The following is a 285,555-nucleotide window of genomic DNA, read 5'->3' as shown; positions in this document are numbered from 1 at the left end:
AGGCAAGCTTTCCTAAATCTTCTCATCGTCAACAAAGTCGTCATACTGCTCCCAACAGTAATCGATCACCCTTCTCCAAACAATCCAAGCATCCAGTCATTTGTCAATGGTGTGATAAGTTTGGTCATTCTGCTCGCACTTGTCGTCAAATGCTTAAGGCCAAAGGAGGTGATGTTCATGCAAACTATACTGCTGCTCCCTCTACTTCTGATCAGAAGAAATGGCTGCTTGATTCCGTTGCTTCTCACAATGTTACTTCTGACTTAGCAAATTTGTCCATTCATTCTGATTACACTGGCACTGATGAAGTGGTTATTGGTGATGGTTCAGGTTTGCCCATCACTCATGTTGGTCGTGTTGTTATTCCTTCTTCTTCCTCCAATTTTAAGCTTCATGACACGTTGTGTGTTCCTGCCATCCACAAAAATCTTATTTCTGTCCATGAATTTTCCAAAACTAATCGTGTCTCCGTTGAATTCTTTCCATGGTATTATTTGGTAAAGGATCTGCGAACGGGAGTCCCACTTCTCCGGGGGCAATGTGAAGCTGGAGTCTATCCCCTGCGTGCTCTTTCACGGTCATCTTCCATAGGGGTTCTAGCTTGTGTTGGTGAGAAAACATCTCTTACTGGTTGGCATCGGCGACTTGGTCATCCCAGCTCCAAGGTTGTTTCCAAGCTTGTTCAGCTTCACTCTCTTCCGGTTTCTACGTCTACGGCAGTTCACTCTACTTGTACTTCCTATCATTGCAATAAAGCTCACCAACTTCCTTTCCGCTTCTCGTCTATTGCTACGTCTCGACCACTTGAGTTTGTTTACTCTGATGTCTGGGGTCTTGCTGCTACTGAGTCTGTTGATGGCTATCGTTATTATGTTATTTTTGTTGATCACTATACGAAATATTGTTGGTTGTTTCCCATGGTTTACAAATCTGAAGTTGCGCAGATATTCATTCAGCATCGAACACTGTTAGAGAAACAGTTTGAAATGCCTGTTAAGAATTTATACTCTGACAATGGTGGAGAGTTTCTAAAACTCAAGCCCGTTCTCTCAGCAAATGGTATTGGCTGGTTCATGACGGCTCCTCATACACCGCAGCAAAATGGCACCTGTGAGCGCCGTCACAGACATATAGTTGAAACAGGTCTTACTCTCCTTCATCAAGCTTCCATGCCCTTAAAATTCTAGTCTCATGCTTATCAAACCGCAGTCTTTCTCATCAATCATTTGCCCACGACTATTCTTCAATTTCGGAGTTTGTTTCTTGCCTTATTTGGGCGCCATCCGAACTATCGGTTTCTCAAAACCTTTGGTTGTTTGTGTTTTCCGTGGCTCCGGCCGTATAACTCTACCAAACTTCAGGCAAAATCCAGACCTTGTGTCTTTCTTGGCTACTCTTCCAATCAAAGTGCATACAAGTGCTTGGATTTAAATACACATAGAGTTTTTCTATCTCGGCATGTTGTTTTTGATGAAGACACTATGCCCTTTAGAGCCTCTGGATCGTCCAGTTCTTCTGCTTCCTCTTCAAAGTTGTTCCAACAGGCACCGCTGGATGTGTCTCTTCCACCTATCCCTCCAGTGGTAACATCTGACATGTCTTCTCTCTTGGGTACTTCTTCGGCCACTTCATCTGGATCAGGTGTGCACTCGGACTCTCTTCGTTCGTCTCCACTGCTGTCGGCTCATCAGCCGTCTTTTTCGCCCCGTCCTGCTTCTTCTTCTGGTTGCCGGTCTTCTCCTACCATTTCTCCTCCTCGTCATACCATCGTCACCAGGTCTATGAATAATATATTCAAGCCTAAGCAGTTCTATTCCGTTACGAAGCATCCCTTGCCCTCTATGCTGGAACCAACCTGTGTGACTCAGGCTTTAAAAGATTCTCAGTGGCGTGCTGCAATGTCTGCTGAGTTCACGGCTTTACTTCGTCATGGCACTTGGGAGTTGGTACCTTCCTCTCCTTCCTAGAATATTCTTGGTTGTAAATGGGGTTTTCGTATCAAACGTTTACCTACTGGCGAGATTGACAAGTTTAAAGCTCGTCTGGTTGCCAAGGGCTTCCATCAGCGTCCGGGTATCGATTACGTTGAAACCTTCAGTCCGGTTGTTAAACCTGTTACCGTTCGCCTGATTCTTTCACTAGCTATTCAGCGCGGTTGGCAGTTGCAGCAATTGGATATCAACAATGCGTTTTTGCATGGGACTCTCATTGATGAAGTCTACATGGCGCAACCAGCTGGGTTTGTGGATTCAAATTTTCCCCGGCATGTCTGTCGTCTCAAGAAAGCAATTTATGGTCTCAAACAAGCACCGCGTGCTTGGTATCAGGAACTCCATACTTTTATTCTTGGGCTCGGCTTCATTAATTCTCGTTTTGATTCATCTCTCTTCATTTACAACAAAGATGCCATTCAATGTTATCTTTTGGTTTACGTTGATGATCTGATTCTTACCGGGAATCGGCCTCAGTTTATTTCTCATGTCATTGCATGTCTTGGTCGGCGGTTTTCCTTGAAGGATCTTGGCTCATTAAACTATTTTCTTGGTGTTGAGGTTCTCCCTACACGTCAGGGGTTGTTTCTCACCCAGCACAGATATATCAGGGATGTCTTACAACGTGCTCATATGGATGGCTCCAAAACAGTTCACACGCCCATGGCAACCAAGCCGATTTTACATCTTCATGATGGTTCTCCTCCTGTGGACGTGGTTTCTTATCGCAGCATCCTTGGTGCTTTGCAATATCTTTCTCTCACCCGACCGGATATTAGTTTCCCTGTCACTAAGCTCGCTCAATACATGCATCAGCCTTCTGAGACTCACTGGATTGCGCTGAAGCGGCTTCTTCGCTATCTCAAGCACACTATTTTTCATGGTCTCCTTCTAAGGCGATCAGCTCATTCTCTGCCACTTCGTCTTCATGGTTTTTCTGATGCCGATTGGGCGGGGGATCCCACTGACCGAACCTCTACTTTGGCCTTTCTGCTTTTCCTTGGTTCGTCGCCTATTTCCTGGTCTACTCGCAAACAATGGGCTGTTGCTCGTTCCTCGACTGAAGCTGAGTATCGCGCTCTAGCAACAACAACTTCTGAGCTTGCCTGGGTTGTTTCGTTGCTTCAGGAACTTGGTGTTTTCCTTTTGCAGCCCCCGATTCTTCGGTGTGATAACATTGGTGCAACTCAGTTGAGTCTTCATCCTGTCCTTCACTCGAAAACATATTGCCATTGATCTACATTTTGTTCAGGATTTTGTTCGCAAGGGGTTATTGCATGTTTCTCATGTTAGTACCCAGGATCAACTTGCTGATCTTCTCACCAAACCACTTGCTCGTCAGCGTTTTCAAATTCTTTGTTCCAAGATGGGTGTTGCCGATGGATCCCCCATCTTGCGGGGGCGTATATGGGATATTACTTAAGCTATTGTTACAGCAATAACCTTTATCTTTCTCTTTCCCTTCTGTTGCACTCGTAGCCTTCTGTATGCTGTTACTTCTGTTGTAACAGTCGAGCTTATCCTACAGCTCATGCAGTCATCTTGTTCTCTATTTAACATCTCTCTGTAATCATATTCAGTGGAATAACAGCATCATCCTCTTCATATTCTATAGTGCCATCTTCCGCTGCAACCCACAACTCGTTCCTAACAACTCTCCTTTAGCAACGATGGCTCGTGCCAAGTTAGTTGCTCTTGCCTTCATAGTTTTGCTAAACATTGGCCTTTTCGAGGCCGGTTAAAGCCGTCTGGTGGCGGTGGAGATGGCGACGGAGGTGGTGAAGGTGGAGGTGGTGGCTCCAGAAATGGCTCCGGCTCCGGCTATGGTTCTAGATCGGTTATGGTGAAGGAGGTGGATTGAGGGTCAGTGGTGGAGGGTATGGAAGAGGTGGTGGAGGCGGCGGCGGTGGCGGAGGTGGCCAAGGGGGAGGCAGCTGCTCGGGCTATGGGTCGGGAAGCGGGTACGGGTCGGGCTAGCTGTGGGCATGGAGCTGGAGGAACGCATTGTGGAGGCTATGGAAGTGGCGGAGGTGGTGGGTTCGACTCTCCTTTCCCCCGGTTTTATTCTCACGTGGATAATTTTTTCCTGTGGAGGCGCTCATTGGAGGATTTATTCCCTTGGCAGCTTGGCTACTTCGTTGCTAATCCGAGGCCCCTTGCGCCCGAGCTCGTCCTAGGCGGGACTCCCACCTTCCGAGGCGTGAGGTGCCGACACTACAAGAAAAAGGGGCTTTGGCGACGCTTTTTAAGGCTTTTACCGACGCTTATAAGCATCGGTAATTTTCTTTCCGACGCTTTTCAAAGCGTCACCAAAGCGTCAGTTATGTCGGGGTGGAAAAAAAATTGCTGATGCGTTTGAAAAGCGTCGCTAAAGGTTATTTTTAGCGACGCTTAAAAGCATCCCTAAAATCCGTCTAGCAACGCTTTAAAGTGTCGGATTTAACTCCGGTTTTTTAAGTTAGTGACGCTTTAAAGCATCGTTATAATTTTTTTTAAAGAAAAAAATATAGAAAAATATATTTTCTTACCGTAACCTGAGGGGGGCATCAGGGGAAATCTCTTATCTCTTGGATTCCGACGCGATCCAAGGAGATGTGGCACCAGGGGAGGAGGAGGAAGGCGAGGCAGCAGGGGGAGACGTAGTAGAGGGACGAGGCGGATCTGGATGAGGACGAGGCGGGTGGTCTCGAAGGCGACGGCGGCGAGCTGGAGCATGACGCCCCACACGTTGAAGCGGGCCTCGCCGTAGGCGGCGATGGCGACGCCGAAGGAGATGGAGAGCATGTTGAGCAGGGTTTCGATCTTAAATGCGTCCTTCTTGAAGATGACTCCGATGGAATAGACGGCGACGGGCATGAGGGCTTTGAGCATCTGGATGAAGGAGACGGAGAGGTAGATGTAGGCGGAGTTGGCGAACCAGAGGGAGAACGCGTAGAGGGCGCCGATAGGGATGACGGAGGCGACGTAGAGGTCCCCCACCGCCATCGCGTCCCATCTCTCCTCCTCCTCCTCCTCCTCCTCCTCCTCCGGCCGCCGCCGAACAAGCTCTCTCGATCGCTGGATCGATCGGCTCCTTGGGTCGCTATGGATTGAAGAAAGGCGGGCGAGATCTTAACCCTAACCCTAACCTTGATTGGATCGGGAGAGAAGAGTGAAATGAAAAGGGTCAAAGGTTGCGATCTCTACAGAGAGAGAGAGGCGATGGGTACCTTGGCGGGGGAGAAGGAGGAGGGATCGGGGGCCTGGGTGGCCTAAGAAGGCATGAAGCCGACGCCGAAGAAGAGGGAAGAAGCTCCATCGAACTGTCTATGAAGCATGGCCGCTCTCTCTCTCTCTCTCTCACTTCTTGGAAGGGATCTGATCGAGAATCGGGAGGGGGTTAGAGATTTGTAAGGGAGGGGTTTGAGGGATCGGGAGGGGGGAGGGGATTTGTAGAGAGGAGGGGGGAGGGGGCGAGCGGCGGAGAGAGAAGGGGAGGGGGCGGCTGGATGGGTTAGGGATCAGGAGGAATTTGCAGCGAGGAGAGGGTAGGAGGGATAATGGCCTCCGACGATGCTTTCTAAAGCGTCGTTGGAAGGAAAAAAAAGAAAAAAAAAAAAGGAGATGGCTTCGGTTGGGGAATTTTTTTTGTTTCCGCCGATGCTTTTGCTATGGCTTGTGACGACGCTTATAAGCGTCGCCGGAAGCCAGACCTACTGACGCTCATTAAAAGCGTCAGCAAATTTTGGTGCTTAGCAAAAATTACCGACGCTTCTACTTAGCGTCGGCAGACAAAAGTCGGAAAAGGTAGTTTTTCTTGTAGTGCGAGGCCCTTCACGCGTGTGCTCTTCCGAGGCAAGTGGGTCCCACCTCGCGTGTGTACTCGTCCGAAGCACGAAGAGCCGAGGTTGTATCTCGCCCGTGCTCGTTCGAAGCAGGTGGGAGCCGAGGTCGCAACTCGCGCCAGAGACGCAAGGATCCGAGGCCGAGGTCGCACCACAGGTGCGATAAGCCGAGGTGTGTGGGCCGTGCCTCGCACCTAAAACGCAAGGAGCCACGTCGCTTCCTCACTTGCACCTCTTCGCGACTGACCTCGCATCTGCAGGCCCTACTCTTAGTATTTTTTTCAAACTTTCTTACCAGTTTTGACCATTGGATCGGTTTTTGGTCACATCTGTTCCGAAGAAATCTATAAATAGATCTCTACAGATTTGAGAGAGGATGAACGAAAGTAGAGAACTGTTATTCTCCCTTTCTACTACTTGTTTTTCAATCAACGGGCTTGCTACATACTGATTCTGGGTTCAAAAGCTTCTTTGATCCGTACAAATCATTGAGGCTATTGCGAGAGGCTATTGCATCTCAGGAGTAGAACGCCATCCAAGCCTAGTGCACTGTAAGGTGGCGAAATCTACTTCAAAAAAAGTGACCAACATACCATGCCTCAGCATCTCGAGTTCTATTTTTTTATTTTCTCTTTATTTTCTTTAAGCCTATTTCTGCCTATTATTTGTTGAAGTAGAATATTTTAGATTTTAATTTTTCTGAAACAGAATACACCCAATAGTGGTGGCGGCTCAGCGGAGGGAGCAGAAATGGAAGCAGGTCGGGGTATGGATCCGGCAACGGGTCTGGATACGGTGAGGGAGGAGGTGCCCACGGCGTAGGGTATGGAAGGGGTGGCAGCAGCGGCGGCAGTTCGGGCTCTAGGTCACGCTCAGGGTTAGGGTATGGTTTTGGCTATGGATCTGGTTATGGGAGTTGTGGGAAACATGGTCGACCTTAAATCCTACGCCCATGATTGCTTGAAGCCCTTCTCGTATCTTTGGTCCTTCTGCGCTCCTCTCTTGTTTCTCCGTCATTTTATTTTTCCCTTTCCGGAACTCATCTACGAGTTTTGGTTGTAATGAATGATGAACGGGTTGCCACCAAGGTGGTAGCCTGGTGGTAAGGGGGCAATAATTCCATCCGAGTTGTCCGGATTCGAAATGCACGGACGTCGATTAAATTAGGGGACCGGATGCCTCATGCCCGGACAGCTCATTGGCGGATATGCTTTCCTTCCATCTATACCGAGGTGGTGCTGGGATGACGTACCTATATGTGAGGCGGTGAGCTCAGTGGGATAAACCCTCGGGTCGGGGAAAGCATGCGAAATATGTGACCTGTATCAAACATTCCCTGGTGGAAGGAGGGCCTAGTAGTGGGGCTGCTACGCGGGTGAGCTCGTCCCTCCCCTCTCCCTCCTATTTTTTACCAAAAAAAAATGATGAATGGGCGAGACGTTCCTGCCTGTGATAATTAATAAATAAAGGAAAAGGCTTCTGCTCGTTCATGGGGTTGGATAGCTTATATAGTTTGCTTTATTGGGCTTATTTGAGCTTCAATCATGGGCACTGCCAATATCAAAATGTGTGGACAAATGTAGCATTATTTGGAAGATAGGAAGTTCCAATGCATACATTGACCATCCCCATGGTCCCTGATGTACCACTATTTTCCTCTCTAGCAGCACTAAACTTATCGACCATCTCCTGATGGTGGCCATTGAGGGCTGCACAATACTCTATAGTGCGGCACCGGTACAACTATCTAGGTAGTGCCTCAACTTGCAAGACAAAAACAAGCAGCAGAGTGTATAACCAACATCCTCTGATGCGGTTTCAATAGACTTCCCAGCTTCGGTTTTCCTGTTCTGAGATTTCTCACAAGCCTGTAGCCCATAAAGCTCCATTACTTCTCCCTTCTGTTCAGTAGCAACTGCCTCTGACTGCAAAGAACCCAGGATTTCCTCGTTTCTTCGTTTAACAAAGTTCTTTCTACTTGACTCATGGTGACCACATATGTTTCCCGACCCAAATTGCTTATGAAACACAACCAAGGTTTCCCAGTTATGGGGCAAGAAGCTAATTAAAAAGTAGCAAATCCTGCAGCTCATCATCAAGGTTCATGTTCATGGTAGAGAGCTGACTAGCTGTGGTCTCCATTTCATTCAAATGCTCGGCCATTGTACACCCTTCCTTGGACTTCAAATTGGCAGGTCTTGTTTTCCTCTCATAAAGACTCCACAACTTCTTCCATTGTGAGTGAGTTGACGTCTTAGCAGAGTCCTTTTAGGTGATTTCTTGGATAATCAAAAATCAGACTAATCCGCCCACGTCCAGGGTTGCCAGGGAATGCTGCAGCACAAGTCCTTTTGGGACTAGTGCGACCCTCCTAATAATTGTGATTAGACCAATTGACATTGTACAAGTATAGTGATTTTATAGATTGCTCTAGGTCCATTCGTGAATTCACATCAATGAACGGCTTTACAATTACCTTAGAGATAATGTAATCATAGATTTAATGCAACCATAGAGTCTGTTTGTAAAATCCAACAGAATTATACTAAATTTTCTATTGGATTTATAGAGTGGGCAATATATTTGGATACAACCCATATCAACCCAATACCCTTCTTTTGTTCTTAGTTCAAATTCATAGATTTTTTTTTCTTTCAACCAGACCAACTATAATGGATTTTTAGCAAAATACCGACTATGCAAGCTAATAGATCAGATTCTCGTAGGAAATTCAGTCTAATCCTAATAGATTTTAGAAATATAAAAATATTATGAAACAAAAATATATTTAGCCATACGTTGCAACTCTACACTTACAGCTACGTTGGCCACTTTTTAATTACATAGAAACATGGCTGATGATATGGCAGCAGCCCATTGGAAGCTTGGCATCTCCAACAAAATTATTATTGATGATGTGGTAGCAGCTCATTGGAAGCTTGCTTTGCTGGGACGAAACGCCGAAAATTTAACTTGCTGCATACTCTTGTGCAAACCCTGTTTCAAACCAGCCCCAACTTAAAAATTCCGAGAAATGCCACTTGGATACAACCTTATCGACAATCCAAAGCTTTGAAGTGATTGACCTTAGTCTTTGAACAAGGATCTGGAACGAAGATTGCGACCTCAAAACGATTTATCTTGTAATTATTTATTTTAGATATAAAAAGGGGGTTTGAGCTGGCTGCCGCACCAATACACTCCTCGTAGGTGCAATCCAGAGGGACGTTGACAGGCGCCCGCACCAGGTGGCATTCGCCACGGATTGCGTGTCAAGCTGCCATATTACTCGGATCTTTCATCGAGTAGACCGACCCTTCCAAAGCAACAAGTAGTGGTTAAAAAATAATAGCAGTGCCAGAACGCTAATAACCCATATCTTCTCATGGTTAAATAATGCAACAAGTAGTGTTAAAAAAATTATAGCAGGGCTCGCACAGACGTCTGAAAACGTGGCCTATGATCAACAGCCCCTTGGCAGTAGCACCGTGGTTTAGCAAATTAAATACAAGGAGCACAAATCCAAGTCAGACATAGATTAAGCTTGTGAGTTAGAGACTTAGAGCTAACTAGAGGTCGTGGAAACGTTAGTCAAGTCGCGAAAAAAACGCATTAGTCAGGCAAGATAGCTACAAGCCAGTACGCATCCTCGAGAAACCACGTTCAGTCCATGTAAATTTAATTTTTAACAAAGGCGTTTGCAGGCTTTTTTTTTTTCTTTTTTTTTTTTTTTTGGTGGTTCGGCTATTCAGACTGCTCTCATATGAGCACAGCCAGCTACATCACTATCAAGAATGCTATATAATGCAAAAGAAACTAAAGACTGCTGGAACCATAAAAACTCTTCGGAATGTTGAGCAACGAAGGAGGCGACCCAATCAGTAGCATGGTTCGCCTCCCGAAGAACGTGTCTGACCTGGATAGTCTGACACTCCTGTAGCATCTGACGCATGTCGTACAGTAGCGGGTGCTCCACCTCCTCCCACCCCTCTGCCTGGAGGAAACAATCAAGACAGCGAAATCCCCCTCCAAAATAATCCTATCAGCCTCCAGCACATGTATCACATGAAATAGCCCCTCCCATGCAGCTTTGAGCTCTGCCCCAAATGTCGAGGCCTCAAAGGAAGGACGTCCCCCCGCAGCAATAAGTTTGGAGCTATGGTCTCTGATCACAAATGCCACACCTGCCCAATCTCCACTGACGGATGGGCTCCTATCGAACTTCACCTTGAGATTGCCAGGGGCTAGGAGCTCCCAAGAAATAAGAACAAACCTGGGTGCTATGGTAACAGAAGAGGGGTCCCAGATGTCCCTAGCCATCACCGGTGAATCCTGCACAAAACACTCAATGACCTCCACTGCTTGATAGAGAGCCCGCTCAACAACAGCCCTCAGGGGGGCCCTTCTATCCTCAAGGACTCTGGTGTTTCTGTCCAGCCAAATATGATAAGCCAAGTAGACCGCAACAATACCCCACCCCATAGTGCCCGGTGATCAAACGACAAACCTCACCTGTCGAAGAAAGTCCTCTATCGCAAAACCGGATCCCAAAAGGGGGAAAGATGCCCTCCTCCATACCTGGGCAGCCTATTGACACTCAAACAAAACATGACTGACAGTCTCCACTGAGTCAGGATAGTCTACATACAACGGCGAAACTCTGACCCCTCTTCTGCCAATATGTTTCTAGTCGGCAGGCAGTTCCAAACCACCTTCTAGATGAATAGCGCCACACGTGGGTGAACCTGCATCCTCCAGATCCAGCTCCCATCACAGTGCCTGGCCATCTCAACCCTCATCACAACCTGGAATCAGCTGCCCTCACCCTGGCTAACCCAGTTGCTGCCCAAACCAATCTATCATGTCCACCCTGGGGTATCAGAATGGCAAGTACCCTCTCCACAAGCTATGCCCCAAAAATCTCGTGGATCAAGGGCTCATCCCACCGGCCTGCTCCAGGAACCATCATGTTGCGAACTTTAAGACCAGCCAGTCTTGTAGAATCAACCATCGTCGGCATCCTGCATAGCGGGAGCTCCGCCAACCACCTATCCTCTGGAATATCAATAGACTGCCTATCGCCAACCATCCACCTGAGCACCCTTGGGCAGAAGAACAGATCTCCTGCCAAATATAGGAACAATGACGCGCAGCCCGAAGCTCCCCTCCGGATGGGAGGGCACCATACTTAGCCCTCATCAGGGCGCTCCATATGTTGTCCGGCTCCAGGATAAACCTAGCCGCCTGTCGCGCTGCTAGGATCTTACGCCTTGCCCATAATGACAGGACCACTAGCCCACCATGTCTGAGTGGCTGACATACAACCTCCTATGCCATCAGATGAATGCTATACCTACCATCTCGTCTGCCCCATATAAAGTTTTTGAACAGCTGCTCCATAGACCTCAATAGAGACATAGGCACCTGTGTGCTCGCCAAGGAACTCAGAACAGACCGCACCAGGATAATGCGCCCCATCATGAATAGAGCATCTACCTGCCACCCCTCCAGTCTGCATCTAATGCTTAACTGGACCTCGGAGCAGTCACTATGCCGAAGACATCTGCCTATAATAGGGACCCCAAGGTATCTCATCGTGCCATCCTCCTCACCCACACTTAGAATCTCCCTGATGGAAGCCCTAATCTGTGGCTGGGTCCTCGGGCTAAAACAAATAGCAGACTTGCCCCCGTTTACCAAGTGACGAAAAGTAGAATAGGAATCATCTAGGATATCCCAGATCACCCTCGCAGCCCGACGGGTCGCTTGTGCCAACAACATGCAATCATCAGTGAATAATAGGTGCGAAATCTGACACTCCCCTACCGCCGGACTATACACCTCCAAGACTTGCTGCTCTATCGCCTGCCAAAGAGCCCTAGATACCTAGATAACACATCAGAACAGAGAATAAATAGTAGCTGGGACAGCGGGCGGCCCTGTCGAAGACCAATCGCTGACTCAAAGAACTGTGTACGTGAGCCATTCACCAGAATGGCAAAGGATGGAGAGCATACACACCCCATGATCTACTCAATCCACTGCTCATGAAACCCAAAGCTCACCAATGCACTGTGCAGGAAATCCAACCGCATCCTGTCGTAGGTCTTCTCCATGTCTAACAGGATACTCATCAAGCTCCTCCTACACGGGGCCTTCCGAAGATCATGAATAAACATCTAGGCAATAAGAATGTTGTTTGTAATACTTCGCCCTTCCACAAAAGCACCCTGCTCCAGACTGATAAGCCTAGGTAGAACGTCGTGCAGTCTCGCAACAAGAACCTTCGCCGTAGCCTTGTATAAGGTAGTACACAAGCTGATCGGCCGAAAATGAGCCGACCCCGAGGCGTCCAGCTTCTTTGGAATCAAAGTGACAAATGTCCGCTTCCAATCCATCTGAAGGACTATCGAATTAAAAAACTGTTGTATCGCCTCCACCACATTCTGACCAATGATCGACCAATATCTCCTAAAGAAAATCGAGGGAAAACCGTCCAGTCCCGAGGCCCTATCCTCCCCCAAGGACCACATAGCCTCCCTGATTTCCTCTCCCGTGACAGGTCGGACCAAGACCTCATTCTCCTCCTCTGTAACTCTGGCCTGAGTCAGTGGTAACATGGAAGAACCCACCCTATCCGACTGATCCATCCACCTAGACATGAAAAACAGCTCCAGTGCCCTCCTGATGTCAACCGGGTCCTCTGTTATCTGACCGTCTGATCCTATGATGCTCCTGATCCGATATCTCTGCCTCCTAATGATAGTAGACTGATAAAAATATATAATGCTCCGATCTCTCTTCCTAATCCACTGGACTCTGAATTTCTGTCACCAAAAGGTTTCCTGCTGACAAAGAAGTGAATCATGGAAAGCTAAATGGGATCTAAGAACCTCCAGTTCCCCTGAAGTCAACCCTCCATCCTGCATCTCCTGATCCTACAGCCTGAAAATAGCCTCCTCCACCCTCCTAAAGATATTACCAACCTCCTCCCTGTTCCACCTCCTCAGTCGCCGCCTGGTTATCTCAAACTTACGGGAGGCTCTATACATAGCATTCTCCCTGACTGAAACCTGCCAAGCCTCACGAACCGCCTCCCAAGAGTGGGGGTATGCCAATCATAGCTTCTCAAATCTAAAGGGACAACAAAATGGAGCAGAGGAAGAAGTACTCACCAGAATCGGACAATGGTCTAAGGCGATCCGAGGGCCATCAACACAGTTAAAGTCCCCTGCCACTAGAAGAGAATGACCATGCTGAGTGATTTTGGCTACCTCCTCCCACAGGATCCTCCTCTCCATGTAGTCCGTGCTAGCGTAAACAGCAGCAAAGACCCAAGGCCTCATCGTGCCATCCGATATCACCATCACTACCTCTTGGATACACGCATGGAAAATGTCTAGCTCGCCGATCCCCAGTCTCCATACAACGATGATTCCTCCCGACAATCCTCGGGATTCCACTGCATAGAACCCCCAGGATCTAGAAAGGGCTCTCCTTGCCCGTAGCAAACTTTTACCGGATAGCCGAATCTCGAATAAGACACACATCTGGATTATGGACTTGGACCAGCCTATGGAAGGTTGGGGCAAAGGAGGGCTTCCCTGCCCCAGGAGTTCGATAGTAAGACTTTCATTGGATAACTAGAGAGGCTCCCAGGATCCCCTCCCCAGACCTTGCTTCCACTGTAGCACTAATCTCCATTCAATCCTCCTCATTCAAGTTCTTGTCACCCTGAACTCCCTGCAGAGCCCTCTTTAGGAGGCCAAAGAGCCTCGCATGAGGGGATGAGGCTCTCTCCTCCTGATGGGCCCTTAACTCCTCGGGTGGGTGGTTGTGCCGTCACGCATGAACAGTCCCCGGCACGCTTGATACTCCCCCCAAATCCACTGCCATTGGGATGGCTTCGGGATCACAGTTAAGTTTCCCCTTAGCACGAAGCTCTCGGATCACCAGATGTTCCAGCACTCTTCTCCCTAGGCTCCGTATAATGACTGCCGTGGAACTCCAGGCCAACCAGGCATTCCCCAACCTCTCCAGCAAAATCACCAACACCTTGGTGAAGTACCGCTGCAACTCCTTCAACTCGCCATCAGAGATCTGGTCCCTTGACCAAGTGCCTCGCCGCACGGGGCCTTGACAATCACAGCCCACGGCTTCTTGGTTGCAGCCACCGGCGTCGGGCGCTCCTCCTCAGCCATCACCATTGCGCCCCCACCTTCTAGACTCCCCCTTGATGACCCTCCATGGAATCGCTCACAGGGTGTTCGACAAAATTCCGCAATCAGGCACGAATTTTGGCGCACTAATTCATCCAGTTTCAGGAGTTTAAAATGCCTACGCTATCACTTTCAAATAACCAATGAGATCACGAGTCCAAGATGACTATAAGATTTCGGTTCACACACTGCTTAAGGATGCCGTGCAGATTTTTCTTTAGCTCTCCGTGAGTTTACAAAAGGCCAAGCCACACCGTGCTCTCCGTGAGTTTGCATGCCTTTCAGAACCGTGCTTGCTGCGCCATAAATACTTGTGCACCCTGACCTTCTTACAAACAACTCACTCCTCAATCACATAGTTCTTTTACCACTATGGTTCGTACTAAAGTTATTGCTCTTGCCTTCATAGTGTTGCTAAGCATTGGCCTCTCTGAGGCACGTCGATCCTTGGCTTCTGCTGGGGGAGGTGGTGGTGGAGGTGAAGGAGGTAGATCTGGGGCTAGTGGTGGAGGATATGGAAGAGGTGGTGCCGGTGGTGGCGGTGGTGGAGGTGGTGGAGGGGGAGGTAGTGGCTCTGGCTATGGTCGGGGAGTGGGTACGGGTCGGGCTCCGGATTTGGAGCTGGAGGAGCAAACGGGGGAGGCTACGGAAGGGGTGGAGGCGGTCGAGGTGGTGGCGGCTCCGGCGGTGGGAACGTAGGCGGGAGTGGGTCAGGATATGGCTCAGGCAGTGGATCTGGGTACGGTGAAGGAGGTGGTGCCTACGGCGGAGGGTATGGAAGGGGTGGCGGCGGCGGCGGAGTAGGTGGCGGCGGGAGTGGCAGTGGAAGTGGAAGCGGGTCGGGATATGGTTCTGGACGTGGGTCGGGATATGGTTCTGGACGTGGTGCCTACGGCGGAGGGTATGGAAGAGGAGGCGGCGGAGGTGGTGGAGGTGGTGGCGGCTCTGGTGGTGGCAGTGGACGTGGAAGTGGGTCGGGATATGGGTCCGGCAGTGGGTCTGGATATGGTGAGGGAGGCGGTGCCTACGGCGGAGGATATGGAAAGGGTGGCGGCGGCGCGGGTCGAAGTGGTGGCAGTAATGGGAGTGGGAGTGGGTCAGGATACGGATCCGGCAGTGGGTCCGGATATGGTGAGGGGGGTGGCACCTATGGTGGCGGATATGGAAGAGGTGGCGGAGGTGGTGGTGGTGGTGGCTCCGGTGGTGGGAATGGAAGTGGGAGTGGATCAGGGTATGGGTCTGGCGGTGGGTCTGGATACGGTGAGGGTGGCGGTGCCTATGGTGGAGGGTATGGCAGCGGCGGCGGCGGCGGCGGCGGCGGCGGCGGTTCTGGCTCTGGGTCTGGCTATGGTTCGGGCTATGGGTCTGGATATGGAAGTGGTGGGGGCTATGGTCGCCCTTGACTCCTATCTCTTCAACTGTACGAAGCCCCGGACGCTTCTGCTCCGTGTAACACATTTCCTTCGCCCGATCCTTGTCTGCGCAAACCAGCGTTCCTGTTGTTTTTCTTGTAACAAAAGATGAAGGGGCTTCTGGTCCTAAATAAATCTCAGATTACTCTCTGCAAAATCCTTTCGAGTTTAAATTACCAAGATCTAGACCTTAATCCTTGACTATTTATTATATAAGCGTGCGATGGCCCTAATTAAGTGGAGCCAAGAGGACTAGAACTCTCCAATTCAATCCCAGGTGGATGAGGATCCAAACTCAAATAAAAATATTTTTTGTGCAATCACTTGGTATTATAATAGTGCAACTAAATAAACGAATAATTTTGATAAAGTTTTGAAATAGAACTATCTTTATAGAAAACAAAATTACTAGCAAATTAGCTATAATATAGAAAATGTGCTTTCTTGATGGGGAGCTGATACGGTCGCCTTGTGTGGCTAGAAGGGAAATTTTCTAATGGATCAACAAAGCTTCGATGGCTCTATTCTAATCTATGGGACATCAGGGAGCATCACAAAATGCAGCTGCATCACTTGGAACGTTGCACACGATTTCCGGGGAGCAAGCCATTCAGCGAATTTGAAGGTTTACATATTAGTCAACTCAGACAATAGTATAGCACAAATATGACATAGATGGTTGCTAATGAAGGAGTACTAAATTATCTTTTCACTAGCTAAATTTATTGGCTGACAAAAGGTAGGATATCGGGGTATGATTTTCTACGTATGTTTCTTCGCTTTTCTGGTTGCTAGTATGATTTTCTTGAATCAATTTGTCTTGTCGCTTAATTTTATGGAATCAATAAAAACCCTAGTATCGTTGAAATTTAATTGTTATATGTCACTTGCCAACTTAAGCTCTAAGGATAAGGCCAATGTTTAAGCAAGGAAAGTTAATTACTTCAACCAACAAGCATGCAGATGAAAAAAAAAAATCTTTATCTTTCTTTTAAGACTGAAAATAAAAATGATATTGTCAGATACTCTTCTTAGACTTATAGGCTACATCTATACTATATAAAATGTTCAACCATAAGATCAACCTTGGCCCTGTATTGGCCTGAACCCAAGGTTTTATTTGCTCGGAAGTATCGCTTACGACCATAAAATCACTCATCACTTGCGACTTATCAATATTGCTGGCGACTCTTGGCGGAACTCTTTGGAAGGCCTTGCCCCGACTCTTTGCAGGCATTGGTCATTCTATATATTGGCTGATGCCTTGGTAGAGAGGGAGAGTCGCTCTCTTGTGGCCTACACTATGTGGTTACTATGGACAGCAAGACATGAAAGGTTGTAACGAGCTGTTACTTCCATACCTTTGCAGCTGGTAAGGAAAGCATACGCTTTATGCTGATTTGAATCCAGACTAACACTCAAGTTGGCCTCATTACAAAGTTAAGGCCCTGGGGTAGTCCAACCTCTTTTCTCATCCTAACTCTGCTTATAATATTACTTGTATATGTTCGTTAGCCACCCCCTCCCCTTGATGGGTTGTTACCAGTGATAAAGCTGAAAAATTCTGTGATAAGAGATGAGCAAGGGTGCTTGTTGGTTGCTGTAGTAAAATGGCTCATGTCTTGTTCAGTTCCCCGCGTAGAGGTGGTGGCAACTTGGGCAGGCTTTTTTATTTATTTATTTATTTATTTTTATGAAGAGGGAGGCAAAGCCACTCGATTTTTCTTAGAAAAATAGAGTTTACAAAAACTATTTATAAAGAATTTGCAAGAAAGAAAAATATTAAAAAGCCATAAAAAAACTTTTACAAAAGATAGTGGTTTGTAAATAGACCTGTTAAAGTATTCAATAAGCTGAACAATCTTATAAGTGATTTGAAGAATCTCTATATCTTCAATATGGAACTATATAAGCTCTGCATCCTGATAAGCTTAGCCTTTTTCTTAAAAAGATAGATCAGCGTCTCTCAACGTAAGGTGCAAATGCTGCAAGGTTATTCTCAAGTTTAAGAATAGGGTCAAGCAGCTTCTCTGAACACAAATGCTTCCGGCCGGCTGAAGAAAGTTCATAAGATTTTTTGTAAAACACAATTAATAGAACTTGATTTCTTTAAGAAAATTTAAGCATTTCACTTCTTCTATATTTTTCAACAAACAGAAACAATCAACTAATCCGCAACTTTTCTTATTGATTGTTGGAATTTTCAGTTTCTCCATTTTGTCCACAGATCACTGCCGGTAGACCATCCTCTCAGATTTAGTTGTATTTTAATTGTTGTCCATAAACTACGGACAAATGGGCACCTACTTAATAGATAGGAGATCATTTCGGTTATGAAAGGCTTTGGCTCATAGGGAGACTCTTCTATAGTTTCCTAGATTAATTCTATTTCCACATTACTTAAATTTCTAGGTGCCGCATCCCTCATGAACCCAACATTGTGCATTTCTTGAGACAAACAATCAAAGCCGATTCAATTTCAATTTTTTTGTTACTTCGAAAGCTTGCTGCCTGAGTTAAAAATCATATTCTAATATTGGGCCAATATTAGTTGTAGATGACAAAGTATCGATCGAAGTGCTTCCAATCACGAAGCTGATATGTTTCTCCCAACAAGAAAAATAAAAGAAAAAAAGAAATTGAACTAGAAGGGTTTTGTGTTGACCAATCTCAAAGTTAGGTGAACACGCGGCTGTGGATAAGGTCAGCATTATCTTTCAGACAAACTCCCTATATTAACTCTAAAATGGTAGTGGTGGATTACAATCAGAGAGATGTATTTTTTTTAATGAAAATATTATCTTAAAGAACCATAATTAACAGCCTCAATGTACAAATAATCACTGTATACAGAACATGCAGCAAAGGCCCTGTGGCAGCAGATTCGAAGCTGACCGTAACTCAGCTCTTCATTGCCCAAGAAAAACAACAATGATATAAAAATTGTTGGTTTAGAATGGCTATATTTTATTTATTTATTTCCTACAACAGACGATTCATATAATTTTAATATGAATATATTAAAAAAATAAAAAATAATAAATTATGAAGTACTTTAGATAGTATTTTAATATTTTTTTGTGGTTGACCCGGCTTAATTTAGTCCCAAGATTATCCTGCAAGCTCCTTCATTTAAAAAAGGTCCAACTCGACCCGCATAGCCCGACGAACAACAAGGTGACAAGTTGAGCTATAATCAAATCGATCTCGTCAGTCGTCACCCACAACGCCCACTGTTTTTTGTCAAAATGGACGACTGTTCAACCCCAGCAACTCTTCAAAAGGACAAATAATATTCCATAAAAATGGTGGTAGCCTACTGAATCTGTAGCGGTTTAGGTTGGAAAATCGAGGCCCTCCAACTAGAGCTGATAGCTCAGCACCTTGGTGGATCTAAATACGCGAAGTCAAACCATAAGTTTGTCAATTCCTCCCCATACTAGAACTCTCGAGCAGAGCTAGCTAAAGACTGATGGAATGGAAATGTGGGTCAAGAGAACCCATGGACATCCTCTTATTCCCTCGTTTTAGACAAGAAACCATGTCCCCTCCAGATAAATAAATTAAAAATGAGAACGCCTGCATGCCCTGAGAGTCATGCATGCACTGCTATAAATACTCGTGCTTTCTGTCCGTGGTAAGTCACAACTGGATCTCGCGTCACTTCTTTGAACGAGTATGGCTCATACTAAGGTTGTTGCTCTTGCATTCATAATTTTGCTGAGCATTGGCCTCTCGGAGGCCGGCCGAATCCTGACATCTGCTCGTGGCGGGGGAGGTGGCGGCGGTGGTGGCGGAGGGGGTGGGGGTGGTTCGGGAGGCGGCCACGGTTCTGGCTATGGTTCTGGCTCTGGCTATGGTGAAGGAGCCGGATCTAGCGGCCGTGGTGGAGGTGGTGGTGGCGGTGGCGGTGGTGGAGGGGGAGGTAGTGGTTCCGGTTACGGGTCGGGAAGCGGGTACGGGTCAGGCTCCGGTTATGGATCTGGGGGAGCAAACGGTGGAGGATATGGGAGAGGCGGAGGTGGTGGAGGTGGCGGAGGCTCGGGTGGTGGGAGCGGAGGCGGGACTGGATCAGGGTACGGGTATGGCAGCGGGTCTGGTTATGGTGAGGGAGGTGGCGCCAATGGAGGAGGGTATGGACGGGGCGGCGGCGGCGGCGGTGGAGGCGGCGGTGGCTCCGGCGGTGGGAGTGGAAGCGGGTCGGGGTATGGCTCCGGCAGTGGGTCTGGGTACGGTGAGGGAGGCGGTGCCTATGGTGGAGGGTATGGAAGAGGTGGTGGAGGTGGTGGCGGGGGTGGCGGTGGAAATGGGAACGGAAGTGGTTCCGGTTACGGGTCCGGTAGTGGGTCTGGCTATGGTGAGGGAGGCGGTGCCTATGGTGGAGGGTATGGTAGGGGTGGCGGCGGAGGTGGTGGAGGTGGCGGTGGATCCGGTGGGGGGAACGGAAGTGGGAGCGGATCAGGTTATGGGTCCGGTAGTGGGTCCGGGTACGGCGAGGGAGGTGGCGCCCACGGTGGAGGGTATGGAAGGGGAGGCGGCGGAGGCGGCGGTGGCGGCGGAGGTTCGGGCTCTGGGTCTGGTCATGGTTCAGGGTACGGGTCTGGGTATGGAAGGGGTGGAGGCTTTAGTCACCCGTAAATACGGGCCCTACATTTGCATGAAGCCCACTTTGCTTCTGCTCAGTGTCCCACGTGTGCCATGGTCTTTGTTTGTCTGTGTAGTGTGAGCATCACATCTGGCGTTTGTTTTGTAATAATAATGAAGGGGCTTCTGTACCTAAGTAAATGTATGATTAGGCTTACCAAAATAAAGCAATGGAATAAGTTGTCACTTCCCCATCTCTACTTTGCTTTTTTTTTTTTCTTTCTTTTTTTTTCGTTAAAACAGACAAATCATACCATGCGGGTACGAATACATCCAGTAGAATCGACAAGCAAAAGGTTCCGAAATACACCAAGCATCTCATCCACTTTAACCCATAGGGCGCTTCCTGAATGGCACGCTACAAATGCCGCCACCCAGTCCGCGGCCCAATTAGCTTCGTGATATACATACACAACTTGCAATGTGACAGCCTCCCTCATCATCAACCGAAAGGACATGCCGGGATACCATCCAGCTCTCAAAACTCAAAGGACAGAGCTTGTATCCTTCACGCACGAAAGGACAATTCACCTTCCTTCGCTTGAGTTTACCGTTCAACCATGCAATGATCACTTTAAAATCTATATAAATAGATGAATAAAAAATCCAAATTGTTTCGAGATGTATGCAAAATATGACTCAATATATGAGGTCCTCAAAGAAGATTCATCATTCTTTCGGAGCACAAAACCCCAACCCAAGAGGAAGCACTTATCTAGACTCTCCTAGCAAAAGAGGGGATTTGCCTATGATGTCCAACCTCTATAAATAAAATTCGCGATAAACAAAAAAAAATATGATAAAAAGACATTGTGGTGCCGTTGCATGATCCTTTTGTGCAAAATTTAGTGTTACATTAGCACCACCCATGAAATAATAAATTTTGATAAGGTCTTGGATTCGCAAGTATCAACAAGTTATGCTACGATACCAGTCAACAAGCAAGCTGCAGGCAAGCTAGCTAGTCTACCAGTGACATGTGGAGAACTTCTGGAAATACATCTCTTTTTTGGCAAAGATGAGTGCCAAGCAACATTTGCTTACACGGGGAAAATAATTAACAATTTCTCCAAATAAGCCCTAGTTCTTCTAACTATATTCTAACTTTCATTAGGGGCTTCAAGAGCGTTAGACATCTTGGGAAATGGGTGAGCATATGTACAGGTGGACCGTATAAAGTGTATGAACCAATGACCTGGGTTTGAATATTGCCATTATCTGTTTTCAACTTTTTATCCAAAGTTTCTCTTACCTACTTTCTGAAAAAATAAATCAAAGATATGAATCCTTCAATAGCTAAATATGGTGAAGTTACTCTTCTTTTTATTTTTTTAATAAAGATGGCAACAAGTCAGAGGGATGGATCGGATAGGCCATTACTTGTATCTATCCCGCAACTGAGAACTATATAGGCATACCTGTCCCGTACCCACCTCGAGATGGAGCATGCCGGGTAGGGTTAGATGGACCATGTCAGGTAAAACTGCAAATGTCAAAATTTTTAGATACAAATAAAATAAATAAAAATTAAAATAAATCTTAGCACTTCACATATTATTAAATAAAATAAGAGTTTAAAACATAAAATATAACAAAATAAATTTTCAATAATAATAGAAATATAATAGATAAAAATATTGTTATTTAGGAAGTCAAAAATCGACAAAAGAATAGTACCTCAGATCCATAGGAGTTGAAGCAAAAATATGTAATCATATTAAGAAGCTTCGTGGGAACTGTAGCAAAAAATATGTAATCTTAAAATTGAATGCAGAACTCCAAAAAAATAAAGGATCGAATTTTATCGAGTTTGTCGATAAAATTTGGGTGGAGATAGAGAGTAGCAAATCGACTTGCATCTAATCAGCTTGGAGAGGAGAATGGGTGCAGCAGTGCGGCTAGGGTTCGGTCATCGACCAAACAACAAGAGTCACTTTCAGCAAAAAAAAAAAAACAAGAGTCACAGGACAAGCGAGTGAAGAAACGGGAGCAAAGGATAGGAAGGGAATTAGTGGAGTTATATATATTCAGATTAGGTTCGAGATGAATTATACCATTATCCATACCCATCCCGAAAATGGTTCAGATTTTGAAATCAAGACCCAAACTCACTGCTAATTCTGAACAGGTCGAGTAAAAACCAGCCTCATTAAGGTTGGGTTTAGTCGAACATCTGATTGGTCGGAGTAAATTGCAGCCCCAATTCTTGAACAAAAGGTTGCATGTATCTCTGCATATAATTGTTTATGCTTCCTCACTTCTCTAGGTATACTTTTGGACAATGTTGATTTGCATTTTTGACAATTTATATTTAAGGAATCAACAATTTTTGACAATATGATTAAAACCCAACTATTTTGTGTCACCAGCCTAACCTCTCAGAACAGGCCTAATCCTTCAAGCAAAAAATTTATTTTCAGTAAACTACAAGAGTTTCAGCTAGGAATAATTTTACATATATCAAGACCATATGGACGGATGATCTGATTCTACGCTTGAGTTGGAACGTTCTCAACCATAATGTTAACCTTCGTCCTACGTTAGGCTTGAAACAAGCGTCATGACCAAGCCATGACTTGGTCAAACATCACTTATGCCAAGTGAGTGCAATCTGTGTGCGCATAAGCTGAGGCTGAATTCAATCTCAGACTTCTACTAACTTCTGAATTAACATTTGATAAGCAACCTACATTAAAATAATATTCTGGATTTTGAAACAGTAGCACCTCACAAACTTTCAAAATATTCCAGATCTCGTCGTTAATTGATTTCTCAAAATAATCTTTAATCAAATTACGTTGACTACTACCAGTTCTATAGCTGAATACACCTCTATGGATAAGGAGAGCGTTATCTTACTGTTAGACGGTAAACCGAGCATGGCAATCCGAGATATCTCATCTTAATTATGGAAATATATTTAAAAACTAAGACTGAAATCGCCAATGCGTGGAAAGTTCATGGAAAGAACACTCCGAGGCTAATCGCAGCACAACATTTTTGTAGCAGAATTTTGAAGCTGACAGCATCCAACTCTTCCATTCTCAATACGGGTAAGTCAACGATGCAAAAAAAAAAAAAATTGATTTATTGGGGAAAAAACGCCATTTTTATAAACTCTTGGGTTTGACTTGCCAATGGTGGCGATCGGTCCATACGTGTGTGAGCCCCTTTGCTTGCCGCGAGTAACTTACTTTGACCGGAAGTCGGCGGTGATCACCAAGGTGGCAGGTTAAGCTACAGTGAAATTGATTCTAAGTTCCCATGGAGCTCACTGTTTTTAAGCCAGAATGGACTTATTCATAGCCCCCAACCCTTTCACAAATATTCTATCAAAAATTATGATAGCATAGTAAATTTATAGCAGTCGAAGTAGGAAAACGAAGCCAATGGACTAGAGATTATGGCGACACAGCACCTTGGTTGAGCTAAATACACCGAGTCAATTCACAAGCTGTTCAGATAGTTAATAGCAGATGAGTTGGAAAAACGAGACCCACAGGCTTTTAGATTATGGGCGACAGCACCTTGGTTAAGCTAATGCATGGAGATAATTCCCAAGCAGTCAGTCAATTTCCCTTATATCAAACTCTCGAGTTAAGCTAGTTATGAATCATGGAATGGAAACTTTAGTTTAAGACAGCTGGTGCAACAATTGAGAAAGTCTCCAAAAAAAGGCTAGCCAGAAATTATTATTAGAATTCATTGACTTTGTTTAAGTATTCAATATTTTTCTAATACATAACCGATGTGAAATTGTATGAACGTCAGCATGAGTACTCCCATAATCCCCTAATGTAGGCTCTAGCATCCTTACAAGGCTAAAAGTCAAAATTCAATCAAATCTAATCATAAGTGTTACGATTGGTCTTTCGTTAGCTTCAAAAGAGACCGTGCTACCATACAGTATCTTTCTAGTCCACATGGGGCAAGTGTCTAATCCACTCTGATATCATTTATACCGATCTACGACCTCACCTAAAGAACTAGCTAGCCAAAGTCTTATTTGGATGCCTAGGCCCTGTGTATGCTCAAGATCTTTCTAAAGTACAACCGATGTGGGACCAAATATATGCTTGCACAGATTTTCATATATACTATTTAAATTTTGATTTCCTCAGCAAGGCTAATGAGCCTAAGTAATATCATTTTTGGCTAGCCTTTTTGGATGAGATCTTTGGTTGTTGCAGGACAATGTGAAAAGCATGAGTTTTGGGTTTCGGTTCTAACTTTGAGTCTGACTGGGCACTATTTTTTTTGGGATGTCATAATAGTCTATGTAAATAGTCACATGACCAAAATAAAATATTTTAACTATATAAATATTTCCTACAATATGTGTGATAGTTCGTGAGCATTTATCTATAGTTTCACAATAGTTATACGCTAGTGACATCTTGGATACTTATAAAAAGCTAAGGAATCCAAATAACATCTTCTAGCTTGTTTTTTTAGTTAGGATCCTAGATTATTAGAATAAGTAAAGAAATTTCATAATGATTTTGCTATGAAATTATCACAAGTTTGGATATACTTTCTAACTCATAAATGTATAATATATCTTTGTACCAAGAAATAATAAAGGAATGTGACTACAAGGATTCAAAACCTAGACTTCTCTCCTAAGGGAGGAGAATTGCCAATCAACTAAGATAAAACTTGTTCTGAAAAATAGGCAGATAGGCTATCGTACCTTCATCATTTTTTTTAAGATGCTGGTGTTTTGATTGAAACAGCATAACTCATAATATAATTGAATTCCAATTGCTTCACAAAATGTGCCAGCTTAAACTTACACATTTAGCACAAGCCTTAGACAAGAAACATCCTTTCTAATTAGAAGATTCTTTTCCATTTTTTCTCTTGAGCATAAAACACTTAGTTAAAATTAACCACATTTTATTTTGAGATTAGATTAGTTGAATCATTGTTGGAGACTCATCTTATACTTACATACTAGAACCATGCCATAGCGAAATGTGATCAAAATCTTGCCTTGATTTGGACCTCGCTCAACCGTAGATTAATGTTGGCCCACTTGAATCCAATCTCTTAACCCAGTCATGACCTGGTTGCACGCATCAGTTATCAGCAAGAGTTAGGTGCTGTACTCCATTATCTTTGGCTAATTATTTTACTGTAAGCATGCATTGATTTGAGGCTCGGGGTCAATCCCAGATCGATGCAATTTCAAATTTTCTCCTTACTTTCGGTGGTCGCTAACATTAAAATTATGTTCTGAATATCCAGCCGATATAGCTCTCGGCGTTGTAAAATGGCCCAAAATATCTTTATTAGCTTTTACACACGGTGGTTTTCTCTTTTAAAAATTAGATACTATCTTTGAAAAATGTAATTGAAAACAGTGCAGCCGCCAACGTGGAAAAGATTACGAAAGTGCACAAGGAGGCTAATGACTATTTACAAAACAAGCTGCAGTGGATCTTGTAGCAGCATGATTCGAAGCTGATAGTAATTGAACTGTTCCATCGTCCAATGGACCACTAGAAACAACAGTACGAAAAGTTCTTGTTTCATTGGGAAGAAAGATCCGTGGGGCTCAATAGTGAGAAGCCTATATTTTAATAGAAATTTTGGGCCGGGTAATCCTGTTTGGACTCAACACTAGGTAACCTTGTTTTTCTTTTTCTTTTTTTTTTTCGTTTTCCCTTTTTTTTTTTTTTTTTTTTTTTTTGCGCTAGAGTGGATGCATCATAGTGCACGAGTACGAATACACCCAATAAATTATGAAAACAAAACATCACGGATGCCCTGGGCAACTCCCCCTTCCGGATCCATAGAGTACTGCCCGAATGGTTAGCCACATAAGCTGCCACTCAATCTACGGGCCCATTGGCTTCCCTAAATACATATCGGGCCTATAAGGTTTTGTCATCCCTCCCCATTGCCTAGATATCTCGAATCAGAGGGTGGTCGCCCCCGTCCCACTCGGCCCCACCTGTATCCAACCTATCACTATGGCTGAGTCACCCTCCAAAATGATGAAAGATCTGTTGCGCAAATCGAAGACCTGCCCATGCAGCTCGTAACTCAGCACCAGGAACCGAGGTATTAGCTGTCTAACAACCACCAACCACCACCACCCTCGAACCCAGGTACCTGATGACAAACTCTGCGCCTCCTCGATGCCCTCCATCCACTACCGACCAAACGAAATTGACCTTGAGGAAGTTCGGGGGTAGGGGCTCCCAGATGAAGAACACCGTACGAGGCGCCACCTGAGCTGAAAATGAGCCTCAGGTGTCCCGAACTATTAAAGGTCCACCGAATAGGTACCATGAATACACTCCGTTGCATGTACCCATGCATGCCCGTTCCAACGCAAATCTCAGAGACAACCTACGTTCATCAAAGGTCTGAGTGTTCCTAGCCAACCAGATCTGGCAAGCAATATAGGTAGCTCCAATAACCATGGGGCGCTGCTGAGGGCTACTCGAGCAGTACCAAATAACTTGTAAAAATCAGTTCCGCATACCCAGGCATCCTGTGGAAATTCTAAAAGGCGTCAAGATCTCCTCGTGCACATGCACTAAAACAACACATAGTCTCCACACATCGTACAGTCAGGGAATCGTCGCCCCACATCTACTCATCTCGTTGGACACTAGGTATATAACCTTTTCTCCCAACTCCCCGTATTGGCATTCATTATCTCAGAATCCATATGCCAGATGAACTTGGTTGATCTAGCTCTCTAGCTGCCAGGCGCGCCCGGTCATGTATGCGTTGGAAAGTGCAATGGAGAGCCACAAAAAAATTATTCCTAAACACACTCTATGCCGTCTCGGGAACCAAGTCCCATATGGATGTTGTTATATTTTATGTCGGGATGCATAGTATGAGAGCGTATCACATATCGGTTTTGAATTAGTACGATACAGTACATTAATTCATACGGCTCAGGTTCGGTATGTTAGGTCATACTTTAGACTATTCAAATCCACCTACTCTCCCGAAGGTCAAAATATGAAATATAAAGTACGGTATATATGATGTACTAAATTATTATCAGTTAGGTCTACCAACTACGGGTTATGGGCGGTAGCACCTTGATCGATCTAAATGCATGGAGGAAACCCATGAGTTGGTCATTTGTTAAAGCTCTCAACCTGAAGCTGGCTAAAGATCCTGGAACCGTCAGTCCAGATTACCCAGTAGCCAATAGCCATTCCTTATTCCCTGGTTTCATTTAAGAAACCATGTCCGTGTGGAGTAAATAAAGCTTGCATGCCTCGAGAGCCACCCATGCTGCTCTATATATACCCATGCTCGCTTTCCCTCCGACACACAAGCGAATCCTGACATCTCTTCTTTAACAAACATGGCTCGGACTAAGCTTGTTGCACTTGCCTTCATAGTCTTGCTCAGCATTGGGCTCTCCGAGGCAGGCCGATCCTTGGCGTCTAGGGGCGGTGGTGGCGGTGGTGGTGGAGGGGGTGGTGGAGGTGGTGGCGGAGGTGGTGGCTCAAGGGGCGGTTCCGGTTACGGCTATGGTTCCGGCTCTGGACATGGTGCAGGAGGAGGATCTGGGGCTGGTGGCGGAGGAGGTGGTGGTGGAGGAGGAGGAGGTGGCGGCGGAGGTGGCGGCTCAGGTGGCGGGTCCGGTTCCGGCTATGGTTCCGGCTATGGCTATGGTGAAGGAGGAGGATCTGGGGCTGGTGGCAGAGGTGGTGGGGGCGGTGGTGGTGGAGGAGGAGGTGGAGGTGGAGGTGGTGGAGGGAGTGGAAGCGGCAGTGGCTCTGGGTCGGGAAGCGGGTACGGGTCGGGCTCTGGACATGGAGCTGGGGGAGCACGTGGAGGATATGGGAGAGGTGGAGGTGGCGGAGGAGGTGGCGGCGGTGGCGGCGGTGGCGGCTCTGGGTCCGGCTCTGGGTCTGGGTATGGCTCCGGCTATGGGTCTGGGCATGGGAGTGGTGGGGGGCGCAGCCACCCTTAAATTCTAGCCCTATGATAATCCCATGAAGCCCATGAAGCCCGGCATGCAGATGCTTTTACTCCGTTGTAACTCCTCTCCACCTGTCTTCGTCTCTCCTTGTATGTCCATGTCTTTCCCTCTGTCTGATTTTGTGTGCACCGTGTTTTGGTTATGCATGTAATAAATAATGGAGGGGGCTTCAGTTGCTAAATAAATGCAGGCTTCTCTAAATGCAATCAAATTTTGGATTTTCTTCGTTACATTCTACAAACTCCTCTTCTTTTTCATCCGCAAGCCTTTATGGTCCAGACTAATCCTTCATCTTTTGCAACAAAATCTAAGGTTCTGTCATGCTTAAGTTGGTATAAAACATGGAACTCCGACGTGCATGTTTTCTTGGACAAAAAAGAAACGAGGGGTTTGCTGCGATTCAAGTCAAGCAAAAAGTCAATAAAGTGCTCCGTGGACTGTCTACGGAATGGAAAGGACGAGAGGTGGTTACTGGTTAGGGGGGCTAAGGTGAGAGAAGGAATGGAAAATTTTTAAAAAAAAAACAATGAAAATCCAATCTCTTCTTCTCACTTCAGCGCTCTCCAGGGACCTTATAGTCATTTTCCAATTCTAATAATCTTTGACCATGTTTTGGTCAAGGAATATTATCGGGGGGTTAATATACACAACAAAGCAGATTTCAGGAGTAATATGCAAATATGGATACTAAAAAAAGAATCAGTACAGAAATAGGATAGATTTTATGGGTTAATGTGCTTTTTTTTCTCTCTTGATAAGAAAATTACATCAGGGCCCAACTCTACTCCTACCTCTGCCCCATGTAATATGAAATATCCTATGTTTTTACCGATTAATCTTTTCTCTTTGTGCCCCGATGTGTAAAAAGGCGCTAAAGCATAAGCTTTCCAAATGAGTTTACAAACGGAACCATTGACCTGTTCCCGGATCCACCGGATGCGTGCGGGCGGCAATCGCCTACGACTTCAAACAGTCCTACGCTCGAGCTAAATTCTTCCAGAGAATGTGGATTATGGTGAGCCAAACTATTGCGTGGACTTTGTTCTAGTTGCCCAAATACCCTCTTTGTGCGCAGATTGAAGTGTTTCTGGCTGACAAATCCCCCAAAACATTCTAATCAAACTTGCTAACTTTTGTGGTGTGACTTTTGCTCCATAGAGTGCGGTATAGCCATGGATAGCCACCACATCATTCATTTCACAAATAAGCGGCTCTCTTCTATCTCTACTCGTGTTAAAAAGTATCTAGACATATTTCTAGGATAAATAAGAGCAACCCATCTCTGAAATGGATGATGGGATGGCTATCCATAGTAATTCAAGACTCTACCGTCCAAAAACTGCACCGAATCTGAACTCACTAAGAAAAGGTGGTGAATGGTGACTTTGTAATAGCTCCTACATATATTAGGTCTAAAAAAAAGGTATGCTGACTTAAAAAGATGGGCAGTAGCATCTTTATCTAGCAAAATAGGTGGAGTCAACCGATGAGTCATTCTAAACCTAGTCAATTAGATAGATACATAGCCATCCTCTTTGTCCATTGTTTCACAAGACAAACCTTGTTCTCACTAGGTAAATTTAGTAGTTGCATTAAAATTATACATGTTATGTAGAGTTGATTATGGGCTGGGCCTCAAGCCTAAATTCTATTCATTTTTAATCAGACTTTGGGCCAGGCCTATTTAAAATTTGACCTTTTATGTGCCCAAGCCCTACACATGATCTGCTCTAATGCCATGCTATAAATTGTAGAAACTTTCCATACTATCTGATAATATATATGTAAGGACGCATGCAAGTATATGCTTCATCCTACATCAATATAATTATTCATCAAAAAAAAATTGGATATTTATACAAAGCCAAGAAACTCAAATATCACCTTTTATCTAGCTAAAATTTTTAAATAATATTCTACAACATTACAATAGGTATCAGAATGGAACTGGCTTACAGCCAAGTCTAGCAAGGACTATGTGTTTAGTCACATCAATTAGTCTAATGAGGATGCCTACAAAAGACATCAAAGTGGAACCTTACTCTAGCAAGGATGCCAAGTCTTCAAACAAGAGGAGTATGTGTTTAATCCCACATAAATTATGTGTTGAAGAGATGTTGGATGCTTATACAATGCTAAAGAACCTATGTAACTCCTTCTATCTTGCTTTTTCAGATAAGATCCTAGGTTGTTACGGATGTTATCAACATGAATCGAGCTCATAGCTCATGCAAACAAGAGGACATACAGGTCCATTGAAACTAAGCATATGTTCATAATCGTGTCGATGATTAGATTTAAAAGAATTTGAATCCTTAACCTCGTGAGGATGTTGGGATTTAAACCAAAGAAAGTATGCGAGAACTTGTACAGATGTGTGTTTGATCCCATATTGGTTATTTATCAAGGACATTTTGGATACTTTATAGGGCCTAGATATCCTAATAACACCTTCTAACTAACCCTTTTAGATAAGATCCTATGTTTTTAAAATTATATTCTCTTTCTTTTAAAAAATAATATTTAAGAATTAATTTTTTATGTAGTTTCTTTATTTTCAGGGGCTAAAAAAATAAAAAGATCTTCAGGAATCAATGTCAATCCAGGGAATTGTGTTGGTTCAACATCAATTGAAGCAAACCACAATTAATCAAAAATAAAACAAATTCACTAAGAAATTGGATCCTGCATGAACGTTCATTTTGATTTTGATGAATGTTGTTTAATTACCCTGATGTGTGAAACATATATCTTAATAACATTTTTCTCGATAGATGTAATAGACTTTTTTGAAAGAAAAATTTTAACAAAAATGATTTAGCTTACTCCATTCTACTGGTTTTATAAACCATATTCTGTTGGAAATTATATCCTAAATCCAATCAATTGCTGATTGTAAATGTATTTGAATCAATTATAAATAACATGGTATTTATTCATCACCAGAACATCTTCACAAACTCCGATGTGATGAAGTCCTTAGGACTGCTTTGTGTAATGAAATATGATTTTGTCACACAAGTCCTTAAATGTTCATGACCGTATGATATACTATTAATAGGACGATAGTATTATCGGGCGTAGGTCATTGTGTATCATATTTGTTGGTTGTCTTCCAAACCAAAGAGTATAGAGATATTAGTATGATATATAGGTGAGTGGTAGTGTACGTTCACTGAACGTGACCAATTAACGGACTCTCTCTTGTCAAGAGTTGTTCCGAGTGGATATGGGTATATGTATCATTTAGACCTGAAATTGCAACCGATGGCTTGCAAGCAACTCACTGTACTTTGGTGCCGGACTACCTAGATTTCTAATCCAACAACGGAAGGTTTCTGGATCCAGTCAAGTACTTGTGGTAGTCAGCTGCAGATCAAGATGGGATTGACCTCCCTTAGAAATAAGGGTGAATGCCTTGTATTTTCAATTAAGTAGTATCCTGGCCAGAAAAAGTCAAATCACTATCACTTGACTTATTGAATTGAAACATATTTTCGATGGATCATTTCAGGGTAGACAGACTCTGAACCCACTCTGGGCATTTTCTAGTCAAGAGGATGAATTATGCGATAACCATAGTCCATAGGTTCTAGAATATTGCTTTGCATCTATTCGGCCTATCCGGTCATCTGGTCCCATTGCTAGATGGTTACTTCGATTAGTGCAGGAAGTGTTCTTGTACTACCGACTTAGGTTCGAACCTGTGAGGTCACACGTTTAGAAGTTTCTGGATTGATCAAATGGCTGATTGACGATTGAGAATCATCTAGAGGTAAAATAGTCAATGTGATTAACTGATTACCCTAAACAATTGTTGCTTGGAGAAGTTAATTGGTGATTGGATCTCTGATTAGACTCAATTTGATTGAGTAATAGAGATTGGGCTTGACCAAATTCAAATATGATTTGAAATTGGTAAAACCGTAATTGATACCAAAATTGGTTTGGTGAAAATGTCTAATTTGCCCCCAACCAAATCAGATTTGGCTTGAGTCAAATTGGATTGAAATCAATTATGATCCTAGTATGACTAGGACTCCCTTCCCTTTGTGGGACCCATATATTGTATGTGGGACCCACGTCCTGCCTAGGTGGGACCCACGTCCTGTATGTGCGACCCACATCCCGACGCCTGCTCTTAAGCATATTCTTGCTTGCATGTGTGACAAGTGGCAGGCCTGGACACCTCACACAATCCTCGGGATCTGAGGGTTTTGTGATATTTGGTGTCAAAGCAAAGGATTAGTGGAGACTATCCGATTCCCGAAAACTCTCACGCATGATCATGTGACGAAGCGTGGCTTTCCACCCGGAGGCTCATGTGATGAGTGCTTTGATAGGTACGCGCGGGTGTCACCCTATCCATTGGGACTGAGCCCGCGCCACATGTGATGTGCAGTTGAAGACTGTCTTCGACTGGTACCAGATTCAAAATGTCTAAAATATCAAGCATGTTTTGGGTAAAATGTTTAACCAGTTCTTTCCGCATAAAATTTTTGAAATTCATGCTTAGCTCTCTGCATGCACACCATCAGTGGTATCATAGCTCGTCCAGGTTCTTTGTGATATCAAATATCTATGCAGGATGTGATCTTTTACATATGATGTAAACTGATTATATTATTTCATTATGTTATTCATATAATGAATGAACATGTTTGTTTGCATGATTAACTTGAATCTTAAAAGTGTTTTAAGGATTTAAAGTTATGGAGCATGCAAAACAAAGATAAGACATGAATAATGCAATATACTTAATTATAAATTGAGTAATGATATAGATCCTAGACTTTAAATGTGATTTGAACATCTAAGACATTGCATAATTCATGGGGTAATGGGTTAGCTAATTCTTTCCGCATAAAATTTTTGAAATTCATGCTTAGCCCTCTGCACGCACACCATCACATTCCTCAACCCGATCCTTCACTACTGGGGATGAGATCGGGAAGCCGCAGCCAACGCGGACTCCTTGGGTTGGTATGAATAGCCATCAGCCATTGAGGCCATTGCAACCGGCAAATAGCCGGCCTTATCTGCCATTGAGTCGAGTTTATCCCCTCCCAAAACTCTCTTTAAATCCCTTCTTTCCTTCAGATGATCCATCATTGCACCCCCTCTCTACTTTCTCTCCCTTTCTTCCTCATCTCCGGCAGCCACTATATCGCTAGAACCGAGTATCACCATCCGAAACACTCCCCTTTCTCTCTCTAGCTCTCGGGTGCTATGTTTCCTTGTTCTGAGATCCATCACCTCTCTTCTCGCCAAAATCTATAGGAAACAACCACTATCGATCGAGAACTGCCGCTCGTCCGTGAGTCCCCACCTCCCTCTTGCTTCTTCCTTAACTAAGGCAGATGCCACCTAAAGAAGTTAGAGGTGTTGCCCTTCCTTCTTCCTCTTTTGTTTCCTCTATGTGCGTGGCCAAACCATTGTGGCCACCTTGCCGCAGGCATCAACGCCTCACTAAAACTCGGGCCACCGCTGGACCACCAAACAACCTCGCCCCTTCTATTCGTTTTCCTTTTGAACAGAATGAGGAACCCCATTTATCATCTCCAATTTACTAGAAAAAGAAAGAAAAAAAGAAAAGAGAAAAAAAAAAGGAAAAAAGGGAACCCATCCCCTGATCTCACCTCTTTAGATCGGGTCCTCAATTTGACCATCCTTAAATCATTCCCTGATGGTCGATTTAGATTAGATAAACCAGACATTTGAATAAACCCAGACCAAGCTTTATCTCTCTCTTCACTTTAACCTTATTTTCTCCCTCATAATTGAAAGCTAACGGTATTAGATCCTTTTCATCGGAGCCTTCAACTCCAAAAGAGCAACAAGTTTGGACATCGGGCCATGTGCCGAAAGCTGTGATTAGTCTATTAGAATGATTTTTGAATCTGAGTAAATATGGTCAATAAGTTTTCTCTACCTGGTGAATTTTATAATGCATGCTATGCATTTGTTTAGAATCTATAATTACTAGTTTTGAAGGAATAATTAAAAAAATTATTTAAATATTTGAAAATTAAAAATTTTGAAAAAATATGCATGATTATGAATATTATGCATGTTTATACAATAGGATAATTCATAATAATTATGGATCAAGGATAAATTCCTTTCCCGGTATGATTAGGAAAATAACGATGAATTTGTATAATTACAGTGTTTGCAAAAAAAAAAAAAAAAAAAAAAGAAGCTTTGTAAGGTTAAATTTTAAGACTGTGCGGCCGTCTAGGTTAGAACCATCCGATGGGCCGTGACAAGTTGAGCTGCTACGAAATTGACCCCAAGTCCTCTCCGTTTTTAACAACATTAATTGGGTTACTAAAACCCACCGGCTCGTCCAAAGGCCAAGTAACATAATACTAAATACTAATAGCTAGCTGTTGAGGTCGAAAAATGAGGGATACCAACTAGAGTTTAAGGGGCAGTATACCACATATGCACCTTGCTCGAGCTAAATATGTGGAGGAAATCCACGAGTCCGCTAGCCACGCACGTGCCAATCCACTAGCTAGTGGCCACTTTCTTAATCCCTTTTCTGGATGGGAAGCCATCCGGAGATTGTTACATCTAAGGTCGAGTTCAAGTTATACCTAATGTATCTCCTATATTCAATCCTATGCATGTTTATGATGCTTTTGATGAATATTTTATTATGACTCTGCAAAACATATATCATGTTAATATTTTCTCTGTAGCCTACTAGATACCTTTTTTTTCTTAAAAAGAAACACTTTTGTATTCTGCAAGTTCTATTTTAATTCACATCTAACTTGATGTGCAAAATTTTTTGATCTCTTCTTGCATGCCATGTGGGTTTCATGCTTGTTAACACTTACGTGGTAATGGTTGCATGACATTCCGTGAGCTTTTTGTTTTTAATGCCTTAAAAGGTGAATACTATCTCAGAGAAACAATATTAAACATTTGTCCTAGTAATTTGGAAAATTTTAAGGAAAGAATATAATACTTGGCTGCTAGTCGCTGTGCGCGTGCACAACCCTCGGAAATGATCTTCAAGCAGCTTGCTGGAAGCATAAAATTTTGTCCATCAAAATCATTCATCCCTTCCCACAGTCAAGATTTTACCTTTCAGATATTGCTATCTAGCCTTTCCTGATTTCCTCTATGGTAAGATCAATGGTGAAATTAAAAAAATCAATGGTGAAAAAGAAGTTTTTGATTTATTGGAAATCATGAAGCTCAACAGAGAAGCCCTGATCATTTATAAAAAAACTTTTGGACCGGGTAACTCTGTTTTGAACTTAATACTTGGAGACTTTTTTCCCTAACTCCTAGAAAAGTACCACGAGATAGGGGCCACCTTGTCTGTAGTCCAAATTTTTCTCTTTTTAGTGCTCGACCTTACCTCTGAGAATCCATGCGGGTGCATGCTTAATCTAACATCAGCTAACATAAAAAAATATTAAGTTGAAACTTATGTCCGCACAGAGTAAACTAGAGTTCAAACAATTTTAGACAACTCAAAGCAATCGCTACACCCGATTCCAATCTTAAGTTGAAACCCGATCTGACTCTGTCAGGCTTTAATTTGTTTCTTCTGTTTACTTTAAGAGATCGTTTGTTCAAGATTATTAGAATAAGTAAAGAAATTTCATAATGATTTTGCTATGAAATTATCACAAGTTTGGATATACTTTCTAACTCCTAAATGTATAATATATCTTTGTACCAAGAAATGATAAAGGAATGTGACTACAAGGATTCAAAACCTAGACTTCTCCTAAGGGAGGAGAATTGCCAATCAACTAAGATAAAACTTGTTCTGAAAAATAGGCAGATAGGCTATCGTACCTTCATCATTTTTTTTAAGATGCCGGTGTTTTGATTGAAACAGCATAACTCATAATATAATTGAATTCCAATTGCTTCACAAAATGTGCCAGCTTAAACTTACACATTCAACACAAACCTTAGACAAGAAACATCCTTTCTAATTAGAAAATTCTTTTCCATTTTTTCTCTTGAGCATAAAAAACTTAGTTAAAACCACATTTTATTTTGAGATTAGATTAGTTGAATCATTGTTGGAGACTCATCTTATACTTACATACTAGAACCATGCCATAGCAAAATGTGATCTAAATCTTGCCTTGATTTCGCCCTCGCTCAACCGTAGATTAATGTTGGCCCACTTGAATCCAATCTCTTAACCCAGTCATGCCCTGGTTACACGTATCAGTTATCAACAAGAGTTAGGTGCTAATACTCCATTATCTTTGGCTAAATTATTTTACTGTAAGCGTGCATTGATTTGAGGCTCGGGGTCAATCCTAGATCGATGCAATTTCAAATTTTCTCCTTACTTTCGGTGGTCGCTAACATTAAAATTATGTTCTGAATATCCAGCCGATATAGCTCTCGGCGTTGTAAAATGGCCCAAAATATCTTTATTAGCTTTTACACACGGTGGTTTTCTCTTTTAAAAATTAGATACTATCTTTGAAAAATGAAATTGAAAACAGTGCAGCCGCCAACATGGAAAAGATTACGAAAGTGCACAAGGAGGCTAATGACTATTTACAAAACAAGCTGCAGTGGATCTTGTAGCAGCATGATTCGAAGCTGATAGTAATTGAACTGTTCCATCGTCCACTGGACCACTGGAAACAACAGTACGAAAAGTTCTTGTTTCATTGGGAAGAATGATCCGTGGGGCTCCATAGTGAGAAGCCTATCTTTTAATAGAAATTTTGGGCCCGGTAATCCTGTTTGAACTCAACACTAGGCAACCTTTTTTTCTTTTCCTTTTTTTTTTCTTTTTTTTCTTTTTTTTGCGCTAGAGTGGGTGCATTATACTGCACGAGTACGAATACACCCAATAAATTCTGAAAACAAAACATCGCCGATGCCCTGGGCAGCTTCCCCTTTCAGGTCCATAGAGTACTACTCGAATGGTTAGCCACATAAGCTGCTACCCAATCCGCGGCCCCGTTGGCCTCCCTCCCAATTACCTAGATATCTCTAATCAGAGGGTGGCCCCCCATCAAGCTCGGGCTTCCCTGTATCCAACCTATCACTGTAGCCGAGTCACCCTCCAAAATGATAGAAGACCTGTCACGTAAATTGAAGACCCGCTAATGCAACTTGCAACTCAGCACTAGAAACCGAGGTATCAGCTATCTGACAAACACCAGCCGCCACCACCCTCGAACCTGGCCAGGTCCCTGATGACAAATTCTGCGCCTCCTCGATGCCCTCCATCTACTACCGACCCATCGAAATTGACCTTGAGAAAGTTCGAGGGTGGAGGCTCCCAGGTGAAGAATACCGTATGATGCGCTATCTGAGCTGAAAAGGAGCCTCAGGTGTCCCGAACTGTCAAAGGTCCATCTGAATAAGTACCATGAATACACTCCGCTACCTGTACCCATGCCCGTTTCACCGCAAACCTCAGAGACAAGCTACGCTTACCAAATTAAGGTCTAAGCGTTCTTAGCCGACTAGATCTAGTAAGCAATACAGGTAGCTCCAATAGCCACAGGGCGCTGCTGGGCACTACTCGAGTAGTACCGAATAACCTGTAAAAATTGGTTCCGCATACTCCAGCCATCTTGTGGAAATCCTAAAAGACACCAGAATCTCCTCGCCCACATGCACTAAAACAACAAATGGTCGACCATCTCGTCGTCTCCACATATCGTATAGTTGGAAGATTCTTGCCCCACGTCTACTCAGCAGCGATCTCGTCGGACACTAGGTAACCTTTTCTCCCAACTCCCCGTATTGTGATTCATTATCTCAGAATCCAAATGCCAGATGAACTTGGTTAATCTCGCTCTCTAGCTGCCAGGCGCGCCCGGTCATGTATGCGTTGGAAAGTGCAATGGAGAGCCACAAAAAAATTATTCCTAAACACACTCTATGCCGTCTCGGGAACCAAGTCCCATATGGATGTTGTTATATTTTATGTCGGATGCATAGTATGAGAGCGTATCACATATCGGTTTTTAATTAGTACGATACAGTACATTAATTCATACGGCTCAGGTTCGGTATGTTAGGTCATACTTTAGACTATTCAAATCCACCTACTCTCCCGAAGGTCAAAATATGAAATATAAAGTACGGTATATATGATGTACTAAATTATTATCAGTTAGGTCTACCAACTACGGGTTATGGGCGGTGGCACCTTGATCGATCTAAATGCATGGAGGAAACCCATGAGTTGGTCATTTGTTAAAGCTCTCAACCTAAAGCTGGCTAAAGATCCTGGAACCGTCAGTCCAGATTACCCAGTAGCCAATAGCCATTCCCTATTCCCTGGTTTCATTTAAGAAACCATGTCCGTGTGGAGTAAATAAAGCTTGCATGCCTTAAGAGCCACCCATGCTGCTCTCTATATATACCTATGCTCGCTTTCCCTCCGACACACAAGCGAATCCTGACATCTCTCCTTCAACAAACATGGCTCGGACTAAGCTTGTTGCACTTGCCTTCATAGTCTTGCTCAGCATTGGGCTCTCCGAGGCAGGCCGATCCTTGGCGTCTAGGGGCGGTGGTGGCGGTGGTGGTGGAGGGGGTGGTGGAGGTGGTGGCGGAGGTGGTGGCTCAAGGGGCGGTTCCGGTTACGGCTATGGTTCCGGCTCTGGACATGGTGCAGGAGGAGGATCTGGGGCTGGTGGCGGAGGAGGTGGTGGTGGAGGAGGAGGAGGTGGCGGCGGAGGTGGCGGCTCAGGTGGCGGGTCCGGTTCCGGCTATGGCTATGGTGAAGGAGGAGGATCTGGGGCTGGTGGCAGAGGTGGTGGGGGCGGTGGTGGTGGAGGAGGAGGTGGAGGTGGAGGTGGTGGAGGGAGTGGAAGCGGCAGTGGCTCTGGGTCGGGAAGCGGGTACGGGTCGGGCTCTGGACATGGAGCTGGGGGAGCACGTGGAGGATATGGGAGAGGTGGAGGTGGCGGAGGAGGTGGCGGTGGTGGCGGCGGTGGCGGCTCTGGGTCCGGCTCTGGGTCTGGGTATGGCTCCGGCTATGGGTCTGGGCATGGGAGTGGTGGGGGGCGCAGCCACCCTTAAATTCTAGCCCTATGATAATCCCATGAAGCCCATGAAGCCCGGCATGCAGATGCTTTTACTCCGTTGTAACTCCTCTCCACCTGTCTTCGTCTCTCCTTGTATGTCCATGTCTCTCTCCCTCTGTCTGATTTTGTGTACACCGTGTTTTTGTTATGCATGTAATAAATAATGGAGGGGGCTTCAGTTGCTAATTAATAAATGCAGGCAAAATGCAGTCAAATTTTGGATTTTCTTCGTTACATTCTACAAACTCCTCTTCTTGTTCATCCGCAAGCCTTTATGGTCCAGACTTCATCTTTTGCAACAAAATCTAAGGTTCTGTCATGCTGCGATTCAAGTCAAGCAAAAAGTCAATAAAGTGCTCCGTGGGCTGTCTACGGAGTGGAGAGGACGACGGGTGGTTACCGGTTAGGGGGGCTAAGGTGAAAGAACGAATGGAAAATTTAAAAAAAACAACGGAAATCCAAATCTCTTATCCCTTCAGAACCCTCCAGGGACCTTTTAGTCATTTTCCAATTCTAATAATCTTTGACCATGTTTTGGTCAAGGAATATTATCGAAGGGCTAGTATAGACAACAAAGCAGATTGCAGGATTAATATGCAAATATGGATACTAAAAAAAGAAGGATTTTTTGCACCGATACCCTTCTAAATATCAGATTTTACGTGAATACCCTTTCAAAATTAATATTTGCATGTATACCCTCGTAAAACTCTGTTATTATACACATATCCCTAATATAACGGTTGTTCTAACGATGTTAAAAAAAATTATGTTTATATTAACTAAAAATAAAATTAAAAATTGAAATAATGTTATTATCCTTACTCTTCCTACACCGGTTGGGAGCGGGAGATGAGATCACCAGATGAGATCCAACGGCTCTTTCCCTCCTCAATCTCTCCCTCTCTTCTCCAGGCTACCGAGCCGCCGAAGGTCTCCCTCCGGCCGTTCCCTCAGATTTGAACTTTTCGTGGGATTTGACCTCGGTCCCCTCAGATTCAGCGAACAAACGAGCCGAGGAGGTTGATGAGGAGAGAGGGGGTCGGGTCACAGGTGGGCTGTTTAAACGGGTCAGGTGGGTTGTTTAAATGGGTCGGGTGGACTGTTTAAACTGTTTAAACAGATTACATATTTATTAAATAGGTTAAATGGGTCGGGTCGGCTTACCTGTTTAATAAACAGGCCGGGTTCAGATTTTAATTACTGACCTATTTAATAAACATGTCAGATTCAGATGTATAATTTTTTGATCCGACCTACATCTGATCCGACCCGTTTATGCCCGACCCGACCCAATTGCCATCCCTACCCCGCACCCCCTCCCTGGCACCCGGCTTCCCCTCCGCCCCGACCTTGCACCCCCCCCCCCCAGCGGCGTCCCGCCCGCCCCCCGCATATCGGGATCGTGATTGCGGGCGTTCGACCGTTCACGATCACAAGATCGCGGGCATTCGCGATCGTGATCCCGATTCCATGGGCCATGGTGAGCGAGATCAGCCCAAGATCGCGATGCAGCTCGCTCGCGATCTCCTTCCTCCTTCCTCCCTGTTCTGTAATCCAATAAATGATAAACAAAAATTCTTCTCACTTCTAAATCTATCCTCTCCAAAAGTTAGTCATGAACACGATCGATCTTTCAAATCTTCCAAATCTCTCTTTATCTTTCATTGTCAGGATGCATCTCTACATCTAATCAAAGAGGGCACAACAAAAAATTAAAAAGATGTGCCAAGTGGTTGTAAGCTAGATATCTACCTTGAAAATAAGTAAACAACGATGACTCAGGCTCAATGCAACATCTATTAAACCAAAATAATAATAAAAAATTTTTAATAATAATAATAATAATAATAATTATAATTATAATTCACACCATCTGTTCCTCTGACTCTAATATACCTTGATTATGGAATGCTTCACATTCCATTCTAACAGACACATAGGACAGTATTTGGAATTGGATATTATATGCTAATTCATAGAAGTTAACACACTATCCAACATAAAATTTGAATTTAGAAAAGAAGCTCAACACAATCAGTTGACAGAATAGCTGAGATCTAGACCTACTCACAGCATTCACAATGAAGAGTCCATCAGATACAGCCAATTTGTAAATCTTATTGTATATTTTTGTTATATTCATGATAAAGAAATAGGCCTATGATCATAGAACCAAATGCATTTTCTAATAAATACAGGATTATAAAGGCTATCATATTAATTAATGTATCTAAATTCTTTCCATCTACTAGAATTTTTTTTTAGCATATATACCCTTCAAAATATAGAAAATTGATGAATATTCTTGTAAAGTTACTATTTGTTTGTGTACCCTTATAAAAATTTCTATTTGCACACCTACCCATAAGTGCTCAGCAGCTTTGGCCCCCACCTGAAACACATCACTTTAAGGGTATTTTAGTCATTTTAATTTGAAACCGTTAATTTTTTAACGGCATTAGATGGTATGGGTACATATACAAAAATAAGAATAAAAAATGGTAGAATAGCAAAACAAGTATTTTAAAAGGGTATACATATAAATATCACTTTTGGAAGGGTATTCACGCAAAATCCGATATTTAGAAGGGTATCCATACAAAAATCCAAAAATGAATCAGTACAGAAATAGGATAGATTTTACAGGTTAATGTGTTTTTTTCTCTAAATAAGAAAATTGCATCAGGGCCCAACTCTAGTCATACCTCTACCCCATGTAATATGAAATATCCTATGTTTTTACCGATTGATCTTTCCTCTTTGTGCCCCGATGCGCAGAAAAGGCGCCAAAGCATAAGCTTTCCAAATGAGTCTACAAACAGAGCCGTTAACCTATTCTCGGATCCACCGGACGCATGCGGGTGGCAATCATGATAGGTGGTGAGCCAAACTATTGCGTGGACTTTGTTCTAGTTACCCAAATACCCTCATTTTGCGCACATTGAAGTGTTTCTGGCTGACAAATCCCCCAAAGCATTCTAATCAAACTTGCTAACCTTTACTGTGCGACTTTTGCTCCATAGAGTGCGGTATAACCATGGATAGCCACCACATCATCCATTTTACAAACAAGCGGCTCTCTTCTATCTCCACTCATGTTAAAAAGTATCTAGACATATTTCTAGGATAAATAAGAGTAGTCCATCTCCGAGATGGATGATGGGATGGCTATCCATAGTAATTCAAGACTCTACTATCCAAAAATTGCATCAGATCTGAACTCACTAAGAAAAGATGGTGAATAGTGACTTTGTAATAGCTCCCACATATATTAGGTCTAAAAACAAGGTATGCTGACTTAAAAAGATGGGCAATAGCATCTTTATCTAGCAAAATAGATGGAGTCAACCAATGAATCAATCTAAACCTACTCAATTAGATAGGTACATAGCCATCCTCTTTTCCCATTGTTTCACAAGAAAACCTTGTTCTCACTAGGTGAATTTAGTAATTGCATTAAAATTATGCATGCTATATAGAACTGATTATAGGCTGGGCCTTAAGCCTAAATTCTATTCATTTTTAATCAGACCTTGGGTCGGGCCTATTTAAAATTTGATCTTTTCTATGCCTAAGCCCAACCCATGATCAGCTCTAATGCTATGCTATAAATTGTAGAAACTTTCTATACTATCTGATAATATATACGAGAGGACACATGCAAGCATATGCTTCGTCCAGTATCAGTTATTCATTAGAAAAATCTTAAGTATTTATACAAAACCAAGACACTCAAATATCACCTTCTATCAAGCTAACATTTTTAAATAATGTTCTACATCATTACAATAGGTATCAGAATGAAACGGGCTTACATCCAAGTCTACCAAGTAGTATGTGTTTAGTCCCACATCAATTAGTCAAGCGAAGATGCCTACAAAAGACATCAAAGTGGAACCTTACTCTAGCGACGATGCCAAGTCTTCAAACAACAGGAGTATGTGTTTAATCCCACATAAATTATGTGCTGCAGAGATGTTGGATGCTTACACAATGCTAAAGAACCTATATAACTCCTTCTATCTATCTTTTTCGAATAAGATCTTAGGTCGTTATGGATGTTATCAACATGAATCGAGCCCATAGCTCAAGCAAACAAGAGGACATACAGGTCCATTGAAACTAAGCATATGTTCATAATCGTGTCGATGATTATATTTAAATGAATTTGAATCTCCAAGTTCATGAGGATGTTGGGGTTTAAACCAAAGGAAGTATATGAGAACTTATACAAATGTATGTTTGATCCCATATCGGTTATTTATCAAGGAAATTTTGGATACTTTATAGGGCCTAGAAATCTAAATAACACCTTCCAACTAACCCTTTTAGATAAGATCCTAGGTTTTTAAAATTATGTTCTCTTTCTTTTAAAAAATAATATTTAAGAATTAATTTTTTATGTAGTTTCTTCATTTTCACAGGCTAAAAAATAAAAAGATCTTCATGAATCAATGTCAATCCAGGGAATTGTGTTGGTTCAACATCAATTGAAGCAGACCACAATTAATCAAAAATAAAACAAATTTATTAAAAAATTGGATCATGCATGAACATTGATTTTGATTTTGATGAACATTGTTTAATTACCACGATGTGGGAATCATATATCTTGTTAACATTTTTCTCGATAGATGTAATAGACTTTTTTGAAAGAAAAATTTTAACAGAAATGATTTAGCTTACTCCATTCTACTGGTTTTATTTTAATGAGCATATGAATTGATGTTTAAAATTTCCTAATCTCCTTTAGTATGTTGCAGGTATCATAATCAAAGATTGCACAACATTTGAAGAGCATCATTTTCTTCTCAAATGAGAATTCTATCTTAGAGAAGTCCAATCTAATTAAAGACATTCTCGTGCCACTATGGAAAAGTTTAAGGAAAGCGTACTAAAAAGATAGCCACCATATGGACAAAATGCTTCAATGATCTTCTAGTGAATATTGGAAGCAGACAGCATGTCGAATGACCACCAAAATCAAAAGTGGACAAAAAATTATTAATTTATATGAGACAAACCGTGAAAATCAGTGGAGAAGCTCTCAAAGTTTACGTAAGAATTGGCAGGCCTAACCAACTTCAGTTCAAAAATTTCAATAAAAATTAAAATCTGACAAGAGGAAACCATATTCCTCTGCCCAATCCTTCACTATTGGGAATGAGATCAAGAAGGCATAGCCAACGTGAACTCCTTGGGCGGTATGAATAGCCATCAGCCATTGGGGCCATTCCAACCGGAAACGACTGGCCTTATCCGCCATTGAGTCGAGTTTACCCCCTCCCAAAACTCTCTTTAAATCCCTTCTTCCGTTTGAATGATCCATCACTGCACCCCCTCTCTACTTCCTCTCCCTTTCTTCCTCATCTCCAGCAAACACCGTGTTGCCGGAACCGAGCATCACTGCCCGAAACACCCCTTCTCTCTCTAGCTCTTGGGTGCTATGTTTTCTTGTTCTAAGATCCATCACCTCTCTTCTCGCCAAAATCCACAGGAATCAACCACCATCGACCGAGAGCTGCCGCTCGCCCGTGAGTCCCTACCCCTCTCTTGCTTCTTCCTTGATTAAGGGAGTTGCCACCTAAAGAAGCTAGAGGCGTTGCCCTTCCCTTTTTCCTTTTCTATTTCCTCTATGTGCGTGTCTGAACCACGGTGGCCACCTCGTCACAGGCCGCGATGCCTCACTACAACTCAAGCCACCGCTGGACCACCAAGCAACCTCGCCCCTTCTATTTGTTTCCCTTTTGAACAGGATGAGGAACCCCATTTATCATCTCCAATTTGCTATGAAAAGAAAGAAAAAAAGAAAAGAGAAAAAAAAAAGGAAAAAAAAGGGAACCCATCCCCTGATCTCACCTCTTTAGATCGGGTCCTCAATCTGACCATCCTTAAATCATTCCCTAATGGTCGATTTGGATTAGATAAACCAGACATTTGAATAAACCCAAACCAAGTTTCTCTCTCTTCACTTTAATCTTATTTTCTCTCTCATAATTGAAAGCTAACGGTATTAGATCCTTTTTCATCATAGCTTTCAACTCCAAAAGAGCAACAAGTTTGGACATCGGGCCATGTGCTGGAAGCTGTGATTAGTCTGTTAGAATGATTTTTGAATCTGAGTAAATCTGGTCAATAAGTTTTCTCTACCTGGTGAATTTTATAATGCATGCTATGCATTTGTTTAGAATCTATAATTACTAGTTTTGAAGGAATAATTAAAAAAATATTTAAATATTTGAAAATTAAAAATTTTGAAAAAATATGCATGATTATGAATATTGTGCATGTTTATATAATAGGATAATTCATAATAATTATGGATCAAGGATAAATTCCTTTCCCGGTATGATTAGGAAAATAACGATGAATTTGTATAATTACACTGTTTGCAAAAAAAAAAAAAAAAAAAGCTTTGCAAAGTTAAATTTTAAGATTGTGCGGCCGTCTAGGCTAGAACCATCCGATGGGCCGTGACAAGTTGAGTTGCTATGAAATTAACCCAAGTCCTCTCCGTTTTTAACAAGATTAATTGGGTTACTAAAACCCACCGGCTCGTCCAAAGGCCAAGTAACATCATACTAAATACTAATAGCTAGCTGTTGAGGTCGAAAAATGAGGGATACCAGCTAGAGTTTTAGGGGCAGTATACCACATATGCACCTTCCTCGAGCTAAATATGTGGAGGAAATCCACGAGTCCGCTAGCCACGCACGTGCCAATCCACTAGCTGATGGTCACTTTCTTAATCCCTTTTCTGGTTGGGAAGCCATCCGGAGATTGTTACATCTAAGGTCGAGTTCAAGTTATACCTAATGTATCTCCTATGCATGTTTATGATGCTTTTGATGAATATTTTATTATGACTGTGCAAAACATATATCATGTTAATATTTTCTCTCTAGCCTACTAGATACCTTTTTTTTCTTAAAAAAAAAAAAAAATGCTTGTATTCTGCATGAAATCATGCGGGTGTATGCTTAGTCTAGCATTAGCTATGCAATAAAAAAATATTGGATACTTATACAGGCAAGAGACATAAAAAAATATTAAGTTGAAACATATGTCCGCACAGGATAAGCTAGAGTTCAAACAATTTTAGACAACTCGAAGCAATCGCTACACCCAATTCCAATATTAAGTTGAAACTCGATCTGACTCTGTCAGGCTTTAATTTGTTTCTTCTGTTTACTTTAAGAGATCGTTTGTTCAAGAAAACTATCACATAGATGCAACTGCGCAAGAGCTCTGCAATGGAATCTTGAGAGCATTCCCTACGCTCTCATGAACAGTTGCATCGAGAGACAGAATCGTGCCATAAAGTAGAATCTGATGAACCCTTATGATTGGCAAAATGACTTCGTTTGATTTGTCACTTCTAGTTTATCGTACCAAGAGAAAATGCTAAAACTATTTACATTGCTGTGATGTATTCCTCCCATAGTTTACATTTCTACCAAGATATGTTCGTCGAAGAAATTCATGTTCTGTTTTGTTTTTTGTTTTTTTTTTGTTGAAAATGGCAATTCATATAGATCTAACGTAAGTACATCCTGCCAAATCAGAAGAAATCAAAAAATACAAATGGAGCGGAAGCTCTACTGTGGATGTCCAGCGGAACTTCCGGAATGCCGTGCAACATAGGAGAAGACCCAGTCTGCTACCCTATTCGTCTCTCGAAAAACGTGTATTGCCTGAAACTCATCTATCTTCATAGCCAGCCTGCGAGTCTCACGAATAAGAGGGTGACCATTTTCATACCTGTCCGCACATCGGATCCAATCTATAACTATAGATGAATCTCCCTCAAGGTTCACCCGCCCCGCATAAGATATGCCCGCCCAAGCAAATGATTTTGGAAGAGAGCGACCCTAATCCAGCAATCAATATCAAAATGAACTGGCCCGCAAATATCATTGCTGCCGACAATAAAGAATAAGAGCTTCACCGACAATTCCTCTAATGGGCTAGCATGCAAGCCACGTTTCACGTATGGAGAGAGATCAAATAAGTCGGAGGATCTCTAGTTGAAACTGTGAGATACGGGCTGAAGTCGGCAGCCCAAGCCGACTTCAGCCCCATTCTTTTCGAGAAGAGCCGGAACAGAGGATCGCGAACGCGATCCTCTCCGGCTCCTCCGGGGGCAATCGGGGCGAGGGCGCCGCAGGCATCCCGCGGCACCCCCTCCTCCAGCTAATCCGCCGCCAATCCGGCCGTGGATTTCGCTCAACCGCTGTGATTCACATGGCGGAGAGCCGTTATCGTAGGTCTATAAAGCCCTTTTCTTTTCCCCTCCTCCTAGATCACCTCTGAGCCGCCTCCTCTCCCTCTCCTTCCTCTCCTCTCCCTCTCCTTCCTCTGCTTCCGCTTCCCAAGTGGCCGGCGAGTCGCCTCAGCCAACCACCATCACCACCCGAGCTAGCCTCTCCTATATTGAGATCTTCTTCATCTTCAGTAAGCACCGCCGCCGCCGCTGCTTGACCACCGGATCGAGCCGCTCCTCTGCTGAGATTCCTCCTCTCCACTGCCTCCATGGCCAGCCAGTGAGCCTCCCTTCTCTCTATTCTTCTGATTTTAACTAAACCAAAGCCAATCCCTTTCTTTGTTCTAGACACAATCGAGATCTCTCGGTTTTTCTTTGACGTCGGCCGCTGCAGCGGTCGGCTGGCCGTCGACCGGGAGATGGCCTCCGACCACCCCGCCGGCCCCCTTCCTCTCCCGTCTTTCCTTCTTCCCCTGTCCGTGGGGGTTTGGGGAAGGAGGAGGCCCATCACGGGCCAAATCGGGCCCGTTGGGCCCTGTCCATTTTAGGCCCAACTGGGGCCCAGTTGGGCAGTACACTTGTGGGCCTAACTTGAGCCCAGTTCAGATCCGAACCCGAAATCCGAACCCCGAAATCCAAAACCCGAATCCGAAATCCAAACCCGAACCCGAACCCGAGCCCATTTGGCCAGTAACGAAAAATTTTGCAGAAAAGCCCTTGATAGTATATTATTTCACAAAAGAGTCTTCTGCAATTTAGGTTTGATCCCTCTTAGAAAGTTGTATTACATAAAGGTCCTCAAATATGTTATTTAGTCCCTTTACTCAAGTTTTATTATAGAACAGTACCCTGTAATTAAGTATTAGTCCCTGCAATGAATTTTATTGCATAAATAATCCATTAGAGACCAACTTTGGGGGCCCTAATGGGTGGGTCTATGCGGGCCCATTGGGCCGTGTCCGATGTGGGTCCTATCAAGTCATACCCATTATGGGCCAACTCTAGGCCCTGTTGGGCTGCGTCCAATAGTATTATTTTTTATTTTGCTTAGCTCTGAAATTAACACAAAGATTAATTAAATTTAAACAGGTGAACCTAATCTGCTTATCTGAAGTACGAGTTAAGCGAGAAGATGTAAGTAACTTAATGCTTCAAAGTGCATTTTTCTAAAATAATTATTAGTAGATTAAATTATATATTTTGTATTTAGTAAAATGGGTCTGGCATGTTAAATTTTATTTGAAAATTATGTTATATGCTCTAAAATCCGTAAACTATGACTGGGCAATTTATGAAATCTGTATTTATATATATATACATTCTCAGCATGGCTACGATCTGTTCTGTTCTGTTCTGGCCCTGTCAATGGGGATTATACGTTGGACCTGTCGACTTATAATCTGTGAGAAACCGGTTTCGACACCGCGCCACCGGTGATTAGAATGGTGGTTTCTGAACACCGGCTGCCATCGGTGGGTAAATATAGTGGATTTGGCACTTTTGTGCAACACAGGCTGCCATTGGTGGGTAAATATAGTAGATTTGGCACTTTTGTGCAATACCGGCTGCCATCGGTGGATAAAAATAGTGGATTTGGCACCTTGTGCAACCTATGCCACTGGGTTACGTGGCCATAGCCTGTTTGTGTTGGAATTCTGGTATCAGAGTTTTTGGAAAAATGATAATAAGTTTTAAAAACAGTAAAACAATGTTATTTATGATTTATTCCAGACATTATCCTGTATTTTGATCTGATATGCTCTAACCCCACTTTGGGGTATTTTGTTGCTTATTAGGCTAGTGTAGCTCATTATTTTATTTTCTCTGTTTTTCATATCCAGAAGCTTGATCACACGGGATTGGGGAGTGCGTTAGATGTTCCGATGATTCCATCAGTTATGAGCATTTTAGTTAGATTGATTAGAGTATTTGACTTACGTCAGCATATGTTATTTGAAATTTTTTGATTAAATTATTTATGTCAATTTTAAGTATTTGTATTTGCTTCGATATGATCAGCTGTCTTGCACGCCTGTGCGGTCTGCCGTACGGGCGTGCGGCGTCTGCCGCGCTTTGGGCTCGGGGCGTGACAGAAACCGCAAATTTAGCGAGCAATGGCACAGATATAAGGAGTCGACAGTCTCTGCGGTGCATTTTTGCACTGCAGACCTATACAAAGCTTGATTGCTGCCACATCATTTCATTGCAGAGACTAATTTCTATCAAACGCGGCACATTGCATCACTGCATGCATGCCAAACACAGCAGTGTAGTTGGTACCAAATAGCTATCCTTCTCCCTGATGGGATGATGCAGCAGCGACCGAGGGCTATACAGCCATCTGCCGTGCTAGACACAAACCATAAAAAACTTAAACTCGCAAAACAGTCCATGCATCAAGCACAACAATATTATCCAAGAATTCTCAGAAGAACCCATACAACCATACCATCCAAGATTTCTTCGGAAGAACCCATACTATAGTATCCTATAGCTTACATAGGTCATACACAGGTACTTCACATGCAGAGCACATAAATGAATGATGCGGCAGCAATCGAGGACTGTACAATCATCTACAATACAAAACATGCAACCATAGAGGATTCAAATTCATGAATTAGAGGATCCAAACTCATAAAAGAATCTGGACTGCAATGTCCCATACGTCACAAACGTTATGAACCAGATCTGCAGTAATCAAATATCTCATCTAAGTAAATTAGTTGAAAGATGTTATTCAAATTTCTTGCTTCTATATATTTATTATTATTTAATTATACAAATAGTGATAAGAGAGAGCATATCCATATACGGGTCATCGTATGTAATTCCCGTTGAAACCGACGCACCATGGCCGAGCTAGGGATCGAAGCTTTCACCAAAAATAGATATAAAAGATGCAGCGGAAGCTTTGGACTGAGGCAAGGAGAAGAGGGGTTGGTGGGTGCGGTCGGTCGGGTTGGACAGTGGGGGAGCGCAGATCGAGGTTATGACTTAAAAGATACAAAAAGTCAAGGAAGAAGGAATGATGGGCGGTCTTGGAGGACATCGACTATTGGTTGCTTGGTGGGAGAGAGATGCCGGCCGATAAGCTCGGGCGCCAGGGGGGATGGAATTGACCCGTTGAGGAAGTGGTTACGTGACCATCTTGGCTATCGGGATGGAGATTTCAAGCCAAGCATATTTTCGAGAAGTCAATAGAGCTGTAGATTGAATGACCGCTTACGTGATCAATCATTCCGGTAATACTCTATGAGCTGAAGATGAAGAAGGCATTTTATTTTTCTGATTTTATTGAATGCATTTGTACTCTTTATATTTAAATTACTCCTCCCCCGCGCAAAGAAAAAAAAGAAGAAAGGAAGTGGTTACGTCGACAATACGCTGTTTTGAAGTGGTTCAAACGCGGCCGCTAGGTTGCGGGCATGATCAGGAATCAATCAGTAGTGCAGGTAGACATCCGCATCTTTTCTTCTTAGTTGTTCCCAACTTAAAAAGTGGGTGCAGATGCGGAGGATGCTTTCTCTTTTAACCTTCTATTTTTTTTTTGAAAAAAAAAGTGAAAGATGTTCGCATTAGACCTCAAATACAACAAAATATTGCATGAAACGATGATTACTAGTACTATTACATAGGATGTTAAGATTCCTGTATCATTTTCAGCCCATGTCAGAAAGGCTAGAATATCATGGATAGTAGTAGACCTCAAATTGATAGAATAAAATACGAAGAAAAATGTCTCGAATAAAAGCAAAGAAAACACATTTTTAGTAATAAAAAGTTCAAGCCATTTTTTTCTTTAAATCAGTGAGGATTAAAAAATAGAAAAATATAAAAAGGAGTTAAATCGACCAGGTGATGGTATTTCAACGAATAATTTTAGTTAGAGATACAAGGACAAATTTAAGATGAAAAATCTCAATTTTGTAGATAGGAAGAGTTTAAATTTGAATAGTGTGAGAACTATATAATGTTTCCATATTTACACATAAGATGTAATTCATATAAATAGATGTTACGCTCTCGTCATGGTTCGATTTGACAAATCAAGTGACCCCAACTTGCTATTTTTTGAGCCTGTGGTGCTATGATTTTCCTTGACAAATCTATAGTTCTTCTCACCTAAAACAACTCCATATCGCACACCTTCAGATTTTTGTTTGAAATAATTAATTCACTTATTACGGGTTTAGTTATAAACATATGAGGGTGTAAAGAAAAAAGCTTCATGACCCACTGGCAAATTAAATGTTGATGATCGAGAAATGAAAACTTAAGTTATTGGATGTGATTTAGAAAGTATAAAATTTTTATGTATAAAAACATATATTATTGATAATCCTGGTCTATTCATCAAGCCATCATAAATACATAGTTGTGATTAATGATATCGTGTATGGATTTTATGCTGGCTTGGTGCATAGGCTAGGGTCTAGAAATCATATGATTTCATAAATAGGCATTCTGCATCTCTTACATTATATTCAACAGTTGATATTCTTATTTTTGGCCATCAATATTGAATTTGATGGCGGTTGTGAAATCTTTGGGTACACCCAATATTTGTTGTAACTATGCCGTTTAATACTCCTTTATCTTGATGGTACGAGTGAAACATAATAGTTCCACCTTCAACCACTAATTTTGCAAAATGGCTAAAACATTTTAATACTTAAATGTGCTTAATTAGGTGCCTTGCTCGATGATAAGGGGAATAGTGTTCAATTCTAAGATTTTTAATTCTTGTCAGAAGTACTTTTCATTTCGAGTTTTAAATATAAAAAATAAATAAAAATATATCTATCTATTAATTATCTTATTTCTACTAGCATCGACAGGTTGCACTATTGTGTACTTGATTTCATCTTACCCTGCTTGATCGCATGGCTCCAATTTCATCGCACGTAGGTGCCCTAGTTGTGTTCGCTCAAGCTAGGCTACAGATAGTTTCAATAACAATTTAGTTTCATAAATTTTCGGCTGTTACTCTCGACATCAATACTTTAGCTCAACAAAGGTTCAAGACAGACCATGATCGATCCACTTATGCTTTTGTATAATTCAAGCTCCTTTTTGTTCTCTCTCTTGACATGAACGTTGTCGAAGAGAAAATTCCTGTAACCTAGTGGTGGTACCCTTATTCTTTTCTCGTATTCTGACATGCTTCCATTATTATTTAAAATAAAAATAAAAAAATATTTTTTAATGGCATATTGTGCGAAAAGTATGAACACTAATGAAGGAGTAAGGCCCGTTTAGGAAAACTATTGGCAGTAGAGCTTTTGGAAATAGAGCTATTGAAAGTAGAACTTTTTTAAGTAGAGATTTTATAAAAAGTTGCCTGCTGTTTGGTAACTATATTTCTAAACTGTTGTAGCACTTTAACATGTGTTTGGTAAACAAACTGAGAAAGTATTTTTGTATGACAAAATTACCATAAAGAACATTGTATAGTATTATACAATAGAGCGTAATAAAATATAACATATATTAATATATAAATATATAATATAGTATAATATTACTGTAATGTAATATAATATTATTATAATATAATAATATAATCTTGTATACTATAGCATAATAATTTAATATAATATTAAATTATTTAACATAACATATCAATGTATTATGATATAATGTAATCTAATATTATATTTATAGTATAATACAATAATAAAGGTATAAAATATTATAATTATTAACGTAAATTAATTTTTACAAAATATAACATAATATTAAATGATTTAATATAATTTATTAATATATTATTATATAATGTAATAAAATATTATATTTATAGTATAATACAATAATAAAGGTATAAAATAATAATAGGAAACAAGAATATCTTTTTTTGCATGGAAGGGAGTCTGATCCACAGTTAGGGTTCTTTGTTAGGACTCCAGCAGATTTTTAGGTTTATAAAGAGATAAAGTATGTAATTGTTATATTTTATTATAGGTATTTTGGTCAAAAAAACAGCTTTCCGACAAAACTCAAAACAACTTTTTCGGAAAGTTCTAAAATGGAGCTTCTTTCAAAAAGCTGTTTTTAGCTTTCTGGAAAAGTTAAAATAGTTTTCCGAAATTTTTACCAAACACTTTTTTTTTCATCCAAAAGTACTTTTGGAGGGTCAGAAAGTACTTTTTGCCCTTCCAAAAGCTCTTTCAAATGGGCTCATGCTTTGATCTTTAACTTCGCCCGGAAAACAACGAATCTAGAACAAAAAATGGCATGTACTTGCATGCATCAAATGCTAGTTAGATGGCACTACTGGCTCTCGTTCATCTTTGGTCGCAAGCTAGGTCCAATGTGCATGGTAACAACGGAAACAAGGATATTAATACTTGATGCACAGTTTACGATATATTAATTAGAGCAAGAAAGAGATGGTTGGAAAGGTCGGGCCTACCTACTTCTTCCATCCCAATGTTTTAGAACTCGAGGATAATCCAATCGGATCAGCATGACTCCTTGTCAGATCGCTTATTGGATTTTACTATTGATCAGATTAAATGATCCGACCCACAATTCTGGCATTCCAACCATGTAACTTGGCTTAAATTTTTACTGGTTCATAAACTAGCATAAGTTAATCTTCAAAATTACCCTCATAAGAGTATTTTCTATTTATATTATATGCATTTATATCCATATATATTATTATTATTTATTGCGTGCAAATGCATGTATAGAAGGAGAGATATAATTATTAAGCATATATGATAATCTATTTATCTTAATATATAATGAGAAATTCTTGCTAAAATTTAGTCTTGGTAGATCTGAATTCTTTATTGAAATTTATCTTTCAAACAATTAATGAGAAAATAAAATAAATAACAAAATTTTATATTTTGAAAATCAATCATTTATTTGAAAAAAAAATTAATTTCCTTGGATGAAACAACGGATGAGTTGTGGGTATGCAAGTCATTCAAGAAGGAAGGGGAATGAGACAGGAAGACAAATAGCTGCTTGGTTGGGTGGAGAAATCTAAAAGAAGCCATCGATGTAGAGTTTGCGTGGCGTTTAAAGTATATGGTGCTCAATGATTTGGAGTTGTGGAAAGTGGCTGACATGGAGTTGGAGCGGAACCGACTTCAAGGAGGTGGGTTGTTATAGAATTATATAAATAAGAGTTGTTCGGAGGGACCAACAAACTTTGAGATAGGTTAGGCAATGATCTGGATCCAGTATAACCATTATTAATTAGAATATATCTGTTAGCCATGATTTTATATATATATATATATATATATATATATATATATATATATATATATATTTGTTGACACTTTATATATGGTATATATATTTCTATTTATTTCATGTATATTATATTTTCCATATTATTATATTTATATTTATTTCATGTATATTTTTCATATTATTTACTACAACTAGTAGTAGTATAATAATTATTATGATTGATAGTTCTAAAGCTCACTCGATGGAAACACCAGCCGAACCGGATCATGAAAAATTCAACTGAGTTATAATTAATTTTTGGTACAAAGCGATGAATTTTTTTTTTTTTGATATATCGGTAGCTCACATACAATGGGTGTAAGTACAGTCTAAAAAGTCAAACAGTAAAAAATAATGCAAAAGAGATAAAATAAATGTGTGGTTCTCCTATGTAAAATCTTCAGAGTGATGAGCCGCATAGGATACCATGTTGTTGGCCACTCTAGATATTTGAAGTCTCTTTGCATTGATATTTTCAAACACTGTTTTCATGGACAAAAGTGCGTATGAAACCGATCGAGAGAGGTGGTATCGCATGCTACTCTGCTGTTCATGGAAGCAGCCCAAGCACTGTACATATTGCATGCGACCACGCAAACCCCGTGTGAGTGTAAAAGCTAGCTAACGTAGGAAAGCAAAACGTATAGAATATACGAGAAGAAAGAAAATGAGAATAAAAAAAGGTAGATGAGGGTCGCTGGGTGGGCACATTATTAATTGGATCGAATCCCACTAACAAAGTGAAAACGAGCTTCGAAGAAGGGGAGGAGGCTGAGGACACGTCGGCACCAAAGTGTCAAAAAAGCAACCACCGACGGACGGCCCTCAAAGTCCTCGTTTCACACGACGGTGGTCCCCTCCAAAAACTACGTGCAATGGGGCCACACATTTCGTCTGTTAGCCATGCAAAAAACCCTATAAATAACCCCCTCCATTACCATCCAATCCCTCAGTTCACTTCTTAACTATATACCATGGCTGGTCGTAGTAGCACTAAGATCTTGGCTCTCGCCCTCGCTGTTCTCCTCAGCATCGGGCTCACCTCCGCAGCTAGATCGCTCACCGGGATCAGCGGTGGAGGTGGCAGTGGCCGTGGTGGCGGTGGAGGTGGTGGAGGAGGGTCTGGTGCTGGTTCTGGGTCTGGTTACGGTGAAGGATATGGTGAGGGATACGGTGAGGGCGCTGGCGGAGAAGTTGGTGGAGGATACGGAAAGGGAGGCGGTGGTGGAGGTGGCGGGGGTCGTGGAGAAGGTGGTGGCGAAGGATCAGGCTACGGCTCTGGGCATGGTTATGGTTCCGGCGCCGGCGGTGCGCAAGGCGGAGGCTATGGGAGTGGCGGAGGTGGTGGTGGTGGTGGTGGTGGTGGTGGCGGCCCCGGTGGGGGGCACGGAAGCGGGAGTGGATCGGGGTATGGTTCGGGAGGTGGTTCTGGGTATGGTGAAGGTGGTGCGCATGGCGGGGGCTCTGGAGGCGGCGGCGGCGGTGGGTCGGGTGGCGGCTCAGGTTCTGGCTCCGGCTACGGGTCTGGTTATGGTTCTGGCTATGGGAGTGGTGGGGGTGAAAACGGGCACTACTAATAGAAAATCCCCACTCCATAATATGCCTTAATATGTCTACAATGTGCATGCTCTGATGTGGCTTGGAATAAATGTGCGCTTTCGTCCTACCAGTGTGTGAAAAAGAGGGTATCTTTACTTAAATAATAATTAAAGAAAAGTTTATTGTAGATCTTTTCTTCTTGTTGGGTGCTACTTAGCTATATAGTTCAGGTTATAGTCTTGTGTTGCTACTTAATGTTCCATCTTGAGATGCCAAGGCAGGCCTTGATGGTCTGCGCTGTCAGGCCAAGTTAATGATGCAATGTTAAGGTAATGATCCATCTTGAGAACGCTATATGGCAGTTGCAGCACTCTTGGTGGGTGTCATTAGCAGCACTCTTAGTGGGTGACATTTGACTTTTGCACCATAAAGTTCTATACTGGTCTTTAGCGCAAAAAAAAAAAAAAAAAACTATACTAGCAACCATATCATCCATTTTGAAGGCGGGCGGTTATCATTCATTTTCAGGATATGCCACATAGTTATTTTTCAAAAAATAAACGTTAACAATCTATTTTTGATATCGATGACATGGCAGCCATCCGCGGCAGTATAGGATTGGATATTCAGGTTGGTATTTTTCACCTGAGAGCCCACAACTCCGAGTTTCCTCAAAGTCAACTTCGACGGATGCGTCCTGCAGGGCGGTAGGTGGGGCGGGGCAGGCTATATGGTCAGAAGCTCCGATTTTAGGGTGATTGCGGCTGGGGGCTGCCACTTGTTTGATATATCGGTGCCAGGGACGGAGCTTAGAGCGGCTTGGTCTGACCTGTGTTATGTTCGGCGTGCCTTGTAGAAGAGAGGCATCCTCCTAGAGGGTGATTCGGTGACGGTGATTGGGTGAATCCTGCAGGTTTCGAATGAAGTCAATGACTACGGTCTGCTTTTGAGAGATATCCGGGCTATGGCTCATGAGGAATTGGTGCTCCAGGCAAAACACGTGTTTCGAAAGGCTAATGGGGCGGCGGACTGGATAGTATCTTTTGTTGCTAACCATTTAGGAGACCACCTATGGGAGGATGAGACGAAGCTGCCTACGGCTCTCCATGATGTACTGCTTTTTGATTTTCTTGGCTGTATTCGTACACGTCATGTATGATACTTCTGTTTTAGAAAAAAAAAAAAGAAAAAAAAAAGGGGTGATAGCGTAAATTGCACTAAATTAAGACTTAATCTTCTGTACCTAACAAATTATAAAAGGTGAATCCTAAAATTGGTATGCTTTCTTGACACTGACTATAATAAAAGCGATGCATGGTTGTGTGCATAAGTCAAGGGCGACTAAAAAATTAAAATTATTAAGAAACTCCAAAAATATACTTGGAATCAATGGTTGGCATTGTGACAGCTCTCTCATCTCCTACCAAGTATTATTTTGATCATGCATGATCACTAGCCATCTTAGTGATTGGCGTTCTTGTAATGATACAGACAGTAATACCAAGATGAGGAAAGAAAAATCATAGACAAGAATATCACATGATAATCTGCTCAAGCATAGGAAGGATAACTAAAACATGAATTCTAACATGCAAATTAGATACCATCTAATTGCCTCGAGGCATGTCCTGATCCACTGCCACCAAACGAGCTCATTTGAGAATGCAACACGATTCTTTAATAAAATCAATGTAGTATGTCAAGCAGACAACAAAAGAAATTCCAAATTTGATTTTGAACGATGGACTTGGATCAAAATGTACGGATGTGACCGCATCTAGTATCGCTTTTATTTTTTTACTTTTATTTTCAATAATCTAAGAAAAAAAATGAACTAGACCGAAGAACATGGATAATGAGACTTCTTTGTTTTCCAAAATTGTATAAATATTTAGAGAACATAAAAGCAAGCATCTTCGATATCAATCTCCATATGGTCCTTTATTAATTTGTAGAGGAACAAGATTACACAAACTTGACCTAGCAACCCAAGGAAAGCGAAAAGTTATCTTATGGACCGTGCACATCTCTTTTACCAAAAAAATTTGCATGGCTCCACTACAAAAGAAAGGATATCTCCTGGTGCTTTGTTTGGTCTTTACCGATGCTTTTAAGCGTCGGTAGATTTCCTGCCAATGCCCCCCAAAGCGTGGGTAAGACGGAAGCCGGAGAGGAGAAATAGGGGAAGTAGCCAGGGCAGAATGAGGGCTCGATCGGGGTCGGGCACTGGGTTTTGAGGGATTCTAGTCTTAGACGACGCTTATAAGCATCGTCTTAGGCAGAGGACAACAATGACGCTTAAAAGCATCGTCCTAGGTCCAGTTCCCATGCTTTCCAGCAACGATTTCGCTAGAGGACTGTGACGATGCATTTAAGCGTCATCGATTCTTTCAAATTGCCGACGCTCTTAAAAAGCATCGGCAAAATTTGGCGCAGCAGAAAATTTTGCCGACGCTTTTTCCTAGCGTCGGAAAAAAAAGGTCGGCTTTTTCTAATTTTACTGTAGTGCTCATCTTCTCATCTAGCAAAACTTGCACCCCGTAGCCCAACTCAATATGACTAAGCCGAACCTGCAAGCTAGCAACTTACCGCTAAGACCTAAATAAATTGATTTAACTCAAAGCCAAAACACCAATGAGATGTGCAAAGTCAGATCGAGTTTGGCCATGACCATGTCGGGTGCAACTCTAAAGCTCATCAGTACTTGCTTCATGCCTAAGACTTTGTTTTGGATTACATCTAATTGATCGAGCAGGTGAAATCGGCCCAAATAATCATGAAACATACCATATCATGAGCAGTCGACAACCATCCTGGGCCTAGCCCATTGAGATAGATCTCTAAAGGCTTCCACATGCGCCTAACGTGCATGGTTTAGAGAGAGCACGTTAGAATCTGAGACCATGCGTTCTTCCCGGCGGAACAGTGGCCGAAATCAATGAACCCTTAACTGAGCACCCACAATCACTCAGGGCCTCCTTTTCCCAACGCATCCTAAAAGTGGCAAAAGATTCAGGCCAATATAACCAAACTCTACACACATATAAATATACATACATATATATATATATATATAGAGTGCCAGGCTAGATATATCTTCAGCTTTTGCTACCATCACCATCGCCGCGGCGCCATGGAATCCTCCTTGCAATCCCTCCTTGTAGCCGCTTTGGTGTTAGTATTGCTCATGACGCCTTGCATCGAGGCCATCAACGACCGCCAGCATAGCATCATCGATTTCAAGCAGCATCTTTCCCCCTCCTGGCGTCAGTCCCACCATCTCAGAGGTCATCATGGCAAGTTTACGGCCAGCCAATGGAACTTTGCCCATGCTACGTTTTATGGAGGCAGCGATGGCTCCGATACGAGGGGTAAAGTTCTATTAATTTTTCTGGAGAAATAATTAAAAGACTGCTGCATACAGGGAATAGATGATCTTGAATGTACAATGCACAATTAATTTGCTTATGTCTTCCATCCATTTTTCTCCTACAATATACCTGTAGGTAGGTGAGACGCCATGGTTTCAGATTTCTCTGAAACCATTCGTACCTACTAGTTATCCACTCAATTCGCTATAATATATTTTGTAGCACCTTAATTACTGGCTGCTTCTTCTTCTTCCTCCTTTATATCTATATCTTTTATGTATATATATGTATATGTGGATGACAAATTAGTTGATGACTCTAATCCAAGAATTCCAAATCCTGGCAGCGGGAGCATGTGGTTACCAAGACACTGTGAGCCAGGGCTATGGGCTGCAGACTGCTGCATTGAGTAATGCTCTCTTTAATGATGGCTTGTCATGTGGAGCTTGTTTCGAGATCAAGTGCCACAACGAGGCCAAATGGTGTAAACCCGGCAACCCTTCCATTTTTGTCACTGCTACCAACCAATGCCCACCCAACTACAATCTGCCCAGTGACAATGGAGGCTGGTGCAACCCACCTCGCGTCCATTTTGATCTTACACAGCCGGCCTTCCTCCAAATCGCCGAGTACAAAGCCGGGATCGTGCCCGTTGCATACCGGAGGTAACACATTAGCTCATAGGCCTTTTATTCTTTTGCATTTTTCTCTCATTTGCAGCCATTATCCCAATAAACAGTAAGCAAATGACCCAGATGGCCATTTTTTTTCCCCCTCAAGTTTACATTATCCCAATAAAATATGTGGTTTTCATTTTTGGTGTCCAAGTGTCATTTAAAGCCTTGCTTTGTTCAACTTAATACTGTATCCCCCCCCCCCCAACATAAAGCAAAATAGAACAGATCCTAATCTGAACCTGATAGAGTTTTGCTTATGAAGATGGAGATTCGGGAAATATATGTTTAACCTCCAATATTGGACGTGGAAGTCCATGACTAGTTGCATTGTTGAATTGCCACTCTTGATAGCTTTCTTAGATTCTAAAAGGGTAGTATCTATAGATGTTCTTGGAGAAGGACTTTATGTTTTTACCTTTTTTCCAGAAGGAGGTTGAGCAAGCTCGACCCACTGTATTAAGAAGATGATTTGTAGAAGGAAAATTCATAATGTTGATGGTACGAGTCTTGCAGTATGTGATAAGAAATTTTCAGAACTACATGATAGCTTTATATCAAGCAGCGCTCTGGACCAAATTAATCAAGCTATTACCGAGGTTGCTACAATATGCGATCAATTAAACCGAGCAAATGAAGGACTGGAAAGCATATAACTAAAAGTCACTATATGATCAAGAGCCTGACAGTAGATATGTGACCTTGTGTAGGAAATAAAGATTTGGTAAGATCTCTGAATAGGATGACAAATATGTATTGTAACATGAGATTCTTATATCTGATCTTGTAACTTTTAGTAACTTTTTCGATCAATTTCCTTTTTCTCTTTTCGTAAAATTCCAAAGCTCATGTTTTCTCCAATGTGAATTAGATTAGATTATTGTCCCTGTAAGAGGAACTTTACCTTATTTGGTGCATATCGGAGGAAATGCGAACATTATATTCCTGTTACTCATTAGCTTTGCAAGAATTTGCTATCAATCAGCTAACATATTCCCTTCTCCATGGCCTTCTTTTATTCAATCCAAAACAAAACATTTTGCTCTCTCAAAAACAAAATATTATACATGCAGAACATGATAAAAAGCATAAATTTTTCAAAAAGGTGAAAGTTTATATGATGGCCAATTGAATTGCAGGGTTCCATGCAAGAGACAAGGTGGCATCAGATTCACCATCACTGGAAATCCTTACTTCAACCTAGTCCTTGTGTGGAATGTCGCCGGCGCCGGAGATGTGCACAATGTGCTAGTTAAAGGAAACAAGTTGCCATGGGTGTCGTTGACTCGGAACTGGGGCCAGTACTGGCAAACTGATAAAGACTTGACTGGCCAATCTCTAACATTCAGAGTCATAACCAGTGATGGACGCAAATCAACCTCTTGGCACATCACCCCTCGCAATTGGCAGTTTGGCCAGACCTTTGAAGGCAAGAACTTCAAGTACTGAGCAAATTTGGCTTAACAGTTAACAATCTAAGCCCAATCTTTGTCTAGCTTCTACTAGAGTAATATCTCTGAGCTTGGTGACTATAGGAGTCTGCTGAAGGTTGACAGCAGCCAGGACATTACATCGATCTGTGTAAAACGTGAATGATATTAGTTGGAGCAGTTATAGTGCAAGGCGTAAAGAGGGATTAGAAAGAAGAAATTGCTGACTAGCTTATGTATAATAAAGCATTCAGCTCAAATTTACGAACATGGTGGTGCAAATAAGCATTAAGAGCTTATGTTTTGGATGATTTTTGTGTTCACATGAACTAGGATAATAGAAATAAAATCTTTGGGTACAATTAGGGCTGCAAATGCATCGAACTGACCTGCTTCCAATTCAAAACTAACATCCCCACCAAAAAAAAAAACTAGCCTGAACCAAAGAGGGCTTACATGTTTTGCATAGAAAGAAACCTTCTGTAGGATGAAGAGATGAATGGTATTCTTTGGTAGTAGTATCTGCCATGAAGTGCCATTTTGGTTTTTGACAGAGTGATTTTAAATGAAGTGTTCCCTTTGACATCTATCCATGATCAAGGATATCTATAAAAATTGATCTGACAAAGAATATCCTCCACCATACAATAGGGTAATCAAGTGTTCAGATTCAGGAATGTAAAATTTCATCTGTATTATAAGTTCTCAACCATTCTGATAATATTGCATTTTGCAATAGATTATCTTTTGTATTTAACCTAGCCTTACCCATATCACAAATTGAATTTGATATATGCTCTTATTAAAATATCAGATGTGGATAGGATCATGAATAAATCTATATCCACTCCGTAGAATGGCATACTTGCCAGAACACCACTTCTTGAGAAGGTAATAGATCAAAGTTTAATTCTGTATCAAGCTTTGCCTTTACCATATTTCAGCATCCAAAGTTAACAAATTGATAGGGCTACTAATACCATGCACTTACTGAGGAATACAGCCTGTGTTAGTGATCAAGGTATTTCCACTCTTTAACACCTTAAGGAAAAAACACATACTGATTGACTAATTGAGGCATTGAATCATATCCAAGAACAATGTTCACTTGTGAAATGAGCTCAATGGTTAAATTGGAGATATTGTACTAAGTTATTTTAATATTAAGATAAATTTAGCCTTAAGAGAATATAAAAGCAGCTGATAACGACGACAAAGAAGCAGTTCAAATGAATCGGCATGTCCATGGAGAACAATGGAACCATTGTGACACAGTTTACCTGTCAACTTGACCTAATTCTTCACATTAGAAGAGCTCTTCCTTCCCCAGAATCAATTTATGGATTTACTAAAATGAAATCCGATGGATAGGATTTTTGCTTAAAAGTATCTTTGAAGATGTGGAAATTTCTGGTTTGTATGAAAAGTTCTTTTGATTCAAATACCAAACAAAATTCTAATTTCTGCTTTACTCATGTAGGGGAGGGTGCTATTCACCTTGCTCCTAATTCTCCATAGTTTATTTGATAGAAGAAATCAACACAAAGAGTATGCTACGAACTTAGAGAAATTGAGTCTATAATACCGAGTAGTTTACCAAAAATATTTCAGGCAATGATCAGTATTGGCATGTAAAAATTTTTGTTTGTTATAGTTGCCAAAGGGACGGAAAAACTATAACAACCCAGGATCTCACCTAAAATGGATAGCTGGAATGTATTATTTGGATTCCTTGATCTTATATAAGTACCCAAAATCCACCCAGTAAATAACCAATGTGGGACTAAATACGCCGCATGGGTCCTCACGTATTATTTTTGGGTTACTTGATTCTGTATAAATACCCAACATCTATCTAGCAAATAACTGATGTCGAACTAAACACATGCCCGCTCGAACCTTTGCAAAAACTATATCCTGATATATATATGAGCTATGTTACTTTCGAATAGTAACGGTTTTATTAATTGTCTCTAATTAATCTGAAAGTTAACCTTTTTTTATGGTTTTTATGGTTTGCCACTGAGGTGGTAGCCCAATGGGAACGTGGTCTTACTTCCAACCAAGTGGTTCCGAGTTCGAAACGCACGGGCGTCGATTAAATTGTGGAGACCAGATGCTCTCTACTCGGACATAGAGTCTGGAAGGGCGTATCGCCCTGTTGGTAGCTTCAGTGGTGCCAGGTGTGACGCCCAGAGGGGTAACCGAGCCGAGCCCACTGGTGAGGAGGGTATGAGTAAAACCGGCCGGGGTGCCCAACACACGGTCATTTCTGCCCGCATCGAACATTCTCCTGGCGGGGTGGGGGCCTAGTGGGGGCTGCTACGCGGGGGTGGCCTCCCCCTTCCTCCCTCCTTCCTCTTTATTTTAGCAAAAAAAAAAAAAAGGTTGGTCGGTCAGCTCCTCTATGTGCCACCTGAGCGGTAACAGTTTCTCATCTCTTCATTGAATGCCGGTTCACCAGAGGAATTTGGTCTTCACTGCAAATCTAAGGCTGCAAATGGGTCGGGTTGACCCGAGACCCGACCCGGCCCGACCCGCATAGACCCGACCCGACCCCGAATTTTAAGACCCGCGGGTTCGGGTCGGGTCTTAAAATTGGACCCGAATCAATTTCTGGGTCGGGTCTGGGTTTACCGAATGGATCCGACCCGACCCGAATGGACCCGAAGAGAGAAAGAGAGAGGGATCTTCTCATGTGCTGGAGCTGATTTCAACATTACATTGTGCCCCTAGGTTTGAAGTGGAAGGCAGTACTGGAGGGCTTAGAATATTGTCGACTGTAGCCTTAATATTTTTGGCTAATTAGTACTTGATTAAATGGCATAATGTATTAAGATAAACTATAGTAGTAGTCTCTATATATAATTGAGGATAGTGCACAAGGATGTTGGATGGTGAAAAAACTCTATAATGGAGGAAAATGAGTATATGTCAGTTTTAGTCTCTAAATGCCTAAGGAAATTAATTAAAGCGATGAAATCGTTTGCTTGGTTTTGTTTGTTATTAATCCTGGTGTTATTAGTGCGCCCTTTACTGGCTTTGTGAGCAAATGTGCTAAATTGGCTCCCAAAATTATTTCCTTTACCAAAAACATAGATATGTTTCAGGTAGTTATTTTACCCATCCATTATGCAATGTAATCGATGCTATCAAGCCTCTTTTTTCCCATGAACAATACCAAACTAGGCCTACAAGGAGAATCCGGGCGAATAGAATCTTTCCTCTCCTCAGTGATGATTTTCCAGAAGCTCTTCGTCCATTAGCAAAAGACTCGCGTTTTGATGGAAGCTCCACAACGCATCTTATAACCTTATATATGTGGATTGCTGTAATCTGTCAAAGAAAGTTAGCGAGTCCCTTGTAATTGGTTGCAAGACCCCCAAAGAGGTATGAGGTTTGATAACAAGGTACATCTCTACTAACGACAACTTAATTAATACGTTTCAAATGCACTTACAATAACTATCCTCCATAAAGTCGGCCGGCAAATGTATGTATGTATGTATGTGCGTACGTATGGATATTGTTTGAAATTGCTTAATGCCTATGGGCTCGTTTGGTTTGCAGGAAGCATTTTTCCTCGTAGGAATATGATTTCTGGAAAACAAATTCCTACGAAGAGATACCTAGGAAAGTACTTGTGGTATGTTTGGTTGACCATGGAAAAATGACAAATTTACAAAGTGCTTATGTTTGGTTGGCCATCCACTTTTCTGGGAAAGTTATGTATAATTCCTATTATGCCCTTAATAAAAATTAGGTTTTTAATGCTTCTTTAATGCTTAAGGGCCTTTTGGGGAAAAAAATAAAAATGAAGTGATTTCCGCCTCATGGGGAAGTAACTTTCTCATGTTTCTCATGGAAAAGACTTTTCCATGAAATGTGAAAATTATATTCCAATGGAAATACAACTTTTCTGTCTCTCTTCTTTAAAAACTCCAACTAAACAAGAGGCATCTCATTACTTTCTCATTGACCACATTTTCCTCCCTTTTTTTCCCACGAACCAAACGAGCCCTATGTGATTTTAAGAGTCTTACAGGTAAAATCATTTGATCAAAGATGAAATCATTTATGCAATGCTATGGCCATTTTTAAATGCACCTGCTTGTTAGTTGATTGACATCAAATTCAAGCATTCAAACCAAGAATGAATCAAGAGGATTACTAAAATTGTTGTGGACCATTTGACCACCTCAGGCAGGTGCAGAGCATATCTGCTACACCCAAACCAGTTCTCACATCAAATCTTCTTCAAAGTATAACTTTAGCATATCTATTTTTGAATTTTTTTTTGTTAGTGAAATTGGATATCTTTTCAAGATCTATAATATAATAACTTGGACATGTCTGTCAAGCTCTGGATGACCCTGTTTCAAAGTCGTTTAGGTCTGAAACATCTGGACAAATTAACTTTTATCCTCTTTTATAATATTTTATCAAGACATATTTTCCAATCTATGAGGAATTGGGTGACATGAAAAATATATAATTGATATAGAAGATGAGATTTACCTCTAAGAAGATTTTAACATTTCAACATACTGGTCACTAGATCTATTCACAAGCCGAGCTAGCTAGATTAGGTTGAGGACAAGATTTGCCGAAGGTCAATATGATTTACTTAGGCCTGGCCCTGACCCAATCGAGCTTGTGGGCCTACTTTTTTGGCCCAATCCTGGCCTTTACTTGGGCCAGGACTTGATCTTTTTTGACCTTTTTTTTCAATTTTTAAAATGTACTGGAAGTGCATAAAAATGCTAAATATGAATAACTAAATATTACCTAAAGTAATTTCAATACTCAATGGCGAAAATAAGATTCTCTAAGATTCTAGATCTTCTCCATAAAGTTTACATATCAAAAAGGCTAGGATTTAAGCATAAAGAACTAGGGTTTAAAATTTCGGGCCAATCTAAGCTTGGGCCGGTCTTTAATCTCCAAGCTAGAGTCTAGCCCATTTAATAGGCATGCTTATTTTCTAGACCTAGCATGCCCCGTGGGGCCTCAAACTTTGGTCCAAACCTATCTAAAAGACTTTGGGCTTGAATAGATCGGGCAAACCGATTACAAGTAACTAGTCGCTAACTATTTTAAGAAAACTTTGATCTCTTTAAACGGAAAGAAGAATCTAACCCAAATTTGGATATTCGGACCTTACTAGTATAAACAGAGGCACTGCAATAAATTCTGTTATCATATTTAATAAAAAGCAAAAAGGACTTAAAATCTTACTTTCATGGTTCTTAGATTTTGTTGTCGGAGACGTTCGAGTTGAGTGGATTGAGGAATTACTTTTCTCCCCGATCATATCAAAAAGAAATTTGCTTTTGAAGATCGGGGAGGTAGGTAGGCTTCAAACAACAAAATCAAGGTAAAACCATGAAAGAGAGATGTCATTTGAATTTGGTAAAGGTGGAGGTGTGGAGCTTGAGGTATAGAAGATAATACAACTTGAGCATGCAATTTAAGTTTACAGGGAAGGGTTATTCTTGTACAGTGATGAACTGATTTCTCAAAAATATTCAAGTATAAGAATTGTTATTTGGATACATATTCAGTTAATGAAGAGCGCCACATATTATATAAGATGATCTCGGTGAAATGAAGAAAGCTAGGGTGAATGTTTATAAATTAGGAAGAACTTATTAGAATTCAGAACAGTGTAGGAATCTATCAGCAAAACCAGCACAGTTTGACTGTGCAGAATCAGCAAAAATCACTACATTGAGTTTGGCTTTCATATTCAACTTAGGTTAAAGGTTGACTCATAAAAGAAAAAGGGCATGCTATGAAGAACTTGGCTAAAAGCAGCAAAGGAACTTGAAAATATATTCGACAAGATGTGGCCTTAAATTATATTCACAGGTTAGGAGATATTTAAGAATCATGACATGGTATTTAATTTAGATTATTTGACCATGGACATTACTACTACTACTACAATGGATTTATAGGAAGTTAACTTCATATCGGTCTTCAATTCATGACTAAATCCTAAGCAACTAACTCGATTTAATATGTTTTGTGCAATTCATGAATGCACAAAAATTTTTTTCAGTGATTGTGATTAATTCCAAGGAGAAACTACATGATGAAATGTTTGGGAGTTTTAGCTTTAAAAAGAACTGAGCTAATTTGAAGGAAGAAGCGAATAGCTAGTAGTAGAAGTAGAGAAGGATTAACTGAGAGGAATTTAGCATGTAGAGCATTTCGGCTTCTTCAGTTTCCCTACTCTACAAAGAGACATAGAATTCCAGTGAAACACCTGCCTTGGTGTTTATGGTGAACCTCAAGGTATGCTTACTAAATAACAAGCAAATTACCATACATCTTTGCTCTAAGCTATTTAAGAGTTCGACATGGATATAGATACATACATCTGTGATCTGAACTCATGCACTAAATTTATTACATGCTAAAAACAATCAATTACTCCTAAAACGTTACGTTGCTTAACATAAAATAAAGATAAAAACATATATACTTCAAGTCTAGACCACCTTACCTTCATCCATTTGGAATTCACTTTCCCAAGAAACTTTTAACTGGAGTATGACCAGAGAACAAAGCTACATGGCCCATGAGCTTATCCTTCCTTGAGAAGTTGGTCCCGCATGAGCACCGCCATCGGAGGTCCCCACAGTGCTTCTCATGCGTGCGGAGGTCTGACAGCACCGAGAACTTCTTGTGGTCGCACCGGTTGCATACATACATCTTCGGGCAGTGGCTGCGCTTGTAGTGGTTCTTCGCACAAGCCATCGACTTGAGCGGCTGGAAACTGGCATGGTTCTTGTTCCACCTGCACCCTTCTTGGGGACACGAATACCTCTGTGCCGATCCAGTGTTCTTCTGTGCCATGGAGCCACCACTATTCTTCAAGGGATTGCTCAAAGCTGCGGCGGTCTTGTATTCGTCGCCATGAGCTCTCATGTGCATCCTTAAATTCGCTTCCCTCTTGAACCCCTTGCCGCACACTTGGCAGTAGTGACTGTATTTGGCCAATAGAGCAGCAGCATCCATTTCGATGATGTCGTCGCATCCATTTAGCGGAAAAGTATGCGATTCCCCGCATTTTTCGACCTCATAAGGCATTCCCATGTTTCGATGATCTGCAGTTTTAGCTCCATTACCACCGCTACTGACGCTTATGCCATGATCTCTGGCATTGCTGCTTTGGTTGGCATTGTGATATTGGACTTCGAAACTAATGACGGTACTCCTACCACCTTCCGAGTTGTTGTAGAAGACTTGGTTCATGGCTTCGGTGGATCCCTGCTGGTACAGTACTTTCGTTTGATGCTGAGGCAGATCACGACTCAGGACAGCGGCATCGAGGCCTATTTGCTGGAGAATATACGCTGTGGATGAGGCTGCAGTGATGATCTGCTGAACAATATCTCCAGCACTCGAGATTTCCATGACTATAGATTCCTGCTGGATTTCATTCGGAGAGAGAGCTGCAGCCGCAAGGGTTTCCAATTGCTGGACCTTGTCTCGGAGGACAGAGAGATTGTATAGAAGATTGTGGGAGGGAGAGAACATATCGTCCATTCCTTCATAGTTTTGGAAAGCTTGTGAGTTACTTGGAAAGCATGGAGCGGCCCCTGATGTCAGGGTTGAGGCCTCTACTATCTCCTAAATTCTTGCACCTAGTAGAAGAGGAATGGAGCAATTTATTGCTCGTCTTCTACGGAAGAAAGGGTGGAGGAGTTGTTGGGAGAGGAGATAAAGAAGAAAGAAGAAAGGCTCGAGTCAACTTCGAGCTTAAAGACATCCCTGCATGAGCCTCCCTCGGATCCTACCAAGCCCACAAGTGACAACCTTCGTGCAGAAGACCGGGCTTTCTTTACGCATTACAATAGTGCTGTGACGGATGCCAGCGGCGACACTGGGGTTTGTCCAATGATATAATCTTCCTTGCTGGACTACGCAAATGGTTTGTTGGGTGAGGATTTGTGCATGAGTTGATCACTTCAACGTGGCTTGCTCCCTATCTGTTTACCACCACGGCTACAGTCGGGGAAAAACCAGGTGGCATCTGGTGAAGAGTAGGCACACACAACCAGACTCGCAGACTGGTCAGAAGTTTGACTACTTTTCCGATAGTGCACGTATATTGGAATGCAAACAGATATGCAGACTGAATCGCTTCTTACGTGACTCAGCACTCTGGAGAAGTTTTTTGAATTAGTGTAACTGAGATTCCTTCTCTTCTGTATTATTTTACCGTTTTTGGCTTTGCTATATATTTTCAAAAAAAAAAATTGCTGAAACAGTTTTTTAATTACACCGAGAGAGGAAACTAAAGCAGTACGAGATAGCGACAGCTTAAACCAACCCATAGATGCAGTGACTGCAAGAAACCCACAGCAGACCCAACCCACCTGTGAATTCCTAGGTGCAAAATATACCACGCCACGAAGGAATGTCAAAACATCAGCAGATCTGGAATCCAAGTCTAGGATGTGATGGAAAAACCGGCTGGATCGTGAATCCAATCCGAATCGATTTTTTCAATTTAGTTTAGATCGATCTTTTCTAAAATTTAACTAAAGATTTGAATTCAGAAAATTATGATTCGATTAGGATTAAAATTTAAAAAACCAACTCAAACTGAGCCGACGGACCATTCATGTATTAGCTTTGTCCCGTATAGAACCAGCCCAAGCTTTGCTTAATAAAAATCTTTTGCCCACGCGTCCTCTCTTCATCTTGCCCACGCATCCTCTCTCTCTCTCTCTCTCTCTCTCTCTCTCCCGCGTGTGCATGCGGCTTCCGTCCCCTGGTCTCTCTCGCTTCCTTGAGATGGGATTGCAAACCCCCCAAGTCCTGAAATTTTACACCTAAAATGCCCAAATTCTCCCTCCAAATATGTCCTCTCCCAGCTCTCCCTCCCTTTCCCCAGCTCTAATTCGATCTTGGATTGATGAGGTAGAATGGAATGGATTTGAAGTCACATCTGGGGAGGAAATCAAGAAAGTATTTTCAGCCTACTTTTAAGAGCATTTTCGATGTTTCGGTGGCTTCAGAGATTGACCTAGGTTGGAACTTCATCTATAGGCAGCAAAATTTCGATCTTAGCTTAATTGGGTTACCCAGCTCCCTCCCTTCCCTTGGATTTTCAGACAATCTTATCTCTAACTATATATTGTTCCAGATAAAGTTTCGTACAGTCATCTTCTTTGGCCAAAACCATGCTATTTACAATAAATCTAGTTTCAGTGATATGTGTCTCTATTATGTTGCCCCATACTTGATACTAAAAAAGAAATAGTGCTGACTATGAATTTAGTTATCTTGGTCATAGATTGTAGAATTAAATGTCTCAGGAATAAGATCTTCAGATTTGAACCTTGGTAGGCTAAGGAATGAAACTTGGATGATGTTGTTCAGGCAAATTGGCAAAGGATTCAAGGTTTCTCTAGTCCAGCTGCAATGCTGGTGGCAAATCTGAAAAAGGCTATGGTCTGTTCCTAGAACCCGGTTGTCTTTTCTTTTCTTTTTTTTGATACAACAGTTACTTCATCCAATTCTAGTATAGATACAACCAGCAGAATCAAAAGCAGCAATCTGACAAAACTATGGAGGAGGGATATCCTGGTCCATCCATAGAATTCCTCTGGGTGTTATGCTGCGTAGATGCAACCCAGTCGGCAGACTTATTCGCCTTCCTATACACATGCACAGCCTGAAAGACAATACAATCCCTCACCATTCACCTGATGTCATTGAGTAGAGGATTTTCATCCTCTCTCCTCCCCTCCTCGCACAACCAGTCGATCACCATGATCGAGTCACCTTCGAGGATGACATGCTCCGCCTGCAGCCGCCGCCTCGCATGGGAGATGCCTTCCCATGCTACCCATAATTCTGCCCCTGTAGCTGACAGTCCATCTCTGCGCCGCCCGCCCATAGTAATGACCTAGGAGTCATGACTCCTGATCACGAAGCCCACTCCTATTCTATCTCCTCCATCAGTAGCACTACTATCAAAGTTCACTTTGAGATGGCAAGGGATGGGAGCACCCAAGAAACAGAGACGAACCAAGGCGCTGAAATAGCTAGATGAGACTCTCAGATGTCCCGGACCATCCTAGATGAAACTGTCTCTGTGGCCCTGATGACCTCTGCAACCTGGATGATAGCCCTCTCTGCCACCCGCCCAGGTGCCTCCTGTCTGTTGTCAAACACCCGGGCATTCGTGTCCAGCCATATATAATATGCCAAATAGGCACTCGTCACCTCCCAAATTGCCGTCCTCGGGCTCTGCATAGCCTCTCTCATCTGACGAAGAAATTCATCAGTTGATGGACTCCTCCATATCCGAACACCACCCACAGCTCGGTGTAAGTCTGACACCCCTCCTCGCTAGCACACTCCTTGTTGGAAGATACCCCTAAGCCACTTTTCATAGAAACAGGGCCACCCGGAGGTGTACCCGCATCCTCCAGAACCACCTTCCATCCAACTGCCTGGTATCCTTCCCTCCCATCACCTCCTATAGGTCGATTGCCCTCACCCTGGATCTACCTGTGGCCGCCCACACCCTCCTGTCGGTCATCCCCTCCATCGGCAATGGAGCGGCTAACACCACTACAAAAAAAATGGTCTTTTTCGGTATTTTTTATATCCTTTACCAACGCTTATAAGCATCGGTAAAGATCCGCTTGACGCTATCCAAAGCATCACCGAAGCGTCGGCGATACTTGAGTGGAAAAAGGTTTTTCCAATGCTTTTGAAAAGCATCGTGAAAAGCTAGTTTTTAGCGACGCTTGAAAGCGTCGCTAAAAGACTCAAAGTCGACGCTTATAAGCGTCAGCTTTAGCCTTCAATTTTTTTAAAAAAAATAAAAAAAGAAAGAGCTCCTGATGATTCATGGCCTGGAAGGAGAAATTTTATAAAGAGAAATTTTACAAAGATTCCATGAAAGAAGAGCCAATACAAATATCTAAAGGAACCATAAAGCAAAGATGAACCTGGGAACGGTCGATTGATGAGGATGAGAGAGAGAGGAATCAAGGCATGGCGCCTTCGGCTTGGTAGGAGAGCTTATGATGGTTCATGGCTTGGGTGTAGAACTGAGAGAGCGAGTTAGCCGCGCTGCAAAAGATGGAGTAGAGCGTCCGATCTACCTCGTCGAGGCGCGTCGCGTCCGATTTCCGCTTCCATGCCATGGATTCGATTTCGAGGAGAAGAAATAGAAATGATCGCGAATGATCCGTAATGGAGGAGGAATTATAGAAGAAGAGCTCCTCTCTGTCCTCTCTAAATCCCTAAGCTGCTTCAGAAATGAGAAAGAAAGCGCCTATAATTTTTAAGGCTCGGAAGCAGCTGCAAGCACCAAGAAAGGAAAGAGATCTGCAAAACCCCCCAAAAAATCAATAGAAAAGACTAGCCTCGCTAAGAGCAAAAAATGCAAGAAATGAGGGAAGAAGAAGGACACCGAAAGAGGGCGAGGTCGACAGTGGCGGGAAAGCGGAATGAAGAATATCGATTGGAGCTTGGGAAGCGAGATAGGGAGGTGATGAATTGATGTCGGCGCGGAGATGCTGATCGGAGCTCGGGAAGCGAGATGGGGAGGCGATGAATTGATGTCGGCGCAGGGACGCTAATCAGAGCTCGACGATGCTTTGGAATGAGAGGAGAGGAGAAGAGAGATTTTTAAGGCGACTAGGGCATCAATCGAGAGTGGGGCGAGGGTTGGGAAGTGATTTGTCCTCCGACGATGCTTATAAGCGCCATCGTAAGTCCAGCTTACATCGACGCCTTTTAAGCATCGTCGATTCTAAAGATTTACCGGCACTTTTTAAAACAGTCGGTAAAATTTGGCGCTGAACCAAAATTTTCCGACGCTTCCTCCTAGCGTCGGAAAAAAAGCGTCAGAAAATCTTCCTTTTTCTGTAGTGGACCCTCTCCATTAGGTGTTTCCTGAAGACCTCCCTAATCAGCGCCTCATGCCACCTGCTCTGCCCTGGGACTATTAGGTCACTCACCCTCAAGCCCCCCACCCTCGTCGAGTCAACAAAGGTAGGCACACTGCTAAGCGGCTGCTCAAGAACCCACCTATCTTCCAAGACTCCGATGGAACTCCCATCCCCCACCTCCCATCTGACCACAGCTAACATCGTCGAAGCGTGAGTCCAAATCTCCCGCCACATGAACGAACACCGACGCCCCACCTAAAAATCCTCTGCCACCGTGCATACTCTATATTTTGCTTTCAGTAAGGCATTCCATAGACACTCAGGTTCCAACACATACCTAGCTGCATGCCATGCCACCAGCACCTCCCGCCCTGCTACCACTAATTGGATTCCCAGGCCTCCCTGCTGAATTGGCTAACAAACCACCCTCCAAGCCATCAGGTGAACTCCCTTCCTTCCCTCTTTCCTGCCCTAGATAAAATTCCTGAATAGCTAATACACAGATCTCAATAGTGATACCAGCACATTTTGATAGCAAATAGATCAGTATTGAGCTAAGAACAAAATGTACCAATGTAACTCTACCCATTATCGATGATGCTCCCACCTGCCACCCCTCAATCCTCCGTCTGATGCTGAGCTCAATGTCATTGCACTCCCTACAACATAAGCGTCGGCCTGTGATAGGAATGTTGAGATACCTCATAATCCCCTCCTGCTCTCCACTCTTAGTATCTCCTTGATAGCTGTCTTCACCTGCGGCTTGGTCTTCGGGCTGAAGATGATAGCTGACTTAGCCCGGTTGACCTTCAGACCAGACATTGCACAATACTCGCCCAAAATCCTCCGTATAGTCCACATTGCCTGCCTTATAGGTCGCTCCAAAAGCAGACAAGCATCCATAAAAAACAAATGCAATACCTGAAAGACCGCCTCCCCTAGGCTATATGCCTCTAGGGTTCGGGTCTCCATAGCACGTCGGAGAGCTCTGGATGGCGCATCTGAGCTCAGGATGAACAACAGTGGGGACAGTGGACACCCCTGCCGTATACCAACTAAGGATTCAAAGAACTGTGTAGGTGTCCCGTTAATAAGTAAAGCAAAGGAAAGAGGCCTCACACACCCCATCACCCATCCTATCCAGTTCTCATGAAAGCCAAAGCTTGCCAGTGAGCATTGCAAAAAATTCCAACATACCATGTCATAGGCCCTTTCCATATCCAACTGGATACCCATCAGACTCCTCTGGCATAGGGCTTTATGTAGGTCATGCATTAACTCCTGAGCAATAAGGATATTGTTGGAAATACTTCGACCTCCAACAAAAGCACCCTACTCTGGGCTTATGAGCCTCCGAAGGATACACCTCAATCTGGCCACTAACACCTTCGCCGTGGCTTTATACAGGGTGGAGTACAAACTGCTTGATTGGTAGTGCCCCGGCTCTTGTCCTCAGCTAATGACCAAAACGCCACTTGAATCTCATCCACAGTAATCGGTTTGATCAACTCTGCATTCACCTCCTCCGAGACTCTAGTCGTGGGGCTGTACATCCTACTAACTTCCACTGCTCATCCGATCTGTCCACCTGGCCCAAAAAAACTGCTCAAAGATCAGCCTGATGGCATCCGAATCCTCTGTAGTCTACCCATCCTCCCTCCTAACAGCTCTAATTTTATTTCTCTGGCTCCCAATGATCATCGATTGGTGAAAAAATCTAGTGTTCCCGTCTCTTTTTTTGATCCACTGTACCCTAGATTTCTGTTTCCATAATATCTCATGCTGCCATAGGAGTGAGTCATGTATAGAAAGCTTGCACCTACTTATCTCCTCCTCCATCAAATCCCCCTCTGTTCCTCTTGTGATTGCAATTCGACAATACTCGCCTCAACCTCCTCCACCCTTTTGAAAATATTTCCTACCTCCTCCCTATTCCACCTCAATCTCTGCTTCATAATCTCCAATTTGCGAGCCAGTACATCGCTGCCCCCGCACTGGTACTCTCTAGGCCTCCCGAACTATCTCCCATGATCTAGGATAATACAACCAAATTTTTTCGAATCTGAAAAGGCAATAAGCAATTGGAGCTGAGGTACTCACCAATATTGGGCGGTGATCCAAAGCAATGTGCGAAAGGTGGTTCACCTGGTAATCTAGGAATCATTGTAGCCATCCTATCGTGGCAAAAACTCTATCCGGCCTCTCCCTTACTCTAGCATTCACCTGTCGATTGTTGCACTATGTGAAGCGCGGCCCCACAAAGCCCAGATCCACCAACCCATTCTCCGCAATGACCTCTTGGAACTGCCTAACTTCTCTTTTATTTGTGAAGGTCTTTCCCCCCGTCTTCTCCTGCGGCTTGTCGATTACATTAAAATCCCCTGCTACCATTAGAGGCTGCCCCTGCTGCACCAGTTTCATAACTTCATCCCATAACACCCTTCTCTCTCTCTGTATTTCGTACTTGCATATACAACTGCTAGGACTTATAACACTCTGGTTTCCTCCAATATCACCATAACCTGTTGCTCACAAACATTGAACACATGCAGGTTGCATTCTCCTACCCTCCAAGTCACAAGGATACCTCCCGACAAACCTCGAGATTCCATAGCATATGACCCCCACCCCCCGGCAAGGGCTTCCTAGCCCGTTGCAGTCTACGCCCTGATAATCGCATCTTGAAGATGACATGGGTGCGCAACGAGAATTCTTTTCAATCAGGGGAGCCAAAAAAAATTTTGTCTGTGACGATTTTGACATGGGTGCTTAAGGAGAGTTCTTTTCAACCGGAAGAGCCAAAAAGAAATTCTTTCTATGGCAATTTATTTTTGGTTTATGTCTAAGTAAAAGCAAATTTTAGAACGCCTAAATATGGTCTTTTTCTTTTTCCTCATGTTTAGGACTCTTATGGAATTTCAATATATGGTGTTTTTCTTTCTTATGGGATGCCTACTTAGGAAACACCTATTTATGGCATTTTGTCTTTCTTCCTAAGTTTAGGATTATTTGTAGTTGCTTAAAAAGCATTCCAAATGTGCCTATATAAAGGCATGCCCTATGTTTTGTTTTTAAAGTAAATTTAATTCGAGATTGAGTGAATTAAGGAATTAAGTCTGTGGCTTGTTTTTCTTCTTTTGGGTGTTATGTATCTCTAAACTTTTATTTGGGTGGTGAGCGTGTTCTTGCGCTGTATCTCAGAAAGATTGTCTGTGAGTAGTGATCACTAGAACTCTGTATCCCTAGGGTGGATTCCTTTGGCTGGTGAATTTTCTTTTTCTATCAAACTCTGTATCTCTTGGGTAGATTTTTTGAGTGGTGAGTTTCTATCTATCTATTGTTCTTGTTCTTGGAAATTTTGGGTTTACCATTATTATCAAATTTTCGATTGGTGTTGGAGTATTTGTTATTGTCTTTTCCCTCTATTTTTTTCGGCATCAGATTTGGTATGAGAGCGTCCCAAGTTGTCATAGCAAATCGAGGTCATGGTCGAAGAGGGCAAGAAGTTGAAGGACTAAACCGCGAGTGGGATCTTCATGATGTTGCACATAAAGAACTGCGGAGAGAAGTGCAACGGCTTCAACAAAATTTGGCACATCTTCAAACTTTGAGACATAATATCCCAAATTATGAATCAGAGGAAGAAGATTCACATGATGAGGAAGGGAGACCAATCCTTATCATCGTGATCATAGCCGAACATCGAATCATTCCCGAAGAAGTCGTGAATTTCAACTAGAGTTTGACATCAAAGTTAATATTCCTAATTTTGAAGGAAGGGCGCATCCTGATGAATTCATTGATTGGTTGTATATGGTAAAGTGCATCTTTGAAAATAAAGAGGTACCATAAGGTTGCAAGGTCAAAATTCCATCTTGCCGGTGGATCTTTCCCCTCTATTTTTTTGGGCATCAGAAGAGGACACAAATCTGAGGGTTATGATTCTACACCAGCCTCCTGAATGCCAAGACTAATGATGGCTTCCCCACCCCCCGACAATTCCATAAAAGTATCTTCATGCTTCAGGTCCAATGGTATAGCCCTCCCCTCGGGCTCTACCCCCATCCCATCCATCACTTTCCCCTCCCCCTCACTTCCTCCCCGTGGCTCCATTAGGGCCACCTTGACCTGCTGGAGAATCTGGGCATGCTGAGTATTAGCCTTCCCTGACTCCTCCCCTCCCACTATAGCATGCTGCACATTCACCCCTAACAGCCATGCTAGAGGAAACTGTGCCAATTGTGCCAACCGTGCCATTTTTGTTACTATTCCCAGAATACTCCTGGATCCGTAGTCCGACCGGCCCCCTTTCATGAGCTCCATTCATGCATGGCCCACGAGTCGTGCTGTTCATCCTCTCCACCGCCTGGGACCCTCTCTCCTTCCCCGACGCCAGCTTATGCCTCGCCGCCATTGTGGGTACCCCCATGGACCTCGGCACCGCACCCAACTTTTGGCTCGGTACTGCGCTACCTGCTAGCTGGGAAAGTGACACCACCCGAGGTAGCCTGACCGGGGCCACCCGCTGCTGGTCCTGCCCCCTTCTCTTCTCCAGGTCCACGCCTTCCTCCTCCGCACTAGATTCCGCCATTGTCGTGGCCGAGTTCCGGACCTCAGGCTTCCCATCGTGTTCCAGATCAACCACCATCTTCGAAGAGGCTTGGTCCACTATCGCGATTGCCTTTCCTTTTTGGGCACCCAAATTGCCGCAACCCGCCTCAATAGTCGGCCAAATTAACAGCTCCGTGTTGCGTCCTCGGTGGCCCGACCTGGCCGGTTTCCCCCGGCCTGGTGTTTCCGACCCCAGGCCTTGGCCCACCAGCCCAAGTACCTCTTTTGTAAGCCCTGATGTCGAGTCCATCTTAACTGGGCTTCGGGCTCTCTTTAGAGCCCCCGGGCTTGAATTCTTGGGGGGCCCAAAGAAGTTGGCTCGTTCCTCTTCTCCTCTCTTTGCCAGGCCGTCCGACTTGGTTTGGGCCTTGCCTCCAATCGGCCCGAGTACTGCCCTGCGACTCGCCCGAGTGGTCAGAGTGCACCCACCACCCCCAACGCTACTTCCAAGTTGCCTTCTTTGACTAAGGTCGCCAGCAATTTTAGGCGGGCGAGCTTCGTCGGCTTCTGCCACCCCTGAAAGTCTGGTGGCGAGGCTGGCGAAGCCGTCCTAGTTGCCTCTAGGCTCTTTCCCTTGCTCTCCTTGGACTGCTCGATCGGCTTCCCCACCGGTTTCTCCATCTTCCTCCCTGCATTTGTTCCCTTCCCAGTTGGCTTTGACACCCTGATCTGATTAGTGATGAGCCACGACCCAAATACACGTTCTCCACCTTCCCTGAATAACCCCCTCTCCGGTTGCCTCCGTGTTCTAGAGACCTCTCGGATCTATGAGGCTCCCAATCCCTTAACATTGGCTCCCCCTTCCACCACCACCTTGGCCGACCAACAGTCCCCTTCCCGTGCTGAATGAGACCACACTGATAGCAAGGTATCGGTAAGCTTTACAAAAGCTTGCCAAACTTTCTCTTCCTTGCCCCTGAGGAATATGCCTGGCCTTAATGGTAGACCCACATTGATCTCCACCTTGACTCGAGCATATCTCCTTCATCGTCGACCATCGGAGAAGCCTTCCACTACTATTGGACGTCCCGCCACCGCTGCTACCTCCAGGATTATATCCGTTTTCCAGAACTCCAGCGGTAATCCAGGGAGCCGAACCTAAACCAGTAAGCTATTGACCTTGTTCACCCCAGGAGCAAAATCATCCCTCCACCGCTCCATGGCAACTGGCTGGCCCGCAACCACCCACGGCCCGCCCATGATCGTCGCTTCTCGATCCTCCTCCCTCCTAAAGCGCACAGCAATGTGGTCCTCAACCAATTGGAAGATTTCAACCTCGTACCCCAGCTTTCCTTTCAAGGTGAACTCTCGACCTATCCACTCTGCCGGGACTCTTCTTCCCAAGCTTCTCACTATCACCGCCGAGGAAACCCAGGAGCTCCTCACTTTCTCCACTTTCTCCGGCACCACTTCCAGCATGCCAGAGAAGTACCTCTGGACAACTGTTAACTCCGCAGCCGAAATCTTATGATTGGTCCAAACCATCCGATTCGACGAGCCTCCAGCCATCTCCCCCCACATTGGAGTAGTTTCCGAGCTCCCTGGCACAGTATCAGGCACACAATTGCTTGGATGCTTGGCCGCCCCTTTCTTCCTCCCCAGCATATTTTCGTCCATCCTTTCGCTCACCAGATGTTGGAGGGAATACCTCAACCGTCGCATGACTATTGGCGCACTAGGTGCCTATCGACTGGCGGCAAACAAAAGGATATGTACGTTGGCTTTGAAAGATTTCTTGAGAACAGCAAAATATTGCACAAAACAATGCTGCTACTCTAAGAACAAGTTCAGTTACTAAACATTTTTAATTAGATGTTTCCATTTTTTTTAACTAGTACTCAAGATGTATGATGCACACAGAGAGGCAATGGAGGATTGTGATTACTCCAATATGCCTCCATCTCATTGGAGGATCTGTGTGGGTCTCATTGGGAGGTTGGAGCTCAAGTCCAGTTAGGGTTCAAGCTACTTAGGGTCTGGAATATGGATCCAAGGTTCAATCTAATCCATTCAATTTGAAGTGGTCCATACGCGGACGTAGCGGACGCATCACTAGTTTACCGTTGGCAGCAATCCACAGATGTGGCAGATACATCGTATAATCTTGGCTATTCGGTCGCGTGAGGTGAGTGCCGACATTTCAAATTTCAAAATGCTGCTCGGTATTATTTTTCCCCAAATCCGGCAACCGCTCGGGCCCGCAACGTCGAATCACGGTCCTTGAAACCCCCCATCGCCAGTTCTAGATCGGCAGAAGCCCAGGCCCCTTTCCCATTGATAAAGAGGAGCGGTCCCCCTGTCTCTCGCAGTCTCGCTCCCTCTGGTCCGTGAGACGCTTGCTTCCGTTTCTTGCTTTAGGGTTTGGGCGCCTCCTTTCCTGCTCGTAATTTTGGGTTTTTTCTTTAATTTCTTGTTCAGATTTCGATCGAAGAACGATGGAACCGATCTGATTTTGATTTATTGTTGATGTTTTTCCAGGGAATTTTTGATCGAGAAGAAGAGAAGGGCGAAATGGGCCAGATCCAGTACTCGGAGAAGTACTTTGACGATACCTATGAATACAGGTGCCCTCCTTTCCGCCAGTCTCCTCTCTCTCTCTCTCTCTCAGATCTCTTATTTCCTGCACCACCGAAACCCTAGCCGTTTTCTTCTTCCAAAGGATTTACTTCTGCTGTTCTTTGATCGCAGGCACGTGGTTCTCCCTCCGGAAGTGGCGAAGTTGCTCCCCAAGAACCGCCTCCTCTCCGAGGTAATCCAAATCTAATCCTCGGATTTCCTTTTTTGTTTTCTCCTCGTAATCTTTTGGCAGAGATGATGAATCGGTGGGATTTGTGGGTGGATTGGATCGATCAGAACGAGTGGCGGGCAATCGGCGTGCAGCAGAGCCGGGGGTGGGTGCACTACGCGATCCACCGCCCGGAGCCGCACATCATGCTCTTCCGGAGGCCCCTCAACTACCAGCAGCAACAGGAGAACCAGGGTGCCGCCGCCCAGATGCTCCATAAGTGAACCCCAAGTCCTTCGCTTTTCCTTCTCTCTCTCACTCTCTCTCGAGTTGCCTCATCCCTCCCTTCTTTCCCCTATCGCCTACCTACCCTCCACCTTCCACCTCGTTTCTTCTCTTCTGCCGCTCTTCTTGTGTTTGTGGTAATGTCAATCTCTGAGACTGACTGTGGCTGTGGATGTCCTTCGCTCGGAACTCCTCCGCTTGTAAAACAAAAACAAAAAAAAAATACTTGCTATTTTCCTTTAAAATAATCTTTCTTTTCCTTTTTCTTTCGTGGATGATGATGATGATGGCGTGATCATGAAAATAATCACTCAGATTTAGTACACGGAGAGAGGCGTGAAGAGTGCGAAGGAAGCTTCGAGAAGCGCTGCTGTTTTTTCTTTCGATATTTAGGAGGCATTCTTTCCACCACGAGTTTAGGTTAATCGCCTCATGATGGCAGGGCATCACAGGGATCCAACGGTTATTGTGAACGCACCCTCCTGATTGTTTCCACACTTTGTCGAGGCAATTATCTGATGACTTATCCCACATTGGTGGGGACATGGTTAATTGTTCTGAAAGCTTGCTGGGTTGTCTCTGGTTTGGATTTATACTTAGTAATTTGTCTTTTATTAGATTTTTGGGACACTGATCTTGGAACTCTGGACAACTACTGTGAACCTGTTTGTCCTTTGATCCCTGCCATCCCTTCTATCTTACACTCTTTCATCAGCACAAGAGATGCCGTGCCATTGAATGGCGAGCCAGAGAGTCCGAAGTGCACTCACTATTAGCAGCAGCCTACCCAAAGCCACATTTTTAGCAGGCATTTGGGTCTCGCAAGGCGACGGTATGCTTGTCGCTGTGATGCATTACAGGTGTTCGTGGGAGATGGGCATAGTTTTAGTTTTATTTCCTCTTAGGCCAGCATGCATATAAAACGGGTGCCAAAAAATACCTAAAAGTACCGTAACCCAAAAAATACATGCCAAACCGAGCTTAAATGGACATATTGGAGGGTGATGCACTATAGGTGTTTGAGGATGTCAGATATCTAAAAATTCATGAGCATGTTTAGTTCTATAATATTACTTCTTTATATTTACATAGTACTAAGAAATAAAAAAAAAATTGACTAGTTTTTTTGTGAGATGTTTGTCTAAGCATGCTCTCTCTCTCTCTCTCTCTCTCTCTCTCTCTCTCTCTCTCTGGCACACGGAGTATTGATTTACAAATGCGGCCTTTGGGCTTGGGATGTACATGGTATTGCGGGTGGAGCATTTTGGTTTTGGCATCTTATATGGGTATTGGTGGTATGTTTATGAAAGTTGCTATCCATTGACTTTAAATATGGACTAGTATATCATTTAGGTTGCTGAGCCATGAAAGATGCAAGGCACTGTAATATTGATGAATCCATGAAAAAACTGTTGACGAATCACCTTCAATCCAAAGAGAATTAGCATGGAACACCTGACAACAAAGTTAGCACCCTTCTATAGACCTATAAGTTTCACCGAAGGCATGCATGAATCCGTTGTAGGGAAGGTGCCAGCCACCATAAGATATCCCTCAAAACTATTTTTCCAATTTATGTGACGCACCTAGAATACGACTGCATGAATTGTGATCCATAAGAAAGAAATAATGATATGAAAATGACAAAAATTCTGAGCAATGAGTTTGTCTTACCTTGCTTAAGATAATCGAATTTGATTTTGGATAAGCCACATAAAGGAATATTGTGGAACAAAAGGGTTGTTTTTTATTTGTTTACAACTAAAAAATTATATGCATGGATGTACATGCCTGTGGTAAGATTTGAGTACCAGATGTCTGGGTTTATCTTTGAAAGGGAAGAGAGTGGTGTCGTCCCTCAAACCCTTGCTAAGGTCATAATGAAGAAGTACTCTGTCACCACGGCAAGAGGCATTGGCGTCGAGCATGGGTTTATCGAAATTGATCTCCAACCAAAAATGATTATAGATGCGATTTCAAAATCTAACCTAGTTCAATAGTTTGTTAAATCTGTTTTTCAAACTCAAATCCTATGTTTTGGGTTGGCTTTGGATCAGATTAGTATGTTGCTGACCTCTATTAATACCTTCTAGCTAGTGATTTCTTGCAAAGTTTGTAAGTCTTGATATATCAATTATCTCGCTAGGTGGTTAACATGGAGATGAGCTGAGATTTTGATTTATCTTGGTCCATACAGAGAATTGGAAAATTTGAAGGGAATGAAGAATTTTTGAGATATTTGCTGATATTTTCGAACCTATATTTCGGAATATCAAATGAGAAGGTAAAATATTTAAGTATTGATTTCAACATTTATAAATTAAAAGATCTATTTGAGAAAGTAAAAAAAAATGTTTGAAAAATATCATTAGATATAAATATATTATATCGGTTGGCATCTTTAATTTTATCTGTTTATATCGATTGACATAATAGAGTCAATATTGTTATAAATCGATACAACTCGAGATCTCCATGAAAACCTAGCTAGTGAAAATCTTGAATTTTGTTCTTGCAAAAGTTCAAAGACTTTTCATTTTCGATGATTAATAATTAGAGTTGCAAACGGACGTAAGATGTGGACATCATTGACCCTAATTCAACCCAATTTTATATTACTGCTTTGATTTTGGACCTGAACCCTGGGTCCAATCAAGTCAAGTCCATGGAAAGACTAGCATATCATTCAAATCGGATCGAGATCAAACATGACTTGAACTAATTTAAAATATTCAGTTGTACATTGCAACCAAGTCGAGTTGGCATAGAGTTGTTCTTTCATAACTAAAACATAACAAGTAATGGTTAGATATAAATTCATTAAAAAATTATATAGAACTAAATAGAGTCGACATAAATTTTTACATTTAAAATTTTTTAATTTTCTCACTTGTTTGCTCTTAAGTTTACAAATTATAATATATATATATATATAAATATACACACGCATGCATGCACATACATACAAACATACTTGAGTGGAGAGGGCACTATAAATAAGAATCGATCAACTGGAAAAGTTTTTTTAAATAAAGGATAAAAGAGGTTTAGGTGATTGAAGTTTTTAGATAAGATTAGGTCTTGGATGGGGCTTCTTTTTTTAACCTAAATTAGACTTAGGTGATATATGGGTCGTGTCATGTTATATTGAATTGAAAAATATAAGATCCAGATCTGGCCTGGAATCCCGATTTAGTCCAATTATTGAATCTAACCTAACTCACTGGTTTTCAAATAAGGATGGATCTAATCCGGCCTGGTCATAGGCTAACCCGACCGCTGAATGGGGCAAATAGCAGGCTTTATTTCCGTGTTATCATACCAGGAAAGGAAATAACAATTTCGGCAAGGACGCCGTTCTGTGGGCATATCGGCGTTATTTACTATTCGGATGAACCTCCCCCTTTGTTCGGCCTCTCTCCGGGTTCGCTTCTCAGTTCTCACTTCACCCGTTGTCCCTTTAGGGTTTCACCCCTCCCTCCCTCCCTTCTCGCCCGGATTCTCAGGTACCAACTCGAATCTCCTCCCAAGGTTTTCTTTTTACCTTTGCTAATGGCGAGACGCGAATTCGTTGCTGTCTTTTTTGTTTCTGTCCTGAAGTTTTGGTCTGCGAATTCTTCCTCCTCGTTGATAATTACTGTCTTAGAAATATGCATAGATTCAATGAAAAGAATCACCCTTAATATATTTTAAAAATAGATTCATTTTTTTTAAAAAAAAATTATTATTTCTTTAGGTACCTCGAAATACTTGATTTCTACCCGACTCTGGTAGTGAACTCCGTAAGTTCTTGTTTCATGTAATTATATTGAATTTATATTCAAGAATTCTCTCCTCATATTGAGGCCCAGTTGGAAGATAACTTTATGCTAAATGCTCGATCTCTCTATCTCTGGCTATTCTGCGCTAAATCACGAATTTATTTGAGCCCTTTGGAATGCTGGGCTCCTCCTATCGCGCAGATAAAGAATCTATTGAGGATGTTTTATGGCTCTGTCGAGCTAAATTTGTAGGTAGGGCAGGGGTTTTAGCAGGTCAAAGACCCAGAATTATTAATAATGAAGTCAAACGTTTCCTATCTTATTCTGGGCTGAGGATGCGTTTCTTTTCCCTTGTATTTTAAATTTTGTTCTCGCTTTTTTTCTGTTCTTACTCTCTTCATATCGTGGGAATGTAGTGTAGTGTTTCAAGTTGCTTTCAAGTTGCAACTGTTTGTCCAGAATCACATCTACGTTTCACCCACCGAGCGTTGTTTTTATTGATAAGTTTACTTTTAGCTTTGTGTCATATTTATCTAACAGAGGCATCAACAGAATTTCTTTTTAGCTCTCTCTTAGTTGTTGGTTTCATTAGTCTTGTTTTAGTTTGTATTCTTTGTAAGATGCATTTCTTGTGCTGCTTTAGAATGGTTGTATTTAGACCTTATTCTCCAAAGATTTCTTTTTCTCTTTCGGTGTTCGCGCTCAACTATATCTTATTGCAGCTAACTTCTGTTGTGGGAAAATTTCTTTGGAGGACTCAAGATGCATTTTTTAAATTGAAATTTGTTTTTTAACAAGGGGAGTGCATGTTTGAAGACTGTAGATGCCAAATGTACATGTTGATGCAGTAGTTTCTTCTGAGGCTGTGTATAAAAAGCGTATGATATTTAAAGGGAAAACTCGTCAATTTCCATTTGTATCTTTGAGACACTCAATCTAGTGTTTAAGATTGTTTAACTAGTTGATTAGTATCCAAGGCATCACAGAACTTGAAAAGATTGCACGAACCCTGTATCTTAAAGTGTGGGGTGGTTGACTGGATAAAGATGATATGATTGGGTGCAATAGAGAGGGTAGGGGGGGGGGTGGTGGTGTTAAGGGGAAAGGAAGTTGAGGAATTGGTTTTTGTCACAAGCAGATATGGTGATTTGGTTCATATATTCCAATTATTTATTTGATTTAAGTAGGGAAATATATAAATGCTGAAACTGACTGCAGGAATCTGAATGATGTTAAACCATAACTACATAAGATTTGGTAGAACGTTTTTCTAGAAAACTTGGAGTGGAAAATGTTGCATAATAATCTACATAAGAGTTTGAAACTTAATGTAATTAACTTCTTTTGTTTTTGTTAACCCAAGAAAAAATGGGATAGATTTATAAGAAATCTAATTCAGGTAGCATAGGATAGATTAAGATGGGACGCAAAAAGAATCGATTGCTGAGCCCTATGAGGTAGGAAACTCTCAAGTACGGTTCTAAGGAAAGGCCTATTCTGACCGGGGAGAACAGGCCATTCTACAGGGTGATTCCGAAATTGCGGAGGCTTGGTTCGATCAAGCTGCTGAGTATTGGAAATAAGCAATAGCGCTTACTCCAGGTAATTATAGTGAAACACATAATTGGTAAAAGATCACGAGACGTTTCGAATTCGAATAAGACCACTCTTTTGTTTAATTCATTAAAATTGTGTGTTGGATCCATCAATCAAATAAAATAGATCGTTCCTATGAGAAGATCCAATCAAGAATTTCATTATATCCCTTTCTTCTAAAATCGAATATTTTAGTATGGTATCTCATAGGGATAAATGATACGGATACAGTATAGAAAAAAACTAAATAAAGCTAATAAAAGATACTTTCGAATGACTATAAGATATCATCAGAATGGATCTTATTAATTCTAATGAGTTATCTTGTGATTTGAAATTCAAGTAATAAGATATTATGTTCCATGGAAGTGGATCCGTATGGACACTTATACATTCAGATATAAATACACTAGGTTGCACAAAAAATCATTTTTTCATCACGCCGGTAAAGGATTTTCCAAGATAAAAAAGGGTCCGTGGGGCACCTAATCGTTATGTCATAATAGATCCGAACACTAGTGGGGGGGGGGGGGGGGGTGTTAAGGGAAAAGGAAGTTGAGGAATTGGTTTTTGTCCCAAGCAGATATGGTGATTTGGTTCATATATTCCAATTATTTATTTGAGTAAGTAGGAAAATATATAAATGCTGAAACTGACTGCAGGAATCTGAATGATGTTAAACCATAACTACATAAGATTTGGTAGAACCTTTTTCTAGAAAACTTGGAGTGGAAAATGTTGCATAATAATCTACATATCCATGCCTATGAAGATCATTACTTCGGTAAAACATACAGCTTGTTTTTCTTGGAAACTCAGATGCATGAAGGGGGACAAAAGATTTCACAAGCTTTATACATGAGGTACATAAAGGGATTGAAGCTTTGAATTATATTAAGGATATGGTTGGGGGTGTACATTTGGGACATTCTTTACCTATACGTAACAATGATGGATACAGATGATGCAGGTCGTTCGGATGGGGCTAGAATAATTCTTTTCTTCCTTTCTATCTCCTCCACTCCCCCCCCCCCCAACCAAGGGAAAAAAAACTGAGGTATGGTGGTGGTTTTTCTATTTCCTGCCCTACACGTATGCATGCCGCCCTCCTTTTTTTTTAAATGTTAAATCGCCAACATGAATTTTGATTTGTTTGACTGAAACTTGAAATAATGAATAGATTTGATTGACATGCTTGGATACTATGCAAAAGATGCCAATTTCATTTGTGCAATAAGAATGAAGAAATAAGGATAGAAGGGCGAAGCAAGCATGAAGAGATTTATATAGAATTATTCTATTAAATATGATGCTCCAAAGAAATGTAGCCTTCATGTCACTTGAGCACATTAAAGAAATCATATAAACTTCCTGTACTCCAACAGGTGCATGGTGGAGTTAAGTAACTGCTGGTTAATCTGATCCAATATTTGCGCAGCTATGTTGTCCAATCTAATTTGTTCTATGATCTAATCTTATGTAGACTTTGGCAATCTGATGTGAAGTAGAATTTGATCAGATATAGCCTATACAATTTCTAGCTAATGGAACTTATAATATCCATGGGATGTTAAGAAGAATTAAAATGTGAATATTCATTTTTCTTGAGAAGAGAGCATGGTTATTTGATAGGAAGAAAAAGAGCTTCTTATTTGGCTGCAGACTTATGTTGTCAAAGGTCACTGCCTATGTGCGACTACCTAGTCCATGCATGCATTTAGTGTACCAAGAATCAATATGGCATGCCTGCATCTGGCGACCGGACAACTATCGGATTCTCTAAACTTGCTAATTCATTAATGAAAGAGCAGAAATATTCTACTAAGATGGCAGCTTGAGTCAAGAAGTTTATTTGTTGATGTCCTTATTTGAGAGTGAGAGAAAGGGAGGGAGATCCACTAGCACTATAATTACCCAAATTTAGGTTTTTGGAATGCAGCTCCCAAGAATCGAATCCAGAACCTCTAGTTGCTAAGTAGACGGGTGTGACCATGGGGGGAGGCCCCAATTCACTGTTGATGTTAAGTCATTAAAACAAGACGTAAGGTATCAAACTTTCCAAGGTAAATCCAGTGTTAATCTACTATTCTAGGAAATATATCTTCTGAGCTATTAATAAATAACAATCTAGTGCAAGCCAATATTTTAATTTCGAATAAATCTTAGCTATCCCAGAGATTTTTCCTCATCTGTTCTTCATTTAGAGTTCTTTTTCATCTATCATATGGAGATTAATTTGCACATATACATATTTAATCATATATTGGGTGATGAAATCTTTCTCTCTTTCATATTTCATTATAACTGAACTGGAACGTCTAGATTTCTTCTTGTACAAATTAAGCGAATCAGTGATGTGTTATTTGTTTCGCTCTTCCATTTTATCTGTGACTATTAGCCTTTGATCATGAAGGAAAATGTTTTTTTTTTGTGTGTCTTTGTAGAACCATCAAATGATCCCGAAATTCTGCATGTTGAGAATGTAATTGTACCCGAATTTTATTTTATATATGCCTGTGAAAGGTTTGTGCATTTCTGCTAAGATCTTGTAGAAACTATCAAAATATACTAGATGGTTCCTTAATATGTTCTGATCGATGTTTTGCTAGAGGCACTCACATAAATCTCTGTTTCTGTCATTTTAGCCAGTTTTGTTTAATTTCATGTCCCGGTTACGTAATGTAGTGATGGCAACAGGCTTATTAGCCTTTGCAGCTGCTGGCTTATCATTTCCATTCTTCTTCGTGTAAGTACAATTTGCTTGTTTCTGATGGATTTTCAGTGCATTGTGTGCGTGTCAGTGCATCGGGCATGTGCATGCGTGTTTAACTGAGATAAGTGTTTTCCTTTTTCTTTTTTCTTTTTTGAAGGACATCGAAAAATAAACCTATAATCGATTCATCAAAGCCTCTGCCACCGCAGGCTACTTTTCGAGGGCCGTATGTGAACACTGGATCTCGTGATGTTGGGCCAGACTCTTCCACCTATCCAAAAGTATAAATTGCTGGTCAGATAACAGTCTCTTTTCACTTATAGAGAAACTATCTTCTGTGAATTCTGTATTAATAATTTAAGAAATTATATTCTTGATATTGTCTGTTATTGTACTGTCGTCAATAGCTTTCTTCTTGTCTTCTATTTGATTGCCTTTTATGCGTTAGTGTGAGAATGGACAGGTTAACTAATTATGGATTCTGAGAAATCTTTTTTCTTTGGAATTTTTTGTGTCTGTGGTATGGATGTATGGGAAGAAAAAGCTTCTTTTCTTGCAGACATATTAGCATTGTCCATGCCTAAAGCTTTGGCACTCATTTTCCATCTCGTGATTGCTTTTATCTCTATCAGTGATTTAATACTCCTCTTTGCAAGCTAGGCGATGCATGTGCATTGCAGGTAAACAATTGCATTTAATTGTAAGGTAATTCACAAATGATTGACCAGATATGGAATACTAAAACAACAAAATAGTGTTTAAAAATGCTATCATTCTGATGGCCATAGCTGCCTTTATAATCAACATAAGTACATCTTGTTAATTGCCCCTCTAGTCTTTGATTTAATGGATAATAATGTATTGCGAATATGGACACGGTAATTAACAATATCGTGAACAAAATTTTCGGTGCAGGCACAGTAAGTTCTGTTCTATTGGACTTCTAGGGCAAATTTACTTACCATTCAGAACTCAGCGACATTGTCATAAGGTCTGTATGGTTTCAATTAACATTTGGGTGCATGTTCTAACTTCTCTTTGAACATGTCTTTTTGATGTCACTTCTCATATTGAATAGGAATTAGCTTCCTATGAAGTATGAATGTCCTATCAAAATAAATCTCAGAATCGAAGTTTTCTAACAATCCATTAGTTGGCGACTTTGACAAATTAGTCGTCACTACGATTATGATGGCATTTGACTGCAAACTAAATATAAATAATACAAACCACATAAAGAAATCAGAAATAACTCCATAAAACTTAAATACATCCTGAAGCGAAGTTACATGCAATGAGTAAGTACATCACAAATGTGAAACACTGTGATGGGAATTTGGAACTCCGCTAAGTTGAATATCCAAATTAGCCAAAATGGCTTGGTTTCCATATTAGGTTGCTGATTTTTCAAGTTGGCTCCGAAGTGGAAGCAAGCGATCCAACTAGGAACTTGCTTGATCAAGTCTTCATTGTACAATCCACCAATTGCGTTAATGAGTGCTAGAAAATTCTTTATGTAACATATGCAAACAAAATTATTTGCTTCTGTATGGCTTTGATTATTAACCAGAAGACCCATTTATTGCAATATATGACTCCTTGCAGTGAAGCTTCTGTGGTGGGAAACAGGAATAACGTGGGAGTAAATGAAACTGAACATAATCAGTAAGTCTTCAACATGGCATGTCTTACAGACAGAAGATACGGTGAAGTCTGCCAGGTTTTTTATTGTTGTTGTTGTTGTTGTTGTTGTTGTTGTTGTTGTTGTTGGTGGTGGTGGTGGTGGTGGTGGTGGTGGTGGTGGTGGTGGTGGTTTTCTTTCTTTTCTTTATTTTTTTCCTTTTTTTTTGTGTAACTGCTTGGTTTTTTTTTTTTCCGTTAACAACTGCTTCAACTTTGTCTAAGTTCTTTTTTTTTCTTGCTTGTTTTTTATATTTTCATCTTCTATATTGTAAAATTTTCAAATTTCCTTTTTGCTTCCAGCCTATCAGGATTTTCTTTTCTTTTCTTTGAGTGCCAATTGGTGCAGTTGGTGAAATCATAAGGGGTTGGTAATAATGAGTGGTATTTTACCCTGATTTTGGCCATAAACTCTCATTGATAACATAAATCAAAACAAAGCTGTAGTGCACGTACATGTTTACTTGTGATTCTCAAACAATGTCATCTTGCATATAGCACGTTGTTTGCAGCAATTGCTAAGTTTTTAGCAGTTCACTAGCAGTGGCCTCTACATTCCTTCTGCCTCCTTTCACCTCGTCTCTTTAGCTTTTATTGGATGCCATACACATTGTAGCTGGCCTGTAAGCTGCCATTTGAAAGACATTAGTCTTTAGCGTACTATGTAGATATTGTTAGTTCTCTTTAGACTAAAAGAAGGAATGCTTGTAATAATTGGTGTAGCTGACAAGAAGAGGCGCCGAGGGAGACGAATAAAGGACGTAAACCGTGCCGAACCACATGGGAGCCTGGCTCGTTTCTGTGCCTCCTTGAACCAAACCTCGTCAACCTTTCTGAAAACGCAAACTAATTGGTAATCTGTGTCATTTTGGTAAAAATATCATGTTTTGTGTGTTTTTGTAGGAAGGGGAGGGGAGGCGAGTAGAATTTTTTCGATCGTTTCGTTCGAGAGCTATGATCTTTGGCTCTAGAGCTGAATCATTGGTTATGAGTTTTAGTGGTGGAGCATCAATTTAAACATCACATCCACTGGACTTGAAATTTGCAAGGATTTTAGACGTCTCGGTTATTGACTGATCTTGGGTCATGGTCATGGTGGCTCTCTGTCTTTTTAGAAGTAAAAGTAAAATCCCTTGTAGAGCTGCCAATTGATCTACAAAATTAGGCTCAAATTTAGTCCGTAAGCTCAAAATTAATTTCAATATGAGTTCATAAGCCTTGCAAGTAGATGTATAAATTATATAAGTAAACAACTTTAGGAAAAAATGCTTTGGAGTAGATTCAATTGTAATCTTTGGGGCAGTTGGGATGAGAAAGCACAAGCTTATCTTATCAGACTGCCACTCCTTCCTATGCTTAGAGGATTTTTTTTCTTCCTTTGTTTTTTAGGCAAAAGGGAGGGAGGGAGCCTATCTTGATCTCATTTTCAGTTATTCTTTTCAAATCTATGATTCATTATCAAGTTTGATTAATGAATGTATTGTACATTGATGAGTTCAGATTAAACTCCAATGCGAGTTTGAACTGAGCCCAAGTCAAGATTGCAGCAAGTTCACATAGATTTTTCTAGATTCCAGACGAAGTCAAATAAAACATGCATATGAACTCCATATTAAGCCTGATTAAATTCCATCAACAATAGACGAATCAGGTCTGATTTCAGATGCAGGCTCAAAATTAATTTCAAGTCCGATTTGGTTCTGCCCATAGTTTTGGCTGAAAGAGAGAAGCTGGTTTTGAGCATTCAGGCTCAAGGAGAGCATTGCTTGGTAGTTGGCAGATTTGGTTCCGCCCATAGCTTTTTGTCAGGCCGTGGCTTGGAAGTCCGCCGCTGGCTTTGAAAACTCCAGGAGCAGTTGGCAGGGAAGATGGTTTTGTTTGGTTCAGCACCAAGTCTAACCCGTTCCATTCCTTTCGTCCAGCGTATCGATTCGAGTGGTTCGAGGCGTCCCGCGACTCCTGCTTCAGCTGTCACGCTTGGCGTGTGGTGAGCTTCCACTCTCCCTCACGCAAAGTCTTGAACGCATCTCTAACCGGTGGAACGGGATGGATATCCGAGTACTTCACCTATTTCTGAGTCAAACCGTAAGATTATAACGGAAATTAAATAAAAATAATTTCAATGATGATTTTAAAAATTAAAAATTATTTGGTTTTGAATTTGATTTTAGTTTTGATGTATTTTTCTACTCAAACCAAATCCAAAACTGGATCTGAAACCGAAAATATTCGATCGTTAATATCTTTAATACACCTGGCATTCAATATAAAATCAAATTACCAATTTTATAAAATAATCTGAACCCTCAATGATAAATTTTTGTCGGACATTATTTTTGAATGTAGTTATTAAATGAGTTGGTAAGATTATATTATAGAATTTATGGATGGTATCGTTAATTTTGTTATTTATATGCAAAAAATTTGAAATAAAAAAAAATTAGTGTACTAAAGTACCATTAATATATTATATCAATATTAATATATTATATATTATATTTATGATATATATATTATACTAATATATATTATTAATAATATTATTGCCATATTTTTACTCAATGTTAGTTTTAAATTATAGTTAAAATATATTATTGTACTTACGTTTGTATAACGAAATTATGTAATATATTACTTTTATTTGTCTTATTTTTCCAATCAAAATAAATATTAGTATTAAGAAATATATTTAAGTATAAATAAAAATATTAATTCTATACTAATAATTAGTAAATCTTTATAGGATTAATAATTTATAGGACTAACAAATATATTTTTATGAAATTAATTAATAATTAATATATTAATATTTATTATAATATATTTTATATGATTAATAAATATATTTTATGAAATATATTAGGGGCAGTTTTGGTATTATATGATCAGTATTTTTAATTCTTATGAACTACCAAATGGATTACTCATAGATATTTGAAAATATTTAATCATTAGAAATAGCATACCAGATGCAGCGTTTTTAGATCATCGAAGATCAAATTATTCTGGAGTAAGAATCATCAGTAATTTAAGATCATCTTGGTAACTCTATATGAGTCACCAAATGCCACCTGAAGGTGTTTCAAGTTCATTGTCTCGAACAAATCAAAATACAGATACCACGACATTGATGATGAATATAATATATAACATAAATGGCATTGATATTCCATTTTTTTATATAAAATTTCTATAAAATCTAAGATATATGGTTGATCCATTTATTATAAATTTAAATGTTTAAGATCTAGTTATAAATAATATGATATCAAACCTTAGATTAAGGTACCGTATAATCATTAGGGGCTTCTATGGAACCAAATATGGAGAGATAAAATGGTGGGACAGAATTTTCGTTATACATTGCAGTTTGATATTATTATTATTATTATTAATTTTTTTATGGGCGATGATATTTTCTCCACCACAAATACGACGAACGTACTTCTTCTACCAGACTTCCCGAAGCTTCCAAATTCAAAGTAGAACCCATCTTTTCTTTCCATTGGTGCATTATTTATGCTCACAACCGCTTCAAATCCAGGAAGCAAACGGCTTTTCCCCTGTGCAATTAACGGTCTCCTCCCGCCCTAATGGCAGGGGCGTCCCTCCTGTTCCTCTCCTCCTCCTACTCTTCAACTGTATTCGCCAAATCCTTTCCCTTCTCCCCTTCTCATCTCTCCTCTCCGCCTCCTCCCTCTCTTTCTTCTTCTTATAGTCCCCGCCGGCGCCGGCGCCGGCGCTACTGCCTGCTGCCTCCTCTCCGCGTCGCGGTGCCCTCTTCCCCCGCCGCCCCGACCCCAACGTCCGACGAGGAAGCCCTAGAAGCCGAGGAGACGTCCTCCTCCTCCTCGTCGTCTTCGCCGGAGGACTCTTTTTCGTGGAGAGACCACTGGTACCCCGTCTCCCTCGTCGAGGACCTCGACCCCCGCCTCCCCACCCCCTTCCAGCTCCTCAACCGCGATCTCGTCCTCTGGAAGGACCCCCGCTCTGGCGACTGGCTTGCCTTCGACGACAGCTGCCCCCACCGCCTCGCCCCTCTCTCCGTACTCTCCTTTGCCATCTCTTTTTCTTCGATTTCGTCTTTTCGAAGAAAGTTGTTTTTTTTCCCCTGATCTACGAGATAAATTTGAGAATTTTGATGCAACTGAACAGGAGGGGAGAATCGACGAAGATGGTTGCTTGCAGTGCTCGTACCATGGATGGTCCTTCGATCGGACGGGCTCCTGTGTCCGGATACCGCAGGCCACTGCTGAAGGCCCCGAGGCCCGCGCCGTCCGATCGTCGAGGGCTTGCGTGGCCAAGCTCCCCACCCTCGTCTCCGAGGGTTTGCTCTTTGTCTGGCCTGATGAGAATGGTTGGGAGAAGGCTGCTGCTACCAAACCTCCCATGTATGCCGTTTGGCACCAAAAAGATTTTTTTTTAAAAAAAAATTCCCCATGATTGAATTCAGATCGATGATCGATTTTTTGGTTAGGTTGCCAGAAGACTTCAATGATCCCAGTTTTTCGACGGTGACGATCCAACGAGACCTGTTCTATGGCTATGATACGCTGATGGAGAATGTCTCCGATCCATCTCATATTGATTTTGCACATCATAAGGTATGCTTCGTTATTGTAGAATGACCAGAACTCCTACTCATTGGTTCTATTCCGATTAGATCCTAAAAATTTATCTTTTAACTTTTCATGTTGTATTCTTTGTTCACAACACATAGAGACACTCTTGTCGAAAAGAACAATGCATGGAGACACGTCAATAGTTTAATGACTTAGCTTATTGCATGAACTTGATCTTATCAATATCTCATGACAGTTTGGAACATGAGTTTGTTGGTAACGGTCATTTGGGTGTGTCAGGAACTGGGACTGCTACATCAAAGGATGTGTAGACAGAGTTATAATTCCAGTAGGACACCTAGCCATCTCTCACAAATCACTTCCAGGGAAATCACTCGGCATTGTGATCATTTGCCACTCTTTGTTAGATGCCTCGATGGGGCACAGGTTTCTGGTTATTCGGCTTCTAGGATTAGACAAAGCTGCAAGGGCTGGAATGAGCCTGTTCACCTCTACCCTCCTAGAGAGTGTGGTTCCAGGAACAAGCTCTGAAACAGGATTCACATTTCTCTCTTAAGAACAATGTAGTGCATGAATTCCATAAGATTTTACTAGAGTTAAGCATCATGGTTAAGACATAACAGGCTTCTGAACAAATGTTGATTCCTTGATTGGTGGACCTGAGTCTGCAAATGCAGAGTCTAATCACTATTCCAAACTCCAAAGTCGGTTGAGACTTCGTTATTTGATAGAACATGATAGGAGAATTGCTTAAGACTTAACAGGCTTTTGAACAGATTTTGATGCCTTGATCAGTGGACCTGGGTCTGCAAATAAAGAGTCTATTCACTATTCCAAATTCCAAAGTTGGTTCAAACTTCTGTATTTGATAGTCTATGATTGGAGAATAGGCTGGTTACCTTTACCTGGTCATATTACATCCATCAACCAATTAAATTCAAACTTTTGTCATTTTCTCTTACCAAAAAAGCATGGTTGTAATCCCAATAGCTGCCAAAATCAGTAGCAGCTGGCCCTCTCATAAATTTTGCTATTATCTCTTATCAAAGATTTTAGACTTAAGTTACAAAACTATAATTATATTTTAAATCCAGAGAACATTTTATTTCTCTCAACTCTTGCCGGATTTATTTCTCATTGATGACATATCATCGTTAGGGATTGACACTCTGATTTGTCATTAGTGCTGGTTGTTTAAAGGATCTAAGTGATAGACTGTTTTTAGGTATCCAGTATTCTTTCATGCTTCATTTCATTTGTAAAAGTCTTATTGCTAATGAATTTAGAATTTGAGCAATTAAATAGCAAGAATTCTAACCATGTTTCCTCCTAACAGGTAACTGGAAGAAGGGATAGAGCCAAACCTTTGCCATTTAAGTTGGAATCTAGTGGTGTTTGGGGGTTTGCTGGGTCAGATTCTGGGAATCCTCGTATCAGTGCTAAGTTTGTTGCCCCTTGTTATTACATAAATAAGTAAGTTCCAAGTTCTTTACATTTTATGGACCAAGAAGGATATGATTTGCTTATCAACTCCTTTGTTTAAACCCATGCTTCTTCAAGCTGGATCCTTGGATATGAGTTTGAGGTCTATAATAAAAATAAGGAAAAGATTCTTTGGTATTAATTTAAAATCAGGGCTAGATGGTAACTGATACTGCATGTAACAGTTGATACACTTTCAAAATTAAGTTATGAACTGTTATACGGCTCATGATAATAAATGTTACTCTTCTTTGATGTTTTTATGGTAAGTCCAGTGTACTCATTTATTATCCATCCTGTGTTGGACCGATGTTTGTGATTATTATAGCAGTAAGTCTAGAAAATCTTCTCTTCTTCCCATGGTTGGTGATGATGCATGACTTTATATTGTATATGATTCTCTATGATGTGGTGTTTCTTCTATATTAATTAGTCCAGTAGTCGTGTTAATATTAATATTGGGAAGATATTTCTTGCTTATTAAGTTGCATTTACAAAGTCATGAAATTATATTGGCACTACAAGGGTATTTATCTGTATTACTTCTGTAATTTGTGTTATCACATCTCTTTGCTGGCACATAATGTTATCTAATGTGCAATTCTGTTTTGTTTTGTGTTCCGAATAATCTTTCGATTTGTTTTTGCGCATTTGTTGTTTCAGGATAGAAATTGACACAAAACTTCCCTTGTTTGGAGATCAGAAATGGGTAATATGGATCTGTTCCTTCAACATTCCTATGGCCCCCGGAAAGACTCGTTCCATTGTTTGTAGTGCTCGAAACTTTTTTCAGTTGACAATGCCTGGGCCTGCATGGTGGCAGGTATAGTTTTGTTGTCCACTCAACTTAATATGTGCAAATATATTGGGAACTTATACTGAAGTTGCGATACAAATTGTATTTTTTCCTAACTAATGTAGCTGCTGCAGTTTGCTCCATTTGATTAATATGTGATCCTATACGATTCTGCATGTTGAGGCTTGATCTAATATGTGCTTGTTCATAATTTTTTGTCACTAAATTGTTTGTAGTTTAGCTATTGTTGCCTGAGATCAAGGTTTAATGTATTATTGATGAGCTATTTGTAGCATGTATTTTTGCAAGCAAGTGGCCCTAGGAATTGGCTTTTCCTTAAATGATGTCACCAACCTGTTTTATGACATAAAAAAACCACCAACTCTGTATTAAGTTGCTATGTTTAGATCCACATAGAATGAAGAAATTGTATGTTCAGAACATTGTATTAGATGAGTGCATTCATATTCTGGGATTCGTCAGTTCTTGTACCTCGATATAACACCCTCTGTTCATCTGAGGAGGTCAATGGGTGTGCTTGAGGTCTCAATTCTGAACCTGATACTCTTTTGGCGGCCCTCAATCCTTATCGAAGTTAGAAATTTGTAGATTGTAAACCAGGTCTCGCGCACTAATGCATTTATTCTGTCCTGTCTTTTCTTGAATCCTATGCATCATTTCCTCCACTCCAATGTCGTTGCAGGAAAAGCATATGCATTAACAAAAATGACTCACAAGTAACCAAATCCATCAGCAATGAATTAAACCTATAAAGATGGCAACTGGAATGTTGTTTTGATTCCTGCATCTGTTAATCTGTGCAACCAAAACATGCATGGTCATTCCCACTTGCTGCATTTTTTGGAGATCCTTTAGGGCATAGATGAGTGGACTTCTTTGTGCGTCTAATGTGTCAATAGTCATGGAATACAATGAACTACATGGTCCTGTCTGATCATGTTAGTGGTTATAAGTACTCTCAACATTGTATGATTGGTAAATTACATTATAGCAATGGAGGTTCTTCTGTTTCCTTTAGATAATTCTGGTACATTGATTTTACTTTTAGTGGCATTCTGAGAATTACTGCATCCTGTAATGGGGGGCACCTAGATATGTTACAATCATGGGATTTATACTAAATGATTTGTTTTGGCAGTCATTCAGATCATTTAATTAGCTGTGATCTATAACCAACAAAGATTATGTTCCTTAGATTCTGTTTGATGATGCAGCTGGTCCCTCGCTGGTACGAGCACTGGACTTCAAATAAGGTCTATGATGGTGATATGATTGTGCTTCAGGGTCAAGAGAAGATATTCCTTTCTAAATCGAAGGAAGCTTCAGCTGATGTCAATCAGCAGTATACAAAAATCACGTTTACACCCACTCAGGCGGACCGCTTGGTTTTAGCATTCCGGAATTGGTTGAGAAGATACGGGAACAGCCAGCCCGACTGGTTTGGCTATGCTGACCAACAATCCTTGCCTTCCACATTTCTCTCGAAACAACAGGTGGGAACCTGACCTAACTTTCTGAAAGCATTTTCAGAAAACCTTTATTCAGTTATTTAAAGATATTTCATGCTACTATCTGGAAAATAATGGTATTTTTTGCTTTCCACTATAAACTACATGATGATTGAAAATTTGAAATGGACCTTCTGGTCTACTCTCTCTCTCTAGTATTTTCTGACGGGCCATTAGGTACCACATAAAACCAAGGAAGTGCTGGTAGTCTAGATCAATCACCGTGATGGTTTGGGTCTGCAATAGTGGCAGTCTGCAATTCATCTATTCTACCAGATCAATCCAAACTCCTGTTTCCTCATGAGTGGTTTGTGACCTGTTTATTGTTAAGGTGGTATGATCGAGGCATCATAATGTACTCAATTTTTATGAGCAAACCATTTGACTGGGAACATAGACAAGCAAGACTTTCCAAACTCCTTCCTTTCTGGTGTCATTGTTCTGAAAATTGCATCCATGTGTTGCTAAACAAAGCTGAAATATTACTTCAACCTGCAGATGTTGGACAGATATGAGCAGCACACCCTTAAATGCTCCTCGTGCAAAGGAGCTTACGAGGCATTCCAGAAATTCCAGAAGTCATTGATTGGTACAACTGTGGTTTTTTGTGCAATTGTGGGAATACCTTCGGAGATCCAGCTTCGCCTTCTGCTGGCAGGGGCTGCTATCGTGAGTGCTGCTTTGGCGTATGCATTGCATGAGCTTCAGAAGAACTTCACCTTTGTGGACTATGTGCATGCTGAGATTGATTGACTGGCTGCTGATAGAAATGTTCCTGTATAGTAATTTGTCTTAATGTATTTGTATCGCATGTAGTGTAAGTTGATTGAAATATAGGATTTTGTTCTCTAAACTTGTGAATATAGTGGAGTTAGTTAAGGCAGTGACTAGTGGAGTTAGTAAGGCAGTGACTCACATTTGTCAAGGGGAAATGGTTTTGGATATGGTGCATTTTCAGTCCATGTTTTTAATATACGTAAAATTGCTCTACATCGGATAAAATTATAGAATCATTTCATACCTACTTTACTATCTACCAGTCCTGCAGGGACCTTTGACGGATTTGTTATCTTTTTATTCTTCACATCTGCTTCTGTAGCATGTCTTGATCTAACCTGGTTTGCATTGCCACTGGAAAGTGCCACTTCAGTTTAAGTTAGATTTCCAAGCTTCTAATTTCTCTCTTTACTCATATTTTTAGTCTCTATATGTTAACGTCTTCCTTTTGAAAGTCTTCTTCTTTGCTGTGCATGGACCAACAAGTGTTTGATCAGCTAAGTCGATCATTTGTGTAAAGTCGGGGGGGTTTGAGAACTGGAAGTTCAAGTCTCGCAAATTGAAGGCTTAACGTATCGGCTGTTCAGCCGACACACATGATGCTTAGTTCCACAATTCTTTGAACTTGCACTAAAAAATTGAATTATATCTTGTGATTGATTTGATCAAGAATTATCCAATGGCTTGCAATTTGTTATATTCTTAAATTGTTCAAGAGAGAGCCATAGATTGAAAACAAATTAAGCTACCAATTGCTGTTAATGGTGTGAAGTTACTATTCTTTATTTCTTTACCTTAATTTTTGATAGAACATTTCTTTGACCTTACTGCTGCTTCATCAGTGACTCATCAAGTGTTTTAGTTTTATTTTCTTATGTATTCAAATTCTATTTTTCTCTCTTTTTAACTCTTGGCCTTTCTTTTTTGTTTTACCCCCTCTGCAATTATGAATCTTTCTCCTTTACCGGATAGTTTCCAAGCCCCACGCTCTGTCCAATTATGAATGAGGGAGTAAAATTGCCAATTTTTCGCCTTATTAATCGCATGCGGATGCTGCTGCTGCTGCTCGCTTGCCGACCGCAGCTCTGTTAGATTTAAATCTGTGCATCTCGTAGGCCCAGCTGTGTGTCTTAGATGTTGGATTCCTACTCGCTGCAATCGCTGTTCCATTTGCACGACAAGCAGAACTAAACTCCCCGCTCCCCGGGAACTCATCTCCGTCGCCCTCTTATCCACTCTCTTCACTCCTCTCTCTCTCTCTCTCTCTCTCTCTCCTCTTCTTCGCAATGACGCTCCACTCTTCTTCTCCGATCCGCCCGACCCCAGTCCCCCTCACCTCCATCAAACGCCCCCGGGTTCTTCTCCGCCCCGGCCCCTTTCGCGCCTCCGCCGTCTCCTCCGCCCCCAAAGCTCGCTTCGTCGCCAATCGCATCGAGTCCACCTCCGTCCAACAGCTTCGGCGCCCCCTGGGTAATTAAGCCCTCTCTACCTCGCATCTTCCTTCCTTTCTTTCTTTAAACTATTCTTCTGGGAAAGCAAACAAGAAAAGAGAAAGAAAAAAAAAAAAAAAAAACTTGCAGTGGAGTACATGAGCCTGCCGGCGAGCCAGTACTCGGTTCTGGACGCGGAGCGAATCGAACGCGTGGATGAAAACACGTTCAGGTGCTATGTGTACCGTATCAAGTTCTTTTCTTTCGAGGTTTGTCCTGTTCTTGTGGTTCGGGTCGAGGAGGAACCTTCTGGGTGCTGCATCAGGCTCTTGTCTTGCAAGGTTTTTCTTTTTTCTGATCCCTTTCTCCTGCTTTATTTATGCTCTTTTTTTTTTTGAAAAAAATTGATCGATACTGTCGTTGTTTGCCAATGATGGTAGCTGGAAGGTTCGCCGCTGGTGGAAGCTCAGAACGAGAAATTCTCAGGTAAGGGAGCATCAATTCTTGCTAAATATTGTATTAGTTTCTTTTTATTTGGCTTAGTTTTAGCATGAACGTATCTGTGAATGGCCATGTTTGGAGTGCAATGGGAATGTTAATCTAGGAAGCATACTTCAGGTTGCATGCTGCCGGATACATATCAGTTAATGATACCTCTAGGATACTTTTGGAATACTTGTCAGATACTTATTTTAAGTATCTTATTTTTCAAAATTTAAGAAAAAAATTTGTGTACTTCTAAAATACACCAGATATACTTTCCTAATACCTCTGGGGATGAGGATGGAAGGCTTTATTTTCTTTTGTTTTATGATAAGTGTTGACGTTTTACTGATGAGTGTTTAGTTGACTCCATTCTCTCGAGTGTAGCTTGATTTTTTCCTTAGAATTGTGCGGCTAATTCCATGGAGCTGTGACTCCATTCTCTCAAATGTTGCTTGATTTTTTTCTAGAGCCGTGCCTCATTAGAGCTGTGCATCTGACATCAAGCTGTGACTCTTATTTTCCAGAGCCTGCATGCTCATTTTCTAAAGGGATGTGCCTCTGATTTTAGAGAGCCATGTCTCTAATCTTTATGATCTGAGTCTCAATATTTCAAAAGTCTTCATGCTCTTAATCTTTTTCACAAGCAAATGCTTACTAATCATAGAGCTATGCTTTCCTAGACTTACCTTTCCTACAATGCTACAGTTGCTCTTGCCATGTTGCTTTATGCTTGAATTTCCTTGGCTGAGGCATAACAATTGTTTCATAAGGGATTAACTTTTCCTACTGCCACAGACCTATCTTATTTCCCATCCTGAAAGCAACCTGAACCTGACTTGGTGCTCATTAATCTTGTATTGAATCCTGAAAGCGACCTGAACCTGAACCTGACTGGATGTCATGGTAGTCATATTTAATGCTTCGATCCCAATAGATAGGTCCCTTTTCGTAACCTTTTCAGTTATCGTGGATTAAATATAATGATGCACTCCTTGTTTAGCTGAGTCCAGCAATCCCTTTTGGGCATTTAAGTATTTTCAAATAGAATATTAGATCGGTCTCTTTGAAGCGTTTGCACATTGCTGGTCCTTAAGAGGTCTCAAGAGCTTCTTTAAACATAATTTCAGATTCCGTAACATATACATGAGGTCTTGCAAAATTTGGAATTCTCAAAAGTTTAAAAAGTCCTTTTGAATGATTCAAAAGATAACTTATAAAATTTTAAACATGAGCAGAGTGGTGTTTGAACTTCCACAAGTTATTATATTGTTTGAAATAAGAGTTGATTGAGAGAACTCTTTAAGAAAAAAATTTGATGTCAGTTGCATTAGAAGTGGGCTAAAATTATGAACCAAAGGGGACCAAGTCTCATTGTTAGCACTTAATCGAAAGAGGGGCTGAAGCTTGTAAACAATAGGAATTAAATAGTAATCAAGAAAAGTCTTAAAATGCTTGATTAACTAAAGCCATTGTGCCACTGAAGTCTTTGACAGTGAAAGTCCTAAGAGAAAAGATGAGAATTCAAAGTTTTCAAAGCAAAGAATGAAAGAGAGGTCATGTATGAATCTATGGATTTCTGGAGTGGCAAACTGCAGGCACTCATCTTCTAGAATCAGGTTTTTAGACCGTCAGTTTTCTGATTTCGAAACCCTAAAAGATATGTTTGGACCTTGAGTTATATGACAGGACACAGGAATATGATTTCATATCATGTGTTTTAGGATCTCGGCAATCATATTATAGATCCCAGGACAATCTAATTTCAGATTTTAGAGGACAAGGATGCAGGGATTCAGATGTCAAGCCCCAAACACCTTGGTTTCAAGTTTAGATTTTAAACCTATAACAAAAATGTTAAGAATTTCTGTCAAAAACTCGGCAAGCCCCAAATTTCATTTTTCATAAAATAAAAATCAGGCTTTAGATTTAAAAGCATTGAGGTCCTAAGTCTCAAGTCAAGAATCTCTTTCAAGGGGTATGGACTGCAAGTCAAAGGCTTCAAGTCTCATAAAAAAAAATTCCAATTTCCAGGTTCTAGGTCTAAAATTGAAGCATTCAGGTGTTATACTTTTGAGTCCCAGCTTATGATGTTTGAGACCTCAAATGATCTGATTTCAGGTCTAAAAGGAATTGTGATTTGGTTCAAGATTGACTTGAGATATATCTAAATTTTCAGATTTTTATACAAGGGAGTCTTGAGGCATGGGCTTGGATAATAAAACTATCAAGTTTAATTAGCTGCAAACCCTGAGTCTAGTAGAGTCTCATCTAATCATTATATGATTGAATTAACAAGATTAAGGAATCATTTCGAAACTAAGCCTCTAAGTTCTAAACCAAGATGTTACAGACTTCAAACCTTAGCAAGTTCAAAGCTGATTTAAAATGAAGAATTTTCAGAATTACATCAAGGTTTTAAGTCTCAAACCATGAACTCATATTCTGGGTTCGAATACTAATCTTCTCTTCTCAAAAATGCTTAGACATGCTGAAATAATGAGGTCCACCTGAATAAATCTAGCTTTCAATTTGAAGTATCTTTGGCATGTGACTGAATCTAAATCGGGCACAACTTGCAATATTTGAGTCGCCAAGATGCAAAAATAATTTGAAAGTCCATGCAAACACATGTTCAACACAATTTGTGATAGTTCCTTGCTTAAGAATCCAAGTGTCAAACGATCTTGGAACATATTATTCACTGGCCTTTACAGACTTATCCAAATTTGCACCACACAGATAAATTTGTTTGAGCCGACCATGAGTTGGCTATTTAATTGGTGCCGAGTCTAAAATGTCAAGGTTTGAACATTTAGGTTTGCCCTCATAAACTCATAACCCGAAACTTTTCCTAAAATGGTTCTTCATATCAAATATCAAATACGAGTCTTTGATAGGTCAATTAAGTCCAGATCAGATCATTGGACATATAACCTTGTTAATCCAATTTGAGTTTAGTTCATTTTGTTCAAAGTGCTAGACTCAACTATTTGAGCTTGTCCTCCTAAATCCGGGGCATCATCGCATTAAGCATGGACTCAAAAAGAAAAGAGATAGAAATAAAGTAAGTTCGGGTTGGATTCTTGGCTTATGAACTCTTTGGCCATACCAACATGAATTTTTGACTCAATTTGGACTCAAGCCACAAATCTCATTCAATTTGAATATAAAAGATGGTGACTTTCAAAGTTTTATCAAACTTAAAGTAGGGTTAGTCCTCTAACCCTTCTCAAGTTCAAATCTGGGTTAGTCCTTTGACCCTAATTAAATCCATATTGGAGTTAGTCCTCTGAATAGTAAAAGTATGGAACCGTGGTCCATATGAAATTTGGACTTTGGAACCAAAATAGGGGAAGGTTACCAACTCAATCTCTCAAGCCTTAGTTACTGATCCACTGTAGGTCGTCCTCTAAGTCTGGCTAAATTCCAATTATATCGGAGTTAGTCCTATAATCCTGGTCAATTTCAAACTTCGCTAAAGTTAGTTCTCTTTTTTAATTAAAATGAAATTTGGGTTAGTCTCCTGATATTGTTGAAAGTCAAATCTGGGCTTAAGTCTTTTGAGTCCATTATTCAAGATGTGAGTTTAGTCTTGTGAGCTCATATAACATGGAATGGTTGCCGACTCGATCTCTTGAGCCCTAGTTGGTCTTCCTCTTCCTCATATGACTTCAGTTAGTTCTCTGGCTCTAGTCAAATTAAATCCAGGGTTAGTTCCCGACTATCAAGCTCATATTGGAGATGGTCCTCTGATCCATATCAAAATCAAAATTGGAGTTAGTCCTCTAACTCTTGTTAAATCAAAGCTATGGTTAGTCCTTTGACTCTAGTCTAATTCAAGCTAGGTTAGTCCTTGGATCCTAGTCAAGCGCAAGCTAGGGTTAGCCCTTTGACCAACAATGGTGGACTTGTCCCGAACCGCCCAGTTTGGGGCGTACTGACTGAACTATACAGGCAGCGGACCGGGATGGGTCCGACCTCTGGATCAGAAAACCGGTAGAAGGGAAGTGGGAGAAAGAGAGAGAGAGGAAGAGAGAGAGGGAGGAGAGAGTGGCCCGTGGCGTGGTGGCTGGAATAAGGGCGAGGGAGGGGGGAGAGACCCTCTCTCCTTCGTACGTTGGAACAGGGATAGAGCTCCTGTTTCGAAACAAAACAGAGGCTTTTGCCCCTTTTTTTTGTTTTGAAACGAAATAGGGTCTTTCGCCCCTTTCAAAAAAAATAAATAAGAGTGAAGTATGTAGTCACTGCTGGCTTCACTTAAAAAATTCAAAATAATATATAAAAAGTGGTGGAAGCTCCTGTTCCAATGCACGAAGGAGGGAGGGCTTCGAAAGCCCTCTCTCCCCTCTCTCGCCCTTGCTCCGGCTGCTGCTCTCTACCTCTCTCTCCCTCCCTTCCTCCCTCTCTCTTTTCCTCTCTCTCCTTCTCCCTCTCCCCCTCCCTTTCGGTTTTGCTGGCGATTGACATCGGGACACCATGGCATGGGGGCGTACTGTACCATCCCGCCGGTTCTGGTACTGCCTTCATTGCCTTTGATCCTTATCAAATCCAACTAGAGTTAATCCTCTAACTCAAGTTAAAACCAAGCTAGGTTTAGTCCTCTGACCTAGTTAACCAGAATTAGAGTTCTTCGACTGTGGTCAAATGCAAGCTGGACCTCCACGCTGTTAAACTTGAGTAAATCCAAATCCAAGCTCGGCCTTCATGTCATTAAATTGGGCAAATCCAAATCCTTCTAGACCCCCATGTCCCTAGACTAGATCCAAGTTCTTCTCGTCATTCTGCATGTTTGCTTCTATCTACATCATGTAAATCATGTATTATTTTTCCCATTTATTTTATTCATTGATGTAACCTTAGGGTATTCCCCTGGTTAAGCCATGTAATATATTGAGTGGGCAAATTAATAAACTTCAAGTTTATATTTTATTATGTTTTATCTTCTTTCAGCACTTGTGAATAAGGTCTCTCAATTGGAGGTGTCCCAATATCTTGGGGAACATAAAACGAAAAAACCCCTTCCCTTATAGTGACTTTAACGGAGTCATAATCAAACAATGTATCCAGGATGAATATATAAATGAGCTGCAGCTGTGATTAGTTAGTTGGATTGCTGAGGATTTTGTTGTTGATAGTAATTCATCTAGGATGAATGTATTGCTGCAGCAACATCCATGTTGCTAAATAGACATGCACTTATTGCATTCAACCAGCTGGAGTCAGCTGAGCTGCATTGCGTTGTTTCTAGTCCAAGGCAATGTGGGGGCTTCTTCACTTTGCTGCAACTTTACTGAAGGAACAAGGAAGTATAGTAATTTGTTGTACCTGCTCTATATTTTGGTTCTCACTTTCTCTCTTGCTTATACTTGTACTACTACTATTGCAACTGTGACTATGTAAAATTATTATTTTAATTATTCTGGCTAATTGGATATATAACTATAAATGAGCTGCATCTCTGATTAGTTAGTTGGATTGCTGAGGATTTTGTTGTTGATAGTAAGTCATCTAGGATGAATGTATTTCTGCATCAACACCCATGTTGCTAAATAGACATGCCCTTATTGCATTCAGTCAGCCGGAGTCAGCTGAGCTACATTGCGTTGTTTCTAGTCCAAGGCAATGTGGGAATTTCTTCACTTTGCTGCGGCTTTACTGTAGGAACAAGGAAGTGTAGTAATTTGTTGTACCTGCTCTGTATTTTGGTTCTCACTTCCTCTCTTGCTTATGCTTGTACTACTATTGCAACTGTGACTATGTAAAATTATTATTTTAATTATTCTGGCTAATTTGGATGTATAACTATAAATGAGCTGCATCTGTGATTAGTTAGTTGGATTGCTGAGGATTTTGCTGTTGATGGTAATTCATCTAGGATGAATGTATTGCTGCATCAACATCCATGTTGCTAAATAGACATGCACTTATTGCACTCAGCCAGCTGGAGTCAGCTGAGCTGCATTGTGTTGTTTCTAGTTGAAGGCAATGTGGGGATCTCTTCACTTTGCTGCGACTTTACTGAAGGAACAAGGAAGTGTAGTAATTTGTTGTACCTGCTCTGTATTTTAGTTCTCACTTCCTTTCTTGCTTATGCTTGTACTACTCCTATTTCAACGATGACTATGTAAAAGTATTATTTTAATTATTCTGGCTAATTTGGATAGAATAGTCATTATATTGTTGAGCCTATTAGTTTGCTTTTTCAGGGAGAAAGAGTTTTTCTATGAATGTTTCTCATGCTTCCCTCATTCCTATCATCATTTCTCTGAGCTGCCATTATTTGCTGCAATCAGCTTCTCGCCCAATTTGATTCTTGCTTAGTGCAGCTATATTTTTAGAGGGACTTTGATTATCTTTATACATGTATTATTATGGCTACATGCTGCTGTGTATCTGTATTGCATGACAAGTTTCTTATTGTTCTTTCTATTGTGGGCTGTGTTGTAGTTGCTGCAACTACCAAAAGAAGCTTGTTCTTGGTGCACATATTCAGACATGTTTTCAAAATGGTTATTATCATTATTGAAATGCTTAAACTGGAAGCTTTATTCTGGAATTGCATATGATTCCTTGATATCCTCATTGTCTCTTGTTCCAATTGAAGATCTATCTTTGACCAAAGTAGAACATCTATATTTAGATTGTGAATTCCTCATATGGGCTGCTTCCTGAAAGAATAACTTCAAACATATTACTTCCCAACAGGCATCTGTTTTTAATTTAAATGTTGCTGGTTTATTAGGATAGCAAGAAGATTGAAGTAAACTGCAAAATAAAGCGAAGCATCAGAATGGGCAAGCTTAAGTCTGTCGAGTTATTCGTCGATGTGAACCACATGGTTGAAATGTTTATTAATTGAAACTAATTGAAAACTAATTCGTAAAATTCAAAAGCTGTTTCTGGGCTCCATAAGGGGACTGAAGCTTATCATTCGAAAACTCTATCTAGGCCCCATAGTTTGCAAAATTTAGTTGAAAACTCTATAGTTTTTATAGCAAGTTAGGGATTATTACATAATGATTTAGTAATATTAGAAGTTTCTGGTTTGGGTTTAAGGGTGATATCAGGCTTTAAGAGAGACTTGTCTATAAGATAATGCTGTCCACTTTATATATTAAAAGGAAGTTAGGAAGTGTATGTCAGCATGGTTTGTTTCGAAATATCTAACTGGCCAATTTGACACGTGAACGGGAGCATCTCTTTCTGTGTTTGCATTATCATGTTCCAAATAGAATTTTTAGGCTCTACATCTAAGTTGAACTGTTCAATGCCCTTTCAGGACACCTTTGACATTGATTTGGTATGGGAAATGCAGCTTCGATGGCGAATAGAATTTCCTGCAACAGCTATACGCAAAACTCAGAAATGCAGCAGCTTACATCAGATACAACTATTGAGGTTTGCCCAATTGCTGTAACCATTAGCATTATGCAAGTTGAAATAACTATTCTGAACTTCTTTTTAAATGTTATAATACTCAGGTCACCATTGAAATTCCTTTTGCATTTCGAGTGATACCTGTAGAAGTGATTGAATCCACTGGCACCCAGGTCCTTGAACAGTTGTTGAGAATAATGCTTCCACGATTTTTGAAGCAGGTCAGTGGAAGTTCAATGAATTGCTTATTGCACATCCTTTTATGGTTCTAAAGCGAGCACAACACAAGCCACTAATATGGAGTTTCTTTAAATATTTTGTCTGATGAAATGTGTTGTCTGTCCAATAGTTTTGCATTCCTTCTTTCTTGTCATTGATTCTGGCTTTAGCCCATGTTTCTGCAAACAAATACATAAAAAATGCATGAAAAAAGGAAAAAGAAAAAGGAAACAAACCAAGCATACAATGATTCTTACATGGCTCTTCTGAATTCAGTAAAATCTGTAGGATAATGTTGCCAAAAGATTTTGCATTGAAATAGGGTATAAGTTTTAGTCTTTACAAGACTTTCTTTATGGAAAGGTTACCCCCACAGTTAGGAAAACAACTTCCTTTCTGAAGATCATAAAGCCCTCCTAAAGCACACCGCATAGTAAATGAATCAGAAAGTTGCTGAGAAAACCAATTAAGATACCTGCAGGAGACTGTAAAAGCATCAGCTGAGAAAGATTCTAGAAAGCACCGAAAGGCATGCCTATGAAAAAAATCCCAAAAAAGAGTAATAATGCCACTCTCCCTGTCCCTTACCTTTCTGTTTAGTAGTCTTTGATCTTTTAGCTTTCCTCAAAACCTTTCCTTTAAACAAATCAAGGATTAATACATTGCACTGTACCTCTGTACTCTATGACATATACCGTGCCCGAAAAATAAGAACAGGACACAGAGGGATATTACACAATTGTCATGGTACTTATCAAGATGAAACATTACTATTTACTAGTCTTTGTTATCTGGAAAATCCATGATCTGGATCAGACTATTTGGTTAAAATTGCTTTCAGTGATCCATATATGATCCTTTAACTGGGATGATTTGGATTGTAAGATCCAAATAAAGGTCATACAATTACGTATTAAAGCAATTAGAATGCCGTCTTTTAAGATCCATTCATTTCTTGACTTTTATAATAATCGATTGATCATTATTGAGCTTCCAAAACATGATGATAAAATTGGCAATCTCCTTAGAGTCTTCAACTTCCAAGCAAGGTTTTAAATTTTGGCAGAAACTGATCCGCTTTGGTCGAAAGTGATTGGTTTTGGCTGCGACAGAAGCAACTGACCCCAGTTTCAGGTTTCGGTCAGTTTTGGTGATTTTGGTCAGTTTCAAATTGAAACTAACTGTATGTGGTTTTCTAAACTTTGTTTTGATGTTTCTATCATGCATTTGTCATCTCCTTGTTTATTCAAGTACATCAGCTATGTAGTACCAATTTTTGATGGAATTTCTTTTTTTAAGTTAAAAAGGGATAGATAATAAATATAATTCTTGATGGCCAAGGTTTCTAATGACTCTTAATACTCTACAAACATTACTATAAAAAACTAAATACAATATATTTTACAAAAATAATTTTTTTTATATACAAAAATAAATTTCATGACTTCTCACCCTGGTGGGGAGCCATCTCTCATTTTTCCTCATCTCTACCAACACTCTCACCCACATTTTGATGATGATGATGGCCACTAGCATTTGCATGAGTCACCTTGCTACAGTATGGGGTTTGAATAGGTACACCTAGTTTACTTCGCACTCCTGTGTTCTTATCTTGTTAATTTATGCTTGCTTGGTTGATATTTGGTATTTTATTTAAGAGATTGGTACATTCATGTAATATATTTCGTGCAGAGTCAAATAATTTAATTTCAGATTGTAACTAATCATATAAGTTATGATCCTAGATAACCTAAAATACAATCAAATGATAGGAAATGACTTGCTCATAGTTTGACTTGCAGCTTGGAACTATCCAAACTATATAAGTCATGAATCTACATAAAACACAATCAAATGATGGAAAATAGCTTACCTTGATTTTCTTTGTTTTTTCTTAATTTTTAAAGATTTTTCCTAGTTTTTTTGGTCAAAACTCCAAGACTCAGAGCAACACTGCACTGAAACTGCTAAAACTAAGATTCCACTCAAGGGAGGGAGACTGAAACCAAAACTGAGTTTTACAACTTGCTCCCAAGAGTTATGCTATATAAGTCATGAATCTACATAAAACACAATCAAATGATGGAAAATAACTTACCTTGATTTTCTTTGTTTTTTCTTAATTTTTAAAGATTTTTCCTATTTTTTTGGTCAAAACTCCAAGACTCGGAGCAACACTGCACTGAAACTGCTAAAACTAAGATTCCACTCAAGGGAGGGAGACTGAAACCAAAACTGAGTTTTACAACTTGCTCCCAAGAGTTATGAAAAAAATTAGTTCTTTGGGAGCTAAGGCTTAGAGTTCATATTCACCACTCTTCTAGTGTTAGTAGAATCCAATTCCTTCTCCAATCTTCTAGCCCAAAAGAAAATTGATGCAGTTTGAGGGGCAAAGCGAGCTTTGTTGTTAGATTCAAATTGGAATTTAATTTGCTTGTGAGGATGAGAGACATCAAGGTGCTGCATAACATTCAACTAGTAGATGAGCTACTAATTGTTGTTCAAGGGAAGAAGGCAATTTTATATATCAATTTTGGTTCAGGGAATGGTGATGATGGTGTAACATATTGCATATCATTTTCTTTGTTCTGCAAGCATATGTGTACGTTTACATTTTTTGGGTCAAACAAAGATACTCTATGAACTTATATGGTGGCATATAGTATATTGAATAACCAAATATGACTTTTGTTTCTTGTGAAAATTCTTTATGAGCTATTGATTGTTGAAAATTGAACTTCTTGTGTCCTTATATGATGATTTCTCATTGTTTTGGTGGAAGTATTGTTATTTGTTCATGTTAATATCTTTTGGAAGAACTCCCACCTGCATGATAATTACCCAGGCCCAAATACTTAGGGATGCTCCACTCATCCTAGAACCTCTGGCTGCTAGGCAGAGGGGTGTAACCACTGGGTTGAGCCCTCATTCACCGTTCACATTAATATTTAATTAAAGTTCTTACTTGTCATATAGTTTTACCCCTTTTGTTTATTATTTAAAAGAAACTAGAATCTTGTGATCTCTGATCCAATCCACCCCCATCTATGGTGTAGAATATGATCCTGATATTGACAACGTTGTGAACCATGTTTGCACTTCTCTGTAAAGTTTAAGAATAAGCATAATCCTTTCATGATATAATAATACTGATAAGCATTTAATAGACTATTGAAATAAATATCATGATCTGAAAGCTTCTGATCATGGTATGTCTCTTCCTTCCTCACAAGGCTACTGATGTTGGGCAGGGACTTCATGTATTATCTTATCACCCCCATAAGGGGAATATCCTAGTTCTGCCCCTTGTAGACTCTTGGAAACTCCCATCATGGTGATGGTAGGATTTTGCTTTCTATGATGAAAAGATGCTCTTTTGCAACTCTTCTTTACCGCACTAATACCTGATTTTTGTCATTTTTTTACCATTAGATTGTTCTACCTTTGCAGGGCTTGACATGGTCACAAAATTTTCTGCACAAAACTACGATTAGAATCATGGTATGCCGAACCGGCCCGTACGAACCGGTCCGGCTAGCTACCAGTACGCCGGAGCCGTGGAAATCGATACGGGCCGGTTCTGTGCCGAAGACGAAGAGAAGAAGAGAGAGCGCGGGGAAGAGAGGGAGGGAGGAGGCCTGTGGCTGCCATCGGAGAGCCGTGGAGGGGTGGCGAAGCCCGGCAGGGGGCTGGGGAACCCGCGGAGGCGTGGCGGAGGCCAAGGCCGCGGCCGCAGGTTTTTAATTTAGGGGTTTTAAGTGAAATCCGCCGCGCCCCCGTGGGTTTCCCCACCCCCTGCCAGGCTCCGCCACCCCGACCTTCGCCGCCTCTCTGTGGCTCTCCGATGGCGGCCACAGGTCTCCTCCCTCCCTCTCTTCTCCTCGCTCTCTCTCGTTCTCTTCTTCTTTTCCGGCTCCGGCGAGGAAGAGCTGGCCGGTTCGAACCGTCCGGTTCCGGTCCAGTTGGCGACCGGTACGCCAACCGGACTCGGTACGGCGGACCTTGATTAGAATGATTCCATCATAGTTTGACGTAGAATGGGGGTGGGGTTTATGTGGTGGACTCGGACGGAAGGGCTGATCTTTGCTCTCTCTTTTTGTTTTTCTCAAGTGGCGGTTAGTGTTTTGATTGATGGAAGGATGAAGGAATAATAAGATGGAGATGATGAAGAGATTGGGTTCTATGGATGGCAGCCAAGTTAAGAAAATGACGAATAATTGGACTAGGACTAGAGTTAGGGCGTGGTGATGATGGATGCAAGAAAGATGTAAGGAAGATAACTAGGTCTTGATTGAAAGAGTCTCACCTTCGCTCAAGAACCCAAGGTTGGCATGAAGAAGGAGAAGGAGTCTCACCTTTCCAGCTTCTACCGATGAAGAACCTCGGCGTCTCACCAAGAGTTTCCAAGGCGTCTCACCTAGGAAGAAGGAACTTTTGGAGTCTCACCAAAGGAGGAAGAAGAAGCCTCACGCCTCTCAATCTCAAGGGCAATTGAAAACCAAAATTAATTCTCTGATTAATTTCATTCATCATACCTCCTCTTTTATAGAGAGAGGTTGGCAAGAGATAAATATTAACAGCAGAATTTTGGGGGACTCCTAACCAAATAAGGACTCGACTAAAGATCAAACCTCTTAATGATCAACTTGACACCTTACCTATTAAAGCCTATCCAAAATTGGATTGTACTCTAGGCGTACGGATGGATCCCTAGAATTGAGAAACCCCACCACATGCAAGAGAACTAACCAAGTGGAAAACCTCCTTGCCGTATGAGATCAATCCTAATTTTATTGGGATCTCATATAACACGTGAACCACTCTTCAAAGACTCATTCAACAACTGACTAAATAAGTTTCTTACCTAATTGGACTCCTCTCTTGATGTGAGGATAAGGCCTAAAAAGAAGGCACTCAACCACAAGCAAGAGACCTAGTCCAATGGAAACTCCTTCATGCCGTGTGGACCAAGTCCAAGTTTTATTTGGACTCATTCCGATGTGACATGTGGCGACTCCTACTAAATCAAAGACCCATTCAACGCCTTGACTCAATCTAAGTTAGGCGTTGAGAACCCTAACTCAATGTGAATTTATTCACTTATTACATGGACATAATCTCACTACAACTTGGACTCAACTTCACTCACACGACTAAACCAAATACTCTACACATGGACTCAATATGACTTGACACCTAATGTTGGACTCATAACTCAATAATAGACTCAACTCATTGTGATTTGGTGCTTCATGGTTGGGCTCTGTCTCCATGTGTGCCCCACGATTCAATTGGGCTCAGGAAGGGCTCTTGCTCTTGAGCGGCTTGATTCGCCCAAAGAATGAAGATTCCATCTCCATGCGTGTCCCATGATTCAATTGGGCTCATGAAGGGCTCATGCTCCTGCATCACAAGGCTACTGATGTTGGGCAATGACTTCATGTATTATCTTATCACCCCCATAAGGGGAATATCCTAGTTCTGCCCCTTGTAGACTCTTGGAAACTCCCATCATGGTGATGGTAGGATTTTGCTTTCTATGGTGAAAAGATGCTCTTCTGCAACTCTTCTTTACTGCACGAATACCTGACTTTTGTCATTTTTTTACCATTAGATTGTTCTACCTTTGCAGGGCTTGACATGGTCACAAAATTTCCTGCACAAAACTACGATTAGAATGATCCCATCATAGTTTGTTTTGGCGATGATTTTAGGACATGGTTGCTTGCAGTTACTACCAAGATGCACTACCTTTTAGCTCTCCTTGTGATATTATTAGTGATTAAACATTAATCGGTCACTTATTTTTGGGAATTACCTTTGCATAACCATTTGTGAAATTTTGCTGAATGTTCGACAATTATATCTGCAGCATGTCATTATGAAGAAAAACTACTATCGGTAAATGAGGCAGAGCAATCCATGGATGTCACATGGAATACAAGTCCATAAATATGGAAACACTTGCCTTTCTTTTTCTTGTATCTTTGCTTGATATTGTGTTTTCTTTTTTCGTTTCAACGCTTGCATTTTTCAAACTATATCCAGCCAAAGCCATATTTGTCCATATGTTTGTTAAAATCAGTTTCTGCTGCCCCAATAGCTCCTGGATAATATTTTAACTATTTATTTCAAATTTGATAGTTCTCAATGTACGAGATGTGTAGAATGATACTGCTCATGAAATTTCAGCAACTTTTCCCACTCCTTTTGTTTTAATGTCCATAATATCTAATGTAACAATGACCTGTGTTCTTTCAGCTTGTTAAGGACTACCAGGCTTGGGCCTCGGGTGACATCTCAAGGCAGCCTCTTGGAACAGGTGAACTTTGAAGCGGGTAAAAGAAAATGGTGGTGGAGCCTCATTATAGAATTTGATCTTGTTTGGTTTGGCTTCAATGTCCATGTTGTGTATTTACATATATTTTAATGACCTCCAACTGGGATTGAAATCAAATGCAAGTACTTGCTTACCTGAGCTTGGCTTTGGAGATGATAATTTCTAGAACTTTTTCGAGAAATGAGACTTTCCTGAAATCTGCAGATTAAAATAGGCAAAATTTACTATTGTCGGGTTATCCCTAAAGATTTAGCTCTAAATTTTTTTCCCTAGCCACTGCACAATAAGTAACCCATATCTTTTTCTGATACAAAGTAACCCATGTCTTTTAAGTGCTGCCTTTTTATGTTTAAATATTTCCCAATCAGTTTGGAAGCTGTATTTCAGGAGGCTGGCCAGAAAGGTCCACCCTGTTGTCAATTGGTTTTCTGTTTGATTCTATGTTATGTTTGCATAGCCTGTATTATATTCTCGGTTGCTGCCACTGGCAGTCAAACTATCTGCAGCCATGAATTGGCCATCATCCAGAGTGCAGCTGTGTAATATATCAGGGGTATCACCATTATCTCTCCCTTCATCGATGGGATCTCTTGGGGAAGTGAGGATGCAAAAATTCCCTCGTAAATCTGCAGATGGTGAGATATGAGTTTAGAGCAGGGGTGCCTAGGGTTCTGGGTCAACTCTATTACCAAACTGAACTAGATTTATTGTGCTGTCGTGGTTCGGTTGTAGGATGGGTTGGTTTTGTTTTTGGTTCTCCTTTCAAAGAATCTAATTGGATCAGTTTGGTTCCAGGGAAATCCAATCTAACCTGAATCAGACTAATCTATATTTCGGTTTGGTTCACTATGTCATAGGTTCATGGTTGATGATATTGTTATTGCCATTATTTTATTTTTGTGCAGCAAATATTTGGTTTTGTTTTGTAACACGTTATATCCAAAATTTATAGCTTGTTTAGCATAATTCATGAAAGCGGTAGCACGTTGCATCTCAAACCTCGTATCTTTTCTTCAGTTTTGCCTTGGGTCTTTTTGGTAAGCAAGGTTTGTTTAGTGGGTTCGGGTTGTGCCTTTTATGTGGAAGAATGTTTCATCTTTTTTTGATGACGTCAATCATTTGATTGAACAATAGCCACTTTAAGATTTGTTTAGATAGAAGAAAGAAAAGTTTAGAGTGCTTGGAGATATGTGCGAGGTCCGATCTAGTGATTGACATTATGAAAGAAGATCAATCAATCTTTCACGCACGAATGGTACAATCTGAACTCTTGGTTGGGTGACAATAATATGTTAGGGATATTTCTTACTATTGGCACAAGAAGGAATGTATGCCATGTGCCATGTGTTGGTCTCTCCATGTTCTAGAAATTTGAGGGACTAACTTTAGACTGCAATGTATCTTGATCAACTTGATGCTCTTGTCTTAGGCTAGCTATTAGCTAGGAGAGGCGTATGGTTACTTGAATATTTGTTTGGTACTTGGAATTCTCCAAACAACTATAAAATAAAATGATAAGATTTCTTTAGTATCTTGGAACAAAAGATGTTGCTAAATTGATATACAATTTAGCGAGATGGTTTTATTGTTGGAATTAATTAGCCAAATAAAAGAATAAAAAACTCCTCAGACATCTTTAAAAAAGGGTTCCAAAAATTTACATCCCTTTCATTGGAAAATAAGAAACTAGTTGAAGAAGTTGGTCATGATCAACTCAAAGAACAAACAGATAATTACTTTTTAAGTACTCTTTGGCATCACTTTTATTTTACTCTTTCAAAAAATATATTTTTATTTTAAAAAATATAATAAATATGTTTGGTATAATTAAGTGGATGGGGTGGTAGTGGCAGTGGACAAAGTGAGCTAGCAGTGGTATTGGTGGCGGGGTGCTAGTATTGCGGCATAGGAGGCGGCGATGACGACAGTGCTGATGTACAATAGAGGCAGTGAACATAGTAATAGTGATGTTATCGGTAATCAGGTTGCTGCACAAAATCTGTGTTGGTTGAGGTGACTGTAGTAATGATGGTGGAGGAGACATCAATGATAACAGCAAAAAAACTAAGAGTTTTTTAAAAAAAATTAAAATAAAGTATTTTACTTTCATATTTTAAAATAAGAAAAAATATTTTTTAGAAACTGAATAATAATAGATATTTATGTGTATTTTTTATCAAAAAAATGATTAATTATTTTCATTTTGTTGTTATAGCTGAGGCTTACAGGCATTTTCGACAGCAAAAGCTGTTGCAAGATAGAAAGAGCAGTCCTTCATCACCTCTAATTCTCTAGTTGTCCTCGTCAATTGATTATCATAGTATGCTGTCAGGTCTAAGGCTGCAAATGGGTCGGGTCGACCCGGGACCCGACCCGACCCGACCCGCTTTAGACCCGACCCGACCCGAATTTTAGGACCCGCGGGGCCGGGTCGGGTCCTAAATTTAGACCCGATCTATTTTTCGGGTCGGGTCGGGTCCACCCAATCTTGATCCGGGACCCGACCCGACCCGTTACTATATAAAGGCTTAAAGCTAAATCCCTAAATCCCTTCGGCCTTCCTCTCTTTTCGATCCCGTATTTCCGTGTGGCCGACGGCCGTGCCCTAGATCTCGATCGCCTTCCAGCCTTCCTCTCCTTTTCGATCCCGTGCGGCCGTGCCCACTGCCCAGCAGCCCAGGTGCCCTGGATCTTGAGCGCCTTCCTCTCTTTTTCGATCCCGTGCGATCGTGCCCAGGTGCCCCGTGCCCTAGATCTTGAGCTGCGGCGGCGGAGAAGAGTAGACCGCTTCCGTGTGGCCGTGCCCGACTTCCGGCTCTCCAGTCTCCAGTCCGCGGATCTCCCCCTTGGCCTCTCCCCATTCTTCAGCGTCCCAAGGACCTTGCTGTACGCCTGTACCAGGTGCTAGTCGCCTTTGTCCTCTATATTTTTCATCCTGATATCTTGCAAATCGTTTCCAAAATATTTTGCTAATGCTATTCTTGTTCTATTATGATAATGGATAAGTAGATCTTGAGCTGCGGCGGCGGAGAAGAGAAGACAGCTTCTGTGCCCGGTGCGGCGGTGCCCTAGATCTCCCGACTTCCGGCTCCCCATTCCGCGGATCTCCCTCTCCCCATTCTTCGTCGTCCCAAGGTATGTCCCTCCTATGTATTTTTTTTAGCATAGGCCGGGAGGAGGTTCCGGCGAGGGGGGCTTGTCTTGTAACAGGGCAACGAGGCTGGACTTGATGTTGGGACTTGGGACCGAACTAGTGCAGCAGCGCTGAATATGGGATTATCTCAAGAAAACAGTACGAGTATCTTTGAGGAAAGATAATGATTTATTGATTTAATTGAAAGAATCAGGATGACTGTTAGTCTGTTACTGCATGGGCTGGCCGAATATCATTTTGGTTCTCACCTGGTCTTCATTTTTATGTGCACTATATTTTAAGTTTCTTAGTGCTTTAGTAATCATATTTACCTCCATTTTATAACTATTTAAAAGATGCTTTAGTTATATGAAGTACGCTTTAGTTATATGAAGTCTGTAGTGTCACTTTGTCAGTAATTTTGAATAGTTAACTACATGACATGGCATTTACTTCAGCTTTTAGGAATACTGAAATGTTGTTCATAGCTTAAATTTTGTAAATAAACTGATCATGATTTTTTTATGCATGCAATAACATGATAGACATTATAAAGCTTAGATTATATGCATCTATAAAGTTGCATTTTATGCTCATACATTTTTATTGATTTCTATGCAAAATAGGTTAATGTCTACGATGGATAGCAATGAAAATATGGCTGAAGTTTCAAGTGTACTTCGTTGTGGTAGTTCTCAAGCTATAGAGCCTTCTAATACAGATAGCTCTAAAACGAACAAAAGAAAGAGATCGGAGATATGGAATCACTATTGTGAGGTACAAAACCAAAAGGACAAGGCTAAATGTAATTATTGTCGTTTTATTTTTTCAGCTGATCCAAAAAATGGGACAAGTCATCTTCACAAGCATACAAATATTTGTAAGGCAAAAAAATTTCATGATAAGAAACAGAAAATATTAATAGGCACTGTGACTTCGAAAGATGGTGTTCCGTTGAACGAATTAGTTCCCTATTCATTTGATCAGGAAAGAAGTCGTGAGGACCTTGCAAGGATGGTAATTCTACAAGAGATGCCATTTACAACAGTTGAACATCCAGCCTTTCAGATGTTTATTAGGAACCTTAGACCAGAATTTCATATTGTTTCAAGGACAACATTGTCTTCTGATTGCTTTAAAACTTATGAAAAGGAAAAACGAAGACTTGAAGATTTGTTCAAGACGAACTGTGGAAGAATCAGCTTAACATCGGACATGTGGACATCAAATCAAACATTGGGATATATGTGTCTGACTGCACATTACATCACTAATGATTGGAAACTGAAAAAGCATATTATCAATTTTAAGTTGGTTCCTTCACCACACACAGGCTTAGTCATTAGTGATGCTATAGCTAACTGTATTTTATCTTGGAATATTGAGAAAAGGTTGGGTTCAATCACTCTTGATAATTTGTCAGCAAATACAGTTGTAGCAACAGAACTTCAAAAACAATTTAGAAAAGATTTACTTTTGGATGGTAAATTCTTTCATGTGCGTTGTTGTGCACATATTCTTAATTTGATTGTGAAGGATGGGTTGAAGGTAGTGGAGGGTGCTATTCATAGGATCCGTGAGGCTGTTAAATATATAAAATCATCTCAAGGAAGGTTGGAATTGTTTATGGGAATTGTGAAACAGTTCAAGATGAATGGTAAGAAAAGGATATGCATAGATGTACCTACTCGTTGGAATTCTACATATCTCATGTTAAATGATGCTATAGAATTCAAGGATGTATTTATGCGACTTGTGGCCCGGGATCCTAATTTTGATAATGCGCCAACTGAGGAAGATTGGTCTCAAGGCATTATTATTTGTAACTTCTTAAAGGCTTTTCATCTTATAACTGAAGTTTTTTCACAAACAAAAAATCCAACTGCAAATTTGTATTTCTATGAAATTTGGAGAATCAATATGCTCTTGATTGAAGAATCTAGAAGTCAGAATGCAGTTGTGATGATGATGGCTTTAAAGATGCAAGAAAAATTTGACAAATATTGGAAGGAATGCTCTCACATTCTTGCTGTAGGGGTTGTTCTTGATCCAAGACATAAGATGAATCTTATTATTTATTGCTTTCAGACAATCCATGGTAATGGTGATCGTGCTTCATTTGAGATCAACAAAGTGCGTGAAGTTCTTCAAACTTTTTATGATAATTATGCAATTTTATATGGCACAAATGTCTCTCTTGTTCAAGTGGATGAGAGGGTGTCTACATCCCAAGGTGGAAGACATGAGAATCGTTTTATGCATGGCTATAAAGAATTCATCCACGGAGTACAAGTTACCCAACCATCGAAGTCAGAATTAGAGACCTATTTGGAAGAGAAGGTGTTTTACGATCTCTAATTTGGATGCTTACATTAAATTATTAGTCAATAATTCTAATAAAAATGACTTGCTATTTAATTTTTTGGAGCAGGTTCATCCATTAGAAGATCAAAATTTTGACATTCTACAGTATTGGAAATTCAATGAATCTAAATATCCAATATTGTCTAGGATGGTACGTGATATCTTGGCAATTCCCGTTTCTACCGTTGCATCTGAGTCTGCCTTCAGCACTGCTGGCAGGGTTTTGGATGATTTTCGTAGCAGTCTATCTCCGAATACGGTTGAGGTATTGATATGCGCACAAGATTGGCTTCGAGATAGCTTGCCTCATCTTGCAGGTTCAATTTCTACAACATTCATAAATTTTATCATGTACCAGCTGTACTAGTGCTTAGAAACTTTGAGATTTTTAATTTCGTATTTTTTTCATTTGTAGATATTCCACCTCCTCATACAAAATACAAGGTTGAAGATTACGAAACTGTTGTTGATATTAATACCGATGATTAGCTTATGCTGGTAAGTAGTAACAATCATCTTCATTATTATGTTGACATTTGAATTCTCTAATTTGCATCATCTCACGTTGCTTCTTTGAGTTATGCAGGATGGTGGTAATCTATCTTAACTGATGTTCTTGATTGTTTCTGCCGTGCGGGTGATCCTTTAGCTGTGGTCGAATGGATGAAGAAAATTGTGGTTCATTATACATGTTCTTAGTTATGTAATTCTAAAATTCACTGAATATGATGTTGATGCTATGATGCATCCTTTTTGGATTGTCATATGGGGTTGAATTTTGCTTTGAAAAATTCTGTGAAAAATTGGTTCAACTTTTGAGCTTCATCCTTCTACATGAATATCTTCTGCTTTCCCTTTTTGTACTATGTCAGCTCTTCGTCAGCTCTTTTAAATATTGTTTCTTTTTGAGCACTCTCCTTCTTTGCTATTCTTCATGCAGGTCTAGTTTTTAATGAACCCTAGTTTTTTCATTTTACTAGGATGATTGATGACACATTGACACCACTAACACATTGTCTCAGTCACCAGATTTTGCCCCCCCTGTATTTCCAGGTTTTGGATGCTTATGAAGATGAGTATGGAGGAATCATCATCGAATCAGAGAGATTGCCTTGGAATGCAAATGTCTTTGCTTCTGCCCTGCGAGCATCTCTTTCCCAGTGGAAAGTTGAGGTATTTGAAAGCACTAAATCATCAATCTATACACCAGCATCTATACAATCTATTTCACTTTATTTTGGGTTTTGATGATCTGAAACCATGGTCTTCAACTAGACTTGCTTCTACAATGCACAAAATATCTTCAATTTCCAATGAATGTCATGTGGTGGCTTCATTTTATATCTGCAGCCCAGTTAATAGTGGCTGTGGTTGAGCATATAAGTTGAAAATTAATGTCATGAAAGCGAGGCAAAGCTTTACTCTTTTAACAAGCTTGCACCTTAGTTGCAATGGATACAGCAGATTGTCAAGTAGACTCCAGTTCATGAAAGGTTTCTGAAACTTGATAAGAAAACTGCCGATCTTGTTGGTAATGAGAAGCTGAAGGCTAGTGCCAGTGTTAGACATCTTGTTCTTCCCTGTACGCGTCAAGCAAGAGTACAACTTATTCCAGATATTATTCACTGTTATAGCCGGTTTGTAGCTTTTATCGGTCTTATTTTTATTGTTTTCCTTTTCTGCACTAAATTTTCTAAATGTTTTCTATGTCAAAATTTCCTTGTTCAGTGGAGGCCGTACCATTATTTTTACTGAGACAAAAGAATCTGCATCTGAACTTGCTGGATCATTACCTGGGTCGAGGGCTTTGCATGGAGATATAGTGCAAGCTCAACGGGAAGTAAGTAGTAATGATGATATTAAAATTATGCTTCACCTGGAATTACGCTGAATGCACATGAGGCACCTAATAAATTTTACCACCTGCCTCAGTGACTTTTCAGCAATATAATCCTTTATAATTTGTAGGAGTTGATTTTATGCAGGTCATACTTGCTGGATTTAGGTCAGGCAGGTTTTTGGTTTTGGTGGCCACAAATGTGGCTGCACGTGGCTTAGACATCCAGGATGTGCAATTGATTATTCAGGTATTCATGTAAATCCTGGACTGTGTCATGTTAGTTATTGATCTATAAGTTTCAGACTTCATAATAAAAGGTTGGTTTATTAATTATTTGGGTGGTAATAACTATGTTTACATTTCTCAGTGTGAGCCCCCACGTGATGTTGAAGCCTACATCCATCGTTCAGGGCGAACTGGGAGGGCTGGTATTTTATCACTTTTGATTTCAATAATGATTTTGGAGTTTGATGAGTTGCTAACAAATCGAAGTTACTCTCAGGCAATACTGGAGTTGCTATATTGCTATACGAGCCCAGATATTCATATAGCATTTCTAGATTAGAAAGAGAATCAGGTGTCAAATTTGAGCACATCTCTCCTCCGCAACCTGCTGATGTTGCTGAATCTGCTGGATCTGATGCGGCTAAAGCTATCTCAAACATCTCTGATAGGTAATGCTTCTGTTACTTGAAAAAGTAGAATTGCCTTTAATAAATATATGTTGATTGTTAGCTCAGTGCGTAAATTTTGGTTTATAATGCAGCGTGATTCCAGTTTTTCAGTCACAAGCAGAGCAACTTTTGAGTTCCTCTGGTTTATCAGCTGTGGATTTACTTGCAAAAGCACTGGCAAAGGCTGCAGTAAGAAATACTGTTATTCTCTCCGGAGCTCTTAATATTGCTAAAAATCCTCCAACCATTATGATAAGTTCCTTTTCCTTTTGCAGGGATACACTGACATAAAACAAAGATCCCTGCTCTCTTCTATTGAGAACTATGTAACCCTACTTCTTCAGGCAGGAAAGACAATCGACTCACCAGCGTAAGTATAGAACTTGATTCCCACCAATTGCAGTTTACTTTTTTTCTAAAATAACCATTCGAAAAAAATACACAACATTCTTTGCCATGCTTGCTAAAAACATCAATTGCTCGTTAACAAAGGGCATGATGACATTCTGTATTGAATGGTGGACCCATAATCATTTTTCCAGAAAATTAGTCTTATAGTGATCCTTATCTGATTCTGGTTTCTCTGATATCAACCTCAGGTTTGCTTTTAGTATCTTGAGAAGAGTCTTGCCTAATGAAAATATTGGCGGGGTGAAGGGCCTTTCTCTTACCGCTGATGGAGTGGGAGCGGTGTTTGATGTGCCTGCTGATGATGTGAATGCATTCGTTGAAGTTATGTTGAATGTACCATTTAGAAATTATCCGGTCTGTGTTTTAATTGTGCCTTAGTTTATTTAGTGTTTCTGTATTCGGGTGCCAATACACGAACTATTGTCTAAGTTCGGTGTTGGTGATTGTCAGAAATGTCAATCCCGGTATATACATTGTTCTGGTAAACTGGCAAAGAATTATGTTGTTCAACTACTAGACCTCAACAAATGAATTATTAGGATGCTAAGACAATTTACAATTCAGATTTTGTCATTGTTAATAAAGATACTGTCTACATCAGGAGCTTGGATATGGCTAGTGCAAGATATTGGCAATGCATAGCATCCCCCATCTAATGTTTGCTTTTTTCTACTGCTCCGTATTGGTTGCATGTGTGAATAGGCTTGGCTTGCAGAAAATAATTGTTTAACTTTGCTTGCTCTGGGGTTAAAACTTGTTCATCTCATGGACCCGACCGGACCCAAACCCGGATCCGATCGGATCCGGATCCGACCCGACCCGAATGACCCGACGGGGTCGGCATCGACCCGACCTGACCCGACCCGAATTTCAACCGGGTCGGGTCTGAGTCCAAAATTAGGACCCGAACAAAAAACCGGGTCGGGTCGGGGTCACTCAGGACCCGACCCGACCCGACCCATTTGCAGCCCTAGTCAGGTCTTATTTTGAAAAGATTGCAGCACATGTATTTGATCCATTAAGATATGCTTTGTTTAGAGAGGCTCCATTTCGTACAAATTACGGTCACATCATCGATCAATCATGTCCATTCTCCATACAAACTCCAGCCCGATCGAACAAGCCAATTGGATCTAATCAGGTCGAACCGTAGGAAGACCCACTCAAACTCATCTCCGGCCCCACCCACAACCCCGCGGGTCTCAGGTATGATTCTATCCGTGGGATGAATTAAAACCTGCCGGTCTCTTGCCCACCGATATGTTAAGTTATATAACCTTACACCGTGTTCGGGTTGTATTTCCTGATCTTCTTTCTTTCAATGGTCAATGGCAATAGATGCAACCTCTATCTTCTTCTTCTTCTACTTATTTATTTATTTATTTATAACGACGGCTTACACATAATGGACATAAGTACATTCCATAAAATTAAAAAAAAAAATTAATATAGTAGAAACGGAATAGAGAAGTAGTTTTCCCAAATAAATTCTTCCGAGTGTTGCGCAGCATAAGCTGCTACTCAATCCACAATACGGTTTTTCTGTAGACATGAAAAGCCTGATAGGAGGCACACTCACCCAGCAAGTTGCAGATGTCATAGAGCGGGCGTATTCCGCCGGCAGCACGCTCCAGATCCTAAATTCACTCGATCACTATGGCTAAGTTCACTTCTAAAATGATATGGTCTGCCCTCAACACCTGCCTCGCCCCTCTCCCGATTCTGTAGGTATAATGTAATGTGATAGGTTATAGCCTCTCTTTTTTTTTTGCTAAGGCAGGTGGATCATATCAAACGAGTACGGATGCACCCAATAAAATCAAAAAATAAAATACTTCGGAGTGCCATGGGCAATTTCCCATCTCCAGCCTATAGGGTACTATTCGAGTAACTGGCTACATAAGCAGCCACCTAGTCCGCAGCCCCATTAGCTTTACGGAAAATATGCTTAGCTTGGAAGGCCCCTCCATCCTTTACCATTGCCCAGATATCTCGGAGCAAAGGGTGGACGCAACCGTTACCCCTTGGACCCCTCCGGAACCAGCTGATAATCGTGGCCGAGTCCTCCTCCAGGACGATGGAACTAGCTCGTAAAACACACCGGACGTAACGAAGGCCCGCCCAAGAGGCCCTCAGCTCCGCACCCGGAACCGATATGTCGAAGAGTTGACTGTCCCATGCAGCCACGACTCTAGCAAACGGGTCCCGAATAATAAAACCCGTGCCGCCCCTCATACTTCCATATAAGACAGATGCTGGAGAATGCGGGAGAGGTCACCCACCCTGATGTTGGTCCTGGTAGAGGTGCTCCAAACCTGCACGTCTGGACTTGCGCACCCAGGTAATAGGAGGGATCGGACCCTCTCCGCCAGATGCCTCTCGAAAAGCTGAACCAGCCTAGTCTCGTCCCATGCAGCCCCCTCGAGGACAAGGAGATCACAAACATGCAGGCCCTCTGCAACCTCAGCACTAACCATAGTCAGCCAATGCCGCAAGGGGAGGTCATCTACCCACGGGTCTTTAGCCACATCAATATTGCGCCCATCGGCTACCAGCCATCTGGTGTGGACCAACGCAGTAGGCAGGTACCTCGCAATATCTCGCCATAGGAAGGAACATCTCCGCCCTTAGGCCCACCCGTCCATAGCGGGCTACCATGGTCTGGCTCCAAATCTCCTGCGGCTCCAAAAAGAATCGCACTACATGCCGGGCAATGAACACCTCCCGTCTCTCTAGGAGAGATAGAACCCTAAGGCCACCTCACTGAATGGGAGGCAAATGCTCTCCCACACCACCAAGTGCACCCTCCGACCACCTCCATGCGAGCCCCATAGGAAGCCCCGAAGTAGCCGCTCAATCTTCAGTAACACTGTCCTCGGCACCACCGTGTTTACCATTAGATAGATGGGCATGGAGCCAAGTACGGATCTGATTAGCGTCAATCTACCCATCATAGATAGAGACGCTGCTCGCCATCCCTCCAGCCTACTTTGAACCCGTTGCACCAGCTCGGTGCACTCAAATACCCGCAGTCTCTTACCTGTGATCGGGACACCCAGGTAGCTCCAGGTCCTATCCTACTCTGGCATCCCCAGAATCCTCCGGATCCCCCAGCGAACCTCAGGCGTCGTGCTAGGACTGAAGAAGATAATGGACTTTTGGGTATTCACTCTCTGCCCCGATGCAACGCAGTAATCAGCCAACACCCTCCTAAGGGCTCGTGCGTCTGCTACCCGCGCCCTCGTCAAGAGGAGACAGTCATCGGCAAAGAGTAAGTGAGATATCGGCTGAACCCCTGGAGCTGGGACGTAAACCTCCAGCTCCCAGGCGGCGCATGCAGCCCGTAGTGCCCGAGACAAGATATCAGAGCAAATGATGAACAAGTATGAGGATAAAGGACATCCTTGCCCAAGCGCCTTGGTGGATTTGAAAAAGGGGGACGGTGTGGCGTTGACCAGAATAGAAAATCTAGGTCCCTGAACACACCCCAACACTAATGGAAACCTCCTAAAACCGCACAGCCATGGCACTCAGCTAGGCGAGGTCCAAGCAACAGTCAAGGACAAGATCGGGCAACTGATGAGCCTAGAGGCTGACCAAGCCTTAGGCGGCCAAAGGCAAACAAGCACATGCGCAGGCTAAGACCAGCGCCTGTGTACGACGACAACACCAACGACAGCACGCAGGACCAGCCCACGCGCCAGAATTCGCCTCATCAGTACAACGGGAGCCCACCGAGCAAGGCAAGGGCCGAGCGCGCTACACATCAGTATCTGCGCGTCCGACCACCCGAGCGTGCCCGACCAGACGAGCGCGCTAGCCAAACGAAGCAACGGCCGTGCATGCTACGCACAAGTACTTGCACGCTCGGCCAGCCACGCGCGCCAACTAAATGAGGCAACGGCCGTGCGCGCAACTCACAAGCTTCTGTGCACCCGACCAGTTGTGCGCGCCCTTGCGTGCGCACTTGCCCAAGCACACAATCCACGAGCTTGGGCTCGCACATCTAGCCGCGCGCGCCCTTGCACGCGCTTTTGACTGACCCCAACGTGCAATTCCTTCCCTACTACCCCAACAGGGCATTCGACCAAAGCTCACCCCGAAGGTTCCAAAGTATTGAGGGGCATTGCAAATGGGTCTGGCCCGAGGCAGACCGCTCCATGGCCTTGGCTGTGCGTGGATGCTCGTGGCCGTGGCCTTGGCCGTGTGCAGACGCTTGTGACCGTGGCCTTGCGCGGCCTACTAATCCAACAGGGCATCCACCCAAAGCCCACTCCGAGGGTTCCAAAGTCTGAGGAGCATTACAAATGGATTTGGCCGAGCCGTGGCCTGGGCCGTGTGCAGGCGCCCATGGTCGTGGCCATGCGCGGGGGCGTCGTAGCAGGGGCCCCCTCCTATACTAGTAGGGCATCTGCCCAAGTCCCACCCCAAGGGTCCAAAAGACCAAGGAGCATTGCAAAGAACCCCGCCTGGGTGCGTGCCAAGTTTTTTAGGATGCCCGGCCCGGCCAACCGAATTCTGCTAGATTCCGTGAGCCAACTGCAACCAACCGCAGCTAACTGCAGTCAACTGCAGCCAAGGGACAACTGCATTCCCGCAACTGCATCGAACCTTGCAGTCCATAAATACCCTTGAAGGGCAAAAGTGCAGGGCATCCATCCAGATTGTGAAGAAACCAGTGGAGAGTCCACTTGTATAATTCGGCCTTAGAATTTGGGCTAGGGAGAGCCACATCAAGTTCTCACTAGATTAGGCTAGCCAAAGAAATGTCTACCTCTATTAGATTAGGCTATTAGGGATTCTTTCCGAGTCCTAGTAGATTGGGCTAGTGCGGAAACCTTATATACCTCACTAGATTTATTTGTTTGTACTTGTATTTTGTATTCATCATTCAGTTTAAATAAATAGCCACCGTGCAATCAATTTCCATCCATCCAAGTTGTATTCCAACTAACTTAGGCATAGGAATCTGCTGCCATTTCCAATTCCTACGAGCAACCCTTGGCATTTGCCTTCCTATCGGTCCGCGACAGCATTGCACCTCAGCTAGAAGCCAAGCAGCAAAGGAAGGCAATGATGTGGGGCTTGGGGACCGAGAACGCCTCCCATTACAAATTCTAGGTCTCATGGAAACTAAGACTCTCCAAGGCTCGCCTAAGGAAGCTCCACCTGATTCTATTATAAGCTCGTTTCATGTCCAGCTTGACAGCCATCAGGCTCCGTCACTTCGGGGCCCGCTAAAGATCCACATCATCTTTTGGGCCAACATGACATTATCGGACATGCTCCTACCTCCCACGAAAGCACCTTGCTCCTGGCAGATAATTTCGGGGAGCAAGGGCTTCATTCGCTCCACCAGTATTCTTACCATAACTTTATATAAGATTGTGCACAAGCCGATAGGCCTAAAATGGCTCAGTTCTACCGCATCTTGATGTTTCGGTATCAGCATGACAAATGTGGCCTTCCAGTCGTCAGGCATCCCTGCCCGACTGAAGAAACACAAAACCGCTTCTACCATAGCCATCCAGACGATGCCCAGTATCTCCAAAAAAAGAAGGGTGGGGACTCATTCGGACCAGGAGCCCTATCCTCTCCCAGGGTCCAGACTGCCTCCCGCACCTCCCTCTCTACCACCAGTCGAACCAATAACACATTCTCTGTAATGCCAATTCCCATGTCGACCAGTAACTCATTCCCTACACCACCAATTTTCTTATCAGCCCTCAAGAGCCAGCCGACCTCATTACCCTCACTAGTCACTATCCTCTGTCCATCTAGATTGGAAGAAATCAAGCAAGACCTGTCTAATCACTAGGTCCTCCTCCACTCGCTGACCTGTCCCATCTCGCAGAGATCAGATCGTATTTCTCTATCTTCTGATGACCGTGGTCCGATGGAAGAAACTAGTGTTCTGATCTCCCTCTTTGACCCACTGGATTCTGAATTTCTGTTTTTAGAATATCTCATATTGTCGTAAGATCGAGTGATGAGTGGCAAGAAGCCCTCTGAGGTGTACCATATCGGCCTCAAGGAGCACACCCTCAAGATCATCTTTCCTTTGAAGGTCGACTATCGTGACCTCCATTTTCTCTAACTTTCTAACAACATTGCCCACAACCTCATGGTTCCAGTAGCGCAACCGCCTCTTGGTCAGCTCCAATTTTCGAGAAACCCTCTGCATAGCATCGCCGTGCATCGGTAAGCTCCAAGCTCCTCGGACAATGTCTCAGGACTGAGGGTAAGACAACCAAACCTTCTCAAAGCAGAAGGGGCAGTGGTGACTGGAGTCGGATGCCGTCGAGATCAGTAGTGGACAATGATCTAAGGCAATCCGAGATAAGTAGCCGACTCAATACGAAAGGAACCGGATAATCCAATTAGTGGATGCCACGATCCTGTCAAGCCGCTCCCAAACCCTAGCTCTATCGGACTGGTTGTTACACCAGGTAAACCGTGGTCCAGAGAAGCCCAAGTCCACTAGGCAGTTCTACGATAGGAAGTCACATAACTCCCTCCTATCCACTGTATCAGTAAAAGCCCTTCCACCGCTCTTCTCACTAGCGTCCTGAATACAATTGAAATCTCCCACAGGACTCTCCTAGGCCTATAGTCAGTACCCACATACACGCTGATTAGTACCCACGGTGTTGTATTGGGTTCCGAAATAACCAAAATAACCTATTGAGAGCAGTTGTGGAAAATGTCTACTGACGCCACACCTCGCTTCCACATTGCTAAAATACCCCCGGACAGCCTTTGGGATTCTACTGCGTAGATCTCCCAGTCTTCCTCTAAGCACCGTTGTACTCGGCATAGCCCTCTACCGGACGGATGCGTCTCCTAGAGGAAGCAGGTCTCTGGTCCGCGGATCTGCACCAACCTCCTGAAAGACGACATGAAGGACGACTTTGCTGCCCCTCTGCAATTCTATGCTAGAATCTCCATGGAGAAAAGTCCGAAAGGTTGGCCACAAGCACGTCCACCCCCTGGGCCTCAAGGTCCATCTCCACCTCGGGATAAATGCCACCCCGCTGAATGTCATCCACACTGGCTCCGGAGATGACCCGCATAACAGCAGCTTTAACCCGTTGCACAACCATCGTATGATCCAACACTGGCCTGCTCACGACCCCCTCATCACCATCCAGATCACCCGCTCCGGGCGGCATAGGTGTAGACGTATCCCGACCCACCAGTGCATCACCCACGGGGCAACCCACTATGACCTGGTCCTCGGCCAAACGGGTCTCGCCATTCAACCCGACCTGCCCGAGACGGCCTCCCTCTACACCTTCGTCTTCCCGTGAATCCGGGTCCCCGAGAGGAGAGGCTTGGTGGCGTCGATCGCCACCTTCACCCGGGCGAAACCCATGGCCTGCCGCTCCTCGGTCACCCCGTCCACGGCCAATGGCCGCCCTATCTGGGCCACGATGTCAAGAATGGTCGAGGTCGACCAATACTCCGGTGGCAGCCCAGGTAGTCGGAGCCAGACCACCACGGTCTTCACAGGTTTCTCCCTGGGCAGGAAATCCAGAACCTATGATTTCATAGCAAGGAGTTGCCCCGCTACCACCCACGACCCCTCCGACAATGCGCGGTTCCGATTCGCCGTCGTCCGGAAATGCAAGGCGAAATGGTCGTCGGCTAGTGTCACCACCGCCACCTCTCCTGCCTTCTTTAGCCAAGCGGCTACATCCTTGGCCACCCACTCGGCAAGCATCCGACGGCCGAGACTGTGGCCCACCACCGTCAGTTCCTTCCACTCTCAACGAGTGCTCTGGAAGTTTTAGGACTGATGAAAAGCGGCAGCTCAATCAGGCCACCTCCATTGGGCCGACAGATACCTCACGGTTCTAGTCTCGCCCGAGCGCCAAATCTGTTTCCAGGACTTTTCGATACCGTACTTTTCTCTCGAGCGGTCGGCTCCACCCGTTTGCCCGTCGTCCGTCCCTTGAGCTGCCGGTCCCCACCGCGTCAGGCCCTCTCTCTCTCTCCACACCTTCGCTCGTGCTGTCCTGTCACCGCCCTCTATTTCTTTCTTTCTTTTTCCCGTCACCTTCTATTCTTCTCCCCCCGTCCCTCTCCCCGCCACCACCTCTCTCTCTCCCCCCCTCTTTCCTCCCCCCCAACAATGGCGTCGTCCTCCGCCTCTCTCCCAGCGCTAGGTGACCTCCGCCACGGCCGAATTCCCACTGCCCTTCCTCCTTTTCTCTTCCCTCGCTTCTAATCTTTCTTCTTTTCGTCTCTTTTTCCTACTCCAGAGGCTGTACAGGTGCTGGTAGCGTCGCTGGCGGATGAGTCTCCCGTCGTCAAGGAGGCCTCCTTGGCCGCTCTCAAGGAGATCGCCCCACTGTGATCATCCCTTAACCCTCTTTTCCCCATTTTTTTTTTCTGATATTGCTTCTTTTCTTGTTCTCTGAATGATTTGGCGGATGGGGTGATGCAGGAACCCTCTTCTGGTTCTTGATTGCTGCTCTGCTGTCTCCCGAGGGGGCCGTCGGGTATGTGATTCTTTCATCGCGTTGTTTTGCTTCGGGTTGAAAATAAGGTTTTAATCCTTTATATGATGGAAGTTCTCTTATGTTTCTTGAATTGGGCGGGTTTTCTGGTTGCAGCGTTTTGGTAACATGGCGGGGGTGTTTCTTGTTATGGCGTGTGCGGTGCGAGCGATGGACCGTAAAGATGTGGACCCGACATACATGGCTAAGCTTGCAAAGATAGCGACAGCAGAGATGATCACCTCAAAGGTATCATCGTCTCTATGGACATTTAGAATGGTGGTAGAAGCAACCATGACGGGAAATTTTGCTTCAATTTGATTGAATTAATTCCTTGTTTCTTCTTTTATGGAGGGATTTATCATGGAACTTTAGTTATTTTTGCTTGATTAAAGCTCAACTCTTTTATCCGATAGCCTAGGATTATGCTTCAACTCATATTTGCTTATTTCTTTGTTTGGTACTGTTATCATATGAAGGGTAGACAACTGGAGAAGTTGTATCTGAATTAGGAGGATAAAACCCTCAAGGCATACAAAATGCTTTATGAAATAACAAAGGTGGAATAATTTATAGTGGCAAATACTTTGCTTCACATCTCAATTTTTAAGACTTGCACAAAAGCATATTCTCATGCTAATTCTTCCCTACTGTATGCCACAGAATCTAACCTCCTCAAATGTGTACTTCAATGAAGAATGATAATTAATTTTTTGCTAACCCTTAACGTTGTTGCAATACGAAGAACAATGGCAAATCTGGACATGCTCAAAGCTATATGTTCTATGAGATTTAACCATTTTAGCGACCTTTTCTATTTCCTCTCAGAAATATGATTGGTGGGTCTTTTAGGGCTTGTTGAAAGAACTCTTTTTCATTTCTGTAGTGAACTCCATAATTATGTAATAAATTCTTCCAATTTATCCCTTTCAGTATGCTTATGCCCTCTCTCATCTTTGGATGTAAACTCTAAGGCATTGCCTTCTTCATGACATGGATTTCTTCAATTAAACTCTCTGCTTGGAAAATTTGAGAATTAAACTGTTGCCTGCTATACTCGTGTCGATGATGTAGGTTAGGTTTAAATTAGGATTATATTTCATTATTTTTTTTTCTGGGGGTCTTTATCAGCTAATTTGCCATTCTATTGAGTCTTTGTTGTCTCATATTAGTTGTTCTGGGAGAAGTTTTTATGTGATTTTTTGTACTTAATTTTGGGGCTATTTTTATAGTGAATGCTTTAGTCCTATTTTGAGCAAGATTAGTGCCCTTAAGCCCTATATTGGGTCCGGGTTGGATTAAGAAAGGTTTTAAGTCACGATGATTGTTTTTTTGAATTGATTTTGATGGCTTTCTATGTTGGATTTCATGGAGATACAAACTTGTTTAAAATGCTTAAAAAATTATTGTTATTTGTTTTTTCTTTGTTTTCCCCCAACAGGATAAGGTGTAGAGTTGCCATAGTTAATTAAGGAGTAAAGTGTTATGTCTTTAATTAAATGGAAGGAGGAGACAATGTAAATCTGTTTTGATGATGAATGAATAAAGTAAATTCCCTTCTTCCATCTTTTCTCTCTTCTTGCCATCTTCTTTGGGCTTGGGTATTTTTTGCCAGATTGTAAAAATGATTGCCTTGGGGAGCATAATTTTGTTCCCAGTATAGATTATACACAGAAATCTGAAAATATTTCAGATTTTATGGGTGTTTTAAGATCTGAAATAATCACTAACTATTGTGTGTCCAATCATTTGGATCCAATCTGCACCATCTGGTCAAGGATTGGCATGGATTTGCAAGCATGACCACATTTAATGGATGAGCATGGTTTTGCACACATGATTATGCTATCTCAGGGTTTCTTTTTATAACAAATTTTAGTTCTAATTAGTTTTAACTTATTTTTCTTAGTGTATTGAGAGCTATTTAATGCAGCTGAACATTTATGCCAATTGATCTATAAGATACAAACATTATCAATAGTCAAATGTGTACCTCTGGTAGCTTTTCAACATGTGTATTGCATAATTTAAAGCGACCCAACATGCAAATTTACATTAAAAAAATACATTCAGTCATTATAAACTAAAATACTTTTGAAATTCATGCTACTATAAACTAAACTATTAAATCTCAAACATTACTTTCTGTATATGCATAAATATAACATATACCATACAGACTAACATTAAACAATCTGAATTTCCTGCTGGCGCCACCATATAATGTCTAGTGAGAAAAAAAACCACCTATGCCTCTTTTGATCTCTGAGATATTTCATAAAACATACTCTCATTTAGGTATTAAAAACAAATAGGTGCACAAACTACTTGTTAAAATATTGCTATGTACAAGTGGGCATATAAATAGAAAAATGAATACTAATGAAAAGTTAAAAATTAGGTAAAGGGCACCTATAGGTCATTTAATAAATATGCAGCTAAAATATTGTAAGAAAATAATATGTTCAAACAACTATACCATGCATACCAACTCTACAATATAATTCTTCTCCTCAACCTTCATTTATGTTTGTTCTATTACTGTTTCAATCTTACATTCTTTTTTTTAGTCCCTCTAAAGGAAACATTAAAAATCTGATTAATACAGGATACTGATCTGTGCATGATCAATGTACTGTGTTGATAACAACACATATTGAAAACTATATCTGCTGGTGCAAGTGGATGCATTAATTCATGCGATGTCTCCTTGCAAATTGATGTAGTGCATTTTTAAGTTGTTATAAACACATTTACTGGTTGACATTTATAATCACATCAATAACAACACATATTAAAGGATGCAATCTCGATTCTTTGTGAAATAAAATGATTATTTCACATCATCAATGTGTCTGATCCTAAGATTGGGCCATCGAAACCTTTAAAGAGAGATCTTACATGTGAGGGGAGGCCAAAATAGGCTCAAGTGGCCAAAAAATATAAAGAGGGCTTTTACAGACCGCCATAGACCAATAGGCATTGCACACCACCATGGCATGCTTGTACACAGCTGCACAAAGTGTACTGTATAATATAAATTGCTATGCACCAGCAATTCGAAATTGAACAAATGAAGTATGTTTGCAAGGGTATTCACTTCTTCTGCTTGTGCAATGCTTTCCAGATTGTTCATCCTTTTTCTCCGTGTGTTGGTAATTGGTTGATTCCTTACTAGAAAGCTATTGTATAGATTTGACGTTCACCTACTGGACTGAACTTGTATTATACCAAATAAAATTGTGTCTTTTTTGCAAGTATCCTTGAATTTCGGTGTTTTTTCATCTTCTTGACACATGATTATGAACAAGAGCTGAAAAGATAAAAAAATTCTAAAGTACAATATAACTAATTCTTTTGATAGTACAAGTCCTGTTTAATATTGCAAACAATAATGCTATGTTAAACCTTATCTGGCTTGAATCAGATTACTAAGGATCAATCTTTTTAGACATAGTTATAGTAAAGTTATTACATATAACTTATTCTTTGGATTGGAACATCTTAGAACACAGAAAGGATATTGGCCAATAATTACTCAGAGAATTAAATAATCTGCTTAGAGAGAGGCACATTTTTTGTTTTTTGAATATTTCTTTTTTTACTTTTCCCCTGCCTATGCATTGCATCTAAAATGGACATCACCCGCAAGTTTTAAAGTTTGTCTTATATATTGTTTAGGAGCTTAATGCTGATTGGCAAAGGGCAGCAGCTGGTCTACTTGTTTCAGTAGGATCGCATGTGCCTGACCTGGTAAGCTCTTCTGATGGGCACAAGAATTTGTGGAAGTAATGTATTTTTGCTTTTGTCATAGCTTGTGGATGTATGCTTTGTGATTTTCTTGCTTCCTTTAATTATGCTAAGCATCATTTTGGAGAATTGTTACTAATTTCCATTGCAAGACAAATCAAAGTTAGGTCACGTAGGGCCTTTTTCACAATCAAATACATGTTATGACAGATAAACTTGGATTTTAGAGGTTTCCTTAATACCATCATTTTGTTTTTTGTAATTGTACGCACTGTTCTGTAGCTGGTTTAGTAGTTTCAGTGGCCTAATAAGGACAATAGAGTGTGCCATACTACATCTGCTGACAAAATACTTATACATATGTTTCATGATTTACATATGCATATTTATGCATATCTCTGCTTATATTATATATACATATAAATATAGGTTAGTATGTGCGTATATATGTATATTGAATGTAAGTTGTTTTTTATGTATGTGTAATGAATACATGTATATTTTTTGCATGTCTGCATAAGCATGTTTACATGCTTCTCTATCATGCAGTGTTTCTAGAGTTAGTGCACATGAATTATTTTACTATCATTAATGTTTGTCCAGATCTGACTTGTTCAATCTTTGCCCAGGGAAGCAATTTGATTTTAAATAATTTAAAATTCTGGATTTCTGAACATATCTGAGACTATAGTCTTACTTGAACCAGAGTTGTATTCTGACCTGATTCTGCATATCCCTAGTGACTGAGTCTGTGTTGGGATGCCCTTTTTGTTTAGTTTGAGCTGGTTGCTGGAAGTTGTATTTCCAACCAAAATTGCGGATGAGTGTGCTGTATTTGCCTTTTGGGCTGTCACCGAAAATCCTCCATCCAGCTTCTGAGCTTCGGGCTCTCATAATGCGACCTGCAGCTCTTCTTCGGCAGCCCTAACCTAGCGCCAGCTGGGAATAATGCACTGCTATATCCCTTTTTGCCTGAATTCTTACTCCTCCTTAATTCCAAACAGCACATGTTTCTTGGTGGATTCAGGACAGCTTTTAGATTTTAATTTTCTTGTTGTAGTGTATTCGATGGCGTGATGGTTTTTCTTAATTATTGTGTAAGTATGTCGTTAAATGTGAATCTGTAACCAATGAATTTTTTTTGTGCTTTAGATGATGGAGGAAATTTTTCTTCACCTGTCTGGAACTAATTCAGCTTTACCAGCCATGGTTCAGATACTTGCGGACTTTGCTTCTGCAGAAGGTTATGCATCTCTTTTTCTACTTTATGTTTATATCACGGTTCTAGAGGTGAGACTTCGAGTTGAAATTGTATATGGAACTTTTTTGTTTGTTCAAAGCTTTGCAGTTCGCTCCACGACTGAAAGATGTCCTCTTGCGTGTGTTACCAATTCTTGGAAATGTACGGGATGCCCAGCGACCGGTTTTCGCTAATGGTACTTCTTTCTCTGTATTTACCTTCCCTAGAGCTTTAACATGCACATAGAAGTTCCAGGAAATGGCCGTTTGACATTTTATTAATTGTGAAAGCTAAGGCTGTTGCTGTAGCATTTGCCTCATTTCTTTCATGATCTTATTTGTGCTTGATCAATAATATGCCATTTGCTTCCAGCTTTCAAATGCTGGTGTCAGGCTACTTGGCAGTATATTGGGGATTTCCCCTCTCATCCACTTCTTGATAGCGATGTAATGTAAGTTTCCTAATCTATATTGTTTATGTTTTAAATGATGGGGACTTGTCAGTTGTCATTCTCTTAAAATTTCGTTTTTATTTATTTCAGGTCATTCATGAATTCTGTCTTTGAACTTTTGTTGAGAGTCTGGGCAACTTCACGTGATCTGAAGGTATGAATTGGTGCCGGTGTGACTTTTAATATGTTACTGTCTCTTCTTTCATTTTAATGTTTATGAAGCAAGTATTCATCTACACCCATGTGTGTCAGTTGTCTCTATTTTTCATTTTGTATGTGTTTTCATATATCTTTTCTGAATATAGAATAATGTAAATTTACTAATTATGTATTGTTGTTTAGTAAATTTACCTATTGTTGCTGCCATTACTGAAAAAAAAGAAATATGTCTCTTTAGATAAAGTTTTGGCTTTTGTTCCAAACCTACTGCTGCTTGCAAAAATGCGTGTGACTGGTTAATACACTTTCTACAACATTTTCTGTTCTGCCGGTTACAACAAACATATTACTGGTTAATACACTTCAATAATGTTTAGCATTGGCACCTTTCAATGTTATGATATTCTTATGTTATTTTGCATTCTAATCATAGTGAGAAAGTGCGTGCCACCTTATTAGTTAAAATGGTGGCACTTTTGAATGTTATGATATCATTTTTTTTGATTTTGTTGCTCTTAGAATTGTCTGGTAGCACTTTTGATGTCAAATTCTTAAAATGTTAGACTTCTCTATTCTGTAATATTGTTATGATTCGAACGTTGTTAACTAAGGTTGTGGGGGTTCGTATTCTGTCTCTAATATCTGTTGAAACAGGTGCGGCTCTCATCTGTGGAGGCACTAGGACAAATGGTTGGCCTTGTTACGCGGCCACAATTGAAAGCAGCATTGCCCAGGCTTATTCCAACAATTTTGGACCTGTGAGTATAAAGCTTTGCTATAGCTTCTTATTGACTTTATGTCAAATATGATTGTTGAGCATGAAGGTGGCTTCCATTTTATTTTTCCCTTGTTTTTTGTCTGTTAGATATAAGAAAGATCATGAGATTGCCTTTCTAGCCTCATGTAGCCTACACAATCTTCTTGCTGCATGCTTGCTATCAGAAAGTGGCCCTCCTTTGCTTGATTTTGAGGTAATCTGTGTATATTTTTTCTCAATGCTGCTAATAGTTTTTGCTTCTGTAATAGCTCAATCTATAATTAGAAGTTTATAACAGTACTTAGATATGAATATGCATGTCTAGCAATCCAATATGAATCATTCTATTGAAGTGCTAAGTGCTGTTACATGAGATGCTTCAGAGACCATATGTTCTTACCAAACTTTTGGGTTTTAACAATGTGTAGTTATAATAACTTCAAAGACTTAAAGTTGATATTTTGACTTGTTTAAAATTGAGAATTTGTGGTAAAGATGGGACAACTTTTTATTCTTGAAGAATTTGAAGTTTTAAGATTTTTTTATTGAATTCAAGTGGAGGTGTACAAGGCCAAATGTGCAGCCGCGTATGCGTATGCCGTCCCTTGACTGCATCGCATTGTCTATATGTGGTTACTATATGCAGTCATCTTATTTACGGGCTGAAATGATAGTTTACTTGGATCTTGCGGTCATATATGTGCCTCAATTAGCATGGATATTTGTATATGTGACATGCTTAGCATTATGGAGCCAAATATGTGCCCCACTCTTATGTGGGCCTGTGCGGATGAAGCTGATGGTCAAGTCGAATATGGGTTTCAATTATATTAGAACTACAATTATTAGTATTGAGTAATAAATAATAAGCATTAGTTATTTGTTATTACTAGCATTAGTATTGATATTTAATTACCTAGAAAAATATTACTGTCATTATTGTTGTTTTATTGTACTTAATATATTTTATTTATTTTATATATAGTCAGAAAATACTAACTGCATATGCGCCTGTATACCATATGTGCATTATGCAGTTTCTTGATCGACAGATACCTTGGCCATTTTTTAAGACACAAGGTATTTCCTTCTCTACATGCAATGCTGTTGTGACACAGACTGAACCAACCTACTTGCCAACAAACTTAACCATATCTAATACCAACTAACTTGGCAGGAATCGACTCAAGCATGTGAACCGAGCTAGCAGGCCCCACTTCCTATTAGAACTGATCTACCTGCCCTATAAATAGACTTAATAGGCAGCCTAAAGGAGAAAAAAAGAGTGTAGAGTGCGGATCTTTAGTGAGAGGAACTAGAAGATGGGGAGCTTGGTCTTAAGTCTTGTGGATTGACTAGATTGAAAGGTAACTTTTCACGATTTTTTTGATTTTAAGATTAAATTAATGTTTTTTTAGGTCTTGTAACTAAGGTCCGCCGAATTAGTACCGGGACTTGTACAGGTCGGTACAGTTTGGTACCATATCGAACCGGTACGGGTAGGGCGTGCTGGTTCACGGATCAGCATACCCATTTTTTTTGAAGTTTTTAAGAATATTTAATTGGTAATCACTCTTTTTGAAGTCAAATTTGTTGTTTGTTTGATATTTTTTGATGTTTCTATGATCTTGATTTAATCTAGATGATGCATCTTATTGCTTTAAAATGATACAAATCATAAAATAATTAGTAAGGCGTTGCATTCTACAATGAACAACATAAAATATTCTCAAATCAAGAAGTGACGTGAAAATTAAAAAATAATACAATCAATTATATATATTTAAAGTCCAATATACATACCGATATCTAAAATTGGATCGAGTGGCGATGTCTTTTGTAGATATCCGGATCATCAGTATAGTCAGGAGGCACATCAGCCTATTCCTCTAACCAAGCGGCGGCGCAGTCTTGTACGTTCATCCCATAAGGAAGTACTCTCGGATCTCTCGCTGAAGCTTTGGCTCTGAAAGGTGTCCTCTGGCTGATAATACGACAATGGAGGGGTCTATCCGAATATGCCGGCAGAAAAATCCGAATCGTAAGATGCTTTGGGTTGTGTAAGGTAGTAGCCACTCGAAGATGTCTCAGACGCATCATATCCATATATGTATCCATATGAGACATAGGCTGCCTGTGGCTGCGGGTAATAGGATCCATTATATGACTCGAAATCTGATACGTCTATGGATCCTACTCTACGTACGAGGTTATCTGCAGTTGTATCGTGTCCTCCTGAATGATCTCAAGGAGCTTGTCTCTTATATACAATTGTATTCTCGCGGGCTCTACCAGATCGTGCATCGTGATTCCTATCCTGTGTAACATGCGTAAACTGGAATTCATCGATGAATTGAAGACCACTCTGCGATTGTCTCATAAATGGTGGTCTCTTGTCCTCTACTTTCTCTATGGCTAGCGGATCAATAACTATCAGAATTGCTACTCTTGGTCTTTGAATCTGAGTGAACTGACTCCTCGACACTCTCTATTGGAGCTGTAGGTGCCTTTTGTTTTTCTTTTTTTTTGTGTGTTGGGCAGTTGCTTTCTTATCCTTCGTACTTCTCTTTGCCTGGCTATATTAGGAGGATGTTTGTCGCCCTTCTGATCGAGTTGACCAAGTGCATAGTGGCCTCGTCTAAGCATTTCTCGATCATATCTTTGAGTGGATGTCTTAGAGAAGAAGTCATGCGGTGACCGGTTCTCTTATGGTTGTGGCTGATCAGCTGGAAGGATGCATGGAATATTGCTCCTAGCCCATTGCCCTGCATCGACCTTAGCCTTACTGGCTACGTAACCGATCGATTGTGGAGGCGATCCTCGCTCATCGAGCTCCGACTTCTGTTGTTGGCTCACAAGCCATCTGACCATAAGATCATCCTCATCATTTACGAAAGCACTATAGATCAGATCTGTGTACTTGAGCTTCACTTTCTTCTGAATGCAGTTCAGCCTTAATCTCAGATTGTAGTGAACATATACAAGATCGTTGAGGCTCTTCTATGTCAGATGATTCCTCTTGCTGTGGATGAGGGTGAAGGTGGACCAGTTGCGCTCACAGCCACTTGAGCATACCATCTGGGAGAGGATCCGAATAACTAGCCACTTAAGATTTTTCGCGGATAACCCAAAATGAATCTACCATTTAGCAGCAAAAATATTGAAAAAAATTATATATAAGATAGTACTATATTAGTAATCATCTAACGCCAGGTAAATATCCTTCTGGTGTATAACAAATTTGGATTCATACTTTCTTACTTACGACAGCTGTCAAGATTCCAAAGCTGTTGCTGCCCTCTCTAAATATTTTGGTCTGTAAAAAAGAACCGTGTTGTACTATGTTAATAATAATAGAAGATACCAGTTAATTTACATGTCACTTAAGTTAACTTACCTCTTATAGACATAGGGCCGCGACTTCTGGATCTAGCTCTTTCTTGTAAATCACATTATGCAGAGCCGCCAGAAGCTCGTCATCTATATTGATTTCAGGTATGCTGTATTGGAACCGAGGGTTCAAGTAGTATGCTGTATATAGAGTTCATTATTGTCTTAGTAAAATTGTACAAGTACAAAAGCAGTCTATTTTTCAATGTTCTTGCTTACCTGCGAGATGCAAGTCTCTACCCATTTGGTGGTCCCATCATCGCTCAATGATGTCGATGTATTCATGGGCCTGCGTCGGATCTGCCTTCATAATCTGAGTCTTTTGCCTTTCCATCATGCGATACAGAAAGCTCATCTTGGATACTTCTCGCTGTCCACGGCCCAAAGTACTTTATACAATGATCTGATAGCCTTCACTATCGTAGTGGCCCGCTGCCAGAATATGTACCTGGTCACCAAGTCCTCGACGCTGCTCTCTTCAATGCTGCCCTCGCATATCTATTTTTCTACCATGCGGGACTGACAAACACCTGATGTAGGGTTGCTTTCTTCTCAGCATTGAGTCAACCTTCTTGAGAAGAAAGCAATCCTATGTCATATATTTGTCAGTCCCGAGTGGCAGAAAAGTAAATATGCGAGGGTCGGCACTGAAGAGAGCAGCATCGAGGATTTGATGACCCGGTAGACATTCTGACAGCGAGCTACTGCAATAGTAAAAGCTATCAGACCATTGTATGCAGTGCTTTGCAGTTGAATGGTGGATTCATTTTGGTTTGTTCGCAAAATATCTTAAGCGGCTAGCTATTTAGATCCTCTCCCAGACAGTCTTCTTGAGTGGCTGTGAGCGCAACTAGTCTACCTTCATCCTCATCCACAGCAAGTAGAGAAACTGTTTTACATAGAAGTGCCTCAACCATGGTCTGCCGTACCGGCTCGGGTTGGGACCGGTACCAGATCAGCGTGGAATCCGGTACCGGTAGCTTATCATTGGAGAACCGGTGCGAGATTGGTACGGACCGGTACAGATCGGTACGGGATCGGTATGGAACCAGTATGTATCGGTTCGGGCCGCCACCGGTACGCCGACCAGTACCGGTACGGCGGACTTTGGCCTTAACGATCTTGTATATGTTCACCACAATCTGAGGTTGAGGCTGAAGTGCATTTAGGAGGAAGTGTAGTTCAAGTACACAGATTCGATCCATAGTTCTTTCGTAGCTGATGAAGATGATTATATGGTCGGATGGCTTGTTGGCCAACAGCAGAAGTCAGAGCTTGATGAGCGAGGATCGCTTCTACAACTAGTCAGTTTTGTAGCCAGTGAGGCTATAGTCGATGCATGGCAATGGGCTGAGAGCAATATTCCACGCATTTTTTTCAGCTGATCAGCCGCAGCCATAGGGCTCACTCGTGAGCCAGTCACCATATGACTTCTTGTCCGAGACATTCTCTTAGAGATATGATTGAGAGATGCTTAGATGAGGTCATTACGCTATCCGGTCGACTCGGTCAGGAGGACAACATACATCCAACATAGCCAGGCAACGAGGGGCATGAAGCGTAAGCAGGTAGCGAGTGGCAGCAAGGGTAAGCAAACCGAGAGTGGCACGAAGGGTAAGCAGGCAGGTACTCAGCACACAAAAAAAAAAACAAAAGGCACTTATAGCCTCTATGGAGAGTGTAGAGAAGGTGTCAGTTCATTCAGATTCAAAGACTAGGAGCAACAATTCTGGAGGTCATGGATCTGTGGGCCAAAGAGGGAGTGGAGGACATTAGACCACCATTTATGAGATAACCTCAGGGTGGTCTTCGATTCACCGGTGAGTCCTAGTTTTCGCATGCTACATAGGATATGGACCATAGTGCATGATCTGGTAGAGCCCGCGAGGATATAATTGCATATAAGAGACAGTCTTCTTGAGATTATTCAGGACACGATGCAGCTGCAGATGACCTTGTACGTGGAGTAGGATCCGTAGACATCAGATTCTGAGTCGTATATTGGATCCTATTATCCATAGCCACAGATAACCTATGATCTATACGGATACAGATATGGATATGGTGCGTCCGAGGCATCTTCCGGTGGCTACTATCCTACGCAACTTAGAGCATCTTATGGGCCAGTTTTTGCTGTCGGCTTATTCGGATGGCCTCCATAGCCGCTTTATTAGCTAAAGGATACCTCTTAGAGCCCGGGCTTTAGTGAGAGATCCGAGAGTGCTTATAACTCAAAGCGCGTTCCTTATGGGATGAACATACAAGACTACGACGCCGCTTGGTTAGAGAGGTGGGTTGTTGTGCCTCTTGACTATGTTAATGATCTAGATATCTACGAGAGGCATCGCCACTCGACGAGATTTTAGATATAGGTATTTATGTTGTACTTTAAATACATATAATTGATTATATTATGTTATAATTTTTACCTCACTAGTTGATTTTAGGATGTTTCATGTTGCTTCTTGTAGCATGCAACATCTTACTAATCATTTTGTGTTTTGTATTACTTAAAAACAATAAGATGCATCATTTAGATTAAACCGAAATTGTAAAAGCATAAAAAAAAACAAATTAGACTTAAAATCATTGAAAATGTTGAAAGATTGATTACCAATTAAATAAACTTGAAAAACTTAAAAAAAGGAATGCCAGTTTTAAGCGTACTGTGTGTCGGTATGGTACCCAACCGGTACCGTACTGACCCGCCCGCCGATCGGTATGGGTTCTGGTACCAGTTCGGCGGACCTTGGCAAAGTTTCTATTTCTCGTTGACTAAGTTACCTCCATATCAACTCAAGTGATGTAAGTGCCACCCCCAGCTCTTCTGTTGCATCATATAGATCTTTGTTCTTTTGCATGAAAATATAAGCTAAATATGAGGTGATCCTACGACTATGGATTTGTGAAAAGAATGACACTAGATAGTTTGATGCAGGTTGTTCTAACAAGTAACTACTTGTTATTTCTCATGCTTCTTTAATATTATATCAAAATGTTCTTATTTTTTGTTTTGTTTTTCTTTCATTCTTTAAAGGCCTTATGATGGTTGCAATGCTGGTTTCGGTACTTGTACCGCTGCAATGCTCGTATAAGTAGGTTCATGGTATCGACACTCGGCATGCCCCCATAACGAGTGCCCTTTTATTATTGGTACAATATGGTATGTCTCATACTCGGCAGTATGGTCCAGTATGGTGAACCATGGACCTTATTGATCTTGCCCATTATACAAAAAGTATTGTGTTTCAGCCCTATCCTGCATATTGATATATTATCTAATCTACATCTCTTAAAGTTGTAGCTTGATAGAACTAAGTTATAAGAAAGTGATGTAACATAAAGATATAAAAAAACCTCTGTTTTTTTAATCAAAAGCTTTATATCTTGTTAGGTCAAAAAAAAGGACTGGTGTTTAATGAAATTTTGATATTTCTTAAAATAATTTCACCCACCGGAAGGTTGAACTCTGAATCCATCCTGGTATCCTGGAAAAATCCATTCATCACCCTAGGAAACAACAAGCTTGTGAAAGTCACAGGTTTGTGTTTGGTCAACGAACACTGTTCCTACTAACTCTGATGCTAGTCCTCTTATATGCTTATTGAAGTCTAGTTTTGGCAGAGACTTGTGGTGACTTGCAGCCGACGAAGAACTTCTCTGCTCTGTAACCTATGCCTCTCTTAGTGGCGAACACCATGCTGCTTTCACTGGCATCAACTTTTGTGATGAGCGATAATTGGTTTGTTAAGCCTGTAGGCAAGTTGTTGGATGAGTGGTGGACATTTTCAGATTTATAAAGGGGTAAAGGCAATAGCTAACATTGAGTGTATTTGAATTTGTAAATTGAAAGTTGTTTTTGATCATTTGGTTTAGTTATGCAATTTGATTTGATGTTATGCGAGCAATGATCCATGAATTTTTAAGATATTCATCAGTTTATTAGTTATGCAATTTGATTTGATGTTATGCGAGCAATGATCCTTGAATTTTTAAGATATTCATCAGTTTATTCATTAAAATTTTCCTTCATGCGGTTAGTTGTTTAAATTCCTTGTCAAGATCAGTTGCTTGAAAAATTATAGACATTTGTTAATGATCGTGTCATTTTTACTTTTGATGAAATTTGAGCACATCTTTGAGACCTGGTGTGTCAATTTTGCAACTTTTTTGTTTTGGCAGGAACTCAAAGTTATCTTATGCACGCTTCTTCCAGTAGTATGTGTTAATAATAGCAATGATGATTGTTCAAACGTTTCAATGGGTCTGAAGGTACCTCTTTAGTATTAAGCATGTCTTTCCTTTTTATAAAGTTATTTTTGAATGGAATATTGACTTTCTTAATGCTGTTGTTTGGTAATGTGTCATTGTAAAAATAATTTTGCTATTCATGTTTTCTCTGTCTAGTCTCTTCCCTTGATTTTTACAATTCGGAGGTAAGCTTTGATATGCCCTAAGCTTTCAATTGAAAGTTCAATCCTTGTTTGTTTTCTTAACTAATGCTTCTCTTTTCCCTCTAAATTTGAGGAGGAATGACTGTATATCTCGTTTCGTTTGATCCAACTTTTCTTTATTGACTTCAGCGGCCGTTCCCCTCTTCCATTACGTATGCATGGGATTTGTGTGGCAATCAGTTCCTCTATACTTTTTTATATTTAATACATTATGACAATATCACTTAATGCCCATGATATTGCTTATTTCATGGGGTTGTCAGTGGTCAAGTGTTAGTTGATTGTTTGTTTACTTCGTATCTCTAACTATTATTACGAGTTTTTCTAGTGCAATCCTTTCCTGTCATACAATTCCCTGCTTGACTATGCTTCTCTCTCTCTTTAATATACCTCTAATATTCTTGGATATGTTGTAAGGTGCTATATGCATATGCACTGCACTCTGGTTGTCAACCATGGTTGCTGATGTCTCATCCTAGTGAAAGAGTCATCATAGGTACCATATGTGTATGCTATTCTTTACCATGGTTGCTGATGTCTCATCCCAGTGAAAAGAGTCATCATAGGTATCATATGTGTATGCTATTCTTTACCATGGTTGCTAATGTCTCATCCTAGGGCGATGTAACTTCAACATGTGACTTTCAAAGTGGAAAATTGTTTATTTCTTTTCTAAAGGACCAGTTAGGTAACAATGATTCTTGCCCTATGGACACGTCTCATTTAACAGAGGCAATCTTCTTCTCAGCTTCTCTTCCAAGTTCATGTGGCTAATATATTCTGCCCTTTATAGACCTCCTTAAGGTGGTTAAAGGAATCACTTTTTCAACATATAAATTTGATCTGTAATTCCAATTCTGGAAAATAAAGAATTTGGTAAACCCATTGCAAGCAGCACCAGGAAATTATGAAAATTTTGTTCATTTTGTCAATAAACAATGGACAAATTTAGCCTTTCTTTAATTTTTAAATTTAAGGTTGAAAAGTAGAGACAATATTATATTGACTATTATAATGGAAGCCAAGGTTCTTCGCTGGTACAGTAGTGTACGCCCTATATGGGTTGGTTTGGCATATCAAGACTCGGTATGCCTCCTGTACGAAGTCTCGGTTGGGCACCGGACGGTTCAGTATGCTCGACAAAGGGCGATAAGCACCGATATGGCGAATCTTGATGGAAACCCTTGGGCGGGTAGGACTCCACTCCCTCGACTCCACTTTTAATGTATGTACAACAATACCCCTTATGATAGAGACTCTAGCCATCCTTTATACCTTTTGCCTTTTTCAGAACCATCAATTTTTTTAATCATTTCTTTCTTGAAAGCTGCTCATTCCTCTCTTATTTTCACCCTTCTTCTTTATGAAAATTCTGCTATTTTTTTTTCATTTTCGTTTTATGTTCAACTCACAGGGGATGTGAATCATACATGCTAAATACTAGTGCATTATGATTGCATGTAAAATAAATGTGCATCTGCCTGTAAATAATACACCCAACATCTGATGGCATAATATTACAAATTTCTTTCCTCAAAGACCACTTTGAATAAGTCCTTTCATTAAGATCTTCATTTGCTGTCCAAATCTTTTCTCTGTTCTTGGTTTGCTTTTAATCTGCAAGCCTGAAATCGAATGAAGAAATATTTGATAATGAAGGGCCTGCTTGGCATAATTTTTGTTTTTGTGTTTTTGTTTCTCTACAAATTAATAAAACGTCATATGGAAAGATAGCATTTGTGCAAAATTTTTGCTTTTACCTTGCTTTTATTTACAGTCTTTGTTGAAAGCAATAAATCTTTGCTACCAAAAGCTCTAAAGATTCTATAAAAATTTCGAAAAACAAAAGGTTTCATCATATATGTTAAGTCGTCTAGTTCATCTTTTTTTTAAAGTTTCTTGAAAACAAAAACAAAAAACAAAAATAATACCAAACGGGCCCAAAATATTGAAGTCTCATATGGTGGATTTTCATCACTTGATTGCAAACTTTCCTAGTACTCTTTGAGTCTACTGTAGGTGAATCTATAATTATAATTTCTGTTGATGGGAAAATAATTAAGACTTAGATTAAGTGTACTGCAAGGTCTCTTATGAAATAATACTAGGAGTGGAAATTTTGACCCACACCCACCTGCCAAGCCATCCAAACCCACCCAAAGTAAACGGGCTTAGATGATGATTTCTTTTATAATTGGGTTGGGTATGAGTTATTTGAGATCAACCCAATTATAAATGGCTCGGCTATGGATTTGATCCTTTTGACCTGATGGATGACCATGGGTTAAACAAACCTCTATAACCCATCCCTAAACCCCTGAGGCAGTGGTAATATGTGATGGGCTTTGGCGTTGTCAAGGATTGGTTCAATGATTAGAAAAATTACATAACTAATGGTTAAGAGAAAAAAAATATGGAAAAGAAAGAGAGAACAACTTGTTTAAGACTTGTCATGTTTTCTTTTCCACGTCTCTCGCTTTCTCATGTTATTTGGATGTCAACCCTAAATCCCTTATTCTCGCCATATTTTATTTTTGTTTACAAAGATATATAATTGATAAATGTTGCCATTAAAATAAATGGGTTGGTATGGATTTATCTTTACAACCTGATTATAAATTGCTAGGGCATGGGTTGAGGGTTTTTTGATCCAAACTGAACCGGACCCAACCTGAACCCAACCCAACCCCGTGCCGTTATCACCTCTAAATAATACATTCCAACTTTGTTAAACATTCTATTGGCGACCAAGTCCTGTACAACATACACCATCACACTTTTGCAACCTTTTTACCCACTTGGTTACCTTGATTGGATTCAGAATATTGGCAACCAATATTTTGCCAGACCTGTATTCTTAAAGAATAAAGATACTTTGATGATTTATCCAAAATAACTTAATCCACTTCTGCCCAATGTTGCTCTTACGTTATTAGACTTGAGCAAGAGTATATAAACTGCATTTTCTGATTCCAAACCTCAAAAAGGATATTAAGTAGTATATGACAAATGAAAGCAGTTAAGACAATCCACACATGGAACTAAGTTTCTAATTGAATTTCAAATTAACTGTAGTCTCGGGAGCATCAATAGTCTTTTCCAGTTGGAAGTCTTAAGCTCTTAGCTTAAAATATCAATCATCAAGAAATTTAGGCTGATTTAACAATGCATCTGCTATCTGAGGAGCCTCTCATTCTGTACTATTTCCTTGTTAGATACAAATACTCAAGTTTTCTTCTAGACTTCCTTCTGGAAGAAGTATTTGTTGCTTAGGATTATGTTTATGTTGCCCTAATTGTCAGTGAGGTGATTAAGAATAGATCTTTCACTATAGGTCCTCATATTTATAGGGATTGCGGAGCACCATATGTTTACATGCAAGTTATTTTAACCGATTCTCTTTTACAAATCCTTCTTCTCTATCATAACTAATACCCATTCAGGAGCTGCTGCCTAGTCCATTCTTGGAAATCTTCTTGACAAGTAGACTGCATATGGACACCAGGCTCTCATACAACCAGAATTATGCTTCAAATGTCATTATTAGGGTCTCTTTGCTGTGATATCGTCCCATTTTTTGGGTTTTCACGAGTTAGTTTTTGAGGTTTTAGGTTACAAATAGTTACTAGCCTATATATTTAAGGTTAAAATGCTATCTTATTTACATATTTAATGATAATATGTGTTATGTGGTTCTAGTTTACTTGGTTTATGTGAATGCACAATGGTATATGAGAGGTGAATTTACATCTTGAATAATTATTAATAATTCTTGTAATTTATTTTTTATTTTTTTGTTTAACAGATTATTTGTGCTGATTTTAGCAGCATATTGGTTGTTTTATTTTAACTTTTCTTGCCTGAGATACATGATATAAATCCATATATTTGTGTTGGCAGACTTACAATGAAATCCAACACTGCTTTCTAGTAATTGGTTCAGTATATCCTGATGACCTTTGTGTCTTCCTTCTGGATGTGAGTAATTTTTTACGCTATTCTATTTTGTTTTACTTATCAATAATTCAGTAAACTTCCTTTAAAACTAAAACAATTAATAACAAGCAGAACTACCTTTTCACTATGTTCACCACCAAAGAATTTTTTCCTCCTGCAATTTGAAAAATTATCTTTTGATTATTCAGTTGATTTTGTCGATGGTTTGTACCCAGATATGTCAGTCAAAAGATGAGCCATCAATGATTGGAGCTCTCTGCATCATAAAGCATCTCTTACCCAGGTTTTGTCTTCCACTATTTAGTTTAGTCTGCTTGAATTTGTCCATACTCGACCTCCTTACACATGTCGAATGCCAATATTTCATTTTTTGAAGGTTGTTGGAAACTTGGTATAGCAAAAGGACTTTACTTGTTGAAGTTGTGAAATCCCTTCTAGATGAGCAGAGCTTGGATGTTCGAATGGCACTTGCCGAGGTATGTTGTTGATGCTTCCTCTTATCAGTTCATGTTTAGTTTTTTTTAAAATATATATTCTTAAAAGATTGCTATTTTTTGATTTGTTTTGTTATGGTCTTTCTTGGTTTCTTGGTTTTTTTATTTTTATTAATGTTTGTAATCTGGAATCATTTTATTAATGTTTGTTATCTGGAATCATTTCATGTATTTTTGAATGTTAGGATTTCTATTTAATTCTAGCGTTATATTGATCTGGATTCTCTATGATAGTTGATTGTTGTTATGGCTTCACACTGCTATCTAAGTGGACCTCCTGCGGAATTGTTCATTGAATACCTTGTGCGCCATTGTGCAATAATGGAGGACAAAGTAAGAAATTTCAAGGATTCGAAGGAAGTTACTTGGAGAAGTGGCCCCTTTCAACCTTTTCAATATAAGAAACTGGAGGTTTCACGCTGACTTATTCCTATATAGTATGCATCTTAGTTCTTTACTGGTAACTGAGCTGTAATGGATTGATCTTCTGATCAGGTGATAATGGGCCCTGTTAGTCCTGTGAAATTAAGAGCAATATGTGAAAAGGGTCTCCTTTTGTTGGCTATTACCATTCCTGAAATGGAGGTAGGGTGCTGCATAAGTGATGACTACTGAACCTCTTTAGATGCTTACTTTCTGTTCTACTTTGAATCTTACATTAATGATGGCATTGATGTCCTCTTCTCAGTAAGGATTTACACAAGTTCTTTACCCTTGCCTGTCCATGACAATTGGTTGCTTATCTCTAAATTTTTTGCAGTATATCCTCTGGCCATTCATCTTAAAGATGATTATCCCAAAGAAGTATACTGGTGCAGTTGCGACGGTAGGAAACTGAACTCTTTTATGTACTTCTTATTCTATTTTTTTTTAGTGGTGTTAGAAAGTTAGATTCTAATAGCTCTGTACCTCTTCTTTAGACGGGTGTTATTGGTTAAATAAAAATTCTGATTTTCTGGTGTCAATGATATGATATTCGTTTAGAGTAACAGACTATATAAAACTTCTTAAGATTCAAGATTCTTTTTGGTTGTTCTCCATGTTTGATGATGCTTTACTATTCTTGACAATCTTGTGTTCATATCTATTTCTGCAGGTTTGCAAGTGTATAACTGAGTTGTGTAGGCATAGATCATCTCATAACAGTTCTACATTTAGTGAACTTAACACTTCCAGTGATATTCCTAAACCTGAGGTAGAGCTCCATGGTGAACATAGATGCTTTTCATTTTCTGTTTCTAAAGTAATTCAGTTATTAATTTATATGATGCTTGCTTGTTACTACAGGATCTTTTTGCTCGTTTGGTTGTTCTCTTGCATGATCCACTAGCCAGGGCACAGTTGGCAACTCAGATTTTGACGGTCTCTGCTCTAACCTTTATTACATGTTGTCAAGGCATATACTTCTCGTGATAATCGATGGGATGGATTGCCAATTAACTATCAAGAATGTCCTTTTAAAGCAATTAAGTATAAAATTGCGGAAATTATCTTGCATCTTTTTTCTTGATATTTTATGATATGTTGTCTGTTTAAGAATTGAGTCTTGTTTAGGCATCGAATTGTATGCTGAGCTAACTACCTTTAAGGATTATTACTATGATCTATTAAAACTCTTGGATGAAGTTCCACTTTTTGGTAAAGCGGGCTAATAAGTATCACTTTGTCATTCATACTTTTACATATGTAGCTGTACAAAAGGCTCTTGAGGTGATACTTGATATTGTATGCACCACTGTGGGTGTATTGGGTGTAGACTTCCCTCTTTGCACCATTTTTAATTCAATGGAATTGAAATGATGACGGATACTTTGAAACCTTTTGAGCTCTATAGATGAACATCTGAAGTACGACTCGTGAACAAAGTTATATTCCATTGTCAGGAAACTTCCTTACTTCTAACTTTCAATTTCTTGCAGGTCTTATGCTACTTGAGTCCGTTGTTCCCAAAAAACCTTAGTTTATTTTGGCAAGATGAGGTATAACAACTATTAGTTATTTTTAAACATTTGCATGGCAAGAAGTGATTTGTTGTATAACAGCATGTCTTGTCTCTTAATATGCGTGAAGAGTTCTTAGATTAACATAGTTGTCACATGGCATGAGAATGACCTGTGATGTTGTAGCTATACAATTTAGTGGATGCTGGTTACTTTTTGAATTGTTTGTCCAGAATGCACTTTAGACCCTGTTTGGATGCTGGTTATGTGATGGTTAGTGGGGAGTTTGCGGTTGAACTAGCCAAACAAGGGCCCAATATGACCTGTTAAAGTTAATTGGTCAACACCCCCAAACACAGCCTAACCTGGTTAACTTTATTTCATGGGGGAAGGTGAAATAAAATCAACCAATGGAGATCTCTCCTCTCTCTTTACTTTCATTTTTTTCTACAACTTATCCCTCTAATTCTCAGAATGTCAACCAAATAGTCAATAATTTTAACCCATGGCTATCTGATTAGGTAGTGGATACCAATGTTTAAATCTATTTACCACCTGGTTAATTATTCCATGTGCAAACACAGCCTTAAATCTTTTCCATGCTGCTGGTAATGCAAAATAACTTGTACCTAGCAATCTGCTCACCATTTCATCATTTTGTACTGTGTACATTTACTTGAGATGTGTTACTTGTTTTCCAAAGTGATCTTTATGAAGGGAATTCATCAGGTTTGGTTGGTGAGCCAACAAGTAAGAGCAAATACAAGTAAATGGTCTAGTGTGCTCATCTGACCTAGACATTTTATGGGTTCTCTACATCCTTCTGAGTCGTCAAATCTTTGAACCTCCCATGACAAGGGTTGTCTAATATTTAGCTTTTCTTCAGTAAGTCCTTAAAGGTCCCATTAACAAAAGCTCTACATTTATAGCTTATAAATCCACCTTACCACAATCATAAGATTTATTTTATAATTTTCCCATTTGGCGCTTGAATGACTTTATGCTCGCAGAATTCAATATTGGTAGTTGGTAATGGAATCTGAACCACTAGATGTGATATGTAAGGCTAAAATGCCTAATGTGCAAAAATTCACATGTTTTGGGGACCTCTATATCTTGGCATTAAGACCTTATATGTAGGTGACTTTAACACATGATTTTTCATACTGTATGTTCAATCCTTGATGTTGAATTTATACTATGTGTGAAGTTCTTTCTTTATACTGTATGTTTTATAACCACACCAGCATATGCTGTTATTTTAGTATATTATTATGCAATTATTGCTTTGGGCCAGTCCAAGGACTGCTTTCTGCTTTAGCTAGGCTGAGATTGATCTAATCCTGTCAAAATCAGTTCAAGGCTTTATGGCATGGATGGAGCAGGATGGTCAGAGAAGCAGGTTGGAGTCTGAGCAAGTCAAGTCATCATTATCATCAACTAGAGCAGGATCCGTTGGCACATCGGATAGTCAAAGTGCATATTATGGCCCTTCTTTTACATATGACCTAGATGTGTACTCCCAATGGTCATATCTTGAGGAGTATTCTCATATGCAGTATCCTTCTTTTTATGGGTACATTCCAGGGCCACAGTATGGTACCACCTCTCACTATCCTGAGTAAGGATGGCCAGTCTCTTACCTAACATTACCATTAGGAGGGTTATCCTGGACAATATTGAATACGATATGAGCAACAGGGATGAGCTCATTATCAAGATTGTCATCATATTCGACCTAATTGGGAACCGGACCCAAGTGTTTACGAGCACCGTAACGTACCGCATGGTATCGGGCATACCGTACCGGTACCGGTAGCATATCGACCCTCGGTACGCTAAAAAAATTCTGTACTGTACCGTACTGATACTATGCTAGTGTAGTACCGGTACGGGTCCGGTACCAATATGGTGAACCTTGGTAGTAAGTTTGATATGTTTATCTTAATCCGATCTATCCATTTTGTACAATAATCAATATGATTTATTGCACAATATTAGCATAATTATATTTTTATTTAGAAGCGACTAATCTCAATGTAGTAAAAATTGTAACTTTTTTTATCCAACTTCATCCTTTTGGTTTATCAGGAACTCATGCAGCATGAATTATAAGAGATCATTGCTTGGTAATCAAGGAAGGGTCTCCAATGACTTGGAAAACCATAATGTGTTATAGTCTTAGTTTTCAATAGGGCCAATTTATCATAAATATATTATTTTGGAAGTTCAAATATGTTTAAACAACAATTACAGTTGTAAAACTTCAAGATAAATTTTAAAAATAAAAAATACATATAGAAAAGGGCATCCTAGGAACGTAGCGGGACGCTCAATTGGGATGGCCAGCAGGATGGGTCTATGGGGAAATTCAGATGCCCCCGTCCTACAGGATTTAAAACCTTGGATGAAAGTATAATTGTATGAGAACTTTTTGGTCTTCTAAGACCTGTTATTATCTCATGACGTTTTTTATTTGTAGATGATGTAGTATTGATTACTGATGATAGAACAATATGAATTTATAAGCTCATTTTGCGGAAGAAATATACAAAGAATAAAGGTTAAACTTTCTAAAATACAATGTTAGTGACAACAAAACAATAATGAGAAGGCCCCAATCAAGCTTGATAAGAGATGCTGCAGAGCGATTAATTGCATTAATTTGGATTCATCATCCATAATAATGGAGAGAGAAATGGAGATATAGAGTTAGGGCTCTTTGGATGAAGTGGAGAGGTTCTTTTGGGGTATTATTTAGTTGATGCATCCCTTAATGATTTAAAGAAGAGAAATTGTACAATGACAATAAGGCCTATATTGTCGTATGGCTAATAGTGTTGGGCAACAAAGAGGGTCCATGAGATAATTCCAATGCAGTAGAAATGCGAATGCTGAGATGGATGCATGGTAAAACTAGGAGGGACTAATTGAGAAATGAGTTCATTAAAGGAGATATAGGAGTTAGAACTATTAAGGTTAGAGTGTCAAAAAAAACTAAGGATTAAGGCATCTTGGTCTGATCTATTTTAGCAGTACTGAACTGGAACAGAGAGACTGCGTCTTGGGACATAGTTAGGATCTCTGGTCTCTCCAAATCGGGCCATCGTGATCCATCCTAGTCAGGATGGACTGAGACTATTGCATCTTGGGATTTAGGAAACCAAATTGCGTCCCAAGATACCAAATTTTTAATTTACTTTTTATTTTTTCTATTTGTTTTTGTTTTTGATGGTTGTTTAAAACGGATCTTGGGACTGTTCCAGTACCATATTGGCCTAATACCAAACTGGAATGCACCCCAGGTTCAAGATTTACACCTTTGTAGAGAACAAATTGAGATGATATGGAAATATGCAACCAAGATTTGAGGCAGTTTTCACAAGGAGGGGTGCTTACATAAGGAATATTTCACCTTGTTGATTGGGTTAAGCATAAGGCTAAGGGAATGCCTAAACCTGGATAATTGTTAGTTGAAATACTGATTGCAAATTGCCTTTAAAGTCTTTCAGTTCTTCTGGTTTAGTTGATCATAAGTAACCAGGCCAGGAATTTGTGATAAATTATTTGAAAATCAAGTTGTAAAACTTGTAATGATATACTCTTACAGTGAGTTGAAAGAGCATCTTTTTTGTGTATTAGTTTCTATTTTGTGGAATACCCTTTTGTTATCTCATTTTTAAAGTGCAAGGAGGCCAACCAAAAGAGGAGAAATTAATGACAAAGGAACATAAAGTTTGAATGCAATGTAAATCTTCATATGGTGTTATTTGTGAGTGAGGATTCCATTTAAATTGGATGTTGAATTAGTCCTTATTGTTCTTGGCTTTCTGGTGAGCCTGTCAAACTTTAATAGTCTTTTTTCCCTGGAAAAAGGAAATGCTCCTAGCATATGTAGCATTATGAAGTTACTGAAAATCAAATCTTCTGCTAGTAGTATGGTTGCTCATTTTAACCTGAAAATGCTTTTGCCACCTTTGACGGTTGAATCAGCTGACATAAATCTATGGGGAAGCTTAATTTGTTATTTGTATAACCTTTTTACTATATTTATTATTGGTGATCCTTGCAAATATTTCTATTTTTTTTTCATACAAGCATCTTATATTGTCTTTCTTTCGGCAAGTACTAGGTGCCTAAAATGAAAGCATATATCAGTGATCCTGAAGACTTAAAGCAGGATTCTTCTTACCAAGAGACATGGGATGACATGATAATCAGTGTAAGTCTTTGTACTGAAGTTTTGAATCCCACAGATCTGGTGGTTGCTGCCAATGTTCTCTTCTTATTCCTGTTACAATGTTACAGTTAAAATATTAATATAAGGACCTGGTACTAAGTCTACTTGGATTTTACCTCGTGCTTACTATATATGGTAGGAAGCAACCAATTTTCTGTATATATTTGAGCTTTTCACTGGTTACTCCTTTTCCTTTTTGACCTATAAGTAAATTCTAAAATGAAAATGCAATAGGATCATAATTAATAATCATGGTTCTCTGTTATGCAGTTTTTAGCAGAATCTCTGGATGTTGTTCGAGACACCGAATGGGTCATTTCATTGGGTGAAGCTTTTGCCAGACACTATGCTCTATATGCTGCTGGCGACGAACATTCAGCACTTCTTCACAGGTACTGTGCCTACCATTGTGGGTCAATTTCCAGTTCTATGTTCTGCACTCTGTAATATATCATGATTCTCCATTGCAGTAACTAATGGATATTGACTGGCTAGCAGTGACTAGTACCATTAACATACTATCCTTTAGAAGTAAATATTTAATGGAACATTTAATCTAACTTTTTTTTTTTCACTCTTAAAGTTTTTGACTTTATTTGTTTACATTTTAAATTATTTTCAAGTCACATGCATATTTTTTTAATTACTGCACTTAATGTTTGAGTTGCTTTTTCAAAATGTTCAGTTTTTTACATTGTCTTCTATTATTAATATTATTATTTTTAATATCTTAGTGCAATGTTTGGAGCCCTTTAGATCTGTGACCATTATATGCTTTTATTCAGTATCCTGTTATTGAATAATATTCTCCTTCCATGTATTAAGAGAACTATAATTGGAAGCTTATAGATGACATTTCCATGTGAGGAGCAAAAGGTTGAGAAAACAAATGCCAAGCTTACTTGTTACAAGGTTTTAGCAAAGGTAAGTAAAATAAATAGCATAGTGGAAATTCATGGTTCACCTGAATATGGTTAATCATTTTGCGGTAAAGTTATACTTCACCAATGGGTGATCATGTCACCACATATAACTAAAACATACTATGATGGGCTTGTATAAGCATATAACTTGCGTGCCTACACTATTCAATTATCTTTAACACCATCTTAGACTTATCTTGCTTCCTAGAGAGTTTGCTAATGTTTTTTATTTGAAGCGATACTAGTAATTGCGAATAGGTCGGCAAGTTGCTAAATAGGCTCCATATAGTGAGAAGCTTAACATGTTGATTTTTGAAGAAGAAATCAAAATCAATGTTGATATGCTTATTCCACTTGTGAAATTCACATTGTCGGCAATCTGGAAAATTTTTCAATTGTAACATTTCACAGGTGGTGGAATATAGAGAAGGCAACAAAGGAAGACTGTTTCAGCTGTTGTATGATCTATCACATGATTTTGGTCTTCGTATTAGTGCAGGAGAGTCGATGATGTAATAGGGCCTCCAAAATCTATGTAAAGAAAGAAAAAAATACAATGTTAGCTTTAAGGTTTGCCAGGGTTCTGAAGCTGCTTTAAAGGTTGAAAAAGAGCATGGTTCCATCATAAGCTAGATGCTTGATATATGACTCAAAGTGGTATCCTGATCTCACAGTTATGAAAGAAGAACCTTTGGGCAGATGAAAATATGGAGAAAAGGTCATACCGTCATAATATAAGACTAAAATCTTTTAACCAATTTGGTGCTTTGAGCAATGAAAGTGGTGGGGCAATGAACGTGGTGGGGCAAGATCCAGTCAAAATCGAAATCCCATCAGTGGCGTGTCTTGGATATAATTTGTCATGTTGCCCTAGAAGGTAATGACTCTTGGGAGTTGCATGAAACTTTACCAGCTGCTAACATAGTTTCCTACACCAAGCTGCGAATCTATCATGTTGAAACAATTGTCTCTAGTGGCTGTGAGTTTGGTGTCTAATTTTTTGTAACATGTGTTGGTTCTTGTTTGATAGGATCTTAACCCAGGTCCGCCGTACTGGTACCAGTCAGCGTACCGGTGGCCGGCCGGACCGGTATGGTACCGGTACGGCGAGCCAAAAATTTGGGTTCCTTTTTATGTTGTCTCTGTTGGATCTTAAATTAAGTAAAGATTGATATTTTTTATTGCTTTTTTCATGATTTTTGATGTTTTCATGTTTAAATTTAGGGTTGAAATTTGAAACATAGATGATGCATGTTATTAGCTCCTCTCGTTCCAAATGATAAAATGATACACATAAAATATCTTCAAATTAAGATACAATCATTTACATACATTTAAAGCACTCTCGGATATCTAAAATCGGGACGAGTGCCGATGGCTCTCGTAGATATCCGGATCATAAGTATAGTCAGGAGGAGGCAAATTAACCCAATCAGAAGGAACACATGCTAGGTTATAAGAACTGTCGGATCTCTCGCTCATGTTCTGGCTTTGAGAGGTGTCCTCTGATTGTGTAGGGGCCCATCCAAATATGGCGGAAGCAAAATCCGATGCACCATATCCATATTCGTCAGGCTGAGGCTGTGGATAATAGAATCCGTATCCGTATGCGAGCTCATCTGCAGCCATATCCTCTTCCTGAACGACCTCGAGGAGCCCATCTTCTATATTCAATGATATCCTCACGGAATCTATCAGGTGGTCGACGTGGTCTGTATCCTGTGTAGCACCCATAAATTGGGACTCACTGGTGAAATAAAAACCACCCTCCGGCTGTGTTTCATAAATACCATACTGTCCTCCGCTCCTTCCATGGCTAGAAGAACCGTCACCACCAGAACCTTTATCACTGCTGGTCCAAGTCTCCTCGACACTCTCCATTGGGACCCTTTGTTTTTCTTTCTTGGCCCTCTCTGTTTGGCTATGTCGCCCTTCTCTGCCGAGCATCTCTCGATCAGCTCTCTCGGAGGGTGTCTCGTACCAAGCATGTGGTGACTGGCTCCCCTGTGCCTGCGGCTGATCAGCTCTGTAAGTGCGTGGAATATTGCGCTCAACCCATTGCTCTGGATCGATCCTAGCTTCGGTGGCTATGAAGCTAGCTGGTCGTGGAGGCGATCCTGGCTCGTCAAGCTCGAGGTCCTGCTGCTGGCCTACAAGCCAGCCAAGTAGTAGATCATCGTCATCATCGGTGAAGGTTCCGTAAATCGGATCTGCATACTTGAGCTCCACTTCCTCCTGAATGCACTTTAGCCTCAACCGCAGATTGTAGTGCACATAAACAAGATCGTTGAGGCGCTTTTGTGTCAAACAGTTTCTTTGTTTGCTGTGGATAAGGGCGAAGGTGGACTAATTGCACTCACAACCACTAGAGGAGACTGTTTGGGAGAGGATCCGGATAGCTATCCGCTTTAGATTTCTCGCGGATCCGCCAAAATGCACCCACCATTCAGCTGCAAAAATATTTATGAAAATTACTTATATGATAGTTCCATATTAGTAACTAACACCAGGTAATATCTTCCTGATGTGTCACGTACCTGGATTCATATTGTGTTTGCTGACGACAGCCGCTCGTTGGCCAAAACTGTAGCTGTCCTCTCTAAATAATTTGCTCTGTAAAAAAGAAGCATGTTCTACCATGTTAATAATTGAAGATGCCGGTATACTTACACATGCTGGTAATTACTAAATCATAATTACCTCTTCAAGACATAGGGCCGCTTTTTCTGGATCATGCTCCATCTTGTAAATCACATTACGCAAAGCATCCAGAAGTGTTTCATCCATACCAATTCCATCTATGCTGTACTGAAACCGGGGGTTTAGGTAGTATGCTGCATATATACGAGACTATCTTAGCATAATTATATAAGTACATCCATCACTATAATTGTCACTATAATTATATCTTAGCTTACCTACTAGATGCAATTCCTTACCCATTTGCGCTCCCCACCGGTGCTCAATGATGTTGATGTACGACTGGCCATGCGCTGGATCTGCCTCCATAATCTGATCCTTTGCTTTGACCATTATGTGATACAAAAACCCCATATGGGGATAGATCTCTCTAACTACGGCCCGCAGCACTTCATATAATGGTTTGATAGCCTTGACTATTGTAGTAGCCCGCTGCCAGAATGACTGTCTCGTCACCAAGTCTTGTATCTTGCTCCCTTCAGTGCTGGCATAAGAATATCTACTATCATGCCACTTGGGACTGGCAAACATCTGACGTAGGGCTCCTCTCTTCTTGAGAATGCTATCAAGTGCGATGAAGTTGGTAGCAAACCGTGTGACTCCTGGTCTCAGAATCTCTCCCCCTGCATACTTTCTCATCAGTGAAAGGATCCAATTATGGTTATAAACATACCTGGTGATGCGTTGGGCTGTCTCCACCGTTTGCTGCACCCTACGGATCTTTCCAATATCCATCAGCATGAGATCGATACAATGTGCTGCACATGGGGTCCAGAAAATATGTGGTCGCCGCTCCATCAAGATCTGCCCTGCAGCCTTATATTGCGGCCTATTATCAGTGACGACCTGCATGACATTCTCCTCTCCTACCAGATCAATCACATCCTCCATAAGTTTCAGCATGCACGCGGTGTTATGCACATAAGCCGAAGCATCAACCGACTTGTGGAAAAAGGTCTTCGCATCACAGTATGTCAGAAAGTTGATGATGCTCCGCCTGGTCGGACCGGTCCAACCATCGCACATGATGGTTAGTCCATATATGGGCCACTTGCTCTTGTAGGAGTCCATCCAATTCTCCAGCTCCTCCTTATTGTTGTCAAGAAGCTCACCGTAGATGTTCTTCGGGCTTGGAGGAACTACACCGGGACCTACAGCTTGTATGGCTGCAATGGCAGACCTGTAGTACGTATTGTCTGCTACATTCGCTGGGATGTGGCTGAAGTGAAACCGGGATCCAATAGCTCGCCACATAATTTTCTTCTTATCCTTCATCCACATTGTGTCTACCCTCTGCTGCCTTGAATCTCTACTGGGGAGAGCATGCGGATCTACATCATGAATTGTCGCTCCTTGTGGAATTTTTCTAAATGACTTCTTTCGGCTAGCAAAACTACCCAGCATAGATGCAATCCGGCCACGTTCTTTACCAATGCTCTTCTTGACTGAAGTTGTCCTCAAAAACTCTGGATCTTGTCTAGTGCTCCCAAAACCGCCGCCCGACTCGTATGCAGAGAGCCCAAATCGAGCCCTATGCCTGGCCACCTCCTCCTGCTGCCACTGATTATCCCGACTTGCCTGCATGGCCGTCCGAATATCTGCCTCCTCCTCATCTAGATCTTCAACCTCCTCTGGCTCCCTAGAGTGATAGGAAGGTGGCTCTGCCGCTCGGTGATCGACCTCCGCCCTCTTTTTGGAAGCCCTCTCCTTTCCTTCTTTGGCATGTAGCAACCTCACCGGAATTTCCGGCTAAGTGTTGCTTCAACCTGCTTACCCCTCCTCCCTTGAAAACCTTGTCGCAAAAGGTACATTGAAACTGGTGCCGTTGCCCCTCTCTTCCAAGTCTTCGCCCATAAGACCAGCTAATATCACGCTTTGTAGGGTTCGTTTTTCTTGATGACTCCATTTCTATTATAAATGTACAACATATCAAAAAATTAAGCTAATGGAATAAATTTTCGCATGATCTTATTTTTTAAGCAATTTATAAACTATTTTTTTAAGCTACTTATTAACAAAATTAATGAAATAACATAGGACAAAAAAAACACACCTCAAATAGTCTCCGCTGGATTTTTTGGGAAGGACCTCCTCCTAAATTTGTGGGCTATCTCTCAAATTTTTCCTTCTCTGGTTACTCCTCAGAGCTCTATTGAATTTAAGAAATCTAGACTTTGGAGTTTGAATGTTCTCGTTCGGTTTTTATAACCGAACGAGGAAGGCCGAGACGCAGAACCCTGCTCTCGGCCATCAAGTTTAAAAAAAGTGGCCGAGCCACTTCTTTCATTTCAAAAGCGAAAGGCGAAGTGGCCACTCGGCCACTTCAGACAGAAGTGGCTGAGAGGCCACTTTTTTTTTTTTTTTTTTTTTTTTGAGAAGAAAGAAGTGGCCTCTCGGCCACTTCTTTTTCTTTTTGAGAAGAAAGAAGTGGCCTCGGCCACTTCTTTGTTATTTTGAAATGAAAGAAGTGGCCTCTTGGCCACTTCTTTTTTTTTTTGAATGACAGAAGTGGCCGAGAGGCCACTTCTTTATTTTTTTGAAATGAAAGAAGTGGCCTCTCGGCCACTTCTTTCTTTTGAAATGACAGAAGTGGCCGAGAGGCCACTTCTTTTTTTTTTGAAATGACAGAAGTGGCCTCTCGGCCACAGCTTCTTTTTTTTTTTAAAAGAAGTGGCCAGTCGGGCCACTTCTTCCTGAAACCATGCGCCGCACGTGGTTTCTGAAACCACAGTGCGAGCGTTGCAAACCGGCACGAGGCCGGTATCAAGCGGTACGCGCTGGTACCAACCGGTATGGAGCACGTACCGGTCGGTTCTGCTGAAAAAACAACCTGGTACCAGATTCCACGCGGGTCCGGTACCGGCTAGGGCCGGATCGGTATGTACCGGCCCGTACCAGCTGTTACGGCAGACCTTGATCTTAACTATTAAGACACTATGGAATTGTGTAAAAGATAACTATTTGAAGATATAGTTTCTTGCATCAAGCTACAGAATCATAGCTTGGAAACTGCTGTTTCCAGTGTTTTGGAGGTCTCCTTGATCTCGAGGGTCAATATGTTTCTATTGGCAGTGAGGACAGAGAGGACAAATATTTTGTTGAGTCACAATTAAAGAAGGCCATTAGCAAATAGTGAATGATTATTGAGCAACAGTACTCATGGTAGTTTGAATATCTGTCCTGTGTTTGGATGAGGCATTGGCATAATGGCTCCCATTTGCACTGGCAAGGCAGATCTTCTACTTTAACCCTTGGTTTCAGCTGAAGAAACTTAGAATTCTGAAATTCTGTGTTTCTGGAAAAGTAGTTTATTTCGCTTTCGCTCTTGCATTGTTATGAAGAAATGATGGTATAAGGCATGTAAATTTCTAGGCAAAAAAGATCCTGAAATTTTGATCCGTGCAATCCTCTGATATGCTATATGAACTAACCATGCTAATAAAAATGATGATTGTCAGGTAGTCCGCTTATCTGCTGGTCTTTCCTTCAAAAGGCCTTACCTAATTTCTTTTGATGATGTAACATCCTGTCTTTAGATTATCGGATATATTTATATTAGACTTCACATATTTTACTTTAGTTAGTATATAATAGTGAACAGGATGGATCTGTTAGAATTGTACTGTGTAATTTATTGATGAATAACTCTTAATGATATCTGATTTTAGACTCACATGTTTTCTTGGGGCTGGTTATTGGATTTTTGATCAAATCACCACTAACCATGCGCACTGAGGACCAATCACAATTAAAAGAAATATTTCTTTCCCCCCTTCTTTTTAACTTTTCCTTCGATTTTCCTGGATAGCCCAATGTGCTCATCATGTTAAATTCCTCAATTCTCTTTTCATATTGGTTTAATTTTAGTTTTTAATTGATGAACAATATTGCCTGGACATGGTAAATTGTTTTGATTATTTAAATGAGCCAGTTCTCATCCCAACTTTATAGGGCGTATGAGTGAGTGTAATAGACAATAAGGAATCCTGTTATTATGGAAGAAATCTCCAAATTGCTTGGTTGTTAAGTTGGAGTTTGAGTTGCCTACTGTTATATTATATTTAATTATGTGTCACATGAATTTGATATATTCTTGTTATTAAAATTTGCTAAATATGCACATTTAAAATAATACTGTCTTCTTTAATTTCTTGTTTGGTTACTTAATTGTAAAATGTGATCTTGTAAACTGGCTCTAGATGAACCTTTTCTGCAAGCATTTGTTTGGCAGTTCAAAATCTTGTCAATGAAATGTACTATCATATCATGGTTTCGTAGACTTTGCCAATCAGATTGGCCTTGGTCATCCTTTGGTGTTGAATGGAAATGATCTTTATTTGATTTTCTGTCAGAACAGTCCAAATTTATTCTATCTGAGGATATGGTACACTAAAGCCATACAAATGCACCTTTACTCTTAGTAGGTTGTCAGTTACAATGTTGTCGGTCTTCTGTCTTGCAGATGTCTGGGCATGCTTCTTCAAAAAGTTGATGATAGAATTTATGTTCGTGAAAAAATAGAATGGATGTATAAGCATGCAGATATCTCAGTCCCCACAAATAGGCTTGGTCTTGCTAAAGGCATGGGGTTGGTATGTTGGCATAGAAAGTTGGTTAGTGTTCAAAATTTGCTCTTTCTTTTTCATATATCTTTTTCTTTGCTGCTGGCAGGTTGCAGCTTCACATCTGGATACTGTTCTGGAAAAATTGAAGAATATACTAGACAATGTTGGACATAGTAGGTTACAGAGGTACTAGCATGATCTATTTGATAGAACTTCCTGTTGCTCTAAATATCTCCTCTTTTCTTATCATCAAGAATTTTGTATAATCATTCTATAACAAATTGTTATATAGTTGTCCAGTCTGCAAGGTGGTCTATTGATCATGCTGTCGCTGTGGATTTATGGTTTGCTATCAAAACCATTTTGGTTCTGCATGCCCTCATAGACTACAGAGCTATCCGTCTACCCCAAAAGATATGGCATGAATCAAAATCCATGATTTTAGGCTTCAGTTTCTCAGTACTATGTTAATTCTAATCCATAGCACTTTGCTTAAAATGTAGGGAAGTTGGATATGCAATTTTATGCTCACAAAAGTACGAGTTTTTTTTATGTAGCCTTAGACCTTATTGTGCAAATGTCTGGGTTGCTAGTACGCATGGTACACTGTACTGGCCCGAACTGGACGGTACGGGGCGTACTGTATTGTACTGGTTTGGTATCGGTATCCGATACAGGTGGCGTACCGACACTTAGTATGCCAAAAAAATTCTGCATCGTACCGTATCGACATTGTACTAGTATGGCACCGGTACGGGGTTCGGTACCGAGACGGCTAACCTTGTTAGTACGTCTTATATTCTTTGATGTGTTGCTTCATTTCAATTTGGAGGATGATGACAACTTCCCAATGAGTTGCTGGTTGGTTGATGTCATTAACTTATAAACTTTATTGTTATATATAGCCAGATGTCTGTCAATGATTATCCCTTTTCTGACTTGTCTTCAAAGTTCAAACTTTTGAAGTCACTTGACAGCATCTTCCTGCACAACATTTTTGACAATGACACAATTCTTGATTGTTTCCAAAAATTTCTTGGGGGTGAATTTTTCCTCACAAGTTCTGGTTCCTATGTTGGGTTTGCATGCTGGTTCCTCAGTTGAATTCAAGAACCGCTTGATCCTCTCTTTTCAGGAGACTCTGAGAAGTTGCCCACAAGTAGTGATCATACTTGGTCTCTTGACAGTCTACTTAGTTATTCAGATCTTTTTACATATCATGTCCTTCTAAGTCCTTGAACATGTCATTACTCGCTATCGTAACCTTTTGGAATAATGGATCCACTAGATTTTGAAATTGAACGACCCTGAAGTTATGTTCTTTCCTCCACTCATCCATAGATTCTTGAAAGCAGATTTTCCCTCATCACCATTCTTTATGTGCTTTGATTGACGCTGGAAATGTCTTGCTATTCTTCCCACTTGTTGCCAAATGAATATTGGAGAATTGTGAGTAAATTATCATGCTGCCCATTTGTTTTCAAATGGTTAATGGAAAGTATCTTGTTCCACTTCCCTGTCATTTTCACATGATTGATGGGAAAATATCTTGTTTCGTTGCCCATTTTGTTTAATAATTGATGACAGGAAGTTTCTTGTTGCACTTCCTATTTACTTCCAAATGGAAAACGGGAAACATCTTGTTGCATCTACTATTTGTTTCCGAATGGAAATGGGATATGTCTTATTGCACCTACCATTGCTTCCAAATGGATAAGAGGAAATTTATTATTGCCCTTACCCTTCATTTCTGAATGAATAAAATTCTCATTGTAATATTTTCAGTCACTTGGTACCCTACCATTTGTGCCATAAAAATTTACTTAAGAAGCTATTAGGCATGCCAAGAATAACATGATGATGATTATATCAAGAATTGGTAATTAATTGTCAAGAATGTGATAGATGTAAGTTGTCAATTGAGGAATCAGGCTGATGTGAATTCTTGAGTGCCTAAATAAAGAGGAATTCTAGGATGAATATTGTAAGATTCATAAAAAAATACTACTGGGAAAGCAGTAGAAAATAATTCTAGAAAACATACTTTATTAGCAGAAATACTGTGTACCATCTTCTCAAGCATCTGGTGTTGACTCAGTCTCCTCAATGTCTAAAGGTTACTGCCTAGTCCATTTTTGCAATGGACAATTTCACTTCCATTAATGTCAAACTATAAGAAGCCAAAGGTGCCTAAAATTGAGTTAAAAAAAGATATCTAAAATTGAGTTAAAAAAAAGATATCTAAAATTGTAATTATATCATGGTATCTCTCATGATAAATATAACTGAATCTTAAATTATTGTTTTGTTCCAATCTTGGTGTGACATCTGTGATGCGTCAAAAAAAGCTCTTTTTTCTTGAAATCACTGTAATTGAGTGTCTTCATTAAATTGTTTGATATTGGAGATTGTTTGTTGTGACTGATATGATCAGTATGTCTATTCATTTGCTGTAGATTTCTATCCTTCTTCTCAAGTAGATCTAAAGTAGAAGATGCTGATCATACATATGCCGCACTAGCTTTAATGTATGGATATGCTGCGAGATATGCTCCAATTACAGTAATAGAAGCCAGAATTGATGCACTTGTGGTATGTTTTTTCTTGAAGCAAACCTGTACTTTTCTTTTGAATATGTAGTGCTCGAATACCTCATACTTTCTTTATCATTTGTGAAATTTTTCTATATAGTTATTTCCAAGGTTCACCGGACCGACCGTACCGGCGTATCGGTGAGCACCAACACCGGTACGGTTCTGGTTCGGTACCGTCTGGGAACCGGTACCGACGTGTGGGGTCACGTCAAATGCCTTAATGCCACTCTGTGGCATTTAATGCCCCCGAACCGGTCCAGTTCAAGCCGGTCCAATTACGGAACCAATCGATTCCGACCCAGTTTGGGTCGAAACCGTTTTTATACACTGTACCGTACCGGTGCCCGTCGGCACCGATTCGGTACAGGCTGAACCGACTGGTACAGGTCGGTTCAGCAGACCATGGTTATTTCTTTGACCCTTGGTGGCGCCTTCAACTATGACTTGAATTCGTAGCATGGATTAGATTTTCAATTGGCGCGGAAGCTAGGGCATGGAATGTGTTGTGCTAGTGCCTTTATGGCATGTAGCACTAGAAAGGTATTGGCTGCATTGCACTTGTAGCTGCTTTGCCATTGTGTAAGAATTCCAAGCATCAGCACAATATGTACGTATTATGCTAATGCTAGATCGGCCGGTGTCCAATATGTTAATCCTTGATTTATAGTAATTTTGTATTTCTACTAAAACTATCTCTCAGTGGGTTTAACAAGCCACCTAGCTAGGATTCTAGGGCTTAAACAAGGGGTATGTGTGAGGAATTGTACTGGCATGTGTTGGAGAGGTCTTGGGTACTTGAGCAGGGCAAAGGACCAAGGCTTGGTACTGAGATGAGGTACCATGCCAAGGACCTTAATTAATAACCTTTTGGCTACGCATTTTTGGGTGACGTCTAGGGTCGTCATAGATGGTATTAGAGCTGACCTAGCCCATGGCTGATGTGGCTGGGAAATTGCAGTATGGGAGGATGATAAGGCTTAATTAGGGGAGCAAGGTTCGCTGTACCGGTGTCGCATTAGTATAGACGTACCGAGTGTCGGTACGGTACGGTATGCGGTACGCTAGGCGTATCGACATTGGCGTACCGATACCGGTACCCATCGGTATGGGTATGGTACGCTTGGTACCGAGCGGTACCGATCGGTACAGCATACCATGTAGGGGAGTATGTGAGAATTCATCCAGCAGTGTTTGATCCCATGTCAGGTGTGTGTTAGGGAGGTATCTGGTACTTAAGAAGGGCCAAGGACCTTAATTAATAACCTTGTGGTTAGCCCCTTTTGGTTGTGATCCTGGGTCCTTAATATTTATTTAAAGTGGGAGAAAGTTCCACTCACTTTATAATTTCTCAACTCTAGATTTTTGGGGATGCGCCAAAACCTGAAAATTGAATCAGAATGTTTGGTTACTAAGCAGAAGGGTATGGCCATTGTATTGGTTTCCATGCTAGTAACTGGCTGTCATGGCATGTCTCACACTTGGTTGTGCCAATGCATGTGCAGAGCCTTGCTAAAAAATATTAAAAAATTTAAAAGGTTTATATAAATATAATTTAATATCTTGCTGACCTTGCTACTAGCACTGGCTGACGCTAGAAATCTTGTGTCATATTGTTGTGTATGTGCATGTGTACATGGCTCTCTTTCTCTTTTCATGGCTTATTGAGCTACTCCCTGCTTTACTTTTTCGTTTTCTCCTTTTCATTTTTCCCTTTTTTTTTTATCTTTGTCCAGTCCGAAAGGCTTAATAGAGAAGGGTCAATCAGATAATACGTCAAATTTTGTCGGTTGTTTCAAAGTCTCTGTTTCCTTTTGTTATATATATCTGTCATGCATATACGTATCGATAGGTTTTTCCTATAGATTATCATTAAGTCCTTTGGATTGATTAGTTGACAAATAGCACCAAATGAATGATGAAAGGGAAACAAGAAGATAGCAGGTGATGTGCTCACATCTATCATTTCATATAAGATTCCTGCTTGAGTGAGTCTTCTACATTGGGAGATGCACTTACTTTGGGAACTAATTCCTTTTTCCTGGATGCTTTAGCTTTCCATCACTTGGATAAATTAATACTACTGGGGGACTCCTATTGATGTTGTTAATGGCTATTTTCATGGTTCCTTTTATATTCACCTAATTTGAAAACTGATCATAACAATTGCAATTTAATTGCTGTGACATGAGGATTTTGACACTAATATAATTCAATAAAACATCTTTATTTTATTAAAGGTTCTTAAGCAGATATACTATTCCTACTTCGCCTAGTAAGGAAAGTATGCATCTTAAATGCATACATTTTGTTGCAGATGACATGCATGCCTATATCTTTCTGACGCAGAGAACATAATATCTCACACTGATGGGGAGAGAAAACATGGTCTATGTAACATGACATTGATAATCCTGATTTAATTCAGAAGGAAGTTTACCATGATTTCAGTGAGGACTTCTCTAGTTCTGGTCATTCATAAGTGAGTTTATCCGCCTGCCCAGGTTATGGTGCACGAAGCAATATGCTGTTACCCATATTACTCACTATTGCTTGTTGAAAATGCTGACTTTTGTCTGGCAGTCTGGCGTTATCTTTTGGTGTTAAGCATATTTAATTGATTATATTGGTAAACTTTTTACTACAGGGGACCAATATGCTTTCACGACTTCTTCATGTACAAAATGCTACTGCAAAGCAAGCTGTTATAACTGCAATTGATCTATTAGGTGATTCTCTTTTCAAGATTCATGTGAAGCATTTCTTTATAATGTGCTATACTGCTATGTACTTGTTCTCCTTGAGTTTGGGAATCGAAGTATTTTCTTCCTGTTTTGTTAGTTATGTGTCTGATTTGCAGAAAGGTCCCATGAAATCAATCATTTGATTTACTTAGTGAAAGCTAAAAAATCTGTTATAGGTATTCTTTTCTGTCATTCACAAAATTGCAAGTTGGTTTAGACGGATGGGATCTAATATTTGTATGAATATACTTTATGGATCTTTATACTTTATACAGTAAGATCCGTCCTCTTTTAGAGACATTTATGAATCCATATGTGCCATTCATTGCATTTTATTTTGCATAGCTTTGTATTTTTTCCTCGCATGTGGGTATTTTGCCATTGCTGACTTGTAGGCCAATCACAAACATAAGCATAATAGAACTTATTTTCCTTTTTTTTTGAGTTAGAGAAATACCTAACCCACTGTCATTAAGAAAATGAAAGGTATATGTGGCCACATCCCAAAAAGATACAATAAAAAATGAACTAAGTACAGCAGTTAGGTACAAAATCTTTAACCCAGAAGAACATGCGTGATAGAGAGACTTTTTCTCTAAGGTCACTCTAGTCCAGTCATTAATAGGAAAATCGACGCTATCCTGGACTTGCCTTTCAAGTTGCTGCTTGTTTGAGAAATTCTGGTGTTCGTCTCTATCCATGAACTCCAGAAAACAAGTGCAACCACGTTATCCTAACCCTTTCGAAGCCCATTATCAATCAACATTCTCCAGGAGGTTCACAGAGAGTTTGAAATTGAGGGTAGATTCAAAATCTGAAAGGAAAAGTGCCAAAGAGACCATAAGAACAGCCATGGTCTTCATATGAGCATTACAAAGAGGAAAGCATCTGGTGCACTCCAATTCCTCTTGATGGGATTTGCCCGGCAGAATTTTATCATAGGTGATCAGCCAAGAAAAGTTTTTAGTTTTCTCCAGGATGTTGCACTTCCAAGGTTGCTTTGGGAAAGGATATAATTAGCCTCCGTGACTCATAGAAATTTATAGCTAGCTTTCATGGTGAGCCTCATTGTTCCACCTCCAAGTCGGGTTGTCATCCTTTTGCCTTAGCTGCATACTTTGAATAAAAGTGGCTACACATTCCCAGTGATCAACAAGGAAGTCAACTCCAAGGAAAAAGAGTTGTCACTTCTGTTGTGCAGTACCAAGAAAACCAAAGTATTCTTGTTATGAGATGTGCACTGAGTTCGAAATAACTGAAAGAGAGGCCCTCTTTGAAGTCATCAATCTTCCCAGAATCCGACTTTCTATTCCCAAACCTGAACCTGAGCCCAGAGAAAAAGAACTCCTTTTTAATCACCACTCACCAAATTGGTGAAGCCTACTATTTATACATGGTTGCCTATCCCTGGTAGGCTTCCTTATGTAAAATACTAATGAAACTTATGCTGGCTGATGCATATTCTGAAAGCTTCCAGCTGAAGCTATGCATTTATTCTTCATAGCAGAAATATTCCCTTTGGTGTATCCGCATCGGAATCTCCTTGGAAACTCATCCTTGCACCTGCTTCTCAAGTGTTTTCCTATTCCGATTATAATTATTATTTTTAATGAGCTGCTTCCCTGTACTTGGGCTCCTGCACTGACACCAGCTTCTGGTCACTACGATTTTGTTCTTGCTATTTTCCTTTTTATGTTGCTGTTCAATGACCCGAGTTTTGGAGGGCAACATGCATGTGCTGGATTTTCTCCTTTATAGGAATAAGATGTTGGACATTACAGCTGGATATGATTATTAAGAAAACTTGTGAATTACTTGGAGTGTGGTTATATTTTCATTGAACAAATAATGCATCAAGAATAAAAGTGGATGAGTATTATGAGAAATATGAATTAAAATATCTGCAAAAGATGCATCATTTTCTTTCAACTATTACACCTTGTTTATGCAGTCTAGCCATTGTATAGACTACTATAATTCTTCTGATGAAGATGATTTATTAAATTTCATCAAAATGGTCATCCAATTCAATAATAGTATTGTAACATTTTGAGTTTTTCACATCCAACACTCAATAAACAATTGTGAAAATTCAGGCTATTTCCGTAACTTATGTACCCATATATACTTAGTAAATAAGGTACATGATATGTTACTAAAACAAATTTAAGCACATCTAATGCTCGACTTAATAGATGGACAATTTTAAGATTAAATTTGAAATTTGTGAAAATATGTCAGAGTTGTGCATTTTATCTTTTCTGTTTTGCTAGACATCTCTCCAACTCTGCTTTTTGCTAGGAAGCACAGGTACTTCTAATTGCATGCTGTGTCCATATAGGTTATACGTTAGATACCGATACTTGTTAAATACTTTTAAAATATGTGTTGCATACTTATTTTAAGTGTTCTGTTTTTTAAAATTTTAAAAAATACTTTAGATATATCTTGGATACACTTGATATCAAGGATTGCCGAACCATGCCGAATTGGCCGATTCAGGACATATCGAACTGGACCAATCAGTTATCGACACGGTTCAAGGCCTCTCTTTGAAAGAAGAACACATTCTTCCCTTGAATCTGAGTACAAAACTAGAATCCAATGACAAAAGAAGAAATTTTCATGCCTCCCAAACCCCGCGGACCCTTCGAAACCCTCACTATCCATCATGGACCCTTCGAGACCCTTTGAAACCCTCGCCTCTCTCCCGCCTCCTCCTCCGCTCCGCTCTCCCTTCCTCCCTCACTCTCCAATCTCCTACCATTCTCTTGCCCACTTCTCGTGATTCAAGCCTTGAGTTGGATGATGGCCCCGATCCTCCCATTTCAAGTCCCAATCTTCCCTAGATGATTCTACAGTGGGGAACCATGATGGGCAATGACGATGGTGACTCCAAGTACAGATCCAGTTGCTCTCCCTTGTCGCGAAGCTCTCGAAGCTCGACCAGGTGAGTCCCCCCTCTCTCTCCGCCCCTCTTTCTCTCTCCTCTCGCTTCCCACCTCCTTCCTCTTCCTCCTCTCACTCTCTCTCTCTCTCTCCTTCCTCTTCGCTCCTCTCTCTCACTCTCCCTATGGTTAAGATATGCTGGAGTTTGGTACGGTATGGACCGATATTGTACCATACCAGTCATCGGCCAGCATGCCCGTTGGTATCGGTCCTACCATCCTTGCCTGACATACTCCTCCGATACCTCAAGGGATTGGGGGGGGCTTTATTTCCCTTCATGCTTGGATGAATGCCGTCTTTTAATAAACAGTTATCATCGAGTTTCTTATGTTGATATTATTTTATGGGAGTATGGATTATGGCACATTGAGTCGAAGGATGACTAAATGGTGGAGTTGGTAGATATTCATGCTATTGTATAAATTACGGACTATGCTATCTTGATAGCCCACCATGCTTTCTAGATGTTCTTTCAATTGTATATTTAAAAAAATATACATTTATTCGTTGTTGTATCCTTAGCCATATCATATCCTCTAATTTTTCAAGACTTGCCTGTTGATATCCATATCATGTTATAATAGTTTCCTGTATATGTTTCCATATTGCATAGTAGAAAGCCTTTTTGGAGGAATTAATTGACGCCATTACACTCTGCAAGTATTTATTTGTGGTATCAGCACTTCTACTTAGTCAAGAAAAATATCTTTTGCCATATACATTATGTGCTAGATCTGCTAATCCCTTTGTAGTCATTATGATGGGTCAGCTGTGTTTATGGACTCTTTTTTGCTTCAATATATGAAGCTTCCTTTTGACTTATTCAAGAAATGGTTGTCTTTTGTGCTTTGTCTTCTAGCTCTGCCATGTTCTTGTTTTGTATATTATTTGTGTTGTAAGAATAATATAGTTTTTAAATTGGACCGAATTTTTTTATTTATGTCTTATTATAGGTTGTGCTGTAATTAATGCTTCGGAAATGGGTGTTTCATTTCCATTAAAAAGAAGAGATCAAATGCTTGATTATGTGCTGACTTTGATGGGTAGAGATGAAAGCGAAGATTTTGTTGATTCAAACATTGAGCTTCTACATACTCAAGTCTGTATGCTTTTTCGGTAGTTTTTTCTTTGTTTCTTTATTAAAAGTCCATATATTTAGAACTTTTTTTTGGCAAATTACTTGATTCCTTGTCATTTCATAAATTCTTCTGCAGAGCCTTGCTTTAAGTTCTTGTACTACTTTGGTTTCTATAGAGCCAAGATTACCAATGGAAACGAGAAATTGTGTTTTGAAGGTAGTTTGCGGTATTAAATGTCACAGCTCATCAGAAACTATGGTCTTCCTTTCTTTTCTTTTTCCTGGTGTTCTTCTTTAGCTTTTTAATTATTTATTGTTACCCTATCAGGCTACTTTAAACTTTTTCGCTTTGCCAAGAGATCCTTCAGATATTATAGATCCACTCATAAGCAACCTCATTACTCTGTTATGCGCTATTCTTCTAACCAGGTAAACTTACATAAGTAAGCTATATTTTTGTGAATAATTGCTCCTTGTGTGGTTCCCTTCAGCATGTATCATTTGTCAATCACTTTTTCATCTGTTTTGAAGACAATTTGATCTAACTAAATTCTCTAAGTGAGATACATATCTTTTTCCCTAGTTTTTTTCTTTTTCTTTCTTTCTTCTTGTTTTTTTTATTAATTTCAAATATATTGATGATTATAAGCATGCCAGAATGCATATTGCGTATATTAAGGGAAATGTTTAGGCAATAAGGTTCTAATGATTAGATGGGCTGTGAAATATACAGAATGCAGTTCAATGGGGAATTGGTTCTCGTCAAAATTGTCATTATTTACTTTCGATGCTTGAGGAGGAGGATGCTGATGAAGACTTGTTTGTGTAATTGAAAATGGAATGGTCATATCTCTTATGCTTCTAGAATATTCAAATTTGCTGCATGTCAGTTGCATGGATTAGAATGTTCTGCATGGTTAGGATATGAGTGTTGCAAAGGTGAGAATATTGAGTTGGAGGTGTGTAAAACTAAGAACAGCAACTGACGAGTTTAGGAATGAGTACATTATAGGAACTTCTCAGGAAAAAAAATTCAAGTGATAAAGAAATGTGGAGGGTAAAATGTATGACTTGTTCTATCAACAAATTTCAGGAAATCAATAAATTTATTCAGCAATTTGTTCTGCTTAATTATTGGTGAGATTCTATCTGCTTACTGTAATAATCAAGCCTCTTCTTTGAATTCATTCTCTGTAAAAACTCTCCCCAAGAGACTATTGTACCTATCTTTGGCTTTTTGTGACAATTCTTACTTCAAGACGGTCTTTGAAGTCATTTTCATACTGTTGAAAAACCTGTTTATTCCCCCCCCCCCCCCAAAAAAAAAAAAAAAAAAAAAAAAAAAAACAGAAACCTATTGATTTGAGTTGAATTTTTTAATGTTCCCCTGCTGTATTTTTATGTATCAAAAAGGAATATCTCCTTCTCTAATAAGTCATAGATCATTTTATAGTACAATGGGTATGCTGTGAATCCTCCAGCCACCAATCCCATATCTTGCTTATTTTGTATTTTTTTTATAAGATATTGAAGTTTCTAAGTATCCTACGGCATCTCTTATTAATCCTGAACAAATGCGATATTGTTGTAATCTCCATTTGCTATTCATCTTCAAGCCTTTTCTTAATATCTTTTGTCACTTCAAGCACTCCAGTGAATTCTGTTATAAAGGCTATATTTGGATCTTTTAGATGAGAATTCATGACTTTTGCTGCTAAGTCTATATGATATGGCTTTCAAGCTTTTTAATCTTCAATTCCTTTACTGAGCTACTACCTATGTTTCAACTTTCAAGTTTTAAATTTCAAGGATAGAATTTTCTTTGTTCTGTTTCCTCATTGTGCTTTGAAATTCAGACCTGTTTTCAATGTCAGGGAATGAGCATTGTAAAAGTCTGTATAGATTCAATCTGCATTTCTTATTTACACTTATTCATTAGATGGGTCGATCAATTACCGTATACATGCTATTTTGGATGTCCTTTGTTCCATCTTCCATGGAGTTTTGAGAACGATTTTGAATTTCTGTTGCTGTTTCTTTTGTAGCATGTTTTTTTACCAAATGGTGGGCCATGGAATAATCTGTTGTTGATGAAATTTATTGTTTCATTATTTTCTTTTTACATCTGGCTTAATCAGTGGTGAAGATGGTCGAAGTCGAGCAGAACAACTGTTACATATTCTTAGACAAGTGGACTCATATGTTTCATCTCCCATGGAGCATCAAAGAAGAAGAGGTTGCCTTGCTGTGTATGAGTTGCTAGTCAAATTTCGTGCACTTTGTTCTGGTGGAGTTTGTCGCTTCGGTTGCCATTCAAGTTGCATGCACAGCAAGCAAATTGATCGAGCAACGCAAAGAAACTTATCAAATTTACCATGTAACTGTGCTTCTCTCTCTCTCCCCCACCCCCCCCCCCCCCCCCCCCCCCCCCCCCGGTTTCCTTTGTCCATGTGTCTCTCCAGTATGAGAATGTTGTGTTTTACTTGGATTTTACTTCCAGCTGCATTTGTATTGCCAAGTCGTGACTCCTTGTGCTTGGGAGAAAGGATCATAGCTTATCTTCCACGCTGTGCAGATACCAGTTCTGAAGTTAGAAAGGTGGCAGTTCAGGTCAGTTTGTTATAGGACCTTAATGATAGGTGCTCTGAAATTGGATCACAATCCTGATTCCAATACCTTTCAAAAATTTTCCATTGTTTTTAAGGTATAATGATCTGTTCAGTTGATTTTGTAGATTGTTGGTCTATTCTTCAGCATTTCCTTGTCACTTCCTAAACTGGTGGTATCGAGTAGTGATGTAGATCTAGAAGTCTCGTACAGTGCCTTGTCCTCTCTTGAAGATGTGATTTCTATTTTGAGACGGGTGAGCACCTTATTCAATCTGTGAATCATGTTAGGCTTTTTATGTGGATTCAAGAAGTCAGTGCATGGGAACCATCACTTTTGATTTGCCTTTTTCAGGATGCATCTATTGATCAGTCAGAAGTCTTCAACAGGGTCCTTTCATCTGTTTGTGTTTTGCTAACAAAAGATGAGGTAACTCGTTTTTTTTCAAATTTTCTTTTCGATTCGTTTTAATTTTTTTGTCCTGTATGCTCAAGCTTATCCTCAATAATTCCTTGAACAGTTGGTTATTGCTTTGCACACATGCACTGCTGCAATATGTGATAAGATCAAACAATCAGCAGATGGTGCTATTCAAGCCGTCATTGAGTTCATTACCAAGAGGGGCAATGAGTTGAATGAAGTTGATGTTGCAAGGTTTGTTCATAATTATTAATTGGATAGGAAATAGCTGATAATACACACACGCATACACGCACACACACATATATACATATCTGTTATGTATGAATTTGATAGGAAATAGCTGATAATGGTCATGTTTGTCTCTGTAGGACAACCCAGTCTCTGCTTTTAGCCACTGTTTCCGTGATTGACAAACATTCACGTCAGGAGGTTCTCAATGCTGTATCCTTATTTATTTCTATTGGTTTTTGCATTTTGTTTAATCTGTTATGAGTTATGACTTGGCTAAAAAGCAGATGCAAGCTTAGTTTACTTTCCAGAATCTTTGATTTTCCTTTGACATTATACAAGATATCATGCTTGGCAGAGAACACCAATTCAAATGTTGTTTTCAATGAAGTTTTGGCTGCTGCAGGACGAGATATAGTAACAAAGGATGTATCCAGGATACGAGGTGGCTGGCCAATGCAGGATGCATTTTATGTGGGTATCTCAGCATTTGCTTCATAAATTATATATTTTCTTCGAAGCAACAAATAATTATTGACTTATTAATTAGGGGAAAGATCTGAAATCAAGTTTATGCATTTGGTGTACACGGGATGTGGAACAGTTGACTGAATTCCTAGAATTTTGGCAATCTGGCATTTCTCAAGTATCAGAAGGACTGGAGAAGGCTGAGGTTATAGGTTTGAGATTTTAACCAACCTTAGTGAATAAGCATTGGAAGAAGAGAAGCAAATAAAGGTGTGATAAGGGACCAAGAATGTGCTTTGGAGTTGGATATGCTAAAACTTGCTAATGACATGGAAGGATTGCATGATATAAAGTTGGAGTTGGTCAACTGGAAATTTCCACCTATTAGTGTATGGCACCAAAAAGGTACCTATAAGGCATAGAAATGTTCTTGTAGGGGAGTCATTAAGTAGGGGTGTCATGTTCTTGTATAAAGACACCAAGTGAAGAGAAGATATCATAAATCATACTAAAATTTTGGTGGAACCAAATGTTAGGAATGATATGATAGAAATGTTCAATGTTGGCATAACATAATTAGCCTATCTATGACAAAAGACCTTCTCAAGGAGATAACTATGATGAAGGACATTCATGTCAAGCATTTGATAAGGTGGCTAATTTCAATGATTGCAGTCAAGAGCATGAAATGATCTATTTGGGCAGGGTTGAAATGCTGTTCATCATTCTATTATCGTTTTGGGGGAATCGGCATATTACAGGATATTGTCTTCTTCTGCATGGAGTGACACATCAGCAGAGAAAATTATGACATTTTTTCCAGACTCTACTGGTGTTAATATACTTGCTTTTGACATTTAAATTAATATTTGACAACATAAAGAACTCTGCCATCTCAGATCAACTTTAACTGGAAGTGCTTATGGTATGGCCTGATCATATGTAGTTCTTGTTTTGACAAAAGTAACCCATAAATAACATCAAACTAGGTTTTACAAATGTTCTTGCATAATGAAAAAAAAATGATAGATGCTCAGTAGGTACAAGAAAGAGATGATAACAAAAGACCTTCTTAGCTTTTCCTTATTGATATACAATAAATATGTTTGTCAAGATTGCTTTTCATCATCCACACTATATAATCCAGTATCTTTTGACAAACCTGTTCACCACCCACAATAATGAGGGGCATTCAAATTAGTCCCTATGCTGATTCCAAAGGCTAGCTACTAGCTATAAGACATTTAATCTCCAAGGACCAAATCTTCCCATTGTCTAATTATGCTGTCATGAAAATGATGGTTCAACATGCAGAGTGCTTCAATCTCTTTGATTTCTCTGTATTGTAACGCTCATCACTCTTATAGTAATATATTAGCAGTAGGAGTCTTCCTCCATGGCATCTGGAGAAGTTATATTCTCAGTCATGGGGGATGGTCTGTCGCAATGGAGCTAACCAAGGGTTTAGATCTTGCTCAGACCACTGTCAGTTTGGTCTCGATTGGTATAGTATTGGTATAGTTTGGTCCCAACTGTAGGGACGGTTTGCCACCTCAGTAACATATAGGACACACTCTATTTTTTTTTATTTTTTGTATTAAATAATTTTTAATGAATATTTAAATATTTTAAGGTCCTTGAACATGGTTTTTGAGTCAATGGACATATGGAGTCTCCAGTATTGAAGAGGCGAGATCTCAGCAATGGTTGCGAGATTTGGACTTAGCTTCCCTCCTTCACCTCCTTTCTCTTCTCATTTCCTTTCATTTTCTCTTTTCTTCTTTTTTCCTTTCTGACCCTAAGGCCTTCTATGGATGAAGAAAAGAGAAAATAGCGTAACAGTGGGACCATGGATCTCATTCTCTCAAAACAAAGGGAACTGGTTGGCTCTCGGTAGGTAATGACCAAACTGGCCATTGTACTGGCCTGTCTAGACCAGTTACTAGTGGGATGGGTGAGAGCCCGAGTTCATGCCCGAATCGGTGTCTCAAACCTATCTCGCTTATCAGTCTCTCCATGGAATGGTACATAAATATACTATATAGACATTGAAAAATTAGAAAATAATTTTCAGAAAATTAATACAGATTAAAAAGGATTTTGTTTTGCTGGAGTTAACTATGCAGAAATTATCTTATACAAACAAGATAACACATATATAGAGAAGTGTTTCAATATTAAAATAATATGGAGAGAACTAGGGGAAGGAAGAAAATTGCTGTAGAAACTTACACGAAGTCGAGATGCACATGGGAGAAAGAGAAGTGGAGCATTGCTGGGCTTCTCGCATCCACGCGAGAGAGAGATAGAGAGGGAGAGAGAGAGAGCGTGGGGTTTGGGTCACAATAGGGAAGAAAGGCCAGGAGGGGTGCTGGGCAGTTCTCACGCGAGAGAGCAAGCGAGAGCAATATGGGTTTGTTAAGAGGGAGCGATGGGGGTGAGAAAAAGGTGGGGCGTGGGAATTAGAGGCCAGCAGGCCCCCCTGCCTCAAATAGAATTGGACTCAGTTCGCCTATTTGACTGAACTGGTCCCTAATTTCTTTTTTAATGCTGGGTATTACATCCCCAGTCCACCACCAGCATCAGGTACCCCATGTCTCCCTCATTCACCTGTCTCCTCTCTAGATTTGCGAGTGTTGGCACCTGATTGGCATGGTGTTGCATACCGTGTATCGGTACAATGCAGTTCGACCATGTACCTGATATGCACGAGTTATGATACTATTGCTGGCAATATTTAACTGTACAATTTAAGTTGAGATAAATGTTTTGAAAATGCAACTCTATGGTGGCCCATTGTAAACACACAGAAAAGGCCGCAAACATTTGCTTCATAACATATAAATCCATGGTAGGATTTAAATTACTAATCAGTTCATTCAACATGTTTCTCTACCAAGGTTGGTTGACTTGGTGGCTCAAATGTATCATGATAAAGTTCTGAAATTCAAGACTTGGAATAAATGTTTTTAAAATGTATAAAAATTTAGAATGCATATATATAGTATATTGTAAAACTTGTCAACTTGAAACTTAGTTTTACATGATTTGGCAATGTAACTTAAGCCAACTCAGAATTTTTTACTCTTTTGCTATTTGGCATACTCTTAGTTTTATTCCTGCAGCATTTTGAGCAGTGTTGTCAATTCTTCTCATATTAGACTGGTTTCTCTTAAGAATTGTTTTTACTTGCTGTTCTGAAATTTGGGCTCTCATGTATAGTATGCTGTACCGTACCGTACTGGACGGTACCGAGCGTGCCGTACCAATCCGGTACCGATACCGATACTGGTGGCGTACCACGTATCGTACCGTACCGACACTATAATAGTATGGCACCGGTACGAGGTCCGGTACCGGTACGGCGAATCTTGCATGTAAGCATACCAATCAACAAATTTAGCTAATCTTGAAGAGGAGAAATTTTGTTTGCATATATGAAACCTAGTTTTGTTATTTTAGCAGATTATGTATAAACAAGGATTACATTATTGGAGATTTCTTTTATATATTAATGCCTTTTATTTTAATTATTTATTAAAATCTGGTTCTTATTCTTTGTTTTCTTCCCTCTTTTTTTTCCCCTACTTTCCCCTTTATCTTTTTGTAATAGGCATTCTCACAGCATGCCGTACTTTCGGTTTTGTTTCTGGAATATGTGGTATCTGTGCTCAACAGGACACCAGTTTTTCAAAGTGATATAGATAAGGGAGACCTCACTACCCATCCTGTTGAGTCACCTAGTGATGAGCACATCTTGCAAGCAGCTATTCTTGCTCTCACTGCATTGTTCAGGTGTGCATCTTTTGAATATACTTGTTGACCTTAAGCTTTATTTTGCTCCAGTATCATGTATGATCTCTCATTAAGATGCTAAATGCTTACGGCATCACAGAGGGGGTGGTAAGACTGGGAAGAAAGCAGTTGAACAAAGTTATTCTTCTGTTCTTTCTGCACTTACACTTCAACTTGGAAGTTGCCATGGCCTGTCTGGATTGGGCCAACAGGAACATTTGCGGTACAATTGCTATGCTTTAGAAAAGTTAAGCTTCTTTGGCTCTCTTAATTGTTCTAGGATAACTATAATTGATTGTGCACACTAATACCTTGCAGAGCACTATTAACTGCATTTCAGTCATTCTGTGATTGTGTTGGAGATATTGAAATGGGCAAGGTAACAAACTTATATATCATTTAAAGATTACAATTGAGACTTATTTGTATGTTAGAAAGGTAAGAAATGCTTGTTGTATAGATTCTGGTTAGAGGTGGAGAGCACAACGACAAAGAGAAGTGGATGGACTTAATTCAGGAGATTGCGTGCTGCACATCCATAAAGAGACCTAAAGAGGTAAATTGGGGAAGATGTTCTTTTTTTCCCCTTCTCATATCTTGCAAAATCTCATCAAAGTCTCAGAAGAAACAGAACAACTTGATAGAATGAGAAAGTATAAATCTGTGATTGTGGTTGCATGTATAAAGACATAAAGAACAGTTAGCTATTCCAAAATCATATTGCATATAACACAAACAAGAAGATAGGAAATCTATCTGAAAGAAAGAAAACAATAAAATTCCATAATTCTTTGGAGTCCCCTACGACGAGTCAGTTGAAAGCACAATTTACAATTTTTTTTTCTTCTGATTTAGCATTGTAGCTTTAGTATTTATGTGTTAAGCCAAATGTACTGCAAGGTGACTTTTCAGAGTCTGTCATTATTGAATCTGACAAAGAAGAGTATGATGTCATAAGCATATTACCAAATGCCATATCAGCCATCATATGATGTCACTATGTCTGTCTATTTAAAATTTTCTTCATATTCCATATCAATACATAAAGTGCTGTATGTCCTGTCATCTTGTTATTAGGATTCCATAAACTTCACATTTTCATTGGCTGCTTTTTGCAACATTTCCAATTTGTTTGCCATATACGCTAATGTAATGACATAAGCATAAAAAATTAGTGAAGCAAAAAAAAAACACAGATTTTTATGCAAGCATCTGTTGTTTTAAATTTTAGTGTGATTTTCTACTTAATTTTGATCAATGATCTTTTGTTGCTGTAACTGCATAGGTCCAACCTATATGTATGATTTTCAGCAAAGCATTAAGTAGGCATCAAAGATTTCAAAGAGAAGCTGCTGCTGCTGCATTATCAGAGTTTATCCGTCACAGGTATTTTATTGATGGCTTATAATTCTTTCACACTTTCTCATATGAATGTTGAAAATCCTAATGGCACTTATAGATGGTGCCAATTGGTTGAGTTTGTAAAATCACTGGATGTTAAATACCAGTGACGTATGTTCAACCCCGACCTCATGCCAATTTAGCTTGTGCTTCCTGCTGTCCTAGTTCTCACAAAAAACACCAGTTATGGTTATTTAATAACATGTAAGCTTTTCTCTTTTTTAAGGATTCCAATCTTGAGGATTGGGTACCATATCAATGGCTGGCCTGTATGGTACAATCCTCTTTATACAAGGGAAGCACACCTTGTTATGCCTTGATTCAATGAGAAAAAAAAAATTTAAAAAAAGAAAGGTGTACTGAGTAGTAAGTGCTCGATGGGGTTGGTTGGCTGACAAAATCCTTTTTCATGCATGGTTTTAAGTGCCTTGTGCAAATGGTGTGGTAACCAAGCATTACCATGCCATGCTAAATTGCCAACGCTTGGCATCTGATGGCATGTCTTTAGTTTAATAGCATGCATTGGCGTGAGGAGATAGACATTTTTGGGGATCTATTTTTAATCTGTAATATTCTATGTTTATTGTTAAGGTCTTAGGGATTTTATGAAAAAAAACAAGGATTAAAATCAAGAAATAGTATTTGACAAATGAAAACCCTTAATTACCCCAACATGATACATCATATCTATTTAGTTCTATTTAATACATCTCTCTCTCCATCCTTATCTACGTTTTAAACATGGAACAAAATTGATTTGTATGTGGCATCTTGTAACCTTATGTTCAACCAGATTCTTCTCTACCCATGCCATTAAATTTCGTCTCAGTTTTCTTCTTTTTAATTCAATTTCTTAAAACTTAGAAAAGCTTTTGTCCATAGTTGCCATTTCAATATCTGACCTCCCCTTCTCTCATTCACAAGTAAGTAGTCACAGGCATGTGAGATGCATGTGACTGATGTTAAATAAGCACTAAGTTTTAAATAATCACACATGATGCAAGGCAAAATAAGTCTTCATTGTAATAGTCAGGAGTCTTTGATATGAAGCTTAGAAGAACAGCAAGAAAGATGGCCCATTGATTCTTGCCATTAAAAGCTACCATGGAATACCTTTTAAGCATTGAGCAAGAAAGGTGGAGGTAGAGATAAGTTTTGTAATAGGGAAGATCTAACATGGGTGTAGTAATGCCGGGAGATTCAATTTATAGTTTCGCTCTTAAATCATAAGATGTTTTTATTTAGCAAGATTGTTGCCTAAATTGCTAACTTTAGCTAGAGACATTCTTGTAGATGATTTAGTCTGGAAGATCAAAAGACAAAATGAATAAGAGAAAAGTAGGAGAGGAGGAGGTTATCATGGAAGTGACCTCTATGATAACCAGATTAACAGGGTAAAAGAAAAAGAATGGATCCGTGACTTTAAAGCTTCTTTGCAATTCCAAGAACAAATCCACAGGTCAATAGGCACCCCCTTGTTCAGCCTTCTGATTCCACCACAAGGATCAAGGATGTTTGTCTGTGCGCTTCAAGGGTGACTGTGTTCCTAGAGTATCTTCTAATCAGATAACGAAATATAAGATATGGTAGGCTGTTCATTTGTAGTCATGGGAAGAGATTTTAAAGGTCTCAGATGGGGAAAGGAGAGATGGAATGTGAGGGCTCATCCTTTGTCTTCAGTAAGGTGCTTCATACATAGGGTTTCCTCCTTTTAAACTAGCTTGTAAGGTGCTTCCTTTGTAGCCATCAATCTCTTCTCACTGCTGTAGTTGATGTTGTGCACATATGCAGCAGGAGGGACTAACCAGTGATGCTGTGCTTGTCACAGACTAAAGTGCTAGTCGGTGTGCAGGATGACATGGCATGCTATGTACCATGCTAGTGTTTTACTAGAAAACAGCATTGGTTGATTATTTTTGCTTGATGCACAGTCATGCTACTGCATGTTGAACATGCCTACATGAGTGGTTTCTATCATGCTAATGCTAAGCAGGCATTGTATCGACCCACAATGCACCATTGGCCCGGTCCATGATATGCATGGTCTCTAGCTCCATCATGAACCATAGACATTTAGCCAGAGTTGGTGAAGATAATGAGAAAGGTGCCAAGGGAGAAGGGGTTTTGAAGGGACATTGTTGCTATCTAGGGAAAAACTTGGCGGCAAGGTTTTAAATCCTGTGTGATGGGGTTGTCTCGGTTTTCTCATGGAATGGGATGCACTACCGTTCCCCCCCTCTCTTCCCTCCGCCCGTCCCGACATTTAGGACAACCCAAGATGCATTGATCGGAATGCTGGGATAATGGCGGACAGTCTTGTCCCAACACTCTAGATGGTGCCCTATCCTAGTGTCCTCCGAGACATCCTGCCAAGACTTGAGTCCTTGCTTAGTGGTGCCCAAGTGACATGGTTGAGTGATTTGGTGTCAAGTGAAAGAGGTGAAGGATGGTGCAGTTAAAAGGGTTGGGTATGACAATAGGAGGGTTAGAACATTTTTTTCTATATGAGAGAGAGAGAGAGATGTAATGTAACTTGCACCATCCAAGACTCGATCTTTAGTCATTACTGCTGTGGCATCACCCAGTCCTCTTTGTAAATTTTTTGTTATCAAGAGGTAATTGAGATAGTCCAACAGCTAGGTATTGAGACTTCAGGTAGAATTTTTGCAAATGTCAGAAGTGAAATTTTTCTCAATGGTAATAATCTCTCACCTATTAGTCGTTAACTAATGATTGTAATCAATTTGTGCAGTGATGGGGTTCCTTCCTTGTTGGAACATATTGTTGAGGCAATGTGTTTGCATGTTTCAGATGAATCACCAACTGTAAGAAGCCTGTGTCTACGAGGCCTTGTACTGGTATGCCTTTTCCTATAACCTTAATACTCGTGTTGCTGTTATTTGAAATTTCACTGTTTCGTTCTTTCTCATTTTGAAACACTTCTTTTCCATATTTTGTTTCTACAATGTGTAGATGTCATTTGCTAGTTTTGGCTTTCAATCTTCACTTGTGATTTGTCAAATATTTACTGTATGTCCATGGTCTGCCGCTTAAACTTTATGTATCATTTTCTGTGAAGTTATTCCTTCCCTTTGGTTTCATTTTTCAATGTTATTGGCCAATTTGTACTGTATGTATTCTAACTAGAGCTATGTGATGCCAAAGTTGTATGTTTCTCCTCTTTAGCCGCCCTTTCCAATTATGATATTGTTTGAAGGAATCTATTATCTACATAAAAAGCAGAAAGTTTCATTCTCTCTAGCCCAGTTTCATCCTATCTGCTCCAACTAATCGCTTTCAGTCCACTTGAGGTATACACTGAAGGGTCTTAGTTACCACGAGATCTCTGATTTGCGTCCAGACAATACAAGGCTTTTGAGAAAAATATTTATTGTATGATAGTAAAAAACAAGATATATGAATCAAAAAATTATATTAGTTGATTATGTCATCAATCCCAAAATAAAACAAAATAAGCTTCTATAAACATTATTTATTATATTTACATGGAAAATTGAAATTTTTTTTCTGGAATAAACATTAAAAAAGTAATCAATGGTATTTCTATTTTATATAATGGCTGCTATTATGAAACCATTACTAAACTACAATAGTTATTAAAATGCGGTTACTGTATCATGACATATTGGGAAACTTCCTGGGCCATTATAATGGCTGTTATTTTAAATTTATCATAAACGATTGCACTAAATGGATGCAATGATTCCATCATGAAATTTTGTAGGGAAATTGATAACAAATTAACAGTACGCTTTATTTTAGTTTTCTCTACTTTTTTGTTGGTCATTAATAAAGAGAATATGGTCTGTCATTTCATAACTTCGCTTTCCGTTAGTACAAACTACGAAGGGTTGGCATGTAGGTACAGATTCAGACTTACTATGAACAAACATGATTTGTGATCACAGTATCACACAATCTAATAATGTAGTATTTTACTATTTTAATAAACAAAGATCCAATTGAGAGATATGTACTTCTATTATTTCTCTGTCCTATAAATTTCATATGAAAAGTCTACTTAACTATTGATTTTTGCAAGAAAAGTTGGATGTTTTAACAAAACTATACATTTTAAGATGGAACTTCCAAGACAATTTTGCCCCTATATCTAGGTAATAATAAGTGATAACGTTTTCTGTGTTTTTGGTGCATATTCGCTCAACACCACCAATGCATATATATTTTGAATATTTGATAGATATATCATCAAGATATGCCATACAGTACCGAACCGGACAGTATAGAGCATACCGCATCATACCAATTTGGTACTGGTATGTGGTATGTGGGGTGTACCGATACTCGGTATGCCGAACCGCCCGACACAGTAACAGGATGGCACTGGTATAGGGCTTGGTACTGAGATGACATACATTGCATATCATTAAAGTACCATGCATGTCGTACTTAGATGCATGGGTAGAATCAATAGGAGACCCCCAAAGGTGTATCATTTTGTAAAGAAACTAATGCATCCTTTTCTTACAAAATCAATAATTAAATGTATTTTTTTGCGTAAAATCTTCAAACAAATGATGAGTGGAGTATATTTATTAATGTTGGGAATGTTTGTGGGAGGGTCAGATCAACCAAGCTTCACAAAGCTTCATGAATGTCGTACAAAACTTTGGGTTTAATACAAGAATTCATGTGCAAATATGGAGTGCATTTAATATTTTAAAATTGAAATTTCAATATTAATTTTAAGAATAGTATTTTTTAATATATGTCTACTAACCTACTATGAATATTTTGTTTATATGGTAGAATAACAAATGTGAATATAAGTAATTAAAGATGATTTATATGAAGGATGCTTTACATGCTCATATGCCAATTTTTAATCATGCCTAAAAATGTATATTGAATTAAATCATGTTATATTTTGATTCACTGTATTATTTTACATTCATAAATTTGTTTGCAAGTTATTATTTTCCAATAAAAGAAGTTTATTATTCTTTTAAATATGTCTTTTTTCTATGTTCGCTTGTGCAATGCATGTGTCTCTATACTACTAATCTACTAAAGGAGAGTTCCGTCTTATTCTAGTAGTACCTAAAGTTACTATTTGTTTTATTGACAAGGTATAACATTCAAATCAAGAACAAATTAAATACATAAGTAAGAAGCAATTAGACACATTATTAGATTCAAGACAATGAATGATTAAAGATTGCAACTACCACACAAGAAAACGGGGGGAATGACAGTGTGAAACATGTTTTGCATGGTGCGTACCATGCCTTGCCTTTTCGAGGTGAAGTGAAACAGGGAGAACTAGGGAGGGAGGGAAGAGGGAGGAGAGGAAGAGAGAGAGAAGGAGGGAGAGAGGGGGAAGGGGGAGAGAGGGGGCCGGAATCCAGGGAGCGCTGTGATGGACGCAGGGGGGAGAGAGATGGAGAGAGGGGGAGAGAGGGATAGGAAGAAAGGGAGGGAGGGAGGGGGAGAGAGGGACAGAGCGATAGGGGGGAAAGGGAGGGAGGAGGGAGAGAGGGACAGTGATCTAGGAGAATTTTTAGACTTGATGTGAACCACTTTAGCCACTACGAGCAAGATTGGACATCCTCCAAAAGCAAGATCCGCCACATTGGGAAGCAGAGTCGCATGCTAAACTTTCGAAGGCTATAATTTGGTCATACGATGTTGAGATGATTTTTTTTTTTTTTGAAATTGGGTATCTTTTCAAGATCTACAATTAGAAGGTTGAATTGGGATGAAATTCTACTGTTTAGAGTGATAAGAATCTGACAGAGCGATAGAAGGCAGAGTTGTAGAATTCGAGATCTACCTCGAGATATTTAGAAGATTTCTACTAGATATGTCTATTTTAGAAAAAAAGAGTCCTACTAGGATTAGGAAGAGGAATCCGACTCAAATTGTGTAACGACGGACCTCACTATTATAAATAGAGGCTATGTACCTTATTTTTTAAATCATCTCTACTTTCACAATTCTTTCCATCTTCTAGTTATCTTTCAAGATATTCGAGTTGAGCGGGTTGAAGAAAATCTTTCTTTTTTCTGATCGGATCAAATTGGTATCAGAGCTCCAATCCTCTGTATCTCCCGGGGGCCCCATTTATGGTCTAAACTCGTGAGCAATACATGCAATCAGGAGAAGGGCTATCCGTGCTTCAAGTACGTCGAAGGACAAACACGAGTATGGTTGCTAGTTCTTTGATGAGACAAAGGGATGTGTAATACAATTAGAGGAGAAGATTACGCAACTCACCGAGATCGTCTCCAGATTGGCGATATCTTCAGCACAAGCACCAGCAACTTGTGTTACGAAGTTGTCTCCTATGGCTCGAGATTAGATCTACTTTCCAGCAAGGAGGATGAGAATGAGCAACCTATAGGTATGAGAAATCTTTCTCTTTATCTGTTTAAAGTTGAGGCTCGAAAAGCTAGATAATTGGCTGGACCAATTAGAGATATACTTTACTATATATGGATACTCTAATATCCAGAAGGTAGATTTTGCTCGTCTCAAGCTTTTTAGCCATGCTTTTACCAAGTAGAATTCGTACATAAGGAACAATGACGTTTCAAATCTGACATGGAACATATTTAAAAGTCTAATCAAGAAGCAATTGTACCTAATCGGCCATGAGGAGGATCGGTGGATCAATTGGCGGTACCTATGGCAGAAGTATGATCAGTCATTCTAGGACTATACTACCGAGTTCCACAAGTAGCAATCTCCATCGACGATCATGTAGTTTTCATGAAGTACGTCGGAGGTCTCCATGAGAACATCCGAAAGGAGCTTAACAAAGCCAGCATGAAGGCCATGGGGATTGAAGAGAAGAATCGGCCTACGGAAGGTAAAGAGGGTGACAAGTTAAAATGCGGCGGAAACTTATGTCAAGAGAGGGAGTAAGGCAAGAAGCATGCCAACACGACTCAAAAAACTTGTTATGATTATTTGTAACCTCCGTGGGCACACCAAGGAGAAGTATTTGGAACTTCACCCTGAGCTGCGACCGAAGAGGACGACACATAAAGAGGATTTTAAGAAGGGAAAGACAGTTCTCAATGCTGTAGAAGTTAAGGAGCTGCCCGAGCTTAAGCAAGGAGACTCTAAATTAAGCTTGATAGCGAGAAAATCCGAGACAACAACTGAAGCAGATATAGAGGCACGAGAGGAACTCTTTTGCCTGAAGATCCAGGTGAAGCAGAGCATCATTAAGGCTATCATAGATTCTGAAAGCCAGAAGAACATCTCCAAAAATCTGGTTCAGAAGATGGGGTTGCAGACTAAGCCTCATCCACGTTCCTACCCTTTTGGTTGGATTCAGAAGGACGTTTAATTGAAAATCACTAAGCAGTGTACTATCAAATTTGCCATAACCGAGAGGTATATTGACGATGTAACTTGTGAAGTAGTTCCTTTAGTTGTTTGCGAGGTTATCCTTGAAAGCTTGTACCTTTGGGATCGAGATGCAGTTTTTTATGGCGTCTGAAGAAGTATTGTCCTGTAAAGGATAGGAAGGAGTTCATGATCAATTCCTCTAGAACATAAGATAGCATTGGCCTTGCAATTGCTGCCCAAGCAAAGCGACTTGTTAATGCTTGCAGTAAGTTTGTGATGATGGTACGAAAATCTAATACTACTTATAAGAGGCTAAGCTCTCGTTCTTTGGTTTCATTGACCGATCTATCAAGAACAAGATTGAGGAGTCACCGTAGTCGTCATCAACGAGGAAGGGCAGCAAGGAGCGTCCCTACCACGAAGTCCAGATGCAGGAGTAGAGTAAGTAGTTTGTTGAGACTCGAGAGCGAAGATGAGCTAGGCTAGAATCCATCTCCAAACAAAACCAGGTGGTTCAACTACGAGATAGGGAAGCAGTCATTTTCTACCTTCAGTTTTGATTTAACTGGAGCTAAATTCTCTAAACAAGGGGAGCCCTAATCCAGGAGGATACCCAGACTCGATGTGGACTACTTTGTCACTACGAGCAGGGCTAGACAGGGCCCGGGAGCGAGATTCGCCACATCGGGAAGCCGAGTCGAATGCCAAACTTCTGGAAGCCATAACTTGGTCATATGATAGTTTGTTGAGATAATCTTTTGTTTTGAAATTAGGTATCTTTTTGAGATCAACAACTAGGAGTCTAGGAGGTTGAATTGGGATGAAATTTTACTGTTTAAACCCCAAAACGGATTGGTTAAATTGCAAGTTTCCATTTTGGGTAAGACTTTGATCGGACATAGCTCTCTATCCGATAAGAATCCGGCGGAGCGACAGAAGGCAGAGTTGATGTAGAAGTCGAGATCTACCTCGAGATTTTTAGCTTTTTCTAGAAGATTTCTACTAGGTATATCTATTTTAGAAAAAAGAGTCCTACTAGGATTAGAAAGAGGAATTTGACCCAAATTGTGTAAGAGCAGACCTCACCATTATAAATAGAGGTTATGTACCTCGTTTTTTTAATTATCAATGGAAGAAAAGAGGACTTAAGCCCTACTTCACGATTCTTTCTATCTTCTTCTAGTTATTTTTCGAGAGATTCGAGTTGAGCGGGTTGAAGAAAATCTTCCTTCTTTCCGATTGGATCAGATAGGGATTAAGAGAGGAAGGGAGGGAGGGAGGGGGGAGGTGGCTTACTTGGGAGAGAGATGGTGGGGAGTGGCGAGAGTGAACACGTGAGATAGATGAGTGATGAGTCGAAGAACCATCAAAGAGTTGAACTCAATGTGCCCCTTTTTAACCTGTTTCGAAGCGTTGAAGCATTCTAGTTAGGGACCGGTCTAGTATGGTATGCCTCGAACTACCTGGTTCGGGGCGGTTCAGGTAGTTCGGGGCGGTTCAACGGTCCATGGTGTGAAGTGTGAGGGACAATTCTCAAAGTCAAATGCACAAATTTGAAGGAAACTAGATTGAAGAACCCTTAGATCAGGGAAGAAGTTTTCTTCGAAGACTTTTATTGATACATAATAATCAACCAAGTCTCCTTAGTCCTTGCAATAGATCAGCAGCATATGTAGGACACAATCCCCTAATTCAGGCATTCAACCTGATACAAAATCATACTAGAAATAGGACCACGTGACCTAATAAAGAAAACACACCAAATTATTAAGCCCTAGAAACATAGAAGCCCAACGAAATGGGAAATTTTCAGGAAAATCCGCTGGCTTCTATAACCGTTGGGATAGTCCAGCTGGTCATATCTGCCAGCTGTATCCTTGTGCTGCATCAGAAAGCAATAAAATGAATGATAAGTTGATAACAATAAATTACTTAATTTTAGCTTTTTGGCTATCAAGTAAAAGTGTTGGGGAATTTAGTTTACGGCTCTGATTTAAAGCAATTTCGATGGCCTAGCGGAAGTTTCAGTTTGGACTTATGTATCTAGGATACATTTTAATCTTCTTTGTTGTCTAGATCACGGCAAACATCATTAACAGTCTGTCTTATTTTTATTATTTTAATGCTTTATTGCAGATACCTGACTGTCATATGCCTAAATACATTGCACAAGTTCTTGGGGTAATAGTTGCTTTACTTGAGGATGCTGATGAATCGGTTCAGCTGACTGCAGTGCAGTGCTTACTAGCAGTAAGTTCTGTTTATCATAGTAACTAAAGATATTTTTGAACTTTTATCATATTTCCATGGTTTATATATGTGTAAATTTTGCATGTAGGTTCTCAAATCATCACCTAAAGATGCTGTTGACCCTGTCTTGATAAATCTCTCTGTTCGGCTTCGGAATCTACAGGTAATATTGTTTCCTGTAAAGCATATTTCTTGCATTAGATACACTCAGGCGAATGTTAAAAAACATACAAACATAAAGAGTAAATTTCTAACTTGTAAATGTTCAAGGGCAAACTTGTTCAAGGAATTACAGTCCTACTCTCAGAAATCAGTAAGATATTAATACAAGAAATGCTGTTCAAAACGAAGAAAACAGAATCATATTGATTTGCCTTATTATCCTTGTCTTTTTTCTTCTATCTCTTGGTTACCTGTGTCTCTCATTGTAGAACCTGTATTTTGATGTTTCAAAGTATTTGGACCCATATCTTCTATTCACGTATATTGTGAACAACGCATTAAGTTTAAATTACTTAAGGATGGCAATCTGGTCATTCCTTTTAGGTCCGCCAAACCAGTACCGAGACCTGTACAGGTGGGCGGGTGGGCGGGTCAGTACCGTTCCGACACATGGTATGCTTGGGCATAGTGGTTCCAAACCAGCATGCCAAAGTTTTTTTAGTTTTTCAAGTTTAATTAATTGGTAATCAATCCTTTTCAACATTTGCAATAAGTTTAAGTCTAATTTGATATTTTTTTGATATTTCTAGAATCCTGGTTTAACGTAAATGATGCATTTTGTTGCTTTAAAGTGATATAAAATATAAAATGATTAGTAAGATGTATGCTACAAGAAGCAACAGAAAATATCCTAAATCAACTAGTGAGGTGAAAAATATAAAATAATACAATCAATTACATATATTTAATGCGTAAACTATGACTCACCGGTGAATCGACGACTATCTTGCGGCGGTCTCATAAATGGCGGTCTAATGTACACTCCCCTGGCCAATAGATCCATGACCTCTAGAACTGCTGCTCCTAGTCTTTGAATCTAAGTGAACATGCTCCTCTACACTTTCCATGGAGGCTGCAGATGCCTTTTATTTTTCTTTTTCGGTGTGCTGAGCAACTGCTTGCTTACCCTTCTCTGTGTTCTGTATGTTTTTGGTTAATAGAAACTCCTATGCTAAATTGTCATCCAAGTTGCTGTGCTGATTGAACCATCGAGATAATCTCATGGTATTATGAACCTTTACATATGTTGTTCTAACACTGCATACTTCATAATGTTCTTTGTTTGGAGGTATCACACACGAGAATCATCTTATAAAAAATTCTTCATAGTCTAACAATATACCTTCACAGAAGGATTCCCCAGGACTTATGGTTACATATTTAATGGTTTAATCTGTCCCTAGAATCAGATGTCTATTTTGTACATTGTACATTCTCAATGTTTTCTTCATTCTCTTCAGCTTTCCCTTGTTTTGGTTTTGAATGCTAAGTGCCGTAAGATTTTCTTGCTCCTAATGAGTGTTAAAGTGAATGTCTCCATTATCTTCTTTGGCAGATTCCAGATAAAAATTAGTTGGTTTGCACCTTATCGAAATTTCTCTCCTTTCATAATTTCGTAACTATGAAACATGTATTGAAAATTTTCATATTAGATATACATTATGAATGGATTCTTCTTAAAAAAGCTTACTGAGAACCACTACAAGTGTGTAGAAGCATTAGATGCATCATGACCACTAATTTTATATTCAGTCAACGTTTTACATTATGAAAAGCACTTTATGCCCATTGATTTTGGGTCTGCTATGCCATCCTGCTTGACCATTAGTTCCTATTGAGTCCTAATTAGATGGCTATTGAGACTAGTCTAAAACAAGAGATGTCGCTGTCTAACAATGACTCCTGTGCATTGGGTTCCCATGTTCTTGCTTTTTTATATTTGACCTTTCTCTGCTACAACTAATGTTGCATACTTTGTCCATGCTACTTTTTTTAGAGTTTTGCCCAGCTTCCTTTCAACTTGTTTCCTTGTCCACTTTGTTGATCTTTGATTACCTTTCTACTGTTATCGTAAATAGCCAGTTTCGTACTATTTTCTCATAGGTAGCTAGTTAAAATTGCAAGTGCCACATCTGAAAGCCCCGCATTAACTACGATAACAAGTATCCCTCAAAAGGAGTAAATTTACTTTTATTAATTAACATTAAAAAACAACTATAAATGTGCTTATATGGGCTGCATGGTTTACAACAGACGTATAGATGAGTATATTTACAAAGGACACTAAAAATCAACTAGGAAAACATGTGATTCTGGCTTCTGTAGTTTTGTGGTGGAAACAAACTCAATCATAAACCTGAGAATTTGGATTTTGCTTTCTGACATTGTATCGAACGTAAATTGCAGAACAAACTAGCCATATCTTTTGACTCTGAATCTCTTATAATTTCTGAATTTCATGTGCGGTTAGTCCAAATTTCCTGTTTGGATGTCTTAGTTTGTTTTCATTGTTTGAAGCAGATATCAATGAATGCAAAGATGCGTTCCAATGCCTTTGCAGCTTATGGAGCTTTAAGCAACTTTGGAGTAGGTTCACAGCATCAGGCTTTTCTTGAGCAGGTATTAGTGCTTTGAGACTATCATCAGTAAAAACATATTCAATCTATTCAAAAGAAAAAAACCATGACTAGCATCATGACATTGCCATGTCAGACATTTCTCACTCAGTGTGCCTTTGAACGAATCAATTCCTCGTCAACTTTATGACGCATAAAAGTATGAAGTATTTACTAGCTGAATATACCGAAAACATTGTAATTGCAATTTTTAAGTGCAACATCCATTGTTTGGGTTATATATGATGTTGTATGTCATCCTAGTCTCCAGTTTGGGATCAGCATGCAGGATCTTGGTGACAAACGGTAGAGCAGTAAATTGGCTTAGTATCAATTACATTAGAAAAGCTTCAAATAAATCCGGTAGCATCCCATAATAGTAGATTGGAAAAAAAAAAACATTTCATGAAGCTGGCTTTCCCATATTGTTGCAGTTGTGGCAATGATTAATTTTTGCATACATAGATGTGCACATAAGTTATGTATGGATGTGCACAATGTAGGTACTTATTTATGTATCTTGGCCTCTAAAAATTCTTGTACGTGTACTTCTTGTAAACTTGGAATTCTATTCTCTTTATTGGTCGTTAAGGTCGTAAGGGAAGAAGATACGGTGGTAGCCCATAAAGTTTCAACTTGCCTGGTCGATTTATGTATGATAAATGAACAGAAATGTAGTTGCGTTGGAGGTTCATTTCTTCTTGCAAAGAAATTTGAATATATTGGACCTGTAAAAATATGTTTTAGGGATAAAACCACTGAGATATGATTTAGAAATGACCTTACTCTCTAGAGGAAAAAACATTCTTAAAGATGATTTCAAAAGAGTAATGATGTTTCACCTAGAAGACAGTTGAGTTTTTTTTGTTTTCTTTTTTGGGAAAATATAGTGAGGACGCCACCACCAGGATTCAGAACCTGGATCTCTCTCAAGTGGAGGGGGCTGCCAACCAACTGGGCTAAGGCTGGTTGGCATGTAACTATAGTAGTTCACAAACATTTTTTTTGTGGGAGCACACAATCTACTTGTGGATACATAATGTGGAAATTTAACAGCAAGAAATATGTGGACAACTTTTGAATATATGTGGTAAATTGTAAGATATGCTTATAAAATAAGAATAACTTTCTTATTAACAGGAAAACCATCAAAGTTAGTTTGTGATTAATAGTCTAAGGAGAAGGTACCTGTTGTACTATAGCTGGTGGCAAACTGCAGTATATGCAATCTCACTGAACAAGCAAGAGAAGCTCCTTGTTGATATAAAAAGTGCAGGGTTCTGCTTTCGATCCTGTGGATAACTGGTTAATTAGATGACATGATATCGCTTGACTAGGGCTGCGGTACTTGGGAGCCAACTTCTATGCAATTGCTTCTGAGCAGCATCCTGTATTAACCAAGAGAGAGATCTTTTTAAGGGCCTCAAATTCTTTATTGATTTTGTGCTAATTATAGTTCTGTTGATATATTAGAAAGGACATGAACTTTAATCTTTACCTTCCTTTCTGATGCATCATCATGGTCCAATATATCAAGAAGACAATGTGGTTATCTTCTTCTTCTTGAGGTCCAAATGACTCTCATATTGCATTTTGACCTACATATGTCCATTATTTTATCATAAAAAGATGTTTCCATATGAACACAAGTGGTCTCTATTTAAATCATTCTTTTATTTATTTAACGGCATCATTTAAGCTGAAGAGGTGCTGCCCACCAACACCTAATTGTTGACCACATCCCACAGGTACATGCCACCCTTCCCCGTCTAATTCTCCATCTTCATGATGACGATGTCAGTGTTCGTCAAGCATGCAGGGTACAATGATTTTTGTTTTTATCTTTCTATATGATTTCTTCACAACTGGAAACAACTTCGAAGTCCCTTATTTTTTTGTTTATATCAGAATACACTTAGACAGCTAGCTCCATTGATGGAAGTGGATGGTTTCTCTGCTCTCTTCAGCAAACAAGTTTTTAATTCTGAACACCGGTGTGTATTGGGTTGTCCAATGTTCTGTTATCAGAAATTATAATCACTAAAATGAACCATTAATGCTGCGCAAAATTCTCAATTTTTTTCTCCTGCATCAGAAGTGACTATGAGGATTTCATACGGGACCTGACCAGACAACTCTGTCAAGTCTTAGCTTCTAGTGTCGATAAATACTTAGCATCAGCAATCCAGGTAGAAATATTGGTGGAAATTGATTGCTCTCAATCATAGCTTAGCATCTGTCACTCTTCAATTGGAAATTCTAGTGCAGGCTTTTGATGCTCCTTGGCCGGTCATACAAGCAAATGCGATTTACTTCTCCAGTTGCATGTTGTCACTTTCTGATGATCAACGTACATTGGCTCCGTACTTTTCACAGGTTTCTATATAGAATGTCTGATCTTTTTATGTCATTTATGCTGACTCAAGAAGATTGTGTCTGACTGAAAGATACATCTTTGCTAGGTGTTTGCATTGCTGGTGAGTAAAATGTGTCGATCACCGGATGCAGTTGTTCGAGCAACTTCCTCATTTGCCCTGGGCATGCTGCTGAAGGCTACCAACCCGCTCACATGGATGGTATCACAACTTGATCGAGTTGATTCATCTAGGAGTTCTCAAGATTGAGTATTAATGTAAAACCCTTTCTAAGCTAAATGAAGAGACCAGAAAGCTAAGAGGAGCTTAAAAAGGTGAAGAGATGCTGAACCACTGAAACGTCATTAGTAGTTCAGATATCAGATCGTACACTCGGGCTAGGACTGGGCAAATTTGTTAAACTTTACAGTTGATAATGAGAAGTGTGTATGATGTACCATATTCCGTATAATTCTTCATGTATATGCACAGCTGCATAGTACGAAAGTTTGGTTTGCTGCAGACTTTCAGGACCATCTCATGTTAATATAGTTGCTTGATTCTTGTTCGCTACTTTGATAAATGTTTATGGCTAAATTGTGTATATGACATGACACAGTAGTTCATTTGTATATTTGTTCTGTTGGTGCAGTAAAATAAACTTTGCATTTGAAAGTTCTTTAAAGCAGACTGACCATTTCCTACGAAAGTTGTGCCAATTAGTGCTCATTTCAGAATGAGGCTTGCCAGGGTTTTTTATGCTTGCTGTATTCCTTTTCAGATGTCAGGGACTGGAGAAAAGCGATCTGTGACCTAGCAACGCCAAGCCTGATTCTCAGCCTTCTCCAAGAAGAATTCAGTCAGGTGACTTCTATGCAGGTCAAATCTCTAATCAACGTATACATTTTTGCTTCAATCGTAGCGATGCATGGAGGAAACCATGTTTTGTGAGAATTTAATTTTGCAATGCCTAATACCTCACACCAGTAGTGGAGCGGCTTGCAACTTTTGAGATTTGAAAAGGAAGCTCAGGTGGAGACTGCTAACCATGTGCTATTTGAGTGCCTGCGGGCAGCTCAGGTTTGGAGGAGGGCATCTTTTTCCTTATCGGGCTGTATGTTTGGTGTGGAGGACTTTCTACGGCGGGTGAGGATTGCTCTACGATCACCGAGCACTGTAGGGTAGGGTATTGTTGCCGTCCATCTGGCGTATTATATTTGTTTGGATAGGAATGCCAGAATGTTTGAGGGGAGGAGGGCTCCCTTCAGGTCTGTTGTGGAACGGGCCTTCTGTCAGGCAGTGGAGATTATAGAGGCCGCTGAGTTGTATTCATCTGCGATGGCCAGGAACATCTAGAACCTCCTCTTTGCTACCATGGCGCTCGGATTTGTCTTTGTTTTTTGGAAGCCCCTACCTCTTGGCTATCTTAAGGTGAACTTCGATGGAAGTTTATCCGGCGGCGCCGATCGGACGGGCGTGGCTTTTGTCATCAGGGATCATGGCGCTAGGCTGATTGCAGCAAGTGGGCGCCGTTCTTTCGAGGCCTCGGCTTTTGGGTTGGAGCTTAGGGCTGCTTGGGAGGGGCTATCTTATGCGAGATATGTTCTGCAAGCTGGTTGCAACATTTTGGAGGGAGACTCAGCTTTCTTGATGACGCGTCTGAGGGAGAAGGGGCGAGAGGAGGTGAGTACCCGCTTCTGGGTGACATTCATCGGATGTTACGAGAGTGCCGGATTTTCCAGAGGCATGTTCTGCGGGAGTTGAAGCAAGCTGCTGACTAGGTCGCCTTCTTTGTTGCGCACCACTCCGCAGACCTTCTGCGGACGCAGCAGTCCGGATAATCATTTGGCTTTTTTGGCACATGAGGTGGCAGGTTTGGCTAGGTAACATGAGGATGATGTATCAGACTGCAAACCCTGGAATGCAATTGCGTGATTGTGTGGAGAAATCCATAGATTGTGTTTCCTTTAGAGAGAATTGCGATTGCGCATGTCACTGAATGACCCACATTCAGATAGAAATCTTCAAGATATGGATAATTTTGAAGACTTCATTACAAGATAATGGCAAATGAAGCAAGAAAATCCATCATTAGAGGTAGCTTGATCAATGGAATCAAAGAGGACTCATCAGAAGTCAGTACTAATTGAAGAGCCTGGGAACTTTTCATGTATTATTTTTTTTGTTTTTTTGTTTATCTTGAAATTTAATGAAGCAACAGAAGAGCCATAGATATTTCCTCTTGCGCGTTAGGTTTGTGTATGAACTGAACTCGGACAACCTTCATGATGTCAGAGCGGATGAGTTCTCATCGATGGCTAAGCTCATTTGAACTCCTTTCTGTATTCTCTCCCTCCTGGGTTGGACAGGATCAGAAACCCAAACTTTGAAGTATGGCATGAATAAATCCACAATTAGAAATCCAAAAAAATAAGGACCTTATTTGAGGAAGATGCTTAGACTAGTCTAGGCCTCTAGATTCTTGGGTGACTTGGAAGTGGTATTTGTAGTTTCTATTGAAGTTGTTTAAATTTCTTTATTATCCGAAGATAAAATAAATTTGTTTAAGAGCTTTCTAATAAATATTTGCAAAACAATGGAGACTAGACTTCTCCTACATTATTGCATCAGCAGCGAGTGTGAGAAATTTTTCTGGCTGAAAAATGATCAGTTAAGGATGGGATATTTGGTGCCCATGCATGAATACAAAATGGATATAATCGCATATAGTTCTTTTTTTCTTTTTCTTTTTAAAGAAAAGGAAGGGTTAGAGCTCGAGCACTCTCCGTTAAGCGCATAAAGTAGATAGAAAACAACCTCTAAGGAAAGCTTCTTTCTTAAAGAAAAGGAGAGGTGCGAGCTCCAGCACTCTCCATTAAGCACATAAAGTAGATACAAAAGCTCCTCTCATGAAAGCATAGAGGAGCTGAGCCCAAGAAAGGTAGGGAAAAAAAAAAAGGAAAGCGTTGTACTAGATTTCCACATTTCTAAAGAGAAGGTGGCTCTTGGATCATCAGTCTCATTATTTATTTCCATGCAGCGCAAGTTGGCAGATATCTTTACCTGCAACGACACCTTAGCTTGAAGCATATATAAGCTCGACTCGAAGACTATCGGTTGGATTTCCATCAGGAACTGAACACTCACAACCAAGACTCGGTTAGCATGAGATCATCACACGAACGGAAGAAAAGTAGAAGGCATCCCTTTAACACCCTTCTGGGATATCCTCAGATACCCAACCAAATAGAGACAGAAATATTAAAAAAGAAGTGAAAGATGGTGTCAGCAACGAGAGCATATTCCCAGAAGATCCCATCTCTCAAGGAACGTACGAAGAGCCCAAACCCGCTCACCCTTTCCTCACTTCGAAGAGCCAGAAACCCCTCTCGAGTCTATATAACTATCCGAGGTGAGCTCGCCTTTCCCATCTCTCCCGAAGACCACGTGAATCATTTCTTCCGTCCCACCATGTGAGGGAGGGTGGCCGTATTCCCTCACCAGTGATGGTGGTGGGAGGTGGTGGGTTCAATCAAAAGAAAAAATCTGCTCTGGTCTTGCTGCCAGTCTTGTCGTCGTCGTCTGCCTTTCCATGCTTGCGTTGTGTTGAAGTCGTTTTGTAACGAGAGTTGGAACTTGGAAAGAATGGCTGCTTGATTGAAAGGCAAGTGTCCGACTCTCCGGCAGGGCAACTTGAAATCTTTGGCATTTCTAACGTCTCCATTGTGGGTTGTCAGGAGAAGTTATATTAGTGTGTGTCTTTCTTCTTGTATTTCTTTCCATGTTTCTTCTCGAGACTTGTTTAGTTCGTAGCAAAAATTTTCTCACTGAAATATTTTTGCTGCGAAGCTGGTGCCTCGGTAATCTTGCAAAATAATACGTTTCAAAATAGTTTATATTGGTTGAGCATCTATTCTTATAAAAAAGTTATATCAAATACGTGCTATGCTCTAAAAATTTTATCTCATTCTATTTAAAGTTTGAGGATATTTTTTAGATAAAAATTATCCCAATTTCCAACCAATAAATATTGAGATTTTTCATCTTCTACATGAATTTTTCTTTATCATAAAATGTAGAATCTAATTTTTATAAAAAAAACTATTTTTTCGTTTTTCTCCTTCGAGAATTTCAACTAAATATATGGTGTTTTTCTATTTGTCCGTTGATCACTTTTTTTTTCTCGCTATCTCCCCGTGTGTCCATGTCGGCATGCACGCATGAAATATGATGGAAAGTACAGTGTTTAATTGGTCATTTGTTAGCGGAACAGTTAGTATATATAGAAAAATCCATGAGAAAGGGTGCCTTCTACGGTTATGATATCTAGGCTCCGAAATCCAGTTTGGTTTATGGATAATATGGCATGAGAATGTTGCAGCTATCCTCATTTAATCACATCTACTATTGTTAATGATCTAAGAATTAAGCGTGTTGCAATTTCTTAATGTTATATATGAAAGCCTAGTGCCAAACGCTTGTGCTTTTTATTTTTCCCCTTCTTTTTGCATGGCACGGATACTCAAAACAAAGGCTTCGGCTGGCCGTGCATGGCCAGACTCCATGCCTTCCGCATCATATACAGAGAAAGTGATTTTGAATAACCCAGCTAACCAATATTGCATCCCAAAACAAAAAGGTAACCAATAATCCTGGAATGGACAAGTTGGACCAGAGCTGCAACCTACTCCCTCCTGGAATCCAAAATCCCCTTCACCCCTCCCTATTAATTAAACATATTCCATCTAACCATGAATAAAATTATAAATGATGTCACCATAGATGTCATATCTGTTTGGGTGTGTGACCATGAATAAGTAAAAATGGTGTGGTTTCACCGAGTGCAAATGTTTAGGTGATGATTTACTCGTGTAGAAAGGAGATTGTCTCCACCTCGAATCCGGCCGGCGAATCGCCGGATTGGCGTCGGACGAGTTCCACTATTTTTCCTCTGTTCCTTCTTCTTGTTTCCTGTTCCGGCCAGTCGTTGCCAAGCGTGGCACACCGCCGGCACCGCCTAAGTCGTCGACCGCTAGGGGTCACCGACCACGAGCGGTTAGCCACCGGGCCCCTTCCACTTCACGGGAAGAAGGGAGAGAGAGGGAGCCTCACGGTTCGCCTTCTCTTGTTTTCTCTACCTCCTTTGTCCAATTTCTCTCTCCATTATCTCTAGAAAGTCTAAGAAATCCAGAGTCAGCGTCGACCTAAGCTGCGAGCCTAAGTTGACCCTAAGAAAGAGGCCTTAAACCGTCTAAGTGCCCAAGATTGTCTACTGGACTGATCACCCGGCCTTATCAAGATTCATGGAACCTACTGATGATAAACTACCTTGGTTCTCATTGAGTCCATGTCCTATAATTTGTTGACTGAATTGCTCAGGCCTAACCCACCTGCAATCGCTGAACAACCGTCCCTATTTTTTATTATTTTAATTCCATTAAAATTGTCCAACAAAAAGTAATTATGTTTTTAATATTTTTATAGGGTTAACTGAATTGTCAAGTTTGACGGTTTAAGACAGAAGAAGTAAGTAAATCTTGCACTCCTTATTTTATTTTTCAAAAAATATGTTTTCCGTGCATACTATTTGCTTGTGGAAATCTCATGCTTTTTTTAAAATTATGGATCAGCATATGTATTATAAAAATCATACTTCATTATGAAAAATAATTTAATAAATATTTTGATGAAAATAACTTTGTTATGAAATATGAATCTGATCAAGTCATTTAGTATTTTCCATCTATTTATATGTATGTTTTAAAAAAAAAGATATAAGTTTTTAAACGCTCTTAAATTGCTATGACCACTTCTAGAATTAGGGATCAATTGACACCCTGGCAGCAAGTTAAAATTGGTAACAAATATAAACTATGATATCTTATCGATTACAAAAATGGCCCTGTCACGGGTTATAGTGAAAGTAGAATAAATATTTATACACAATAATTTGATCCATGATAGGATTACATAATATGAAGAATGATTTACGAATTTAATTGCAAACTTGGCATTATGTTTATGAAAGATGGATGATTTGTTCGTGTATGATTTGCCTTATGACCTATTTTTAATATATTATATTATGAAATGCTTATTTTGAAATATCTGTTATTTTTCTTAAATGATGCATTGATATGGAAAACTTATGCTTGATACAGTAAGGTTGTGAAAGATTTACTTACTGAGCTGTGTCGCTCATATACTTCTTTTTATTTTTCTTTCTCCGGATAATTAGGATAAGTAGGGACAAAGGTTGGTCAAGGCTTGGAATTCGTGCTAGCAAGTTTCGTGATTTTGTAGAAGAATTTTAGTATTGATTATAAATTTGTAGTTAATAATTTTTTAAATGTTGAGAGTGATGGGTTTGGTATTGATGTTAAATTTAGACGCTCTGAATCAACATTGGTTTTATTTAACAGATGATAAAATTAGATTTCTAATTATTATATTTTGTTGCAATGGATTTGAAAACTAAAAGTAATATTAGCCTCGTGTTCTTGTGTGTTGTACCCTTCGGTAGCATGACCATGTCATGTTCCGGATCTAAGCGTAACATGAGCGATTCGATCAATAAAATATAAAACATGGACTCAGTTAAGGCTAAGGCCGTTTAACGTAGTTCATCATTAATGGGTTTCATGGACACTTGACAAGGCCGGGTGATTGGTCCAGTAGGCGACCTTGGCATTAAGGCAGTTTAGGGTCTCATTTCGGAGTCAACTCGGATTCGTAAATTGGTTCGATATGACCCGACTTCGGATTTCTTGGACATTCTAGAGAGACAAAGAAGGGAGAGTGGAGAGAGGAGAGAGAAAGTGGAGAAATTAGAGAGAGAAGAGGAGAGAGAAGATATAGGAAATAAGAGAGAGAAAGAGAGGAATGGTTCTCTCTCTCCTCTCCTCTCCTTTTTTTTTTTTTTTTCCTTCCTCTTTCTTTTCTTCTTTCTTCTTTCTTAGCAAAACAGAAGAAAAAGGGGGTGTCTGGTGGCTCTGACTGCAACGGTCCGGCAAGATGGCGATGGCAGGCAGCAGAGGGCAGTTGGCGGCGGCGGCCAGCCGAGTTCGGTGGAAGAAGACCGAAACAGGGCACCCCTGTTTCGGTGTGACTCCAGCGATTGCCGGGTCAAAGCCATGGGAACGAGAGCCCAAAATACAAAGGGAGGAAGAGGAGAAGAAGGAGAGCTCGTACCTAGGTCCGGCAAGGCTCTCCGGCGACCTTTCCCGGCGATGAATTGAGGAGGAGGCTCGGGAAGAATGCTTGGAATCGACGATGATCTATGGCGATTCCGGTGGTGAAGTCTCCGAGTTCTAGTTGAACTCAGATTCCCCGTCTTCCGCCGGAAGCGGAGGAGGAATAGGAGTCTTTCTACTCCGCTTCATCGTGCCACAGGGCACGATGACCTTGGGCGGGCCTCGGGCCGGCCCACAAGCCCAAGAGAACTGGGCTGTTACACTGCAAGCGAACGATGACAGGTATATTCCCCCTGTTCCTCTGTGAAAAGTGGGTAGAGCTTATACGGTGCACAACAAAGTGTGTAAACTACTCATGATGCCATGATTGTGATCCTTTCAGTGGAAGCAAAAGCCCTCCTCTCTACTGTAAGATTAGTTGAAGAGTAATGGATTATGTTTCCTATTGGATTGCTAAAGACTTGTGAAGCTCCTGTCCTTCTGATATATGCTCCTTAGGATCATGCCTCTTCAGCAGTTGCCGAGCAGTGCCTAGTTCTTGTTTTCAATTAATGTCCTAAATTACTTTGGGAAATGCTAATGACTGAACTACCAGTTGTATTTAGGTCAGGAAGGCTATATCTTCTAATGACAGTGCCTGTTCCAAGTCCTCGCAGTTAATATAACATGGTATGGCCTCATGGCTTGTATTTTCCCAACTGATAAAAATAAGAAAGAAAAAAATTCTAATATCTAGATAAAATTATGATTGATCCATCAAGTATACCGGCAACCAAGTACTCAGCACAAATTTTGCACTGAGAAAGAAAAAAAATCTAATATCTAGATAAAATTATGATTGATCCATCAAGTATACCTGCAACCAAGTACTCAGCACAAATTTTGCACTGAGCTTAATCTGTACCTGAGCTGGGGAAGTAAGCTGTAAGGATGATATAATCATACTAGTTCAATTGATAACAGAGGTCCTCAAAAATCATAAAAAGTTTGGAGCCTTCTGTGTACCCTTCTGAAATGGGCTGAACTGCTAGGCATCATCAGCATCCTGAAGATTTCTATGAAATTTTCTGCACACAAAAAGTCCCCCGGGCTCACAAATGCTGGCTTGGCAATTTATAGGAATTCCTATATCCCTGTAAATTGCACTAATTCCTGCACACACGGCAGGGCTTTTCAGAACACCCTTAGCATTACTCATCATGGAACATAGCAGAACATCTCATATAAGAGAAGCTGTACCAAGAGAATAAGAGGAAAGCTTGCAGGTTCATTCAGGGGTAAGGGTAGTGAGAACTGGTCAAGAAAAGAGAGTCACCCAGGTTATAAAACTACAAGCCAAAAGCCATTACAGATACCCATACCTCCCTTTAACAGAAACAAGACAGACAAGAATAGACCTTGTTCCTTTATTGACCCAAAAGAAAACTTATTATTCCACTCATTGTCCCTCAAAGCCACAGAGACTTTGATGGATAGCAAGTCTGGAGCATTGCAGTTCTTAAGCACTTAAGCAGAAGAGTGAGTTCAGCTTCTTCTGCTTCCTTCTGCGAAGGCCTGAGGTGCTGGAATTGGCTTGTATAGCAGTGATGTGCCCTCAAAGACCGTCAGGTACAGATCCTTGGCGCACTTCAGTTGCTGCAGGAATTGTTTGAACATATTATTACAAACATAACGTAGACCCAAAAGCACACCAGGTTGTGCAACAAAAGCTACCAACCTTCTCTCGTGATAGTTTCTCAAAGCCAAACACGTTCCTCCAGTAGGATTCGGCGTCCTTCGCTGCTGGAAGCACAAAATGCTTGACTCCCAGATTCGATAGCATTCTCAGAATGCACCAAAACAGCGATCGGAAGTAGCCCTATAGGAGGCGAATAGTTTGATTAATGCTGAGAAAAGGATGTTCCTGAGACAATAACATTAAAGAGAAACCAAGCATATCAAACTGACCATCCCCTGGTCCTGCTTGTATGTAGCAGCCAAGGGCATTTCAACTGCTTCGCAGCCCAATACTCGAAGAAGTGCCGCCGATACAACAAATGAACTGCAGTTGTTGCACCAGATATAACCATGGTTATATAACCTTCAACAAAGTATGTAAAACATCTCAATATATAATTCTTACTTGACAGTCAGCACAGCACACTGCATTCCATGAAAATCATGACTTCCGATTTTTCTTCTGTAAATGGATATTTGGTTACTGAAGGATAAATGCAAATTGAGGTGAACTGACAAAAGAATTGCCAATAAAGGAAAATGAAACAGAGAGTATATGGCTGAGACTTTTCTCACCCATAAACCATGGCCTTGATTAGGTCTCCACCTGTTGCATCGTCTTTGATTGGTTTAAAAGATTCCTGCAGAAAAAAATAATGTGAATTAAAGAAGAGAATCCAACCATTATCTCCTTCCTGATGGTATTTAAGGTATTTAAGATCCCCCCGCCTCCCAACAAAAAAAAAAAAACATAAACTTCTACTTCTCAAACCAGACGCCTGAATTAACACGTTTCTCCTATTGAAGTCCTGCCATGGTCTCTAGGTTTCTGCAAAGTTAAAAGTTTAGCCCTGGTGGCACCAATGAAACCCAGGCATATGCATTCAATGCACTTCTCTTGAACTTCTTCTTTAAACCAGTGAACTTAAAATTCTTAGGAAGGTTTCCACTCAGAAAAAAAAGAAAGAAAATTTTTGGGAAGGTAACTCATATAAAACAGAGGAGTTCCATTAGCATTTTAATCTGTGCTATCCAACTACCCTGTGTCCTTGCAAAGAACAACAATCTGACTTCCATGCCGCAATAAGGATAGAAAGTGAGCATCCATACCCACATAAGTATGCACCAAAACAGACAACCTAAATCATGTCAGTTACAGGTATATGCAGGTCATATCACAGAGAAGGAAAACGTTCCTGCTATTTTCCTAGTCCATCCTTTTTTATGACTACAATTCAGTTTGGTGACTCCTATTGAATTTTACCACGAAATTCATTTCTAGATAGTAGCAATTTAAATAAACGTTGTGTACTTCTTTTTTGATAAAAAATGCCGCAAAAAATTGCAGCTGTCAATCAATTTTGGGTACTTAAACCAGTAAGAACTTACATGAAACATGGAGACTATCCTGGAAAGAATTGATTTTTTAGCAGCAGAAGATTTGCCTTGGATAAGTTTCCATCTTAAATCAGTGTTTGCATCCATGTGAAGGCCCTTCTCTTCGCACTTGTTCTTGATCAAATCCGAAACTAGGTCAGGAAGAGGTTCTGGTTCATGAAGATCTAACTCTTTTAAAGCAGTATTAATCCTTTTACAATCATTGCTGCAGAACCAGTCACCATTCGGCAATTCCTGTATAGTAATAATGAGTTATACAACTTTCAGTGATTTTGACAGATAGAACGGTCTAAAGAGAGAATGGAAGGTAAATGTGCTGACCTTTAAATCACACATGTTGTTGTCTTTCAAGCATCCAATGTGATATTCCTTGTCGCACTGAGCAATTAAATAATTCAATGAGAACTCACTTAAACACAAGCAACACAAGCAACAAATAGCGTATGCCGAAATTTCTTAAGCTGTGGAAGAGAACTAAGGTAAGTACCATCAAGTATGTGTTTGATAATACTCAAAATATACCTGATCACACAGCATCACAGTGCGCGGACCAAATCCTGACTTCAAGAAATCTGTAGACCTGGAATACATTTGAATGATCAACAAGAAAATATATGTAATGTTTATGAAATTCACACCTCAACCAAAAATATTCAAATAAAATCACAACTACAATGGCTCAGCGCAATCAAAGCTGCAATTGCTTTATAAGCATAGTAGATCTTGTTAACTTACCGACGGACTCCAAAAGAGTATGCCTGAATGAAGGTCTAAACCTGATATCATATTAACTGAACAATTGACCTCAAAAGTTTAAGCTATTAGAGAAGGAGTTCTCAATGTATATAAGGCCTTTAACCGATATAAAACGACGGCCTGGATTGAGCTTATGACATAATTTAGCGACTTCAAGGCTAGAATAGTTTCACACATAGAACATGCATGAAGTAGCTAACCTGCAAAGCACGCAGCTACTGAGTTTAGTCTTTGAAGTTTTGATCATCTGAACTCGCCTAGGCTTTTCTCTCTTATACATTTTACAACAAAAAGGACACAGCCAGGACTCTGGAATGCTTGACAATCCAGCACATTCTGTTAGAAAAAAGAAATTTCCATTACTATATATAGAAGACATAGCAATTGTGAGCATTCACTCACCAATAAGATTTGCATTAAACGCATGCCAAAATGTCACAAAATGCATATAAATAGTTACTAGATGGAGGCCAGAAAAAGAAATATATTCATTCTATTAATTACATCATGAGAAAACTAACGTGTTGGCGTAAATATTAAACAGTACTACATCCATATAAAATAGCTGCAATAATTGATACATGCATGGAAGATTGAAAAAGTGATAATCAACTCTTGTCAAAGTTGAGATTATTAAAAAAAATTCATTGCATCAAAAAGTAGAGGTGCACCCACAGTAGAATAGGAATGTAGTCAGATGCACAATGAATATGACAGAATGGAAAAGCATTCAAATTTGCTTCATAACAACTACAAAAAGCTGAATTGGTGAGTCACTGAAGTAACAAAAGTAAAATTGCCTCAAATCAGACGGTTTAGAAAGGAATAGACACCCTGTTGCTGCATAATCCGATGCAGAGCTCAACCCATGATTGTCAATGGGGCAGCATGTATCGAACATTGCACTGCTAGATACCAACTAAAGATCATATTCAACATTGTGGGTCCCATGATGAATTCTAAATGGCATGGTATATATGTTCTTCAAAATTTATTGATGATAAAAACGATGATTATAGTGGTCGCTGCAGTAGCAGCACTGAAGTAGCAGTAGTGTCACTTTGTAGCTACTCAGATTAGTCTTGACAATAAAAATATAATCTTGTAAACATACGAGCATGCATCTTAAAAGTTGAAGCCATCTGTTTGCTGTACTTATGGGACTTTCCATGTCAATGTGTCCTAAGTTTCACTGCAGCACAACATAAATTTGCATGTCAAGAACCAAAAGATAAGGTCATGGTAAGAAGCTTGCCATGTCCAACATTCAGTCTATGTGACAATATATACACACACAATCTAAATGAAACAGAAAAGATAACTGACTTGTTGACTAGACAACAACAATATTACAAGAATAAGCAACGAAAATCACATAAACCTCATAAATTTCTAGTGTCCAAATGCCATTTGAAAGCAACAGAAATTGCTGGCAACAAATACCAAAAAATTGTGCAAATAAATTTGCGGAACTCTTTTGCAATAGAGGCGACCAAAGTTGGAATAGGTTCCAGCTATAACTTGTGCTAGAATGTCTAGAATAAAGAAATCTTTTGAAAACCAAGAATACAAAAACAAATGATACAAACATACATATACAAATATACATTTACATATAAAATTCTCTTACAACAAGTAAGGCACATACCCTTGTGGTATGCCCTTGGACAACGATCACATTCAACAAGAATGCCACTTGTTTTACACATCTGACAGAGTGTATCACTTTGTTTATTTCGGCCCCCTGATAGTTCAAGTGCTATTTGATGAAGTGATTTCCCATAATAGGTATATGTGTTATGGTACCTGGAAAGTCACAATGGAAGAGAGAGATGGGTAGATTGAAGGGGATGAAAGGAATATACATGTAATATACACAAATAAAAAATATATGTATATATAGAGTTATGCTGGAATGCTTCTGAAAGAATTTGACACCAAATGCTTCCAAAGGGAAATTAATGAAGGGCCTATCAAAATGAAAATCGAAACCATTGAATAAAATGGGTAGAAACTAAAAGCCATGAATTTTTAAGGGTGTTTTACTTATGCATCAAATGAAAAGAAAATTGATAATTTCAATAGTATGATATCAATATAACTTTTATCTATAGATTAGTAACATGCAAATTATACAAAATTTAATCTATATATATTTTTAAATATTTAGATCAAGATCCACAGTTTGGAATTACAAATTAAGCAGTTAATTTATGCTATGCTTTTTACTCACTAGCTATGTTGCTACCATTTAGTTTTCTAGTTAGATGTACAGACAAGGGAGCTCTAAAATAAATGATCTTTAGTTTCTAAGCAGGTTATATATCTTAGATCATCATCAACAGCATTGATTTGCATGGTGAGAGATCGTTCATTGGCTTTCATTAGAAAGCATTTGGAGCCAAATGCTCTTAGCAGCATTGACAATATACGCGACATATGCATCTTAAAAACACCAACTTACGGTTTGCGCCTGTGTGCACAGCCAGCATGGGCTTCAAATTGAGAAGCACTAACCTGCTCATTAGCCATAAGATGGTCAGAACACAAGAACAAAATTAAAGAATTTAAAAATAATGAGCAAAATAAATAGATATACCACACGATGACAGTGGTCGCAGTGTATTCCAAAATTTTCTATCCATCCATCTATTGTTTTCTGCTGAAAGATGGTAGTATATTGACTAGTCAGAAAGGTGCAATAATAATTTCCAACTGTTACATGGACCAACATACTCATATTGGCTGCACAACCTCTTTATTTATCCGGTATACCACTGGAATGTTCTCATAGCGGCCACTCTCAAATATCAATTTGTGAAGTCCTAAATCTCTTTATAAATAAAGCCAGCAGCAAACAAATGTCAGTGAAAAATAGCAAAACGCTTGCAGAAGTTGAACCGTACAAAATTATTGGGGAAAAAACTTCTATGTTTTGTGGAAAGATAGCAAAAGACTTGATATACAAACTTGTTAGTTAACTTCCCGGATACTGTTTCTTCTTGCGATGCACATTGAGAAGATTCCAATCCAATTGTTTGCTTTGATAATCTGGATTCGAATATATACAAGAATATGTTAGGTACAAAGTCATTAAGAACATAAAGTAAATCAGAATATTAGATTCATGACATATTTTATGATGAAGATATAAAGATAACGAGTTGTAACAAAGCTTGTTAAATGAAAGGAAAACATTAACTAGGAGTGGATACTTTATGCATGTAATGAGGGCTTCTGAGTCAGATATCAAATACAGTGATTTCAAATGGCGAACTTGACGAGGTTGAATACCATGACCGGCATTGGCAAATGCTGCATTGCTATGTTCCTTCCTGTTTACTGTAGAACGCATCGAGTGCCAATATTTGCATGTACGTATATGATTATTGAATTTGACCATGATCAAGTTGACCTATAAGAAGCCAGGTGATGCAAGACCAACCTGCGAAGCTTGCTTATGGGTATGTGGATCTGATGGCTTGGGAGTTCAAAGTTTCATTTGCTTAGAATGCTCACCATCTAGTCTCAAATACAAGATAGAAGTGAGCAATTTTGTGGACTGAAGAAAATATGGAAGCTTTCAATTCATCCCTAGAGTTTAAAGAACAGGTTGTGGAGATTTTTTGGTGCTCTTAAAGAGCATTTGGTATTCTGAAGGTAGATTTTGGTTAATAATGCAGATTTCTGCAATTTCTGAATTTTAGAGTAGGTTTACAATTAGAAAGTGGCATTTCAAATCTGATTGCAAGTTTGAAAATAAGGGAAACAGATATACATATTCAATGGATCCATAGTGAAAGTTAGATTAGAAAACTAAGAGGAAAACAAAATATAGAGGTACAAGAGAGAGGAGTGGAAGGAACCCTGAAAAGAAATAAGAGGTTGAATCTAGCTAGGAAAACCACTTTCTCCTTAAAATTTTCAACATACGTCATCCTTTTTCAATTCAACCCTAGTAGGCTTTTTTGGACAGTTAAACTCGTAAATTTGCCCAATTAGGAAGAAACCTTAATGAAAACCTAAGTAATAAAAATCTTGATAATAAAGTAACAAATCACCTGCACTAACTAATTGCAAAATTAGAATTCCCATGGGACCTCATATATAAACACACCTAAACCTGCCCATAAATTGATCATAATGATTTTAGTATTTTCTTGACCTTAATATGTACTAAGCTAGGATATGTACAGATCCTAGTAAGGGTAGAACTCTAATGTCAAGCTACCTCAACAAGACTGAAGAACAACAAAATCTAGCGTCAGCTAATCTTCTTCTCATCACAAGGCAAAAGATCCACAAGATTGTAAGAAGACATCCTTGCAAAAAAGGAGTTTCTACTGGATGTCCTTTGTGTGGTGCTACCATCAAGACAGCTTCACATTTTATTTATTAAATGCCCCTGGACAAGAAGCATTTGGCTCTCATCGAAGCTCTACTTTAAATTCAAAGAATGGCCTCCAAATCTAAAAGCACTTTGGATTTCTTGAAGAAGCAAAAAAAAAAAAATCCCCAGTTCCTGGAGAAGAGCTTGGGATCAATTCATTATTGCTTTATGTTGGCATATTTGGCATGAAAGGAACTCCAGATTTTCCAAAAGGAGTCGACTATTCATGCAGTCTCTCCATGCTTCCTCCTCTGGGCAATCTTTGCTCAGAAAAAAAAAAAATGTTAGATGGTCATAGAAATCTTCTGAAAAGTGTCCCCTCTGATGCATATATATACTTACTGAAATAATTGCAATCTCTCATGCTCAAACCTGTGTATATTTCTCAAATCTTTTAATAATAGTTGGAACCACCTATTATTGGTTAGAGTACAAGATGAGGAACTCGTTGCAATGCAACAATGGCTTCGTCTTTAAGATGATTGAGTTGATTGTTAGAACTCCAAAAAGATCCTAATTAGTATAGTTTCCAGTCTCTTTTCTCACTTCGGTGTTTCCAGATCATTAACTGGATCCGGGAGTTCAAACAATACATGAAGTCATATTAACTTTGTTTCAGTTTCAAGAACAATATCTCCCTCATACTGGTAGGGATAAGAACATAATTTAATTATGATTGGAAATAAAGGCAGGAGAGCATTTTGGAAACACCTCATGCTGAAAGATATAGCAACAAAAGTTTCGGTTTTATCATAGATCGGCAGACCACCTGAGCTACTTCCGGGCCATTTTGACCAGGGATGACTCGACAAGGTCGAAGTATTCTAAAGAGGACGACTATAAAATGTTATTTTACACGAGAACGGCCTGGTTTGGTCCCAGGAACCACTAGCTAACAAATTGCTCATCCGACACTCAAAAGCCTCCCCATACACTCCGACCAAAAACTTCATGGCGAGGAAAAGGAAGCCAGGCTCGAAGTTTTGGCATAATCTCGCACCTGGCCGTGCCACGGAGCCAGCATAGCACGAGCACCTTTTCTTTGGGGCCATCCAACCTCGTAGCATTCCAATCCGACACCAAGGCATTGATCAAGTGCTCCTCTTCTTGCAAACGAGCATAAAGTAGATTTTGAATATTTATATAGTATCAAAAAATTTAAATAATATCTTTAGCAAGTATAAATGATACAAGAGCGGTTCTAACTTGTGGCCCATATATACCAGATGATGTTATAGCATTGGTCCATTTGGATTTATGGTATTTATAATTGAACATATGGTGCTTGTGATTAAATCTGATTGAATTTGGATAGGGCTGAAAGTGGGCTTAGAATCCAAAATATTTTGGATAATCCAGGCTCAAACCCAACCCGAGCCCAGGCCTAGGCTCGACCTGAATCTGATTGGGCCAACCAGAATTAATTGTTTGGGCCAAAAATAGGCCTGGCCCGAATTTGATTCAAGTTTAATATTTTATAATACTGCTTCACAGGTAAATAAGTGAGCTAAAAATTTAACTCTCTCCTATAACATAAGTAAATAATACAAGATAGATTTTTTCTCAACTAAACTCATTTTAATTTATCTTTTACTTCCTTATTATTTCTCTAAATAATAGCATACAAAAATAAATTGATTCGGGCTCCGTTTCAAGCTTTGTTCAGATTCGGGCTGAGACCAGGTTCGGGTCGGACTGATGACATACTCGAGTTCGGTCCCGAGTTGGACTAATAACATAATCGAGCTCAGGTCGAAAAAATAAATGGGCTCTACAATTAAATCCAAATCTAATTTGAACTCATTCGGATCTAGTCCAAAGTTCGGCTTGAAGCCAGCACAACCTGAAGGGCTTCAGACAAAGCTCATTTTCTGCCCTATGTTTGACCTTTAACCTTGGAAGAATGTCCAAGCCTTTAACCTATTGCCGACTCCTGAGTCATCCTTAAGTACTCTAGACTAGGGCTGGAAGTGGGCTCGGGCCGGCCCGAAGCCCATCGGGTCGGGCCGCCTGCGAGCCGGGCTATGGGCTAGACCCAATGACTTTCGGGCCGGGCTCGGGCTACAAACTTAAGCCCAATTTTATTTCGGGCCGGGCGCGAGTTTCCCATTGGCCCAGCCCGGGCCCGGACCAAGCCCGAGCCCAATGCCAGCCCGAACCGAAATCGACCACGGCCCGAAATCGACCACGGTCCACGGCCCGAATTGGGTATTTGGCCATTTGGGTATAGGGCTGGAAACCGGGTTACGGCCTACGGGATTTGGGGATTGGGCTCGTCGTCGTCTAGGGTCCGGTGGAGGCGTCGTCGTCGTCGTCGTTGTCTAGGGTCCGGTGGAGGCGTGGAGGCTCGTCATCGTCGGCTCGTCGAGTGCAGAGGCAAGACGAGAGCGGGGGAGGCTCGGCGGCGGCGGCTCGTCGAGTGCTAGGGTTTCTCCGCTCGTCGTCGTCGGCTCATCGGCTCGTCGAGTGCAGAGGCGAGACGAGAGCGGGGGAGGCTCGTCGGCGGCGGCTCGTCGAGTGCTAGGGTTTCTCCGCTCGTCGTCGTCGGCTCATCGGCGGCGGCTCGTCGTCATCGAATCTCAGGTTAGGGGCCCTACTTCTGATTTTGATGTTTTCCTGGGATGATTAGTGGATTTCTTGCCCCTCACCGATGCCCAACCTCCCACCTCCTGCTCCGGCGTGCGCTCTTCTCTCCCGCCAACGCCTCATACACCCCCTTTCCCCCGACTGATGATGATGATTGGTGGAATCCCCCCACCCCCACTCTCTCTCTCTCTCTATCTTTCTCTCTTCTCTCTCTCAGTCTCTCTCCCTCTCACCCGGCTCTGTTTGTTGGTGACATTAATCAGGTTGGCCCAATCGGGCTTCGGACCGGGCTAGGGCCGCGTTTCTGTAAAATTGTTCGGGCCTCGGCCCGGCCTGAAGCCCAGAAAATAATTTCGGGCCGAGCTTGGGTAGGGGTGTGGTCCGACCCGGCCCGGCCCACTTCTAGCCCTACTCTAGACTGATCTCGGCCACCCTCATGATCTTTTAACCTCACAAAGTGGCACTTAAGGGAGCGGCGATTGGCTCTCAGGCTGCTATCGAATTTATTTTCGCGAGGAAAATTTTTATTTCGGGGAGGAGAGCACCCTTGCCATCGGCTGCCGGGCCCCGGACATAAAAAGCTCTCCATTGTTTGGGAACCTGTAGAAGCTGTAGATGGAGAGGACACCATCTGAACACCGTTTCCACCATGGCAACGGAAGGTGTATGGAAGAGGATGCAGAGTTCCAGCACTTTTGAGAAGACCCAATTTCTCTTCGAAGAGGAGAATCGAGATAGCACGTAAAAGCCGGAGTCCCAACCACACGTACCATCAGCTCTCCATTCCAAGAACTCTTCGACCAATCCTTCCTGTTTCCAATCTTCTGCAAAAGAGTTTGGGAAAACGATCGACAAGCCTAAATTTGCCTGCTCACTCATCAAGCGAAGAAAGGGCAGAAGATCTCTATTTGAAGCTCTAAGCACATGCAAGAACAGTCTTAAGGATGCCCTTGCATAATGCCGAGACTCTCGTCCAAGTCCGAAACTTAAACTTCCATGGCCGCGTCCGCTTATAGCATGGTGATCATTCTTGCATGCCGCTCGGTCCTCCACATTTATCTCAAACAGACCATGACACCTTCATCAGAATCCAACTCAAGACATGATAGGCCCTCAAAGCAATCGAGCACTAATCTTAAAACATCCCTCAAAACTCTTTGCTAGCTTTGCAGAATATCAATACGCCATTTGCATACTACGAATTGATAACCCCATGAGGAAACAAAGTGTCTGCCAGTCCCTTGGTCATCCTTGCCTTCGGGGCCATGCTCGAGTATGAGATGCAGAACATCAACAGCCAGTACGAAAAACGAAGGAGAAGTGGGGTCTCCTCTACCTCAATTCCTGCCTAATGGAAAGCTCTGCCCAACTGGCTATATATTCACCATTGAACCGCCTTCGAGATACAACACATGCCTAGATCAAGGAGATCCAAAACCTCAACCAAGGAGGTCGAAGCTTTTCTGAAGTCTATCTTAGGGATAAAAACTTCGACGACATTGTTTAATCTGGAGATTCCTCACCACATCCTCCCAAAACTCGTTTGCAAGCCGGCATAAGTCCCCTTTGACCAACTCCCGCTATCTCTAGAGATTAGGAGAGTGTCCCTATTTGGACCTGGTGCCTTCCTTGCCCCGATACCAGAGATTTCAAACAGGTTGACAAATGGTTGATCGAGAAATTATATTCTATACACCACATGGCAGTATACCACACCAATCACATCCATGTGCTCCTGTGGATTCTATCGAAACATGGCGCCTATGATTGGTGTGGTGCACCACCATATGGTGTACCATATAATTTCTCAGGGTTGATCCTACCTCAGTCACATGACCCATATGGTGACCAACTTTACATCAACTAGGGAATTAGATATGGAGCGATACGATGCGAAGATAAAGAAGGACCCAAGCTCGAAGGTCCCTCCAATGCCTTGATGTTTTCTAGTTCGCCCTAGCCATGATTTCACCTTCTCTTCGCCAGCCCGTTGTCCGCTACGCCATGGGTTAGGAGAGGAATAGGAAGTGACAGCAATGACTTGTTTCGATCTCTGCAAGGGTTGTGTTAATGGCAGCAATGCCACTCCTAATGTTAAACCCCTTCCTCGAAGAAAGAAGGTAAAAGCTAGCTTCCAAGCACTGTCAATATCCTCTTTAAGATAAATTCATCGTCTGGACCACAACGTATATAGCCCTAAGACGAACTATAGCAAGTTGAGCTCATGGCGTAGGGACCGAAGAGGTCGCTTGGTTGAAAAGTCCCACATTTGTGTGTCCTACTCATGACTAACACCCACCCTCTCCTTGGAGAGGTGGTGTCTTCCGCTACCATGGGTGCTTATCTTGGCAGAGAAGCATATACAGCTCCCATCTCCACCGAAGTTTGTTGAGCTCCTCTCAGAATAGTTGGACCTTGCAATTTGTTTTTGCTGGTTTCTTTGATGCCTTGGCTCGGCTTCCTTCTCTCATGGTCACAAAAATCTTGCCAAAGGCCAAGATCTTAAGACTCGCATAAAAGTTTGTCGATGGTGTTGTTTGTACACACCTCTTTAAGAGTCCACACATACTCCTTGATAATTGGCTGCATATTCCTGTCTTGTCAAATCTTTTGTTTTTCTTTCAAATATTAAATTTTATTTTGTTACATGTGGTATGCTACTCTATCTGTATTTTAATGAACCTCTTCGGTTCATTAATGCTTGTCCAATGAAAAAACTTATATGTCCATGTTTGAGTTTGAAAATACATTTAGATTAAAACTTACTTTATTGGAATAGTTGTATGGTGATTTATGGAACCAATTTGTTGGAAACCTGGCCACTATGATCTTAAGATCATTCAGAGAATCACAACTCGCAAGTATATGCTCATGGTTTAATTATTTTACTACCAAACAATTATGGCTAGCATGTCAAGCAAGCAGACATTGTAAACAATCAATTGTGGGATTGAAAGGGAGATCAATGAATAATGATCGTTAGTGATCATATATATGTAATGAGGAAGAAAATTTTGATAGTTCAGATTATGAGATTATTATGTAGCATTCCCAAAATATTAAAACTCATCATGGAATTTTTATTAGCTAACAATATAAATCAACATATTGTGGAATATTTTTTTTATTTGTTAATTTTTACTGCGACAAATAATTATTATAAATTCTGAAGTCTTAGCCTCCTTGCTTAGAAACCCTAGCTTTGCCCTGTCATTCAATCTTGATATATCTTGATTAATTTTCATGAGCTTGCTCCTGTATTTTTTATCCTAAAAAGACAAGAAATCTAGCTAAGAAATTAAGGAATCCTTTTAAGAAGGTAAAAAGAAATAAATTAATTGTTTTGCACAATACAAAGTGAATAGTGTTTTTTTTTTTTGGTAAAATACATGATATCTAAGTTGTACTCTTCTGATCTTGAAAAACAAGTGCACCTTGATTATATGATATTATTGTGTTAGAAAAATGAAAATATCATGTTCCAAAAGATCAAGCTTAATTACAAAAACCTGTATATAGATACAAGTCTAGAAGTGCAAAAAATGCATGTATAAACAGTTAACCGTTACCTTCTATGGTTGAACAAATTAGTGCACAAGCTACCCAAAAGAAGCAAAATGAAACAAAGCGGTGCACACAAGCCACAAGGGAGACATACCCGGCGCTGCTACTGGCATGTGATTGAGCAGGGGTCATTTGATATTGTTTCGACTCTTGAGACAAATCACCTAATGATGTGAACTCCTCAGCATCTGAAGCATGGAATGAATCTATCAATTTAAGCATCTATAATTCTCTTGGGGGAAAAAAAGGAGAAGAAAAGGGGAGGGAAAAAAAAAAAGCATATTTCAAGAAGCCAATATCAACATCCATGTCAGGGACTACAAAGCATGCATTTATCTTCACCTTCACACTTATCAGCATCCTTTATCAGACCATGAGTCTCAACTTCCTGTGGTCATAAAAAACAATTCAGAGTTCAGACCCTATTATTAATATTTTTGAGATGGAAGAAACCAAAACTATTAGAGGGAAATGCAAAAAAGAAACCATCAAGTTGTTCCACCTATAATTGGCAGTATATCCAGAAAACAGCTTTAAATATATCAATAAATAATTAGATTATAGCAAAATATACCTTAAAAAGTCTTGTAAGAAGCAATTCTGGAGAGAAATCTAAAGGGAAAATCACATTTTGTACATAATTGGTCAAGTTTTGAATCGATCAATGATTCAAACTTCTTAGATCAGTCATTGTCTTTAGAAACGTAGGGATGATCAATAAATATTTAGGAAAAATAATATATGATCATATATACTAACAATTAATGTATTGATGTAGCAAAAAATTGAACTGACATACGAACATTAAAATTTAATCAAAAAATTGATTTCTATAACTCTAATCAACGAACTACCAAGTGGCTTTAAATCTCATTAGAGTTCTTTCCAGATCCACCGTATCACCACTACGAAATAATAGAAATACCCAAGTATCCAATCCACCATACAATCTCTAAAAAAATAAAACATAAACCATGCATGATTTCTCACATACCTTATCCTTGCCTATCGCCAGCAGATCCATGGCATTTGTTACATTGCCTATGATAGCAATCTCCCTCGGAAACTCTGCATGCATAATTGGAACAGGAACAAGAGTTCCTCCCACCATATTTTTTATTTCACAGCTTGATTCAGGTCTTGTAAACCATGATGCATGCTTCAAAGTAGGAGTCGTGCCATCGACACCGATTAAGATCTCAACATTAGGTCCACCATGACCATCGGATATTGCAAGGGTCTCCATTAATGAAACTGAAGCCCTTAACGAGGATTGAAGAGAGGAGGGATCACCAGCGGGTGCTTTAACTTGTTTGCCTCTCTTTCTTGGCACATTAGAGCTTTCAACATTCCTCGGACTTTTGCCGAGGATGGAAGATGAGGGAATGGAGGTAAGGCAAAAGGGAATAGGGGGCTTACGGAGTCGAGTGGGTCCAAGGGTGGGGTCGAGCTCAGACTGGGCCTTGAGGGCAAAAGCCAGTTCACGCTTGAAGCCTGCTCGGGCACTGGAGCGCACTGCATTCGTAGATCGCGCTGCAGAATCCTGTGCTGCATCGATAGATAGCATTGTAGGCTCCTGTGCTACATCGATAGAAGTTGCTAAGGGCTTCTGAGTTATATCGACAGATCGCACTGCAGGCTCCTGTGCTACATCGATAGAGTATACTACGGGCTCCTGCATTACACCGATAGAGTGCACTGCAAGCTCCTGTGCTAAATCGATAAGCTTGTTGCTTTTGGCCATGGGAGGATCAAGGGATCGGGTTGGAGGAAATGGATAGATTAGGGATTGGGAGTAGGGATTGGGGCTCTAGGAGAAAGAAAAAAGAAGGCTCGAAGGAGATGAGAGAGAATAAAGAGAGACGAGTATAGGAAGGTGCTAGGAATGGAGATGGGGTAAGAAGAAAAAGGGGAGGGGGGATGCATATAAAGGGGTAAGGACAACACAGAAAAAATGAGGATACTGAAACGGAAGGGCGGGATAATGAAAATGCCCCTCTTCTCGGGGATATCAATTTTTTGATGCCAAAAATGCCCAAAGTTTTCTGTGGGACAGTTTGAATTTTTTTCTAATGGAGAAAGAATCTGATCATGTTAGTATCTATGCCATTAAAATTGAATAATAAAATAAATTCTCTAAAGTGGCAAATAACCAATTTAGGCCTATATCTTGGCCTTATTTTTTAAGCTAGAAAAAGGAACATAGGAAAAGGGGTAGACAATGAGGGATATCCTTCTCAAATACCCTAGACATCCACTAATCTTCATGAAGATGAGATCAAATAATGATGAAAATTTTGCTTTAAATAAATTTTAAGTTGTTTTATAAATAGATTGTAGGTTAGTATTTGAACCCTAATTGAAACATTAGCACATCAGGTTATTACATATTAGGGTTTTATTGGACATAAATGAACATTCAATAGTTCAAAAATTATATCCAATGGATTGACTCAAGAACCAAAACTTGGCCTTGGTTATTTTTGTTTTTGAATTTGGTAGAAACTTAATATTTTTTAATTAATATTGGGACAAAAAAGGCAAGTATTTTTTAGAGTCTTTGAATCAAATAAGATATGCACCTTTAATCACTGAATTTAAAAAAGATAGTTACAAAATTAATAGCTCATTAGTATTGACAGACTGTAATTTTGAGAAATAGAATACTGTTATGACCTTCATGATAGCACTTGTTAGAGAAAACAATATGCGCAACTGGTTTTTAATTACCATTGTATTCAAGATATCCACAAAATAAATTGCTTTACGACAAAAGGTTTGGTGGCTAGCATATCGCTTAATAAAGACATGGCAACATGCCTTTTATCTTTTCTAAAATATACATTGAAGTAAGAGGATAGCCCACAAAAATCAAACACAGAATGGAAAACTAGTGTCAAGAAGGAAGAGTGGAATTAAGACCCAAAAAAATTATATATATCTCCCTCTTAAGAATGTTGAAATTATTTATCTACCCTAAATACCTCTCTAATTTTTACAAAACTAGATAGCTTACTCTTAGACCTTAATCAAATTTTTGACCTGGTAAATCCATGAGTAACCATATATTGGGTTAATCTAGCAAGGACATAAATAAAAACCATAAAGTCATATTCGAAACCTGATTATGACTGAGGAAACGAAAATTCAATATTGCTAACATCCAAAAATTAGACCCAATAAGTTGAGTCTAGAGTTAAAACTTGGCCCATGTTTTTTTTTTTTTTTTGAGTTGAGCAAAAACTTTTCTTCCTATCCTAGTATTTTCTTAAAAAGCGGAAACATAATCTACTTCAAATTAACATTGGCTCCAGACAAAATAAGTTTTCTTATGAATCTCTGTGTCAAACAAAAAATGTCGCTTAGCTAGAAGATGAAAACATGTAATTTTGAGAAACAGATATTGTCGTGACCCTCATGATAGTTCCTGTCAATGAAAACAATGTGTGCAACTAGTTTTCAACTACCATTATATTCATGAAAGTAGCTAAATCAGTTTCTTTAGGAAAAAATGAGTAGAAACCAACATATAATTGAATAAAGGGCATGATAACAAATATGAATTAATAATTCATTAAAATTGATAGTTGTAAATAAATATAAAATTGTCATGACCTTTAAATAGCATACCTAAAAAAAATAATGTGTGTAATAGTTTGTCAATTGCCATTGTACTCAATATGCTGATAAAAGAGTATACTTTATAAGATAATGCATGCTTATCATTGCATATTTAAATAGTACATGTGGTAGCATGCTTTCTATTTTCTTAAGATGCATATTGTAGTTGTCACTTAAAGAAGCGAACAACATGCAAATTAGAAAATCAGTGTTAGAAAGCAAGAGCAAAATTTAAATCAAAAAGCAAACTACATATATCTTCTTTGTCAATGTTGGTTTTATTTATTACCCAAGATAATTGGCTGATTTTTTTTCATGAAATGGTTTTGCCAATTCACTTTCATGAAATCTCTAAAATGGCATGATATGGCTTACCATAAGCTTTTCATTATTAAGATGAGTTGGATTCCTCATATTGTCAAAATCAATTAGATCTATTAGAATCACTAAAAAAGGCATAGGCTAAGGTAGTGGAGTTATTTTACTACTTTAAAGTGTGCATAGTAAAACATATAGAAATTGATGAAAAGATGTAAGAGTAAAAAAAGTAAGAGTTTATAAAATATATATCATTAATGTACGATAAAGAATAATAAAAGACTAATGAAACCTACAGTGTTGAAGTCATTGTGGTAATATAAGGGAAAGTAATGAAAAATGCATAAATATAATAAATTTTGGGTTTCTAAAAATTTTAAAAAATGATATAACAAGAACATAACTAAAGATAGATTTTGCACGCTATGAGGTAGAGCCATTCTGCTTTTTGAAACGTGCACAATAGGAAAATATAGATAAAATGATGAACAAAATGCAAGAATGACAAGGATTTGTAGAAATATAAATAATATAACTAAAAAAATAAATAATGAGGGATTGCTAAAAGTCAAATTCGGAAAAAAGAACCGATTGTATGGGAAATACTTCAAGAAGTTATGCGGGGGCATCCTGTATTGTTGAATAGAGCACCCACCTTGCATAGATTAGGCATACAGGCCTTCCAACCCATTTTAGTGGAGGGGCGCGCTATTTGTTTACACCCATTAGTTTGTAAGGGTTTCAATGCAGACTTTGATGGAGATCAAATGGCTGTTCATGTATGCAAGCTTTGGATATGGGTGGAGTCATTTTGGTATTTTAAATTATGTGCAACATAAAAATATAACAAGAAATGACAAAATGAATATAAAAGAATAACAAAGTAGAATTGTGGAGTGATTGATTATAACCCTATTTGATTTTGATGAGCACAAAGCCATTAAGTATATTTTATGTTATACTAATGAATTCAATCCAGCATATCAGGCAAAATTTGTAAGAATCCTCTTTTGAGTGCATGTGGAAATTAGCTTAAGTCAAAGGCTGAAACTCGAGTCGACTCCGGAAGATTTCAAGTCGACTCCAAGTGTTTCAGACGCTCTGGCACAGGCTCGAGTCGACTCCGGCACACTGCGAGTCGACTCCGACTGAGAACAGACAGCAGGACAGAAAGATGAATCTCAGACCCTGTCACCGAGTCGACTCCTAAAGAATTCGAGTCGACTCCGATGCTTGCCGAGTCGACCCCCGTTAGTTCCGAGTCGACTCCAAGGAGTAACAGACAAAAAGACAGAGAAGTTGTTTTGGACTCTGAGAGCCGAGTCGACTCCAGAAGAACTCGAGTCGACACCGACGGTTGGCGAGTCGACTCCTAAAGAAGCAAGAGTCGACTCTCAGAGGAATGCAAGACTAAAAGTCAGAGAGCCAATTTCGGTGTCAGAGAGCCGAGTCGACTCCAGCAAAATGCGAGTCGACTCCGAGGCAGTTCAACTCCAAAGACAGAAGACCAGTTTTTCGGTGTCTGAGAGCCGAGTCGACTCCAGCAAAGTGCGAGTCGACTCCGGGGCAGTTCAACTCCAAAGACAGAAGACCAGTTTTTCAGGCTCTGAGAGCCGAGTCGACTCCAGCAAAGTGCGAGTCGACTCCGAGGCAGTTCAACTCCAAAGACAGAAGACCAGTTTTTCAGGCTCTGAGAGCCGAGTCGACTCCAAGAGAATCCGAGTCGACTCGAGGAAGTAAACCCGAAAGAAAGATCTTTGGATTCCTGAAAAACGAGTCGTCTCCAGAAGAGAGAGTCATCTCCGGACATTGGAGAGTCGACTCCAGGTTTGGCTGAATCGACTCCACAACCGGACAGCACTTTATTTCAAATTTTGAACAGTGGACAAGTCGTCTCTAGTAAAGCATGAGTCGACTCCAGCAACAGCCGAGTCGACTCCAGCAACAGCCGAGTCGACTCCAAATCGAGCGAGTCGACTCCGATCCCAACGGACACTATATCAGGAGTTGCAGAGTGTGCAGAACGGCCACAAAAAGGTGTCTAACGGTTAGTTTTCAAAGTAGATTGCTTAAATAGCCAGAGTGAACAGTAGTAGACATCAAGAGAGCTATTCCATTCAAACAAAAAGAGATTTCCACCTACCAAAGCTTCTCAAGAGTGAATACAAGTGAAAGAAGGAAGAAGTGCATTAAAAGTCTATCCTCCAAACATCTTCCTCGCATTCAAGGCTCTCCTTCTGACAGCAAATCTTTAGCACACTCAAGAGGAGTTGCAGAGTTTGAGAAGCCCCCCTTCTTCACATTCAAAAATCTGTTTGAGGGCTTCTAACTCTTCTTTATTCATATTGTTTATATTTGTTTTTCAAGAAGCTATCCTTGCACTCTTTTCAAACTATTTTTCTTACTTGATTCAAATAGGGGATTGAATCAAGGGTGTGAAGGTTGGTTGGTGAGCCGAGGGTAAAACCAACGTATAAGGGTTCGATTGTAATTCCGGAAAAATAATCGGGTGGTTCTAGTCGGTGAGCCTGTGAAAACTGACCGAGTTTGTTGTGATCTCGTAAAACAACAAGTTGGATTGTGAGCTTGTAAAACAACCGGCTGTAATCCAAGGGATTATAGTGAACTCCCAAGTGAAGCTTGGAGAGTGGACGTAGGAGCAAGGGTTAGCTCCGAACTACTATAAAATCTCTTGTGTTTGTGATTGTTTAATTATCTCTCCCATTTCCTTCATCCACTGCATATAGTAAACTAATTAATCCACTTGCAATAAGGTTCAATTAGTTACTCATTAAGTTTTAATTTGCAATTATTACTTAAAACCCAATTCACCCCCCTTCTTGGGTTGTCTTCTTGGGCAACAAGTGGTATCAGAGCCGGAACTCTTCTACCAAAAGAGTAAAAGATCAAAATGACAACCCCATTTGGATCTTCTCATATTGAGGGGCAGTCCACCCATAGACCTCCATTCTTCAATGGAACCGACTAGTCCTATTGGAAGGCTAGGATGAGGATATTTATCCAAGCTCAAGACTATGAGATTTGGACCACCATACTTAATGGACCATACATCCCATCAATTTTTGTAGAGGGTGTTACTATACCCAAACTTGAAAAAGATTGGGATGACAATGATATTAGGAAGGCACAACTAAATGCCAAAGCAATGAATGTGCTTTATTGTGCCTTAGACCGTAATGAATTCAATAGAGTCTCTACTTGCAATTCTGCAAAAGAGATATGGGATAGACTTGAAGTGACCCACGAGGGCACGAATCAAGTAAAAGAATCTAAAATAAACATATTAGTTCATAAATATGAACTATTTAAGATGGAATCTAATAAAACTATCACTTGCATGTTTACTAGATTTACTGATATTGTCAATGGCCTAAAAAGCCTTGGCAAAAATTATACTAACAGTGACCTTGTCAGAAAAATTCTTCGATGTTTGCCAAGATCATGGGAGGCCAAGGTAACGGCAATCCAAGAAGCCAAGGACTTGAACAAGTTTCCACTTGAGGAGCTTCTTGGATCCCTGATGACGCACGAGCTCACAATGAAACAACACAGCGAAGAAGAATTCTCTCATAAGAAAAAGATAATAGCCCTCAAATCTACTTCTTCTAACAAGGATTTATCTTGCAGTAGCTGCAGCGAAGAAGAAGATAATGAGGGAGATGATGATGAGGCTCTTCTCGTGCGAAAGTTCATCAACCGGAAGAAGTCCTTTTATCAGAGGAGAGGTCCCTCAAGTTCCTACAATAAGAATAAAAGTAAGGAAAGAAAAAATGAAGGAATCGGATGCTATGAATGCAAGAGGACGGGACATTTCAGAGTTGACTGTCTCTTACTTAAGAAGGGCAGCAAATATAAGAAAAAACAAAGTTCTCGTCTCCACTCTGTCGGACTCCGATTCATCATCATCATCATCGGATGAGGAACAAGAGGAAAAGGCCAACTTCCGCTTCATGGCGAATGAAAATGAGGTAACATCTGAAACACATCTAGATTTTACTTTTGATGAATTGTATGATGCATTTAATGAATTAATGGATGAATATAAGACAATAAATCTTAAGAATAAATAGCTAAAACTAACCAATCAATCTCATGTTTTTACGTAGATGATAAGTAAAAAAGCAGTAGGAACTAGAATGAACAGTGCAGTAGCAATAAATGCGAGAATATTGACTTCCATAATCTCATTGTTTTTTTTACTTCGCAATAACTCGGGATCTAATCCCATAGAGATAAGAAATTTTACTCCTGTCAATTCAACGGGATGAATTGAATTCTTCCATAAATACGATAAATTAATTAAGGATAAGGATTCTATCATTAAAGAAAATTTAGAACTTAAAACAAGCAACCAAATGTTAATTAAAAAACTAATACTTTAATTAAAGATAACGAAAAACTAGTCAAGAAAATTTCAGAACTTAAAAACGATAACAAACTATAAGAGATAATCTCACAAAAGACTTAAACATACTAAAAACAGAAAAACAAAAGCTAACAAAAGAACTTGAAAAATACAAATCTTTCGTTGAAAAGTTTACATATAGTTATGAAAAATTGGAAATGATACTTAATAATCAACGAGCTGTGTTTAATAGAGCTGGTTTAGGATACAAACCTAAGAATAAGCAAAAGCTCCTTAGTAACTTTTTTGTGAAAGCAGAGGAAAGTAAAATTAAAAATATAATCTGTTTTTGCTGTGGAAAAGTAGGACATAAAGCTAATGTATGTGACCATAGGAAAATAGGAGCTGGAAGAAAAATTAAAAAGGGTTGGGTTCCAAAAGGAACCAACTTTACTAACCTTGAAGGACCCAAGAAAACTTGGGTACCTAAAATTGTATGATCTCTTTGTGTAGGAGTGTCTTGCAGCCAAAGTCGACAAAAACTGTTGGTACTTGGATAGTGGCTGCTCAAGACACATGACGGGTGACAAGGAGCAATTCTTCATCCTAGAGCCAAAAAAGGAAGGTGTTGTAACATTTGGAGACAATAACCAAGGTCACATCGTTGGTATAGGTAAAGTACAAATTTCCTCCTCAACCTTTGTTGATAATGTACGATTTGTAGATGGTTTTAAGCATAACTTACTTAGCATAAGTCAATTATGTGATAGGGGTTTTGATGTTCTGTTTAAGCCAACCCTATGCATCATAACCAACTCAATTGACAATAGCTTAGTATTCAAAGAAATAAGACGTGGAAATGTGTACGTAGTAGATCTTGAAGATCTTGCCAAAAATAACCCTTGCTTAGTAGCTAGTGATACTAAGGTTAATGATGCAAGCTGGTTATGGCACCGTAAGTTAGGTCATGCAAGTATGGATACAATATCAAAACTAGTTAAAAGAGATTCTGTAATAGGTTTGCCAAAACTAAAATTTGAGAAGAATAAAATTTGTGAAGCATATCAATATGGCAAACAATCTAGGAGCTCTTTTAAATCCATAAACTGTGTCACTACTACTAGACCCCTTGAACTACTACACATGGATCTATTTGGACCAACTAGAACCTCAAGTCTTGGTGGAAACAAGTATGACCTTGTCATTGTAGATGATTTTTCTAGATACACATGGGTCATGTTCTTAGCTCATAAAGATGAGCACTTTCAGTATTTAAGAAATTTCATAAGGAAGTTACTAATTCAAGAAATGCCTCAGTTATAGCTATTAGGAGTGATCATGGAACGGAATTTGAAAATCATCTATTTGACGAATTTTGTAGTAAAACGGGGATAACTCATAATTTCTCTGCACCTAGGACACCACAACAAAATGGAGTTATAGAAAGAAAGAATAGAACTCTAGAGGAAATGGCTAGAACCATGTTGTGTGAAAGTAACCTCCCTAAGTACTTTTGGGGAGAAGCCATTAATACATCATGTCATATACTAAATAGAGTTTTATTGAGACCCATTATAAAGAAGACACCTTATGAACTTTGGAGAAATAGAAAGCCCAAAGTAAACTATTTTCATATTTTTGGATGTAGGTGTTTCATTCATAATAATGGCAAGGATAACTTAGGTAAATTTGATTCTAAATCTGATGAAGGTATCTTTTTGGGATATTCTACATCATGTAAAGCTTATAGAGTATTTAACAAAAGAATCCTTGTTATTAAAGAGTTTATACATGTTGTTTTTGATGATACTAATTATATCTCTTCTAGCAAGAAAGTAGCTCTTGATGATGATGCAGAAATTCTTGAAGAAAAGATTGATGAGATGACATTACAAGAAGATGAACCAAAGTAATTGGAGAAGCATCAACAAGTCAAGAGGTAATTGTTGATCATGGACTGACTAAAGCTTGGAGGTATACTCATGGTCATCCTAAGGAATTAATTTTAGATGATCCCTCTCAACCTGTTAGAACTAGAGCATCTCTTAGGAACTTAAATAATCATCTAGCATTTGTCTCACACTTTGAACCTAAAAACATAGAAGAAGCTGAAAATGATGCAAATTGGATAAATGCAATGCAAGAAGAGCTAAACCAATTCACTAGAAATAAGGTATGGAACCTAGTTGAACGGCCCACTAAATACTCAATAATAGGAACTAAATGGATATATAAAAATAAACTTGATGAAAATGGAATCGTGATTAGGAACAAGGCTAGACTAGTAGTAAAGGGCTATAACCAAGAGAAAGGTATAGACTTTGATGAAACTTTTGCTCCTGTGGCTAGACTTGAAGCAATTAGATTGTTACTAGCATTTGCATGCTCTAAAGATTTCAAATTATTTCAAATGGATGTAAAAAGTGCCTTTTTGAATGGGTATATTAATGAGGAGGTGTATGTAGAACAACCTCCTGGTTTTGAAAATTATCAATACCCCAATCATGTTTATAAACTAAACAAAGCACTTTATGGTTTGAAACAAGCTCCTAGAGCATGGTATGAAAGACTTAGCAAATTTCTGTTAGACCATGAATTCTCTAGAGGGAACGTTGATACTACACTATTTTTAAAGAAGAAAAATAAAGATATGTTAGTAATTCAGATTTATGTAGATGATATTATTTTCGGTGCTACTAACAATCGCCTCTGCGAAGAATTTGCTGACCTAATGCAGAGTGAATTTGAAATGAGCATGATGGGAGAGCTGAACTATTTTCTTGGGCTCCAAATCAAACAATCTAAAGAAGGCATCTTCATCTGTCAAGCAAAATACATCAAGGAGATGCTTAAGAAGTTTGATATGGAAGAAAACAAGTCAATCAGCACACCCATGAGTTCATCATGCAAACTAGACAAAGATGAATCAGGTAAATCAGTAGATCAAAAGATGTATAGAGGTATGATAGGATCTTTATTATATCTTACTGCAAGTAGACCTGATATCATGTTTAGTGTATGTATGTGTGCTAGATATCAATCTAATCCTAAGGAATCACACTTAATTGTTGTTAAGAGAATCTTTAAATACCTAATAGGAACAAAAACCATAGGTTTATGGTACTCTAAAGATTCGAGCATAAACTTAATAGGATACACTGATTCAGACTTCGCTGGTTGCAAACTTGATAGAAAAAACACCAACGGGTCATGTCAATTCTTAGGAGAAAACTTAATCTCTTGGTTTTGCAAGAAACAAAATTCGGTTGCACTATCTACGGCTGAAGCCGAATATGTTGCTGCCGAAAGTTGTTGTGCTTAAATCTTGTGGATTAAACAACAACTTAAAGATTATGGCATTAGACAAGATAAAATTCCCATTAACTGTGATAATACAAGTGCCATTAATCTAACTAAAAATCCAATTCAGCATTCAAGAACTAAACACATTGAGATAAGACATCACTTCATAAGATATCATGTACTGAATGGTGATGTGACACTTCAATTTGTTTGTACTGATGATCAACTTGCTGATATCTTCAGAAAACCTTTGAGTGAAGATCGATTTTGCATACTTAGAAGAGGGTTAGGAGTGATTGATCCATTCTAGTGATACTCTCCTCTAGTTCATAGATTTTGAGAATGAGTTTATGTTGGACATAGGATTTCTTATCTATGATCATCAAATCAGTTCTTAAAACCTAGATAAGCCCATAACTCTCTCTTTTGGCACGAAAATAACAATATTTTTGGTTGTGTGCCAGAGTTCGAGTCGACTCGGACACATTTTAGAGTCGGCTCATGGGGGAGTCGACTCGCGCATATTTGGGAGTCGACTCGCGGTCGAGTCGACTCGCGACTTACCGGAGTCGACTCGAGGTCGGAAATCCGATTTTTAACCCTAATCGAAACGTCTATTTCTCACTTCTATTCACAGCCGACACTGTTTCAAAACCCTAGAGCCGTCTCCGAACTCGTCTCCGACCCATTCTAGGTCTTCTCCGTCGAGTTTTTCTCCTATTTTCCGTGTCCTTCCCCATCTTTAGGTCAAAAATGCCTAGGAAGGTCCTTGTCCCGAGCCGAAAGAGATCCGTCTCCGCGAGTGGGACCGAGCGACGGTCCAAGGCTCGGAACGAACCGGCGAGGCCACCACCTCCGGTTCCTTCCCCGCCTAGGTCGGTTCCCTCACGCTCATGCGCCGGGAAGGTTGTCTCTACCGGGGGTATCCAGGGAACTGTTTTGGGTGTCCCTATTTTCATCTCGGAGGACTTCATTGCTCGAGTCCTCCATCTCTCGAGTGAGGGGATTGTTCCCACACACCCCTCCGATAGGACAGAGGCCCTTACGGCCATTTTAGGGAGTCCACCTCTGTCCCCCATAGAGGAGGTGTTCGCAAATCAGCTTTCGGCTAAAATGCGGCTTCTCCTTAGTATCATCTCTAGGACTCTCTTTCCAAAGACTGGTAGGTTTGACTTCATTTCCGAGAAAGACCTGGCCTTGATGTTCTACCTCCTCCAAGACACTCCCATCAACTTTCCAAAACTCATCTACAAATACCTTTGTGAACCCCTAGACAAACCTAGGCTGAGTCTTCCTTACGGTATGTTATTCACTCTGATATTTAGACAGTTAGAGGTTCCTATCCCTGAGGGGGAACCCTCTCGCTTACTGCATTTTACAGATCGCATGGGTGAGGGGACCTTTCACCGGATGGGATTCCACAAGGTAGGGAGAGTCTGGGTTAGAAAATCATCCACATCCACATCTACACCTTCTGACCCTACCACTCACCACTCACCCAGTCCCGATCATGATCAGGACCATGACATAGCTCCTCCCACTTTTTCTTCCACCTCGGCTCCTACCTATACTGAGCCTTCCACCTCCACTGCCCCACCTTCTCAGCAGCAACCCCTGGAGGTTCGGATATCTTCTGAGCAGCTCCGAGAGTTGCGGCAGGAGATAGTGAGGGAACTGAGAGATGATCTACTGAGGGAGCTCCGAGGTCCTCAGAGTGCTCCCTCCACCGAGCTAGTTCCCTCCTTAGCAGCCGTGACAGAGATGGTTGCAAATCTGAAGGAGGAGATATTCAATATTCGAAGCCTAGTTCAAGCTCAATACTGGAACATAAGTGACGTCAAGGACGACACAAGAAAGATGCGAGACAGCATCAGACATAAGCTAGGCAACCAGAGTCAGGGTGCAGAGCGGCTAGCTAATGCATTGATCTTCAAGCTTGACACCATCCAAGAAAAAGTGAACGAGATTTCCTCGACACAGTCTAGACTCACCCCGGAGATCATCGCACAGCTAGGGAACGTATCTGAGGGGATAAGCTTAGTCATGCAAATGAATAGACTCAAATCAGGAGCCACATCCTCCACCACAAAGAAACCCTAGAGTAGCTTTGTTTTCTATCTTATGATGTATTTACTCTATACTTGTATTTCTCTCTACTATTGTACTCAAAATTAGCATCAATACAATGAGTAGACACTTTCTTACAAAACTGTGCAATACTTTTCTGTGTTCTGCGCTTCTTTTTGCTATGATGACAAAAAGGGGGAGAAAATGTGTGTTTTGAAATGTGAAGAAAGAAAACCCTTAAAGCAAAACGTCAAAACGTAATTTGTTCTAAGTGGATTTGGTACCTCGAGGCTCATTATCTCTCTGTTGGGGCTCCTAAAGGAGTAATCTCCAAAATCTATTCAAGAGATATTCGGAGATTAGTTGAATCATACTCAAGAACAAATTGTCATATTTTTCCTCTAAAACCAAAAATTTAAGCTCAAAAGCTTCAAGACATTAAAAGAAAATTCAGAGAATCTAAACAAAATTGAATGCAAATGTTGAGGGGGAGAATCTGAAATCTTAAGAAAGCGAAATCATTAACTACATATAAGCCAAACAATTGATTGCATGATATGAAGGCTTATATAATTCCAAATGAAAGGGGGAGCTTTAATTTCAGGATTTACTGATCCATACCTTTCAATTCTGGATAGATTAAAATAACCAGACATTTGAATTCATTTCAAAACTTTTACTGAATGATTGAGCAATTCACTTCAAAAATATTTAATGTTTTGTCATCATCAAAAAGGGGGAGATTGTGGAGTGATTGATTATAACTCTATTTGATTTTGATGAGCACAAAGCCATTGAGTATATTTTATGTTATACCAATGAATTCAATCCAGCATATCAGGCAAAATTTGTAAGAATCCTCTTTTGAGTGCATGTGGAAATCAGCTTAAGTCAAAGGCTGAAACTCGAGTCGACTCTGGAAGATTTCGAGTCGACTCCAAGTGTTTCAGACGCTCTGGCACAGGCTCGAGTCGACTCCGGCACACTGCGAGTCGACTCCGACTGAGAACAGACAGCAGGACAGAAAGATGAATCTCAGACCCTGTCACCGAGTCGACTCCTGAAGAATTCGAGTCGACTCCGATGCTTGCCGAGTCGACCCCCGTTAGTTCCGAGTCGACTCTAAGGAGTAACAGACAGAAAGACAGAGAAGTTGTTTTGGACTCTGAGAGCCGAGTCGACTCCAGAAGAACTCGAGTCGACTCCGACGGTTGGCGAGTCGACTCCTAAAGAAGCAAGAGTCGACTCTCAGAGGAATGCAAGACTAAAAGTCAGAGAGCCAATTTCGGTGTCTGAGAGCCGAGTCGACTCCAGCAAAGTGCGAGTCGACTCCGAGGCAGTTCAACTCCAAAGACAGAAGACCAGTTTTTCGGTGTCTGAGAGCCGAGTCGACTCCAGCAAAGTGCGAGTCGACTCCGAGGCAGTTCAACTCCAAAGACAGAAGACCAGTTTTTCAGGCTCTGAGAGCCGAGTCGACTCCAGCAAAGTGCGAGTCGACTCCGAGGCAGTTCAACTCCAAAGACAGAAGATCAGTTTTTCAGGCTCTGAGAGCCGAGTCGACTCCAAGAGAATCCGAGTCGACTCGAGGAAGTAAACTCAAAAGAAAGATCTTTGGATTCCTGAAAAACGAGTCGTCTCCAGAAGGGAGAGTCATCTCCGGATATTGGCGAGTCGACTCCAGGTTTGGCCGAGTCGACTCCAGAACGGGACAGCACTTTATTTCAAATTTTGAACAGTGGGCGAGTCGTCTCCAGTAAAGCATGAGTCGACTCCAGCAACAGCCGAGTCGACTCCAGATCGAGCGAGTCGACTCCGATCCCAACGGACACTATGTCAGGAGTTGCAGAGTGTGCAGAACGGCCACAAAAAGGTGTCTAACGGCTAGTTTTCAAAGTGGACTGCTTAAATAGCCAGAGTGAACAGAGAGCTATTCCATTCAAATAAAAAGAGATTTCCACCTACCAAAGCTATTCCATTCAAATAAAAAGAGATTTCCACCTACCAAAGCTTCTCAAGAGTGAATACAAGTGAAAGAAGGAAGAAGTGCATTAAAAGTCTATCCTCCAAACATCTTCCTCGCATTCAAGGCTCCCCTTCTGACAGCAAATCTTCAGCACACTCAAGAGGAGTTGCAGAGTTTGAGAAGCCTCCCCTTCTTCACATTCAAAAATCTGTTTGAGGGCTTCTAATTCTTCTTTATTCATATTGTTTATATTTGCTTTTCAAGAAGCTATCCTTGTACTCTTTTCAAACTGCTTTTCTTACTTGATTCAATCAGGGGATTGAATCAAGGGTGTGAAGGTTGGTTGGTGAGCCGAGGGTAAAACCAACGTGTAAGGGTGCGATTGTGATCCCGAAAAAATAATCGGGTGGTTCTAGTCGGTGAGCCTATGAAAACCGACCGAGTTCGTTGTGATCTCGTAAAACAACAAGTTGGGTTGTGAGCTTGTAAAACAACCGGCTGTAATCCGAGGGATAATAGTGAACTCCCAAGTGAAGCTTGGAGAGTGGACGTAGGAGCAAGGGTTAGCTCCGAACCACTATAAAATCTCTTGTGTTTGTGATTGTTTAATTGTCTCTCCCATTCCCTTCATCCACTGCATATAGTAAACTAATTAATCCACTTGCAATAAGGTTCAATTAGTTACTCATTAAGTTTTAATTTGCAATTATTACTTAAAACCCAATTCACCCCCCCTCTTGGGTTGTCTTCTTGGGCAACAAGAATTTTGTAGAAAATTAAATAATTAATATAATAAGCAAAACTATATTTGATGTAGGCTATAGGACTAGAGTTGTCCTACTATTTCAAATTATGTGCTAAAAATATAAAAAATAATAAAAATATGAAAGTATAATATGCATGGGTTTGTAGAAATATAATAATTAATATAACAAAAAGATAAAAGATCGATGCAAGCCATAGGAATAGAGATATTTTGCTATCCCAAAAATGCATAAGAGAAAATATATATATAAGGAAATGATGGAAACGATGCAAGAGCAAAAAAAATTGGAGTTTGTAAAAATATAAATAATTACAATAAGAAAAGGATTAAGGTTTGATACAATCTATAGGGATGAAGCTATTATTCTATTTCAAATTATGTATGATAGTAATGAGAAATGATAAAAAAGATGATTGGAGGTGCATAACAAACAAGGTCTATAAAATATAAATAATATAATAAAAAATAATAAAGATTGGAGCAAGCTATGATTGAAGTTATCTTTCTATTTCTAAGTGCAAATAAAAAAAAATATAAGGAGAAATTATGAAAAGATGTAAGATCATAACAAAATAAGGGTTTTTAGAAAAATAAATAATATAACAAGAAAATAATAAATGGATGATATAAGCTATGGAGGTTGAGTCATTCAATCATTTTAAAATGTATATAAAATGAAAATATAAAGAGAAATAATGAAAATTACAGCAGGGTCTAACAAAATAAGGATTAAAAAATGAAAATAGTTAATATAATAAGAAAGAAATAACTAAAGAATCACCATGCATAGATTGGAATTAATTAGCAATACAAAATCTAAAAATTTCTATCATATGATATAGAGTTCTCACTAGAAGCTACATAAACTTGTTTATTCCAGCTCTTAAATTCAACACCAAAACTTTTTTGTAACACCACAAGAAGAGAAATCCTCAAAAGAGAGTCCTAGAAATCGTACTTCATCAATTTTTAATCAAAAAAGGATAAAACTTTGCAGGTTCTAAAGGTCCTTGCGATGATTAGAACCTATAAAATCCTCCAGAGCATGTTTAAGACATGGATCATTAAGAAAAATAAAACCTAGGCTAAAACATATTACTTAATGATTGTGGCATCAAAGCAAGAAAAAATAGCCATCTCATGAGTTAGCAACATTTGACCTACTAAGGAACTAGTTTATAATCGTGAATCAAAAATTCAACAAAAACTAGAGCAAAAGAGACTCAAGTCAACTCTTGATCTAGTTAATATCTAAACATAAGATCTATTCTCTGATGTCCAGAGTAAAACTTGACCCTTGTATTTTCAAGAAATATGTAAGCAAGGTAAAATTTGATGAATGAAAGTTGGCTTATTTCAAACAAACCATAGATTTTAAATAAAAAAAAAATGTTTAGTCCAACACTTATTAGATAGAAGCCATAGATCTTCTACTAAAAATTGGTAGATGTGCAGCATATAACATAAAACTTTGTAGAATTTTGATAGTTTCTTTAATAGTGCCACATGCCATGCAACTTGCTACTTCAAATACTAGATTTGTGAAGATATATATTAAATAAATTACTATATAACAAGCATGGAACCAACCCAATAACCTAAAATAAGTCAATAATTTTTTATACATATCTTATAATTGAACAATATATATAAAAAAATAATGATATTGATGTAAGCAATAATAAATTGAATGGATAATTTATATTGACAATCTAGAGAAGTAGAGCATCGATCCTCATGCCTTTGGTCATTCATATCTACTCATTAAGCTTCATCCCATACAAAAAAACTTACATATCCAATTTACTCACGCTCGATGAATCTAGCCAAATGAGCTTCCCACAAAAGAAAGCATTGATATAAGGCAAGAAAAAAAATAGTAGTATTTTTTTTATCTAACTTATAAATTCAAAATTGGCATTTAGAGGTACAAGTGTAAAAAAAAAAGAGAGAAATAAGGCATTATAAGAAATGTAAAATAAGGAAACGAAACTTCATAGAGGCCTATCATTTTTGGAGTGTTGAATGTACTTGATCATCTAAAAGGAGTGTGTAGTTATCTAACTAGCAAATATTGAAGCTCTAATCGCAATCTCATATGTAACTATTCATGATGACGATAATTGTCAAAACATAATTACCAGTTATAGAATCGTCATCTCAATTATATGCACCAAGTAATTATTAATAGTTACAAAGTTATTCTAGCCTATTATAGATAAAAAGACATTAGTAATTATCTCTATATCATTTGTGATTGCACTATAATCTCATCTATGAATCATCTATGTCATTTTAAATACCGATTCATAATAACTGCAACAATATATCATATATCTCAATCATGCATGCCCAACTGCCACACATAATGATCTAAAGTTGGACCAATCTCCAATTTGTTCTATAGATGGTGTGAGAAAATTGAGAGCTAGTATTAAAGACTCATCCATATCATTGCCCATAAAAATTGAACTCTTGCAGACATCTTCGCCTCTGATGTCCAAGTCCACCTATTGAGCCATTCTATTCTTATTAATATATTGGATTACTATCTAATGGCAGTATATCTATACTATAATATTAAATGAGGGAGGAATATATTGCTTTAGATTCTATTAATCAAACTTTGTGACCAAAATAGACTTAGTTCCTCTCTTCATGAATATCTATGAATAATATGATTAAGTAATTAGTCCATGTATGCCTTTATTTATTCATCTATTCTGCATCTATATAGTTTATCCAAGTTGGACTCTATTTTCAAACAAAATTTATGTCATATCTACATCCCTGACCTAATGGACTTTTCTAAATTAAATCAAAGAGAAATATGCAAATTAATTATTTAGTCCACATATTTGCTCTCTCTTATTTCTCAATTCTTAAAACTTTTTTTTATTTATTTCCTAATATGTATTGCATATAGGGGTGAAAGTGGATCAGATAATATCCGTCCAGATCTATTTTTGTACCTAAATCTATCCGGATATGGATAAAAATTCAATCATCTAAATAATATCCGTATCCAAATCTAAATCTATTAAAGAAGAATAGATATAGATATGGATAGATAACTTCTTGTTCTATATATGAATATCGGATTCTATTTGTCATCTTATTTTATTTTATATAATACTCGTTGTTGCTGGGGGTCCAAACCGAGAACGATTGGCACAGCGGTGTGAACGGGGTTCCCTTTGAATCGCTTTGGTTGCGCTCCACCTTCCGCCGGGAAACCTGCAAGCAAGCCTCGCACCACCACTGGGGTAGTGGGGGCCCTCCGACGATCAAGTTAGAGGGAATCGAAAGAGAAGGAGAGGTAGCCGGTAAGATGATGCTATGGAGAATCTTGCTTACCCTCCCCCTTCCCCCCCAGCCCCATATATATCAGGCTGGGGGGTTTTTCTGGGGATTGGTCATCGTGTGGCACGATGGGGTTGCCACTGACATGGCCGTTACAGGGCGTCGTGGGGCAGCGCCGGGTACGGCCATGGCAGGGCGTAGTGGAGCTCCGCTTCGTACGGTTGTTACAGGGGATCGTGGGGCAGCGCCGGATTCGGCCGTTGCAGGGAGTAGTGGAGCAGGGGGCCGCGGCGTGCCTCAGGAGAACAGTCTGTTGTTGTCAAGAGATTGCCGACCGGCAGCCGTAGTCTTTCTGGGCGCGCGTGCCGGTCACGTGGGGTATGGTGGCTAAGTTCCCCCGTAACAGTAGCCCCCCACTTCCGAGCCTGAAACCAGGAGGGGAACGGGTGAAGGGAGTGATGCTTCGAGATTGCCGCCATCCCTCGGAAAGGCGCGCGCGCTCCGAGCTCCCCGCCCCTTTTTTTTTAGGCGTATGGCGGTTGTCGCTGATCTGGCGGTCTGCGGATTTCGGCGGACATCCTTTCTTAATGGCGTCGATTCGCCTTTGGGGCGAGAACGATCCTTCGGTAACCAGGCGTCCTCTGGCGTCACCGAGGCGTCACCCGCCTTTCTGCCTATTTAACCGGGGGCCCTCCCCCGTCCGCCTTTCTCTTCACAGGCATCCTCGAGTTTCTCCCTTGTGCTGTTGCCGTTGCCGTCGGACTGTTCGTTCGCTCCTCCTTTGACGCTATCGGAGCCGTTCTTCCTTCCCTTCCGGTGAGTTGCCCCACTCTTCAATTTAGGGCTCTCCGTACTTTCTCCTTTCGTATTAGTGTACCCCAGTCGTTCCGGTCCCTTCTCCCCTCTTGACCCCGTCCTGACCGTAGATTCTCTGGCCCTTAGGGATGGACGAAGTAAGAGCGGACCGCATTCAGTCGGAGCTGGTCCCCGAAGATCTAGATAGGTTCGTGGCCCGGTACCACCTTCCCGAAGCCTGCAACGTTACGCTCCCGGGGCCTGAGGAGAGGATGTCCCATCCTCCTCCAGGGAAGGTCGCCATTAATGAGGACATCCTTCGGGCTGGGTTCCGCTTTCCTCCCTCGGACTTAGTCGTGCAGGTGCTTCGAGGTTTAAGAGTGGCGCCGACGCAACTGGTGCCGAACTCATGGCGTACCCTGACGGCCTTCCAGGTTCTCTGCCGCATGCACGAGGTTCCCGCCACCCTGAATGTCTTTTGGGAATGCTACGGCCTGAACGGCCACCCCCGGGACAGAGGGTGGTGGTGCTTTGTGGCGCGGCGAGGGTGCGGCCTCGTCAAGGAGGCTCCTTCCTCCCTTCATGGCTGGAAGGAGCGTTTCTTTTTCATCGACGTAGATCCCTCTTGGGGAATCGGGACAACCTGGGAGACGCCGATGAAGTCCCCGATCGGCCTATCGAGGTTGTCAAGGGAGGAGTCCGATGGTGTCGCCGTTTTGAGGGGGTTGGTTGCCGAGGGCCGGCTCCCCCCGGTGGCTCGCCTTATTTCCGAGGATGCCTTGGTGAACGTCGGTCTGAGCTCGGTCCCCGCCGACCGTGAGCCCGCCATCACTTCTTCTTTTTTAGCTCTTTTCTCTTCTTTCGTTTCTTCTTTCCATCAGTTTCTCAGTTTCTAACCATCTCGTTCTTTTTGCAGAAATCGACGACGTCATGCAGTCGAACAGGGCAATGGCTATTAGTAGGGCGTCCCTACTGGAAGCGGTCCGGAGGAAGAAACGGACTCCTCCGAGCGAGGTCCCACCGGCGAAGAAGCCCCGCCAGCAGGCGACTCCGACGCCGACAGACGGGTCCGGGCCCACCGATCAGGGGGACGCCGCGGGCTCGGACCGACAGTTGACGCCGTATCAGCCCTCCGGTGATGAGACTACCGCTTTTCCGGAGGTGTCATCCGGGCGCGCCCGAGACGGCCGGGTCGGACGCGGTCGGTCCCCAGCCCGGCCTTCGACTCGGTCGGCCTTGGATGATACGAGGAGGGGCGCGCCGAGGCCTCGGCCGAGCGGGACCCTGTCGATTTCTGGCGCGGCCCCCGCCCCGAGCACGGTCGGCATGACTCTCCCTCAAACAATGGGTAAGGGTAAGGCCGCAGAACCACCGTCCGGCTCCGGGGCGAAGTCGGGGTCGGCCTTCACTTTCGCCGGCGCCCGAAACCTCATCGAGACGGTGCTGCTGGAGGGTGACCGTAGGCAGGTCCGGCAGATGAGGATCCCTGAAGTCGGAGCTGCCAGCTGCGTCTGCCTCATGTCGGTGAGTGTTCTTTTGGTCGCTTTCGTCATTTATAGGCTCTATTGATCCCCGTCTGACGCTCTCATTTTTCCTGTCTCTTAGCTCGCCCAGTACATGATCCGTCTGGAGGAGAGCCACGAGGAACAGGCGAGGCTCCTGGCGAAGGCCGAGAGCCGACTGAAAGCTGTAGAGGAGGGAGGCCAGGCTGCGGCGGGGAGAACGACCAGGGACCTCGAGACGAGGCTCCAGGTGGCCGAAGAGCGGGCACTCGGCTTCGCCGCCCTCGAGAGGCAACTGTTGGAGGCTCAGGAGCAACTCAAGGTTGCCTCGGGTCTCGAAAGCGAGATCAGGAAGGCGGAGGAGCGAGCCGAAAAGCAGTCTCGGAAGGCTGCCGACTTCCGGGAGAGGTGGGAGAAGGCCCAGCAGTCGGCCGACAATGCCCGCAACCGAACCCGATCTCTTGAAGCCAAGATGGCCGAATTGGAGTCGGCCTTGGAGGGGACTCGTGCGAGCAACCAGGAGCTTCATTCGCGCCTGGAGGAGGCCGAGGCTGCTCGCATCGTTGCCGAGGCGAAGCACATGGAGGCTCGGGCCGATCTGCTGAGGGTCTCCTCCGAGGCGGACGAGCGGATTGTGGCGAAGGTCATGGAAGCGAAAGCTCAGATTACGGAGCGAGCGGAGGCGGCGCTGGCCGAGAAGAGCGCAGAAATCGGGCGTCAGGCGGTACAGGCCTATCGTCAGTCCGCCGAGTTCATCCGTGACATGTCGGATGCGGGGTCCGACTCCTTTGCCTTAGGCTTCGATGAAGGCCTGGCAAGGGTGTCCACTAAATACCCCAGAATTGACCTGAGTGGGGTCTCCCTCCTCGACTCCCCTCCGATGCTATTGCCTGCCGGTTCTCCAACCGTCTCCCTACCCTTCGTGGACGTGCTCGCCGTTCCCGATCCAGGGGTTCCTCCAAGCTGACCCTCTGTACTTTTTCTTTGTTCTTTTCTTTGTATGTTGGCGTTTTGCCATGTTGTATGGGTCTCGGCCCTGATGCAACGAAAGTTAATGCAAACAAAGTGTTTCCTCATTTCACTTTCGTCCTTCCTCTTTTTAACTCTTGGTAGCGTCTCGCCGACTCCTGACTCTTGAAGTTCCTCCGGCACTAGGCCAGGCATCCGAGGGTTAGGCCTCAGGAAATCCTTCCGGCACTAGGCCAGGCATCCGAGGGTTAGGCCTTAGGAAATTCTTCCGGCGCTAGGCCAGGCATCCGAGGGTTAGGCCTCAGGAAATTCTTCCGGCGCTAGGCCAGGCATCCGAGGGTTAGGCCTCAGGAAATTCTTCCGGCGCTAGGCCAGGCATCCGAGGGTTAGGCCTCAGGAAATTCTTCCGGTGCTAGGCCAGGCATCCGAGGGTTAGGCCTCAGGAAATTCTTCCAGCGCTAGGCCAGGCATCCGAGGGTTAGGCCTCAGAAAATTCTTTCGGCGCTAGGCCAGGCATCCGAGGGTTAGGCCTCAGAAAATTCTTTCGGCACTAGGCCAGGCATCCGAGGGTTAGGCCTCAGGAAATTCCTTCGGCGCTAGGCCAGGCATCCGAGGGTTAGGCCTCAGGAAATTCCGCTCATTGGTCGGCCAAGGCTGGCGCAAGCCGAGGCGACCGGTCGGGGCTTCAGGCTAGTCTGCTCCCGGGATGATCATCGGGTTAGCCTGGCATCCGAGGACTGAGCCTCGGGGAATTCCGCTCGTTGGTCGGCCAAGGCTGGCGCAAGCCGAGGTGACCGGTCGGGGCTTCAGGCTAGTCTGCTCCAGGGATGATCATCGGGTTAGCCTGGCATCCGAGGGCCGAGCCTCGGGGAATTCCGCTCGTTGGTCGGCCAAGGCTGGCGCAAGCCGAGGCGACCGGTCGGGGCTTCAGGCTAGTCTGCTCCCGGGATGATCATCGGGTTAGCCTGGCATCCGAGGGCCGAGCCTCGGGGAATTCCGCTCGTTGGTCGGCCAAGGCTGGCGCAAGCCGAGGCGACCGGTCGGGGCTTCAGGCTAGTCTGCTCCCGGGATGATCATCGGGTTAGCCTGGCATCCGAGGGCCGAGCCTCGGGGAATTCCGCTCGTTGGTCGGCCAAGGCTGGCGCAAGCCGAGGCGACCGGTCGGGGCTTCAGGCTAGTCTGCTCCCGGAATGATCATCGGGTTAGCCTGGCATCCGAGGGCCGAGCCTCGGGGAATTCCGCTCGTTGGTCGGCCAAGGCTGGCGCAAGCCGAGGCGACCGGTCGGGGCTTCAGGCTAGTCTGCTCCCGGGATGATCATCGGGTTAGCCTGGCATCCGAGGGCCGAGCCTCGGGGAATTCCGCTCGTTGGTCGCGCGCCTATCACTTGCCGCTCGACGGGGTTTCTCCGTGGCCAGCTGCGATCGTATTTCTCCTCCTCTCGACGCGTCGCCTGGGGAACACCAGAAGACTATTAAATGTTAATTGAGGCGTTACCTGGGAAATCGGATCGGCCAGTTGCTGCTTGCGAGGAGTGCCAGTTAAGCGGCCGCGATACGCGCGTTCTTCAAGGCGGATGCGGCCTGGGCGCGTGCGGAGATACGCGTGCCGTGGGATACACGCCGCCCGGAGTGTCCTGCATGAAGAATGCAATTAAGGAGAACGACGCTTAGGAGGTCGTGGGAGGATACGCCTCGAGAGTCGGAACGGCTCCGGATTCGATGCGCCCGCATTTATTGGAGCCACCCGCATCGGAACGACCGGGGGGCCACAGTTTGGCTATAAATATAAGGGCAGGTGCGGTGGAGCCTGCCAAGCCGGAGCTGTTCAGGTTGCCATGGATCGTGGACCTCCTCTCCGGTGCGTGGCTGGGAAGCCCCTGCCGGAAGAACGGGAGATGCGCCCCTCGCGACTTCCGCCAACTAGCCGTTTCATCTGGGATCAACGGGGAGATTCTCCCCGGTGGAACTCCGCTCTAGGCGTTTCATCCGGGATCACATCCCCCCTCTTTTCCGTCCCACCTCCCAATTGAGCTCTGCGCCAGACGCTTCATCCGGGATCGCGCCTCCTCGCGCTCTTCTCCCTTGTATTCCTTCCCTCCCCTTCTCTTGGGGAGGGCCGGAATATCCTTTGGAGGTGGCGTTCCTCTAGGAGCAGTGTGAACTCCTCCTTCGTCCACTTCTTCTTCGTCCGCGCCGGCTCTTCGTCTTTTGCGTGGGGCGTCGATGGCGCCTCCGGGGAGAAGCACCCACGCCCGGTGGGATTGCAGCTGCTTCGGGTGGAGGATTCGGGATCCCGGATCTTCAACTCTACGGAGTCCCCACCTCTTCCTTACTTTCTTTACTCCCCAATCCCTCTCTGGGAATTCTTTGTAATCACACGAACACGCCATTGCGACCAGGAATTATTGAAATGAAAAGGACTATACATTTTTTGAACTGTCTTTCTGGCTTTGTCTTTCTACTGGTAATACACCCGTAGGTTAGCGGAATTCCAGCTCCTTGGAATTTCTCGACCATCTAGGGCCTCCAACTGGTAGGAGCCAGGTCGGTTTACCCAGCGAACCCTATACGGGCCTTCCCAATTTGGCGCCAGCTTCCCACCTTCCGCGGGTTGAGATGCTTTGGCTCGCCTTAGCACCAGATCTCCGATTCTGAAAAGTTTTGGTCGAACCTTGGAGTTATAATATCGGGCCACCCTCCGCTGATACATCGCCATCCGAACCTGCGCCATTTCCCTCGCTTCTTCCAAGAGGTCCAAGTTTCCTCGGAGTTGCTCCGAATTGGCCTCGGGTCGGTGCGTAGCCACCCGGGGCGAGGGGAGTCCGAGCTCCACGGGGACAACCGCTTCCGTGCCATAGGTTAGGCTGAAAGGCGTCTCTCCGGTAGGGGTCCGATGCGTGGTCCGATACGCCCAAAGGACGTTCTCGAGTTCTTCGACCCAAGCTTGCCCCGTCCGACCGATTCGCGCCTTAATTCCTTGGAGGATTGTCCGGTTTGTCACCTCGGCCTCACCGTTGGTTTGGGGATGCGACACAGATGTGAACCGATGCTCGATCCCGAATTCCTCGCAGAAGTCACGGAAATGCTTGTTGTCGAACTGTCGACCATTATCTGAGATGAGGACCCGGGGTACCCCAAATCGGACAATGATGTTTTTCTTCACGAACTTCCGGACTTGCGCCTCCGTGATAGTGGCCAGCGGCTCTGCCTCCACCCACTTGGTGAAGTAGTCGATTGCAACAATCAAGAATTTTCGCTGGGCGGAAGCGACGGGGAATGGTCCGAGGATATCCATTCCCCACTGTGCGAAGGGCCAGGGTGCGGTGATTGGTGCCAAGGGGATAGAAGGGACTCTCTGGACGTTGGCGTGGCGCTGGCAGGCGTCGCATTTCCGTACGTGATCCTTTGAGTCCTCCAACAAGGTAGGCCAATAATAGCCTTGCCTCATGATCTTGTGCGCCAAGGACCTAGCCCCCGAGTGCGATCCGCAGACGCCCTCATGGACTTCGCCGAGGACGTAGGCCGCCTCCGAGGGGCGGAGGCACCTTAAGAGGGGGGCGGTAAACGAGGTCCGATACAGCCTCCCTTCATAGAGTACGTAGTGGCCGGACTTCTTGACGAGTCGCCGAGCTTGATCTTCGTCTTCAGGGAGGATCCCTTCGGCGAGGTAGGCGACGAGCGGGTCCATCCAAGACGGTTCCGGATCAATCGCCATCACCGCTCCAGCCTCGCCGATGCTCGGGGCATCCAGGGTCTCCAGGTAGATTGCCCTCGACAAGTTGTGCGCCTCTGCGCCCACCAAGCGGGACAACCTGTCGGCCCTGGCATTTTCACTTCTGGGGACTTGCTGGATGTCGACACTGCCGAGGTCGGGAATGAGTGCTTGCACCTTCCGGACGTAGTTCTGCATGGTCGGGCTCCGGGCCTCGAACTCCCCACGGACCTGCCCGACCACCAGCTGGGAGTCGGTGAAGACCTTCAAACGCCGGATGCCGAGCTCCCCGGTGAGTTTGAGTCCTGCGACTAGGGCCTCGTATTCCGCCTCGTTGTTGGTAACTGGAAATCTAAACCTCAAGGCATACTCGGCTATCACTCCATCAGGACTGGTAAGGACCAGCCCGGCCCCTCCACCCTCGGGGTTCGACGACCCATCGATGTGAAGCGTCCAGGTCGGGAGGTCGAGGCTGGGCATTTTCGGCGGTCTAGGTTCCACCTCCTGCACCGTGCACTCAGCGAGGAAGTCCGCGAGCACCTGGGCCTTGATGGCGGGCCGAGGCTGGTAGCGGATGTCGAACTCACCGAGTTCTACTGCCCACTTCACCAGCCGTCCCGCATTCTCGGGGTTGCTGAGGATCTGTCGTAACGGTTGATCAGTTAAGAGGGTGACAGAATGGGCCTGAAAATAGGGGCGGAGCCTCTTGGTCGCGGTCAGCAGCGCGAAGGCGATCTTCTCGGCCTTCGTATACCGCGTCTCGGCGTCCCGTAGGACCCGGCTGATGTAGTACACAGGCTTCTGGAGCTTTGCCTCTTTCCGAACCAGCACCGCACTGACCGCGGTTGGGGAGACCGCCAGATAGAGGTAGAGCATCTCCCCTTCTTGCGGCTTGGACAGTAGGGGAGGAGACGCCAGGTATTCCTTGAGCTGGTCGAATGCTGCTTGACATTCGGCCGTCCAGAGAAAGTCTTTTGGGCGTTTTAACACCTTGAAGAATGGTTGGCAGCGTTCGGCCGATTTTGCCACAAATCGTCCGAGCGCGGCGACCCTTCCAGCGAACTCCTGAACTTCTTTTACCTTGGTTGGAGGGGACATACCTTGGATGGCCTTGATTTTGTCCGGATTGGCTTCGATACCCCGTTGGTTGACAATGAAACCAAGGAACCTCCCGGCCGAAGCGCCAAAGGCGCACTTCGCTGGGTTCAGCTTCATGCGAAACTTCCGTAAGGTGGTGAAAGTCTCCTCCAGATCCACGATGTGCTGGTCTGCCTGGTGGCTCTTCACCAGCATATCGTCCACGTATACCTCCATGTTCCGGCCGATTTGCTCTTTGAAGATTTTGTTGACGAGGCGCTGGTAAGTGGCGCCAGCGTTCTTCAGACCGAAGGGCATTACCTTGTAGCAGTACAGCCCCCGGTCCGTTATAAAGGCAGTTTTCTCCTCGTCCTGTGGGGCCATCATTATCTGGTTGTAACCGGAGAAGGCGTCCATGAAAGACAGCAGCTGATATCCGGAAGTCGCGTCGACCAGTTGGTCTATCCGCGAAAGCGGAAAGCTATCCTTAGGGCACGCCTTGTTCAGGTCGGTATAGTCGACGCACATCCTCCACTTCCCGCTCGCCTTCCGGACAAGTACAACATTTGCCAGCCACTCGGGGTAACTCACCTCCCTTATGAATCCTGCCTCCAAGAGTTTGTCTACCTCCTGGTCGACCACCCGGATCCGATCCGGGGCACAGTGTTTCTTCTTCTACTTCACGGGCCGGTGGGTCGGGTCGACGTTGAGGGCGTGAGAAATGACTTCCGGGTCGATCCCAGGTACATCGGCCGCCGACCAGGCAAATACATCGGCATTGGCTCGGAGGAATTCCACCAACCGGGCCCGAGCTCCCGGGTCGAGATTGGCGCCGACCTGGACCACCCGGTCCCGGCGGCCTTCCTCAAGGGGAACTTCGACCACACCCTCGGCCGGCTCCCCCTGCCGCAAGGCCACCTCGTCTCTGGCATCAAGGGACTCGACGCTTAGGGCTTCTGCGGGCTTCTTCCCTTTGAGGGTCGCTAGGAAACATTGCCGTGCGGTCGGTTGGTCGCCTCGGACCTCCCCGATCCCGACCGCCGTGGGGAACCGCATGAGCAAGTGGTACGTAGAGACCACCGCGCGAAGGGCGTTCAGTCCGGGTCGTCCGAGGATAGCGTTGTAGGCCGAGGGAACACGGACGACCAAGAACCCGAGTCGCACCGTGGCTTCTGCGGGTGCGACGCCCGCAGTCACAGGCAGCTCAACGACACCTTCCGCCGGGACAGCGTCACCGGTGAATCCTATGAGGGGGGTGGATATTTTGTGCAACAATTGTCTGGACAAGCCCATCTTTTGGAAGGCCTCGTAAAACAAGATATCAGCTGAGCTTCCACTATCCACAAGAACACGCCTTACATCATAGTTTGCCATAGTGAGGGAGATCACCATGGCGTCATCGTGGGGGGTCTGAACCCCCTTTACATCCTCATCACAAAAGGTGATTACATTGCCGACCCTCTGCCTCTTTGCGACGGCCGCCCCTGACGCTTCCGTCGAGCCCCCTGAGTTCCTCACGGGCCGGGGGCAGCCCCCAGTGATAGTGTGGATCACGCCCGCAACGGGTCGATTCTGCTCCCGAGGCTCCGGAGGGGCCGGGTCGGCCGGACGCGGGTCTGCGGGGGGACGTCGGTCGCTCACATATCGACCGAGACGCCCCCGGCGGATGAGAGCCTCGATCTCGTCCCGAAGCTGGAAGCAGTCCTCCGTGTCGTGGCCGTGGTCTCGGTGGTACTCGCAGTACGCCCGGGAGGGCCTCTTCCCAGGGATCCTCCGCATCTGTCTCGGGGCCGGGAGGTCCTCCCGCCCCTTGATCTCCATAAGGATCTGGGCCCGGGGGGTTAGGAGAGGGGTGTACCGGTGAAAACGTCGGGGCGGAGAACGAGGGCGTGGGGCGCCGTGGTTCTTCGCCGGCGACGGGCTTCTGCGCCGACGCTGAGGCGTCGGGCTCCTCCTCTGGCGTGCCTCTTTCCGTCTTTTCTTCCCAAGCTTTTGAGGGATCTCGGCGGCCTCCTTGCTCCGGTGGGCGGCCGCCTCCTCGGCGTCCGCATACTGGTTCGCCCGGGACAACAGCTCTGGGAAGCTCCGCGGCAGGCGTTTGTCCAGGGAGAAGGTGAGTCTGCCCTTCCGGAAGCCACGCTTCAGGGCTGAAAGAGCTACCTCCTGACTCAGGTTCCGGACCTCCAGCGTAGCCCTGTTGAAGCGAGTAAGATAATCCCGCAGGCTTTCTCCCTCGTTTTGCCGGACATCAAAGAGGGAGTCGGAGACCAGTCGCCGCCGGCTACTGACGGCGAAATGAGTGATGAAGAGGCGAGTGAACTGGTCGAAGGACCGGATTGAGTCAGCCTCCAGCCCGGCGAACCATGCCCTCGCCGGGCCACGGAGGGTTGCCGGGAAAGCCTTGCAGAGAAGGGGATCTGATGCTCCGTGGAGGAGCATAAGGGTCCTGAAACTCTCGACGTGATCCCGTGGATCCGCCGCCCCGTCATAGGGCTCGATCGCCGGCATTTTGAACCCCGGCGAATTCGGGGTCCGCAGGATCCTCGAGGCGAGCGCCGGCTGGGAAGAGATCTCTAAGTCGGCGAAGGGATCTTTGGAATAGCCCTTCAGGACCTGGAGTTGTCGGTGGAGATCGTCCACTCGCCGGTCCAGGGAGCGCGACCGGTGGGTGGGAGACAAGGAGCGGCGAGAGGGGGACCGACTGGAGCGCGGGTTCCTCGAGGACTGGGGGGTCTGGGAACGCGCCCGAGCCCGCCTCTCGTACCCCGCGCAGCTCCGGTGGGAAGGTCCCGGCAGAATGGAGCGTGCTCGAGAATCCTACTCGCGCCGGCGCTCCTCCCCATGGGAGAGGAAGGAGCGCGGGTTGAGGAGGACAGGCGAACGCTCAGGCAGCAGCGGCTCCTGAGCCCGCTGCGGCGCCCGGGACATCGCACCCTGCAGATTCTGCACCGCCTCCGCGAGGGTGCGAACCTGCTGGGTTAGCTGGTCGAACTGGGCGGCTTCGACCATCTGAATGGGCGGTGGGGCGGTGGAGTGTTGCTGAGAGCGTGTTGGAGATGCAGCGGCCTCCCGGCCAGTGGCGCGAGAGGCCCCGCGACCGGAAGCATTGGAAGCTCCACGACCACCTCGCCGTGCCATTACGATCGCTCTGAGATCCGGCCCTTCCTCTAGCGCCAACTGTTGCTGGGGGTCCAAACCGAGAACGATTGGCACAGCGGTGTGAACGGGGTTCCCTTTGAATCGCTTTGGTTGCGCTCCACCTTCCGCCGGAAAACCTGCAAGCAAGCCTCGCACCACCACTGGGGTAGTGGGGGCCCTCCGACGATCAAGTTAGAGGGAATCGAAGGAGAAGGAGAGGTAGCCGGTAAGATGATGCTATGGAGAATCTTGCTTACCCTCCCCCTTCCCCCCCAGCCCCATATATATCAGGCTGGGGGGTTTTTCTGGGGATTGGTCATCGTGTGGCACGATGGGGTTGCCACTGACATGGCCGTTACAGGGCGTCGTGGGGCAGCGCCGGGTACGGCCATGGCAGGGCGTAGTGGAGCTCCGCTTTGTACGGTTGTTACAGGGGATCGTGGGGCAGCGCCGGATTCGGCCGTTGCAGGGAGTAGTGGAGCAGGGGGCCGCGGCGTGCCTCAGGAGAACAGTCTGTTGTTGTCAAGAGATTGCCGACCCGAGGTCGGATTGCTGGATCAAGGAGCAGCCGACTCGGGGTCGGACTGCGGAGCCGAAGATATCCGACCCGAGGTCGGATTGCTGGATCAAGGGGCAGCCGACTCGGGGTCGGACTGCGGAGCCGAAGATATCCGACCCGAGGTCGGATTGCTGGATCAAGGGGCAGCCGATTCGGGGTCGGACTGCGGAGCCGAAGATATCCGACCCGAGGTCGGATTGCTGGATCAAGGGGCAGCCGACTCGGGGTCGGACTGCGGAGCCGAAGATATCCGACCCGAGGTCGGATTGCTGGATCAAGGGGCAGCCGACTCGGGGTCGGACTGCGGAGCCGAAGATATCCGACCCGAGGTCGGATTGCTGGATCAAGGGGCAGCCGTAGTCTTTCTGGGCGCGCGTGCCGGTCACGTGGGGCATGGTGGCTAAGTTCCCCCGTAACACTCGTAAATTTTAAAAAAAATAAAAGACTACATTAACATGGTATTAACGTGATTTATCATCCACTTAGTAAAATCTTTGATTCTGTGGCCATAACATTTTATTTGTATTCTTATTTATTTAAAATAAATATGGATATAAATTTTTGTATCCGACTAGCATCTGCATTTGTATCTATATTCGTCAAACCAAACAAATATGGTATGAATATACTAGTATCCGATCTAACTTTAGCCGTAATTGCATGTGTACATTGCTAGTAATAATAAGAAATAAATAAGTAAATACATAGAATTATGTAGCCTCTCTTTATGAAAGGAAAAAGAGAAAAATAAGAAAAAATATAAAAGAAACAAACTTCCAAGACCATCTTCTCTTCCTCTAACCATCTTTACAAAGTTCTTTTTTTTTAACAAATACATAAGTAGTTTTATTGCTGCTTTTATGAGGCAAAAATATAAAAGTATGAATATCAGCTCAAGTAAATTGAAAAAAATCTCCAACCAAATGAGAGGAACCAAATATCTGTACTTCTTTCGTGCGTTCAATTTCCTCTTCATCCACATGCATTAAATGATCATAAGCCCGATGCTTATAGCATAGGTATTACATTTATATCACAAATATTAATGATATCTTATCATTACTCAGAAAAATTGATTCAATATTTTATAAGCATAATTATAAGTATTGTTACGGGGGAACTTAGCCACCATGCCCCACGTGACCGGCACGCGCGCCCAGAAAGACTACGGCTGCCCCTTGATCCAGCAATCCGACCTCGGGTCGGATATCTTCGGCTCCGCAGTCCGACCCCGAGTCGGCTGCCCCTTGATCCAGCAATCCGACCTCGGGTCGGATATCTTCGGCTCCGCAGTCCGACCCCGAGTCGGTTGCCCCTTGATCCAACATTCCGACCCCGAGTCGGTTGCCCCTTGATCCAGCAATCCGACCTCGGGTCGGCAATCTCTTGACAACAACAGACTGTTCTCCTGAGGCACGCCGCGGCCCCCTGCTCCACTACTTCCTGCAACGGCCGAATCCGGCGCTGCCCCACGATCCCCTGTAACAACCGTACGAAGCGGAGCTCCACTACGCCCTGCCATGGCCGTACCCGGCGCTGCCCCACGACGCCCTGTAACGGCCATGTCAGTGGCAACCCCATCGTGCCACACGATGACCAATCCCCAGAAAAACCCCCCAGCCTGATATATATGGGGCTGGGGGGGAAGGGGGAGGGTAAGCAAGATTCTCCATAGCATCATCTTACCTGCTACCTCTCCTTCTCCTTCGATTCCCTCTAACTTGATCGTCGGAGGGCCCCCACTACCCCAGTGGTGGTGCGAGGCTTGCTTGCAGGTTTTCCGGCGGAAGGTGGAGCGCAACCAAAGCGATTCAAAGGGAACCCCGTTCACACCGCTGTGCCAATCGTTCTCGGTTTGGACCCCCAGCAACAGTTGGCGCTAGAGGAAGGGCCGGATCTCAGAGCGATCGTAATGGCACGGCGAGGTGGTCGTGGAGCTTCCAATGCTTCCGGTCGTGGGGCCTCTCGCGCCACTGGCCGGGAGGCCGCTGCATCTCCAACACGCTCTCAGCAACACTCCACCGCCCCACCGCCCATTCAGATGGTCGAAGCCGCCCAGTTCGACCAGCTAACCCAGCAGGTTCGCACCCTCGCGGAGGCGGTGCAGAATCTGCAGGGTGCGATGTCCCGGGCGCCGCAGCGGGCTCAGGAGCCGCTGCTGCCTGAGCGTTCGCCTGTCCTCCTCAACCCGCGCTCCTTCCTCTCCCATGGGGAGGAGCGCCGGCGCGAGGAGGATTCTCGAGCACGCTCCATTCTGCCGGGACCTTCCCACCGGAGCTGCGCGGGGTACGAGAGGCGGGCCCGGGCGCGTTCCCAGACCCCCCAGTCCTCGAGGAACCCGCGCTCCAGTCGGTCCCCCTCTCGCCGCTCCTTGTCTCCCGCCCACCGGTCGCGCTCCCTGGACCGGCGGGTGGACGATCTCCACCGACAACTCCAGGTCCTGAAGGGCCATTCCAAAGATCCCTTCGCCGACTTAGAGATCTCCTCCCAGCCGGCGCTCGCCTCGAGGATCCTGCGGACCCCGAATCCGCCGGGGTTCAAAATGCCGGCGATCGAGCCCTATGACGGGGCGGCGGATCCACGGGATCACGTCGAGAGTTTCAGGACCCTTATGCTCCTCCACGGAGCATCAGATCCCCTTCTCTGCAAGGCTTTCCCGGCAACCCTCCGTGGCCCGGCAAGGGCATGGTTCGCCGGGCTGGAGGCTGACTCAATCCGGTCCTTCCACCAGTTCACTCGCCTCTTCATCACTCATTTCGCCGTCAGTAGCCGGCGGCGACTGGTCTCCGACTCCCTCTTTGATGTCCGGCAAAACGAGGGAGAAAGCCTGCGGGATTATCTTACCCGCTTCAACAGGGCTACGCTGGAGGTCCGGAACCTGAGTCAGGAGGTAGCTCTTTCAGCCCTGAAGCGTGGCTTCCGGAAGGGCAGACTCACCTTCTCCCTGGACAAACGCCTGCCGCGGAGCTTTCCAGAGCTGTTGTCCCGGGCGAACCAGTATGCGGACGCCGAGGAGGCGGCCGCCCACCGGAGCAAGGAGGCCGCCGAGATCCCTCAAAAGCTTGGGAAAAAAAGGCGGAAAGAGGCACGCCAGAGGAGGAGCCCGACGCCTCAGTGTCGGCGCAGAAGCCCGTCGCCGGCGAAGAACCACGGCGCCCCACGCCCTCGTTCTCCGCCCCGACGTTTTCACCGGTACACCCCTCTCCTAACCCCCCCGGGCCCAGATCCTTATGGAGATCAAGGGGCGGGAGGACCTCCCGGCCCCGAGACAGATGCGGAGGATCCCTGGGAAGAGGCCCTCCCGGGCGTACTGCGAGTACCACCGAGACCACGGCCACGACACGGAGGACTGCTTCCAGCTTCGGGACGAGATCGAGGCTCTCATCCGCCGGGGGCGTCTCGGTCGATATGTGAGCGACCGACGTCCCCCCGCAGACCCGCGTCCGGCCGACCCGGCCCCTCCGGAGCCTCGGGAGCAGAATCGACCCGTTGCGGGCGTGATCCACACTATCACTGGGGGCTGCCCCCGGCCCGTGAGGAACTCAGGGGGCTCGACGGAAGCGTCAGGGGCGGCCGTCGCAAAGAGGCAGAGGGTCGGCAATGTAATCACCTTTTGTGATGAGGATGTAAAGGGGGTTCAGACCCCCCACGATGACGCCATGGTGATCTCCCTCACTATGGCAAACTATGATGTAAGGCGTGTTCTTGTGGATAGTGGAAGCTCAGCTGATATCTTGTTTTACGAGGCCTTCCAAAAGATGGGCTTGTCCAGACAATTGTTGCACAAAATATCCACCCCCCTCATAGGATTCACCGGTGACGCTGTCCCGGCGGAAGGTGTCGTTGAGCTGCCTGTGACTGCGGGCGTCGCACCCGCAGAAGCCACGGTGCGACTCGGGTTCTTGGTCGTCCGTGTTCCCTCGGCCTACAACGCTATCCTCGGACGACCCGGACTGAACGCCCTTCGCGCGGTGGTCTCTACGTACCACTTGCTCATGCGGTTCCCCACGGCGGTCGGGATCGGGGAGGTCCGAGGCGACCAACCGACCGCACGGCAATGTTTCCTAGCGACCCTCAAAGGGAAGAAGCCCGCAGAAGCCCTAAGCGTCGAGTCCCTTGATGCCAGAGACGAGGCGGCCTTGCGGCAGCGGGAGCCGGCCGAGGGTGTGGTCGAAGTTCCCCTCGAGGAAGGCCGCCGGGACCGGGTGGTCCGGGTCGGCGCCAATCTCGACCCGGGAGCTCGGGCCCGGTTGGTGGAATTCCTCCGAGCCAATGCCGATGTATTTGCCTGGTCGGCGGCCGATGTACCTGGGATCGACCCGGAGGTCATTTCTCACGCCCTCAACGTCGACCCGACCCACCGGCCAGTGAAGCAGAAGAAGAGACACTGTGCCCCGGATCGGATCCGGGTGGTCGACCAGGAGGTAGACAAACTCTTGGAGGCAGGATTCATAAGGGAGGTGAGTTACCCCGAGTGGCTGGCAAATGTTGTACTTGTCCGGAAGGCGAGCGGGAAGTGGAGGATGTGCGTCGACTATACCGACCTGAACAAGGCGTGCCCTAAGGATAGCTTCCCGCTTCCGCGGATAGACCAACTGGTCGACGCGACTTCCGGATATCAGCTGCTGTCTTTCATGGACACCTTCTCCGGTTACAACCAGATAATGATGGCCCCACAGGACGAGGAGAAAACTGCCTTTATAATAGACCGGGGGCTGTACTGCTACAAGGTAATGCCCTTCGGTCTGAAGAACGCTGGCGCCACTTACCAGCGCCTCGTCAACAAAATCTTCAAAGAGCAAATCGGCCGGAACATGGAGGTATACGTGGACGATATGCTGGTGAAGAGACACCAGGCAGACCAGCACATCGTGGATCTGGAGGAGACTTTCACCACCTTACGGAAGTTTCGCATGAAGCTGAACCCAGCGAAGTGCGCCTTTGGCGCTTCGGCCGGGAGGTTCCTTGGTTTCATTGTCAACCAACGGGGTATCGAAGCCAACCCGGACAAAATCAAGGCCATCCAAGGTATGTCCCCTCCGACCAAGGTAAAAGAAGTTCAGGAGCTCGCTGGAAGGGTCGCCGCGCTCGGACGATTTGTGGCAAAATCGACCGAACGCTGCCAACCATTCTTCAAGGTGTTAAAACGCCCAAAAGACTTCCTCTGGACGGCCGAATGTCAAGCAGCATTCGACCAGCTCAAGGAATACCTGGCGTCTCCTCCCCTACTGTCCAAGCCGCAAGAAGGGGAGATGCTCTACCTCTATCTGGCGGTCTCCCCAACCGCGGTCAGTGCGGTGCTGGTTCGGGAAGAGGCAAAGCTCCAGAAGCCTGTGTACTACATCAGCCGGATCCTACGGGACGCCGAGACGCGGTATACGAAGGCCGAGAAGATCGCCTTCGCGCTGCTGACCGCGACCAGGAGGCTCCGCCCCTATTTCCAGGCCCATTCTGTCACCCTCTTAACTGATCAACCGTTACGACAGATCCTCAGCAACCCCGAGAATGCGGGACGGCTGGTGAAGTGGGCAGTAGAACTCGGTGAGTTCGACATCCGCTACCAGCCTCGACCCGCCATCAAGGCCCAGGTGCTCGCGGACTTCCTCGCTGAGTGCACGGTGCAGGAGGCGGAACCTAGACCGCCGGAAACGCCCAGCCTCGACCTCCCGACCTGGACGCTTCACATCGATGGGTCGTCGAACCCCGAGGGTGGAGGGGCCGGGCTGGTCCTTACCAGTCCTGATGGAGTGATAGCCGAGTATGCCTTGAGGTTTGGATTTCCAGTTACCAACAACGAGGCGGAATACGAGGCCCTAGTCGCAGGACTCAAACTCACCGGGGAGCTCGGCATCCGGCGTTTGAAGGTCTTCACCGACTCCCAGCTGGTGGTCGGGCAGGTCCGTGGGGAGTTCGAGGCCCGGAGCCCGACCATGCAGAACTACGTCCGGAAGGTGCAAGCACTCATTCCCGATCTCGGCAGTGTCGACATCCAGCAAGTCCCCAGAAGTGAAAATGCCAGGGCCGACAGGTTGTCCCGCTTGGTGGGCGCAGAGGCGCACAACTTGTCGAGGGCAATCTACCTGGAGACCCTGGATGCCCCGAGCATCGGCGAGGCTGGAGCGGTGATGGCGATTGATCCGGAGCCGTCTTGGATGGACCCGCTCGTCGCCTACCTCGCCGAAGGGATCCTCCCTGAAGACGAAGATCAAGCTCGGCGACTCGTCAAGAAGTCCGCCCACTACGTACTCTATGAAGGGAGGCTGTATCGGACCTCGTTTACCGCCCCCCTCTTAAGGTGCCTCCGCCCCTCGAAGGCGGCCTACGTCCTCGGCGAAGTCCATGAGGACGTCTGCGGATCGCACTCGGGGGCTAGGTCCTTGGCGCACAAGATCATGAGGCAAGGCTATTATTGGCCTACCTTGTTGGAGGACTCAAAGGATCACGTACGGAAATGCGACGCCTGCCAGCACCACGCCAACGTCCAGAGAGTCCCTTCTGTCCCCTTGGCACCAATCACCGCACCCTGGCCCTTCACACAGTGGGGAATGGATATCCTCGGACCATTCCCCGTCGCTTCCGCCCAGCGGAAATTCTTGATTGTTGCAATCGACTACTTCACCAAGTGGGTGGAGGCAGAGCCGCTGGCCACTATCACGGAGGCGCAAGTCCGGAAGTTCGTGAAGAAAAACATCATTGTCCGATTTGGGGTACCCCGGGTCCTCATCTCGGATAATGGTCGACAGTTCGACAACAAGCATTTCCGTGACTTCTGCGAGGAATTCGGGATCGAGCATCGGTTCACATCTGTGTCGCATCCCCAAACCAACGGTGAGGCCGAGGTGACAAACCGGACAATCCTCCAAGGAATTAAGGCGCGAATCGGTCGGACGGGACAAGCTTGGGTCGAAGAACTCGAGAACGTCCTTTGGGCGTATCGGACCACGCATCGGACCCCTACCGGGGAGACGCCTTTCAGCCTAACCTATGGCACGGAAGCGGTTGTCCCCGTGGAGCTCGGACTCCCCTCGCCCCGGGTGGCTACGCACCGACCCGAGGCCAATTCGGAGCAACTCCGAGGAAACTTGGACCTCTTGGAAGAAGCGAGGGAAATGGCGCAGGTTCGGATGGCGATGTATCAGCGGAGGGTGGCCCGATATTATAACTCCAAGGTCCGACCAAAACTTTTCAGAATCGGAGATCTGGTGCTAAGGCGAGCCAAAGCATCTCAACCCGCGGAAGGTGGGAAGCTGGCGCCAAATTGGGAAGGCCCGTATAGGGTTCGCTGGGTAAACCGACCTGGCTCCTACCAGTTGGAGGCCCTAGATGGTCGAGAAATTCCAAGGAGCTGGAATTCCGCTAACCTACGGGTGTATTACCAGTAGAAAGACAAAGCCAGAAAGACAGTTCAAAAAATGTATAGTCCTTTTCATTTCAATAATTCCTGGTCGCAATGGCGTGTTCGTGTGATTACAAAGAATTCCCAGAGGGGGATTGGGGAGTAAAGAAAGTAAGGAAGAGGTGGGGACTCCGTAGAGTTGAAGATCCGGGATCCCGAACCCTCCACCCGAAGCAGCTGCAATCCCACCGGGCGTGGGTGCTTTTCCCCGGAGGCGCCATCGACGCCTCACGCAAAAGACGAAGAGCCGGCACGGACGAAGAAGAAGTGGACGAAGGAGGAGTTCACACTGCTCCTAGAGGAACGCCACCTCCAAAGGATATTCCGGCCCTCCCCAAGAGAAGGGGAGGGAAGGAATACAAGGGAGAAAAGCGCGAGGAGGCGCGATCCCGGATGAAGCGTCTGGCGCAGAGCTCAATCGGGAGGTGGGACGGAAAAGAGGGGGGATGTGATCCCGGATGAAACGCCTAGAGCGGAGTTCCACCGGGGAGAATCTCCCCGTTGATCCCAGATGAAACGGCTAGTTGGCGGAAGTCGCGAGGGGCGCACCTCCCGTTCTTCCGGCAGGGGCTTCCAAGCCACGCACCGGAGAGGAGGTCCACGATCCATGGCAACCTGAACAGCTCCGGCTTGGCAGGCTCCACCGCACCTGCCCTTATATTTATAGCCAAACTGTGGCCCCCCGGTCGTTCCGATGCGGGTGGCTCCAATAAATGCGGGCGCATCGAATCCGGAGCCGTTTCGGCTCTCGAGGCGTATCCTCCCACGACCTCCTAAGCGTCGTTCTCCTTAATTGTATTCTTCATGCAGGACACTCCGGGCGGCGTGTATCCCACGGCACGCGTATCTCCGCACGCGCCCAGGCCGCATCCGCCTCGAAGAACGCGCGTATCGCGGCCGCTTAACTGGCACTCCTCGCAAGCAGCAACTGGCCGATCCGATTTTCCAGGTAACGCCTCAATTAGCATTTAATAGTCTTCTGGTGTTCCCCAGGCGACGCGTCGAGAGGAGGAGAAATACGATCGCAGCTGGCCACGGAGAAACCCCATCGAGCGGCAAGTGATAGGCGCGCGACCAACGAGCGGAATTCCCCGAGGCTCAGTCCTCGGATGCCAGGCTAACCCGATGATCATCCCGGGAGCAGACTAGCCTGAAGCCCCGACCGGTCGTCTCGGCTTGCGCCAGCCTTGGCCGACCAACGAGCGGAATTCTCCGAGGCTCGGCCCTCGGATGCCAGGCTAACCCGATGATCATCCCGGGAGCAGACTAGCCTGAAGCCCCGACCGGTCGCCTCGGCTTGCGCCAGCCTTGGCCGACCAACGAGCGGAATTCCCCGAGGCTCGGCCCTCGGATGCCAGGCTAACCCGATGATCATCCTGGGAGCAGACTAGCCTGAAGCCCCGACCGGTCGCCTCGGCTTGCGCCAGCCTTGGCCGACCAACGAGCGGAATTCCCCGAGGCTCGGCCCTCGGATGCCAGGCTAACCCGATGATCATCCCGGGAGCAGACTAGCCTGAAGCCCCGACCGGTCGCCTCGGCTTGCGCCAATTTTGGCCGACCAACGAGCGGAATTCTCCGAGGCTCGACCCTCGGATGCCAGGCTAACCCGATGATCATCCCGGGAGCAGACTAGCCTGAAGCCCCGACCGGTCACCTCGGCTTGCGCCAGCCTTGGCCGACCAACGAGCGGAATTCTCCGAGGCTCGGCCCTCGGATGCCAGGCTAACCCGATGATCATCCCGGGAGCAGACTAGCCTGAAGCCCCGACCGGTCACCTCGGCTTGCGCCAGCCTTGGCCGACCAACGAGCGGAATTCCCCGAGGCTCAGTCCTCGGATGCCAGGCTAACCCGATGATCATCCCGGGAGCAGACTAGCCTGAAGCCCCGACCGGTCGCCTCGGCTTGCGCCAGCCTTGGCCGACCAATGAGCGGAATTTCCTGAGGCCTAACCCTCGGATGCCTGGCCTAGCGCCGGAAGGATTTCCTGAGGCCTAACCCTCGGATGCCTGGCCTAGCGCCGGAAGAATTTCCTGAGGCCTAACCCTCGGATGCCTGGCCTAGCGCCGGAAGAATTTCCTGAGGCCTAACCTTCGGATGCCTGGCCTAGCGCCGGAAGAATTTCCTGAGGCCTAACCCTCGGATGCCTGGCCTAGCGCCGGAAGAATTTCCTAAGGCCTAACCCTCGGATGCCTGGCCTAGCGCCGGAAGAATTTTCTGAGGCCTAACCCTCGGATGCCTGGCCTAGCGCCGGAAGAATTTCCTGAGGCCTAACCCTCGGATGCCTGGCCTAGCGCCGGAAGAATTTCCTGAGGCCTAACCCTCGGATGCCTGGCCTAGCGCCGGAAGGATTTCCTGAGGCCTAACCCTCGGATGCCTGGCCTAGCGCCGGAAGGAACTTCAAGAGTCAGGAGTCGGCGAGACGCTACCAAGAGTTAAAAAGAGGAAGGACGAAAGTGAAATGAGGAAACACTTTGTTTGCATTAACTTTCGTTGCATCAGGGCCGAGACCCATACAACATGGCATAACGCCAACATACAAAGAAAAGAACAAAGAAAAAGTAAGCTTGGAGGAACCCCTGGATCAGGAACGGCGAGCACGTCCGCGAAGGGTAGGGAGACGGTTGGAGAACCGGCAGGCAATGGCATCGGAGGGGAGTCGAGGAGGGAGACCCCACTCAGGTCAATTCCGGGGTATTTAGTGGACACCTTGCCAGGCCTTCATCGAAGCCTAAGGCAAAGGAGTCGGACCCCGCATCCGACATATCACGGATGAACTCGGCGGACTGACGATAGGCCTGTACCGCCTGACGCCCGATTTCTGCGCTCTTCTCGGCCAGCGCCGCCTCCGCTCGCTCCGTAATCTGAGCTTTCGCTTCCATGACCTTCGCCACAATCCGCTCGTCCGCCTCGGAGGAGACCCTCAGTAGATCGGCCCGAGCCTCCATGTGCTTCGCCTCGGCAGCGATGCGAGCAGCCTCAGCCTCCTCCAGGCGCGAATGAAGCTCCTGGTTGCTCGCACGAGTCCCCTCCAAGGCCGACTCCAATTCGGCCATCTTGGCTTCAAGAGATCGGGTTCGGTTGCGGGCGTTGTCGGCCGACTGCTGGGCCTTCTCCCACCTCTCCCGAAAGTCGGCAGCCTTCCGGGACTGCTTTTCGGCTCGCTCCTCCGCCTTCCTGATCTCGCTTTCGAGACCCGAGGCAACCTTGAGTTGCTCCTGAGCCTCCAACAGTTGCCTCTCGAGGGCGGCGAAGCCGAGTGCCCGCTCTTCGGCCACCTGGAGCCTCGTCTCGAGGTCCCTGGTCGTTCTCCCCGCCGCAGCCTGGCCTCCCTCCTCTACAGCTTTCAGTCGGCTCTCGGCCTTCGCCAGGAGCCTCGCCTGTTCCTCGTGGCTCTCCTCCAGACGGATCATGTACTGGGCGAGCTAAGAGACAGGAAAAATGAGAGCGTCAGACGGGGATCAATAGAGCCTATAAATGACGAAAGCGACCAAAAGAACACTCACCGACATGAGGCAGACGCAGCTGGCAGCTCCGACTTCAGGGATCCTCATCTGCCGGACCTGCCTACGGTCACCCTCCAGCAGCACCGTCTCGATGAGGTTTCGGGCGCCGGCGAAAGTGAAGGCCGACCCCGACTTCGCCCCGGAGCCGGACGGTGGTTCTGCGGCCTTACCCTTACCCATTGCTTGAGGGAGAGTCATGCCGACCGTGCTCGGGGCGGGGGCCGCGCCAGAAATCGACAGGGTCCCGCTCGGCCGAGGCCTCGGCGCGCCCCTCCTCGTATCATCCGAGGCCGACCGAGTCGAAGGCCGGGCTGGGGACCGACCGCGTCCGACCCGGCCGTCTCGGCCGCGCCCGGATGACACCTCCGGAAAAGCGGTAGTCTCATCACCGGAGGGCTGATACGGCGTCAACTGTCGGTCCGAGCCCGCGGCGTCCCCCTGATCGGTGGGCCCGGACCCGTCTGTCGGCGTCGGAGTCGCCTGCTGGCGGGGCTTCTTCGCCGGTGGGACCTCGCTCGAAGGAGTCCGTTTCTTCCTCCGGACCACTTCCAATAGGGACGCCCTACTAACAGCCATTGCCCTGTCCGACTGCATGACGTCGTCGATTTCTGCAAAAAGAACGAGATGGTTAAAAACTGAGAAACTGATGGAAAGAAGAAACGAAAGAGGAGAAAAGAGCTAAAAAAGAAGAAGTGATGGCGGGCTCACGGTCGGCGGGGACCGAGCTCAGACCGACGTTCACCAAGGCATCCTCGGAAATAAGGCGAGCCACCGGGGGGAGCCGGCCCTCGGCAACCAACCCCCTCAAAACGGCGACACCATCGGACTCCTCCCTTGACAACCTCGATAGGCCGATCGGGGACTTCATCGGCGTCTCCCAGGTTGTCCCGATTCCCCAAGAGGGATCTACGTCGATGAAAAAGAAACGCTCCTTCCAGCCATGAATGGAGGAAGGAGCCTCCTTGACGAGGCCGCACCCTCGCCGCGCCGCAAAGCACCACCACCCTCTGTCCCGGGGGTGGCCGTTCAGGCCGTAGCATTTCCAAAAGACATTCAGGGTGGCGGGAACCTCGTGCATGCGGCAGAGAACCTGGAAGGCCGTCAGGGTACGCCATGAGTTCGGCACCAGTTGCGTCGGCGCCACTCTTAAACCTCGAAGCACCTGCACGACTAAGTCCGAGGGGGGAAAGCGGAACCCAGCCCGAAGGATGTCCTCATTAATGGCGACCTTCCCTGGAGGAGGATGGGACATCCTCTCCTCAGGCCCCGGGAGCGTAACGTTGCAGGCTTCGGGGAGGTGGTACCGGGCCACGAACCTATCTAGGTCTTCGGGGACCAGCTCCGACTGAATGCGGTCCGCTCTTACTTCGTCCATCCCTAACGGCCAGAGAATCTACGGTCAGGACGGGGTCAAGAGGGGAGAAGGGACCGGAACGACTGGGGTACACTAATACGAAAGGAGAAAGTACGGAGAGCCCTAAATTGAAGAGTGGGGCAACTCACCGGAAGGGAAGGAAGAACGGCTCCGATAGCGTCAAAGGAGGAGCGAACGAACAGTCCGACAGCAACGGCAACAGCACAAGGGAGAAACTCGAGGATGCCTGTGAAGAGAAAGGCGGACGGGGGAGGGCCCCCGGTTAAATAGGCAGAAAGGCGGGTGACGCCTCGGTGACGCCAGAGGACGCCTGGCTACCGAAGGATCGTTCTCGCCCCAAAGGCGAATCGACGCCATTAAGGAAGGATGTCCGCCGAAATCCGCAGACCGCCAGATCAGCGACAACCGCCATACGCCATAAAAAAAAGGGGCAGGGAGCTCGGAGCGCGCGCGCCTTTCCGAGGGATGGCGGCAATCTCGAAGCATCACTCCCTTCACCCGTTCCCCTCCTGGTTCCAGGCTCGGAAGTGGGGGGCTACTGTTACGGGGGAACTTAGCCACCATGCCCCACGTGACCGGCACGCGCGCCCAGAAAGACTACGGCTGCCCCTTGATCCAGCAATCCGACCTCGGGTCGGATATCTTCGGCTCCGCAGTCCGACCCTGAGTCGGCTGCCCCTTGATCCAGCAATCCGACCTCGGGTCGGATATCTTCGGCTCCGCAGTCCGACCCCGAGTCGGCTGCCCCTTGATCCAGCAATCCGACCTCGGGTCGGATATCTTCGGCTCCGCAGTCCGACCCCGAGTCGGTTGCCCCTTGATCCAGCAATCCGACCCCGAGTCGGTTGCCCCTTGATCCAGCAATCCGACCTCGGGTCGGCAATCTCTTGACAACAACAGACTGTTCTCCTGAGGCACGCCGCGGCCCCCTGCTCCACTACTCCCTGCAACGGCCGAATCCGGCGCTGCCCCACGATCCCCTGTAACAACCGTACGAAGCGGAGCTCCACTACGCCCTGCCATGGCCGTACCCGGCGCTGCCCCACGACGCCCTGTAACGGCCATGTCAGTGGCAACCCCATCGTGCCACACGATGACCAATCCCCAGAAAAACCCCCCAGCCTGATATATATGGGGCTGGGGGGGAAGGGGGAGGGTAAGCAAGATTCTCCATAGCATCATCTTACCTGCTACCTCTCCTTCTCCTTCGATTCCCTCTAACTTGATCGTCGGAGGGCCCCCACTACCCCAGTGGTGGTGCGAGGCTTGCTTGCAGGTTTCCCGGCGGAAGGTGGAGCGCAACCAAAGCGATTCAAAGGGAACCCCGTTCACACCGCTGTGCCAATCGTTCTCGGTTTGGACCCCCAGCAACAAGTATATCATTTGAGTAAATAAACTATGAGAATCTATGCAAGCATGTTTAGTCCCATAATGGATGTGCCTTGGATAGATCTTAAGTATCTATACAGGACCAAGGTATTCAAATAAGAATTTCTGGTTAGCCTTTTTGGGCGAGGCTATGGGTCATTTATGAGAACCCATGTGGGTGTGTATTTAATCCCACATTGATTATGCGTGGGGAGATCTTCAATACATATATAGGGCCAAGGAACTAAATAATATTTTCTAGTTAGCTTTTTTGGGTAAAGTACTGTATTGTTACAAATTGTATTCGAGTGGCTTATAGCCTATATAAAGCAGGGGATATTACAATACATGCCCTTTTGGTGCTAACCATTGGTCGATCATGGTGGCACCTCCATAATTTCAAAATTGTGCTAATTGGGCATGCTTACATTCCATAAATTGCTGCATATTTTCTTTATGTTTTTACATCTTCCAATAAGTTTGGGTGGCCTAGAGGTCCAAAAGCAATGAGTTGAGAAGAACCCTCCCCTTGATAGGTGCTTTGCCTCTTCTAGTCCCCATGGATCATAGGAATTCTTACTCCTTAGAAGGAATCTTGGGATATTGTAAAACAACATGGGCCATCCACGTCTAAAGTCTGTTTGGTTCGCAATGGAAATCAGAATCAGAACTAAAATCAAAATATATTGGAACAGATATCGAAATAGTGATATTCCTTGATGCATTTAGTTCATGATTGGAATTAGAATCGAAATGTTCTAAGGTAAATTTTTGAAAAATCAACTAAACAGAGGGATATTTTTGAAAAATTATTTTTTTTAAAATAGACTTAGCGACACAAAATTTGAATACTGAGAAGATAGGCAGGATTAGATTTTGGAGAATTAAGATATTTCCATTTCCCCTCAAAATAGGGATGGAAATGTAGCTCCTCCAACCAAATATGCCCGTAATGTAATTCAGCATTCCCAAGCTGCAAAAATAGAACTAAAGGATCCCACACCAAAGAGCTTGTCGTGGAATAACCCCCACTTCTGCTCTCGTTAGCTCTCACAACGATTCCCAAGATTGCCAAGACCTTCTTACTAGGTATTCAAGTTGGGAAGACATCTTTTAACCCAACTCTGGATTGATGGAAACTGCCACTAAGCTTGGATGTAAATAATGCTAGTCCATGTAAATTGAGTTTGAGTACTCAACTAGTGTTACCCCAGGACATTCATAATCATGTTTGACGAATTTCAACCACTAAAAGAGATAGCATGGCGTTGAAGTTTCTTGCACCACCTTTATTTTCCACCAGTTGGTGCCCCTTCATCAGTTCTTTCTTAAGGTCGGATTGATGCTGCCTTTAATAGGCATGATGGACAACTAGGTGCTCGTTTCATCAATGTTCCTTGAAGTATTTGAGGTGCCCGTTAGCAACTTTAAAGCTATTGACCTAATCTTCTTCGAAGCAGCGGCTTTTGCTGCTTCTATTTTTTTAATTTGGTTGAAGATATCCCAAAGACTTCAGTCTTACTCCGAACTCATGCAAACTAATCAACCAGTTGGCACTTCAAGCAAGGAGCTCCCCTGTGAACTTATAAACTTGGCTATCGCACATACCGGACCTTGTGTGCACAGAGATGCTATGGATGAAACTTATTAGACAGTCCTTAGATTATTAGCTCTTAGCCAAACTGTTCCTGTGCAACAGTCTCTTTTCCTTCTCTACATTTTCCTTCTATCAGGATTAATATACCTTGAAAACATAGACCCCCTATACTCTATGCTCCTTCCTCTACACTTATTGCAGATTTACATTCTTCTTCATCTCTGAAGCTCCATCACCAATATCTGTTTTCTAGTGTAGGAAAACTGGAGTAAATTGTTGGCTCCCTCCCTGTAGACTTAGAGAACTCACGACTTGTTTGAGCTGAATGATCACCAAAGAAGTTGTGAAATAATTAATTCCATTGAGCCTATCCAAACTCTTTTATTGCACACATTAAAGAAATCACCAGTTGATAAGACTTATTTCTCCATTATTGACTTGTACACTTCAGAGACAGTGATGGCTAGTCATTGAAAGAAATTGAGCAACTCTACTACAATAGGCTTCCCCATTATTCACTCTGTGGCAATGTAACAATGATAATGGATAAAAGCTAAGCTATTTGTGCCGATCATATGTAACTCTATGTTACAGCACAAAAGGTTGTTTTCTGAATGGCTCTCCATCGGACTATTCAGTAACTCATGATGATGAGCAAGCCAACTGTGGTGACAATGAGGGTTGATGGAATCCCAAAGCGCAGGTGGCTGAAGAAAGAGAGGTTGTAGCCAAAAAACTGAGCCCGTCTAGCCTGTTCGCAGACAATAAGATTCGCAGCAGAGCCCAACAAAGAGAGGTTTCCAGCCACTGTGCTAACCCATGCAAGTATAAGCCAAGCCCTGGTTTCCTCACTAGGAGAGATAATTGCTGCTGATGCCGCCACCCTCGCTCCGAGAAGGAGCACTGGAACAAGCAGAAAACCTTATTAAAATCCATGCATAGATAGTAAATTTCTATATGCATTTAATCTCTGAATTATTGAAAACTTCTTCAATTAACCTTGGTTTCTCTCCGTAAAAATGATTCTTTGAATCATAGTCCATGCAGTCCATGCATGAATCAGTCTAGAAATATAACAAATTATATGATTTATTCATGAGTTTTTAATTTATGAAATCTTTGTATTACAAACTAATGATACTTTTAATTTCTTATGACACATTCATCCCAATGCTTCAAATAGGCGAAATTTCAAATAGGCTAGTTCTGGAGAACTTACTTAGCTTGGAAGGAAATGGAAAAAGATGGGAAAGAATAATTGGATGTTAGAACCATATAAAAATTTGAGAAGTTTAAACAACAACTGCTTTGCAAAATGCATGTGTACAAAGTGTTGCAAAACCTGTCACAGAGTCAAGTGATGAAGCATATTCCAAAGTTTTCACTTTCATATATTCGTTTTCAAGTAAACAAGTAAATCAAATATTTTAGAAGGCTTATATTTTTAATTTGATTATTTTATTCATGATTTTGTGTATCCAAACTTTTGACAAATTTGCCATATTTTTTCAAAACTCCAAATATTTACCTCTAACCAAGTTACCCCAAATGGCTAACATGTGACTGTGCTGATTTGCTGTAGTGGCCTGCTGCAAAGAGCTAGTTCACATACCAAAAAAAAAAAAAAAAAATCTACAATGTATACCAGAAAGAAAATCTATAGCTTCGACAGTTGCTACCTAACATTGTATGACAGATCATGAAATCACTACCTTTTCAGTGCCTTCATAATTAGATGCCAAAAGCACTTCATAACTATGACCAGCAATCCAACTTACATCTATTTGGGTGTAGTTTTGTGAATTGTAACCCTCCATGGGAGTTGGTTTTGTGGATCTGAACTCTAAACTCTTCATTCACTCCTATCTAAAACCATATCCTGTCACAATGTGCTTCTTGAAGCAAGGAGGTAGACTTCCTATACTACCATGCTATATGGCACAAATTAGCATCAGCCCATGCTGTATGATACAAAAGCCATGAATCATGTATTGGCTGTTACTGCAGTCCAATTCGTGCTGTAATATAATTTGGTATGAATCAAAAGATTTGACCTGGATGCATATAAACCATCTAGTCATACACAGTCGACTAATGACCCAAACGGCCAAAACTATTTGAGCTTAGCTTCTTTAGAATGGCCCTTTTCTTCCAAGAAAGAAATGGGGAAAAAAGAACACTCATCCAGACTTGATTTCATTGGACATAGTCAAATTGGCTTAATTCTTTTAAGAAATTCAAAATGGCTTAGTTCAAAGCTAAAAATTCTTAGAGTTGACAAGATGGCTGCAAAAACAGTGTTTCCTAGATTCAAGGTGGAGAAGTTCAATAGCACACAAAACTACACTTTCTTCCAGTGATTGTTGAAAGGTGCATTAGTACAACAGGATTTACATGGAATAAAACAGCAACTATGATAGGATAGTATTACAAAGAACGAAAGTTTACGGCAATGTACATCATTCATCTCTGTCATGCTAGTGAGGCAATTCATAACACACGAGGACTTGAAGCATGTTCAGATGGAGAAGACAGAAAATCCAAGGGCTCACTTGGATGGCATTGACAGGAATTATGTTTAGTGGAGGTCCCTTAAGGAGGTGTTCAAAGGCGATCGAAACAAAATACTAGATTAGCATGAGGATAAAATAAAACAAGGTGGAGATGAGTATATTGGACCCAATTAACAACTTTTGGCTAGCCTTTTTGGGTAAATTCCTAGGTCATGACGAATAGTATCTGAGTGGATACTAGCCCACAACCCAAATGTGACTAGGAGACACTATCATACGGGCCCTTTAGGGCTGCCCACGAGCCAGCAGTAGTGTTTTTGTTTTTGATTAGACCATCTCCTAGGAAGGATAACTAGACTTAAATGGGGAAAAGTATGTTAGGACCCGTTTAGACATGTTTAGTCTCATAATGGATGTGCATCAGAGAGGTCATGAGTACTCAAGCAAGGTCAAGGGTCCCAATTAACAAGTACTGGAGAACCTTCTTGGGTGAGGTCCTGGGTCATTACACATTCTCTCTCTTTCTTCTCACTACCTTCTCTTTCTCTCTCATCTTCTTTTGTTCACCTCTTCCTTTGTTTAGCTCCCACTAAAAGCACTGACAGAGTCCAAAAGTGAAATCTATCCAATTTACTTCTATTTTATCTATGGGGCCCCACTACACCCCACGACATCATATCTAAGTCGACAACTAACTCCTTAACCTCCTCTTTTCCAAAGAGTCAGACTCATTAGTCTATGCTGAAATCGGCAATTCATTATTTAGTCTTTTCACCCCTCAACAAAGAAACAAGACATAACCCCAAAAATGTCAAAATATCATATTGTTTAACACCAAACTAACCACTAGACTCCAAAAGCTTAACTTATTAGGTAAGGGGTCCAAATGTGTATCAGTTTTCCCTTAACAACATCTCAAGATAACAAATGAATGAAGAACAACTCAAGATAATAATGGGAAGGAGACTAGGAGTCAACAGAAGAAAAGATTCCAGATAACAAACAGGTGATTTATAGAAAAATGGCCTAAAGGGAGATTTCAACCCTTGACCTTCAGTTCTTATACCATATTAACTAACCACTAGAACTCAAAAGTTTAAATATCCAGGAAAGGGATCTACAATATTTGTCAGATCTTAAGAACAACTCAAGATAGTGAACTAATCAAGACCAACTCAGATAACAACCAGAAGCAAGCCAAGACAACAACTCAGCAAAACCAAAAAGTTAATTAAAGAAAAATACAACTTAAGAGGGGATTTGAACTCATGACTTTTGGCTCTAAGTTGACGTTAGATAAGCACCGGGCCAAAAAAAGCATAAGCTATTAGGAACCGCATCAATGATGTATGTCAAGCCTTAACAATAATTATTTAAACTTTCTTCTTCCAAAATCATACCCATATTCCATACCTATGTCCATGTCATGTCTTGTTAACCATGAATCCTTTGAAGTAAACAAATGGAGCATGAAAAAAATAGAAAATACTAGTTACTATTAGTCTCTAAACCACCGATCATGCTCTGTTACATTATAGTATAATGAACCCTCACATCTTTTTTTAAGTGTGAAACATTTTCGAACTTCCAAATCTCATCTAAGCACTAGCTTCGAACTTATTTTCTAGAAATAAAACAAGCATTAGAAGTCAAAATTGCCTAGAATCATATGCCACCATAAACATTGACTTAATCATGCTGATTGTCCATATAAGCAAGGAATGATTGATTTTTTACTGCCTTGTTTTGACTAAAATTAGAAATGACAATCTCTCAATTTCCCTTTTCTAAATAGCAAATGACAAAGGTGTATAACATCAATTGTGTCTGCACTTTTCCTTCTCAAATTGATGATTTCATGGTCTCACCAGTACTAAGGATGCAGCCTGAAACATGACTACTACCTAGAAAAGCCCCTCATGAGTTAACATCCTTGATCTTTACAATACATGCACATGATCTTTACTAAATGATAATCTTTCTGATATTTTCTATAAGCTACTAGAAAATTTAAAATCCATAACCTTGTAAAAAACTTCCATCAAAGGAAGATTTCAACATGCATGCAGTGTTTCTCATTTAATACTTCTCTCATTTCTTGGTAGAAATTTTGAGAAGTTTTTCAAGGGTTGAGCTTCATCCATCCACAATTTGGAGCTACTGCACATCCACACTTTCAAGTCATTTAACAAAACCTAACTGCCTCTGAAAATTCCAGATTCCCCACTTTTCTTCTTCTCCTACCGTTTAAACTTGAAGGTTTGAAATAGCTTGCTATCTTAGTAATCACACATTCTGTACTACTAAGTCCATATAATATCCAACACCCCCCCCCCCCCCCCCCCCCCCCAAAATCCAAAATATTGACTTAAAAATTTATTATTCAGCATGCCGCCCTACCTTGTATTTTTGCTCCCTCATTGCCTCACCAAGGAAGAATTAAGACATAGAATGGAAAACAAAGAAAAAACAAGGAAAACACATGAAAATTATGAAAGGCAACTCTGGATAACTCAATGAAAGAAGAATTAAGCTTTTGATTGTAAAGAAAAATTAAGCTTTTGATTGTACTGAAAAATTTGTTATGATGAGCAGAATATTCCCCATGGGCAGTCACTACTGTCCTCCAGCCCTCAAACCCTTTCCCTGATGCTTTTAGTATTGTCCCAAAGCAAGCACCTTTATTGAATACAATTATGACAGTTTACAAGGACTAAACACCTCATTGCCAATTCCAAACATGGAAAAATCCTGTTTCAAATTGCAACATACTTATTTCCCTAAAAGAAAAAAATTGCAACATACTTGTGGTTGGACTTGTTTGATATTACTTCGTGTTGAAAGATATGCTCTAAATGATGTTATGCATCTGACTTCCAGCAGATAATAACAAAATTAGGGGAACACATGCAAGTTATACATATGTTACTGAAAAGCAACATGCAATCAAAAAGCTGTTCACAAACACCAAGAAGTTGATCGCTGTTACTAAGTAAAACTTTTTGATCATCAAAAACCCTTGCCTAGGAGGACTTACCAGTGGGCACATTGGAGGCAACATTTGAGAGGACGAGAATCACCAGAGAGAGCAGTGCAACACCACCAGCACTATCAATACGTGCATGTGGTTCAACAAGTTCCCATAAAGCACTTGGTATTCCAGTCTTGTTAAATCCATCAACGGTTATGAACATCCCACAAAAGAAAATCAATAAGGAGTATGAAACCTGCTTCTTGCGAAAGGAACAGAAAATCAGTTCAGAAAAGAGCCATACATGGGGAAAAGTAACAACAATAGTTGATGAAAACTTTCAACTTCGAGAAAGTTAGATTCATGTTCATAAAGCAGAGCATGCCGCAATGACAGCAATTGCATTCATCATATTAATTTTTCACACGACAATTTTTGTTGCAGAAGATTAAAACATGTAAATGTATAAATTACCTTCTCCAGGCACGGGCGTGCATCCTTGAAATCGAGCACCACAAGAGCAAGAGCAGCAGTAATTGCACTCCAGGACATGTTAAGTCCCATTAAAAGAGCAACTAGCATTCCCATAGTCACAAGATAGACACATGTCTTCCACCATAGCCTCTTCCACCTCTCAATTGAACCCTCCTTCTCATCTGAAGCTTGGACTGAAGCATTTTCTCTCGGAATATTTCTCAAATTGCTAGTACCTCTCAGAATCCTCCTTGAGGACACAGCTTGATCTCTTCTCAGAGAAATTGCAGCACCCTCTGCCACTTCCCTTGATGCATTTGAGGCCCTCATGGACTCAATTCCACCACTTGAGGCAGTTTGTATGTCGATATCAATGCTATTGGTCCTACTTCGTTGACTATCAGTGCGCCCAAAGTCCCCATTCAGCACAACAGCATCAATTGCTGAACCAAACTCCTGAGAATTCACAGAAGTAACATGCGACATTGTCGCCGGTGAAAACCGGTGCAAAGTCACATCATCTTCCGCCACAACATCTCCTGCTGTTGATACCACTTCTTCATCCTTCTCTATTGATAATAACTTCCAAAAGTAGACTAGGAGGATGGAGGCATTCACAAGAATTCCAACAATCATAGCTGGAAGAATTCCCCACAAGAACCGTTCAAAGGAGATTCCACTTTGAACAGCTATGACTAGATTTTGTGGGTTACCAATCGGAGTTGCAGCAGATCCAATGTTTGAACTAGAAGCAAGGGCTAGAAGAAAAGGTTGTGGTGGTAGATTGTTCTGTCTAGCAATCTTTAGGATGAACTCGGTAAGGACGACACAACAGGTATCATTCGTAAATAGAGCACTTGCTATGGCAGAGATGAGACAAATTCGAAAGAGTAAGTCTTTACCACCTCTACTCTTCCATGAGAGCAATTTACCCAGATACTTAAACATGTCAGCTCTTTCAAGAAAGACACTGACGACCATGGTTCCAAAGAGGAGGCCAAGAATTGGAAGATCGATCGCATCGTAGGCTTCATCAGGTGATATGACTCGGAAGATGACCATGAGCATCGCACCAAGGAGAGAGCCTGCAGTTCTCCCAATTGGTAGAAAGGGAACTGCAGGGAAAACAGCCAAGATCCAGAAAATCCCAAAGGCAACAGAGCCTAAGACTACTTTTACCGGACCTGCCATGGCCATTTTTATGATTTTAGAAGGTTAACCTCCTCCGGATCTAAAGCAACAGAGTGAGAGCAATTTCTGTAACTTCTAGCAAGCTAATCTTTTGCATTCGATATCCTACGATGCTGAAAAACACAACCACTCCAGTACACCCTCTAACTAAGCTGTGACAGAAGACCAAGTGCTTCCAAGACCTTAACAAAGTGGGGAAACTTAAAATCACAGCAAAATCTTTGATCAAAAAAATCGTAGTTTTCTGAAAATGGAAGTCTAAGGAAAACAAAATGACTGGAAACCTCCGCGCCCCTCCACCGTTATTCTCGAGACCATTACCACCAGTGGCTCAAAAAAAGAAAAGAGAAGGTGATGACAAGTAGAGAACTATTAAAAGAAAAGGCTCAAAGATCGAGAAAAGCTCCAGTGGCTGCTTCCATTTCCATCCTCCTGCAAAACAGAGAAGCCAGAACCCCATCAATTGAAGAAAAAGAGAGAGAGAGAGAGAGAGAGAGAGAGAGAGAGAGGGAGAATCCACTAAAAAATAAAAATAAAAACTAAAAAACTAAAAATTAATACTGCAACATAAAGAGAAATGCCATACAGAGGCATAAGAACCTTAACCAACAAGAAAAGCTCACATGAGCATCATCTCCAATCAAAGAACACAACCCCCCTTTTATAACAAATCCCAGAATCCAGAAACTCGAAACCATCGAATTTTATCCACTTCTTTGGGTCGTGTACACGCTCAAGATCCCTCAAGGGAACTAAAATGTCCCCAAGTAAATCAAAGCACAGCAATCAGTTTGTTGCAGCACTGATGTCCGCATCCCTGCGAAACGACCCCTAAACCTCTCCAAGTGGAAGAAAAAAATGAGAGGCAATGATCCAAAATCTTTGGCATTTAGTTATGGAACATATGTTCACGGAAAAGAGGGAGGAAGACGGTAGTCGCCGACTCACCTTCGAGGCCAGGGAGCCTCGCTCTAATCAGCTGCCATAAAAAGAGACTGTGAGCTACAGAGCTGTTCTGCACGTAACATTGCCGAGTGGGGTCATGCGAGCGCAAGAGCTTATCTCGCTCTCCTTGTCTCCATTCGTCGACCTTCAGCGTTAGCGCTGTCCCACTCGCGGCCATGTGAGCGTACGTACCCCCTACACCCCCAGTCAAAATCCTTCATCCATGGCCGCTCAACATATCCTACCCTTTTACTCTTGATCTCTTTGCTCTACGTTCATTAAATTAAAGTAAAAAATTATTTTTAAATTTTAAGATACCATATAAAAATATATATATATTTCTTCTATTATAAAAAATATTTTCCATTTATTGTTAAATGATTATTAAATTTTTAATTATTTATTCTAAAAATATTTTTCATGGAGTTAGTCAGTAAATTATTCTAGTAAAATTTATCTCACATTCGCATATTATATATATTAACATCGGCCCACAAATCAATCATCTTTTTTGTATACAAAGAATTATTTTTTGTCTGCTTTCCTTTTTTTGATCCCAAATTTTTAAAAAATATTTTTTTATCATGTTTCTATAAGCAAAAAAGGTGATGAAAAATTAAAAATATATATACATCTATGACAAAAATATATTTTATTTATTATTAAATATTTATTAAATTATAATCATTTATATTTTTATTGTGTTAGTTAGGATACAAATCTAATAAAATATCTCTTGCATTCATTTTATCGACCATCTTTTTGCCAACAAATCAATCATTTGATTCATATATAAAAAAATAATCTTTGTATGTGTCCTTTTCCACGACTTTTCTATCATCATCGTACGAGCAAAAAAAAAAAAAAAAAGGTAATATTGGTGCTTGAATTATTTGTTGTTGACTATTTAATAGAGACAAATTATGAATAATTGATATTCAAAAAGATATACATTTATATCTTAGTCATGAACAAGAGCATTTCATTAATTTATCTTATAGGCGTGCATGACATGTCGTCCCAATTACTAGTTCATAAAACTATGTAGAAATATTATTTCCAAAAGCTCTAGTAAAGTCTAAAAACTTGCCTTTTATTTTAATTGCTTTTATATTTGTTGCTTTGATGGGAAGAGCATGATTATGAGAGACTACAAAACTATCATACTAGTACCTACGAGTGGTGGTGGTGGTGGATTAGTCTTTTAGATGAAATAGATACTAAGCTACACCTGAACCACGACAAGAGCAACATCAAAGTTTCTGTTGTAGTATATGGTTTAGGTTTACCATGAAATGGAAACCAGAGTTTTCACTTGAACATGGTAACATCCATAGATTGCACAAAACAGATGATCCTTGTTGCTCCACCAACAAGCGATCGGCATAATCTGCCATGTACGAATCTCAAAGCTGTTTATGCATTTTGTATCAGGACTAAATTGCACTCTTGAAACATGTTAAACCACACTAACCTATGCCAACTTGAACTAAATTGACCCATGCTAATGAGCCATTGCTTCAAACATGCACTGATCCATGACATATTAATCATGTGGTTAAAGCCGTCTATATGCCTGCTGGGATTCAAAGTTGCCTCCCATTCAGTAAGGGAAGATGCCATTGGAGGATTATCATCTTTTTGGAAGACAAAGGCATCATTGTGACTATGGCTCCATTAGAAGACCTTTTTTCTATGAGAAATTATATCCTACACCACGTGCACCACATAGTCGGGCACGCTGATAATCACAGTCATTCGTTTCTGTAGCAGTGCAGCGAGATGAGCACTCGATGAATGAAGTAGCCCATAAAAACGAGTGGTTGTGATTGGCGGCGTGCATAGCCATATGGTGCATGCAGTGTAGGGTATGATTTCTTTTCTTTCTATAGTTATATCTCTTCCTTCCTATGGTTGCACTAAGCTTAAGCTCACCAAGATTCAGCAGATCTAGTAGATACGTCTGCTTGTGGCATTCCTGTATCTTGGGAGGCGCCACTAGAAATTTATCTCAGAAGTGGATAACTTGCCCAAAAATATAATTACAAGCTTTTTTGCCTCTGAATTTCAACCAAATTACTTGAAGTGGAGCCAAGCGGCTATTGTTATTAGGTATACTCATTCATAAGATATGTAAAACCTTTGCTCAGATTACCTTGATGTAAAGTAATATATTTGAGAAATTATTTAGTATATTATAGTTTTTTTTTTAATTTTCATTTTCCACTATCTGACAATAGGCTAATACATCACTGAACACTAACATCAATGTGTGGGAGCGGCGGTCAATTTTGTCTTTCTATATAAGCCGTTATCTTAATATCTCTATCATTAAGTCATTATTTTTCGGTAAAATTAAAGACAGGTGAACCAATCAACTTCACTTCATAAAAAATATGAATGATTGACAAATATCTCTGTCATCATATGTAAAGTCTTGATAATTCTAAAATTTCCTTAACCCTGTGTCTTGATTAAGATTAACAAATACTTTAGTTTATTGCAGGCTGCAGCATTCTTTTTATTAACAATGAACGAAACCATATTTGCTATTACAATTTATGTTTTAATATATCTAGTTTCATATCAGCCAAGATATGGAGTACCTTGGTCATTGTAAAGTATATTTAGCCACTAATCTTGACTGACATCTAATTTCATTGCCCATAATATTTATGGAGAAACTAGATTTTGTAATAGAATATTTTGCTTCTTATTTATAGTGTTGGTGGGAATGCAATATCTCGTTCAGATCACAACATGATATATCGAGTACAAAGGATCATCATCCCCTGATTGAAGGGAACGCATATGGTATACCACACAACTAAATTGATAGGCTCTACATGGTATGTGTTCGTTTGTTGGTTTAGGATTTAGGGTTTAGGGTTTAGAGGTTAGGGTTTTAGGGTTTGGAGTTTAGGGTTTAGGGGTTAGGGTTTTAGGGTTTAGGATTTTAGAGATTTAGGAATTTAGGAGTTTAGAGTTTTAGGGTCTAGGGATTAATGTTTAGAGGTTTGGGGTTTAGGGTTTAGGGGTTTGGAGTTTAAGATTTATGGTTTACGGTTTAGGGTTTTGGGGTTTAGGGTTTAAGGGTTTGGAGTTTAGGATTTATGGTTTACGGTTTAGGGTTTTAGGGTTTAGGGTTTTAGGGTTTAGAGTTTAGGATTTAGGGTTTGGGGTTTAGGATTATTGGTTTAGGATTTACGATTTAAGATTAGGATTTATGATTTTACAATTGAGGGTTTGAGGTTTGGGGTTTAGGGTTTTAGGGTTTATGGTTTGGGGTTTAGTATTTTGGGTTTGGTGTTTTGAGATTGGGGTTTGGGGTTTTAGGGTTTATGATTTAGGGTTTAGGGTTTACGGTGGTTTAGGATTTAGAGGTTAGGGTTTCGGGTTCAGCTTTTAGGATTTAGAGATTTTGGGTTTAGGGGTTTAGGAGTTTAGGTTTTTAGGGTTTAGGGTTTAGAGTTTAGGGGTTAGGGTTTAGGGTTTAGGGGTCTGGGGGTTTTGGATTTCTGTTTAAGATTTAGGGTTTAGGATTATTGGTTTAGGGTTTAGAGATTTAGGGTTTAGGATTTATGATTTTAGGATTTAGGGTTTGGGGTTTTAGGATTTATGGTTTGGGGTCTAGTATTTTGGGTTTGGTGTTTTGAGAGTGGGGTTTGGGGTTTGGGGTCTTAGGGTTTATGATTTATGGTTTATGGTTTAGGGTTTAGGGATTGATAGAGGAAAAAATGGATCATCCAGCCCACAACTAAAAGGCCACCCAGTTTCGGCCCAGTAAATACCAATGACGAATCACTAAACATTCACTTCGGCCCAGAGCCAGCTCATCCTCGGAACTCCACCAACTCTAGACATTCGCCGACTCCCCCGATCGAGCTCGGGGTGCCTCCCGATAAATGCCGAGCCGTCCTAACAAAGTTCGAGATGTCGACCCCATCAATGCACAGCGTACGCTCCGACCCTCAGGCTCCGAGCGCTCCCTTGAGTACACCTCAAAACCCAGAAAACCGAGCCCTCCCAACCTACAGCAGGTCGGCCTCACTAAACGCATGATGTGACTACTTAACGAGCTCGGCCTCGCCAATAATCTCATCTATGTGCAGGCCCATGCCTACCTACGCAGCCGAACTCCACCACACTACCGCATCATGCCTCCATAACCGGCCAGCAGCAGTCAGACGGCACCGTAACTACTCCGGCCATGCCCTACTTTGACTGTCAACACCCTACCGTCCTTAAGAATGGGTTGTACCACACGTCACCTGCCCATCTAGGCTGCATGCCATCCGGTTCAGAGCCATACCCCCTCATGATGGGGACTGACAGTACCTCCGACACCCGGGCCACTCCACCGAGGCTATAAATAGCTCGGTCAGGTAATTCCTAGGGGACTCTCTTTGGGCTGGTCCAAAATTTATCTGCTCTAACTTGATCGTCGGAGGACCCTCACCGGAAAAATCGGTGAGGCTTTGTGCAGGTCCATGACTGTCACACAGGAGGTGGTTTCCATCTTCCTCTCTCCACACTGGCGGCTCCCTCGGCTCAACTAGCGTGATCACCCTCGGGCCAGATTTGAACCATAACATATTTGGCGCTAGAGGAAGGGCCTGAGTTGTGATCGCGAGGATAATGAGCCAAGGGGCCCCAAATGCATCGAGCAACCGGGAATCAATGCCCGACTGCTCTCTCCAAGGTCCACCTCCTGCATCACCTGTCCCTGCGAACCAAACCTCTTAAATCCAGCCAGGATAGTTCTATTTGCTCGCCCAGTAAGTCCAAACCCTGGCCGTGGTTATCCAAACTCCTCATCCAGCTGGAGCTCCATCAATCACCGAACTCGACAAGAAGGTCGAGGAAGCGGGGCGGCAAATCCAAATGCTTTGGGATCAGATCACGGAACTCCGCGAGGAGTGTTATCGATCGAGAAGCCGGTCCCCCCAAAGATCACCTCTTCCACCGAAGTTTTGAGGAGTATACTCCTCTTACGTCCTCTCGAGCCCAAATCCTCACGGTAATCGAGGGCTGCGGCTACCTCCAATCTCCTCCGAAGATGCGACCGTCCAAATCACGGAAGCACGCGGGCAAGTACTGCCGCTTCCACCGAGACCACGGCCATGACATGGAGGATTTCTATCAGCTCCGTGATAGGATCGAAGTGATCGTTCGCCAGGGCCATCTAAGCCGATTCATCGGCAGGCCAACCAGCAGAGCGAAACCTAAGGGGCGGACTTCGGGACCATCCGACGGACCCGATGATGGACGCCCTAGTGCAGACATTACTAACGCTCCACCTATGAACCTCACGTTGATGCCGCCCTGGCCCAAAGGGGCCAGGGAGACGCCACGCTCACCTGCCTGAGGCTGATGACCATGGTTGTAAATTACACCTCCAAGGGAGGACCTTGGCCCCCTTCAAGTCAGGGCTTTCTCCCTTAGGCCGTAACCTAATGAAGTTATCTTCTGAAATTCTTTTGAGATGTCTCTAAAGAATCTTAGGAGGCTCGGCGCACATTCAACATCCCGGCAGCGCGAATCATATGACATGAGGAGCCACAAGATGTTCGGGTGGATGTCTATTCTTGAACTAATTATTTCTAAGGTGGCTTCGGTCCCTTAAGTGGATTTCTAAGTTTCGAGGTGGCTTCAGCCCCTCGAGCAATTTTTTACGTTCGGATGGATGTCTATCCCCCGAACTAATTATTCCCGAGGTGGCTTCGGCCCCTCGGGTGGATTTCTAAGTCTCGAGAGAGCTTCGGCCCCTCGAGCAAATTTTTACGTTCGGATGGATGTCTATCTCCGAACTAATTATTTCCGAGGTAGCTTCGGCCCCTTGGGTGGATTTCTAAGTCTCGAGGTAGCTTCGGCCCCTTGAGCAAATTTCTACATTCTGATGGATGTCTATCCCCGAACTAATTATTTCCGAGGTGGCTTCGGCCCCTCGGATGGATTTCTAAGTCTCGAGGTGGCTTCGGCCCCTCGAGCAAATTTCTACGGTCGGGTGGATGTCTATCTCCGAACTTATTATTCCCGAGGTGGCTTCGGCCCCTCGGATGGATTTCTAAGTCTCGAGGTGACTTTGACCCCTCGAGCAAATTTCTACGTTTGGGTGGATGTCTATCCCCGAACTTATTATTTTCGAGGTGGCTTTGGCCCCTCGAGCAAATTTCTACGTTCGGATGGATGTCTATCCCCTAACTAATTATTCCCGAGGTGGCTTCGGCCCCTCGGACGAATTTCTAAGTCTCGAGATGGCTTCGGCCCCTCGAGCAAATTTCTACGTTCGGATGGATGTCTATCTCCGAAGTAATTATTTTCGAGGTGGCTTCGGCCCCCTGGACGAATTTCTAAGTCTTGAGGTGGCTTCGGCCCCTCGAGCAAAATTCTATGTTCGGGTGGATGTCTATCCCCGAACTAATTATTCCCAAGGTGGATTCAGCCCCTCAGATGGATTTCTAAGTCTCGAGGTGGCTTCAGCCCCTCAAACAAATTTCTATGTTCGGATGGATGTCTATCCCCGAACTAATTATTCCTGAGGTGGCTTCGGTCCCTCAGGTGGATTTCTAAGTCTTGAGATGGCTTTCGGCCCTTCGAGTAAATTTTTACATTCGGATGGATGTCTATCCCCGAACTAATTATTTTCGAGGTGGCTTTGGCCCCTCTGGTGGATTTCTAAGTCTCGAGGTGGCTTCGGTCCCTCGAGCAAATTTCTACATTCAAGTGGACGTCTATCCCCAAACTTATTATTCCCGAGGTGGCTTCGCCCCTCGGATGGATTTCTAAGTCCCGATGTGGCTTCGGCCCCTCATGTGGATTTCTAAGTCTCGAGGTAGCTTCGGCCCCTCGAACAAATTTCTACATTCGGGTGGATGTTTATCTCCGAACTTATTGTTCTCGAGATGGCTTCGGCCCCTCGGATGGATTTCTAAGTCTCGAGGTGGCTTCAGCCCCTCGAGCAAATTTATACGTTCGGGTGAATGTCTATCCCCGAACTAATTATTTCCGAGGTGGCTTTGGCCCCTCGGGCGGGTTTCTAAATCTCGAGGTGGCTTCAGCCCCTCGAGCAAATTTCTATGTTTGAGTAGATGTCTATCCCCGAACTTATTATTCCCAAGGTGGCTTCGACCCCTCAGGTGGATTTCTAAGTCTTGAGGTGGCTTCGGCCCTTCGAGCAAATTTCTACGTTCGGGTGGAACTAATCTATGCCCCTGAGTTAACAGTAGCCCCTGGACAGGCTTCTATCCTTGAGACAATCTGCGATCGCTTCTTTCGCTCTCCCGGGCAAGAGTTGGAACAGCCCACACTATTAAACGAAGAGCTGCAAGCTCGTTCCTAGGGGTATACCAAACTTGAAGTTCCTCCAAGTACTAAGCACAGCTCCTGCTGTGCAAAACGGGCCCTAGTTTGGGTCACATAATTTGAATCTTAATATCCAGGCACGAGACAGAGTGCACTCAAAACACTTGCTAAAAGAAAAGGAGGACTTTATTGCAAGAAAAGGCCGAAGGCCGAATACAAGAGTGCCCGACCTCATGGCCGGAAGAGTTACAAAGGGCCTAAACGGCCAACCTTACAAAAGTAAAAATAAAAATCAATCGACGTAGACAACTTCCGCACTAATATTAGTCGCGGCCTCCAACTCAGCTGCAACTTCGGGAGCACCATCCCCGCCCGCTGCGGTGGAATTAACTCCAGGGTCGGCCTCGGGAATGACTGATGATTCCATCCCATCGACCCTTATGAAGGCAGTCTTCGACCCGATCTCGCCAGCAAGTTTGGCGGCGTCCTCTCCTTCCTTAGCGGCCCCGTCCGTGTTCGGTTCAAGGCCGCCGAGGTTGACCCCAGGGCAAAGCTGCTGAACTTGGAAACGACAATTGTCGAAATCTTGGATCATGACGGCAGCAGCCCCTTCCGCCAGTTTGGCAATATATTCCCCCGACTGGCGGAACTTCTCGACAGCCTCGTGGGCGGACGATTCCACCCGGCCCTCGAGCTTCCCGATCTTTAGCTTCCGCTTCTCCGCCTCACTCCTAAGGCGGGCTAGAGCGACTTCAAGCTCGGCAATATGGCTTGCTGAAAAAGAGCAGGCTCGGGAGTGCTTAGCCTCCATGACTTGGATCTGAGCAACCTTATCCTTTACGGCTTCGGAAGCGCGTACCTTCTTCTTGGTCTTCCGAAGTCGTTGTTCGGCGGCAGCAGCTTTCTCCTCGGCTTTGTGCCGCTGCTGCTCAGCGGCTGCCACTCGACCCTTGGCTTTTTGCCGACATTGCGCAGCAGACGCCGCCCGGCCTTCAGCATTTTGACTTTGGAGCTTGGCACACTCCGTCCTCAATCGGAGTACCTTCAGTTCCTCGCGATCGGCGAGCATGTGGGACATCAACACGTCAACCAGGTGAAGAGACTGGCACAGAAAAGGAAGTGTCAATGAGAGTTAAACGCCCACAAAACAAAAGGGATGAAAGAATGAACATCACTTACCATTATGCTCGCCGAATAGACATGATCAACAAGGTCACCAAGATCGCCCTCCATCAGTGCACGGTCGCACGGAAGTATGATGCTGCGCACGAGTCCGCGGGTGGCCTCTTCGGATTCGAGAACCGAATCGCCCTCAGGTACGCACCGCAATGACTCCCCGCTGAACTGGGGAATCATCGGCTCAATTCCCTCCAAAGTTGGAGCCTTGGAGGGAATCACGGCCTCGGCACATGCCGAGAATGTGGGAGGAACCGAAGTCCCAGGCCCACACCTCGGCTTAGAGTCTAGCCCGGAAGGTTGAGTTGCGGCAGCAATCTCTGGGACTTGGTCGGTTGGCGCGACCAGCGCTTGGGCAGGAAGATCCCCCCAGTAGTCGACTGGGGTCCCTCGGCCTCTCCTACGGGCCCCCGGCTGGGCCCGGCCAAGGCGGGAGCAACAACTCCTCCCTGCCTGACCTCATGGCCAGAAGCGACTCTCGCCTTTTTCGGCCTCCCCTTAAGACGGACCCTTCGGGGGCGGCCCTCTTCCTGTTACAGATGGCCACCAGCGTCTTGGTGTCGAAAATCATCCCTGCAATATCTAAAGACAAAAAGTCTTGTCAGTATCCTCGATGTAAAAAGGAAAGTAGAAAAAGTCAAATTGCTCTTACCCTCGGGACAGGCCGGACTCAGGCCAAGATTCACCAAAGCCTCCTCGTTGAGCAGGTCGGTAAGCCAAGGAGTCTCTTTCAATCCAAGCAAACTATCTAGGATTTTCTTCTTGGATTGCGACAACTGCAGGAGCCTATTATTTACTGAGGCCAACGGAAAGCTCCAGGTCGGATTAAATCCCCACGACCGCTCGGAAGAAATGTAAAAAAAAGCTATCCTTCCATCCATGGATGGAAGTGGGCAGGCCTCCGAATAACTTGCGACCCCCTCGAAGGGAGAAGTACCACCACCCCTTATCTATAGGGTTGCCTTTTAATATAAACCAGCTCCTGAAGACGTTCACCAAGGAAGGGAGGTTGTGCGCCAGGCAGAAAGCAAGGAAGCCGATGTTTAATCTCCATGAGTTCGGGGCAAGCTGCGCGGGCACCGGGCCATACGTCGTTAGAAGCTCGCCCACGAACCTATGAAGAGGAAACCTCAGCCCTGCTTGGAGTGTATCTATATACACTCCGACCCAACCGTTTGAGGGATTGGTAACTCGGCTCCCAAGGTCTGGGAGTTCAAGAATGAACTCCGGAAGAATGAAAAACCGGGCTCGAACCGAGCCCAGATCCTCGTCGGTCATGAGCGAGCCGGTTCCATACGAGCTCGGGCCCACCTCAATTCCGACTTCTTCCCCCTCAGAGGAAGCCAGAATTTGCGATGGATCTGCATCGAACATCGATGCCCTCGTTGGCGAGTCCATTGCCTAGGTTCTGAAACTAAAAAGGAGGAGAAAATCGAAAAACTCTCCGAGCGACCGAAAGAAAGGATAACATGCTTACCCGAAAACTCGCCGAAAAAGATGGATGAGCAAAGAAGAGGAACAACCCCCGGAAGGGAAAAACGATGGATGATGCGAAGGCTAGTCGAGAACTCCCAAGAACGCTCAGAAGAGAATTCCAACACTCCGGCAACGATAGGTAGACCAAGGCAGGAGGAAGGTCAAGTAACGATCCTACGACCCCTTCTTTAGGCCTTATATAGGCCACTGCAGCGGCTCCGATCAAGCGACCTAAATTGATCATACGGTCCGGAATCCGCTATATAACGAGCCCTAAGGCGGCCTCAACAAATCACTTCGAATCGCTTCACTAAATGCGGATCATTATGAAGGACGCTCCGAAGCTCAAAATATTGATGATTGACCTCCCGCCTTCCACCGGATGAGACGCATCGGAGAAGGGAGCATTAATGGTCGACTCTTCATGCTCCGAAAGGAATGCTTCGGAGGAT

At 42.0% G+C, this 285,555-nt stretch overlaps 17 protein-coding genes and 1 pseudogene across 40 annotated transcripts; 12 read left to right on the top strand and 6 right to left on the bottom strand.

Moving 5' to 3' along the window:
* Nucleotides 1-12,782: 12,782 nt before the first annotated feature.
* Nucleotides 12,783-20,523, top strand: LOC120109986 (uncharacterized; annotated as a pseudogene).
* Nucleotides 20,524-27,432: 6,909 nt separating this feature from the next.
* Nucleotides 27,433-28,362, top strand: LOC120109904 (uncharacterized). Its single transcript, XM_039123538.3, has one exon. The coding sequence runs from the start codon at nt 27,433-27,435 to the stop codon at nt 28,045-28,047; it is 615 nt and encodes a 204-aa protein (XP_038979466.3). The 3' UTR covers nt 28,048-28,362.
* A 10,134-nt stretch (nt 28,363-38,496) lies between these two features.
* LOC120109903 (uncharacterized) lies at nt 38,497-39,299 on the top strand. The gene has a single exon (XM_039123537.3). It carries the CDS (start codon nt 38,497-38,499, stop codon nt 39,097-39,099), a length of 603 nt encoding a protein of 200 aa, XP_038979465.3. The 3' UTR covers nt 39,100-39,299.
* Nucleotides 39,300-55,555: 16,256 nt separating this feature from the next.
* On the top strand, nt 55,556-61,660 carry LOC103723249 (uncharacterized). The gene is made up of 5 exons (XM_089929933.1): nt 55,556-56,201; nt 57,080-57,302; nt 59,346-59,537; nt 59,884-60,202; nt 61,351-61,660. The coding sequence occupies exons 1-5, from the start codon at nt 55,602-55,604 to the stop codon at nt 61,658-61,660; spliced, it is 1,644 nt and encodes a 547-aa protein (XP_089786059.1). The 5' UTR covers nt 55,556-55,601.
* Nucleotides 60,567-69,356, bottom strand: LOC103723250 (protein SENSITIVE TO PROTON RHIZOTOXICITY 2). The gene is made up of 2 exons (XM_008814115.5): nt 68,153-69,356; nt 60,567-61,788 (listed from the first exon to the last, which is right to left on the bottom strand). The coding sequence occupies exon 1, from the start codon at nt 69,196-69,198 to the stop codon at nt 68,170-68,172; it is 1,029 nt and encodes a 342-aa protein (XP_008812337.4). The 5' UTR covers nt 69,199-69,356; the 3' UTR covers nt 60,567-61,788; nt 68,153-68,169.
* An 11,057-nt stretch (nt 69,357-80,413) lies between these two features.
* LOC103723248 (cyclin-dependent kinases regulatory subunit 1) lies at nt 80,414-81,440 on the top strand. 4 transcript variants are annotated; one of them, XM_008814110.6, is made up of 4 exons: nt 80,414-80,541; nt 80,661-80,746; nt 80,871-80,931; nt 81,036-81,440. In XM_008814110.6, exons 2-4 carry the CDS (start codon nt 80,694-80,696, stop codon nt 81,189-81,191), a joined length of 270 nt encoding a protein of 89 aa, XP_008812332.1. In that variant the 5' UTR covers nt 80,414-80,541; nt 80,661-80,693; the 3' UTR covers nt 81,192-81,440. The 4 variants fall into 4 exon arrangements, with proteins under 4 accessions (XP_008812332.1, XP_008812331.1, XP_038979464.1 ...); XM_008814109.6 differs by having other exon boundaries at nt 80,424-80,565; XM_039123536.3 differs by having other exon boundaries at nt 80,436-80,575.
* Nucleotides 81,441-84,544: 3,104 nt separating this feature from the next.
* Nucleotides 84,545-92,739, top strand: LOC103723246 (uncharacterized). 8 transcript variants are annotated; one of them, XR_016399876.1, is made up of 5 exons: nt 84,545-84,698; nt 89,199-89,295; nt 89,420-89,556; nt 90,178-90,253; nt 90,868-90,982. XR_016399876.1 is itself a non-coding variant. In XM_039123533.3 (4 exons), exons 1-3 carry the CDS (start codon nt 84,584-84,586, stop codon nt 89,547-89,549), a joined length of 342 nt encoding a protein of 113 aa, XP_038979461.3. In that variant the 5' UTR covers nt 84,546-84,583; the 3' UTR covers nt 89,550-89,556; nt 92,606-92,739. The 8 variants fall into 8 exon arrangements, 7 of the variants coding, with proteins under 7 accessions (XP_038979461.3, XP_008812328.4, XP_089785732.1 ...); XM_039123533.3 differs by lacking the exons at nt 90,178-90,253; nt 90,868-90,982 and adding an exon at nt 92,606-92,739 and having other exon boundaries at nt 84,546-84,698; XM_008814106.6 differs by lacking the exons at nt 90,178-90,253; nt 90,868-90,982 and adding an exon at nt 91,666-91,800 and having other exon boundaries at nt 84,546-84,698.
* Nucleotides 92,740-94,420: 1,681 nt separating this feature from the next.
* ACD1 (Pheophorbide a oxygenase family protein with Rieske 2Fe-2S domain-containing protein) lies at nt 94,421-100,356 on the top strand. The gene is made up of 7 exons (XM_008814104.6): nt 94,421-94,988; nt 95,098-95,333; nt 95,420-95,546; nt 96,862-96,998; nt 97,671-97,830; nt 99,039-99,317; nt 99,831-100,356. The coding sequence occupies exons 1-7, from the start codon at nt 94,536-94,538 to the stop codon at nt 100,083-100,085; spliced, it is 1,647 nt and encodes a 548-aa protein (XP_008812326.4). The 5' UTR covers nt 94,421-94,535; the 3' UTR covers nt 100,086-100,356.
* Nucleotides 100,357-101,278: 922 nt separating this feature from the next.
* On the top strand, nt 101,279-121,736 carry LOC103723244 (uncharacterized). Of its 3 annotated transcripts, none has more exons than XM_088718216.2 (7): nt 101,279-101,579; nt 101,690-101,880; nt 101,980-102,025; nt 109,341-109,423; nt 109,507-109,623; nt 115,883-115,959; nt 121,606-121,736. In XM_088718216.2, exons 1-6 carry the CDS (start codon nt 101,396-101,398, stop codon nt 115,952-115,954), a joined length of 693 nt encoding a protein of 230 aa, XP_088574342.2. In that variant the 5' UTR covers nt 101,279-101,395; the 3' UTR covers nt 115,955-115,959; nt 121,606-121,736. The 3 variants fall into 3 exon arrangements, with proteins under 3 accessions (XP_088574342.2, XP_008812325.4, XP_089785731.1); XM_008814103.6 differs by lacking the exon at nt 121,606-121,736 and adding an exon at nt 119,721-119,871; XM_089929605.1 differs by lacking the exon at nt 121,606-121,736 and having other exon boundaries at nt 115,883-116,099.
* Nucleotides 119,581-122,946, top strand: LOC149768088 (zinc finger BED domain-containing protein RICESLEEPER 2-like). Of its 3 annotated transcripts, XM_089929603.1 has the most exons (7): nt 119,581-119,871; nt 120,082-121,434; nt 121,526-121,775; nt 121,874-121,956; nt 122,045-122,156; nt 122,512-122,631; nt 122,809-122,946. In XM_089929603.1, exons 1-4 carry the CDS (start codon nt 119,710-119,712, stop codon nt 121,945-121,947), a joined length of 1,839 nt encoding a protein of 612 aa, XP_089785729.1. In that variant the 5' UTR covers nt 119,581-119,709; the 3' UTR covers nt 121,948-121,956; nt 122,045-122,156; nt 122,512-122,631; nt 122,809-122,946. The 3 variants fall into 3 exon arrangements, with proteins under 3 accessions (XP_089785729.1, XP_089785727.1, XP_089785728.1); XM_089929601.1 differs by having other exon boundaries at nt 119,581-121,434; XM_089929602.1 differs by lacking the exons at nt 122,512-122,631; nt 122,809-122,946 and having other exon boundaries at nt 119,581-121,434; nt 122,045-122,322.
* Nucleotides 122,440-124,995, top strand: LOC149768087 (DEAD-box ATP-dependent RNA helicase 7-like). Its single transcript, XM_089929932.1, has 9 exons — nt 122,440-122,631; nt 122,935-123,095; nt 123,187-123,298; nt 123,444-123,545; nt 123,666-123,726; nt 123,801-123,972; nt 124,065-124,161; nt 124,248-124,342; nt 124,572-124,995. Exons 1-9 carry the CDS (start codon nt 122,440-122,442, stop codon nt 124,759-124,761), a joined length of 1,182 nt encoding a protein of 393 aa, XP_089786058.1. The 3' UTR covers nt 124,762-124,995.
* A 7,212-nt stretch (nt 124,996-132,207) lies between these two features.
* Nucleotides 132,208-199,436, top strand: LOC103724090 (ARM repeat superfamily protein). Of its 3 annotated transcripts, none has more exons than XM_039123524.3 (51): nt 132,208-132,551; nt 132,648-132,738; nt 132,833-132,887; nt 133,002-133,133; nt 136,566-136,637; nt 137,787-137,877; nt 137,975-138,070; nt 138,247-138,325; nt 138,416-138,479; nt 139,139-139,242; nt 139,350-139,455; nt 146,814-146,903; nt 150,986-151,063; nt 151,258-151,325; nt 151,419-151,518; nt 151,771-151,947; nt 152,032-152,121; nt 152,297-152,362; nt 152,633-152,731; nt 152,824-152,898; nt 153,456-153,515; nt 157,609-157,698; nt 157,987-158,108; nt 165,802-165,931; nt 166,011-166,090; nt 168,361-168,496; nt 171,143-171,224; nt 175,142-175,287; nt 175,403-175,483; nt 175,595-175,695; nt 177,405-177,643; nt 177,767-177,876; nt 178,001-178,129; nt 178,228-178,302; nt 178,394-178,527; nt 178,665-178,737; nt 178,867-178,998; nt 182,606-182,787; nt 182,888-183,010; nt 183,106-183,166; nt 183,248-183,343; nt 184,073-184,173; nt 186,941-187,046; nt 193,666-193,779; nt 193,868-193,942; nt 196,303-196,401; nt 198,146-198,217; nt 198,306-198,391; nt 198,493-198,586; nt 198,666-198,773; nt 198,860-199,436. In XM_039123524.3, exons 1-51 carry the CDS (start codon nt 132,518-132,520, stop codon nt 199,019-199,021), a joined length of 5,166 nt encoding a protein of 1,721 aa, XP_038979452.3. In that variant the 5' UTR covers nt 132,208-132,517; the 3' UTR covers nt 199,022-199,436. The 3 variants fall into 3 exon arrangements, with proteins under 3 accessions (XP_038979452.3, XP_088574338.2, XP_038979453.3); XM_039123525.3 differs by having other exon boundaries at nt 132,425-132,551; nt 137,983-138,070; XM_088718212.2 differs by lacking the exon at nt 153,456-153,515.
* Nucleotides 159,354-163,381, bottom strand: LOC120109902 (uncharacterized). The gene has a single exon (XM_089929604.1). The coding sequence runs from the start codon at nt 162,921-162,923 to the stop codon at nt 161,490-161,492; it is 1,434 nt and encodes a 477-aa protein (XP_089785730.1). The 5' UTR covers nt 162,924-163,381; the 3' UTR covers nt 159,354-161,489.
* A 7,823-nt stretch (nt 199,437-207,259) lies between the features above and the next one.
* Nucleotides 207,260-209,190, bottom strand: LOC120109901 (uncharacterized). Its single transcript, XM_039123523.3, has 6 exons — nt 209,050-209,190; nt 208,237-208,301; nt 208,067-208,123; nt 207,892-207,985; nt 207,662-207,802; nt 207,260-207,579 (listed from the first exon to the last, which is right to left on the bottom strand). The coding sequence occupies exons 1-6, from the start codon at nt 209,143-209,145 to the stop codon at nt 207,469-207,471; spliced, it is 564 nt and encodes a 187-aa protein (XP_038979451.3). The 5' UTR covers nt 209,146-209,190; the 3' UTR covers nt 207,260-207,468.
* Nucleotides 209,191-209,257: 67 nt separating this feature from the next.
* LOC120104416 (uncharacterized) lies at nt 209,258-222,098 on the bottom strand. The gene is made up of 12 exons (XM_089929931.1): nt 221,349-222,098; nt 220,697-220,742; nt 220,449-220,542; nt 212,785-212,865; nt 212,569-212,647; nt 212,414-212,476; nt 212,279-212,331; nt 211,463-211,620; nt 210,015-210,150; nt 209,581-209,638; nt 209,380-209,436; nt 209,258-209,263 (listed from the first exon to the last, which is right to left on the bottom strand). Exons 1-12 carry the CDS (start codon nt 222,096-222,098, stop codon nt 209,258-209,260), a joined length of 1,581 nt encoding a protein of 526 aa, XP_089786057.1.
* A 19,732-nt stretch (nt 222,099-241,830) lies between these two features.
* Nucleotides 241,831-252,469, top strand: LOC149768086 (uncharacterized). The gene is made up of 3 exons (XM_089929930.1): nt 241,831-242,380; nt 242,462-242,992; nt 252,464-252,469. Exons 1-3 carry the CDS (start codon nt 242,183-242,185, stop codon nt 252,467-252,469), a joined length of 735 nt encoding a protein of 244 aa, XP_089786056.1. The 5' UTR covers nt 241,831-242,182.
* A 141-nt stretch (nt 252,470-252,610) lies between these two features.
* On the bottom strand, nt 252,611-263,048 carry LOC149768085 (uncharacterized). The gene is made up of 3 exons (XM_089929929.1): nt 262,713-263,048; nt 261,916-262,631; nt 252,611-252,665 (listed from the first exon to the last, which is right to left on the bottom strand). The coding sequence occupies exons 1-3, from the start codon at nt 262,908-262,910 to the stop codon at nt 252,611-252,613; spliced, it is 969 nt and encodes a 322-aa protein (XP_089786055.1). The 5' UTR covers nt 262,911-263,048.
* A 4,413-nt stretch (nt 263,049-267,461) lies between these two features.
* LOC103721631 (silicon efflux transporter LSI2-like) lies at nt 267,462-275,382 on the bottom strand. 8 transcript variants are annotated; one of them, XM_088718211.2, is made up of 4 exons: nt 275,150-275,382; nt 273,011-274,633; nt 272,603-272,792; nt 267,462-267,955 (listed from the first exon to the last, which is right to left on the bottom strand). In XM_088718211.2, exons 2-4 carry the CDS (start codon nt 274,205-274,207, stop codon nt 267,687-267,689), a joined length of 1,656 nt encoding a protein of 551 aa, XP_088574337.1. In that variant the 5' UTR covers nt 274,208-274,633; nt 275,150-275,382; the 3' UTR covers nt 267,462-267,686. The 8 variants fall into 8 exon arrangements, with proteins under 8 accessions (XP_088574337.1, XP_088574333.1, XP_088574334.1 ...); XM_088718207.2 differs by having other exon boundaries at nt 272,603-272,798; nt 275,150-275,351; XM_088718208.2 differs by having other exon boundaries at nt 274,825-275,230.
* Nucleotides 275,383-285,555: the final 10,173 nt, after the last annotated feature.

This window comes from Phoenix dactylifera, chromosome 3 (genome assembly GCF_051530095.1).
Source record: "Phoenix dactylifera cultivar Ajwa chromosome 3, Ajwa_hap1_PhDact_Kaust_v1.1, whole genome shotgun sequence".
Lineage (NCBI taxonomy): Eukaryota > Viridiplantae > Streptophyta > Magnoliopsida > Arecales > Arecaceae > Phoenix > Phoenix dactylifera.
This window is presented reverse-complemented; position numbering and strand designations above follow the sequence as displayed.

Coding starts and splice junctions, on each gene's coding strand:
- LOC120109904 (XM_039123538.3), top strand. CDS start 27,433: ATGGCTCGGACTAAGCTTGTTGCACTTGCCTTCATAGTCTTGCTCAGC.
- LOC120109903 (XM_039123537.3), top strand. CDS start 38,497: ATGGCTCGGACTAAGCTTGTTGCACTTGCCTTCATAGTCTTGCTCAGC.
- LOC103723249 (XM_089929933.1), top strand. CDS start 55,602: ATGGCTGGTCGTAGTAGCACTAAGATCTTGGCTCTCGCCCTCGCTGTT. Junction 57,303..59,345: donor GCTTTTTGATTTTCTTGGCT/GTATTCGTACAC, acceptor CTTTGGTGTTAG/TATTGCTCATGACGCCTTGC. Junction 59,538..59,883: donor CGATGGCTCCGATACGAGGG/GTAAAGTTCTAT, acceptor AAATCCTGGCAG/CGGGAGCATGTGGTTACCAA.
- LOC103723250 (XM_008814115.5), bottom strand. CDS start 69,198: ATGGACGATATGTTCTCTCCCTCCCACAATCTTCTATACAATCTCTCT.
- LOC103723248 (XM_008814110.6), top strand. CDS start 80,694: ATGGGCCAGATCCAGTACTCGGAGAAGTACTTTGACGATACCTATGAA. Junction 80,747..80,870: donor GACGATACCTATGAATACAG/GTGCCCTCCTTT, acceptor CTTTGATCGCAG/GCACGTGGTTCTCCCTCCGG. Junction 80,932..81,035: donor AGAACCGCCTCCTCTCCGAG/GTAATCCAAATC, acceptor TGGATCGATCAG/AACGAGTGGCGGGCAATCGG.
- LOC103723246 (XM_039123533.3), top strand. CDS start 84,584: ATGAACCTCCCCCTTTGTTCGGCCTCTCTCCGGGTTCGCTTCTCAGTT. Junction 84,699..89,198: donor CTTCTCGCCCGGATTCTCAG/GTACCAACTCGA, acceptor CATTTTAGCCAG/TTTTGTTTAATTTCATGTCC. Junction 89,296..89,419: donor TCATTTCCATTCTTCTTCGT/GTAAGTACAATT, acceptor TCTTTTTTGAAG/GACATCGAAAAATAAACCTA.
- ACD1 (XM_008814104.6), top strand. CDS start 94,536: ATGGCAGGGGCGTCCCTCCTGTTCCTCTCCTCCTCCTACTCTTCAACT. Junction 94,989..95,097: donor ACCGCCTCGCCCCTCTCTCC/GTACTCTCCTTT, acceptor GCAACTGAACAG/GAGGGGAGAATCGACGAAGA. Junction 96,999..97,670: donor CCTTGTTATTACATAAATAA/GTAAGTTCCAAG, acceptor TTGTTGTTTCAG/GATAGAAATTGACACAAAAC.
- LOC103723244 (XM_088718216.2), top strand. CDS start 101,396: ATGACGCTCCACTCTTCTTCTCCGATCCGCCCGACCCCAGTCCCCCTC. Junction 109,424..109,506: donor CATCAGATACAACTATTGAG/GTTTGCCCAATT, acceptor TATAATACTCAG/GTCACCATTGAAATTCCTTT. Junction 109,624..115,882: donor TTCCACGATTTTTGAAGCAG/GTCAGTGGAAGT, acceptor GTGTTCTTTCAG/CTTGTTAAGGACTACCAGGC.
- LOC149768088 (XM_089929601.1), top strand. CDS start 119,710: ATGCAAAATAGGTTAATGTCTACGATGGATAGCAATGAAAATATGGCT. Junction 121,435..121,525: donor AGACCTATTTGGAAGAGAAG/GTGTTTTACGAT, acceptor TTTTTGGAGCAG/GTTCATCCATTAGAAGATCA. Junction 121,776..121,873: donor TAGCTTGCCTCATCTTGCAG/GTTCAATTTCTA, acceptor TTTCATTTGTAG/ATATTCCACCTCCTCATACA.
- LOC149768087 (XM_089929932.1), top strand. CDS start 122,440: ATGATTGATGACACATTGACACCACTAACACATTGTCTCAGTCACCAG. Junction 123,546..123,665: donor ATGTGCAATTGATTATTCAG/GTATTCATGTAA, acceptor TACATTTCTCAG/TGTGAGCCCCCACGTGATGT. Junction 124,343..124,571: donor AAGACAATCGACTCACCAGC/GTAAGTATAGAA, acceptor TATCAACCTCAG/GTTTGCTTTTAGTATCTTGA.
- LOC103724090 (XM_039123524.3), top strand. CDS start 132,518: ATGGCGTCGTCCTCCGCCTCTCTCCCAGCGCTAG. Junction 153,516..157,608: donor GTTTATTTTGGCAAGATGAG/GTATAACAACTA, acceptor GGCAAGTACTAG/GTGCCTAAAATGAAAGCATA. Junction 166,091..168,360: donor GGACATAGTAGGTTACAGAG/GTACTAGCATGA, acceptor CATTTGCTGTAG/ATTTCTATCCTTCTTCTCAA.
- LOC120109902 (XM_089929604.1), bottom strand. CDS start 162,923: ATGCAGGCAAGTCGGGATAATCAGTGGCAGCAGGAGGAGGTGGCCAGG.
- LOC120109901 (XM_039123523.3), bottom strand. CDS start 209,145: ATGGATGCAAACACTGATTTAAGATGGAAACTTATCCAAGGCAAATCT. Junction 207,986..208,066: donor TGTGCTGTGCTGACTGTCAA/GTAAGAATTATA, acceptor CAACAACTGCAG/TTCATTTGTTGTATCGGCGG. Junction 207,803..207,891: donor ACAAGCAGGACCAGGGGATG/GTCAGTTTGATA, acceptor CGCCTCCTATAG/GGCTACTTCCGATCGCTGTT.
- LOC120104416 (XM_089929931.1), bottom strand. CDS start 222,098: ATGGCCAAAAGCAACAAGCTTATCGATTTAGCACAGGAGCTTGCAGTG. Junction 220,743..221,348: donor TGGCGATAGGCAAGGATAAG/GTATGTGAGAAA, acceptor TTATGACCACAG/GAAGTTGAGACTCATGGTCT. Junction 212,477..212,568: donor TATACCGGATAAATAAAGAG/GTTGTGCAGCCA, acceptor ACCATCTTTCAG/CAGAAAACAATAGATGGATG.
- LOC149768086 (XM_089929930.1), top strand. CDS start 242,183: ATGACTCTCCCTCAAACAATGGGTAAGGGTAAGGCCGCAGAACCACCG. Junction 242,381..242,461: donor GCTGCGTCTGCCTCATGTCG/GTGAGTGTTCTT, acceptor CCTGTCTCTTAG/CTCGCCCAGTACATGATCCG.
- LOC149768085 (XM_089929929.1), bottom strand. CDS start 262,910: ATGACTCTCCCTCAAGCAATGGGTAAGGGTAAGGCCGCAGAACCACCG. Junction 262,632..262,712: donor GCTGCGTCTGCCTCATGTCG/GTGAGTGTTCTT, acceptor CCTGTCTCTTAG/CTCGCCCAGTACATGATCCG. Junction 252,666..261,915: donor TTCGATGAAGGCCTGGCAAG/GTGTCCACTAAA, acceptor TCATAAAAGCAG/CAATAAAACTACTTATGTAT.
- LOC103721631 (XM_088718207.2), bottom strand. CDS start 274,207: ATGGCCATGGCAGGTCCGGTAAAAGTAGTCTTAGGCTCTGTTGCCTTT. Junction 272,799..273,010: donor CACGCCCGTGCCTGGAGAAG/GTAATTTATACA, acceptor TCCTTTCGCAAG/AAGCAGGTTTCATACTCCTT. Junction 267,956..272,602: donor TGCCTCCAATGTGCCCACTG/GTAAGTCCTCCT, acceptor TGCTTGTTCCAG/TGCTCCTTCTCGGAGCGAGG.